Raw genomic sequence first — 216004 nt, forward strand, 5'->3', positions numbered from 1 at the left:
CAGAGGCGATGCTGAGCCCTGGGGCCACAAGTGCCGAGTCCACTGAGCAGATGGCCCGGAGCTGCCTTCAGAGACCCCAGGCGAGCAGGACACTTCCTGTCCTGGGCATCGTTGGCCTCCCGGCTCTGTGAGTGCTCGCAGCAGTCCCGCAAAACCACCGCATACTCCCACTCCCCCCCGGCCTGGCTGGCCCAATAAAAGATTATCAGCTAAATAAAACGAGAAGTGAGTGATGCCACTATGCCCTGCTGGATTGAAATTGTGTGAGCAAAGTGATTTTCTCGGGGAGATTTATTTCCTCTGCTGGCTGCATGCAGCCAGCCCAGCGGAGAGAATGAGCCTCCAGCTCCGAGGCCAGCACTCCCTCCTGCAGTCAGTGCTTGGCTTTTATTTCATTTTTGAGAGAATAAGAACAATAAAGGAAATATACAAACAGATATTTGCCCATCACAAAACAGAAGAGCACACATATGTGCACACCCATGCACACCAGCACACGAGCAATGTCCCAGGACCTGATGCTCCAGGCCCCTTCAGCACCCAAACCCCACAGCTGGAGCAGGGTGACCCCTTAGCCTGACCAGTGCCAGCTGTGACAACCAGGGTAGTGCTGGTGCCTGTCTTTAACCCCTGACAAGGGGGTCCAGCACCAGTAGAGCTGCACTAGAACACAGGCTGGGGGCTCTCTGCACCAAAACCAGCAAAAAATCCGATACCTTCTCCCCCCTGGCAAGTTCCACACCCTTTGGTGGAGGTTGTCACTCCCACTCTCAGTGCAAAGTGCACACAGAGGCTGTGTGCCAGAGAGGGTCTAGTTCCCAGAGCCTCCAGGATGTTCTTGAACAAAGCCATGGTCCCTACCCTGGTGCTGGGAGACAAATCCCAAGGCTTTGCCCCACCTCAGCCTGCAGGGAGCTGCCACACACCAAGCACAGTGCCTGAGGGTATCAAATCTCCACTGCTCAGAGCAATCCCCACACGGACAGCATAACAACCGAGTGCTAAGCCTCCCAGCATCACCTCTCCTGCCACCAGCTTCCATTTCAGACACCATCCCCTGATAACGACTGTGCCCCAGTGCCCACTCGAGCTGGCTGGGAAGCGTGCCATTAGATCCCAGTAACTGTAAATACTGCAAAGCACTCGAGTCAGCAGTCTTGCTGAATTTTGCTTTCAACATCTGCAGACCAATAAATCTTTGTCTCCTTCAGGTGGACTGTGCATGGGCTCAGATTTACCTCCCTCAGCACCATCACCACAGCAGCAGGGTCCCACTGCCAGTCTGGGCTCTCATCCCGTGGGGTCATGGTGCAGGGACCCACCACCAAGACCAGCACCACGAGCACCAAGTCACCACACTGCAACGGGCATGGCATGCCAAAATCCTGCTACTCACCAGACCGTCACTGGGCTTTTTTTTTTTTTTTAATTGTTTTCAAAACAGATTTCATGTGATCCCAAAATGAGACCATGATTGTAAATTAAAGTGTAATTAGCCTTTATGCTTTTATATTCATTAACTCTTCTCTGTTAATGATGCAGAGGCTGGAGCACAAACCCAGCATTATGAAACCACATCCAGGAAATAAAATAGTGATTTAGATAATGACCAGAATGTATTGCTACTTACACATAATTAAACAAATGCTCAATTTACACTTGGAAACATGAATGAATGTTGATTAACCCCAGCCCAATGACTGTGCTGGCAATGTGGTTAAGTGGTGGTGGTGCTGGCAGTGGTGGGCAGTACACCCACCACCCACAACACAGCTGCCCAGCCCAGGTGCTGCCAATGCCACCGAACCCGGCCCGGCTCCACGGCCATGCTGCGGCCCTGCGGGATGGTGCCAAGGCCACCCACCCACAGCAGCGATGTCCCCATTGCCACACAGGTGACCCAGGTGCTGCCATGATCACCAGGTCATTGCCTCAAGGCAGCAGAGACAGCGGGGCAGGAGGGGGCTCCGGGGGGCTGAGGCGGCAGAGCCCCGCACCCAGCAGCCGGTACCGGCGGGGAGCACCATGGGCCGTGCGCCGGGGTCTGCCCGCTGCTCCTGCGCAGGCTTTGTCTCCCTCCTGCCCTCCGAATGTGCCGGTTACCATGGAGACACGGGCTGGTTAGCGAGGAGGAGTCTAAACCACGTCCCTTGCACGGGGGGCCGGGATTTTCTGCGCCAGATCCGCAGGCAGAGCCCGGGCAGCGGGACAGGTGCCCGGCCCCAGGCTCCTGCTCAGCACAAGACAGGGGGTCCCACCTGCCACCAACTCGTCCTCAGAAAAGGTGTTACCGCTCCTGGAACCAGAGCCTCAGCGCGGCAGGACCGGGGGGGTGGTGTGGGTGCTGACTTGCCCCACTCCCCCTTTAGGACCCCAGCCTGGGGCTGCCCGTGCAGCATGGAGAGCACAGGGAGCGGTGTCTGGCAGCACCCCGCTCTCCACACCCCAAATCGGGGTCTGTCCCGACACCCCCAGGCAGGGAGAGGACAGACAAGAGGACGGTGCTGGGCTGGAGGGTGGAGACCCCTGCTCCCAGGGACTCCCCGTTCATGGATCGTTGACTGAACAGGCCATAATGGCTCCATCTATCGGGGTCAATACGGGCGCCTTTGACACATGATAGACAATAATTGCTCCTGCTTAGAGACTTTTTAGTTCATGGATCATTGACCTGATGGGCTGTAACAGCTCCGAAGGAGGCTGCACACCCCTGTGCTTAAATGAACGCCCTGAGGAAAGCCGCAGCATAGAGCACACCGAACGTGCCCGCCCCACAAACACGGTCCCAGACAGCTCACCAAAAGCCCCGGGGCCTCTGGAAGCTCCCCAGTTAGTGTGGCCTCGGAGAAGGGGCCAGGAGAGGAGCCCAGGAGGAAAGGCCAGCACAGCCCAGCATCCCCGGAGTGCTGGGGGACAGGAGCAGGGTGCAGGGGGACAGGCTCACCTCCTGAGGGCTGCAGGCTGGAGCTCCCCTCTCCGACAGCAACTTCCAGGTATATGATTTAATGAAAGGCACAATAAGAAGTGAAACAATTAGAATTTCTGCCTCATTATCATGGTAATCTTATCAGTCGGATAATGAGGTATTAATGGAGATTTAATGTGCCTCTCATAACAGAATCCCTTGGAGAAAACACATAAGGAAATTGCTGTAAATCCACTTAATGATGGAAAGGTCCCCAAACACCATATTCCAGAGGATGAAAAATGCTGGATGCAAATGAGAGAGAATCAAGGTCAATAACATTGCGGGGACTGAGCTCATGGCAGCACCACACCACCTCCACCGAGATCCTACTGTTGTCACACGTGTGAAAAAAGGTCTGAGGATCCAACAGGGCACAGATGCTAACGGGGAACTGGGCAAAGTTAGTGGTAAGTTGCTCACACTTGCAATGCCACATCCAGCACAACTGTGGATCACACTGGAACAAGGCAGAAACATGAAAACCAGGCGGTTAAACTGCTCTCCTTTTAATCAGTTTTTACAGAATAATACATTAGTAATCACGTTAGAGACAAGATGGGTTTCCTGTATACAAGATTGTGCAAGCTCATTAATTTAAATTTATAAAGGCTTTACCAGTTTCAAAGAGGAGAGGCAGTACAAAGCTTTTAAATGGAGGTAAAGCACAATTAAAAGGTACAGAACACACACTACTAACTCAGCTGAGATTAACCCTCAAGTAGTACAGGTCCAACCAAGTCCCAGCTGTTTTCCAAACAGGAGTGTTCTTCTCCCTCCTTACCCACTGCTTCCCTTCTGCTCCAGCTCTCCATCCCCTGCCAGCCAAAGGCTGCATGGCAGCACAGACACACCAGTTACCTTCCTGCAAACACAAGTTTCATTTGCCCAAAGCTTTACTGCTTTACTTCTCCCCCCGGCCTGCTCCAGCCCTTTCTTCCACACACCACTCAGCATCAGCCTGGCAGTCCTCAAACTTGTCTGAGAATTTGGCTTCACAGAACAATGATGTTTTCAAACCAATGCTGTGCTCACCAGAAACCTACCTACAGGAAACAGGATCATGTTCGTGGCTTTTTTTTCCTAAAATTTATGGCAGTTACATTCAGCATTTGGTAGTAAAAGGTCTTTAAAACAAAAACTTTTAAACTCAAATACTTAATAGACCATACATGTTCCAATTAATTTTAAGAGGTTTTTAAAAAGCTTTAAAGAAAAGTCTCATTTAGTTAGAAGCAAATAAAAAACCCAAAAAACCTCCAAGGGATGAATAATTCTTTCTTTACACTGCTCTACCCAAAAAAAGAAAATACCACCTCAGTAGTACCAAGAGGCATAGCCATGCCAGCACAGAACTTGGCAGCTCCTGCAGACATGCCAACAACTAGCACTGAACTCAACAACCAAGCCTTAAATCCATGACCACAAACAGCTACCAACAATGTCTTCCTGCTCCCCTTGCCCTAAAATGTCCCATTCATCCTTCAGTGACTGAAATAATTTAATTAACAGAAAGCACCAAGATGACAGCAACAGGTACAAGCTTGGCTGGTGCCATTTGGCAACAGTTCTGTTACTTTTGGTCCTTTTCACTTTTACTATTGCACACCAAAACCTAACAATGTCACTTTCTATACATGTAATTTATAATTTTAAAACAGAACAGTACGGGACACCAGGGGAAATAGTAAGAGAACATTACAGGAAGGTTTTTAATTCTTTGGAAAGCCTAATTCTCTAACTATACCTATCAAGACTATATAAAGGACTTTCAGAGTAGGTTGAAAAAAAGCAGCAAAGGACCATCTTGCTATGGAGACTCAGCTCACCTGGGGCTCACTGAAACACTTACTGGTTTATAAAATAACTAAATAACTTTAAAAAGACTCCAGTTCTTTTATCTATTTTTTCTATGCAGAAAAGCAAAGTGACACGAATTGTGAAGGAAATGGTTCTTGCCCTCTTTATAAGGGAGAGTAAATCTGAAAACCCTGATCCACTCCTGCTCACTAAAGCTGCAAGCAGAAGCAACAGGCAGAGTAACCACCAACCACAGTGTCTTTGTGCCACCTCTATGGATTGTACAAATACTCTCCCTGACTGAAACCCAAATGCAGGACTAAAAAGAACTTTCATATATCGGCCTTCACACCTCAGATATTCAAGTAATAATTAAGTATTACAGGACACTTCAATATAAATAAATTTATATTGCTTTTAGATATAATCTGGCCATCTCCTCAAGGGCATATTTGTGCTTCACTGCTGAATGTTATTGGTCAGGGCTGTGCTTGCAATATTGTTACGTGTTCAGCACCAAAACCCCATCAAGGCTAAATAACTGGAATATTGCAATGCTACACAGACTGAGTTACCACAGTAAGGCAGATCAGAAGAATTCTGTTTCTACTGAGTATTGCTCCTCTACACAATCAAGTCTCTAATAGAGGAGAAAGACCATAAATAAAAGAAAAAAGTTACCATCACAACCTCTCACCTATGACCACTTTGGCAAAAAGCTACACTGAATTATATATTAGAGTCTTAGAAAAGTTTAATTATGCCTTGACAAGTAGCACAGCCAAATCAAGCACTTGATACTTGACATCAATTGCTCTAATTTCAGTTAACCAAATGGTTATCCCAAGTACTAGCTGCTTACAGGCTTTAATCTTCAAAATGCACACACACAAAATTAATACTATTTTGAAAAGAATGTGAGAAAGGTTTTGTTTCTTTACTGCTCAGACACCAATTCTTAACACATCCCTCTGTCAGAAGTGCAATGAACACTCTGGGAAAAGCAAGAAATAATACTGACATGAAAGAGCTAAATGCTCACTGTCCTTTTTCAATGTAATTCTAGCTAAAAAAGAACAGTGAGTACTTACATACAGGTAACAACCACTGACCATCCCTCAGACCATTTCATTCATGAAAAATCCATGTGGTGTTGTGCATAAAAAAATTATAAATTGGTAATTGCCAGTTTAAAGGGAAAGGTGGGGTGAGAAATATATAAAACACCCTCAACTGAAGTAATGATATGTTTCATAAAGAACAGTGTTATATTTTAAAATATTTTATATGAACAGTAAAACCTGCACTGCTGCATAGCAGACAACACGAAGAACATTTAGTAAAAACATTCACTGGAACCCCTGGCATATGTATTTAATGTCACTAATCAAAATATATATTACAGTCCAAGGTTCTGTTAAGGATCTCTGTTTGGGGTTTGTACAGTATACACAATAGTTCAGAAAAAAATATTACAGTAAGGTATTTTTTTATATTAGACTTCTCTATTGTAACTTACAGTCCCTCTCCTCTATATATCCAAACCTTTCTAACACCCTAGTGCCCTAGTCAAAAGTGTTCAGCTATCTAATAAGGTCTGTCTATTATAAATTCCAGTTTTAGAAATTTCAGTAATCTTAATTATATTTTAATAAATAGTTCAGTTTGCCCTTTTTAAATCTTATTCTTTCAAGGAAGTCCTTTAGTTACCAAAACACAGTGTCACACCCTGTTTAAAGGTCAGAGAGGCTTTTGCTTTTTTATTCAAAGGGTTGTGAGTCCAAAGACAATTGCAATGCATTAAATATAGTTATATAATATTTACACTGTCCTCTCAGATTTTAAATTTAGGTGAAAGATAACTGATAACTAATGTCAGTTACTACAAACCTTCAGTGTGGCTGGTGTCTTATTAATAAAAGGTGTATTAAGCTAGAAAGTATACTAAGTAGTTGCCCTGATTCTTCTTGTTTCAGTTTCCTGTTAGGAATTAAATGAAGAATTCACATGAGAAAGAATTCAGAAAGTGGGATGGTGGAAAAAGTGTGAAGAATTTTCTGCATGTTTTGAGATTCCAAAATACCTGAAAACTGTGGTCCCTTTTGCAGTGCCAGTATCTATAGGGGAGAAAAATGCAACCAAAAGAGAAAAGGAAAAATCTGTTAAATTAATTTGATTAGTAAAGGTGTGTTTTAAAATGCCTCAATTCTGTACAGTATTATACAAAGAAAGTCTCTTCAGCTTTTGCAGCTGTTGTACATTCTTTTATACTCTTCTTCTGCTAACAGTCTGCCCACACACGTGCTGTTTGAGTTACTTTCGATCATCAATTGTTTTAATGAATTCAACTGCTGCTGTGAACTGCATCCACCAGTAGGATTCTTCTCCAGATAAACAGTTGGCATAGAAACTACTAATGTACTGAACCGTGGACAGCAAGCAAGGTGGATTTGCCTAGGGTTAAAGAAGAAAGAGATGCTCACAGCTTGTTTGCAAAGCCAAACATCAGACATTACAAAGATAGACATCAGAAATACCATTATACTTGGGTAATGATCCTCACACATCCATAACACAGGACTGTGGCACTTATCTGTAGGGTGGTGACTGTTACCCATTTCACACACTCAGAGTGTATCTGACTTGTTGAAAGAAGCATTTTTCCAATAAGGAAAAATGATCAGCAGCAGGTTAAGAGAAAGAACAGTAAACACTGGCAAACTCTGTAAAAGCCACTGAGGATCTCAACAGGTGGAAAGGCCTGTTGTGTTAGCACCTGAGACATGACAGACCATTCTCTAAACACTCATATGTCAAAAAAAAATCAGCAACACAATGAAAGTCAGCCCTAAGGTGGATCTTGTACCTGAAGGAGGACAGCATTAAGCAGGCACAGATGCTGCTGGACACAACTCAGAAAAAGCCCACTCCACACAATGCCTGCACCCCTCCTGCCTCAGTTCCAAATGCAAAGTTTGCTTGGATTCAAAAATCTTAACTGTGACCATATTTCCAATATTTCTGTTTAAACTTGCTGAATTAGATCTGGTTTGGAGTCGAGCATACTACCAGTTACCCAAATGTGTTATTTTTCTTCCCAAAATTTGCCTGTTTATCACAAGAATTATCTGTTATTTGTGATCTTTGTGAAAAAACTCACCTTTATGAGGACAAAGACTAGAACAGGAACAAAATCATCTGCCCCAGGTACTGAATCTTCATTTGCCAGGCTAAGCAGGTTCATGATGGTTGAACACATCCGCAGGATACACTGCACTTTGTCTCGGGGGGTTTTGTAGGCGCTTATTGTGCGGATTTCAGACTGTGCAGATGGCCATGGTGCCTCCCGGAGATAAACCTAGGGAAAAAAATCAACACACTGCCAGTTAGTGTTTCTCCAGCTTGCTACTGTGCATCACAGAGGACATGAAGTGCCAGAGACATGCAGCAGGAGCCATGGCCCAAAGAAGTGGGAAGCTTTAAGTCAAGATGGTTACGTTACACTCACAATGAAGGTGGTTTCCTGCTGCGTTCATGTAAAAAAACTACAAGGTACTGCAGTGTAGCATTAGTTCTTAAATCTTACTGTCCCAGCAGTCAAAAATCAGAAAAAAATATACTTGGAAAGATCAGTCAGTGAAAGATACCAAGGCATGGGTAGGGTGTTTTTTTCCTGCAGGATATTTCATCTGCCACACACAGAAAAGCAGCACAACCAGGGAAAATAGAACAACCCTCTCCCCATCCCAAACACAACCAAAACCCTGAGACACAAACAAAAGTAAGGAAAGGAGACGCTGTTACCTCGGGTATCTGAAGTGCTTTATGGTTTGCAGTCACTACTTTAGACAACCTCTGTATGTGCTCATGAAGGACCCTGAAACCAAACAAAAACCAAGCGTGAAAAGTGAGCAGCAGCCAGCAGTCCCCTGGGGTTTCCCACTAGTTGTAAGTTTGACACTACAAGAGAGATCTTCAGGAATTCAGAGTCATGATGGTCCCATGGCTAATGAACACCAGGTCAGTAAGAGACACAGAGGATTTTGCCACACAATCCAATCCAACCACACAACAGCAGAGCATTCAAACTGCACATGTCCTTAACCACAAAAACCCCAAAGGCATGGAAAATAATATATCAAAACAGAAAATAGACAGACTGAGCCTTGAAGCAGATTTTGATCATTCTCTCAGCATACACACTTACAGATCTGGTAGTCTGTATCCCAAGTCATTATATTTAAAATTTTGTTCTGTTCTAGCAGTTTGCTGCAAACAAACTTTCACACATGATGCTAAAGCACCTCCTTGTTCTTAAAGAAAACGTTCTGAAAGAAAAAAGTTTTTATGGCACAGCTGACTCAGTCAAGCTTTTCACATGAAGACTGAACGGCTTCCACCTGCATGAACAAGAACAGAGGAAACAGGTACTTCAAAATTACATGAACTTACTGGTCACGCAAAATGTCTCCATCCTGATTAGGGTAGAATGCAAGCTTGAAAATACGATTCATGACACTGCGTTCTATAGCTAATTGTGCATCCTGAAGCTGTTCTTCACTGGCATTCTGCCAGATGGCATCCTGAGCCATAGCCCCATATAAGAACTGAAGAAAATCCTCAACTTGGGCTGTTTTATCATCTGCTGCTGTGAGTTTCTGGAAATCTGATAAAAAGTAAAAAGAGAGAGAACACTCAGTTCAGTAAAAAATACCACTTCTGATAATGTTTTTCTGGAAAGAAGAGCCCAGGATCTACTTCAAACTTTCTGCCAGGCAGCACTGAGGCTGTTTAGCCCACACCCTGATATCGGAAATACAAGAAGGAACGCTTGAAATAAATGGAGGAACTTGAGGAAAAGCATATAGAACATTTAGCAAAGCATATGGTCAAAATACTGTACTTGACACAGTGCTGATCACTTCCTCTGCAGTACCAGTTCTTACGCCTCCTGCCAGCCACCCACAGAAGTGACACCCAGAACAATTGCTACAAGAGGCCCTGCTAGAAACAGCACATATGAAGCTGTCAGATGCTCAAATGGGGGAAAATGGGGAAAAACAGTATGGAAATGTAGGTGTACTATTTCCTACGCCTACCTATGCATAGTTGCAACGTTCATGTTTATCAAAAGAACACAGAATGAGTGATGCAGCCATGTTAATGCAGCATGACCAAATCACTGGGCATTCCTCAGCTTCATACTTACAGTGCTCAGCACCAGAGGACAACTGCCACTTACATATGCCAGCAGCCTCAAACACCAGAGCTGTCAATTTCTCTCTCAGATCACCTAGAAATAGCTGTCTGCTTTCTGCAATGAATGGGCTTTAACTCCTTCCTGGGTCACTGAATCTCATTACCAGATCTTTAGTCCCAGCAGATTAAATTCTCATCTTAATCCCAGCCTATTCAGGCACATTCAATATGCAGCACTGAATGCTCCAGAAGCAAGAACCAACTCCAAATTTCTAATGTATTTCTTTAGGTCAGGTATGTGCACACAGAACACAGAAATAGTTGTTTTAAGAAAGCTGTCTTCCTGGTGCTGATAACCTTATGTTATGATAATTTTCAATTTTTGATTCAATGGATTCATACTACTGCTGTTCCCCACATCTTCCAAGGTGAAACCACAAGTTTTGTACTGAGGACTGACTTGCAAATTGCTATTAATCAGTAGATCTGAAATAATTACTAGTATTCATGCTTCTTCCATGGGGCACATGCTATATGATATGATTTAGCATAACTTTTTATGCCAAGTGAAGTCAAATTACCTTAATTAAGACCATGAAAAATGCAGTTACTACAGCTTAGCTGCCACAACATACTGTTACAACACAGTCACAGAAATGAGAACTGTTTTAGGGGTCTGATCCTCAGCATCAGAAATTGTATTTTAAAGCATTAACCCGAGTCAGCATCTAAATATGGAGTAAAGGAACATAAACACTTCACAGTCCACAATAATCTTACCTTGAATAAACTCCCTTATTTTCTTTTCTTTGCTCTCTAGCAGTAACCTCACACATACTGTAGTGAAGTATCTGTTGGCCACTTCTTTATCCCTCAGAACCCTTTGCAGCAGCCTTTCCAAGTGTGCTTGTGTTGTCTGCAGGCCTTGGCGACACCGAGTTAAATAAGCAATGTATGGGGCTCTTTTCCTAAAACAAAGAGTGCTCTGCATCAGATTCACAATCAAGACAGAGGCCTATCACTTCATAAACTGTTAAGTTGTATTGTGAGAGGAATATTCAACCTGTAGGTTTTAAAGCACAGATAACACCTGAATTAGGAAGTTCTGCCTTACACAGATTTCTCTGAGTTCACAGTACAATTTAAACCAAAAAGGATCTTTCCACTCTGCTAGTGAACAAATGTGCATGAATGGAAACCCAGTAATGACAAGATACTGAACTACCTACCTATAGTCCTCTGCAATAGATGCCAGCAGCTTTCGACAGGTCCTGTTATCAAAGCGGCTCACACACCGCATTGTCTCTTGCAGCTGGGCCATCAAGTTCTTGTCTTGGAGGTTAATAGCTTCAGCTAACTGAACTTTCAAGAAGCACACAATTTCATTATCTAGTGAAGAACAGAGGAAAATTATTGAGGAAAAGAAATGCAGACATGATGGAAATAAAACTTTTTGAATATGGGAACACCTAACAGTTTAAAACAAAACTCCCATACACCAGGCAATAAATGATATTTTCAGAATAATTTAAGAAGTCTTTTGAATTTTCCAGATATCAAGGGATAATTTTTCCTATCAATGTCCTATTTAGTATTTAGAACCATTCTGAAATGTGAAGAGGTCCAGGTAATGTAACAAATCCACCTGGCTGCAAATAAACCCAGAATGGATGGAAGGAGGCAAACACAAGACATATACACTAAGTCATTGTAAAGACTTAGTAAATCATTCAAGTTACTCTCTTAGTGCTGCAGCACAATTCCCAACAGCACTTGTATTTTGGGAGCCTATTCTACAGCTTCAGGCTCCGTCTGCACTCGAGATACTTCATTACAAAAACATTAGACTAGATTTAGTTGTCAGGTTTGTTCATGGAGTAAGGAAGAAAACATTTGGGGGGTAAAAGGTGGCCTGTGCCTTCTGCACCTCTGCCAAACAAGTAACCATAAATGGTGCAGTACAAGTGCCATGAGATGGGGGGAAAAGAAGTGACACACAGAATACAAAATACCTGCAGGTGTAAACAGCATTTACCTTCAGGGTCAGTGTGATCTGGTAGACCATTCCTTGTTGAATGTGTCAACATTGGGAAGGCAACAGAATCTGCTGAACAAAGGGCCAGTCTCAGTTTCTTCTTTGCATCCCTTAAAGAGGAAACATGGTCTTAACAAAGTTGTTGCAAAGTTTGCTTCTTCAATAAGCAGTCTTTACTTTTTTTTAAAACATAATTTTAATACACCAATGTTTTCAAGACTTTAGAATATGAACTCCTTTGCTAGAGCACCTAGACCACTTTCAAAAGAATTTTCCAAAACACAGAACTGCTCTATCCTCTCAGATTACAATATCTTCCTTGATCAGTGGAAATATGACAGTATGAGATGCTTAAAACTAAAAGCATGTAAAAATTTACAATTGATCCATATTAAGATTTTTGTGGGAATCAACCATATGGCTTAATTTTTAAATTCTACTTTGTGGGCAAGGTTAAACCTGCAAAAGTATTTACCTATAGGAGAAAGCAGAACTTTGTGGCTGTGCTACTTGACTTGCAGAGTCCGGGAGATCATCTGCAGACATATTTTGCAAAGCCTCATCACGTGGAGAGTCATGCATGCTCTCACCATCCCCAATAGCCTCTACAGAAATGAAGAAAATATCATTGTACTTTAGGAGAGGAGTAAGAGAAAAAAATAGACTAATAGTCTGTATTTTTCTGTTATTCTAATGTCAGGGGGGAATGGAGACAGCAAATAAAACATCTTGTTCTGAATAAGTGAAAAAAAATATAATCAAAAGATCACTATGAAGAATTGAATTTGGAAAGATATGTACTTCTTCAGTATCAATTAAAAAAATAAAACAAAAAAATGGTAGGAGAGGTGCTATTAACAATCACCTGTGTCAAGAGCAGTATGAAGGAGCTGTCTTTGGGAATACTGATATAACCCCCAGCCTCTGAGGGACTTCCCACAGATTATTTGTCAAAATGTTCCTGGCTTAGAGCTCACATTGTTAAGCTGTTAGTAATAACACTGGTCCAGAATACTGAAGTATTTTTATCTTTAAGGGGGGAGAAAATATGTTGGTGCTTATTTTTAATGCCAGGTTCTTACCTGCACTGTCATAGTTTGCTATGGATCCTTCACTAGGGCTGGTTCTCTTAATTGCATTCCTGTATTTGTCCAGAATGTCCTCTGCAGCTTGTGCCTGTGCACTGAGCCTTGGGCTGGGATCATCTGCAAAGACCATGACACCCAACACAAATTAATCTTGTACTGTGCCACCTGAGAGCTACTACAAAAATTATCTACATATTTGGACTCTGTTTTTAGACACATTAAGCAAATAGCTGCTTGTATTCCATGTAGACACAATTTGAATATAAAGTCTGAGGTAAAAGCAGAAAAGAAAAAAAGTACAATGAAAGTGAACAAATAATGCCAGATTCTTAGCATATTATGGAGTGTACACAATGGTTCTTGTATATTTGAATACTTCCAGAAATTATTAGGCAAACAGAACACTAAACACCCACGTTCAAATCATATTTAATAAGTAATTATTACAGGAATGTGTCTGCTCTCATCCCTATAGCTCAGCTATGATAAGGACATAAGCTTTATAATGAGAACAAAAGAAAAAAAAAACTGAAGCCTTGAGTCAAGAATCCAATACTTACATACTGACAGAAACATGACAATTTAAAAGCAGCTTCAAGGCAAGAAGTCTTTATTCTCTTTCTTATTCAGAAAGCCATTTGTGAACATGAACTACAATAGCACATACCCATCTGTAAATAGATATCTGGTGGGCACTCTCAACTCTAGAGGGCAGGTTATGAGAGAAAACTACTATGATGATGGTATTCACATACCTTGAAGTGTTGCATATCTGTCAGGAACCATGTCATCTTTGTCTTTTTCTTGTTTTTCTTTCTTTCTAAATGGAATAGGAGCTGAAAATAAAAGGTTACCTTATCAAAGACTATTCTGAGATAATTGCCTGAGTGAAGAAACTTCAAGAAAGTGACTAATGCAGAAGTTTATCATCAAATAAATTTCAAAAAAAGTATAAGCCCATCTATAAAGTGCACCACACCTCTGTCATTGTACATAGTAAGTTCTACCTTTATCAGGCAGGCTGCTGTCAGCCTGGCAGAACAGTTTTGCCTTCTAGGATGTTCTTGGCAACTACCAGCCAAACAAGTCAGGTAGCTTCCCATTTTTATTTACATATTTATTTATACTCTAGCTTAGCCAATAGTTCTAACTCCAGTATTGGTCATAACACCAGAATCTTTTCTGCCAACTCATTCATACTCCCAAGCTCAGGGGGAAGATGCAAAAATTGCACCCTGTGAAACAGAAAAGCAAACAAAGTGGTATTAAAATACTGTAATGTTATCTGAAGTCACACAGACACTGTAGGGAATATGTTGGCTTTTTTGCTAGCTGAAAGTCTGTTTTTAAAGAAGGCAGGAATATCCAATATTGCACACATTGCTCTATTCCCAGTCATCATCATTCACAGCAGGAAAGCCAAACATCACCTTGAACAAGCTTTACTTTGTAAATAGCCAGTCTAGTGTCCAGTTATGCTGTATTACAAGAGATTTCCTAAGTTATCAGTATCCTTGAACTAGCATGCTACCATCTGCAGAGAATGAAGACTGGTTCTCAGTGAAGTTGCAATGAAGTTAACACCACACCTCTACGAAACAACTGGCCTCACATCAGGATTCCAAGGTTACCCAGTGGTTAAGGTAACACAACACCAAACCAATTCCTTTCAGCTTGCTCACCTCTTCATAGCTACTGCATACTTTGTATTTCAGGAATTCTCTCTTTACTGCAACACTTGCAATTTTATAAACAAGAATCCTTTATGTCTCAAAATCAAACAGGACAGCTATTACTCTGCAACAAGCCTACACCAGTCCAGTCAGCTTTTCAAAGTGAAACTGTGAAAACTCTCCATCCATGAAGTGACTGAAAATACAACACAGGCTGTGTGCACTCTTAACTGCAGTACCAAAAGCAGAAGGACATGATCCTACCTTTGGGCATGGCAGACACAAAACGTTTCCTCCACCAGGGTTTGTTTCTGTCAGACTTCTCATCATCACTGTCTTTTCGTTCTTCAATCTGTAGAAGGGCAGAGTTTACATTTCAGCATTTGCTGTATCAATTGCAAAGACAAAATTTCTCCTCAACATCAGGTTATGCTACATCAGCTCTACAAACAGAACTAAAGCACAGAAAGCCATAGTAGATTAAGTCAGAAATATCCCTCCTGAAAAGGACAGCCCATAAATACAAAATCAAAGACATGAAGAAACTTAGATTTCACTGGTTTATTTTTTTAAAGAAATTTACTTTTCAGGATGCTGCAGCATTTTACAATTAAACACTACAACAAATCTATTTCTGAAGTCCCACCAAATCACAAAGTTCATCCATTAAATCCAAGAGAAGCCAGATTCACTTAAGCCACTTTGAACATCCGTAGCTTTACCTTGCAAAACATTAATGGCCAACATTTAAAAAGTAACAGAAGTGCATTGTAATTCCTTGGCTAAGCATATTTAATACCAGCTTTCTGGCATTAGGTGCATAATTAAAGTGAACATGCCAGGAAAAAAAACCACCAAAACCAAACAACAAAAAACCCCAGAAGCCTTACCTCTCCCCTAGAGGAATCTTTACTGGGAGATGAAGATGAGGACTGAGATGCAGCTACCAGAACAGCTGCTCCAGTGTTGGTGGCTGGCACAGGAAGCTCCCTCTCCTCATTTCCAGGACGTCTGTTCCAGCCAGGATCACTCATGGGTCTCCGAACTGAGGACACTATATCTGAGCTCCTGCTGCGGACCAGCCTCTCTGGGTAAGAGTGTCTCTGCTTGAATGCTTCCAAATCAGTTGGAATTAAACTGTGAGACCCAAAGTTTGGTAATCGGGCCTCATTACCTCCCATAGCTCCTTCCAAGATGGGTGGATCTGGTGGTGGATGAGAGGGTCTTGCATAGTGTACTTTAGGCCTTACTACAGCTGATACACCTGTGGGCATAAGCAGAAGAGAAGATGCACACATTTCTTTTAAGATTCTTCCAAATTAGCTGGTACTAACATAGAAGCACTGAAAATGGCTATTTTTTAAAAAATAGCTTATTCTTTACAACTCACCCTCACTCGATGACAGAGGGTCAAACAATGCAAGCAATGAATCTGTCTGAGAAGGAGGAGATGTCAACTGACTGGCTCCTGAAACAGGGCAGGGAGAAAAAGTTAGTGCTGTATCAAGAACTATCTACCATATAAGTGACATTGGGAAAACAGCCCTCAGCAACCTAACATTAAAAAACTTATATTGCAAAATATTTTAAAAGATATTTGCACAGGGAAAGATCTCTGCGGTGTACTGAAATGACCACAGAAAGTGGGGAAGTCTTGAGGAGCAGCCAAATTCCAAAATTCAAGAAGCCAGTCAGTGTAAACAAACTGAATCACGGAAAGGGCATCTTAGATCCAGCACTCAAGCTCTAGTACTATGAAGTACTGTAGTCTCTTAAACAAATACAGTGCTAGCAAATAAGGAAAATGTTACGTTTAGCCACCAGAAGTCTCAAATTGGGAGAAACTGTAAAATTTAAGGATTCTATAAATGTCATTTTAATCAAGACCTCAGTTATAAGAGACTTGCTTACAGGTAAGTAACTTACCATGAGCTGTTTCATCCATGTCAGGACTTGTCACAGAATCTTTTCCACCAAAGTCAGAGCTACATTCAGACCTGAGATCCTCAATCTTATTAGGAATATCTTCAGATGTTGCACTGATACCTTACACATAACAAAAGAAGCATCTGTAACAGTCTTTCAAAAAAGAAAAAAAAAAAAAAAGGAAGCAAAATCCTGAAGCTGCTAAAATGTTTGGGCAACACTACAGTAATCCACATCCTAACTCACAGTAGCACCTAGAGACATTATGAATTTCTATACTCCTAAAATAACATCTAATTTCAACTGTTCTACCATAGCCATGAATACACTTTGACAATGGAGATTAAAAAGATGCTCTCTGCTAAGTATTTAGCAGAAAACTAAGAACTGAAGTTTTTTTACTTAAAGTAAAAAAAAAAAAAAAAAAAGCTGTGATAATAAACTAAATGCAGAAAAGTCAGGAGTTTCACTTCAAATCAATACTCCACTGCTAATCATTGCTATTGTAGCACAGAGTACTTGATGCTCTGCTGTCTTCTATTTCTTTTGCAACCTGAACTGAATTAGTGCTTTGAAAAATCCAAAATGAGTGCAAAATTCCTTTTACGAGTGAAATTATGTGTAAGTAAAACAAGCCCATCAAAGCAGATGCTGATCATGTTCTAACAGAGCAGTTTGTTCTCAGAGACAATGAAACCCACCTGATACAACACTGAGACCTGGTGTGCTGGGTCGGGAACTGACCTCCCTTACATCTGTGTCATCAGATGTGCTACCCAGCCCGGAACAGCTTTCCAGCTCCTGCAGTCTTTCCTCCTGTTTTAAGTCTGGGGCCTCTACAAATGGGAGACATTGGAGAGTAGAGACAAAAAGTATCATTTCTCAATGCCATCCTCCCTTAACATTAACAGACAGAGGGGAGGGGGTATGTGTTGATTTAATACATTAAGTTCTGAGCTAAATCAACCACTAAATCAACCAGGGCTCTGCACAGAGAGCAATGCTCCATCTGCACGGGCATTCTACAAAGTTTTTACTAGTTTAAGTATTGCATTTCTTACAGATAACAGCATACAGTCAAATCTTCACTAACCAAAGTGAACTGTGATCCTAGATAGCCCTACTCTAACATCACAAGGAAAGAAAGCAAACAGAAGTTTGCTTTGCAATCCTTTTTCTCCTTTTTTGGCACTGAAGAATTTCTTAAGCAACAGTAAGTCTATCAGAATGCCTTCCATCTTCTCTCTGCCTAAGAACATTTTCTTCTTTTAATACTGGAAGTACTCACAACCTCTACCTTAATCCTAGGAAAGTAATTTCTTGAAGAAAGAAAGGAAAAGGCAGTTGTTTTGCCTCTGGAAAAGTCTTGATTCGTGCTAAAGATATAAGCAAAACCAGCACGATTCTGACCTGAATCACTTGGCAACACTTCCACACTCCACGCCTCACTTGTGGTTTCTGATATGGTAGAACCTGTGCAGGGATCAAGCAACACGGATCCTGAACCTGGTAAACACAGCAAGCTGCCTAGCATGTTCTCTGCAGCTGCACCTGCAAAAGTAAAGCCGAAGCGTATAGCTAGATATAAGCTTCCTGAGAACAGCTCTAACACCAGAGAGAAAACAGACACGTTTTAAGTGTCCTTAATAAACATGAAAGGTAATGATGAAAAGATGAAAGTGAGCAACGAAATATAATGGAGGTCATGCACACAAAATCTTCCTACAGAGAATCTTCAGTTTAACCAATGAAAACACCTACACAGACAGAAAGACAGACAGGGAGGAGGAGGAGGGCTCTGCAGCTTCGCGACTTGAGAGCAAGCGTGAAGCATTTGAACATACCAGCTGTACCACCCAGTTACCTGCTATTTCTTGCAAACGATCTTCATCAATATTTGGGTCGAAGTCACTGCCCAAGACATCTGTACTCCAAGTTTCACTGACAGTTTCTGATATATCTCTGTCATCAGTCAATCCCATCATATCACGGATTTCAAATTTACGGAGCTTGTCATCAAGATTATCCTGAGTTGTGGCTACGTAGAAATAAGTCCTTATATTTTAAAAAAGCCTTACCCTATTATTTCTGATTGAAAATATGATCAAAAACCCCCCAAAAACAATCCTCTAGTTCCACTCACTAAGTGTTTTAAAGTAAGCATTATTTTACTATTCAAGAGACCCTGCCTGAAAACAAACCAAACTGACCTGTAATCCTCCAAGCCCCATGACCCTATTACCTACAGGGAAAAACTTGCTATCATGCAAAACTTTACTACTGGTTTCCTATAAAAGATTGAAGCCTCAAAATCTCATAAAATTTCCTTTTCCCAACAATGAGCTACAAGAAGTATTTCTAGGGTCAAAAAAACCCAAACCCATAAAGTGATTGCACAAGGAAGTTTTACTTATTTTTGTTCTGAACTAGTCAGTTTTTCAAACTTTTCCACAGAACTCTGTCTTCACCACCTACAGCACCTCAGGCACCTGTATTGAGAAACTGCACCTGCCTTGTTCATGCTCCAGGAGCTGCAGAGCTTCCACACCATTGCTGCCCGAGGGGCCCGCACCAAGCTCCGACACAGACTCCCCTTCCAAATCCAAAGATGACACCGAGTTGGAACGATTTGAAGGACCTGTGAAAACAAATTTTACTGTAAAACTGATGTCAGTAACAGTTCCTAAATATACAGCATTAACAATCAAGGACACAATTAACTAGAAAGACAAAAAGAAATGAAGCAGCAGTAAATTGATGTATACCTGCCCTGCTCTTGTTCCCTACTCTATAGCACTTAACCTGCACTGTGATTGGTACTTTCCATACTAAGAGGCTCATGCTAATTACAATAATATATAAATACAACATTACCAGAAGCAGATGGAATCTCACTGTTACTGTACTAACCTGTAACTAACAAGTCAATAAAGCCTTCCCCATGAATTTGTTTTATTTTGAGAAGAGAGTAAGCAAAAGCTAAATTAGGGAACACAAAAAAATTATTACACAAATTATTACACAAAATAATGCATGCTGAGTAAAGAACTCTTCAACACCACAAATAAACTTTTGTTGCATCTAAGGTTCATATAAAGAAGTTGTCCAGAGTCCAGAAACTATTCTGAGGTAAGTAACAGCTTATTAGAACATGATGAAAAATAAGTCTGAGAAGTCTAAGTTTAGAGCTAGGTTACATTACATAGTACTGCACTTAAAAAAATGAAAAAATCCTCTTTTCTCCTAAATACATTTAAGTGGTTTTCTTCCTAGTTCTCAACACTGAGTTATGCATTTGCAGGTCAAAATTTAGCTCCTGACTTTTTCCTTTGAAGGGCTAAGAGAAAAGACAGGCTCTCAGAGTATAATAACAAGCACAGTCTTCAAAATGGCAAAGATAACATGTTGTATCTAACAGAAGTTCCTTTATAGTCAGGGAAAAAAAAATAAAGGGACAAAACTTCTTCAAGACTTAAGTAGCCCTTCACCTTCAGATATTCCTTCCAGATTATCACTGCAGAGGGAAAAGCGCAAGGTTTTATCAGGTTTACCATGGAGTTTGTTTTCATCAACAGGGACATCTCCTTGTCCGCCATGTGCAAGCTGCATATTTAAGACCTGGAGAGTGGGGCAAAGAAACAAGACTTCCTTAAAATAATCTATTTTTCAGATAATTAAGCAGTAAAGCCCCCCAAAACATTGCACATGTTTTTTGCATTTTTTATCCTTGGTCCTAATGGCACAATCAAATTCCTAATATTCTGTTTGAGTAAGGACAGCTACCTCCAAAGTCAGAGCCTGGAGAGAACATAAGGTAACCAAGATGTGTTCATCAGGCAAGTCCTGATACCAACAGAGCCAACAGCTCCCTCATCACCCCAGCAGAGTAATAAAACATGGAAACTGACTATTGGGAGGCTGCAAACCACCAGGCAAGGCAGCTAAGCTGAAATAAGAAGCAGTGCCATGGCTGGTGAAAGAGAAGGCTGTAAAACCAGTCTGACCCTGAGCAGCACACTTTGAAGGCATTGGTTGCAACAGGGCCACAAGAAGCTGGGCCTGTGTGTTTCCAGTCTGAGCTGCCAAACACATCAGGATCAATGTGGCAGTTCTGCCATTCAGCTGTGCCTCCTGAGGCAAAGGGCAGAGCTCAGGCTCAGAAGCCAAAGGCCAAGTTTTCTCTTAAGCCTCTTCAAAAATCTGTAGGGCTCACTTTTCCCGTGTTTATTTACTGCTTTTTGCACCTTGCAGATATACTGAGTGGGAAAAAATATCTGACTTTTGAAAGCTACAACTGCCAAACTTCAGTAAAATAAAGTAGGGATTCTAATAACTATTCTGGATTTATAACCCAAAACATAGTGTCACTTCACTATTGTGCTATCAGAGAACACAGAGCCTGTATTTACCCAAATATCTGAGACATGACAGATTTTGCACACCTCATTTTCTGACATCATTCCTGGAGTAATCTGTGGACCTGTCCCCAAAGAAATCACCAGCACTTCTTCTGGCTGAACTTCTGGGATAGTCTCCTGGGAGGATCCTTCATGATCACCGTGCTGATCCATCAGAATATTTGATCTACTTCTGCTACGAGTTGCTAAGAAAATAATTTGAAATGTCAACATTAGAAAGCTTTTCCTTGTTTAAGGAGGAAAAAAGACAATACAATGGAAATACAGAATGGCAATGTTTTGCATTAATAATGCCCATACACTAAATAAAACTAGAAAATGAAACGTCAGACTTTGAGAGACAGAACTAGTGTCTGAGTACTGAACTGTGAAAAAGCAAACATTGAACACAAAAGTTTAGAGAAACAAGATATAATGTGTCTTGTTTGCATATGCAAATTCAGTACATTCCAATGACAGGAAGCCCCTTTATAAATTAAATGAGAAAATGAAGAAATTTGTTACCAGCAAAAAAGGTCTAGATTCCTATGGTTTATAAATGTTTAATTTATTTGGATGGGTTTTCTCATAAAAAGCAGGACACTTACTCTAACAGGTGTCTCAAACCCATACAATTCAACATCAAGTAATTTACTTTGTTTATTTTGTGATTCCTCATTAGTTGCTTCAGGTAGCCTCATATTCCCACATGTGGCACCATGGAAGGAAAAACATCCACATGGAATTAAGACTTGTAAGTGTGACAGCAATACACCAATTATTTCTTTATTGGATCCAGGGAAAACAAGAGAAGTGTGCAGAAGTCACAGCCAAATTCTGATTATCACATAAAAGCACACAAGGTGTTTGTAAAAAATACATGTATGTATGAAATTAACTTCATATAGAAAACAATGAAGAAATCTAAAAAAGCAACTGATTGCCAAAGTAAACTAAAGGAATGATTAACTCAAGTGTTGTAAGTTCAAGTTTTTCACAGAAAAGAATGGAAAGAGGATATTACCCACCAAATGGGGTTACTAGAGTTATATGAGCTGAAAGATTGGTAGCAGAAGTATCCCAGGCAGTAATGGCTGCCAATTGCTGTCCTGGATTTCGAAAGCATTAAAATGAAACAAAAGAAATAAAAACCTTTGAGCAAAGACTATTTTATATCATAAAACAAATGCTGTTGTGCTACTACTGTATAGGCATACGACTAGAACCATTCAGAAGTAGAGTTAAACCAACAGGGGATAGGTTTGTTTTGGGATTGATTTTGTGGGGTTTTTTGCCACTTACTGGGCTCTATGTATTTTCATTGTGTTATACACTAACAACAAATCTCACAGACAAAAATATCCTGTGTGGTCATATTCATGTAAATATACACTGAAGAATACCACACTTCTATTTTAAGAGAAAATACTATTGAAATGGAAAAGTTAAAGACCCAGAAATTCTATTCAAAAACAGGACAACACTCCAACAAACACAGAAGTGTGTTACAATATACAAACAACTCTAATTAGATGGGACAAATAATGGAGAGGAAAGCTTCTCTTATCAGCCCATATTCTAGAAGTTCTGCTCTTGCTTTTTGATCCTCCCCCCCGATTTGCTCTAAGACATAAAAACTTAAAACTTATTTTATCCTACTAATTAAATGTCACTGCTTTCACCTCACCACTTTCCTAAGCAATCTTCCCTCCGAGATCTGCTTCAAACTTTCCCCTTACCACCACTACACTATCCAATTCCAGCATTTTTTTACAAGTTCAGTCCAGAGGGATGAAGCTCACCACACTTCCATCAGAAACTATGGAAGTTACTTGGCTTTCCATGCATAAGAAAATTTTTCACGATCTACACAGAAAAAGTAGGAACTAAAGGTGTAGTCAAAGACTAACCCAGAGAAATGACTGAAAAAAAACGTACAGAAAATGTATCAAGCTATCAGAAACCATTCAAGAAGGCTGCTTGCTTTCCTTACCTATTGGCAATCTATTTTTTTTGTTAGCTGGAGTTGTTGCAGGAGAAAGCTGTGGGGTATTATAGGGAGTCATTTCCAGGCTGCTGCTTTTCCCTGGTTTGTTCTGGGGTAAGTTTGCCAGCAAGTTTTCCAAAGCCATCCGATCTTCCTTAAGCTGATCACTTAACATCACATTCCGCATAAAGCCAACCTAAACATTTACAAGTAGTGTTGGTAAGAATTGCAGCATAAGCAACCTGCCTTGTGTGTTCTGGCTGTAAACACGAGGACAGGTTTATACTACCTCTTCAAGACCCAAGATCTTCAGATCTTACCAGAGTAGTTAGCTGGCTGTAAGTCATGTAAACCACTGTTCTGCTCAGCCCCTCCAGAAGGTTCACAGAAGACATTGGAGGAGTTTCAACTGCACGCCCATCAATAACTACATCCAGGAAAGCAGCCACACAGCTCTGCAAAGAGAGGAAACAGGTTTTAAATCAGAGGTAATTTACTAGTTTGGAAAGAATGTTAAGTTACAACAAGAGTTAAGTAGCTTACATAATGTAAGTTTTGCTTCCTACTTTAAAAATCTTAGTATACAATACCAGGAATCATTAAAACCACTGAAAAGCAAGCACTGAAAGCATGCAGTTAATTTTAGCTTTTTTTCATTCCTTTCCTGCATTTAGAAGTGTTACTTAAGTGCCTTTTTTGTAATTCAAAAAATTCAGTTTTATACCAATGAAGCTGCCCCTTCCTCAACAATCTGCTGAGCACAGACTAAAAGTGAAAGAAGGAAGCATCACACATCTCTTCCTAAACTGATTGACTGTTATGTGCATAATAAATATGTAACTTGGTTTGATGACTGTGTAGCAGTTATAATTAGCAAAACCTGGAAGTTCAAAAGCAAGTAAGCTTTTTAAACATAACAATACAAAGATCATTAGTTTCATCATTCCTCTGATGCAGTTAATTTCAGTATTGGATGATTCATACCAACAAAAGAAAACAAACCCCCAGAACTAAACAAAAAAAGGCACAAAAGTCTCTTGCACTAAAAATTACTTAAACCAGATTTCATACAAAGGTTGTCTTCAGACCAAGGTGCTTTCTGCAGCTTCAGAAGAAAAACCACAGACAGTAATTCAGTATTCCACTTTATAACTGAAGCAAGAACCCCAACACTTAATTCTAGTACTCAAGATTTTCTTCCCAGCTTTGTGCAGGATTTAATCTACTTTTCAACCTAAATAACCTGGAAGTTAACTTAGTAAGTCTTTTACCATGTCTGAAAAAAGAAAAAAAACTTCAGGGGATGATGTATATGCACAAGTTTTAGCTTTTTAAAATATGGATTCTTACTTTGTCAAATTTAGCAAGGTTGCTCTTCAAACGTGGATCTCCCTCTTCTGAACCTGTCATTGCCAACTGCTGCAGAAGTCTCCCAACCTGAAATGAAAAAGAAGTATTAAGAAGAACATTTTAAAACAATATCATGATGGACCCAGTTATAAAATAGAGCTAAAAAAACCTCCTCCATTCTAGTCTTTTTTTCATTTAATACTAGAAATACTACTGATTACGTGGACAGTGTTTTTCAGGGAGGAAAAAATGCAAGAAGCTTTAGAAAAAAAAAGCAGTCAATGCATTTAGCAAGAAAATCTGCACACACAGTATGCTGTGAGCATCCATACTACCCCCCCCCTTCCAAGGAACAAAGCAGGTTTTGTTTTTACAACACATCAGAATTGAGAGTTGAATCTAGGTCATCTTAAACCCAGAGATTCTAGAAGGCTGTATATATTTTACTAAGAAGAAAAGCCAACAACAAACATACCAAAAGCCCAAGCTGTCTAACCCTTGTGCTAGAGCTGATATTCCTTACCCACCTCCAACTGTGCAACAACTCTCAATTTTAAAGAGTTGCCAGCTGGAAGCTCTGCTACAACACACAGGCAAAGACACAGGAGAGCATTGCTAATGTTATGTTACAAAAACACTGTTCTCTGGTTTAGACAACATTAAACATAGATTTTGTTACTTGTGTGGGCAGTATCCACACTCAGACAAGCAATGCTTAATACTCTCAGACTACCTCCACATACTACCACTGAGATGCCCAAGTATTTACAGAGACAAAAATTTGTCATGAGGGCTGGGGAACAGGGTCTAATGAAACAGCAGATAGCTACCCACCAGCAACACTGGCCATTGCTGACAGATAGGGAGTTTTTTCAGCAGAATATTTCATTGCCTTATGCAACACCTGGCATATTTACCATAATATTTACCATTAGAAACAACAGCACAACACCCATTTACCCACAGTCCAGAATTCATCTTATAATCACTTATACACTTCAGCTACTATCCCTCATCATGGCTTTTATAAAGTACATTTGTAATTCTAAGAGATAAAGACATACACACTACCACTTTTCAAGTCAATATTTTAAGCAAACAGATAAATTTTAGAGTCCATCTTTTCAGCAATGATTAACACAAATATTTTGCTAGCATTCATCTCATAAGTAGGTGGGACAGTACTTTTACCTCTACTGCAGCAACATCAGTTCTATTAAAAAAAAAAAAAAAAGCCCAAGAACATCTTATACTTCTGTGTGTTTTTTTAAGACTACTTCATAATGAATCATACCTGCATCAGATTAAATCTTGCCACCTCATTTATAGGAGCATCAGAAATGATCCCATACTGTTCTGGGTTAACAATTGCAGGACAGATGAAACATGCTAGAAGGAGATCTGTGCACATGGCTCTGACCTCCCCAATCTCCAGCCTGTCTACACATGAGAGGGTTTTGTACATTTGTGACACAATCCATCTCAAGCTGTGAGGAAAACAGTACGTGTTTTGTTTGAGATAGCCAATGAATTTGTTCACCAAGGTCACCAGTTTGGCCTCATTGGAGTCAACCATCTCTTGGACTCTTTGCCTGAACTTCTCTGTGCCTTTCTCTCCAAATAACTTCTCCTGTTGTATGGGGGAGAATCTCTCAGTTAGCTTGTTTGGATCAGTTTCCAGGTGGTCTTCATCTTCAACCAGGAGCTGCATGATCGGCTCATGTAAAGTTGCAGTAAGAAAAAGTTTTGCAGAAAAGAGTCCTTCAGAGAAAAGTTTGAACAAGATGCTGAATGCACAGGTGCCTCGTCTCAGCAACCTCCTGGGGTTGTCACTTTCCTTAAGTTCAAACTCAATCAAGTACCGAAGGACCTGGAGGAGGTAGCTCTCATCCTCCTGCATGATGCAGTTGCCATAAATGGAGGTAAAGACTGTGTGAATGACACTCTGAGTGTTGTCTTGGTTAAGCTTCTCTCCAGCAACCAGACAGGATGCAATAAGCCTAGGGTTCTCTCTCAATCTGTTCAGGAATTCTCCATACACAGTTTCCTGAAATCCCAACTGCTTGTATCCATCCACAAACTGTGTGTCCTCCAAGATTTTGGCATGCTGGCAACATTCAGCAGGAGAAGCTTCAGCACTTTGAAGAAAAAAAAAACATTGAAACAGTTTAACTAACTTTTCAGCAAACAAACATCAAACAAGATGCTATGTAGTCAGTGTGTTAGCATGACTCCCACCAAGGAAAAGAAGCCTTTCTGTCTAGATAATACAAATGATTTGCAAGCTCAGGATTAAGCTGAGTTTGTTCCCATAATTATGAACAGAAGCAAAACACATATTAAAAAGGCAGCTTAAAGAGCCACCAAGTAAGTTTCAGGTGAGTCAAATGTCCTAGCTAGACTTGTTTTTAAACCTTACTATTTTTATGATCAGCATAGCAAAAGTCTCCAGATACTAAGCATGAAAAACCTGATGAGTTTGCTGCAATTCACATAAGTTTAGGAGCTTGTTCTCCCCAGGAGCACCCCCAAGTCACCTTGTTATGATCAGCCTGTCCAAGTTAATCCTTTGCTGCTTGGAAATCCATGCCGTGCGGTACAGCTTCTCTGCTGTCTTCAAGACATCTGCATTGAGCCTCTGGATCAGCTGCTTTTCCGAGTTCACGTAGAGTCGCTCCTGCTTGAGGTGATGGGCCAGTGTGTGGATGTCCAGCTTCACCATCTTGGGCAGCAGGCAGGTTACAGCACCCCCTGAAAGAAAGGAAATGACACAGGTGAGTTCCAACAGTCAGGGAACAAGTTCTGTCAGCCCCCACAAGGTGATACGCAGGTCACAGCTTTATGTGTGTCAGGAAATACTGCTGCATCCCTTCCCTGCCAGCACACTGAAACACCTCCCAAATCCAGGGCCTCCCTCTTAATGACTGAGTCACTTTCCTTAATTCAGTTTCCTAAGTGCCCATGTCATTAACCCCTCGTTGTGCCATCACATCAAGGACACTTGTGTAGCCACCAATGATGCCTTCAACTCACACTCATGAACTGAACTAGCACAGTGCTACAGAACTCCAACACATCAGGTAAGAAACTGCCTGTCACTTGGAGAGATGTGGCCCTTGCTACAGTTCAGGCGACAGGAGCTCAGGGGGATGGTTCAGGGCCACTCCAACTCACTGCCCAGTGAACAAGCACAGATTTCTGCCTTTACTCCTGTGTCCTAAAGCATGCCTGTATGACACAGAACTGCCCAAGCACTTGGGTGTGGTTATCTCTGGCCTGTCAAAATAAAGTCCTCTCCAACCTATGCCTAGGAAGCACCAAGCTTCCAACACTGGTCTTTCCTGCTGAAATGTTAAAAATAACAATACTAGTAAGTAAAAAATAAAAAAATAAGTGATATCATTATCCAGATAAGACGGAAGTTGAAAATAAGTCTGGAGACTCTGCTCAACAGTAGAATTAATTCAGAAAAAAAATCCTCAAATATTTCAATTCAGAAGAATATTTCTTTGGGCCATGATCCAAAAAAGTTGCTTCAAAGAGAGAAAAACTCAAACAACTGTAGGCTTTCATAGTACATCAGGGACAAAAATCTACACAGAATACTGTTATGTCTCAATGTAACATCAGCTCTGACTTTACAATCAAAAAAAACCTCTTAAGTTACCAGATAACAGGTCAACACCCTTCAAAGCAAGTTCAAGGAGCTAATCCACCTAATTAGCTCTATGGAAGAAAAAAATTATCAATGGCTTTAATGCTTAAAGGGCAGAATCATGCAAATCAGATTGTTTCCATGGAATTACTTATTAACTGCTTTAGGTCTTCTCCACCAGAACTAACAGCCATTCTTCCTAATCTGGGAAGGAAAAGGGTTTGATCCAGCTGTCACCTGTAACAGCAAACTGTCAGATACCTGAGTAATGGAGATGTAACTGAGCTGTCAAAGGAGCTGGTGATGAACCTTCAGAGACAACACCACAGTTAAATGACAAACAGCCCACAGTGCCTCCAAAAGGCACTGTGTTTCTGCCTGTTTCACCAGACCACCAACTCCATGCTCCAGAAACTTGAAATAATGCACCATCCCCTGGCCTAACATTGTCCCCTTCCAGTGTTGTAAAGATGGGTGGGTCACTGCTCAGCACAGCACATAATCCTCTCTGAAGAATGCCCATCAGCTCCCTCACCAGTCACAGCTTATACATTTGTTGGGTTCTTTCCAGCATGTGGAGAAAGGCTGATGACCAGGTGCACCAACAACCATCACTGCTCCTTAAATACGTCACTCAGTTCTTGCACCTATAGTTTTACCCTTATAACCTAAACCCTCAGAGACAAAGAGAAGCTGTCACAAGCCTTTACGCATAAAAAATTTGCAGTCTCATCACACCTGATGGTTTAAAAGCCATTCCTAGCAAATACAGACAACCATGTGTATTTAGTTCCGAAAAAAAAAAAAAAACAAGAAAAAAAAGAAAATAAAAAAACCCGACAGTGGCTCCAACTCATGCATTCAGAGATTAAGAAAGGAGCTTCAAGGATGCAAAAATTTAATGTCTTTAACTAGGACAGTCTCAGAGAAATGATCAGAAGAAACACTGGCAATACTGTCAAAGTTCTTTGAGGAACAAATAACAGCTTCTTGCAACAAATTTATTTTTAGTCCCAGAATTTTAGGGCTCACACAAAAAAAAATGTGCATTACACTTGATACTGGCTGCAAACCCAGCAGTAACTAATTATTAGGCTACCAGCTATTGCTAAGAGCCAGGAAAAGGAAGTTACATGCAGAAAAATATACATACAGAAGATCCACAGAACTGCCTCCTGGCTTTTCGGATGCCTTCTGCTTTAAGGCTGTACTTAAGAGTTGCTCACATTTTATCAAACCCTAATAGCTGATGTTTTCCATTCTGAAGTATCCACCCATAGGCTCTACTTTTCTGGACAGGAAGTCAGTTCAACTGGTTCTCATGCTGGAAAGCAAGTCTGGGGAAGGAAAGGGGGACCCACATGGGGCACCCCCTGTGAACAGCCTGTTGACCTCGCCTGGGTGCCTCTGCCTTGCCAAATTTCCAAACAAGCTTCTATTTTTGTGTCACTCATTGTGAACACATTTAACAGTGGACAAACTGATAAACAGCTCCTGAGGTGTCTCAGATACTTACAAGTGAAGTTATTGCTCTCACTGTTTCACTCAGTGTCTTGTTCTTTTTTTGACAGAGATGCTTTCAGCAGCAGGGACAGGCATTGAACAGCTTTCAGCCTGTGAGGAAAGACTGTTCTTTTCCTCCCTGCCCCACAGGTGGGAATGAACTCCAAAATCCCAGTAGTAAAGGAGACAAAGATGGCCTGGAAACAACAAACTTCTTCTGGTAAGTTATGATTACCAAAATAGCAGTCAAATTACTGGTAAACTTCTCTGAAGCTATGGAGAATAGGAAAAGGGAAAAAAATAAAATAATGGAAACAAGAAAAGAACTGATAGGAAGTGAACAGCAGCACGTTAGTAACCATCACTGCTTTGTCCAGAGCTATGAAAATTCACAGGGTTATCCTGTGGATCTGCAGAAAGTTAAATGCATGACAGCAGTTTTTACCCTATGTACAAGAAAAAGGGATCAGCAGATTCACTGTACTCATAATCCTTAAAAATTAAACTAGTTTGATTGCTACTGAACTACACCTCTGTGAAGAGCAACGCTTCCTTCATACCCATTTACCTGTTTTTGAAGTTATTCTGAAGCACACAAGTACAGCAAACAACAGTGCAAACAACTCTGTCTTCACCTGAAGTTTCTGGCAGGCATTTGAGATCGAGAGATGCAAACCAGGTATTTTAACATACATGGTAGTAACACACCACCATGACAGACACTGTTGCCCTTCAGAAACCTCTTCACTTTATGACCAGCATGAAAAGACAAATGTTGCATTCTCTGACCTTCCCAGGCTCCACAACACTGACTCCAGGCCAGCATTCAGGACAAGAGCTTGAGAAGCAATCAGCCACACTACGTATTTGGTAACACAGCACAGTGTGTGAGCAGAGGGAGCAGTGGCAGCCTCAGATGGTGCTAATCCCAGAACCCTGTTTGTCAGATTACCTTATCAGTTCCTCGTCAACAACAAGGTGCCCATCATTATCCAGCTCCCTGCTTTACAACCACCACATACATAACTGTATAAGGAAGCCAGCATAGGGAATTTAGATATCCAACAGTCTGCTGTGGCTGAAAAATCAGATATTAAGTAACTCCTGCTATGTACAAATTATTTCTCAACCCTGGCAATTCCATTTTGATATGAAAACATTAGGTTTTTGTCAGTGCTCAGTAACATACCCAAAGCTGTGACGCAGCAAGAGAAGCTTGGCACAGCAACCGAAGCACTTTTACTTCATGATGCTCCACTCTAACAACAACAAAGACTGTGTGACCTGACAGCATCTGAGGTGTTTTGCCTTGCTATCAACACGACATCAATTTGTTCAGATCCCAAGACAAACCCTGCTTTTGGTAAATGTAGGTACTGAACTCCAACTTACAGCCCATGTGTGTTTGTACTGTGACACACGGGAACATGTAGCACCTCTGTTGAGTATTTCTGCAATTCAGCTGACAGAAGAGATTAAGCAAAGTAGTAAATACTGCTAGTACACCAGATTCTTCTTCCTCCTCCAGCATTTCCTGCCCGGGGTTATTTTCTCCAACTGACTCTTGCTACACAGGACTCAACATCCTAAGCAAGTTTGGGCAGATCTAACATAGGCAGGGCAGGGCAAGGCAAAACTGAAATCACTCTGTCTTACTGAAAAATAATTCCTAAGCGTGCTTGAAGAGCTTTCAAGATATTCACACCCTATATGAAGTACTTCTTTCTCCATTTATATTTACAGTAGTAAATTACAAGCCTCATTTCTTTATATAAGATAACAGCCACTATCCCAATGTCGAGCTAAAAAAAAAATCCACCTTTCACTACAACAGCTCACCACAACCTGGGAGCTGAACTCTCACATTAGATGCCTGCCATCTCAGAACACGTGTGCTACATGCAAAATGCATTTCAGTTTGCTACAGTTCAACTATCTAATCAATAATTAATTAAAAACTCCTACCTCAAGTTTGTTTCTGCCAGTGGCTGCTCTGCAGCTATCACTGAACACAGTCTGACCAGTGAGATTTGTGTGCAAGGAGCACTTTGTTTCTCACACCTTTAACAGAACTTATCAGTAATGGCACAGGATCAGCTGCTACTGATTATGCATTATGGTATTACTGTGTTGCATAAACCAAACTAAAGCATACAACCAATCTAAAATCTAATCCAGTTGCTCATGCTGCTAGAAGGAGCTGCCCTTATGTAAGGAGTCAAAGTTTATTAAAACTTTTAGACAGAATAAGTTCAGAACTTAAACTGGCAAAAACAACCTGTTCCAGGCCCCTTCTCTCAGACTGCCTCTCTTCCTCATCATCAGACATCCCACCTGCAATCCACCATGTCGGGTGGAACAGAGTAAGTTCTTCAGGACCTTAAATATTTTCGACACCTCCCTCCCTCTCCCACAGCAGCAATTTCAAAGTCTGTTTCTAAAACCACCATCCTGCTTCTTTTAGATAAGTGCAAACATTAGATGTCATGTACTGCCTGTGCCACTCCTCCCTCCATCACCTTCAAACTGCAGCCTCCACTTGGGAGTCAACGGCATTGTTCACAAAAATAGCTTTCTACCTATCACTAAGTGTAGTGTCACATGCTTGGTTTGACAGCTTAATCGTAAGGGCTCTCTTCCTTCAGAGTGCAGTATCATGACTTTGCAAGAAAAAACACCGATACTCGCTTGGTTAAGTTCTTCAGCACTAAGGGTCAATGAATAACTAAAAAAGAAAGTCACGGTACTCGGCAAGCTACAAGTTTTAAACCTGCGCAATGCAAAAGCCATAAAGGAACAACGTCCACAGCCAGCAGCTCGCTGCCCAGCCCCACAGTAGCAGAGAGGGCCCGAGCTGCCAAGTGCTTCAATTTTTCAAATACCTTTGCAAACCTCAAGAACTACCGGTTCCCAGATACTAACATGGCAGGTAGGACTGGCTCCGGCCGGAGGCGGCTGACAGAGGTAAAAGAAAGGCAAGAGACAAACACTCGAGGAAATCTTAAGGCCAACTTCGCTTGTTCCTAGCGCACCAACCTCCCCTGCGCAGCCCCCCGGCACATGGCTCTGGACAAACCTCCCACCCCGCACTTCAATATCAATAAACACACTCTACCTACCCACCGCTCGGTCGCCGGGAGCGCTGCCTTTCCCTTCGCTTCCCTGAAAAAAAAAAAAAAAACAAAAAAAATAAAGGTGTTTTTTCTTTCTTTTTTTTTTTTTTTTCCTCAGGCCCCGGGCCGGCCTAGCCTCGCCTTCTTCCTCCGTGCTCCTCCTCTTCCTCACAGCAACGCAGGGACGGGAGAGGGGACAGGAGGCCAAGCAGAGGAGGAGGCAACAGGGAAGAAGGAGAGGTAGGAACGCGCCCTTACCCGGCCAGCACCCCGGCTCAGCCGCCGCCAGGCTCCCGCTGCGGCCCCGAGCCAGGCGCGGAGGAGCGGGACTGCGCAGGCGGCGGGCGGGAACGGCAGCCGAGCTCCTGGGACATGTAGTCCCTTGACCGGGTCCGGGGCGGAGCGGAGGCTCCGCCGCCGGCCTCCGCTCCGCCCCGGACCCGGCCCATACCTCCCCCTCTGGACGAACCCTCCCCCCCTCACTCAACGAGCTGATGTAACACTGCGCCTTCCCTCACAGCCCCCTGACTGAGGGCCCTCCCGCCGCGTGAGGACTCCGGGCCGCAGGGGGATGTGTCCTCCCGGCCCCTCTGCCTCTCACCGTGCGTCCTTCACGGAGTACCGGGGGCGATGTTGTGGGCGCCCCGCGGCGTGAGGCCCTGCAGGAGCGGCAATGGCCCCGCCATAGCCCTGCCGGGGGTCGGTAACCATGGAAACTTCCAGAATGTGGTTCCCTCCCCACCCCCCCCAGGCCCCACCATGGCGCCCCCCGCCCTCCCCGCCAGCCAATGGGATGGCTCCGCTTGGCTCACGCTTCTGTGTTGATAGGTCGGGTTGAACCAATCGGGTGGCGGGAGGGGGGGAGAACCCGGCTGTGGCAGGGACCGCTTGCTTCTGGCCAATCACGGGAGGCCAGCTTAGTAGCAGCCAGCCAATAGGGAGGCTCCAGCTAGGGCGCTGCGGCCAATGGTGAGGCTCCACGAAGGAGTAACGGAAGGTATATAAGGACGGGCGGCGCGGCCTGGGCGCTCAGCGGCAGTCAGGGTTGCGGCGCGGTCTGTGCAGGCGGTAAGGGCGGCGGTGCGGGCCTGGCCGGGTGTGGTGGGGAAGAGGAGGAGGGCGGTGAGCGGTGGTCGGCGCCCACGTGTGGCCTCCATTTTGTGACCGGCGTTTCCTCGGCAGGGCGGTGCGGGTGAGCGGTCGGGATGAGGCACCTCCTGTGGGCGCTGCTGCTGGTGGGCGCCGCGCGGGCCGAGGAAGAGGAGAAGAAGGAGGATGTGGGCACGGTGGTCGGCATCGACCTCGGCACCACCTATTCCTGGTGCGTGGGGAAGGTGTTGGGGGGCTGGGAGAAGGTTGAGGCCCCTGGGGGTGGTGGGGCCGTCCGGGCCTTGGAAGCCTGGGTAACGGTGGATCTCGGGGGGAGGGGAGGCGAGGCAGTGGGCGGTGGGGCCTGGGGGAACTGCTGGGAGGGAGGAACGAGCAGGTCCTTGCTTCCCCTGACTGCTCTGCTCTCCCCCAGTGTGGGCGTCTTTAAGAATGGCCGGGTAGAAATCATCGCCAACGACCAGGGGAATCGTATCACGCCGTCCTACGTGGCGTTCACGCCCGAGGGGGAGCGGTTGATCGGGGACGCCGCCAAGAACCAGCTGACATCCAACCCCGAGAACACCGTGTTTGATGCCAAGCGGCTCATCGGCCGCACTTGGAACGATCCATCCGTGCAGCAGGACATCAAGTATCTGCCGTTCAAGGTGCGCCCCGAACGCGGAGGGTTGGGGCGGGTGGTGGGAAGCGGGAGGGGCCACATGTCCGGTGAGGAGAGGCTACGAAATCATGGCGCCCTCTGATGAGCCCTGCAGTTCCCCAGTCCTCCTGAGAGGGTTGGGGTGCAGTGATGTGTGTGCTTAACAGATAACAGCTTCTTGTAATAGATGCCATTCGAATTGTGTCTGTTACAGGGGCTTTGGTTAATATTCAGAAACACACTTGGACAAGTAGGAATAATTCCATAAACTGTTGAATAGTTCAGCATGCCTTGTCATTTATAGGTTGTTGAAAAGAAAGCCAAGCCCCATATTCAAGTCGATGTTGGAGGTGGACAGACAAAAACATTTGCTCCTGAAGAAATCTCTGCCATGGTCTTGACCAAGATGAAGGAAACTGCAGAGGCTTACTTGGGGAAGAAAGTAAGTGCATGATGTTACTAGTAAGAACCTAAAGCAGCAGCTTTACATAGTTAAAGATGGGTAGGCTGAATCTCCAGTAACCTTACAGTGCTCAGCTGATGGTGGGGTTTTACCTCTCCCTAAAGAACAATGGCACACTTGTTACCAGCATCTCTGTGGTCTTTTACAACCCTGTGCAGCTGTGTTTCATTTCTGTAACAAAACTCCATCCCTCTCACTCCCTGCACAGGTCACCCACGCTGTTGTGACCGTGCCAGCCTACTTCAACGATGCCCAACGCCAGGCTACAAAGGATGCTGGGACCATTGCTGGGCTGAACGTGATGCGGATCATCAACGAGCCGTAAGTAGCTGAACCTCTGCTGCCTGCTGGGGAGGTGGTGCTGGTCCCAGTTGTCTGACTGGGAATGCTGTTGTCCATGCAGGACAGCTGCTGCCATTGCTTACGGATTGGACAAGAGAGAGGGTGAGAAGAACATCCTCGTGTTTGACTTGGGTGGTGGAACTTTTGATGTCTCCCTCCTCACAATTGACAATGGAGTCTTTGAAGTGGTGGCTACAAATGGTGACACTCACTTGGGTGGAGAAGACTTTGACCAACGTGTTATGGAACACTTCATCAAGCTCTACAAGAAGAAAACTGGCAAAGATGTCAGAAAAGATAACAGAGCTGTGCAGAAGTTAAGACGGGAAGTGGAGAAAGCCAAGAGAGCCTTGTCCTCTCAGCACCAGGCTAGAATTGAAATAGAATCATTCTTTGAAGGAGAGGATTTCTCAGAGACACTTACTCGGGCCAAGTTTGAGGAGCTGAACATGGTAAGTTTAGAAGGGTAAAGTTCCACCCCAGCTACAGAGACTTGCCAGTGTGCAGCACTTCATGCTGTGACATTGCACTTTGGAGTATAAATAACTTCCTGCTTGTACTAAACAGCAGCAGCTGCTCCTGCTGGGGGTGGCTGGGGCTGTGTGTGCATTAATGACAGCTGAGGCCTCACCAAGGCTGCTCAAGGCAGCTGATGTTCCTCCTCTCTGGTGGGTGTCCTTTGTACCCTAAGACCACTTAATTCAGAGGCAAGGCATGTGAAAGTAGTATTACAGGCCCGTAACACTGTAATTTTGTCTTCCTAGGACCTGTTCCGTTCCACTATGAAGCCTGTTCAGAAAGTTCTGGAAGATTCTGACCTGAAGAAGTCTGACATTGATGAGATTGTTCTTGTTGGTGGCTCTACTCGCATCCCCAAAATACAGCAGCTGGTTAAGGAGTTCTTCAATGGGAAGGAGCCTTCTCGTGGCATTAACCCAGATGAGGCTGTAGCCTATGGTGCAGCTGTCCAGGCTGGTGTTCTCTCTGGGGACCAAGATACAGGTACTGACAACCTTTACTGTCACCTCTAGACAGTGGCTATTGCTTACTGACAAATTCAGTAGAAGTTTTCCAGTCCTGAACTTCAGAAGTTTTGTGCTTCTGAGGTCTCAGGATTTTGGTTCTGGATGAGATAATGTTTCTTCTTCCCAGGTGAAGTCATGTCATGGTGTTACCCTTGATCTGTTCCAGGTGACTTGGTGTTGCTGGATGTCTGTCCTCTGACACTGGGCATTGAGACTGTTGGAGGTGTCATGACCAAGCTGATCCCAAGAAATACTGTTGTTCCCACAAAGAAGTCTCAGATCTTCTCCACGGCTTCTGACAATCAGCCAACTGTGACCATCAAGGTCTATGAAGGTAAGTGTCACCCATGGTGGCCTGTGTGACACCTGGAGTTTGTCCATGGGACTTCCATACTTGTTCCTATCTTATCACAAAGTCTAGTTATTTTTAGGTGCTTACAGGTCCTCTAGGTGCTTCTAGATCCTCTTCATGCTTGGCCACAGAGCTAGCTCCAGTTCTGATCAGGCTTCCTGACCTGCATCAAAAGCTGTTAGAATTTTTCTCAGATGTCTTAAATTGCATTCTGAAAAGCTCCTCTGTAATAAGGGAACCTGTGGGAGGTCTCCAGACAGATGGCAGGTTGAATTTTAAGACCTTGCCTCTGAAAAGTATTTTTTAGCTCTTAGCTTCATAAAGCACAAGCCACTGCTAGGAGAGAAAGAAACAATATCTAATTGTGTCTTCTAGGCGAGCGTCCCCTCACCAAGGACAACCATCTCCTGGGAACGTTTGATCTCACTGGAATCCCTCCTGCCCCTCGTGGTGTCCCCCAGATCGAGGTTACCTTTGAAATAGATGTGAATGGAATCCTCCGTGTCACAGCTGAAGACAAGGGAACTGGGAACAAAAACAAGATCACAATCACGAATGATCAGAACCGTCTGACCCCAGAGGAGATCGAGAGGATGGTCAATGATGCTGAGAAGTTTGCAGAGGAAGACAAGAAGCTCAAAGAGCGCATTGATGCCCGGAACGAGCTGGAAAGCTACGCCTATTCTCTGAAGAACCAGATTGGGGACAAAGAGAAGCTGGGTGGTAAGCTGTCCTCTGAGGATAAAGAAACAATAGAGAAAGCAGTAGAGGAAAATATCGAGTGGCTGGAAAGCCATCAGGATGCAGACATCGAAGACTTCAAAGCAAAAAAGAAGGAGCTGGAGGAAGTTGTTCAGCCAATTGTCAGCAAGCTCTACGGCAGTGCAGGCCCTCCCCCTGGTGAAGAGGAAGCAGGAGAGAAGGATGAGTTGTAGATACTGGCATCTCCGAATGTTGTGTGTATATATTGGACTCAGGAACACTTGTTTAAAATATTGAACTCTTCATTTGGAATGTAACTCTGAATCTTCACTCGTGAGTGGAGCTGGAACCGCTAGCCCAAAGTGGCTGTATACTGCTTTTCGTTAGCAGTTGCTTAGTGTCTGGGGGGGCAGGGTTGTGGGGGGAGGAGTGTAAATGCAAAAGGGGTGTAGGAGCAGCAGAAGTGTTCTATTTAACAGCTCGGTCATGTGGGTTTGGTGTGGAGCTTTTTCTACCCGAAGCGACCACAATAAATTTGTTATTTACACTGGGCTCTGGTCTGGCTGGTGTGTTCATTCCTTGGCTACAGCACTGGGTTCTTGTGACAAGGGTGCTGGTGTCAGTGCAGCTCCTTGATGTAAGAGGTCTCTCTAAGGGAGGTGTCAGCCCCTAATTGCTAATGAGTTAGGGCAGGGGCTCTCTGGAGGTGTAGCTGCTGGGGGGCTGGGTCACCCATCAGTGGTGCCAGAGCTCCTGGATAATGCAAACTTCAAAGACACTGGCTTAGCTACAAATAAAAGTTTTTAGGAGCTTTATAGGAGTCCTTTGTGAGACAGAAGACTTAATTCTCTGAAAACTACAGCTAATAAACTGTGATGAAGCCCTACCTGGATTTGAGTCTTACAGGTGATGATCAAAGAAAGTCATGACCTTTATCCAGTCTAGGGGATGGGTGAGAAGTTGACCTCAGCTCAAAAGGAGCTGTTGGGCTTGCTCTGAGCCTTTCTCAAAACCAATCAACACAGGACACTTTCCCTGCTGTGAGGGTCAACTTCCAGTTTCATTCACCTATTTTCAAAATACTGGAAGTTATAGCTTCACTCATACACCCCAAAACCCTACAATTCCAGGTTAGATGGCTTTGCAGGCGCAAGTGTCTTGTGCAGCCAGCACTCTGTCTCTGGGGAGTTGTCCTGGCAGCACAAACCCAGACTCCTGTGTTCCAGTGACCCCTAGCCTGGTGCCACCCTGCCCTCAGAAGGGCTGTACAGAGAGCACTGGTACCCAGGGGAAAGAGAACAAGAATTTGTTTATTGGAAAAACCCCAACTTCATCTGACAGGAATACAAAATCCACCCAGCAAAGGCTGGTGCTACTCGATCAGGCTGACGAGGCAGTCCTGGTACATCTCCCCCTGCATGTCCATCCCCCCAAATATTAACAGCAGGTGCAGGACTGTGTCCTCAGAACACTCCTCCTCCTGGCTCTGGAGGGGCACAGCTGTGTCACCTCCTGACGGTGTGGACTCTTTCCCAGCTTTCTCTTCCCAGGTGACAGCTCCCATGTCTCTGCTCTTTCCAGCCCGCCAGGGAATGACACACATGGCGTGATCCAGCCGTGCAGGGGGCAGGGGGGAGTCAAACTGCAGGAGTGTCCACTGCTGCTTCTCTGCAGTTCAAAGGGACACAGTTGTGTCTTGAAATGTAGCTTAAAAGCCAGAGCAGTGATGTCATTAACTAGGTTCACTTTCATCCTGTACTGCTGTAACTCCAGTGCAATGGCACCAGATACCAGGGGGTGAAGCTGAGGGGTACCACATTTCCCATGAGCTGAGAGAAACCTCCCTACCTGTGTGATACCTGTACGTGGTGTCGAGTGCCCCGTCAGGACTTACTCCACCAAAAATGTACAAGTGCTCTTTGAACACAGCAGATGAGTGTGATGCCCGTCCCCCCGGGATGTCACCAGTGGCTGGGATCTTAACCCACCTCATGTCAGCTGTCAGAGAAAAAGAACACGTCTGTGGTTACACATTATGAGAAAACCCCACAAGTTCTGTTTCAATGAGTGGGTAATACTTTCAGCACTAAAGACTGATCTTTTAGAAAAAAGCTCCCCCAAAATCAAAACATGTTGCACAATGGCTACTGCTCTGCCTCTATCCTTACTTACTTATATCAATGCAGAACAGGTCATTGTAAAAAATATCTCCAGCTAAACCTCCATGGATGAAGAGTTTGGTCCCAACTGCAGCCACAACGTGTCCATGCCGAGGAGAGGGGGGATCACCCTGAGTATCTGGCTGGGACCAAGTCAAGGTGGCTAAAAGTGGGACAACATGTGTGTTAGGAAGAAAACTCTGGGCTCACATCCTCAATGACAGGAGATAAGTGCATGTCAACAGCCAGAAACATCCACCCATCACCTGCAGCCTGAGCCAGGACCAAACATTTCCACGTCTGGGACTGAATCTGAAACCCCGACCTCCCGTCCAGCTGCACAGATCCCCCCAGAGGTACCTGTGTCGAACACGTGAAGCTGCTGGTCCTGAACGGGTTCTGCTCCCTGGTGTCCCCCCCCGAACACATACAGGCACTCTCCGATGGCTGCTGAGGAGCTGTGGAACGTCCTGGGCAGCGGCTGCTCGCCGCTCACCTCGGGGCTCTCCCAGGTTCCTACAGCTGATGAAACAGCCCCTTACACCGTGACCGAGGCGGTGGCAGCCCACAGGCTCCAGCCCTTCCCCGGAGCCCAACTGCGGGCACTCACCCAGGTCCAGCACCTGCACGCAGCTCCGGTTCCCGGCCGGGTGGGCGCCGCCGAAGACCCAGAGGCGGGGGGGCCCGGCGGGGGGCAGGAAGGTAGCGTGCTCGTAGCGCGGCCGCAGTCCGCTCCAGGCGGCCGCCGACCAGCGGTGCGCGCCTGTGGGCAGCGGGGAGAGAGGTCGGCCCGGCCCGGCGGTACCGCGTCCCCTCGTGCCCTCCCGGCCCGGCCCTCACCCAGCTCCACGAAGTGCGCGTCCGAGAAGGCACCGGCGGGGTCGGCGCCGCCCAGGAGAAGGACGCGGCCGCTGCCGCCGCTGGGCAGGAAGAGGCATCCGTGTCCCACGCGGCCGCGGGGCCGGGCACCGCGAGGAGACAGACGGTACCTGCGGGAAGGGGATGGGCAGCGCTCAACCGAGCTGAGCCGGGCGGGCCCGGGCCAACGCGGAGGTCCCCGCCCTGCTCACCACTTGCCCGGCTGCGGGCGGTGTCCCGGCTCCAGCAGCGGCAGCTCCCGCGGGCCCATCGCGGGGCAGCCCCGGGGGAAGCGGCCGCCGCCTTCCGGCCCCGCGCCGCCGGAAGTGCCGCCAGCTTCCGTTCCCCGGAAGTGCCGAGCTCTCCTTCCGGTCCCGAGCCGCCGTCCCAAGATGGCGCCGCTGGACCTGGACAAGTACGTGGAGATCGCGCGGCTCTGCAAGTACCTTCCCGAGAACGACCTCAAGGTGCGGCCGCGGCGGGCAGGGACCGGGGCCGGGGCGGGGTCCGGGCGGACCTGGCGCCGGTGCTGACTCGGGGCCTGCACTGACCCGGGGCCGGTGCTGATCCGCTCCTCTCCCGCAGCGCCTCTGCGATTATGTGTGCGACCTGCTGCTGGAGGAGTCCAACGTCCAGCCCGTCTCCACGCCCGTCACGGTCTGCGGGGACATCCACGGACAGGTAACAGGGGCGGCCCCGCCGCGGGGCTGCCCTGGATGGACCCCGGCCCGGCCCGGTCCCGGTGCCGCCGGCCCCGCACTCCTGACGCCTCCGCCTCTCCCCGCAGTTCTATGACCTGTGCGAGCTGTTCCGGACGGGCGGGCAGGTCCCCGACACCAACTACATCTTCATGGTACGTGTATGCGGGCCGGCCCGGTTCTGGCAGGTGTTCGAGAGGCGATCTGGGCGCTCAGATCCCGAGCCCCTCACCGGGTGCCGGAGCTCAGCCGTGAGCACCGTGTCTGCCTTGGCTGCCGATGGGTTTTGTTTCGCTGGGTGGGGCACGGACCCGCGGTGCCGGCCCAGCAGAACCCCTTCGGTGCCAGCCCAGTCCCCCGCGGCGAGGGGAGTCCTGAGGGGCTGTCGGGTGGTCGGGGAGCTCTGGGTGGGTGCGGGGGGGCTGTGACAATGTGACAATCCAGCCTGGGCCTCCTGGTGGCCAGAGGACCTGTGTGTCCCCTGATCCCAGCTCCCCTCCAGCCCTTGCTGCGCTGCCGGCAGTGTCCAGCGGGTGCCTCCCTTTGCCTTTTGCTCTGAGTGTTTCTCCATTTACGATATTTTTTTGACTTGCAGGGTGACTTTGTAGATAGAGGGTATTATAGTCTTGAGACTTTCACTTACCTCCTTGCACTCAAAGCCAAGTGGCCTGATCGCATCACACTGTTGCGAGGCAATCACGAAAGCAGGCAGATAACACAGGTGTATGGATTTTATGGTAAGTCTGTATCCAAACAATATATATATACATAATAACAGAGGGCAGGATCTTTCCCTCGGGAGGGGCTTTCTGGGGACTGGATGGGAATTGGGCTCAGCAGAACCTGAACATTATAACTTGTTAACATGATCACTGTGTGAAGGAGAACATCTTTTAGTGCAGATATTGCAGCTCTCTTTCTCTGGCATCTGGGTTTTCTCTTTTGTTTTTTGGTGCCATGTTCAGTTTTAGAGAACAAGGATATATCTATACAGAATGGGCTTTGGTGTTGTGCAGTGGAAGGTTCTGCACAGAGTGACAGTGTGAGTGTCATTCCCCTAAAGCTGGGTACATCTAAACACAGAGCTCTGTTCTCTGTTTACCAGATGAGTGCCAAACCAAATACGGGAATGCAAACGCCTGGAGATACTGCACCAAAGTCTTTGACATGCTCACAATAGCAGCTGTAAGTGTGAACACCACGAGGCAAAAACACAAGTTGACGGTCGGGGGGGGGACGGGACTGGTGGAATCAGTGACCTTCGTGGGTCATTCTGGAGTGTTGTGGGCTGGGTTGAAACACTGAGTGTTTCAGACACTGTGTCTCTTCTCCAGTTAATAGATGAGCAGATCCTCTGTGTGCACGGCGGCCTCTCTCCAGACATCAAGACACTTGATCAGATCCGAACTATTGAACGTAATCAAGAAATTCCCCACAAAGGAGCCTTCTGTGACCTGGTCTGGTCCGACCCAGAAGATGTGGATACGTGGGCAATCAGCCCCCGGGGAGCAGGCTGGCTCTTTGGGGCCAAGGTGACAAATGAGGTAACGATGCCCTTGTGTGTGGCAAGGATGAGATAAATGGGAGTGTTCAGCTCAGTTTGATGCAGCCCCAGCAGCAGATGATGGAGGGCACAGTGAGATGATGAACGTTCCCTGGCAAACCACAGTGGGTCATGGGGGTGGAGAGGGCTTGCTTGAGCCAACTGGAAAAAATGAGCCTTTTGAACTTAACAGCAGAAATACACCTGCCAGATGAGCTAATACTGACCTTGCTTTTTAAAATTATAGTGCAGTGAGACTGACTGGTATCACTGGTACTTTTCTAAGGATTTAGGAGGAAAAAAATACTGTTGTATTTTTCTTGATAAATCTTCATTTGTCTTTGGAAAGCAGCAAGCAGAACTCTTGGGGGCTCTGTGGCCTTTCTACAGCCAGAGAGGGACTGAGCCCTTCAGGTGGCACAGAACTGGGCGCAGGAGCCATCACCTGCATTTCATGGGTGTTTCTCACTGCTCACAACTCAAAACCTGAATAGTTTTTCTCAGTGAGGCAGCTGCTGTGGGGGGCTGTGTGGCTGCTTGGGGAACACTGACCATCCTTCTTTCCTCCACAGTTCGTTCACATCAACAACTTAAAGCTCATCTGCAGAGCACACCAGCTCGTTCATGAAGGCTATAAATTCATGTTTGATGAGAAGCTGGTAACAGTATGGTCTGCTCCAAATTACTGCTACCGCTGTGGAAATATCGCCTCAATCATGGTCTTTAAAGATGTAAATACAAGAGAACCAAAGCTGTTCCGTGCAGTCCCAGACTCAGAACGTGTCATTCCCCCTAGGACAACCACGCCGTACTTCCTCTGAGACCCCTCCCCTCCAGCTGTACCCTCCCCATCCCCTCTACTGTCCCTTTACAATATACTTTTTATGGAGCACTTTGCTGCTGAAATGCTGCCTCTTGCCTTTTTTAATTTTAAATTATCTAAATTTATTGTGTATTATGGTGTCTGTAGCAAGTTCCTTTTTTGTTTTTTTTTTCCTCCCCTACCCTAGATTAATTTCAGAGTATTTGTAATACATCCTTGAAATTTATACTACTGCATGTAGTTCTCGTGTATCTCTGGGTTTAGATGAAAGGTTTTCCTGTTAACAGTCGTGGTAGTGGGAAGCAGCTCGGTGCCGGTGCTGCCCAGCTGTGTGTTCGGTAAGTTTTAAAGAGATTTCAGCAGCAAAGTCACCGCCCGTGTGCGTTGGGCCGCGCCGGCCGCCTTGTATGGCACCGAGTCCTGGTGGTTCCGTGGTACCAATAAAGCGGTCTGAAGGGCTGTTCTCCCCCCGCCCCCTTTTTTTTTGTTTTGTTTTTCTTAGGATTCCGGTGAAAAATACAAAAACCTGCTACAGCGATTGACTTTGTACATTAAAGTAATTGTTCTGATTTTTTCAGATACTTTGTGTTTTTAATAAAGCGCTACCTGACCCCAGCTCCGCCTGCGGGGGGAATCACGGGAACCGAACCCCTGCCCTCCCCCGCCCCTCTCCCCGCCCGTTCCCTGCCCCCGAACCCCGGGTTCCGGTTCCGCTTCCCAGCGGGCGGGCGGCGGTTCCGGTTCCGGGGGGTGCCCGGTCCGGCGGCATGGCGCGGAGCACGCTGTCCTCCCGCTTCCGCCGCCTCGACATCGATCAGTACGACGAGAACCGGTTCGTGGAGGAGCCCGAGGAGGCGGCTGCGGCCGAACCCGACGCCAGCCCCGAGGTGGAGGCTCTCCTGAGGCAATATCCTTTGGGCCGGGCCGGGCGGGTCCCGCCGCTCCCCCGGGACCGGGCACAGCCTCTCCGGGGCCCCACCGAGGTGCGCGGGGCCGGGACCCGGGGTCGGCAGTCAGTCCCGGCGGGGGTGGCCCGGGCGGGGGGCGGCCCGCGGAGGTTCTCGGTGCCCCCCCTGCCCTCCCCGGCGGTCGGTGCGCGGTTCTGAGCGCAGAACCCGCCCTCACCTCGCACGGTTCTCGGGGTCCCTGCGCTGCCCGGGGCTCCGGGGCTGCGGTTTGAGTCCTTGACCCGCGCCGCACAGGGGACGCGCTGCGAGCCTTCCACACCGCCCTGCGCAGCTCCCCGCTGCACGCCAAGAGCCAGGCTGCCAAGGTAAGGGCCAGCACCGGGCACAGGGACCCGCCTGCAATCGGTACCGGCCCGCACAGGGTCCCGCCTGCTTGCCCGGTAACAGAACTCAGCCACCACTCTGCCCAGCAGCACTCGGCATCGCTTCCACCTTTGCTCGTTCTCACGTCCTCCTTTCCTTGTCTCGGCAGGAGCAGGCCCAGGGAACCATGCTGAAGGTCCTCACGTCTTTTAAAAGCAGTGAAATAGAACAAGCGGTGAATTCCTTAGACAGAAATGGCGTTGACTTGTTAATGAAATACATTTATAAAGGATTTGAAAAGCCGACAGAAAATAGCAGTGCAATATTACTCCAGTGGCATGAAAAGGTACGTGTTCCTTCTGGTGCTGCAGGGACTCAGCCACACTCTGCAGGGTCCTGTCAGTGGTGCCACAAGAGAAGATGATGGTGAGGGGCTCCTCCCTGAGCAACAGGGACAGACTGGGGTTCCCTTTTGTCCTTGGTCTCTGAGCATGGGCTTTTAAAGCCTTTTTCTTCATGTCAGTGCTTGTCCTCAGCCAGGGGAGGAGATGAGATGTGTCAGGGCAGCATCTGTGGATGCATCTCCTGCATCTTCTGAATGCAGTGGCCCCACCAAGGAGGAAGCTCTGGGAGAAGAGCTGTGGGTGATTGCACAGAGCAGATGCCTTTGTAGCTGAGTACTGGGCTGAGGGCTGCTCCTCCCCTCAGGCAGGAAACCCAGTGATAGCACTTGGTCTTCCTCAGCTGCAGGGGCTGTGGTGGCAGCACTGCCTGCCCGTGCTCTTCCTGGGAAAGTTGATCCCAGGGAGTGCTGCAGCCCACTGCTGACACTGCCTGCTCTGAACTGGGCACAGGATTTGTCCTGTGATACCTAAAGACAGAACTTGTGTAGTGATTCCAGGTGTTTGCAGCTATCTCTGGCTTTGCAGAACCCTGGCAGGGGAGGAGGAAGGAATTTCTCTGGGTGGCAAAGAACCTGTTTCTGCTCAATTTTTTCTTTTTTTTTTTCCTTTTTTCCCTGTTGTTTCCACTGGCTGCTGTTTTCAGGTCACTGTGGGTGGGTGCTCGCAGTGTTACACAACACTGCCCTGACTGGAAGGATGACGGTGCTCACAGCATGTGGGCACACGTACAGCACCACATCCTCTTTTCTTTTGAAAGGAACAGGGCAGGTCTGAAGTAGGCTGGGCAGGGTTTGAAACCTTCCTTTGTGTGCTGGTTTTTAGCACTACCATCAAGACGTGTGGCTCACTTGGAAGAGCCAGCTGCTCAGCTGCAGCACCGGCCTGTCCGCTGGAGCAGGGCTGTCCTCCCCATGTCTGTCAGGTTTGGTGACTCAGGAGCCTTTATGTGCACCCTGTGTGGGCAGGTTCTGCCCTGGATGTTTTGCAGTCATCTGTTTCCCAACAACAGCAAGTGTTCTACACTTTAGTACCCAAAGGAGAGGACTTACAATGTCTTCACAGATTTTGTTTGTTCTTTTGCATGCAATGCAGCAGCTGCCCTGCCTGACATGGTGACTCTGTGTAATCTCTCTTCTTTTCCCATCCCACAGGCGTTAGCAGTAGGTGGACTAGGTTCCATAGTAAGAGTTCTTACAGCAAGAAAGACTGTTTAAAAGACTATTAACTTGAACCCAGACAACGATCAGGTTTGGACTCAGAAGAAGGAATTAGCTGAAACAACACTGGTCCATCTATATTAGAGATTGCAATCTACTGACATACTATGGAAACCTTCTCTTGGAATGTTTTTAACCTTAAAGCTGGGGGAAGAGTAAAGGTATTCCTGCTTATCCTGACTATCAAATACAGGAGCCAAGGCATCCTCCTGATCCCTTCTTTAAACAGCAGAGAGATGGCACGCTCCTGCCTCCTGTTACTGAAAGTGAACAGGTATTTTCAAGATGCTGCTTTATTGAGGTGTGGTGATACAAGATCCTGTGTACTGCTTATTTCAGAGGTAGCTGTGTCCTTGGCAGATGCTTACGGGTGGGAGAAGCGTTAATGAGCATGGTGGGTTTGTAGGTGTGGTCAAAGAACTGTTGGACTATGGGTTGGTTTCAATGTAAAGTGCCTGCTGCATCAATAAAGTTCTTGGATCACATGAGTTAAGAAATTTGGTGTTTGACGAATTGTCTCACACTCAAAAGCAGGCCCACATTATCCCTGTTCTCAGTTAAGTGTCCACTGTTGCCCGAGTGCTCTTTATTCCAACTACTTGCAGAACCTGTCCTCAAATCCAGGCTGTAGGGAGTGTCACCAACGTCAGCTGTGCCATCAAGACTTCAAAGATGCAGTGAATACAACACATAATCACCCATGCTTTGATTTTTATATTCTTGCCCATCCTAGAAAGTCAATGAAGTACTTCAGCCTTTACTGTTCAGGTATGAGTGCTTCCTCCCCTTGTAAAGGATTGAAGTATAGTAAAAGGAGCTGCTCCTTGGACGTACCAGGACACATAAGGACACAACTGCTCAGGCCATTACTGTCTGCACAATCACTAACAGCACCCTTGGTGTGGGGCTGGGGCTGTCCAGTGTCCCTCAGGGGCTTGGCTGGCAGGAAGGAGCCTTCTTTTGGGCACAGTTGGGCACACTCCAAGGGAAGCAGCTGCTCTGGGAGCTCTGCTCCATCCAGGCTTTGTTTTTAGCAGCTGCTAAAACAGCAAAGAGAGGATTTGAGGAGGCAGAAGTGCTCTGCCTCATTCCTGGCATAACTCCCTAACAGAAACAGACCTTCATTACATAGCTGAGACTCCCCTCCATACCCTGGGCAGAAAGTGGGGTTTGTTTCCCACTTAAAAATTTTCTCATTTTTAAAAAGCCATTGCATCCCAGTGGAGATAACCAGAATTAAGAAGAGAAAGAAATCAAGATTAGGATTTTGATCCAAAATGTATTGCACCACAAATTTCATAGTGTTTCATAATACAATCCATATTTACAGCATAGAAGGAAAGAAATCCAATGGCCATAGAAAGGATGATATATACCACTGTTTTTATACAAGGGAAAGTGCATTAGCTTTTTAATGTATTTATACACACCATTCTTGCTCTGACATCTAAAGAAAATTCAACACTTCAGAACTAGTTCCTGGTAAATTGATCCTGTATGAGCTTTGGGATCTAGTTCTAACAGAACTGGGGTTCTGTTAGTGAATATATAATCTAAGATTGTATGTTGTCACTCCTTATTGCAGGCTGCTTGTGCTGCTTTCCTTAACTGTTCAGCAGTAACCTTTCAAGCCAGGATCAACATAAACTGATTAGGCTTGAGCAGGCACCAGTGTGAGCAGAGGGAATCCCGTCCCCCACTCTTGGGTCCCACAGAAATAGGCCAGGACAAAGGGGCATGCTAAAGAAAAAAAGACCTTAGAGAATACAATCTTGCCAGAACCAACTCGGTTATCATGTCCTCACTTTGCTTCAGTAATAAAACAATTGATATATATCTACTGATTGTCTATTTTCATATTAGAGCAGACTTGCTCTCTTTCCATGAAGTTCCCTATGCTATCAGTCATGGGTCAAGTTACTAAAGGCTTTTTGGACACTTCAGTGTACTAAAAAAATCCTGTTGTTTTTCTTAACTTCAAATACATACAACCCAGCTCTGAACTGGGGAGTGTCACTTGTGCCAAGACAACAGCTACAGCAAGGACCTGTGGCTGGTTAACAAGGCTTGGGGAGGCCAGCTGGGGGACAGCACATTTACCTCTCTGATAACTGACCTCACCTTGGAATGAGATTTTCATCTTTACCACAACACAAGTGTGCATGGAAGCAGAGAGCAGCTCACAGGCTGTAACTCTTAAAACAACATCTTGACTGCTGCCATCAAGGTCCTTCAGAGCCCTGTCAGCAAAGCACAGTTAAAATCTGAACAGTGACTGTATCTCCACCAGAGAATTGGTTGAATTTCCTTGAATATATTTAATAAAAGCATTACTAGTAACACAGACCTGATTTTAAGAGAATTACCATCATTGCAGTCTGCTCATTGAACTCCATACATATATGGTTTTTTTAAAAATAAGTCCCATTTGTAAGAAGTCAGGCTTACTGCTGCTTCCCATTTTCAGTAAGGTTTCATAGTGGTGTTAAGAACTACAGGCAAAATCATGCTTCCAACTCTGTGAGGCAAGTGCACCCCTGGTCCCTTTTTCTTAAGAGGGAAGAAAAGAAAGCTGCTGGAATAAAGATTTATTAAATTATCAATAAATCTCTTCAATAAAGAGTGTAATTTTTCCCTCAAAACCAAAAACCTCACAAAGCAGCATTTCTTTTACCACATAGTTAGGACACAGCAGCCCACAAGATGTTCACAACAGTTTTTAAGCATCGGTATTTAAAGTACAGAAAACCACAACCAAAGAGGGGAATACTGGTTATGAGAATTTGTTGCTAGCAGACTTGGAAGAGAAAGAACAAAATCAAAGTGTTTAGTACCAATATCCTTTAACCTTTGTCACTAGATTACTGTTCGTTGTTTTTTGTGTTTTGTTGTGTTGTTTTGTTTTTAAATAAAAGGTATTCTCAGTGTGCATTCACAATACCTGGAATTCAGCTTTAAAAATTTAAAATGCTTTACTACCCCTTCTTCCCAATGCTAACAACCTATGGTACAAGCCAACAGATTAGTTTTAAAGGCGACTGAGTATTAGGTACTATAATTAAGACCATTTTAAATATTATTTTTCTTTAAGAAAAGTAAAATCAGACAACTCTAAAGTTGTGCTCTCAAATTAAATAATCATCATCAACATGCAGCCTTCAGGACTGCAGGCCAGGATATATGCACCTTCAATTACACAGTGATATGAAAAAAATGCAAACTATTAGTTGTGTCAGTATAACAAGGCAAGGCAGATTTCTTTTTTTGGTTAAAAGCTCCTGCTCCTGTTCTTGGAACTGTCAAAACCCAATACAGTACTGCCAACATGTTTTTTTCATTGCTTGCTTTCTACAGCAAGAGAAGGAAGTTTTACTGTGCCTGGAGTTGCCCAACTGCAGCACCCCACCACAGGAGCTGGAATCACCATCACAACAGATGCACGTGTCAGAGCTTGCACTGCCAGCACTGCTACCACTGAGGTTAACACCTGACCCTTTGGTGCCAAGAAACCAAGACTGAAGAGCACAAGGAGCTGAATTCCATTAGGAGACCACGGAGACAACAGTCCCTCAGTCCAAGCCAGAAGAGGTGTTTCAGTTTGTAGTGAAAATTTCTCCTTGCACAGTATTATTAGTTTTGTAAACAGTGTCAAAAGTTCTTGTACAAAATACTGCAATGACAGTGATTAAGACACACCTGAATCAGTGTGTTCAGCATTCTTTTCACAGAAAGAAGTGGCTGGATGCTGACTGCCCAGTTTCAGGTTCCCTTAAGGCCACAGTGTCCTTGGGCTTGAGATAGATGGCCGGATGCTGCCTCTAGGAGATGGCTTTGACCCAAACCACGACATCTAGGACAGGAAAGCACAGGACATGTTATGCTAGGTTCACACTTCTAAGAACCTGAAGATTTGAAAAAGAAAGAATATAGTACATATATAGAATATAGTACATAGGCACCTCCCCATCATTTCATGGAAAGAACTATTTATAAAACAAAATGCTGCTTCAGACTGAAGATAGTTTCACACAATCAAACCTCGAAGAAACAACATCTATTTTCCACAAATGAAGAGGACTGACCATTATACTTGTGTGTATTCCTTTAAAATAGTTACAAATTACAACTCCACAGAAGCAGAACCCTTACCTTGTACTCCAGAGTTTCCTTAAGCATGTTTTCTTCCTCTTGTGAAAAATTCAGTAACACAGATACAGCTTTAATTAGATGGAAAGCCTGAAAAAAAACACAGTATTTTGATGCTTATGATGCTCTTGGGCTCTACACTTCAGGACTATGGTGCAGCACAGCTTTTCTCTAGGTTTAGTTAGAGACTTTTTAGTCACAACTGCAAAGAGCAGACCAGCAGCCTTCTGTTATTCCCAGTCCCCACAGACTAAGATGGCCTGTACCTTATTTCTTCTGTTTGCATTTTCTGTCTTTCTGCTCTTTAACATTGATTTGCATATTTGGGGGAAAGAAGACAAATGGGGAGCTTAGTTAGTTAGAACAGAGAAGAAGCTTGGCTTCTGTGGCATCTTAGGGTTTTTAAGCTTTAAAAAGTTGATTAAATCAGTACACATAGGCAGGTAAGAAACATAATTTTAAATACACACTGAAATATATTAACTCTGTAGTATTAGCATTCTAAATAGCACAGAGGGCAGAGTTAGACAAGGAGTTAAGCACTCAGGATGCCATGGAGCTACACAACTATTTCATGATCTTACCAACCGACTTGCAATTAATCAAAGTATAATTGGCATATGAAGTTGGCATGGGTTTTTTGCCTTGAACTTTTCTGATACAATGTGGAGAATGTGATGGAGCTCCAAATGCACAAAGAATTACCTCTTACAGACCAACAGTAAGGGGTTTATGCCATTTTCTTGGTTTTGCTATCTTCCTTAAACATACAACCACTCCAATTAAGTGCTCTGCATGCTTTTTAGAGTAGTGCAGAGGGGATATCTTGTAGCTTCAGATCTTTAATTTCCAGACATAACCACCTCTTAAAAATTCAAATTCCCTTTCATTTAGTTCATAATAATCCATACTTCCAAACACATCACTGTTAGCTGATTGTGATACTGTTCTCATTGTGAAATTATCCTCATGGTACTGAAATGGTCAACAACTCTGAAGTGTGAAAGTATGGAATTGTCAAAGAGTGTCCTTAGCAGGTAGCAGATGGAGTTTCTACACAAAAACAGCATTAGAAAGAAAAGGTAAGTGTACATCTTTACCTCAGATTCCCGGCAAGACATGAACTTTAGTACAACATGTTTAAGGTATTCAAAGTTTATCTCCCTTGAGTCATTTAAATCAGAGTTGTTTGTGACAGTCACAGCAGCATTAGGCACTTCAGAATTTGCTTTTTCACGCACTTCAGGTACCTCGTTGTCAGGCCTTATTTTCTAGGGAAAAAAAACCCAAAACATACATAGAAGTACATTGTGGACTGTCAGTCAGCTTGACACTGGGAGAGGATCCAGGTCTGAGGATCTAACACAGAGTGCCTGAAGCCACAAAGTGGGTACAACCTGTGAATCAACAGGAGAAGTTTCTTGTCCTTCATGGGATCAAACTGGCTTCTGTCTCTGCCTGTCCCTAGGCTCAGGACAGAAGCCAGTTGCTGTTAGTGTTATGTGTACACCACCCAAGCAGCATGGAACTGGATCCATGCTAGAAACTATCACCTGACAGTTTTCTTTTATCACTAATCTGCTCTGTGCCTTTCAAATGTGGAATTTCTCCAAAGCAATTTTCAAGCTTGGAGCAAAAATAACACCATCACCATAACCTCTCATGGTAAAACTCTGCTGAATGGCAGCTGAGTAGCAATTAGCAATCAAATCTCAGGTGTTCACTCTTTGGGTATGTATGAAATGCCCATGTCACATTATCCATTCAATAAATGACCCAAAAAAACTTAACTGCCTTAATTTAAGAGTTCACTGCTCTGCCTGCAAACACAAGGAAACCTCAGACATCCCTTGTAAAAAAATTATGCTCTATCTGTCCAGCTTCTGGAATTAGCACTGAAAGTAACTGTCCGTAAGTGCCAGCTGAAGCAATGAAAAAACCATAACCCTTACCAACTCTTTCTGGAGGGTTTTCTTGAGTTCTGTCATTCTTTGCTGTAGCTGCTTTATCATCTGTAAGCACAGCAAAGGTCAGTGTTAATACAGCAGTCATTGTCAGTACACATTTTGATCCACAAATCTCTGGAAAACTCTTGACAAACAAGTGTAATGAATGAACCAGTGATTAAACAATGTTGACAGATCTGGAGATGTAACCTGAAAGTCTTGCCTTTCTAGCTGCAAACAGTAGAAGGCATGTGATGGGATACTTGGGCTTTTGCATGGTGGAAGGGAACTGGACCCACACAAAAGGGCTCTGCAGGAAAGCTGTAAACTGTATCATGTGGTGCATCTTTCCTCCAGAACAGATAAGGATTCCTACAACTCTGGACACAGTTTTTATCCATTGTTGCTAGATCCTTGTACTATCAAGAATAAAAAAACAAACCAAAACAAGAAAACACACAAACAAACAAAACCAAAACAAAAACATGCATGAAAACTACTGACAGAATCCTGGACTTAAATTGGATCTGGCATTTTGGCAAGTCTATCCTTCTAAGTCTGCAGCATGGCAGCATCACTTATTTGGCTCCCTAATTAAATGAGAAAGACTAACAGTTGTTTCTGCTGCTTCAGTTCACCTTGTTTTTCTCAGCAATTTGCTGTTCCAGCTCTCTGTTATCCTTCTGAAGCTGAACTATGTCTGCAGCAGCCACCTCTCCATTCTGTTCTACCACATGGTCTTCTGGAGAATGAAAATGCTGGTTCAAGGCTCTTGTCGATTCCTCTAGTTCTGAAACCTGTAAAAATGTAAACACTGAACTGGAGAGACCTCATGACACTGCAGCCCATTAATACTTCCTGGGGAGAAAGCTAGAGTTCTTGGCTGCTGTTTTCCACCCCCTCACACACAATCTAGTTGGCTACATCTCCCCTGCCTAATGCTTTTGGGTCTCTGTCTCATTGGTTTCATAACAGCTCTCTCACAATATTTTATGAGACCAAGAAAATAAGGATTTGTCTTTCATAAACCAGTCACAAATCTGACAGGAAACAGCTTCCTTTAGGAAAAAAAGAAACAACAAATACTGGTGGTCTACACTGCTGGTGTTTCCAGTGATGTACAAGTTGTGATAGTGAACAGCTCCAAGCACCTACACCCAGGGATGCCAGAACTCCCACACACCTGCTTGGTTTCCTGAGAAGTCTGAACAGATAAGCTTTGCAGCTGCACTCACATTTCTGTCCTGTTCTCTGGCCTCCATGCACTCCTGTATCTGCAACTTGAGTTCATCAATTTCCTTTCTTGCCATTTCTTCTTTCTCCACTGCTTGGCTGTTACTTGCTTCTAGGTCAGACTGCAACTGATGCATTTGCAGCAAGACAGCTTCATGAGCTGAGAAAGGAGAGACCTGCTTAGTATCAGTTTACTGAATCAAATGGGAGTTTCCAATTGTTTTTCTAAAACAAAGCAAGGTACAGTGACAGTAATTCATAACCTTTTTTCCTTCTTCTGTCATAAAGACAGAAAGACAGGGGAATTTAAGCCACCCAAGCTCACATGCATGTTTTTGCAAAGGAGCAGCCTATCTGAAAGTCAGGGTGATTTTAATACTTAACAACCTAATTATCAATTATGCCTGCTCAAAAAAGCCCTAAATCAAACATCTGTGTGATTCGTGTTGTGACTGCACAGGAAGCTGTGGGACTGAGCTGTGAGCACCAATGGCTGCTGACACATGGCAGGCCACAGGATGGTGCAACAAGAGGCTACAATTTTATTCCTCTTCTAAGTAATGGTAACACACAAGAGAAACAAGGAGGGGGCATGAAATAAATGAAGATGGATGCACTTCATTTTTTAGTATGATTGTGGAATACTGGTTTGCAGCCCTGCTTTAAGAACATAATCTCCTGCACAAATGCAGTTTTTGGGGTGGTGCAGTGAAGTAGCAGTTTTTGACCTGCATCATTCCTTTTGTGCAAAACAATAATTTATAAACAGTACAGCAAGATTTGTTATTTTATGCTGTGCAAATGCAAGACCTTGATTTAGAAAAGTGGTTTTGGTTTTGATGATACAGTAGGGAGACTGTCGAGTTGTTTCTGGAGGAGACAAGACTTTGAAAATTCTAATAGATTAAATATGGAAGAAAAAGGTAGACTTATTACAATCTATACACAGGCAAGCCCAGAATTAGAACGTATATCAGGGATACAGCAGGCTAGCTTCACCTAACCTTGACTGAGTTGGTTTAGTTCTTCCTTCTGTTTCAGAAGCATATCATGTTTTTCATCAATCAGCTGCTCTTTTTCCTTTATCAAGGAAGCCAGATGTGAGACCTTCAAAGCAGACAAACAAACAGAAGTCACTAAAAATACAAAAACAAGAAAGGAGCACTGAAAGGTTTCAACATATCTCAGAGCTTCAGATTTTTAAATTTTTTTTTTTTGTGGGAAGGACTGGAGAAGAATCTTTGTATCAGTGACAAATGCAGTGGCAATTATCTGCAAGTGGGAGTGACTGCCTGAGCTCTGTGCCAGGCAATACAACACCTTGAGAAAGTGGCTTGTGCAGCATTAGTGTTATATATAACACAATGTGGATTCTTGATCTTCCCAGAGACCCCAGAAGGCATCATCTCTACAATCCTGACCTCATAGAAAAGCACAAATTTCATGTGCTGCAGGACCTAAAGTGCAATTTGCTTCCAATAACCTCTGTGCCACACATGATTCCAGACTGCCTCAAAGCCACAATACCAGACTGCCTCAAAACCAGCAGGGGGCAGCTGTAAAACAGCCACAGAGCAAAACCAGACTGCCTTTTACCTCTTTGACATAGAGCTGGACCATGCAAGTGCAGATCTACAGCAGTCCCAGAAGAATAAAAACAATAACTAAATTCAGTCAAACGTGGTCAGTTGAGCAAAACACAAGTTCACATTATCCACCACAACCATTTGTAATGAAAGAGCAAAACCAGACTACTTAGAATTTACATTTGGTGACTGGAATCCTCTTACTTACAAAGAACCCCTGCAAGGATTAATATTCCTGACTGTTGTGATAATTAAGTCCAAATCTAGTCCAGACTGCACAAGCTGGGGAGCAACCAAATGTATTTTAGATTGCCAACATTAACTCACCTGCTGCTGTAATTCCTCCCTCTGTTTTCGTGTTTCTTCCAGTGCTTTGGCAATTTCAACACTGACAGTCTCTCTGCTGCTCAGTTCATTCTGTAAACCAAAAGTAATTCAAAGGACACTCAAGACAACTAAAACTAAAGACTCTCATCTTTCAGTCCAAATCCATGAGCAACTAGAACTTATGGGCATTCCAGCACACTGTGATTTACACTTCCAAATGTGAGTTACTGTCTTGTTTTCCCACACTGCTGCTACCTGCACAGGTAAGAGCAACACAGGCCAAACATAACTAATGCTTAAAAGATGCCTCAGCTTGAAATTTCTACTACAAAGCAGCTCCTTTCTACAACTCATGTCTATTTATACTGTGCATCTGAAAACAGCTATAGGAAAAAAAAAGAACTTTCAACAGCCTAAAATTACAGTCAAAAGACTGTGTATAAGCTGTATAGACCTGAACAACTTTTTAATTTCTGTTTTGAGTGCTATGAGTGGAATTTGATGCTGAACTACTCTGCATTCATTACTTCTAACGGGATTTAGAAGCTCTTCATGCCTGACAATACAGGAATGTATTATTTCTGCCTGATTTAGGCAGACCTAAGCATTCTGTTTCAGAAGAGGCTCAGCCATGTGTAATGCTCCTCAAATGCATTTCTACTGATTAACAAAGATGATTTACTGCTAGAACTACATGCAACCTGAGCATTATGTGACTCCAAGTACTGAGAATGTAAATTACTTCACCATTAATTGTTTTCCAGATGTGGATTTAACCAACAACATGAACTAATTTAGTCCTTACCTTTAGCCTGTTCAGTTCAGACTCTTGTTTTTTTAAAGAGCTCTCATACTCTTTTCTGCTTCCATTAAGATTTTCATTTTCCTTTTCTAACTGGCTCTGTAAGACAAAGATTGCTTAAACACCAATTATTTTAATGTTTTATTTAAATAATCATATCAAAGACTTTGTTCATATTTAGTTTCTCAAAGTTTTGTAATTCTATTGTGCTAGGACCACTGAAGAAGAACAAACAATGTCTACAAGCCACAAACAAAATCAATTTGTTAAGATTCACATAGCCCACTAAACAAAATCTGTACTTACAATCTTGTGCTGAGCAGCTATTTTATCCAATTCCCAAGTTTTTTCAAGAGCAGCAATTTGAGACTCCAGCCCAGTAACTTTCTGGTCATACTGATGTTTCTCACTTAAAATCTGTTGCTGTAGTTTACTTCTTTCATCCTCTAGATCAGTTTGCTTAAGAGAAATACAGAACACTATGTTAATAAAGTAGAATTTTGAATCCTTGACAAGAATTGAACACCATTCCATTACACTCAAACTGAAGTTTGGCAGCAGCACCATGTATTTATGTACAGACACCAGTTTGGGAGACAAACAGCAAGAAAGCACTCGAGTAATAACACAAACACAGAAAAATTAGACTGATCTGCTATTGGTCAAAGAAATTTCATGCAACATACCAACTTCTGGATCTTCAGATCCTGCTCAGCAGCTGCTTCTTTGCTCTTTTTCAATGCTTCTGTTGCAATCTGTAGTTTCTGTTCCAGTTCTTTACTCTAAAATATAACCATACATTAAATTCCTTATCTATTGGCATCTACATAATCAGAAAAAAAAGTACAGAATGTGGGATGACACAGTAGGGAAAGGTAAACATCAAAACCATGAAATGACATAAGTCAGAGATACTGCCTACTTGTCATGTACTTCACCACCCCACCACTCCACAGCAATGCCTGAACTTCAGCTATTTATTTCTTAGGATAGGAAAGATGTGTATGAAATCTCCAACTTCATAACCTCTAGGCCCTTCTTTACCACTGAAGCTGGGGTGATGACCAGAGACATCAACCAACTAGATTTTCCTTACAAGACTGAATGTGACACGCAGTCTCACCCTGGCTGAGATCACAAATGCACTGAGGGGAGGAGCTACAGGGCATAGAGAGGCTGGAAACAGGAATTTTTAGTGAAAAACAAACAAACAAGCAAAAACCTCTCAAAACTTACCCGTATTTCCAATCGGTTCACAGTCTCAGTGTGATGTGTTCTGTCTGTTAGTACCTGCTGCCTGGTTTCACCCAGTTGCTGCTCAAGAGTAGCTTTCTGAAGATTACATTGAGAACAAGAATGAGAAGAAGGATGGACAAGGAGATAAGGGATTTTTTAATTACAGTTTGGCTAAACAGTCCTCCTCCCTGTCTCAATGCTTTGCAAGTTATGATAATAGAAGATGAAGGAAAAGTGGGCACTGCTCTCTAAGAATTAAACAGTAACACTCAAGTTGTTCTGCCTCCTGGGGAGGCACTGCACTACATCATTGGATGTTCTTTCCATATGTGGTAAGTAAATGTTTGTCCTTAAAAAAAAAAAAAAAAAAAAAAAAAAGCTTGCTAAGATTGCATTTTTAAGAAGTCTATAAATATGTAATTACCTCCTTGAGTAGCTCCTGCATATGTTCATCCCCTGAAAGATTTTTTTCTAGCTTCTTTTCCAAGGAAGAGACCTTTTCCTGCAGCTGTTCAGCAAGTTTATTTCTCTCAGCTAATTCAAAAGTCATCTGTGAGAACATGAAATCACAGAATCTTTTTTGTAGTGAAGCTTTCAGCTAATCCATTGTGGTTTGACTTTAAAAAGTGCCATTAGAAAGAGAAAAGTACTATTTGAAAAGACAATATGATCCTCACTTTCTAGACACCAAATTTCAAACTCCCAGTGCATTACCAATTGTAACTTTTACACAAGCCAACAGCAATGCATCTGAAAATACTTGACCTTCTGCTTGTGCTGTTCATATTCCATCTTCAGAGATCCATGTTCTGCCTGTAACATTTCCAGTCTCTTCTCACAACCAGAACCAGCAACTCGAGCCTAAAAATTTTTAGATATTACTTGCTTTGAAATTTGTATTTCCAAAAACACAGAACCAGTATCTAATCTAACTTCTGCAGACAAGAAGCTTAACTCAAACTTACATTTTGTAAGTCTACAGAAAGCTGCTGAAAGACATTTTGTAGCTCCTGATTTCTTAATTCCAGAGCAGTGATCTTATTTTCTGCATTTGTCTCAGCTGTCATTAGTTCATCTCTTCACAGAAAGAGAATAAAAAAAAAAAAAAAGTGAGATAACTGTTCCAGAAAAATAATCTTTAGCAGGCAATTCTGCTTCGTATGAAAATGGACCAGGTAATATCAATAAAATTTTCTTGTCCTAAGACCACCCACTGCTCAATTATACATTTTCCCCAAAAAAACCACATTAAGCATTCAAACTACAAAAAAAAGAAATCAGCTCACAAAACCCTAAAGACAGAACTGGGCACAAAGTACAGGGAAAGTGCATACACAACCCCTCATGAATCACCTCATCCATACCTCTGTGCCTCCAGCTCCAAGAACTGCTGCTGCAACTCCTGAAGTTCTTTCCTTAGGCCTGATGACTTGCTGCTCACATCCTGAAGCTTCTCCTTAGTGTGGGTTAGCTCTCGAGTGCATGCCTCTAGCTCCTGCTCTGTTTTGTTCAGAGATTCTTCCTTTTTCAAAAGCTGAATTTTAGAATGTTATCTTTGACAATACAGATGATGTGATAATACTGATAAAGTCTTCTCATTGAAACTTGTCTCTCTGATTAAGTTATGAGCTCAATTAAATTAATAAGTAATAATAAATATATAACTCCCAGAAAGTCACTGTTGGAATAAACTCTGTCATACTGTATGCATATACCTCCTGTTAGGATTTTACCACTGACCAAAGCTATACACAAGCATTTAGACTAAAAAAAAATCAATGCAGAGTTACAAGTAACTTGATATTCTAACAGAAATTTTATGAAAGGAAAAAACAAACCAAGATAATCTTACCATGTGTTTAACTTTGGCTATTTCCTGCTGCTGAAAGCCCTCCAGTTCATCCATTTCATCTCGTTTTTGAAAAAAGTTCAAACTCTGCTCCCTCATTTCCTGTAACCGTGTTTCAAGCATTTTTTTTTCCTGAAAAACCAACAAACCCAAAAGGAATTCAAGAATATCTGTGTGGCTCGTTTCATGTAAATGGGAGTTCAGCTAAACTCTCTGGGAAAAGAATCCTGTCTTGCAGCTTTAAGGCTCTTTGTTGGTGCTACACTTAGAACTAAAAACTCCTCCACCCTCACCTGGCAGTAAAGAAATATACACACAGAGAAAAAAAGAAACCAAGCAAAAAACCCCACAAAGGTTGATTACCTTTTCAACTTGGCCCAGTTTTTCCATCCACTCCTAAACAAGAAAAAAAAGAAGGGAAAAAAATCAAAATCAATTTGCAGACTTTTAAGGACAGCAATTATGGTTTAAAAAAAAAATTTGTACTGATAACAGAGACACTAGGTTGTGGTAATGATCAAAAAAGTAATCAGCAAAAGAAAATTAAGTGTTTTAAGATATAAAGGCTGAGGACTCATTTATGCTACCCAAATATATAAACTTTATGAAGGTAAAATGAAAGTGACAAGAGGTCTACTGCAACTCAACCTTACCAAACACAAGTGCAAGCTTAACCTTTCATTAGAAATTTTTGAGGACAGTAAGAACTACCAGATTAATGACAAGTCCTTCACTACTTCTGACATTTAATGAAGTACTCCCTTCCTCAGAGTATGCACACACAGTGACTAACAATTATTTTAAGTAATGCTTAAAGATCAGGGTCATGCACTCAGATCCCTGCAGACAGACAAAACTGAGCTGCTGGAGCTCTCTTACCTGGTCCTTTTTTTCTAAGGCCAAAGCCATCCCCTCAGCCATCTTGGCTCGACTGGCCTGGTGAGCTTCATTCTGCTCCTGGAACTTCCTCATGGAGGCTATCAACAGAGTCACCAGCTACATTAAAAACCCAGCTTTTAAAATTGCTTCTCATTTTTCTATAAATTATTTATATCTTTAAAGAGCTGCTTAAGTAATTAGCCCCATCTTGACTCTCTAGCACCAACACTGTGCCACTTATGATCTCACACTGCTTACACATTGGACAAACACCAGGAGCAACACAAGACAAGTACTGTTCCTCACTGGATTATAACAAAACTGTAGGTTTCAAAGAAGTTTCTCCTGCACATTAGCCCCAGATTTGGCAAAAGGAGTATAATAACAACAACTCAACAGCCAACACCCTACTGATACTTTTTACATTGTAAATAAGGCAAGAAACTGTTCTAACTGTTCATAACCTAGAGGTGAACAGTTTGAAAGGAAATGATTAAAACATCTGTACCTCAAACCCACTTCCTTCCAACGTGAGTTTTTAACTTTAAAAAAAACCAAACCAAAAACCAAACCAAAAAGGAAAAAGAAAAGTACGTACAATCCTGATGCTTTTCTAATGCATTTTCAAGCTTCTCTTTTATCTTCTGCAAGTTTCGGATTTGATCAGCATAATCTTGTGTGAGGAGGGAGAAGCACAGACCAGGAATGAACAGACATTGGGGAAAAGAAGATTTTAGGAAAAAGAACAAAGAAAAAAAAAAAGAAAAAAGAAAAAAAAAAATGGATGAGTGGAAAACGATGATGATTTTCTCAACCAGAAAATCATTCCTGCTAAAGAAAACTTGGGTGACCATAACAACAAACACCAGCAAATAGCTCTGTACAGTCCATATGGTAAAGAGCTGGTATACACAGAAGGACCTGTCCTGGGACTGCTAGGTACACAGACAGGGCAGTACCGCAGCATGAAGAACTAGCTCTATGTTTTACTTCATTCAGAACAGTGATCTGTTTAACCTGGTTTAGGAAAAGTCTCTCACTGGAGGATGTGAGGGTGGGACAATTCACAGCCTGCTACACAGTGCCCATTGTTCAGGTCTCACAGTGCCTGAGGCTGTGCCCTGACTGCTGCTCACCCAGGGCTACAATCCCCACTCCTACCACCCCAGTGCCTACTGAGCAGAACTGACAAGGAAGGCAGATATAAAAAAAAAAACAAACAACAAAAAACAACAAAACAAAATACACAAACACACCTTGGAAAGGTTTATCTACAATGGAAAGGAAGATTTACTTACTGACTGGGCTGCTTGCACAAGTCTCTTTATACTCAGTCTCCTCTGGTACTAAGCCCCAGCCAGCACTTTGAAGTTTATTTCATGCAAACAAGTGAACATTTTGCCCTTTCAATTGCAATACAAAGTAACTTCTTTTTTAAGTAAAATATCAGTTATAATGGATGCTACTTAGATCACAATCAACAGGGTTGTTGCAAAGTAGTATTTTTTAAAAAACATTAAACCTGTGTATTTTTGCTAAATTAAAACATGTAAGTTCAAAGGAAGATACTTCCTAAAACAATAGGGTTTTATATGTATCAGGACACATACCAGATAGCTTGACCTCCAGTTTCCTTATTTGTTCATTTCTTCTGAACAACTGGGATGAAAGATCCTCTCTAGAGCTGCTTCCGTCAGACGCCTTGGTGTAAAAACAACACTCATGTAACTTCAAAAATTTAGAAAAAGTGATCCTGCTATATACTAACTCCATCAAAATAAACACTATCCCACCCAGGAATAGTGCTTCACTTTTTCACATAAAGGGAAAAGCTATACTAGCACAGCATAATGCATAAAAACTGCTGAAGAGGAGAAACAGTGAGAGCTGAAGCAGCTCTGCCAGGCTGGGAACACAAACACTGCAGCTGGAAACTGCTCCAGCTGGTGGCTGACGAGAGGGCAAAAGAGGGAGACTACAGGGGGGAAAAACAGTCTCTACAGTACAGATTTCAGGATGGGTCAAAGCAAAAACCTTTTGGAAAATTAAGTCTGGAGAATTTAAACCAGACATTGGAGGAACTATGAGAGCTCTGAATGCAGGAAAACTGACCACAGATTGTGTAAACTGTACGGCCAAGTAGGAGGAGCACAGGGAAGCCAAGAGGTAAACCCTAGTCTGTAGGAAGATGGTAACTAACCAGCACCCAGCTTGCTTCCCTCCTGCTTCAGCAATTAGCTTCACAATTAGATGCTGCTATATCTTTATTCAGTATTTTATGGCTGCTCCATAATGTTCTGCATTGAGACAGCTTTGTAACTCATGCTTGCATGGGCACAGAAGTCTCCTGGTAACTAATACTATGAGCATACAAACATTTCCTCCTCAGTGTTCAAGTTCAATCAAGCTAATAATTAATTTATGCAGTTAGACACACAAAGACACCCCAAAGTGCTTTCAGCTCATACACCAGACACAAGATGGTTGCCTGTAAGGCCCCAACAGAAGCTCCCCTGGAAGCTTGGGGTAACTTACAAAGTCATCTCCAGAGTCGGCCCCCAGGGAGGTGATGGACTCCTTGCTGACAGACCGGGGGATCCTGGCAGCCCCTCCTGGCCTGGGAGCGACCGCTGCCTCTTCTGCTATCTTCTTCTTCAATTTTGCAAACATTTTACTGCTCTAGAGCCCTGGAGGAGCTGGTGCTCTAAACCACCTCTACCTCCAATATGGTTAATGTGCTGAACGCTCTGTTTAAAGCTGCCAGGTGCTAAGAGTTAATTTTGTGCCTCGCCCAGTTTTACTGCATTTCTAGTTCCATTAAACTCTTCATAGCCCAGCGCTGCCTGCAAATTAAAGGGAAATCGTTTCCACAAGAAAAATTTCCCCCTCTGCTGAACATCGCCGCTCCGTGCCCTGAGGTACGTACCCAGCAGAGCCTTTACCCAACCACCCCCCAGCCGGGACGAGCAGCACCCGGGTCCCTGCGGGAGCAGTGTGCGGGCGGGGGACTCCCCGCAGCTCGGCCCCCACCAAAGGCGAGGGAAGCTCGGGACCGGTCCTGCCCCGACAGCCTGGTTCCCCTCAGCCCGGCCCGCGGCGGCCACTGCCCGGCTCTGAGGCACCGCGGAGCCACCGCCGCTCTCCCGCCGCCGCCCCCAGCCCAGCCCGGCCGCTCCCCGGCTCCCCCGGACCCCTCACCGCCCACCTCCGGGCCTCCCCAGGACCCCGGGGCCGCCGCCTCCTCTGCCGCCGCTGACCCGGAAGCGGCACCGGCCGGAAGCGGCACGCGGCGCAGGCGCTGTTGGACCGAACCCGAACCGGCAGCTCCCCTAGCGCAGAACCGGACACTTGGGAACGAGCATCTGGCAGAGTTTATTGACAGGGAACTGCTCGGAGCCGAACGGAGCGGTTCTGACAAACAGCCCCGGGGTACAGGAGCGGGAACGCGAACAGCAGAGCCCGGCCCGGCCCCGGCGGAACAGCGAGCGGGTTGTACACAGCGACAGCGGGGAGAGGGACACGAGCGTACAGAAATTGCTGGAAAGTCACTGAAAAAGGCTCCAAAAAGGTGGTAAGGGCGGCAGCAGGCAGGCCCGGCGGGTCGGTCCATCCCAACACAAACCGAGGGGCAGGAGGTGCCGCTGGCCCGGAGGGATCTTGGGGCGCGGTTCGGTCCGAGCCTTCCCTTCTCCCCGGCGTTTCCAGCAGCACCAGCACCGCTTCTTTCCTCCCGGGCAGAACATGGGGCAGCACAGTCCTGTTACACTGCTTCGGCCATCTGCACAGCCCTTGCCAGAAAGAGTCTGTTCGCTCCAAAAGAAGTTTTGTTTATACATCTCTATATATTTTAAGGAAAATATCTGTTTTTACCAAAATACGATATACAGGCAACATGGCTGTAAAATAACTTTGAAACCAGTACACTATAAAATTACTTTTGGTAATAAACAATCCGGTTCTCAGAGAGACAAAACGCTGCTGAGCTCTGCTGGCCGGGGGCACAGAGCCCTCTCTCCCTCCCTCTCCCACCTCCCCTCCTCCTGGCTGAGCCTTGCCCAGAGCAGAGTGTGCTTTTACCCTGCAGGAGCCAGAATCCTGCTGCTAAGGAGCCACTGACAGCTGATAAGGTGATAAGAAACACGTGGCAATAGAAACCTGGAAAGCCAATGGGGCAGATACTCACAACTGGCATTTATTCTGGAAGGAAGAGCTGCTGTTGTTTAGATTGGTACGACCTGGGGTTGCTCAGGGGCTTCTTGAGGCCATCGAGTTGCACTGAAGTCTGGTCTCAATGTGAATGAAAACAGAATCTTTAAGAGCAGAAGTATCTATGCATGCATCTGGGCAACTGGCATATGAATAAAGCGATAGGAATGCAGAGACACTCTTGAATCCTCCCCAGAATCTATTGAATTCAGAAGTCTTGAAATAAATCTCCTCTGTCTTGGCAGAGTAATGGTTTGGAGAGAAAAAAAAAAAAGAAAAAAAAGAAGAAGAAAAAGTTCAGCTTACTTTCATTCCTAAATATAAAGCAGATAACATGTGTCTGATGTTTGCCTCCCCTGCTCTGTTTGTGGGCATCCAGCTTGTCAAAGCACCTGCAATACATTTGGTCATAGAGAGAGTATTGCTCTAAAAGCCAAAGATACTAAAAATGTAAGAAGGCCACCTCAGGAATGTTAAACATCTCTGCTCTGGAGATCTTTGCACTGTCCTCTGCACCAGTACCCTTCACACAGGCTGACTGCAGCCAGTCTGACATGAGGGAGTTGCACAGAGCAACTCAGCTCTGTCTGGTACATTTTTTCCCTTGTTTCTAAGGTTGCTTTTGCTGTTAGTGCCTGCAGAGCTCTATGAGGATTCCCAGCTACAGACACTGAAACAGGCAGGACTAAACAAGGGTTTTGCCACCCAGATCATTGGTGACCTGTAGTTAGAACAGTTACTGAAGAATCTGACATAAGTAAAGTTTTTTACAAAAGAAGCCTCAAGACAAAAACAAGTTGTTCAGACTCAATCCAAGTTTTTTAGCTTTCAGGAAAAAGCAGACTTGAAGCACAGCATGGAGTCACAGCACAAGGAAGGCAGCAGGGCAGGGAAGGTGCTTCACAACAGCATGCCAGGGAGGAATCTTGGAGCCACACTTTCATCCCATCTCTAGAGGAGACGCCTGACCAGAGCTACTGAAGTAGCTTTTGATTATTTCAAGTCTGATTTCCTTCCCTGACAGCTATGTTTTATGATCCTTAAAAAACATCTCTGCACACATCCATGGGGAATATTCTTGAGAAGTTTAATAAGTCATGAATTGACTGAGATTACTTTAATAAACTTCTGAACAAACCATCCTGAAAGTTCCCAAGAAAGCACCCCAGGTAGCAAGGCCACTCTGCCCAGCTCACAGAACTTAGTGCTCCATTTAGTTTGCACACAAAGCTCAAAGACATTACATCATGAGTTATTACAGACCAGAGCACTGAAGATTCATGACCCTTTATTCCACTCCCACTGTCATTTTGAGAAATTACAAAGGGGGAAAAAAACAAAAGCCAAGAGCAGTAATGCTGGCTGGATGCTCTATATCCAGCTGAACAGGAGTGCAAACAGAGGTGCCTGCTGTGGGGGCAGGATGGGTTTGAACACACCACATGCAGTAAGCAGGGAGCTGGGCAGAAGCAACCCAGAAGGACACACTCAGTCCAGTTCACATTCTCCTCTCCCCTTTCATTTGGTGTTGTCTGGTGGGGGCAAGTCTTCTCTGTAACATAACCAATAAAGATACACAGAGAAAGGGAGCACAAAACAAGAGGGAAGGCATTAGGCCTGAGAAGAAAAGGATTTGTTCTCACTTAAAATGGTTCAGTCTTTGCTTTGCTTCTACAGCAAGGACTGCTAGATACAGAAACTAAATTTTTCTTCAGTACATACAAGCTTACATCAAGAAGGTACCTATGACCAGAGCACACGGCACACGGTAGCACAACTTTAGAATGACTTATTAAGGTCAAACAAGACAAGCTTTTACTGAGAGGGATAAATATAAATATTTTCATCTTGAAAGCAGTTGCTTTGGGTGGAAAGGGAGGGGGGCTGGCTCAAAATCTAAGACCAGATACTCATCCTGTCTACAGCTTGAGCAGACAAGAGGGTACCAGTTGCTTACAAAGTACAATTCTGTACTCCTACCAACACAACAGGTGTGAAATCTTGATCTCTGACTACCCCTGCCAGCAGCATAACTTCTTGCCTTCTGATCTTTGGTTCAGAAGAGAATGAAGGACCCCAGGAATTATTTTTTACCTGGGACAATCATTCCTGGTAAGTTCAGCTGCTGAACTAACTTTCAAAGCCTTACATTCTCCTACATTCTAGCTTCTCAGGTTGTTTTGTTTTGAAGAAGGTGCTTTCTCCTCTGATTATCTAATCCTTGGCAACAAGCAAACTAACTCGTCTTAGGGTTGCAGAGTGAGTTAGAAGCCTCTCAGATCACAAAGTACAGACTCCTCACTCCATCCCAGCTAAAATGAAAACTGGGACCACTAAGGCTTTCCCAGTCAGTTAACAAGCAACATCCCACAGAGATTCACCAGCCCACACCCACAGAATCATCATCATTACTATGCTTAGAAATAGCACACTCTTCTCCAGATACATGGAACCAAAACGAGAATAGCTTCATCAAAGCAAAAGCTCAAGCAAAACAAAAGCAGTTGGTTGGAAGGCAGTGAGCTGGGGAAAGCTAAATTCCACTCTCATGCAAGTAGAACACTGCTGGTGGAGGAACAGCAGGCAGGGCAACAGATAACCCATCCCACTGCCTGATGCACTGAAGGCTTTCAGTATTTTTAGCTTCTACAAACAGTCCCATGTTTTAATAACTGAGGACCTCCCACCAAAAGGAAAGGCAGATCATCAGCTTCACAGTTAATACATGAATCTTACACTGTAACACGTACAGGAGTCCTGGCTACCTAAGGCCTCCTGTACCTAAAAATCAGTTGTGAATTCCTTCAAGGTCCAAGTGTAAGTCCTTGGAATTAGCAAGTTACAATGTCAGAAGAGCCATAACCTTTACTACAACTACAAATGATCTGCAACACCTGTGGATCACACCCAAAATGGCGTATGTGTGTATATATAAATTTTGTATATAGACATTGTACTGTTTCATTCTTTTTAATACATATACAAGTACCTGTACATATATACATATTTACAATTTACACCAGCCAGTAGATGTATGCATATTGACATATACACACAAACGCCTAGAATACACATGCACACAAACACACACTCATTAAAATAAACTCCACATCCCAGGTAACAAAGTCCTGCCACAGTCCAAAGAAGAGCAGCACCAAGTGGTGGGGGCTCAATAAACCAGCTTCAAGACTGCTTAAAACAAACACTAGCATTCACAGAAATTTTTACACTTGGAAAATTAAAGAATGCATGGCATAAGCTTCAGCCCAGCTATGAAGAACCTTCATGCCAACCTCCCAGCTACCTCCAGCAATTCCTGATGTTCTGTACCGTGCTCTCCCTAGCTTGTCCTTTCACTTCTTTTCTAGCAGCCTATGAACAGTGAGAATGGATTTTTTTCATTTAATAGATTAAAATATCTTTGTTTCCTTCTCTTGCTCACACCTTCACTGATAGGAAGTGCCAAAGATCCCCTAGCTCTGCAGGGATGGCAGCACAGTTCAAGTGAGTCAGCAAGCACAGTTCCCAGCAGTCAGAACAACCTTATCCAGGTTTCCAACCTTTCCAAAGGCCACTGCACTCCCTCACATGCCCAGGCTGAGCATTATGGGCTGCCACACACCATTACTGCCCCTCTGTTTTACTGGTTCAAAGACAGGACTGAGATGCACTGGTGGGCATGCAAAAACATTAACAGGGCTTTATGGCAGCATCTGCCTTGACCTGCCAGAGTGGCACCTCTTCTCTCCTAGGGTACAGAGATCCAGCACAGAAGGTCAGATAAATAAGTGATAGGAAGGACTTGTATTTAGCACTGTATGGGACATTCTTTAAGCTCCTGTGAGGGACTGGTAACACCATGAGAGCCACACGTTCCAACCACACAGAAAGGATGGATAGCACCTGCTGGAAATGTAAGAACTTCTATTTAGTACCTCAAAATGAAGAATTCCCCCTCCTTCTGGAAAATTGTGGCAGCAGTACAAATGGCAAGATGACTGATTTTACAGTGAGATGGGGGGGTAGCTTTCTTAGCTTTGTAATTTGTTAATCTGCTCACCACCTCCCCAGTCAGGCAGAATGGGAACTGTGTCTTTGGCCAGCAGTAAAAAGTTTTTATATAAAATTGCTGTGTCAAATTGATAGGGAGCATTAAGTATCTTTATAACCTCACTTCAAACCCACTGCTCCAAAAGCAACTGAACTGTTCACATTTTTTATCTACTTACTTGCCCAACACTGAAAAAATATATTTGCTATGAAGGTCTCTGCTTTATTGCTATTGCTGGTTTGCACTGTGTGGTTTCATCTTTGCCATTTCAAATCCATACTCTTTGGGGGATAAAATATTGATTTTCTATTGGATTTTTTCCAATTTTTTTTTAATTGTATAAAAATAAAGGATTTCCACAAATGTGGGCTAAAGGTAACCAATAATATTTCTATGCTTAGGATCAGCTGCTGGAAATGTGGCTGATAGCCACAAGACCAGAAATAAATCTCTAGTGTTTCTTTAGTTTAACATTTAAAAGACGTGAAAACTTCTGCTTATAAAATTGACCCCATACAGAATGGAACAGCTAAACCAACAGCTGTTTTGTAATTACTTTTTAAAATAATGGTCCTAAATTTAAAAATAAAATCAAGTACTTCCTTTTATGATTTTCACATTATAAAACTGCACCATTCAAAATCTGTGGCCAGGGAATCCCCTTTGCAGTAAAACAGTTTCTTTTAATAGTCATCGAGGGTGTTTTCCAGGAAAACATTCCTAACATCCAGTATGGAAGCCAGCTCCAAAATGTGCTTTTGGAGGTGAGGGTTCTCCACCGTTTCATCTCTTGGCAGCTGAGGATAAGATTCTGGGTAATTTCGAGTCTCCTGCTAGATGACAGTGAAAACAAAGAGAATCAGACATACATTTATTTTTACACCCTTTACAAAGAAGACTGCAAAAAGCCAGCTTCACCTAAGAGCTAACATAACCTGTTTAGCATGCCACAGAGAGAGAAATATTCTAGCATTTTCAGTTTTCTCTTTCCATTGACTCAGAGATGTTCATACTGGCAATACAAATGCCCACTCATCTAAGGTGGTTCATAATGTGTTCACAGAAGCCTTGCAAAAAAGAAAAAAAACAAAAAAACCCCAAACACCACCAAAAAAGGACAAAATTACTTCACATGTACTTACCTACTAGGCTGGTGTTCACTTCTTGAAATTATAGACATGTAAGCATCTCCATGGGAGATTCATCTCACCCCAAAATAATTCTTTAAGACACTGGGGGCAAATCTATCCCCACTGACATAAGATCTGCTTCTTTTCCCTGACACCAAAGAAGCTGAGGCAGGTAACTTAGGCTTGGAAAGCTCCTGGAAGTCTGCAGTTAGATCAGATGAACACTGTACTTTCCTGTGCTTTGATTTCCTTTTCTCTTCTGCCATGTTTACAATGGAGCAGGCAGTTTATGTGCCAACACTCACATCTATAAAGCGGTGCAGGTCCAGAAGCAGACCACTGTTGGCACAGCATTAACAAACAGGGGGGTAAAATACCATCCTCCTGTTTACTTCCACACTTCAAAGACCTTTCATAATCCATTCACACTAAATACACTCAAGAAACAAGGTTCCTCTCCTCCCCAGTTCCCTATATTCTTGTTCTATATCTTTTTAGTTGTGTAGCGATAATAACCCTGAAATCAGAGGAATTTTTCTAGCAGACAAGGCTCTTCAGGGTGATATAAATTAATTGAGAGTGTGTCTGCTACTTATGTAGAGGAATAAGGCTTCAGAAAGTCAAAGGCTTCATGCCTTTGGAGAGATACAAGGATGCCATACAAGCTGTAGGTATTATCCCATGAGCATCAGTTATTTTTCTGAAGTCACAGTGATATGCTTAGCCCAAAACTCTTCCATCCAGAAGCAGGGCAGTTCTGCATGCACAGGACAGTCTCTCACAAAGGGATAGGTAACCCTGCATACCCGGAAAATTTTGTGCATCCTCATAGTAGCTGAACAGAAGATAAATCTTGTTAGGAGCAAGCGAAGAAATTCATCCCCAAAAAACTGAAGAAAGGACTGATCTGTAGAGAAGGAAAAGAAAATTCAGTTTGTTAAGGCTTCAAAGAGAAAAAAAAACCCCAAACCTTAACAAAATAAAACAAAAGATTTAAAAAAGGAGACCTGGGGGAAACCATTAGGAATACTTATGTGTTCCCCAATGCAATATTTTGTCCCTTGGAAAGGCTGAGCAAGAGAAAGCAGCATCTGTGTGAGGACCAGGCTGAGGCTGAGGTGTGCATCCCTAGACACCTACCTATGGACCGGGAGTGGGTCAGCAGCTGGGCAATGTCTCTGTTGATTTTTCTAAGGTAATCTTGACACTTCTCCCACAGTCCTCTGCGCATGCTTGATAATCCAGAGACAAATAGGAATGCCATTAAAGGATTGTTCAGAAAGAGTGTGAAGAGGCTACCCCGCTGAGACTGATCTAGAAAAGAAAAATAAATCAATAGACGGAGAGATACTTTTGGCACATGAAACAGAAAAGCTGCCCCTGCACAGAATGGAGTTGCCACCCACTACATTCTGTGACAGAGAAATTACTCTGTGCTGGTTACATCTTGTCTGGTGCAGATCTGTTCTGAAGATGATGCAATGACTAGCAATGAAGGCTTAATTGAGACATGTGTGAATACCAAGAGAAATCAGATTTTCTAATGAATTGGGCAGACCTGTATCTTCATTTTGAGCACATAACTTGAATACAGTTATATTGGTTTGGGACAGATCCACGATGCAACTACAACTTGTTAGGAAACAGTACTACACATACCTTGTAATGCTTTTGGATATGCTGTTGGAGACAGCAAGCACACCAATGGTTGTCCAAATAAGTTTGTGAAATTCTGTAACAGATAAGAATTTTGAAGTATGGATGGTCACTTTCCATGCTTTTGGATATTCAGCAGGTTAAGGGTACAAACAAAGACTATTAATGACAACACACTAAAGCCTGTCACACAGATCAGCATTGGCAGTAAGGCTGACAAGTTGACTTGCTCATACATCATGGCACAGAAGGACTCGTTTCACTGCTGCTGACAGCAGACTCTAATGGACATATGGCTTTCAGTAGTAATATGTTACTTGAAAAAAAAAGCGTGTTCTGCAATCAAAAGGAAAGCCACTGGCTTTCAAGTCAAAACAGATCTATCCTCAATACCAACTCAACTATCCAAATTGATTTAATTTCCCTTTTTCTTTCTAGCAAGAGAAATTATTTTTGATTAAATCAAAGAGCCCAGTGGAGAAAATTTTTTTTAAAATTTCCTTTCAAGTAACTATGTCATAACCTTGACATCTGCTGCACTGAACCCTCATTTACAATACTCATTTCAGAAACCTTCCACCAGCACCTTAAGTATTGCCTCAGTGTCCTGTTGCACTAGAATTACTCCAGAAACCTCAATCAGTGCCTTTGTACAGTTTCACCAACATTTACCTGGTAACAGTCCTACTGTGTATCTACCTGGTAGGTATACTGATTGGGAATAATTATCACCAAGAAGAAAAACACCTCATATACACAATGTTATTACCTGTCATATGTCTCACCAAAGCAGCTTTCTTAAAACTGAAGACTTGCAAAGCCATAGAAAATGTAAATCATCAAACCTCCATCCAGTCAGAGAACACACCCAAACCATGCAGCCAAAGCACATGAGTGCAACACACATTTCTGTAGACTATATTCTTAAAATCAGCAGGTTATGAATGGAAGGTATATATCACCATTGTGTAGAATCATCTAAAAGGTCATTTTTCAATTCCTTCTAGGTTCTGCTTAATTCAAATGGAACTTTCCCTTCCAGAAATTATATTTCAATTAAATTGGCTTCACTGAATTAATATAATCTAAGTCTGCTAAGTACTAAAGACAGTAATCTAGTCTAATCAAAATAAACCATTTCCTATATCTGACAGAGTGCTGACTAGTCCTAAATTCTCTTCTTCTTCTTCTGTACTATGATGAGACAGCTTCAGGAGGAGTCACCTGGACATTGCCAGGGTGAACTGCACACAAACCAGCAGGTTACACATCCTCATGTAACATGTGCTTAGTACATGTTGAACTCTATCTTGCACCACTCAGAGGCCAGAGCAGACTTGAACACAGCACCAGTGAAAACGACAACGTGAAACGCTGCCTCTGGCTACAAAGCAAAACCAAGGGTCACTCAAACATCCCAGGAAAGGTATTTACTCACTGACAGTATCAGGGATCATTCTGGACTCTGTCCCAGCAGAGGTTAAGTCAACATAGCTAGTAAGTCCTGCAAGGGGAGAAGCTACATGGTTTAACATAGAAGGTGCTGCTCATGCCAGTCACTACACATCTAAACACAGCTTGGGGAGGATAAGGCTGCCTCAGCTCTTGCCCACATAGCTGCCTACCACAGTCCTATCAAACACCAGGATTCCCTCACCAACCACCTCTGCTTCTGATTGCCACAGAAAAGCTCTATAGGCAACCACACAACAAAGGAACAGGAGCATGTTACAGCCATGGCTTGGAGTGGACGTGCTCCAGAAAAACCTGCCCTGCAGTCTGGATACTGGTAGCAGCTCTGGATAAGTAATGTCCCACTTTTTAGTGCATGGATAACCTCAAAAAGATTAGAATATGTTTGTTTCAACATGTTTGGTTTTGGGGTTTTTTTTAATTTTTTTTTTCAGTTTTCCAACAGCCACATTGGTGCTTTTTCAAATGAATCTCATGTACATCTCTTTCCAAATAGGACTCCTTGTCACCTCTATCATGTGCAGGCTTTACTAAGCTGAGTGTTGATACCACCTCACCAATGAAGGCCTTGCATCCTTACTGTCCAGAGTTTTGGATTTTTATTAAGCCTTTGCATTTGACCATCATCTTAGACAACCAAAGCTACAAGATACTGATTTTAAAGTACTATTTCATCCACATATACAACACTAATCTTCAAGAACACAGCCATCTATATTTAAATGGAAGTGTTAAAAAAATTCATGGCTTTGAGTAGATATGCTTGATTTGCAGTTATCTTCCACTTTCAGCTAAATATACAGGGGAGGAAGCTGTTCAAGTGCTGCTGATTTGACAAACTGGCAAGTTGCTTCCTGGCAGGACTTACTTTCAGTCATCACCATTTAAGCCCTCCAGAGAGAGGGAGTGGATGAGAATGCACACAGGAGAGCAGGAATGGGCTGCAGAAAGTGATGTGTGAGCAGTTGCTGTTGCTGCCAGCATTGCCAGCAGTGACTTTTAAATGTCAGGATAGCTGCTGTCCTATCAGAAAGGATCAGGGCAGCCGGGTGTGAAGAAGTCAGTCCACTGACTGCAACTTCTCACCCAACTGCACAGAACCTCTTTGTTTGTGCCAGTGCTTGAGTCTACAGAGCATCTCACTAACACACCCAGAGGACAGTCACAGGACAGCTCTGTCCCTGTAATCTGGTGACAAGGAACCAAGCACGTCAGCACCCATGGAACAATGACAGACAGGGATCTACAAAATACTGAGATGGAGAGCTCTGCCACCTACCTCCAGTTGAAAATAAAACAGCTAAGCCCCCACACACCTCTACCTGCCTTGGTTCAGTCTGCTTCACAAGGAACTGAAAAGGTGAATGTGAGTTCTCAAATGCTCTTGTAAGAATAACTATCAAGTGTTTACATTGTGGTTCACTTTTTTTTACTACACCTAAATTTTATAATCAAATTTCCTTTAGATTTTGTGGGCACACAAAATCCAAATGTGGGAATCTATCACCTCAAAAAAAGACTTTGCTCTGGGCAGTCCAAAGAGCCCTGCTATGTCCAGAGCTGTATTTGAATTAAGGATCACCAGGAATCCCTTATTCTCTCTTACAGAGCTGTCCCACTTGACATCTTTGTGCAATTCTGCTAGAGAGGAAGGGGGTAAAAAACCCAAAGCAAACAAACAAACAAAAAATCCAAACCCAAGTTACATTTTTTTTCTCTGAAACAAAACCAAACACCCCTGACTGTTACATTGGAATAAACATTAGGAAAGAGCAGAGTCAAATAACTCCCTATCAAATTCTCATTTTCTCAGAAAGACAAGTAAATAACTCTCACTGCCCCTTTAAATGAGGGAGGGAATTCAATAAAAAGCAGATTCCACTGAAATGTAGTGTGTTGAAGTTAAAAGCAGTATGTGTGAAGTTAAAAGCATTACAGCACAACAACCCAAAACCCTACAGAGGCCAGATGACCAAAAGACTGTCAGGTAAAAGTGCCCTGGCTCAACACAGAACTATTTTGAGTCACACTGCTGACTGCAAACGCCTTTAAATAAACGACACAGAGTGTGGGTACTGAACAAGGAACAAGTTCATCTGGCCACTAGACGGCCCTATCCCTCCTCTGAAATGCAGCTGTGAACATTCACTTTTCTCCCTGCACATAATGGAGCTATAAAAAGGAAGACATAAGGAAGTGGCACTTTCCCCAGATATAGCACATTCTTAATATCCCATTCATGAATGTAATAAACGTTGTAATGTGATCCAGATGCAACTGAGACTGAAAGTGCCTGCTTCTGTATTACCCAAAGTGCAGATTCCCAAAGGTGATTTGGCATGGAGTAATTCTACTGGTAAGTCCATAGCACCCTAGGAAGGAGGCTCCTTGTCCAAACAAATACCACTCAACAGTAACACAGGCTGCTATTTCCTTGGATCAGATACTTTTCAGACACTTTAGACACAGACACCCTGTGTTTTACAAGATCAGGCTCAATGCTTTGACTCCTTTCTGTTGCTTAAAAGCAACTGAGTGTTGGATGACTGGAAAAAAAAAAGGCAGATTAGTTATCTCCCTCCCCCATGCACACACACCAAGATTTGTCTTTGGTATATAACAAAAATAAACCTTCCACCAGAGACCTTGGAAATCTTGAACAGTTTTTCCCTCCAGGAGGATTTATTACTTTCCAATGAGCGGCTGTTCATGTGCTTCTCCTTCTTGTTCCTATTCATAGGATCAGATCCTGACTAGCATGCACAACCTCAAAAGAAAAGAAAGACTGAATATAAACTGTTTAAAAAAATAGCCTGTTAAAAGTGTAAGCTAACTAGGGGTTGACACTGTATCCTAAAATACCAGTAGCTGCCTTCAAGAGCCTTACCTTATAGGCGACACTGTTTGAAGAGTCCACAATGATAAACAGGGGCTTTCTGGTGAAAGGGTAGAGATCTCCAGGGTGAAGACTGCAAAGAGAAAGGGACACTTCACAGAGCACTAGAAGTGTGGCAGAGCTGTGCATACATTTCTCAGGCACAGAGCTACCCATGTCCAAATAAACAGCAAACAGATTCCCCATGCCCCAGTCCTTGGATTCATCCTCAGCAAGTAACTGCAACACTAATTTGGTATTCTCTGTAATATGGACTATTGGACTTCTTACTAGTTCTTTCCCACAAGACCTCATTATCTTCTTGAGAAGTCATCCACCATTAATTTGAAGTTTTCCAGCAATCAAGAATTTATGGGAGGTCACAGTAATACCTTTAGAGTGTTTAAACCATCATTTAGCTTTGCATATTAATTTCCACTTGTTCAACTCCAAGCCATGCTTCATTATGATGTCCTGCACTGAGAACTTTGAATTCAAGAGGCTTTGAGGCATTTTTCTCTGTTTAAGACAAATTCTTCTGACTTTCCAGTTGTCACACTCATGGAACTTACCAGTGCATCTCCTTGTAAGACTGGTTTCGCTTATGGATAGCATCCCCATTGATGATGTCCCTGTTACTGTTTGTCAGAACACCACCAAAATCATATGGACCTACACATGGCAAAAAGAAAGCTCAATTAGCTGAGGCAACTTACCTCTGTGAGGAGTTTAATGATTATACAAAAGGAAGGAAGCAGCCACAAATCCCAGAAAACCAAGTCTGGACTACTGCAGTTGTAAGGATGGGATGGAAGAATATGGCAACTTTAATAACTACATATTCAATTTTATGCATTTTTAGTAGTTTCAGCATCTATTATATAAAAGCAATAAATGCAACTTCATAACTTCTAACTTACTTATTTGCTATTTATCCACAAACATAATACCAAAGATCCAAATATTGGCTCTTGTTACATCATATAGCAGAAAGATTAAAACTCATTACACATTTCTTACAGGAAAATAAAGATCTCTGTAAAACTCCTATATGAGCTAGCATATTCAAGATTCAGATTTTGATAAAAATTAAGGCTAAATCAATAAAAATGTGTAGCCACTCACAATAGATATACTTTCTGCAGTTATAACACTGCAAAGGGCAGAAGAGAGCTCAGAGAATGAATATTCTTTCAGTACCCAATACAATAAAAACTGTTTTAACTAGATTTCACATCTACTGCAAAAGGTTTACTTCTTTGAATTTCAAATATAGAATTCATAACTTTCAACCACACACATCCTGGACGTGTGTTCCTAAGGTAAGCTCAAGAAATATTCTGCCAGTTTCACACAGCTGAGCTCCCTGCCTTACTGTCTGATGGAGAGCAAAGATCAAAGTCATGACTATAAAAATATCAAATCCTGCACCAAAAAAAATGTGCTAGAGATATGAGGAAGTATTTCTATCATTGACATGGGTATGAAACGTCACTAACATTAGTAAAATAAAGTCTCGAGATCCCCTCATTCTGTTACACATTTGCAGAGTTGGTTGACTCCTATTTGGCCACTAAACACATTTTTTTCAGGTTTGGATACATGACACCTTTCCATTTTAAGGGAAGCTTTGGGAACACAAAATCAGGAACAGAACACACATTAATTTAGCACTGTTACAAATGTGAGCTGACAAACACAAATGGCTTACGGGCAATAAACAGTGCAACTTGCAGCTGCTCTCCTTTTTAATAAGGTAGAACTTTTTGGTCTATGCAGACTACACTACCTTATTAAAAGAATGCAGCTGTAATGGGATTCACTTAATGAGAACCGAAGTCTGACATGCAGCTCTTCAGATGACAGAGCCTGGATGCTGGGTAGAGGGTAAGCTGAAACAAAACATGCAGTGAAGTGGACATCACGCCAGCTTTAAAGAACACAGCTTAGTTAGAATCTATCACCAAGTTGCAGCAAAAAGTATAATGTTAAAAGCATTTTTAAAAAAATCACTGCCACAGTCCAAGCTGACAGGGATTTTTTTTCCTTTAACATCTTGAAAGCTCTACAAAACATGCATTTGGACAAGGCATGCATCTTATAAAGGAATGCAAGTCTCAAACAGATGAGGCATGTACAATATTAGGATGTTAAAAACTTTTTCTTTTTTGTTTTTTCTTCAATTATATAAACAGATCTTTTGACTGTGTCTGCTTCAGCCAACCAGTTTTTATCTTTTAGATTGCAGCTGCATCCAAATATTCTGCTAGGTTACAAATAACAGGAGGATGAGGTGAGGGGAATTGTCAAAAATCATGAGAAGGGCTTGAATTGTCAGGTTAACAAACGTGCAAATAGGAAAGTCCCTGCAGACGCTTCAGCCCTTTTAACACCCATCTCCTGACCCTATCTTCTCAGAGTACTGGAGATTGGAAAGAATCACAAAATGACATTTAGCCCTTTTATTAACTTTGCACTGATGCATCAACTGAGCCATGTGATGGTCAAAATTGGTGAAGCTTTTAATACTTCAGATGCATCAAAAAACTGGATCCATCCTTTGAAAAGGTCTCAGGTTAATGCACACTAATTGAAACACATGGAATTAACTACTGTTTGTGGGGAAAAGAAAGGCTATCTTACTAAGTAGGCAGGAGAATAAAATTGACTTGTCTTTTAAAAGGAGCTTTGTGACATCTTTCTTGGTCACTTGTCGTGGAACATAAGAGAATTCAAGCCCTGTTCATGACAGGGAGCATTCCTTTATTGTACCTTCACTATCCGAACGACCTGATGGAAACACGCCCGTGGCAGACAAGTATATCAGCAGTACACTGTTTGCAGGCAGCTCCTGAAATTCAAATAAAGAGAAGAGTAGCAAGGAAGGAAATGTGTAAGTTTATTGTAACATTCAATCATCACCTTCATAAATACATTGTCATTTAATATCATGCTATTCCCTTCACTCCATTCTCTCTGGATGCGTATATACCCTTTCCCACCTGACATCCCCCTTCAAATAGACAAAAATGTAAACTGATGAGATGTTTGGATATCTGGATGCTTTGCTAGTACAAATAACTTCACCAATTTCACAAACCTTAAATGATGCTGCTAGAAAGGTATACAGCTGGCTAAAAGTTGGTTTATAAAGTAGATATTTATGGGGGTTTTCCCGCCTGGCTGGCTTCTCTGTCGACTCCTGTTAACAAAAACAAAACACAAAAACCCCACAACCAGATTATTACCAAAGCAGTTCCATAACCCTCGAAGTGTTATTTATTAGAATGTTCATCTTCAACATACTTCCCACACAAATGGTCTGTCCATGCATTTCCTACTACACTGTAAAGAGAAATGTACAGTATTTGAACCAGAACTTTGTTATCCCTCATTTAAATTTATTACCTAAATCTTTCCTACTCTCTAAAGCATCACCCAAGAAAATAGTGGAAAGATTCAGTCATCTCAACTAAATATATAAAAAAACCTCTGTGAAAACATTACTTGGATCAAACTCCACAGGTCTGAAATACTTTTCACTAACTTCTAGGAAGTTTTATAGCAGCTTTACTAACCTACTCTGCATGAGGACAACACTGAAAGAGTACATTATTTTATAATAAAACAAACAAAAGACCAAGTTAAGGTCTGCTGCCAGGTTTGTTACTGAAATTGGACTTACCTGCATTCCAGGTTTGTTCATTTGTGATGCTAAATTCATTGGTTCCCTTTCAAGAGCTTGTAGCATTCGGAACATGTCAATTGTTAATTCACTGAACTTGACCTGCAAAGGAGTCAAACACTTTATTCTGCCAGATACAGATTAAACAGTATTTCTTTGGAATTATCCAGGTAAGAGATCTGACTGCATTTGCTGTCTCTCAGGAGTTTGTCACTGTCATCTTTGAATCCCTAACAAACTTTATAAGACCTTTATAAGAGCTCACAGAGGACAAAGTCTATTACTTGGTCTACCAGGCCAGGTCACTGTAGTGCAGACCCCTACACTGCAAACTACAAACTCTTCTGGGGTGTTTATAAAACAAGTGTTGAAACCACCATGTACTATGAATTTAGAGGAAAGCTAAAAAGGATACACACTGTAGTTTAGATACAGCTCCCCTGGCTTACCTGAAAAAAGAGCTCAGAAAGAAGCCATGAAGTCTGTACAACTTCACTATCAACATAATCTAAAAAACCCAAGATCTTGAATGTCTTTTGAAAACCCCTTCTTGTTGCAACTGAAGCTGCAACAAACTGGAGCATGTCATCTGAGAGCCTAAGTCAAGCTTTTTCTAGATGTAGCCCAGAGGCTTCTCCTGATTAAATGTTAAGAACAATTCAGGATACGAAAATCAATTGTACCTAATTCATTGACATGATGAATATAACCAGTAACAGGTCAGTACCACAGATGTAATATCTAACATTTCATATCCAGCTCTTATTTTTGAGAACCCATTCTTCTTGCTGCGAACTTCACAATCAAATGTTTGCCTCTATTTGAATCTCTGGAGTAGGATCAGAAGGGAAAGGAACACAGGGAAAGGACTATGACTCTAAAGATACAAACCCATGTCCCTGGAATATTTTTTACCTGGTTGTTGCAGTTCCCAATAATCAGCGCATCTGCAAGAGCAAGCTGTCCCACTATCATTCCCTGCTCTAGCAACGGAGCTCCTGTTTCAGAAAGCCTGTTAGAGGTGATTACAATGGTGTTGTCATCATTTAAAACCATGACAGGGTCTGCCTACAAAAAGCAACCAGAATAAATCAGGAATTCAAGAAAATGTACAGATCTGCAGTCACAGAGAAGTTTCCATTATTTACTGCTTATGCATCAGCAGTGTAACAGATGAGTACTCCCACAAAGTACACTTTGAAACACAATCAAAACATCAGCATTATTGGACTACCTTCCACAACAACAGAAGTGAATTTGGCAGCCTATCCAAAATATTGACTCTGGTAACTGCTGTGCTTTCAATTCCACCATTTTCTGAACACCAAAAGCACAAACAATAAGGCGACAACGTCTATCTCAGCTTCATACTTCTGTCTTCAATATGGAACACGACCACGTCTGACTCTTCAGATACTTTATCAGCTCCCCTGTTACACTCTTGTGAAGACATTTGAGTGATGGACCTGTACAAGAACACTGACCCTGCCCCAGGCAGATCTGCTTACACACAGAGATGGTGATACAGGAACACTTCAGTGAACAAGCCAGAAAATTTTAAACTAATAACTAAAAGGGGGTGGTATTCTCACCTCAATAAATGCTGCCACTTCCTGAAGAACCAGGTTCCACTCCACCTGATCTTCCGTATTAAAACGGTGTGTGTAGTCTTCAATTTCATCTGACAGCTCCTGATGGAAAAAGTTCAGAGACAGACACAGTTACTTCCTAAACTGAGAGCTTAGCAGACAGTCAGTAAGTTTATAATTTTGTTAGCTGTGCTGGCCTTTAAGAATAATTATTTTTTTAAAAATTACTTGAGAACATATGCAGTACACTTATGACTAACACGCCAGCCAGAAAGTGTTCTTTCAGGAGACAGAATGCCAATGTTACACTGAATTTTGGCAATACAAAGCATCTTTTAAGTAGGTCGAAATGTAAAGAATATCTGGAGTTAAGTATAACTATCCCACTTACATACAACTATGTCTCTGATTATTACCATACACTATGGATACCAAGGACTCAGATTTCAACTTACAAGTACCTTTAAATGCATTGACAAAGTGAATGATAGGGGGTTTTGAGCTGCAGCTGAGCTAAGCTAACAGGTCAAGGAAGCTCAGACACAAAGCCAGTAACGCAACCTACACAAAACTGTCAATAGCAGAAGCTGCTTGCAGCAGGGTTGTCAGAGGGGTTTGGGAAGCATATGCTGTGAGGGGAAGCATGCTGTTCCTTTGTTGCAGTTAAAGGGGACCTCTCCCTCTAGGCTGCCACTACTGGAACACCCTTACTTGGTGTTCAAACAATGCTACCAAATCATTTGGAGCTTAAAGTGTTGTTACTCAATGTCTGATTCACAGAAGACATCCACTACGTTGGAAGGGCTGATGTGGCTAGAGCTATGGAAAAATTCAGTACAATGTGAATATTTGGCTGGAGAAATTCTTTAAAATTTATATGGTTAATTAGAAGTAAACTCGTAGATCATGTTATTCATCTGACAATGTGGGGATGCAGATATTTCCTTAAATAGGGAAAAAACTGAAAAGCTGTGCTGCAGCAGCAGCTAGCATCATAGATCTAACAAGTGATATTTCAACTGAAATAAAATATATTGTGGTTTCCCTAGTTAGGAGAAAATCTATGAATAGTCAGTAACCTCCCACCCCTTAGCACCATTATCCTCATTTTAACATACCTTTACAAGGTCCTTCACAACATCCATTTTGTTGAGCAAGAGACAAACCACTATAAACCTTGCATAGTAACGCAGCTTCTTAACTACTAATTCAGGCCTAAACACAACAACAGAAACATCACTGCCACATTTGAGATTAAAATAGAACACAGGTAGGCAATAAGAACAAGGGAGATGGAGAATTTAAGACCAAAACAACTCTGAACACTCCTCAGACTAGAGATCTAACTTAATTTGTGTGGAGATCCGGCTACTTAGATTTACTTAACATTTAGTACAGGGCCATAAAGTATACATAAGAAAGCCACAGCCTGCTCCTTCCCCAAGGTCTTCTCACATGATAACAGGCATGGGAGTCAGATGTAACTGACTAATAGCTAATAGCTTTCTAGCTAGGACCAGATAATAGAATATTCCTCCAGTCACAGAGCAAAGCTCTTACTCGTCCTAAGGTTTTTAATCATAGCAGAAGGATTAAAAGAGACTTACTTCCACAACACTGTTTTTATCCCAGTAATGCTCCTACAGTTTATAGTTATTTGCTGGTTTCATGAACTTTTCTAGTCTTGAAAAATAAAGGGCATTCACTGAGACATACCTGTCTTCTTTGTTGACTTGGGAGTAGTATGACCTCTGCCTAATTGCTGAATAGAAGGAGAAAGCTTCATTGAGATAGCTGGTTTCTGAAGTACGCAAGCTACAGAGGAAGAATCAGGTTAGCTGACTGCTTCAGGTAGGAATCCATGCCAAACCCTCCCTTCCTACCCCCTCAACCATCTTGTGCATCAATGGCAAAACTACCTCCTCAAGTAACAATTTATGAAAGACAGATTCTCATTCTTTGTGCCTGCTGGGAAGACAGATTTCAGAGCTTGGCTTCCATTTCAGAAAGCAGTCAAATCTGCCCATCTTGTACCCAGATCTACAGGTGACAGGTTAATCGAAAAGTTTAAAGGGATATTAAGCTTCCAAACTTGTAAATCACACTTTGACACAGGAGTCCAAATGCAGCACACACAGAAGACTTTGTGGAGGTAGGAGGTGAGTCCCTGGGCAGCATCAGCATGATTTGCAGTGTGGCACTGGGCTCACAGGTGCCTTTCTCTGCAGCAACCCCATGCAGTCCCAGGGGCCTTCTCATTCAGAAGCAGGCATCATGACTCAACTGATACTTAATTAAGTATTAATTTTTCCTGAGTTCCCATATGTCTGGCACAGAGTTACCACAAGCACTGCATTCGTCTACTAAATCCTTTTCTGTGCTTACTTACTAATAATGGTAATAGAGCTGCCCAATCTTGGAAGCAATTTCCCCAATTTGCCACCGCTTCAACCCATACCGATTGTCCAATACTTGTCTATTTTGGAAGAGAGAAAAGAAAGATTAAAAAGCATTCCAGAATTTCTCAGAACATCACACCAGAGAAGACAAAGAACCACTGTAGGGCCAAATTCATCTTTCATTACTGGTGTGGCATTCCCAGTAGCTGTCCCACACAGAGCCAGCAGCACTGCACACACATACCAGAACAAGGACCATTTCTCCTGCATAAATCTGTGAGAGCTAGACATAAGTACACTGCACAAAATATACACAACTAAAGGTCACAGTTTCCCAGGAGAACACTCAGACTATGTGGCCAACATTAAGGTGTGAAAGATCAGAGCCCACACTGTAGCAAGACGCTTCACACCACTCCAGATGGGCTCTGCACTGCAGAAGCCATCATCCCAGCTATGGTAATATGTTAAAGCAACATGCATTCAAGTAGAGAAAAAGGTTTTGTTGGGAAAAAAAAAAAAAATCACACTGAAAATGCTGCAACATTTCAATTCATTAGACTGTGAGCACTACAGGAGTGACTATTCCCTCCCTTCATGCTTGAATAACACAGTGAGAGCTCAATCTCAGATGGGGCCCCTAGGCATACAGGAGATGATGAAAGTTGCACTTAAACCCACAGAACACGTCTGCCTACAGCCCTCTCTTACCGATGCTGCTGTTGAAACTTCCAGAGTTTGGTGTAAACATCAAATGTTCGCCCAAAATAGGACTGCCACTGCTTTTGCCCATACTGAGGTAAATCCCTGCAACAGAGAAGTGACAAATGCAGAGTTAGAGAATAGCTTCCAGTCAGCCCAGTGTGACAGCAGCATATTTTTGTCAATGTTAGAATGTCACCACCTTTTGGAAAACATGCAGTGTCCTCTGGAGAAGTAAGACAAGCAAAGCAGTATAAGATTTCCAGAGCAGTGTACTGGTGCATTTCTGCTAACTGTAATTGCTTTAACAGCACCCTAGGTAGAAAGGAAATTAATATTCCTTTGCTCATCAGCCAACTGTACTTCACACACAGCTTGAAGGGACCTGGCTTAGTTTCTACATGTAAAATGAATCTGTTATCAGCTATGACTCTTACCAGCTACGGTTTACATCTGGTAAACAGGAGTATAGACATGTGCTTCAGGGCACCAACATCTTCATCCAAATATAGCTTGATAGAAACATGCAAATTTAAAGCATTTGCTGCAATGAATGCTTTACCACCTTCTATTGTTGCAGTAGATGTAAACCTTCTAGCTAAACAAAGGAAGTTAAGAAACAGCCCAAATACATACCCAAGATATACGGCAGGGCTTGATACAGCAAGAGGTAGTGTCCTACTTAAGTAGCACATCCACAAGTTTCAATGTTAAAAATAAAAAACCTAATACAAAACACAAAGCAACACTAAAATTGATAATTTTTTTAAATAACAAAATCCAAGTTCCCTGGCACTAACTTAAAAGAATGACTGAATTAGTAAATTGACTTGTAGTACTCAGCAGTAGCAAATTGGGCTTTCAAGGCCAAGTTACTTAGGATATTGGAGCAAAGGTCTAACATGACAACACAAGAAAACACACCCTTCTCTCAAACACCAAGAAGTGCACATAAATTAAGAAATAAGCAGACAACTATTTCTTGATCAAGTTTAAGCATCTGTCCCTCATCAGGAAGCTCATCCACTCTTTACACCTCACCTGTCGCCTTCCTTCCTGCACCTCTGGCACCTCCCAGAGGTGAGGGGACTCAGTTCTGCACCTTGCCCTGTTCCAGCCCAAGCATCCTCATGAAGCCCAGCCCAGCCTGCTGCACTGGGTGTCAACAGATGAAAATTTGTGGCCTTTTCCAAAGGCTGTTAGCACAGTGTCCACGTGCTCGGCCGCTGCTGGTGTCCACATGGATATTTCCCAAGCACTGTGCTCTCCTAATTGCAGCTGGCAGAGCTGCACAATAACTGTGACTCCTCAGCTCCCCAGGGAACAGGAAAGATCTCCATGGAAACAGACAGCAGCACTTGTTCTTTTGATAGTATTCTGACATGGCTGTAATAAAACTTCATTTATGACAATACATTACCGTGGTTTCCCCACAGATTTTTGCTTACAAGCCCTGCTGTTGCTGCCATCCATTTACTGTTTTGTGTTCTGAACATCATGCATGTTCCTCCTACGCATCAAGAAATTTTGCTGTGAGAAAATGGATGCATAAACTAGAGGAGATCAGTGCAGCTTTTTTAATCAGACCACAGGATCTGCATATTTGGTGAGAAAACAGCCCAAAGAATACCAAAGACCAGGCTGACTGCAGAGTGGATTGTTACAGCTTCTCCCATGAACCAGAAACAATTACACACTCAACCTGAGAGCAGAAACCCTACATCACAGCAAGACATTTTGCTACTTCCAGATCTACAGAAGGATATATGAGCAATATGGCAACAGCCTGACCATCCTCTAGGGTGTGCCTGGCTGAGGAGGCTGGGCAGGGAACAGGCTGGGGACAGGCAGGAGACAGGCAGGGATACTCACTCACACTGTCACTGATCACCACCAGCTTCACAAGAGCGAAGAAGTGGCAGCAAGAAGCAATCCAGAGCAGAGGAGGGATTGGAGAGGCTTTGATTTAGGACAGTTCTGTCCTGACAAGGAAGACAGTTACACACTTCAGTACAATAGCCTCCAGTAACAAGTGAAGACTACTTCCAATTTCTTGGCTTTTAAAACATTCCAAACTGGACATGAAGACACTAAGGCAAATGTTCTGAAAGGATGGGTTTCCCACACTGGGTGCAGAAGACTGATTCCCTTGCCACACTAAAGTGGCTGCTGGATAAATTCCATGGACAGTCCAGAATGTACCCAGTTCTTGCTGTGTAGTCTCAGCAAGGACCAGCACTACGTATGTGTTCATAATTCATTTTCTGTCAGTAGTTTCTTTCAGCCATGCTGTTAGCAGCAGCCAGATAATACTCGTGGGAAGCCAACTAAAGGTGCTGAGGTTTGTCTGGCCAGTGCCACATGGAAGTTTTAACAGAGGGACAACCTCCAGAGATATAAAGATGCTGAGAAAGTCCTAGAGACTCAGCAGAACACTTCAAAAATGAACATCAAAATAACTGTAAGTTTAATATTCAGAGTTTTAAATACATTCACAGTTCTGACAGGTGATAAAAAAAGAATTTCCTTTCATGTCCACAGGCTTGTAATGATTACAAGCCCCTATTCCCAGAACATGAGCAGCTGTGGGAAAATGGCCTCGTGATGCAGCTTCCCCATACCCTCTGATAACCCCCAGGCACCAAGCACACCAGCAGTGCTCACAGAAACTGCCTCACTGATGCAGTCAGGGTGAGAAACCAGTCCCAGGGCCAGACTGGGTACAGCCTGCAGCATTACCAGAAGCTAACAGGGTCCTGTTGTTTCTAAATCATCACTGGCATGGAACAAACTAAGAGGTTCAACTCGCATCTTACAAGAAGTCTGCAAAATAAATGGCTCAATACTATCATCTTTTTCCAAGAAAGGACAGCAGGATGATCCTTGCAGCCCGCACAATGAGCAACAAGACCTTACAAGCTGGGAAACTGTGATGTCTGTTGAAAGCCTCTTAATTTCTTCAACTTTCAAGTTTCTCTGTGATACTGAGTACATTTAAGTACATTTTAACAGTAAAAAACCCCAAATTTGTGACAGCACACCATGAAAAACAGCTTCCTAACATGCTCCCTCTATTCCAGCCTTTTCCAAGAAAAAAACCAATGGTACTGGGGAAAGAAGAGAGCAAATGGAACACACTTCACTAACAGTTGTTACTAAACTTACAGTTTCAGGGTGTTCAAAAAGGGAGTACAGACACAAGAAAGGCAACTTCCCTTCTAAGTTATTCTAGCAGGCACAACCACAAAGTATGGTATCACTGGTACTGCAAGCATGAAGTATACTTTGGAGCAGCACCCTTGCAGATCATCACATGTTTTCCTCAAATGCTGTATTTGGCATCTGTATTGGGAAGAGAGGAAAGGAAATGCTACTGAAACAAAGACGTGGCAGGCTGAGCCCTTGCATTTTTGGCAGCCAGCAATGGCTAAACAGCTGCCAACAAGCTATAGGCTCTGTTCCTGTAGTTGAAGTGCCCAGAGGAGGTTTCAGAAAGAAATCATTGCCCTCCTCTCTCTCCCCCATCACTTCTTTTCCATGAAGCTGACAAGGAAAAAGGAATGGCATAAATACAACAGTAAAGGCTAATCAACATCTTCAAAAACGAAGGCAGGCATGCATCAAATTCATTTACTATGCTAGAGGAAAAGCAAGCAATTGGGCTAAGATTCAGAATATTACGCCAAGTAATTTCCAGGTAACTTCCCAGGAGACAGCATGCACTAACAGAGGAGGATACCCAAACATTATAATGATGCTCTGTCCAGTCATCATGCCCATAGGAATCACAGCCTTATGTGTGAAATGGTCGTCAAGTTCAGTGTAAAAACAAAATACTGTGTCAAGTCCTTAAGGACAGAGGCAGGCCTCCTGCTCCAGTGTGCTCTTCCACACGGCAGAAGCCAGCTGCTGAAACCTATCTCTCTACTTTACTGACTGAATTTCATCCAAAATTTATTATCCATTTCAGTTTCCTTTAACTGGATAAGGGTATTCTCCCACCTGGAATACTGATCCAAGTACTAACTCCTCCGCATGCCCAGAGGAAGAGACAGACTGGCTGCAAGGTATCCTGCCATCCTTGGGATCTTGAATGTGAGCATCACACCACCAGGACCTAACTATGAATTTGTACCTCTTAAGTGACTCAGGACAAAATTTCAAGCAAGCTATGTCAAAAAGCCAATGGCATAAATTGGTCCTGGAAAATCCTGGCCTCAAGATCTCAGCCCTTTTGCTGTAATTTTTTCTTCATGGTGTGCCACATGCAATCACCAAGAATTTGTCTCCACTGTCCATCTACCATTCAGATTTTGGAGCACAAACGGTTTGTTTGGATTTGATAACCAATTTCTAAAGCACATGAAAGGATTATTAATAGGGGGGCATGGGGAGAGGAATTAAAAACATCTTTGTTAACCATCTGTGTTTGAATAACAGCAAGCTATACAGGCCCAAACATACAGTATTACTCAGAGACCAGTAAGATGCTCAACTGCCAACAAGATACGAGCTTAACAACCATGTTGCTTAAGAGACTCTGCAGCAAAGCTTAGAAATAAAACAGCTCTTGAATCCATAATCTTTAACTAGCATATATTGACATAAGCAGGAGGCCTGTATCACTGTCCAAACATGAGCTATTTTCCTTTAACTCCCTTTACTTCTATTGCCCTTTTTACTGGTGCTGACAGAACAGGCAGACTTTCTAGATATGACTGGGATTTTGGACTTGCCTGCTGTTGAGTGCATACAGCCACATCTAGTCCTTAAGTGTGTACTTCATCCACAGCATTTCAGTACACATTTGATCAGTTTCACAGAATTCCCAACTTCTTGTTTACTGTTAACTGAGGATAGAGACATTCAGCTCACCTCCTTCACATTTCCTTCCTTACTGCTCAGAAGAAAGGTGTGAGCCTCTGTTCCTACAGACATTCTTACATGCAAGGTCCAAAACTCAGCACACATAGATGCACATTGTTCTCTCCTACACAAACTTACTGAGTTTGAGTTCAAAATGTTCGCTGTACAACTGACTTCAGCATCACCCACACTAAAGTGTATGTTCCAATGCTCTTCTGAGGGAAGATGGTCAAAAATACACTAACCTTAAGCCATTGAATAGCTGTTTAGATTTATCCAATAAGTAGCAAAAGTCTGTCACTGTTTTCCTCTCTGCTTGAGGAATATCATCTTCAGCTCCTCCTGATGACATGATTTCTTTTAGGGCAAACTCAGTCCTATGAAGAAGAAAATAGCCATATTATTCAAAAATTGAGGCCACTATGAACTCATCCTGATTAGATGCACGTTGAGTTCCATGGGGATGGCAACAAAGAGCATGCAATTTCCCACAGGTTATTCTTCTCAACACTCATTAAAAATAACAGCTGAGAATCAAAGCGTGGGACTAATTATTGCACAATGCACTAGTTCACAGAGCAAAATTAAAAATAAAAGTGGTACAGGAGACATAAAATAAAATAACTCTGAGAACTGTATTCACAAACACAAAACTGCCAACAAAAGGACTGTAACACAAACAGTACTTGGGTTTCATACTTGGACAAAGAAATCCTCTCTAAATTTGCCTTTCTGCAGAGGTGTTTATCCTGCAGCCCTATTTAAAGAGCCCAGCCTGAACTGTTTACATTTCATTTTCTTTTGTAACTGCTGAAAACTGTAGCTCACTAGTTCCTATTGCTAAAACACAGCAATTATAAACAGAATGCTAAAAAATACCCTGCTTCCTTTCCACTTCCTCATGACTGTTTAATTCCATGGCTTGCACTGCCCACAGTTATACCTGCAGATCTATTTTTAATGTTCATATGACCAAAATATTATTTTGCACAGTAATGACTGAAAAAAACCCTAAGATATAACATATATAATACTAATATTGAGTAATTAAGAGACTGTGAAAGCCTACAGATGGAGAGGGGCTTTTAAAATCTTAGCTGAAACATACATAGATATAAAATTTTGATCATCCAAAGGTGAGCTGCAGACTTCTCAGCAGCAGGAACAAAACATGCTCCTCTGAAAATGGCTGCAGGTCCTTGGCTCTTCTGTGATCTCTAAGAATTTCAGTACAAGATAAACATACCTCTATCCTGGGCAAATGCAGAGCTTTTACATTCGCAGCAGTCTCTCTACTGCTTCTGTTAAGCACTTCTAAGCAGCAAGTTTCCATTTGTTCAGAAATTCTGTATGGATGTTATTTGCATAAATAATCACATACAGGTCCCAGTTGAAGCCAGGAAACAGAAAAGCTGACTCCTTACAGCCATTTGAAAGTACCCAGAAGCATCTTTCATTGATTATCACAAAAAAAACCCCTTCATAATAACCAAACAGACTTCAAAAATACTTCCCTGAAACAAAATTTCATGCCTACCAAAATGCAGAATAAATTGGTAGTTCTCCTCAGCTTTTGGGGACAATTTAGAGAGCACATCCTGCCAAGCCAGCAGTTCCATCATCTCCCAGTTCAGGGAAGATGCAGCACTTTCACTTGTCTGCCACACACCCATGCCCATGCAGTGGAGCAGAAGTGGAAGGACACGAGGCACACTGCTCAGTGAAAAGTTCCAGAAAAAGGTAGGAAGCATCTGCTCCTTGTCAGGTAACTGCAATATGGGTGCCACACAGTCGAAGACAGTTCAAAACACACCAACTAGATGTTAAAAGCTGCTGGCATGAGCCTAGCAAGCAGGACATGAATACTGTGAAGCACTGTGAAGCACCAGCTCGTGTATGGAATCTCCGAACATTTATATTCACATGGCACAGAACAAACTACACAGAGTACTTAAAGCACCAACGTATGAGATCAGAGGGAACAGTGAAAGCTAAAAAATTATGTCAGAAGCAGCCAGGAGGTGAGTATGGAATTTCAGGCAGAGGGACAATACCCCAGGTCCTGTGAGCTCTGCAGCAAGGGTGACCTAAATCCTGTGGTGAGGCCCGTGGATTCGGCAGCGCTCCAGCGTGGCAGCCCAGGCACTCTAGAGAAGCTTCAGACACGTTTTCAAACATAGAGGAGCTTGCTTAAATTGCGAAGTATGTTTCACATCATGCCTTTCATTTAATGGCAAAGTCAATTTCATTTTATGCTGCCCTTAAGTTGTACTATCCAACTACCCCAACTGCTATTACCCATATATTCATGGTTATTTAAGCAGATGATGACCAGCTCCCAGTGTTCCAGGGAAGGTTAACAAACTGGCACAACCAGCAGCATGAAGATGGTGAGAAACAAAAGCAAACTATATCAGTATTTGACACTGTAAAGTTCTATTACTGAACATGACCAGAGCAGTGGTTTAGGGATGCACTTGTGTAACTAAGGCACTGCAGCTCCAGCTGGGTGGGGGTGTGCATGGTGACTGAGGACAGGAGGAAGTAGAAGGGAAATCCTTCTGTTGCAAAAGGCAAAATTTTCACTGACCTCCTGATAAAACTTCTAAGTTTGTTCATTATTTTGATTTCCATTAAAACCAATACTCAGCAATGGGATATTGATACAAAAAGACTGAAATACAACTAATAGTAGTAAACTAAAAACCTCATTATAGTCATTGCTGCCATGAAAACATCCCTGCCATTCCACATCCCAAGTACACCTTCTACCTGGTTCTAATCTGGATTCCCATATGTATTTCACATGATACAGAAGACTTACATTTCAATTCCAGAATAAAACACTCAAAGTATACTTCCATCAGCATGCTTTGAATTACACATTTCATGCTTGTTCTAAAAAGGGCTTTGAACAGAACTCTCTTCCAGAAACTTAGGCTCTGCCCTGTAAAAATTGTATCTGCCAGCTTTTCAGACATGCTTAACCCAACTGCATCATTTATCAGGCATTTTGATGGTATCCTTCCTCTGCACCCAAACAGTAAGACAAACGCAAAAATTAATCTCATTTTCTACTGATGCTTTTAGAGGGAAGAAAGTGACCAGAAGACACTTAATCTAAGACATCAGAATGGATGGAGAAGACTCAAGATGCTTAGGAAAATTGGTTTCATTAGTTCATGATAAATTAAACGCAGGAACCTTAATGTGCCCTTTTTGTTTCTGCATTATTTTATAATAAAACAGCTAAGTCACAGTTAAAAGCAGAATGAAATGAAACCATAGTTACCCACACAATTATGATACTCTCTGGTTTTAATGACCCAAAGATGCAAGCATGACTGCCTGTGGGATAGCATGGATGCAACAGACATAACACATCTGGGATGACAGAACAAGTATGCTCCAAATAATCTATTTGGGACAGTGGGAATGGATGAGCTCAAGTTTCACCCTCATGCAGAATAATTAAAGTCATGTTCTGGTTCTGCACATACAGCACTCAGCAAATAGGCATACTTCTAAACCATCCGGTGTATATGGCATAGTGGAGTGTCCTATTGAAAACCCTTAAAGGCAAAGTTTTAAAAGCACAAGTCCTGTTCAGAATGGACTGGTTTCTTACTACATGTCAACATCTTCATGACAACTATAAAATAACACCATACTGAAAACACGTTATAAATATTTGGGAATGGAATCACATCATGGGCAAACAGAGTCTTCCTTCTAGGAAAAATGAAATGGTGAAAAAAATGAGTTAAATCAAACAAATAAAAGCAGTAGAGAATTATGCAGAATAGTAATAAGCAAGGCAATCTCCCCTGCAAGATAACTTTAGAAAGCTGCCAGAAAGTTAATTCTTCTACAGATCTCAAACTTAAAGAAGCATTTTGGTTACAGACATGAGACAAGCGCTGCTGCAACTTAAACCCTGGTTTCACTCAGCCACAGCACATGCCTGGATATGATGGAAAGATGGGAAGGGAAGATGGAAATAAAAAGACCAAGAAGCCACTAAATGAGAGGTGAGGCTGGCTTTTCCAATGGACAGAGAAGCAAAATAAAACTAGTTATCCCATGCACTGCTTTTGGCTTATCATGCTCCAGAGGAGGTGGTATTTGGTGCTGTACAAAGAAAGAACTACAATCACGAGCAGCTCAGGAAAGGAAGAGACCTTCCCTACACTAAAAACTGTTGAAATGCTGCAGCATTACAGACAGGAGAAAGAATTATTATTAGAAACAGCAAGTGGGCACAGCAAAAAGAGGAATATAGCTACTGACATAGCCCTTTCCTCAGGGACTGCTGAGCTCCAAATGAAAAATACAAATAAAATGCAACCTGCTCACATTCACAATGTGGACCTCTCTTCTCTCTGATGCTAGAAGTAACCCCACAGATCTGTGCTCTTCTTCCGCAAACCAACGAGTCTTCTAGTTCTGACAGCCCAGCTATACCAAAAAATATTACCTACTAAATTTTTGTTCTGATGTTTGATGCTTTTTGCTTTTTCCTACAAAAGAAACTGTTGGGCTGTCCTGCATTACATTTTTTCTTTTTTCTCAAGAAACACATTAAAAACATCATCTCCAGAGCCTGCAAAAGAAGGCACTGAAACTCTGATTTGAAAGACTGATAAATTAAGTCAGAAAATGGTGATTTCCAGGAGAATTTATTATTGTCTCAAAGATTTTTCCAAATCCTCAGGCCATACAAGGCAGAAAAAAACTTTGCTAGCCCAGCACCGTGTTTCACATGCCAGGTTCTTTCCAACCCACTTGCAGAATGCACAATCCCAGGTTTGCTTAGTACAGTTTGTTAATAGGTTTTCCACATTTGTCCCATTGCAGCACCCAGGGCAGAGGAGCTCAGAGACACCCTGGAGGATGGCAAGACTATGCAGAGCAGTTGGATCTGGAAGGCAGCAGGAGGAGGGGTATGGGAAATGGATGAAGGTTTCATGATGCTAGCCACTATTTTTAAAGTTATGTGTCACTTACATCACACACGTTTCCACTTCCCTGTGGTTTGCTGTCTTTTGGCTAAGGTTTTCCAGTCTCAGCTGGAAGGGAAGAAGAGTGCTGAAGTCAATGGCATGCACTCTGTGCTGGCCCTGCCCTGGGCTTCAGGCACACTTGTGAGCAGTGGGAGAATGCTCTGGTTTGAGGGAAGAAAGCTGAGGAGGGAATTCAGGCACAGGTATGTTCAGTGACTGCAGGAGATGCACATCCCCTGAGCCAGCAGCACTATAACTCACGTTCAGCTCCCTGGCAGAAAAGGGTGGTCATAATTTCACATGTGGCACTCCTACAGAAAGGTCCTGAACACCAGCAAGACAGAGTACAGCTGCTTCACATACATAATTTACACTCTTTCTTACTTCAAAATCAGCAGAATTTACTCTTTAATTTTTAGACACTTATACTTTAAACTAATACTTTCAGAAAAAACTGTATCATTTTCTAAGTATCAGCACATCTTTCAGAAGGAGCTCATCCAAAAAGCAGAAGTCACTTGTGTCATTAACAGGTGACTTCATGCACCTTACCAATACTGATCTCCAGGACATTCCAGCCTTCCAAAGAAAATGTCTGGATGTTAAACATTCACACTATACACAGGAAAAAATTTATTACAATGTGGAGAGCTGATCAATGTGACCCCGTGAAGCTTCTTGGCTAAAATTAGAATGAGAATCTGTATTTTATTTCAGGCTCCAGCCACTTTGATTACCACGTCTTCAGCTCCATCCTTTAAATAATCTATACACAGCAAGAGGACAGCAGATGCAAGTCTAACATAACAAGCCCAGGATAGTTAATGCTGGGGATGGGGACAGGAAGGAGAGGAAGAGCATTCTCATTTTTGGAAGAAATGCTCTTGGATTTTTCCCCAACTGAGACCTGAACTGCTCTCCACGGAAACTAACCATGGAAAATAGGTTCTAATCTATCTGGATTTTAAAGGTCTCAAACCTTGAGTCAAAAAGAACTCTCTTTTCACTTTTCATCCTGATACATCTCCCACAGCATCACTGCCAAAAGGGGATATGATATAAAGCCAGATGCCCAGGTGGTATCTATTTCTTATTCACAATTAATAACACAGAAAAACCAGGCTATTGAGCATTCATCCCTGAAGCCTCGTACCATCATGTCTCAAATCTCTACCAAGAAACATCTGATCTTGCCTTCATCAAGCAAGATGTCCACCTTTGCTCTGTTTGCCTCTCCTTTTCTTCTACAGACTGGCATACTTGCCTCCAGTGTTTTCCTCCAAAGCTGTACTGCATGTTTTGGGAAGACCATCTGTGCATTTCCGTGTAGCCTGCTCAGAGTGCTGGCTCTGAATGACATAATTAATTAGAACCCAAATTCATTCCTCTCACCAAATAACTAATTTTTCATTAAGACCCACTGCCCCAAAGTTCTATTCAAGAAGCACTGAAATAAAGGCCCAACCAACCCCATACCCAGGGCTGCTGGTGCCCACCCTACAGGGGACAGTGCTGGAGGACACCACCTGATGGTGCATGGGGGGGAAAAAGGATTTCTTTTTTACTGCAAGGCTTTTAGTAAAAATTGGAACCAAATGCAGACACTTCTCATCCCCAGCCACTGTTCACCTCAGGGCACGGCTGCACTGCAGAGGCTGCAGCTCTCCCAGGGTACCAAGGTCCTCTTACAGCTGGGCCAGGCACTGCAGGAGGATCTGCCAGCCCAGGCCAGGCTGGGGCAGATCTGCAGTCCAGGAGAGCAGCACCCAGGGCCAGCTGCAGAACATCCAGATTGTTCTGAAGCAGCTCTGCTCACTGCTGTAGAAATATGCACACGGAATGCACAATGAAAAGGACTTGGGCAGAGCCCAGGCTTTGGAGACATTTCTTCTTTGAACATCACATTAAAAAGTAACTTATACTGTAAGTTAAGAAAGAGAAGCATGGAGCTATTTTTTTGAGCTGATAACACTGGTCAAACCGTGTTCTCTCTGCCTGGATGTTTGCTTATTTCAAAGGGCAGGAAAGGCAGCATGAACCAAGAGGGTGAAAACCTCAGTTTCACTGAGGCTGACTGAAAATCACCTGCAAATGCAACTAGTCTCTACTCCACCTGGAATTCACCAAGAAAGTATTTTTCCTATTATTCCAGTTTTACAAGTAACTTGCAGAAGCATACTCTCTCTAAAGAGAAATTAAGAGGGAAGAATTTTTCTTTTAAATAATAAAAAATACAAGACCAAGTGAGCCTGTAGCAACCCTGGCTACATTGTATGAGCGCTTTAAAAACTGCTTGAAAAAGAAAAAAAGAAGGGAGCCAGACTGTGTATTTGCATAACTTTGATTCCTAAAAAGGGGAAAGGGAAAGAAGGGAACTATATAAGAGAAGAAGATAAAACCATACAGCACAACTCTCCAGATACACACTGCTATAGCATTGCAGGCAATGTGCAGCAGGCACCCTTAGTCATACAGCTATGAAAAGTTCAATACTTTTCAGATTTGGTTTACAAATCTTCAGAAGCCCTTGCATTGCTCAGAGCAACCTCTCTGTACCCAGAAGTGCATCTTTTGCCATCTTTTCTCCCAGGACAAAGGAACTGCTCATTAACATCACACCATGGAAACTGCATTGTCCCTTCTGCCTTCCACACTGAATCATCTAAACCACACCTTTCTTCTGATATATGGGCAGCCTCACTTTAAATACAAGAGGCATGGTATCACCATGGGAGCACATGGCCTTTTTCTATTACCTTCATAACACACAACTTTTGCTTCTCTTCTTTATGTTTGTGCCACTGGCAATTTGTTCCACCTTTGTCCATCCCGTGTGCTCTGTGATCCTTTCACTACAGTTCATGACCTTTTGTTGCATAGGATGAACAAAGGGCAAAGGCCTAAAATGTATCACAGTTGGGCCTCTGCTCTTCTACTGACTTAACTGGTTTGTTACAAAAAATAAGCTCAAGCTCAAAGTCAGGCAGAGGCAGTTTCTGGTTCACCAGTCCAGGAATCCCCAAAGATGGTTCAGAAGCAGTGTGGAAGAGATGCGTTTCCTTGCATCCCAATTCAAATCATGAATCTGTAGTAGTGCTTGTACACCACCTACATGGTACTCAATAGTGATCTGCATTGTATAAAGAGAATAGAAAAAAGAACATCAGGCTAGCCCACTCTTGGCAGGGGTGGGAAGGAAAAAAGAGATAGAAAAACACCATCAGCTGCTGCGGGCTGAGCTGTGTGTATTTACATTCACAACCTAAACTATTTAGTGGTTTATTACACACAATGTTCTTGGAGCAGCTAAAATGGCAGTTGTATTTATCTTGATTTTGTGCAAATGCACATAAGCCACAAAATCATAGGAAGAGTCTGTAAATGAGCTATGAACCTTGTACATCTGGAAAAGCACATAAGCCACTGTGAGAAGGGAAAATGTTTAGTAGTGTTGGAAGGGCAGGCGCAAGGGTTGAAATGGATTAGTTATGACAAGACACCAAACAACCCTGGGACTCTAAAGCAACAATGAAGTCACAATACACCAGCTTATGCTGCAGGGATCACACACCCCAGTACAACTCCTATAGCCAAGCCACCCTCCAGCAAGGCACACAGGGGCCTCGGCTCTCCCCAGGCTGCCCCTCCATGTTAGAGTGAGGAGGGAATTGCAGTCAGCTCCATTTTATGCACATTTGATGGCAAGATGCCAACACAACTCTTGACTGAGCCAAATCTGGGCCCCCTTGAACTAAGCCATCACCTAAAGCAGGGCAGAAAAGCACATGGCTCTCGCAGTGCGAGCGGCCAAGTTCCTGAAAGCAGCTGAGCTAAAAGATTTTTCTTCTCTTTCTTTCTTTACTCAAAAAAAACAACTGGTGTTTTAACTGTTCAGTGTACACTCATTGATTTAAAATAAAACTGAATGGTTGCTATACAATGTAGCTTGATGTTCATGTGATGGAGAGACTTCTTCCTAGCATGTCACATTATTTATTAGATGGCCAAATGGCAGCTCAGGACACATCCGATCCGGAGGGCAGCTGTCATCACACTCTGCAATCTTGTCAGCATTCTCAGCCAAGGTGTCCATGGCTGCTTTCCAACTGGAACCTTACTCGGACAGAAGAGAACGCAGTACAAGCCGGGGAAAGCTTTTTACCCATTCAGTTCAGTCCTTCCCTCCAAGCCAGCACTTGGGGATCAGCTGTCAGCAAGCTTGGGAGTTGCACAGAGTGCCATGACTCTGGGAATTCGCCCTCCTGAGCAGGAACTGCTTCTGGACTGTTCCTCTGCCACACAGCAGAGAAATCCCTCTGCTGACTTCTACCTTAATTATATTTTAAAAATTCAGCTGCTAGTCTGTGTTCCATTACAATAATAGCAATAATTAAAAATACTTCAAACGGCGAGTCCTCTAAACCTGCTGTTCCATCCAGGCTTTTTGGCATCACACACTTCCTTCCCTGACTGACATCCTCAGGGAGCCAGACTGATGGCTTTTCTATTCTATTCTGCTCCTCTTGCAGGGCTGTGCTGCACTCTCTCAACACATGTAAACTGCTAGGTAATATTTGTGTTGGCAACTAACTTACATATTTTATAGAAAGAGACCTCTGTTTGACCCTCCATGCAGCTCCCACACACAATTTGGTCCCCTCCTTCAAGCCATTTCCTTTTGCTGCAACACAGACCCCATTCCGTACCTCTGTTTCCAGCCTGTTTAAAATCTACATATCCAGAACAGAGCTTATGTGCTTAAGAGCCAAGCCTACAAAATGTCCTTATGCAAGAATACCAAAGAAAAGTATTATAAAACTTGCATGTACACATAATTTTCCTTCTACAAAGATTGCTCCAACTGAATGTTTCTATGAAACAAGCTACGATAAGTTCTGAAAAAAAAAAAAAGGCATCAATACACAGATTGCTGTGGTAAGATTTCGACAGATGTACCATGTTTTGGGGTAGAGGGGTGAGTTTTGTTTAAAATACAGGTAAATTTTAGCTATTTAGGCAGTAATATCACCTCAGAATAGACTTTCATACCAGAACCCTTCCTTGCCCAAGGCACATCACGCAGAATAAAAGATAAGCCAACACAGTAACGCGTCCAGATGATCCAATGATTTCCCATTATCCATTTATACTGTGGTAGTCTATCAACAACTCCATTAAAGCCACCAGAGCTAAACCAGAATAAAAGTGATGCAAAAAGAGGCGAAATCTGGCTGGCACAGGGCAGGGTGAGCACAGCTGCAGTGAGAGCAAAGGACTGTGCAGTCACACCATGTGATGGGAGCAGTGCTGGCAGCAGAGGAGGGAAAGCTGCAGCCCCTGCCCACCCACCTTCTGAAAAATGTGCCTTCAGTGCAACAGTAGGAGCAACACAATTTAATTTCCATGAAGAATTATAAGCTTCTCTGTGTTTTCAATTGCTATTCTCCATTTTTTACTTCCCTCCACCAAATACAACAGCGAAACAGAAATTAATAACAGTACAGGCAAACTATGTATTCCTCACACTGCTGAGCACTTTCAGCCTACAGTCACTTGTAGGTGTAGTTTCTTAGTGAGCACGTTGAGGCAGAACATTGTGTTGCTGTCTGTATCATTCTTACATGCAGTGCCCAGAGTGCTTAGCCTAACCAGTCTTTGTGATAAAATCTGCCAGTGTTTGTGAGGGACAGGGACTGACAACTGAATTTTGATGCTGTATTGTACCTCTATTTCAAGATTAAACAATGATCAGCAAAATATTCCTTCTCTCCTGTTGTCATATTTCCTGTAGCAAAGAACCCAGTCACCCCATTTGTGTGTGTTACCTGTGTTATTCTGGCAGCCCAGAACAATTGGAAAATTAATCTTTTAGCATCTCACTACAAAATTCATTATTTCTTTCATTTAACATAAATTATGATCCAGTTTATCAAAACATCCTAAAAGACACTGACTTGAGACCTTTTTATCTGAGACCCTAACCTGCAGTCAGGTGTCATGCTCCTTACTCACTCCTTCCACACTCTGAAGTTAACAACAGTTACACAACAGGGTTCACACAAGGTGAGAAGATGCACCGGGCAGTGACAGCATCTGCCAAGTTCCACAGCAGGATCCATACCAGGGTGAAGACTGCCACCAAGCACCACAACTCTGCTGCCTCCAGGAATGGTGGGGAGTGCATGCACGCACGCAATATGTAACATTTTAGTCATATGCTCCAACAGTGCTGCTTTGCATTAGCTGAAAACTGTGGATTGCATTTGGAGCGCTCTTGCAAAATGTAGCCATTTTTTATATTAAGGGATCCATTTTGCAGGTTGGAAGGCTAGAATTGCTTGGCCAAGACACAGCTTAAGCAAGCTAGGAACCTGGTTAACAAATGACAGAAGTGCAACTATGACAATTCGGATCCTGCTCTGTGGTGGGAGATTAGACCCAGACTCTGAAAACCTGCAGACTTGATCCTGAGTGTTTCACCTGGGGCAGCCTTTAATTACTGACAGATTTAGAGCCAGTAATGGGCAATAAATTTTTGGGGGGTGACCACAACAGAACAATCATCCAGTTTCTATCCCCAAGGCACTCCCTATCACCTATTGTCCGATAATTTTTTCAGTCCAAAACAAGAATTTGGTGAAGAGGGAGGTGCTGAGATAAAACTCTAAAACCAGGACATATCCATGATGGTTCCGTCTAACAGCAATTGGGATACACAGCACTGCCCAGGCAGTTCTTGTAAAATCCAGCAGCATTTCACCCAGAAGGACTCCTCAGCTGATGCAGAAGTGCAGCAACCTGTCACCGCACACTGACCCCCGCAGCCCCCCAGCCGGCAAGCGGGATGGTAACACCAGGAACGGGGAAGTTCAAAAGGAGGGGCGGGTTTTTTAATTATTGCAGTAAGGTTGCGAATCAAGGCCTAAGCGGAGAACGGCTCACATCCTATTTCTGATCTCCGTTAACGGCAGAGACACGGGCGAGCACAGCTCCGTGCAGACAGGCACAGGGCCTCGGCAAAGCCCCCGCCATCGCTGTCCCTCCGCCCCGGCACAGGGCACGGACCCCCCGCCCGAGCAGCCGCTCGCTTCCCCCCGCGCCGCGGGGATGCTGCCCCTCCACCGAGAGGATGCTCGGTCCGCCCCGCCCGCACCTGCCGCCCGCTCCCGCCTCACCTGAGCTTCCTCTTGCGGCAGGGCTCCTCCGCTGGGCCTGGAGCTCTGCGGGAGCGAGACAGCGGTGAGGGGCGAGACAGCGGTGAGGGGAGCGCCGCCGCCGGGCCTGCCCCAAGGCGCCCGCAGCCGCCGCTCCCGCCCGTCCGCGCCGCCGCCCCGCCCGTGCCACCGCCCCGCCCCGCCCGCGCCCCGCAGCCCGCCCGCGCCGCCGCTCCGCCCCCGCACCTGGAGGCCGGGCCGGTGCGGGGCAGGCGCTGCCGGGCGGCTCCTCTCACCATCCGCGCCACCTCCCACAGCTCCCGGGCACCGCCGCCAGCCCCGCGGCCAAGGCTCCGGCTGCGCGGAGCGCGGCTGCCGCCTCACGCGAGTCTGGGCCAGCCTCGCCCCGCCCCCGCCGGCTCCTATTGGAGGAACACGCGGGCTAACGGCGAGGCGGCGCTCTGATTGGCGGGGGCGGCCGTCAGTCAGGAGCACCCGCCCTCCCGCGCGCGGCCGGCGGTGCACGGCGCGGCTGCCTGGATACGGCGGGAGGCGGCGAGCGGCGGCGCCACCCTGCGGGGAGGCCCGGCCCGGTGTGACCCGTCCCGCCCGGCCACCTGCGCGCACGGCCCTGCCCCTCTCCCAGCCCCGCTCCGTCACGGTGGCCGCTGCCGCCCCGCCCGCCGTCACGTCCCCACCGCTGCCGCACCTCGGCCAGCACGGGAACACCGGCTGAGCTCTGACAGGGCTCCGGCGGCTGAAAGAGAGGAGGGAGCGGCGGCACCGGCAGCAGCCCCGAGCCGCCGCGGCGGAGCGGCCCGCAGCAGCCCTCTCCCGAGGGGCCGGAGCCGCCGGGACCGGCGCCGCTCCCCGCCGCCTCCCGCCTCCCCTGACAGCGCCCGCGGCCGGTACCACCGCGCTGCCTGCGGGGGAGCGAGCAGTGCGCAGGCTCTTCCCCCGCGCAGCCGCACAGTGGTTCGCTCCGGCCGGCAGCGTTCCCACGGTCCCGCGCGGCTTCCGTCCCTTCCGCCCCGACCCGTGCCGGTGCTGCCATCATGGTGAGCGTTCCGCCGTCTCCACCGCCGCAATCCGGCGGCATCCGCGCGGGTACCGGGCCGCCGCTCCTCGCACCGCGGCGCTGTGGGACCGCGATCTGGGGGGATGCGGGCGGGCGGAGATGCGGGGCGGGTGAGGGCATCCCGGGACAGGCCCTGGCCGGCCGGAGGCGCGGGGCTGACGGGCGGTCCGCTGTCCGCAGGCCAAGATCAAGGCCCGAGATCTGCGAGGGAAGAAGAAGGAGGAGCTGCTGAAGCAGTTGGACGATCTGAAGGTGGAGCTGTCGCAGCTCCGTGTGGCGAAGGTGACCGGCGGGGCCGCCTCCAAGCTCTCCAAGATGTAAGTGGGCTCTGGCCCGGCTCGGGGGGCGGCGGGGAGCCAGCGGGAGAGCCCCCTAGGCCCGAGCAGGTGGGGCCCGGGGGCGCGGTGGGAGCGCGGCCTTCAGCCGGGACCGGGTGGGCGCTGCGGCGCGGAGGGTCTGAGAGAGGTGGTCGCAGTTTGTGTTGACTTAAACCCTAAATCCGGGAAAAAAAGTGTATGGAAGAAGAGTGAACATTTGCAGGCTTGAAAGTCTTGTGCGAGTCTTAGCGGCGATGTGAAGCCGGCGTATGCCGGAAGTTTTTGTTTTGTTACAACGTGGTGCACCGTAAGTGACTCTAGTACGGTCCCGTTTTCTGTGTGCCTGGCTGTAGATCTGTGGGACTTGAGTTCTGAGCGATGCTTTGTTTCCCACCTGCAGACGTGTGGTGCGTAAATCCATTGCCAGAGTCCTAACTGTTATCAACCAGACTCAGAAGGAGAACTTGAGGAAGTTTTACAAGGTAAGGCCAAACATCTTGGACAGTGATGTCTTTTTCTCTCGCCATCTTCAGATCTATAGTTTGTAGAACTGAAATAATTTTTAGGTTGTTACTGAGGAAATTAAAACTCAAGGAAAAGTAATTTGTTTTATTTTAAAATTCTGTAGTCACAGTTTTTTTTTAATATTATTGCAAGACTGCCTTGAATTCTTCAAGCTCAGTGTGAATCTGCTTTTGCCAGGCTCTATTTTCAAAAGTATCCTGGTTTGCGCCAGGATAGAGACAATTTTCATGTTGGTTAAACTGTGATAAAGAAGTGTTGGATAACTGGGACTTGTAAGGTTAGGCATTATTTAAATTTTATTAGTCAAAGTAGTACAGGTGGTACAGAAGTTGGAATCAAAATGTTTCCCACTTGAGGAAAGTTCTCTTAAACTTTAAGCATTTGATGGTCTCAACTAAAAGCAGCTGAAAGCACTGCTGCTGCTGTTCTTACAGGCAGCTCATCTCTCCTGGAGCACATGCACATCATTGCTCCCAAACTGAACTTCTCTGTTTTTGCAAATAGGGCAAAAAGTACAAGCCTCTCGACCTGCGGCCGAAGAAGACTCGTGCCATGCGCCGCAGGTTGAATAAACATGAAGAGAATCTGAAGACCAAAAAACAGCAACGAAAGGAACGTCTGTACCCTGCCAGGAAATACGCCATCAAGGCATAAAGCCTACCCCAGGTTCTACATTGTATCAGCTGAGGGTGTGGCATTAAATAGAGTTTCCTTTGGAAGCTGTCACTTTTGGGTTTTTTGTAGTGGTGGGACAAAGGATTCATCAGCTTTATGAAGAGAAATGGGAGGTTTGTCAGGTTGTTTAAGCATTTATTGCTAATTACAATAACTTTTGGATTAGAATTAACCTTTCTTTTTGAAGAACAGGTGAATGAGTACAGATCTGAGAGTGTGGTTCAACTTCACATTTAAAAAATCTACCTTGAGATTGACTTTTAAAGGGAAACTTTGCATGGGTGTTTACAGTGTTTGGTGTTCATCACTTAAAGGGCTTAAGAGTAAATATTTTGGTCTTGTGCCAGTGTTTTGTTAAAGAGATGAGCTCATCTGCTGTGTTTTCAGCGGATTTCATTGAAACTGAAAGATTCTGCCAGCCTTTGTTTTGACTCTGCACCATCAGTCCCTGGCTCTGCAGATGCTGGAGGTGCTGCTGGTGGTTTGCTGGGCTGAGCTGCTTGATCCTTCTTGACCACCCTGCCTGGTGCTGCAGTGAGAGGTGGCTGAAGGCTGCTGCAGCCCCCTCCTTGGGTTTGACTGTGTCCCCCATGGAGTTCTGTGTAACTTGAAGATGGAGCTGTGATTCCAAAGACCTTTTTTGGTTCTGCTGTAAGGGCAGTGATCCTCAGTCAGAGTTGCAGCACTCATGGTTTACGTTAGCATAGCTAACACATTCTAACACGAAAAATTCTCGTTAGGGAGTCTTTAAATTGGATCCAGATTTTGTTTAGGAAAAGGATCTTAATTCTGCTCACTGAACTTAGCGTAGATCTGAAGAATTTTTAAGCCTTGAACAAGTTTTAACTGGAGAGAGATTTAATTATGTGCAGTAGAGTGAATTTCCCATATATTGAGCTGTCTGAGGGATAGCTTTACGATGATGCTAATGCTGGCTGTGTGGTGGCTTTGTTAGGAGCTTAGTGTGGGCCAGAACACGATCGGTTTGGCAGCAAAGGGACCTGGCCTGGCAGAGCTTTGGGCCCAGGCCCTGTGGGGCCCAGGCTGCAGGAGCAGGGGGGGTCGTGCTAGACCTGGCTCCTTTGGCTTGCGGTGGGTCTCTGAATCCCCTGCAGTGCAGCAGCAGACTGCTCCCCAAAAGATGCAGCACATGGGGACCCCTGCACAGCCCCACAGATTCCTGCCCAGGATCCCAGTGCCTGGCAGGGGAGGGAGTGGCAGGTCCTGTGCTGGGGATGGGACAGGCAGCACTGTCCTGCTTCACTCTCACATCACACCTGGCTGCTCTGCAGGAGGGGCATTGTGTACCCTGTGCTCCTCAGCAGTGTCCAGGGAGTCTGATGGCTCTGCCAGCATTCCTGACACGGAAATCCAAACCCAGGTAACATTTCCCTGTCCAGAGCCTGCTCCTAGATGGCCATTTGTAAATTCCTGGCCCTGACTGTGTGAGCCAGGAGTCAGCTGTCTGTCAGCAGGGACCATGAGCTGTGGGGTGGTTTGGAAATAAAGATGGGGAGAAGGCAGATGCAGTGCAGATCCTCGGAGGGCAGCACTGGAGTGTGCTGGAGGTGAAATGGCTGTCACCATCTATGGCCAGGGGAGCAGCACTGCTTGGAGAGGATCATGTCAAAAAATGCTGGGTCATGGTACAGATGACAGTGTGCCATTAACTAACCAGTAACAAGAGTGGAAAAAAAAAATCACACAGTAATTACCACGCACAAACCAGACACTGAACATCCAAGGAAAAGTCCCAGGTTTGGATTGCAGCATTTTGCCCAGAGAAGACTTGCTGTGGTCACTGCAGGTACAAAATCACACCTCAAACTGATACCTCGGAGCATCCTGGAGTCACAGTTGGGTTTGGGTGGAGTGGGTACGTCTGCAGTTCTGCAAGGCACAGTTAACAAAGATGCAGTTACTCAGGTTGGAAGATTTCATGATGTTTACTGCAGGTGCCTGCCTAGAGCGAGGCCACCTTTGGAGGTAAATGACTTACCAAGTTTCTCATGGGGGTTTTGGTTACAATCTGCTGTATTTCCAAACCTTTTGCATACACCCTTGTAAACAGATAAAAACATGAGAACACCTCAAGCACAGTGTGTGCACAGGCCATACCCGCTGTCCCAGGAGGCAAACAGGCTTCTGGTTATGTCAAGATGGAGGCACAAGATCTCCTGCTTTGCTGGTCTCCAAAGAGGGGTGTGGCCAGAGGCAGAGCCCTCAGCATTTGGCATTGCTCCTGCCACATCCGTGCTCCTGGAAGCAGCCACCCTGGGCTGCGCTATGCCACCTGCTCCATGTGCCCAGGCAGAGGTGACTTCACATGACAGTGTGAGAGCTGTCTGACACATCTGGTTAACAATAACCCCCATGTTGTGAGTGCCCCACAGGAAAATGCCACATCCTGCTGGCCATGCAGGAGGCTGGGGTCTGCTCAGGGCAGCCCCCCACTCCCTGCCCTGAATGCCCCTTCTGTTGGCTGGGATGGGGGAGGACTCGTTCCCCCCTCCTGCTGCTCCCATGAATAAGGGCAGTGTCTGGACACCCACACAGCCCCGGGGCCCTGCTCCTGTCCTGGGTCTCCTGGACAAAGGTGGCCCTTGGGTCCCAGGCAATGGGGGCACTGTGCCAGGGCTGGTGTCAGTGTGCTAGGGATGGTGGCTTTGAGCTGGGGATGGTGGCTCCCTGCCAGCCGGCGGGGCGGTAGAGAGCAGTGAGATGAGTCCTGTCCTGGGGGATGCTGCCAGGGATGAGGCATTTGTTGGAAACACCCATCACCTCAGGGGCTGCCATGCCCTGCTGTGCCAGGGGTTGGGGTGGTTTGGAGATGACGGTGAGGATCCTGGGAACAGATTTCTGTTCCCACTGGTGAATGAGTCAGCAGAGGCACCGCCAAGCCCCTTAGTTCCCTCCCTTCCCTCTAGCTGCTGCTGCCCACCACTGCCCGGCCCTTCCCCACAGCTGCTCAGGGTGGGCTGCCCGGCTCCTGCAGCTCCTGCTCCTGCCTTACCCTGCAGCCCCTTCTCACCCCACGGCTCTCTGGAGACCAACCAGCAGCCCTGCAGCACCAGTGTCCTCCCAACAAACATGTCCCTGCACAGGTAGCTGAGGGGACAGGGACACAACGTGAAGGCTGCAGTGCTGGCACTGAGCCTTAAGCTCCCCAGAAGGAACCTGCAGACCACCAGGCTGTGCCCAAAGGATCTGCCATGGCAGGGCAGAACATCCCAGGCACAGCCCTCTGCCCAGTCCCAGAGCCCAGCTGTGCCCAGGCAGCCATTCCAGGAGGGATCCAGGCAGAGCAGCAGCAGCCGCTGTCCCCAGGAGGCAGTTTCCAGCCAGGTCCTGCTGGGAGCAGGGGGTCCATGCTGGGCCAAGCCTTCTGTGCCTGTCCCAGTCCAGCCATGGGGACATGGAGAGATGTAGAAGCTCCCTGGTCTCAGGGCTGGGTTTGTGCCTCTGCTTCCCTGACAGGGTTCCTGTCAGCCCCTCACAGCCCTGGAGTGCTGGGAAGGTGCGTGTGGACACGGCAGCTCCTGCTGCTCACCCCACCAGCATTGTTTGGGTTGGGCGATACTCGCATCCTGAGCTCCCGCTGCGCTTCCAGCTGCAGCTTCATCATGGTTACAAGAGAAACAGCTTCCTGCTGCCAGCACAGCCACGGGAAAGCACTTGAGCAGGTTTGATGCTGAGCACCCTCACACCTTCCCAGGGGAGCTTTGCCTGCTGTGTCCTCCCCACCTCCCTGCTGGCCCTGGGTGCAATGAGCTGCCGAGTCTCAGCAGGGATGTGCCCATCCCAGCGAGGTGCTGCCCTGTCAGCCACAGCTCAGGGACAGGGAGGGCAGGGATGTCCCAAAAGAGACCTTGGGCAGAGCGGTGCCAGCACTGTCCTGCACAGCAGCCGTGTCAGGGAGCCATGGCACATCCCTAGGGAGTGGGAAATACCAACCCTCTCCATGCTGCTGTGCTGCCAGGGCTGTGCCCAGGCATGCCGGCCCCAGGGATTATGTGAAGGAAAGGGCAGGGCAATAAAAATAGATCCCTGTGATGCTTGGTGCTGCTGGCTCCAGCTTGGAAGCATGTTTGCAATGTGGGCACAGCCCCAGGGCTCATTCCCACCTGCTGCCAGACACGCATCGCCTCATTCCCAGGGTCAGCAGCCCCCAGAGGGAGGTAAGAATTGGAGGAAGAAGCCAATTCCCCCTTCAGATGCTCTGCACACAGCTGGTCCCAGCCCTGCAGCCCCGGGGCAGTGGCTCTCAGCTTCCCTTGGCCAGGGAGGGGCTGTGTGGCCATGGACAGCTGATGGTGCATCTCTTGTCCTGGAGATGGGCCCAGGTCCCCCCCATGGGAGCAAACTGCAGCCAGGGGGCTCCCAGCACTGAGAAGAAAGCAGCCAGGTCAGGGGGGAATTAGGGCTTCACTGCTCAGCTTCACCTAGGGGCCAGCTGCGCCCATGGAGGGTGTTTTTAGAGGGAGGGCTGTGGCATCAGCAGCCACCCTCCCAGATGGCATCAGTGCCCTCCCCTGAGTGCTGTGTTGCTGTCACGGGGGCTTTGGGCACCACAGACCCTCAGCGTCTCTGCCTCAAGCTTCATTTGCCACTTGCTGCTGAACTGAGAGATTTTAATCTTTTAATCACGTTATGAGCTGAGGTGGTGCTGGCCACGCACAGGAGGAATGTCTGGAAATCAGCAGTGCCCAGCACAGCAGGAGCTCATCCTGCCCCCACCTGCATATCCCCACCATTGGGGATCCCTGTTTTCCTTGATCTACATCATCCTGCCTGTGACAGAGACCAGGAGCAGCACCTGAGACTCAAGGCCAGGACCAGGCTTCAGAGACAATGGACTGGGACCATGGCCAGGAGCAGGACCAGGACAAGGACTGCTGGGTCTGGAGCTCCTGAGCCACATATCCAACACGTGTCCCCTTGGGCAGCAGCAATAGGGAGGGAGATTTCTACATATTCCAGTGCCACCAAATCAAACCACCAGTGTTGCCATGGAGATGGGCTGGTCAGGCTGCAGATGGGGAGCATCAGAGCAGGTGCTCAGAGGCATTTCCATTGCCCTCACCTGAGGTGTGATTCCCTGACATGAAACATCAGAGAAAGGGGATCAGAGAGACTTTAGACTGAGAAAACAGCATGGAGCAGTCAGGGGATACAGGAGGTCTGAAGGACCCAGCACAGTAACCCCCTCAGAAACAAAAGCCCCCTTGTTTTTGCTCACTGCTGGTGTTCTGTGGGTGGGGAGTTGGGGGGCTGCTTCCCCAGGGCCCACATCCCACCTCTCACAGTGCTGCAGCTCACAGCCTGTGCTGCCAAGAAACCTTCTGAGGCTGCAGACTGCTGCCAGCCCACTGTCCCGTGTTGCTTTTTGCTCCCATGTCTCTCCTCCCCAGCTTTCCCCAGCCCTGTAGCCAGGCCGAGCTGGTGCTTGTGGCTGTGGGATTCAGGGGCAAGGCCAGGCAGCTGTAAGGGGGGGGGAAAGTATTTAATGAAATATCTGTCATGTGGGTGTAATTAAAGCTTCTCGTTATCACAGCGTTAGGGGCAGCAAGGAGCTTGCTCCCAGAGGGGTGCTTTTGCAGGAGGCCCCATGGCTGCAATTAAGTAACCCCCCAGCCATGTGGATTTAATTACCCCCTTCGCCGTGTTTTCTTCCCGGGGGGATCGGCGGGGCACCCGCAGCTCAGCCTGGCGCAGCAGGGCAGCGTGGAGCCACCGCAGCCCCTGCCGAAGATCAACAAAGCCCTGGAATTAGAGATGTGCTGGGAGTTTACTTTACTGCTAAAAAATGTCAGAAATCCGTATTGTTTGGACAGGGATTTGCTGGGGATCGCTAGATAAAAGCTTGGCAGGGAGCCAACCAGGGGGGAGGAAAGTCAGTCATGTCCTTTCTTGTGGTTGGGACTTCTGGCCAAGCAAGGGATGCTCCACACTCCCCGGCACAGGGACTTCAGGGGCAGAGGGTGTCTTTGTGAGCCAGAGCAAGAACTTGCAAGAGACTGCCCGGCTGCCCAGTGATCCCTTCAGGTCTCTGCAAGAGGAAACATTTCAGCCGTGTTGGCACAAGGAGCCCGGTCACAGCCCGACGGGACAGCCGGCTGGCAGGCAGGGCTAGCGGTGCCGAGAGGTGGCTGCCCTGGCACGTACAGCCTGGAGCGGGAGGACATGGACGCGGGGGCTGCTCTTGCCCCCCGGCCCTCCCAGCAGCTCCATGCTTGCCAAATCCTGCAGGAGCAGGGCAGCTGCTCTGGCCGTACCCACGCTCAGCTGCTCTCCTGTCGTCCTCGTAAAGGGGCTCAGCTCACACCAGGACACTCCGAACGCACTTTTCCCCAGGACCTGCAGGGTTTGCCCCCCCAGGTCTGTTCCCGAGACCTACCCGCCCGCCCCTCCCTGCCCGGCTGCGAGAGAAACGACGGCGCAGCAGTCCCCTGACTCATCTGTTACATTTTTCTTTAATACTGTTCACGTCTAAAATGACCAAAACCAAGCCAAGCGCTCCCGGCCCCTCGCCTGGCCACAGGCGGGGACCAGGAGGGCAGCGGGTCCCCGGTGCGGGGTGCAGGCAGGGGTGTCTACGGGCAGGGCACTGCTCTGCGCCCGCTACCGGGAGAGGAGACTCCGCGCGGCTCCGGTGAATGCAATTTAAATAATAAGCTAATGAGCGGCAAAAGCAAAGGCATCTTAATCACGTCTCCTAAAATAGCCATAGCAGCTGCTGCTCCTGCCCCGGCAGTGTGGGGGCCCTGCCCGTCCGCGGGGGAAGGGGCAGGCGAGGGCATGGGGCCCAGGCAACCGGCACTGCTCTGTCGGTACTCGCACCGCTGGCAGCCGGCGGCTGCGGGCAGCGCGGGGCCGGGCGGGGTGTGCGGTGCGGCAGGGTGTGCGGTACGGGCTCGATGCGGTGGCGTGGGGTGGGCGCTGCCATGTGGCCGACAGCACAGACTCGGCTGCCTCCCGGTGCTGCAGGAAAGCGGATCTGAGCTCCTCTCCCTCCTCCCCGGGAAGGCAACACCGGTCGAGCCGTCGGCCGTGGGGCGGCCCCACGGCCCCAGAAGCCACGCTGTCATGGGGGGGTCTGTGCCTACCTGCACCCCCCGCCCTGCAATGTGGCAGGTGCAGTGCAGGTGCAGAAGATGGAGGGGGTTTGGGGTGGAAGCCAGAGCCCTGGCCCAGCCGGGGTGCCAGGGCCAGGCTGTGTCAGGGAGTCCTGGCTGGACACAGTGGGGAGTGGGATAGGGATGCAGCTGGGATCCGGCCCGGCGCTCACACCACGAAGTGGAGCCCATAGGTCATCTGATGGCCATTGTCCCAGGCGTAGAGCACCTTCTCTTTGGGGTTGTAGTCGACCTGTGTGGTGAAGGCATACTGGTTGAGGAAGGGCAGCCGGAGCTCTGCCTCTGTGTCTGTGTGTGTGTCGAAGGCATAGGAGATCTGCCCTTCCTTCTGGTTGTAGGTGTCCACAGCGTAGAGGATGCCACAGATGATGAAGCAGTTCCCGTAGGCATTGCGCTTCAGACCCGTCTTCCAGGTGGTCTCCCTGCGCACCGAGAGGTCCCCGGGGTCGAGTCGACTCAGGACGATCACCTCCTGCTGTGAGTAGTCGTAGTCCACAGAGGGGTAGATGACCCAGAGCCCACTCTCATCCACAGCAAAGTCAATGTCTGAATGGCCCTTCCACTTCCAGGGTGTTGTATCCTCGTACACCACGTCATGGAGCAGTGCCCAGCCTGCTACGTACCGCTCCTTCAGGTCATACTTAATGATGTTCTTGGTGAAGGCACGGTTGTAGTAAAAGGCACCCTTGTATACCACATGCCCCGTGCCAATCCAGTTGTAGGGCAGCTTGTAGAGGTTGCTCCAGCGGCCTGTGAGCAGATGGGAGAGCTGTTGGGACCCCTTACAGCACTGGGGTCCCATGAATAATGGCCTAAGCATGATGGTAGGGACAAGGGACTTCTGCCCTCACCACTGCCCCATGGGTGTTGCAGGTCCCCATCAGTTGCCCACCAACCCAGGGCCTGGCACAGCTGGTGCTAAGCACCCACCCAGGAGGATCCGGGATTCCTCAACCTTTCCACCACCTGCCCTCACCCTGCTTGAAGTTGTCAAGGCTCCTGAACTCCACCAGGCTGTTGCCATAGTAGTAATTGGTGACGTAGATGCGGTCATCCTTGGCAGCAGGATCCTTCATCCAGGCCCCTTCATTGCGCCCATAGCTGTGGTGCTCTGTGGGGTGCTCCACCGACTTGATGGTGCCTTCACACTCCACCTCCTTTACTGGGTACCGAGTAAGAGGAGGAGGAAGGCTTACCCCTGCCCCAGGCAGCCTGCCTCTGCCTGGGGCAAGGAAGTCCTTTGCCATGGCAGGGCAATTGCTGGCCTAGCCTGGCCACAAGCTCTGGAGCCACCAGGGTGGGTGTCCCCTCCCAGCCCCCTGCTCACCCACCTCTGTTTGGCGTTTTGGGGCTCATGGTACTGTCAGCCCCCTGCTCAAGGATGGCTGGGGGGGTGTTGTGGATGGTGGTGCGGGGGGCCAGGGCAGTGCTGGCAATGGCTGTGGTGCTGGGCACGGTGGTCTCTACCCTCATGACAGCCTGGGCTGGGGTCCCTTTAGCCAGAGGGGGTGGGGGGCCCTTCTCCTCCTGCTGCTCTGGCACAGCTGCCCCCCTTGCAGCGATCTCTGTGAGGGATGAGCCGGGGGGATGGTGCATTGGCAGGGGCAGCCCCTGGCTCTCTGCCCTGCCGAGCAGCACCATGGCAGGAGGGGGCCCCAAGACCCCCAGATCCCTGGTCCATCCCAGGGACTCACCACGGCTGCTGGCCGGCCCCTCGGCCCCCGCCTGCCCAGCCTTGTAGTAAGTGATGCCCCGAACCACAGTTTGCTGGTACACCGATGGCTTGGGCTTGGGGGTGGGCTGTGCTCCCCCCCTGGCCTTCAGGTTATCCTTCTTTGGCTTCTCGGGCTTCAGCTGCTTCTCTTTGGGTGCTCGGGGGGCTGCCACCCTGTCCCCCAGTGCCTTGCGGGTGCTGGGGTACCGTCCTGCCTCCTTCTCTGGGCTGCCCGCTGTGTCCTAGGAGGCACAGCCTGATCAGACCCCTTCCCCTCCCTCCCATCCTACTGCCATGCCAGGCAGGGGAGCAGATACCAGCCCAGTGCTCCCTGATGAGAGACTGCAAGCACTGAAGCTCAACTCTGCCCTGCAGCAGGAGAAGCTCAGTGGCAGTGGCCATGCCTGTGAGGGGTCCTGGGGGTACCTGTGCCTTGCTCTCAGGGACAGCAGCAGCATCCTTCTGCAGCAGCTGGTAGCCCAGGTTGGAGATCTCCTTCTTGATGCTGATCATGATGTCGGAGTAGTTCTCATAGCGTCTCATCTGGTCAGTGAGGCGCATGACACTCTCCTTCATGAAGTCATTCTCCCTGCTCAGGTTGGTCTTGATGGTCTGGAGGAGAGAAGAGGTGTGGAGCCCCGCTTGGGGAGCCCATGGTACCCCCAGATGGTCCCAACCAACCAAGACGGGGCAGGCTGCAGGGATGGTGTCTGCTGGAGCTCACTCACCTCCTCCAGTGTGTTCATCTGGGCCACTACCTTGCTGATGTAGGAATGCACCTTCATCAGGTCCATGCTGTAAAGTGTTCCCTCCAGCAGGTCCACCATGGACTGCAGCTGCAGAGGGAGAGCAGGCCTGGGACATGGAGCAGGGGGAGGGGGTCTCTGTCCCCCCCCATCCCTCCACACCTGAAGATACCTTGAAGAGCTCAGGGGCCTGCTTCTTCAGCTTCTCCATCTTCCACTCGTTCTCACAAGGGTTGAGAGAGGAGGGGGGGGCAGTGCAGGAGCACTTGCAGTCAGCCCCTGAGCTCACCGTCTCCACCGTGTAGAAGTCCTCCACCCGCACGCTGCCGCTGCGGAGGCGGCTGCAGGCGTCCTTGCTGAGCGGACGCAGGATGCACTTGCAGCGGCAGTCAGAACCCTCCGAGGTCATCCGGACCTGGTCCACCTCGCCCAGTGCCTGTAGGGACACGTGGCTGTGGGGCAGCTGGTGCCCCATCTGGGTGCCTCGGGGGCCCTGACCCCAGCTAGCTGTTATGGCTGACTTCCCCTCTGCTGCATGCCCACCACCCCTGGGCTCCTGACCATGCTCTGCAGAGTGTGGGGCGTTGTCTGTCCCAGAGCACCTTGTCCCAACACCCCGAACCCTTGTGGCGGTGACAAAACCCAGGCAGCCACTCAGCCCTGTGGCCATCAGAGTGTTTTGTGCCTCAGGTCCCACTTCTGTGGCTGTTTCCCTGCCTCCAGCAAGACCTACATGAGCGGGGATGGTGGTGAGGAGACCCAGAAACTACTCTGTCCCCCCCAGCCCTGAGCCCACACAGGGTCCCTTGTTCATGGTGACACGCAGGGGTGAGCTCAGCCCCTCCAGACTCCTGCAATGTCCCAGGGCACACACTCAAGGACTCCCTTGTTTCTACACACGGCCCTGACTCATGCTATAGGGCCCAGGGTGCTTTCCAGCTGTTTTCTGCAGATTCCCCCTGCGCTGTGCTGGGGAACAAGGCAGTGTTGAGGAGTTTTGTCCCTCTTCCCCTCCCTGTCACCAGCGGTTCCCCTGTGAGCTCTGGCAGGGAGCATGGCCAGGTTGCTCACGGCATAGAGATGCGCCTGCTTCAAGCACCCGGAGCGTGGGAGAACCGGGAACAGCAGCACAGTGACCCTGGAGAGCGTTCTGACACACCCTGGGAAACAGAACGGTGGCAGAGCTGGGAAATGATCTCAGCTCTGGCTCTCCCACCCTCCTTGGAGCACAGCGTAATGTGGAAAAGGGCAGAGACCCACGGGCTGATGTCTTGCCTTTGGGCAGCGGCCGTGCAGGCTCCGTCCTCCCACTGGGATGTGCTTGCGGCTCCGGCCTCTGCCTAAGAACTGCCGCCCCAGCAGGGTCCCCTCACAGCCGGGGCAGGAGTTTCCCTTCGTAAAGGGCAGCAAAACCTCCTGCATTTTGCATTTCAAAAAACCCTCTTTCTTTAAGGTCCTGCTGGCTGGGAGTAAAACACCCGGTGGCCAAGAGGGCTGTAAATCCAAGAGGATCTAATCAAGGTCTCTGCAGGGAGCAGCAGGGCAAGGAGAGGGACGCCCCGCAGACACCACCTCTCCATCTCTCGAACCCCCTTGGGCCCCCTGACCTCCCCACGGCCATGCCGGTGCCTGTGCAAACAGGCAGGACGACTCCCAGCACGGGGTGAGCTGCCGGCTGCTCCGCACACAGCCGGGCGAACTCCATCCCTCCGTGTGCACGGTGCTGCTCAAGGTCCTGATGTGCACATCCACCCTGTGGGAGCCCTTCACAAGGTCCTGGTGTGTCCCAGAGCAGTTCCACTGAGTTCCCAGCCAGGGTCCTCTATTCCCATTAACAACCTGGTGAAGCCCTAGGGGTCCCGCTGTGCAGTGGCTGCTTACACGCAGCAGTGCACGGGGAACCCACCAAACGGGGGTTTGGGGATGTCCTGCACAGCATGAAGGGGCAATCTCTTCCCCAGAGACCCTCTAGTTGAAGCCATGTATCTCCTGTGTCTCAAGAACAGCCCCTGGCTGCGCAGGCAGCCAGTGACCCAGGGCCCCGGCATCCGCTTTTGTCTCACAGATGAGCTGCTGCTCAGCAAAATCTGATCCTCGAGTCGAGGTGCCAGTGGACCCTGGGTTCCAGGGGGGAGAGCAGCTGCCCCTTCCTGGGCGCACCTCACTGTGCACGATCCAGGGCAGCCGCCTGCCTTCACGTGGGGCAGTAACATTAAACCTCGTTCTGCCTTTTGAGCAGCTTCCTTAAGCAGGGTCTGTTTATACAGAAAAGGCTATAAACAAGGAAGTCTTAAAAAAAAGGACCCTGCGCAGTCAGTTCTGTGAGGGTCACCCCACCTCCCTCCTTGAGATGCTGGGTGATGCTCGCCTGGGCGCTCTTCCCCAGTCTGTGCCTGTCCCTGTCCCAATTCTTGTGCCCCTTCGACCCAGTGGGACCCACTCCCCAACGGCGTGTGGGTGGTTTGGGATGTGGGAAGCATGAGGCAGCCCCAGCTGAAGGCTGGCATGCTGCACTGGTGGCTTAGGGACAAAAACTAACAGCTCTCCAAGAAACCTTTGTGGGGCTTCTGCGGCCCCCCAGAGTCTTGGGTGGTTCTTTCCCTGAACGCTCCTGCTTGTTGCATACCCCAGCCCAGCGTGCAGGCAGGCGGGTGCTGCTCCCCCTCCAGAGCTGGGTCCCTTCTCAACAGTGGGATAGAGCACCCATGGCTGGCATGGGTGCAGCTTCCCTGCACTTTGCTGAGGGTTTCCTCACTCCCAGGTTTTTACGAGCTGAGTAATTTTCCCAGAGCTGCCTGGTTCTGGGATCTCTTGCGAGAACATCCATGTGAGCAGGAAGCTTGTGCCATTATTTGGAGAAAGCGGGACCTTTGACAATGAACCTTGGCCAGCTTTTAGGCTGTCCTTTGATTGCTGCCAGAGGACTCATTTAGGAGGAAAACACGCTGTGTTGATAAGCATGCTGCTGCACTGCGTGCCTCTCACACAGCTGCTGGGAGGCATGTCCCCATCACGGGAGGGAAGCCGCGCCACCCTCCTCTTCCTTCTCCTCCCCAGCTTGGCACAAGGCGTGAAATACATTCTGCAGCCGGGGAGCTGGGGCAGAGCCAGGCTGTGGCTGATGGTGGCCAGGCTCTGGGCACTGGCACTGCTCGGGTGTCCCATGTTGGTCACGGGGACGCGAACATGCAAGACATTTGCGCGGCAAGGGAATGCCCACTGATGGGATCTGATCCAAACTTCAAGAACTGAAAAAATACTTTTCAAGTACAGTGGGCAGCACCTGCTTATGATTCCGAAGCGCTCGGGACACCACTCCCAAGCCAACTGCTTCACCTCATTCCACCAAATAACTTGGAAAATCTTGGCTTTGGTGATTGTAGCATCAGCACCCCTCCTACCAGGGGGCTACTCCCCTCCCCCTAGCCGATGTCCCGGCCCGGCTGCGGGTCAACAGACACCCACGGATTAAGGCGAGGGGCTGGATCCCACAAAGCCTAGTCCAGGCTGTTCTCGCTGGCACAGACACGCTAATTGCAGAGCTCAGCACCGTAGCTTGGGCACCTTCCAACCCCCCAGCACGCTCACAGCCCAGCACACCCCCTCCGCCGAGACCCTCGCCGCGCAAGGAAACCACCGCACCGGCCTCTCCCCGGGAACATCCCACGCTCCTGACCCTTCGCCCCCCCACCCTGGCTTCCCGTGGAGGGGGCGGCCAGTGCCTGAGCCCGGTCTTGCCCAGCGGCGCTTGGCGGGGCATCGATGCCCCAAAATCTGCAGGAAAACCCCGGCCCGCGGACGCGGGTCCCGGATCCCAGCGCAGGTTGCTGGGACGGAGCCAGCCCGCTCTGCCCGCGGGGTAACGGGCAGCTCTGGGCGGCTGGAGGCAGGAGCGCCCCCGCCCGCTCCGCCTTGGGACCCCCCCGGAGCCCGTCCGCTGCCGCCGGGGCCACCGGACCGGCACCGCCGGCCCCGAAGGAGGCGACCCCGACGGCAGGGAGCAAGGGCTGTACCCGCACTCTCTAGAGCTCCAGTGGGGGCGCGGCGGGTGGGCACACCCTGGCTCCGATCCCAGCCCCGGTGCTGGTCCCGGTGCGGCCGGTCTTACCGTAGCGGCGCCGCGCGCCGCGGCCAGCGCCGGGAGCAGCAGCGCCGGGAGCAGCAGCGCCCGCATGGCGAGAGCGGCGCCGAGCGCCCGCACCGAGTGCCCGCTCCGCCCGTCCCGGCCCGTCCCGGTGGGGAGGAGCCGCCCGTCCCGCCCGCTCGTCCTGCCCCGCCCCGTCCCGCCGGCGACACCGGCCCCAGCAGCGGCGCCGCTGCGGCGGGGGCGGTGCGGTCGTGCCCGGGCGGAGCTGCCTGGGTCCGTGCGAGCTTTCCCCGCTCTCCCGTACCGCGGGATGCTCATTTCCCCGTACCGGGGCTGTCCGCTCCCTCCGTGCTGCCCGGTGCCGCTTTCCCGGGACAGCCGATCCCTTCCTCTGTCGAGGTGGGATTCCTGGGCGGACCCGCCCGCTCCCTCCCCGGGTCTGCCCGGTGCCGCGCTGGGCCCGCCCCTCCTTCCCGCCCCGACGCTTCTGTGCGAGCCCGGGGGTGTCCGGGCGTGACCGCACTGCCTGCGCGGAGCCCACCGGGGCGGTGCCCCCAGGACCGGGCCCACCGGACCGCCCGTGGGGCGGGGCCGGGCGGGGGGCGGCTCCGTGGGTACATCCGGGCGGTGCGGTCGGACTACGCTTCCCGCCGTGCCCCGCGGGAGGGCGGGGCGGCCCGGCTCGGCCCGGCCCGAGCGCGGCGCCCGCAGCGGCGGCTCTGGCTGTCAGCAGCGCCCGGAGCGGCCATGGGGCAGCGCGGCCGCCGGGGCCCCTGAGACCCGCCGCGCCCCGGCCCGGCGCGGCCCCGGCGCCGCTATGGAGCTGGAGCCGCCCGCCGAGCTCCCGGAGCCCCGCGCCGCTACCAAGGGGCCGCCCCGCAACGGTGAGTGGAGCGCGGGGAGGGGTCCGGCCCGGCGCGGGCTCCCCTCGGGGCCGGTAACGCGGCGGGGCCGGTAACGCAGCGGGGCGCGGTGCCGGGGGCTCCGCGGGCCGCCCCTCGGCAGCCCCCCGGGTGCGGTGGCGGGGCGGGGGGTCCCGCTGGCAGCAACTTTCCGCCGTGGTGGGGCACAACAAAGGGCCGCGCCGGCAGCGCGTGTTGCCCGCCTGCCCGCTGACAGGGTCCCGCCGCCCCGGAGAGGCGGGGGGGTGGGTGGGCCGGGGTCTCCGCTTGTGCCGGGCGCCCGTCGGTAGCACCGCCGCTCCCTTCCCGTTTTCCCCCAAACCGGGACCGCGGTCCCATCTGAACCCTCTGCATGGCCGCGGGGCCACCCCCAGCCCGCCGGGCTGCCCGCACTGCCGTCCCCGGTGCGCTCCGTTCGGGTCAGCCCCGGGTGCGGTGGGTGCGGGAGCGGGGCCGCGCTGCAGCGCTGCCGGGGGTGTTTATGGGCACCATTTGGAGGCTGTTACCCCGCCGGTATGCAAATGCTGCATCTGCACTTGAATGTCCCTGCCAATTTTTATGGTTTACAATTGCATTTTACCATCTGAAGGTGCTTTTTCCTACAAAGGATTCGCTCAGACAAAAGAGGCTCCTTATCGGGCAGCATCGCTGGCATTTCCTAGATACCAGCCCCACCAAAATACACAGCGCTGGCAGACACAGAAACGCTGATTTCTGTCATTGCCCTCAAACGTAACGTTGAAGTCTGTCCCTTTGTGAGGCTGCTAGAAGCATTTTATTTCTCTCACAATTAGATGGTACTTCTCATCCTTTAACGATTTTAGAACTTTCTGACTTAAATTTGGGAAGTATCTGTTCCTCTGCCATCCCTGGTATTATCCCTGCCATCCCAGCATTAGTGCTTTGTCTGCATTTACCGTTTTTCCCACAATAATGTGGAAGTTTGGCGGGGGATATTTTTTGGTTAACCAGATGAGTTTGAGGAATTCTTTGCGTGTCTTGCACAGTTTTTTCATGTGATATGTGTACCTGTGGCTGCAGTTAGTCTTTTGAATGGATGATGTAACAATCTTTTACTACTTTGCCTGAAAAAAATGTGGAATAGGGGCACAGTGTTGAGACACTGCTTGACCTTCAGTCTTTCTAAAGCCTGTAACAGCCAGAGGAGGAGCAGCAGAGATTGGCTTGTTACTTTGTTGGTTTATAAAATACCTGCAAATAGCAATGGAAAATTGAGAGCCTTGAAACTGCTTCTTTTCAAGGAAAATTCGTAGCGTGCTTGGCTCTGTGAGGTACAGCATCTTCACGGCTTGTGAAAGCAGTTAAAGTTTTATGATGGTATATGCAAGGAGAAAAGATGTATAGATACATATGTAAAAGTAGGTTTATAATCTTGGTGGCTATGTTAAAATCATTAATGAACTTAAGCTCTGCACGTGGCTTCTGTGCTAACCCTAAGTAAACTCCCACAAGTTTATTGGCATCTTCAGTGAAAGAAGCCTCAGAATCACTTTGAAATGTGGTTATAGGATTTCATTTCAGCAGTTACGGGGAATTACAGCCTCATTATTTGCAGGGGCGTTTGACGTCCTAAGAGTACAAGATGATGGTTGTCCTTTACTGATTTGAGTACATCCCAGTCCGTGTAAGAAGCATATTTTGTCACTGCACAAATAAATAGCAAGGAGTAAAGGGAATTTTTAAAAAAAGTAATGTAATTAGGGCATTCACTTTTCCAGTGCTACTAACAATGATTTTTCAAGAGGGTCCTATTAAAGACCAGTTCCCCTATAGTTTCAGTGACACGTTTTTCTTTCTGAATGGAACATGATGCTTTTCACACCGTTTTAATTGCTTTGTTTTAGCTAAAATAGTGGTAGAGAAGGTTATCTAGAATTATGGTAACTTTGGCAACTTTGTGTGGACAGAGTCTTGGAAACCTTTAAGTATTAGGAGACTACTTGAATTTTGTGTTCCCTTAAAATTACTGGAGTTTCAGATAGGTAGATTACTGATATGGGTGAATTTCATACCAGAGAGCAGAAGATTGTAGGAGCACGGGGAATAAAAGTTTTTTTTTAAAACAAAACCCCACTGCTTGCATCTTTTCCCTTTTCACAATGCCCCCAAACTTTACCGGTGCACACTGACATTTTTAGTGGTTCTTTATGCTTGGTTGCTTTGCATCTGATGAGATAAGCCTTTGCTTAACAAAGACTATTTCATTGATACAGTTAGGTCTTAGTTTACTTGCTGTAAACTTTTCTTTGAAGGCATAGGAAGAAAACCAGATCGAGTTGTCGAATGGCAATGCTGCTAAAGTCAAATGTTTCCGAATAAACAAGAAGCTACAGTGTTATTTTGACTCAGTATTGGCTTGTTGAATGTGGATGGCTCTGGCTTTTGTAAATAATAATAGACAAAAGTAATAGCATTCTGAGCTTTGGGTCTCTGATGGGAAGTAAGACTTGTAGGAAGAGCTTAATTCCTTTCTTATTTGATTTGATGGTCAGATGGAAAAATACCTCTTGTAAAGTTGGAATTTGGTATTGATGGCTTCTGTAGATCATTAATCAGGAAAATGGGTTTATGCATGCCTTTTTGTACTAAAAACAGGGCTAGCAATGTATGTTTAGCAGATGCAGTGTGTGTTGTGACACTGCAGCAACAGCATTTTTTCCCTGCTTTGCTATAAAACAGTATAAGGTTACTACTGTATTATACAAAATGAAGGAACTTTTCCATCTAGGATTTGATTTCTTGATTTCTTGTCTTTGGCAACTTTTGTGATATCTTTTTTTGGTGGTGGGAATGTGTAATTGGTTTATTAAATTACTGTTCAACTCTTACAGGGTGGTAGCTTTGAACAAATGCATTTACACTGGCATTTTCTGAGAAGGAGAGCACAGTTTATCCTGTTGATAAACTGCCTGTTTAAATAAAGCCTTCAGCAGTGTAATCTGGTAATTCTAATTAAGTCATTTACATACAGAATTGGCCCAGGGTTTCATCAGATGGTTGCTGTTGAGCTGAAATGCATTCTTTCCCTCCAGCTGTATTAAACCAGCCTTTTGATCCTTTACTTTTTTTTTTAGCCCCTAAGCTGGCATGGTGATCACTTTGCAGAGTTAATTGAGAAAGGGAAGTTGAGGGACAAGGGGACCCTTCGAGGTTTAGCTTTTGTCTTAATTATTACAGTTCTAATTACCTAATTAGAAGACTTCCAGCTTTTGCATGTTGATAAAAATGATTCTGTACAGGTTTTTTACAAAGAGGAAATACACCACCAATGGACTTGCTTCAGTGAAGCTCTTTATTGGTAATTGGTTACCAGTGACTTCTTGGGAAAGCAGTGTGTAGCTGGAATATCCTCCTGCTACTCCAGCTCTTTGATAAGGAGGCTTCCTTTACAAAGAGTGGACCCCTTGTCCTTCAGAGAGCAGAAGTCTGCCTTCCCTTGCCTAATCCTCCCAGTTGCTTGGATAGGTGGTGAAATTTAAACTTAGAGAAGTGTCTGGTCAGCCTAAAGGGTTCATTTTTTAAAGCCCTTTCCCCTTTGTGGATGAATCTGAAAAATATCTTAATTTAGTCTCGCAGCTGTAACTTGACTATTGTGTTGTTTGGCAGTAGGTACTAACATTTATTCCTGAGTGCATTGTTACTTTAGGTGTCTGTATGTGCTTTCCCCAGGAGACTCTGTCCTGTGCCTGCTCTATCACCAGCTGTACAGAAATGCCCTTTCTGTGGATCACAAGCTGTGATTATTCTCACCTGCAAATAACTTGATGTAACACGGCCTTCTGCCTTACTGGGGCTTTGGTTTAGGGTGGGTAACAGTCCAGCTGAGATCTTGGTTTATTTTGCAGCAGACTGTAAGCTCAGGGCAATTTGGGTGCTAAGAGACTTTAGGTTTGATGATCTTTGCATGACTATACCTTTGCTTTCTTGCTTTGTGAAGCTTTTTTTGCTTACTTCTATTTTCCTGCCTACTTGATAGGTGCTGTATGGGTCTGTCACCTTAACACTTGGGCTGACCTTTAGTATTTCACTTTGATTTACATAGCGCCTCTACTCAGGGAACTGTCCCTATCACAGGGTGATATCCATAAAAATGACACTTCCTAGTCTTGAAAAAAATCCCCAGGCCCATTGGGGACATGTGAAAAGGACACCCAGCGGGAAGAGAGGCCCATGGCTTGAAATATTCATCAATCATTTTCCTGGCACCAGGAAACCAATCAACTCTTCTAAGGAGTAGAGAGTAATCAATCACACAATGTGAGAAATGGAGATCACTGGCCCTACCAAAAATGTTCCTTCAGGTTGACAGAGTAAAAGTGTTGTGTTTGTGCTTATTCACAAGTAGTAACTTACACCCTGGGTGTAAAGGACTTTGTCTTTTGTAAAGACAATTGGTGAGGAAAAGGATTTAATGTTGTATAGGCAGTCTAAGCTTGAACTAAAGATTTTGTTTCCAGTGGGGAAGCTGAGCTATGTTTTGCTTTGAGATTTTTTTCTGTACCTTTCTGTAGCTGATAGGTGAAGATTTTGTCTCCTGTTCCTAAACCTCTGTGTTCTGTAAGGGGCAAATACAGCAGCATGTTTTTTTTCTCTAGAGGATAAGAATTTTAACATTTTGAACTTCCTTTGTGTAACAACTGAAGTTTGAAGTAGCTTGTATTGCAAACTGATACCGGGGAAGAGCTGCATCTCTGGATGTGTGTCCTCTTTTTCTGTTTTTTAACTTCTGTTTAAAAAAAACACCAGAAGTTGCCAAATAATAAGTAAACAGTAGTTGTCAACATCTGTAGGATATTTTATTGAAGCAAGTGAAAAGGGGTTATTTGAATTTTTACTCTCTAACAAGATGCTATAAATTGGAACAAGAGTTGTTTATAACTTTGTTCTTTCCATGGCAATCTCTGCAATAGCTGTTACAGAAGAAATGCCATAGTACTTATGGTAAAATAATTGGCAAGTTTATTTCTAGAATACCTTCCTCAGGAAATCATTTCTCCTGTGCCTGATAGGGAGTAAGAGGCATTGAGGTGATGGGCCTGGTGAGCTCTGGTGCTGCTGCTGGTGATGGCAGGCCCTCAAGTATTTAAAAAGGTTTGAGTGCAGTGTGTGTGTGTAACAGCTAATAATGAATAAGATTGCCAGCTGCTCTTAAATGCTGAGAACAAAATCCCCAAATCCGGGCTAGTAATTAAAAGCTTTGAAATGACCTTGAATCTAAAGCTGTCTTGAAGTAAATTTGACTTTTGCCTGTTGCAAAAGAGGTTGGGTACCATGGTGTTCTGTGCTGTTTGGTGCAGTGCTTCATGGCAGCCTTGGATGAACACACAAGGCCAGAAATAATTGGAATGCTGTTGAGGCAAAAAAATGACCATGTGGAATGGTTGCAAGTTCAAAAGAAAAGTGAACTGGGTTGTATGTAGAAATAACCAGAGAATAAAATTGCATACTCAAACCTAACTGCTTGGAAATGTAATTTTTTTACTGACTTAGTGTACTGGCTCACCCTACTTAAAAAACCCAGTTGGATTTGTCACAGCTTTTTAAAAGTAAACTCCACTTTTCATGGTCAGTGCAGGTACAGAGTCACTTGTCCTTCTGTGAGTGTATGAACTGACCCAAGCTGCATCTCTGCAGCAGCAGCATCATTACTGTGGGCTGTTGCTAATCCAGCTCTGCAGCTTTCTTTTAGAGCTGGTGGTATCATTGGGGCGTGTTTGAAGTTTAGCAGTAGTCTGGTCTAATGGTGTTGAAACCCCCTTTCTTAGACTGTCTTGGAGCTATTGCTTCTTTGGGTAGAGCCTTGATTATTAGGAATTTTTAGGGTTTTTTGGTAGAAGCTGTCCTATTTGTCAGTGAGGAGGATAGTACACAAAAATTATGAACTGCCATAATGTACATACCAGGGTTTCTCCTACATCCAGGAAGTTTTTTATCCACTTAAGTATCCATAGTGTTAAAATTGGTGGTTTGCATGAACTGAAGTGAAATCAGGAGTGGTGGTGGAAGCTCCTGCTGGGAGTGTTCCTAGGCTTGCCTTGGCCCTCTTCACAGCATCAGGGCAGTGCTAGAGCCATTCTCATCTTACTCAGGCCACTGAAGATCAGGTCACATTGGGATTATTTTCCTTGGGTTGAGTAAGAGGTTTTCAAGCTTGGGGAGGGTTTGTGGTTGGGGTGCAGGAGGCTTGTGCTCAAATGACAATCCTTCCCCCACACTGCTGGCCAAGCAGAACATGGCCATCTGTGAAATGTGAGGTACTGAGCAGGGGGGAGGGCCTATGTAGGAGTGCTCTTCCTTTTTTTAGAGCGATTAATTTGTAATTAACATGAGGCAAGAACTTGGGAGTCACCAGTTTGCAAGTATGCAGATTTGCTGTGTGTTGGCAGTTGACAGAAAAATAACAGCAGAGCAGACATGGGCTGTGGTGGAGTTCTGCTGAGCCCCACGTGGGGAGAAGGAGTTGTCCACCTTGCTGGAATGAGCCCCAGAGAGAAAGGGAAGTGTTGCTGGAATTGCAGGCAGCAGGAGCTAATATGGTTTGCAAATATGGTCGACAGTAGGTGGGGATTGGATTTCTCTGGATTCTTGCTTGCATGTAATCCCCAGTCCCTGGGAGGCCAAATGTGCAATGTCAGTTTTTCACTCACACACCAAAACATGGGTGTTGGTAGGAGCTCACTGACACTGTACATCACTGGCTTTCATGAAAGCAAAGTGCTTGAATCAATAATGAAGGAAAACATTTTTAACAGGGTCTAACACTCATACATTCCACAACATGCATTACACCCCAGCAAACTCTGTGGAGCACTTCCATGTGCTGACCCATGAGCCTTGTAAGTTTAAATACATGGTGCCAAGAGAAGCTTGGATAGGACAGCATGGCTGGTGCCACCCAGCCACCTCATTTCATAGCTGTTGCAGGAATGTGCTGTACCCAGGCTGCTGTAAAGCTTTTTCCCCTCTGATGCTGCTTAAATGTTGGTTGGACATACAGTGGTTTGATGATGCAGTCTTTGTATGTATGGTAAAAATTAGGAAAGTCATTTCAATGTGTAGTGCTTACACCTCTTTTTCACATTCTAGGATTCTGTCGAGATCCTCCCACAGAGCACGATTCATCCACTAGTAAGTACTAATTAGTACTAGTTAGTACTAGTTAGTCTTCTCACCTCCAGGCCAGTGTCACCAGCCATGTCCCAGCAGGAACTGGCTGTGAGCAGCTGAAAGCCACTAGAGTTAGAATCTGTAATATTATCTCCACTAATTAAAATTTGAAGATAAATACTGTCAAATTAATTAACCTTGATGTTACGGAAAAGCTTTTTTCAGACCCACAAAAGCACTCTTGTACTTCTCCAGGACCCCAGTTTGTCAATGCCATTTGTGCACCAGCAGGTGGAATAAAAGGTCCCATTCCTTGCCTTGTAATGGACAGGGCCACTTCCCATCATATTTCCAGCCTGGCACACTGGTGGGCAGCTGAAACCCCTCACCTCTGGGAACCCTGCCCAGTTTGCAGCCTGATCCCTGGTACATTATTTGTCAAATTATGATATTTATCAGTAGACAGGTATTAATTCGAGTTGATAACTCTTAAAAATTAGCAGGTCTGTTCTTGTATAATAGTTAATTCTGCTTGTTGATGTAGGCAATTTGAGTGGACTTAACAGATGGATTTTGCTATAGTATATCCCTTGCACTTGCCAACACATTATCAGTGATCAGAAAGTAAATACAGAATTTCTACAGAAGCAGAGCTCTTATATTTGCTGCCTGTCCAGTACTGACAGTGCTGTTTGGAACGCTGCTGCTGGAATGCTGTGTAAACCCCTTATGCTGGTATTTTAAAATATTGGGACTTGCCCAAAAAGATTGAGGCAGCCTGATAGTCTTGGCTTATTCAGATTATCAAAAAGATTGAGAGTAATTATGCTGTTAAATTACAGCTGCAGAGATAATATCTTGGCTAGTAAGAGGTTCCTGAAGAGCAGACCTGATATAAATATTCAAACTGCAATCTGAACTTATGAATTCAAATTTAGGAATACATTTTCAGTGGAATGCAATTTTTGCTATTGGCTGTTACTTGGTTTTGTATGCTTGTTGGTGCTCAAGTCAGGATACAGTGCCTTTAAAAACAGGTGAGCCTTGTGCTAAAGGGCAATCCTGTATTCTGAAATCCTATTTGTCTGTGCTAATTGAATGTGAGCATCCACTGCTGGGAACCAACAAACCCAGTCCACAGGAGTTGTTCTGTGATTCAGAATATGTGATTGGGGTTCTGAATGAGACACTTTGAAAGTGAAAGAAAATGTCACCAAAAGATTGTAAAACACTTCAGTGTTGTTCTGTGGGGAAAGGTTAACAGGAATCTCAATTTACAGGCAAAGAAACTAGATGTTTTAGTGAGATGTGTTCTTAGGCTTGATTATGGTAGTTTGCCCCCTTGGAATGAATGCCCAGAGCACCTCGTGGAGCTCTTCTGGTGGCTCCACAAACCTGGCTGAGCATTGCTTTTCATTTAGGATGTGCCTGGAGGTTTTCTTCATCCTTGTAATTACCCTTCTGAAAAGCTTTGCTTCTTGACTATATACAAAGTTTTCCCATGTATGTCTGTAGCCTAGAAGTCTAAAAAACGATGTCAAATTTTTATGAACCCCTTTAGAGGAATGAGTTGGCTGAGAGCAGCCCCAGTGTCACTTTCTGTTCCTGGGGGCACTCCCACCCCCACCAGCCCATCCTGCAGAGGACCTGGCAGTGGTTGGCTCTCAGGCTCTGCCCTGTTCAGAGAACACCAAAGGCTTATGGAAATCTGGTCAAAACCTGTGTGCTAAAGCTGACACCACAGCGGCATGCATCTCCTTTTTACTTAGATTTTTGTGTCTCTGGAGGCATTTCAGGAATCCTGTGACTTTTGATGGCATCAATAAATCAGATACCATGCTGACAGAATTTTACTGGAATGTAAACAGGCATTTTGAATAACCATGTCTGTACAGTGTTTGTTTGGATGTAGCACAGGTATAGCTCTGGAGGGATGGGAACCATTCAGGGGCTGGGAATGTTTCAGTTCTGTTGGTGAGCCTTAGCTGCTTTCCACATTAATGAAAATAATTAAAAATATTTATTATGAGGTGACCTTACTTCCCACTCCTCTTTCCAGGCAGTGTGTGTTCCAGTGGTGAGGTGAGACAAGAAGCCCTACCCAATGTAGGGGAAAGGGGAGGAATGTCTCTGTATAGTAAAATTTGACTGATAAGGGATAATGAATCACCTTTAGCTCAGCTCTGCTTAGTAGTAGCTGAGCTGGGGAACTGCAGGCTGGTCAGCCTCATCAGTCCCTGGGAAGAGCATGCAGCAAATCTTCCTGAATGATGTTTCCAGGCACTTGGAGGGGACAGGAAGGGAATTGTGAATGTTCACCATTGGGGCATCCTGACCAATCTCATTCCTTCTGCTGTGAAATGCCATAGATGAGGAGGGAGCAGTTTGCTCATTAACCTGAACCTTCAGTGAGGCTTTTGATACAGTCTCTCACATCATCCTTGTAGCCCGGCTTGGCTAGAAGGCAAATGTGGGCGAAAAACTAATTGGGCTTTTTGGTTCAGAGCATAGTGGTATCTGCTGGTTGTCACTGGGAGTCAATATTGGTGTATGTATATATAATGTAATTCTACTGGAAGGTCTTAAGGGTGCTACCATCTCTTATCCGGAAATTCTGATCCCTCAGCTTCAGCTTTGTGAGGGAGAAGTATATAACCCTGTGTTAAATTATCTGCATTTTTCCAGAGTCAGAATTCCAGCCATGTTATCCAACTTACTGAGATTTTACTGTGCAAATGTCCTTCTGTTTGCAAGCCCGTGAGCACCACTGCATGTTTATGTGTGATTGATCTGCAGCAGGCTAGCAGCTGCTCAGGAGCAGGGGAAGGTGATGGATCCCACTGACTCAGGATATTCTGCTTCTGCTGCTCTTGGGTATCTTTGTGCTTGCTGGGGGTGCCATGTGTTACTCCTGTACCCTTCCTGTGAGATGATAAACTTTTAGGGAGGGGGTACCAAAATTCACACACCAGTATATTCAAAGTCCAATGCTATGTCCCAGGTTCAGGCTAAGTTCATTTCTAGGAGTTGCCCATGTACCCCTTCAATTAGCATAAATGGGGACAAGGGCAGTCAAAGGTCAAGAGTAGTTCAGAATAGCATAACCTCTTTTTGCTGATGTTCTCCAACCTTCCTAATCCTGCACGGTTCTCCAGGCTGTCCTTGCTATCGTGTTTACTATACAGTTGTAAAAGTCAAAGGACAAGGCCTGGCTTGATACACGGGGAGTTAGAAATCCAGTGGTTGAGAATAGGGTAGCATTGTTGCTTAAAACAGGAGAAATAATTGATTTATGTTATGGTGGCCAATTAGGCTGTAAAGTGCAAAACTCTTAAAGAAACCCCGTGGCTTCAAGGGAGCTTTTTGCTCTGATTTCTGCTCAGCAAGTAGGGGTACCCCAATAAAGGTCATCAGCTCCATGAGCTAAATTATTAATTCCTTTCATGCCACTCAGGGCTTGTAAACAGTATATAATGCAAGAAAACAATTGGCACTGTTCTCATACTGGGCAGAGGAGAGGTCAGGGGGTAAATAGTTGTATTGGCAGCAGCTGTTCATAGCTCAGCAGACTTTTGTCCTTTTCATCTTTTAGAGCAAATCAGTTTCCAAAATCTTAGCTTGTTGCTAATCCATATCTCCTCTCTCTTAGCTGAATTGTTTTGAGGAGTTGAATGTGTTGCATATAATTATGGAAATGAAAAGGGCTGCAGGGGAGGGTGAGGGACACAGATAAGAGAACAAAACCAGCATTTTTCATAAAAAGCTGCTTGAAATTTTTTTTTTTTAATTTTAATTTGCAGGTGTGGGAGAAATTTTAAAACCCACTTACTCAAGGCAAATTGTTAGATCAGTATTTGCACTTCTATATCATTTATTAAAGAATTTAAAGAATGATTTTGAGGCTAGTAGGTTGTGAGTACCCTCCTGCCACTAGCAGGAGGAGTGTGAGGTGTTCCTCCTCCTGGATCCTGTGGGCTCCTGTGTCAGAGCAGGCAGGGGCTGTGGCACTGTGGGGTGCTGGCAGGACACAGGGACAATCCCAGGGACTTCAGACTCAAACCACTGGTGTGTGCTGGGGTGAATGTTAGAAAGAGTAATTAAAATATCACTTCAAGCGTGAACTGAAATTATCTTTCCCAAGTACAGCTAGGCAGTGCTGTTACACTTTGTTTACACCCTTTAGCACACATTACAATGAACAAGCTAAAATTGCAGTGCTGTCTGTGGGTGCTTGCCCCTCAGTGATTTCCCTGCAGAAGGCACGTGTGTTATTTGGTTGCTTTCTGAATGATACCTGATAAACTGTTCCAGATGTGTGCAGGTGTAGCTTACTCCCCGCAGTGCCTGCTCCTCACACAATGGCTTCTCAAGTGGTGCAACTGCTGCTGGCCACGCTGAGCCTGTTCCTGGCCATCTGGCTGCCTTGGCGGACAGTTGACCTCTTTTTGCCAGAGAGCAGCAGGTAACCTTTAAGTGACCATCTGCCAATCTGTTACTTCAGCCTTTCTGGAAGTTGAGTTGTGCTCAGTACTGATATGTACATGGGTTAAATCTTGCCACTCTCAGAAGAATAGCAGTAGCTGTAATGCTGCTCCCCTTGGGCTATTGTGGCTACATGTGAAAGCTCTAAGTAGGAAAAAATACAAAGCTCTTTCCAGGTGTCTGAAATTGCTATAGTTGCATATGAAGGCTCTTTACTTATTAAAGATGTGGATAGTTTATGGCCTGCTCTTTCAAAGGGTTTGCAGTTCCCTTAGGTGAAAAATAGGAAGACATAAAATCAATTTTTTTTTCTATCAGCAGACCAGAGCCCTTTGAAATGTACTTCAGAGTGGGATTGCTGCAGTCCAGCACATGGCTTGCAGCTTTCTGAACATTGGAGCAAGGACTGCAAAGAGCCAAGCGAGACAGTGGGTGTATGTTTAGATGTTTGAGGCAGCAAATATCTTGATAATTGAATGGATAGGAGAACAGGAGTAACCCGGGGTCTGAATAAGTCTTCCATGGTGTCTTTTGCCGTCCTAGGCTGTGTCTGGCATGTCGTGGCAGGAGTCAGTCAACACCAGCCTGGTGCTACCTCTGCTCAACTCATTGGAGCAAAATGGTCTGAAGTGTTTACATTTGTTTGTGGTTTGCTTAATTAGAGCAGAACTTGGCACTTGTCATTGTAAACAGTGCTGGGGGAGCTGCTGCTGCCCAGGGCAGGAATGGCAAGAATGTGAAATGTGGGACTTGGACTGACAGCAAACCCATCTGTGGGCTGAAATTGTGCTTTAGGGGCCACGTTCTGTGGTCAGGAATGTGCACTTGTAGTGTACATTTATTGGGTCCTAAAGCTAAACAAGAATTCTGTAATATATAATTAAGTGGTATCAACTAGAAGCAAAATAATGGAGCTGGAGACTGCTTGGTTTGGGCTGGGCAGATGAGGTGAGGTGCCGTGCCAGGAGTGATTGTGGCTTTTTGGGGGAATGATCAAGTGCCAAAGGCTGGGTCTGTTTTACCTGTCTTAGGTTAAAACTGACCCTGTTACTGGGAGATGGTTCTTTCCTGGTTTGGGTCCTGGAAACATGGGCCCTCCCAAAGCACAGGGAGCATCTGGCATTTGGTTCAGATCACACTTGGACTTTGTTTTTTTTTTCCCAAGCTGGCTAAGCACAGGAAGGTGGCTCTGTTTCTTCTTTCAGCTGTTAGAAAATAAAGCTTGTGAAGTGTCTGCATTTAGAGACAGTTGTTTCTTATGTTGCTCCAGATCAAATGCCAGCACTTTGCAGGCCCTTTGGAAGGGGATCTCTCCTCAAATCAGGAATTTTCTGAGGGTGCACCGGACACAGATGGGAGGTTGTCTGTCCTTTCACTCCACCTACAGGCTGATACCATATAGTGTTTAAAGCTGATATAATTTCCTTGTGCTGGAATTTGCATTGATGTTCTCAAACCATCACAAGTTACAGGTTACCAATACAACTGCTTGTAAAATTAGATCTGCAGACAATGTGTGTGAGAGAGAAATATGTTAATTAAAAAGAGAACAGTGTTGCTAAATACTAACTGCTTCTCAAAGCAGCTTCCCCAGGTGATCTAAGATACACACATTCATTTTATGTAATGAACACTTTCAAAATGAAGGACTTCTTGGTAACATGGACATCACAACTTTCTCATTTTCACTTTCCCATAGCTGCAGATGTGGAGCAGATGAGTTCTTCCTCTCCTGTCCTTCCTGTGAACTCCATGGGCAGTAAGTACCCCTTTTCTTGCCACATGTGATGAGGTGAGATAATCCAGAGATAAAAATCCATGCTTCAAAGTTGAGACTTTTAGAAGTTAAAGCAAATTCTTACTCCTGGAGGCAGGGATTCTTGTACCTGGTAGCTATTGAGGTCTTTCTCACAGCAATTCTCAATTCAGAATTCTTTCTTCTTGCTCCATCTAGTGGCATGTGCTGTGTCCAAGGACCAGAGACATTTTCTAGGTTATAAGCCACTAGATGGCAACGAGTTCTTGTCCGACAGGGGTAAATCCAAAAGAGTTCTGCCCAAAATAGAGGGATGAGCTCTCTGCCAATTTCTCATTTAAAGCGACTTTTCATTTAATTTTTTGGAAACTCTCTGGACTTTTCAAATGTGGCAGATTCTTAACTGATATCTCATTTAAGAAATAATGCTCAGATGTTCAGAACTGCTAACAACCTTCCACAGTCAGGACGCTGCACTTTCCACCCATAGCATTTTGCTGATGGAATTTTACTTACTTTTATTGGAGAATTTTGAAGCTTTGGAGAGCTGTGGTTCATTTGCAGTGGGAATGTTAGTCCTCCCTTTATAGTGAGAATTCCATTCATGTAGAATGAATGTATAGTAGGCTAAGAGCTGCAAATATGCACATTTATTTGTGGATTATTAAAGTACACTTCTGTAAGCACCTAGAGAGGTGTTCATGTGGCTGGTCACTTTTATACAGAAATGGGTAATTTCACACACATTTATGGAATCATTTAAGTTGTTGTTTAGACACACATGTAGCTGATGAAAATGTTGATTAACATTCTGTTGAACCCTCATAGGCTGGCATACCTTTAGATTTGCTGCATTGAGGCACCTCATATATTAAAAGATTTTAAAACAAATCTCAATTTTCCACCTCAGGGTGTATCTGCCAAATGCTAAAAGTAAAGCTGTCTAACATGAATTGAATTACCCTCTTTTCTTTTATAAAACTGTGTATTACTGCTAGTCTGAATTTGTCTAGCTACAGCATTCTTGTCTGTGTTACCTTTTGCTAAACTGCAAACTGCTTGTCAAACTTGTGTGCCCTGTGACGAGATTTATATAAACTGTTGATAAAATAAACTGAGCTCCTCGAGTTCCTTTGCTGTCTTCCTGTCTTTTGATCACCCCTCAGCCCCGGTGCCAGGGTGTGGGCAGGCTGGTGGGCTGCTGGGGCTGTGCTGGAGGGTCCAGCTGGGCACCAAGGTGCTCAGCACCATCCCGATGGGTCTGTCCTGGCTGATGTCCGGGGCAGGCAGTTCTGTGGAGTGGCAGCTCTGGCAGGGAGTGGAACAGTTGGTGCCAGAAACATCTGAAACTTCCCAAGCATGGGGTTTAAAAAATTCTGAACATATCTGCTAACCTGGCCCCTCCTGTTAAGTTTTTCCTCCTGCTGTCTCATTACCAAACATGATTAAAGCAAAAAACATGAGGATTTTCACAACAGAGTAGAAAGCTAAATTCTTAGGCTTATCTGTGCATGCAGAGCGTTTAAGATCTGTGGAGTGTCTGCCTGAGCCTTCTGCTTGCCATGCAGACAGGGGTGGCCCCTTTGCTGTAGCTTTTCCTGTTTGTCTGAAATGTCTGAGCTATTGCAGTGAATTATTTTCACATTTCCTTGCAGCAAAGATGAACACCTCTGTCAGGACTTCCGTGGTTTGTATTTTTATACAGATGTATGTAGGGAAAGCCAGTAGGCTGCAATGTCTGTTGAAAATAATATACAAGTGTGTTGTACATCATGTAAGATGCCACTGGAAAAAAAATTCTAATTGTGCACCCTCACTTTTTTAATGTGTCTTCCAAACATGCTGACAGATTTGAAATTTGAAAGGTGTAATGTCAAGCTGCATTGAAAGCAAGTCATTTCTCTAGGTTTTGTAATATTTAAACAATCCAGTGGGCATGTTGTCAGACTGTTCACATTTATTACTGCAGTACATTTTCCGTATTGAGCTACCATTGGCATAGCCCTGCCCTGTGCCCTCACTGCTGGGCAGCACTGGAATACTTCAGGTGACTTTTCTCTTGGCTGTCTGGTCCGCAGTTTGCATTCATTGATCAGTGAGTTGATAGAAATGAAAACCCACCGACAGCAATGAATGTTGAGTGCAGCCATTACGTGCTGCAGATGCTCAGTGCTGCTCCTGCTCCCGGGGTCTCCTGTGGGCTGGCTGGGGATGCAGGCTCCTTCCCCTCAGGACAGACGGATAGCTCGGGGCTCCTTGTAACCCTGGGGACTTTTGGAAAGTCCACTTGCAGAGGCAGAGCAGTGGAAAACCATTCTTTTGTTTGAAAACTACATTGAAATATGATGTAAATTGCCTTTTTTGTAAGGGTGATTTGTTTTGCTTGGTTACTCCACTTATATTACAGATTCTTTCTGCCAGAAATATGTTTTGTAGTTTATGGTTCTTGACTGTATACTGTGAGGGCTTGAAAACAGTGCATTCACTGAGCAGTCCCTGTTTGTGCATTTAAATTATCTTCCAAAAATTCTCAAGAAGCAGATAGTCCTCAAACTCGATGAGGGCTGGGCCTCATCCCAGAAGTATTCACGTTATACCAGTGTAAGAGACATCTTGCTTAAAAGCAGTTGTCATGTCCTCATTGAGCCTCCTTCTTGGCTATCAAAGGAGCTTCTACAGCATCCTCATGACTCCTGAGGGAGCCACTGCTGTTGAGAAGTGGTTTATCACTTCGAGCCACCATTTCAGATCGTGAACTTTAGTGTGGGTCAGGATTCTGAGACCTCCTTTGTGGTAGGAAGGCTCTGATGCTGTATGTAGCTATCAGCTGAACCACCTTCTAATGCTTTGACAGACCTGCTTTAGTACTTTAATTCCACTCAAATAGAAGGTACAAGCAGAAAAAGTTTTCCTGGTTGCAAAGCAACAGCCTGAGTCTCAGGAGCAGCTGGACCTTGCTGGGAGGGAGCGGGTCCCTGGCCAGCCTCCCCGATGAGCAGCTGCTGAAACCAAGCACAGGTTCCTGTCAGCAAATGAGCTGACATTCCAGAGCTTTTTCCAGCCAAGCTCAAGTTGCCAGCCCAAATGGAAAGGAGGTTTCCCTCCTGATCTGGCCTGTATTCTGCTATTTTGAACATATACCATGCTCAGATTTGTTTCCAAGTACACCATATGGTGTGGATATGTTGCTGCCATTGCTCTCAGATACTTTGTTATGCAGAAATTCTGCTCGGGTATAAAGGTTTGTGGGTTTTTTGTTTGGTTTTTCTTTTTAAAGAGAAAACAAGCACTTATTTTGGGGAAGGTAGAAGAACTGGAGAAACTCAGCCTCTGTAGCTCTTAATATAATCTGTAAATCACGACCTGTTAATGGCAACCATATGTGAAAAACTATGAAGGTTCAAGCTTTCCATGTAACAGAGGGTTTGTGATAAACCTCAAGGTACAGTCAACGGTCGATGGTTTTTTCTAATTCTCAAACTCACCGACAGCGTTGAATGTTCACTGAAGCTATCCAAAGATGGTGGTGGGACATGCACTGTACAGATTTTCCATGCATATGTTTTCCATAGACTAGTGGAAACACTGCTGAGGACTGCACATTCTTTATTGTAAAGTTTTAAACTGCAAGTATTTTAATTACGAAATGGAACCATGAGGACTAATGAATCACAGAAGTGTAACACTACAGTCCTGGATGCTAAGTTGACTTAGTGTTTCTTAGAACTGCTTTGAAGAGATCTGAATTGCAGTCCTGAAAAAGCCATTCCTCCTGTGGCTATGCAGCTACACTAAGGGTGTTTATGTGTCAGATTTCTTTATAAAGTTGAGTTAAAAAAATTGAGTGAGAGTGGGATGGGGATCAGTCTCAATGCCTCTTCAGTCACTCGATTCCACTGGGATTAACCTGACCCTAGAATGTTTTGCTTGTTGCCTGTGGCTGGGGTGATGCTTCCAGCCTGGTGGGCAGGCAGCACAAAATACTCTTCACCCCATTTTCTCTCCCCACTGCTCACTCACTTGTGGGGTGCTCTGAGCTGCTGAGATGTTATGGCCCTGGTAGAAAGGGAGATTTATTCTCTTTAAGTCTCCATATTGCATCTAATTATCCTCACTTTTTCTACCTGGCTTGCATTATTTGAGAGAGGAATTACTTCCAGCTTGTTGTTAAAAGTGAAATCTGCTGCTCTGAAACAACTGCTGTGAGTGCAGCCTACAGAACTTGGGGGGGGGGGGAATCATCTGTCCCTTTTAAATGCTGGAGACTTGCTTTTAATTCAGAGTATTTTCTCATGTTGTAGGGACTGTTAAGTATCTGGATATCCTGAGCTGACACATGTAACTTAACAGTAAGTGTATTGTCTAATGAAGTACTCGAAACAATCTACTATACTGAATAAGCTGTTTGAGAGATGAGCTCACTCCCAGAATAGTTTGTAGTCTGCACTTAATAAATGGGCTGATTTTAATGGGATCATTAAACACCAACTGACAATAAAAATCAAAAGAATTATCTGAAAATTAGCCTCACCTTTTTCTTGCCATCTTTTTGGAGTAGGAGCTGGTGGAAAGAACAAAGAAAACTTGAATTAATAACAGGCAATGCTCAGCCTTCAGTGTTGAGTGTCCCAGTGTGAAGGGGGACAACATGTGGGTATAACATAAATCAAGGAAAATAAGTTCAAGTCAAGCATGAAATTTTTGTTTTAACAAACCAAAACTGTGTGTTTATATTTAAACTAGATTGCAAGAGATGTTTTTCTCTCAGTTCACTACTGCTTCCTCCCTTCCTACCTCTGCTCACCTGCCACTTGCTCACTCCCATTGTCTCATTTCACAATCGGAGAGAATTTCTTCTGAATGTTAAAACCAAACTGTACATGTTATGTATCCTGGCTGCACATGCCTTCTCTCTTGCATAGTTCTCCATCAGCTAGATTTTTGGACAGATTCCGAAATGATAAAATAGTTTTCTGGAAACAATGTGGCTGGGCAGTATGAGCAAAGCTGGGCTGGACAGATGAGATCTTCACGATCATTCTAGTGCTAGAAGTTTTATCCCCAGAGCTGCAGGCAAAAATACACATTTTCTTTTCACTCTCCAAGCCCTTTCTCTTGGGGGGTGTGTGTGTATGAATACATACATATGTATGTACCCCTATAGTGTAAGGAAACTCAGGATTATCCTGTTATAGAGCAAGCCACCTGGAAGCTACAGCAGTGAGAGCTGCCAGGGCAGAGATGGGATCGTTCTTCCCTGCAGTTCAGGCACTTTCTCCTCTTTTGTGTTTGTCTGTGTCTTATCACACAACAGGTCATGTCATTTTTTTTCATCTATTGTCTTCCCTGTTTTGCTTGTCTATTGAAAACATTGTCTTTATGCTTAATGGAAGCCCTGGCAGTGGGGAGCAAAGCACCTGAAACAGACAGCTTTGATCCAGGGGAGCTGAGGGCAGTCACAGCTGCCTGAGCCCCCTGTATGACAACTTCTGTTCATTTTTCTTGCATTAGCATAGCAGAACTGGTAAGATGCTACTGAGGTTCTTTTATGTACTGCGTAGTTTGTTCTGACACACCTCAAAAACTGTGCACTGCACCCTCACTTTGTTTCTTTTCACCTAGGAACCACTGAAGCCAGCCCATAGCTGTTGCCACCTCTGTTGTTTTATTATTATTTATATATTTATATATATATAATATATATATTTATATATATTTATTATTATTTATATATATTTATTTATATATATATTATTATTATATATGCTTTATTATTATTTTCTGTGGTGGAAAAAGCATTAGGTGGACATAACATCTTCCTTAGTTGCTGGAGGCAGCCAAGGACATGGATCTATGTGAGCTCTGCACATGGGTCACCCTGGGAACTGGGCTCCCTGGGTGTGGGCAGTGCAGTAGTTGGCTCAAGGAGCTACTGGGTTGCTGAAGTAGAACTTTACAATGAAAATATTGTAGATTCAGAGCACACAGGGTTTTCTTTCAACTTACCAGTGGGAAAAATGAGTTTCTGTATGGAGGAAATGGTTTCCTCAAAATATGCACCCAAAGCCTGAAACAGAGGTTAACCTGTTAATTTTCTGAAATATGGGACAGGCTTTAGTTTTGTGGATGTTTCTGGTACTCTGTTTGTGGTGCCTGAACAATTCTTACACCCCAATTCAATCATTCTATTAGTGCCTCACAATAAGGCTTTTATTTATAGCAGGGCAGGAATCCTAACGGCACTGCCCTCAAGTGCCACTAAATAAATTTAACATCTGCATCTGGCAGAAAAACAGCTCTGCTCCCCTCCAGCCCCCAGCTGCGGCTCGGGAGGGAGCGGGCACCCCCCTGGACATGGGGACTGAGACTGCTCAGCACTGGGCACAGTGCCTGCCCTCAGCCAGCCATGCAAACGCCATGTGAGTCCTGTAACGAGCTTTAATTGTACTATAGAAATGTGTTTTCTTTATAGATGTAAATGGCTTCAGCAGTGTAAGCATGCAAATCCACCTTGAGGAGACAATGGGGAGACATGAGGCTGTAATCACTGGCAGCATTTTTAGTTATTGCTCTTGTTTCATTGAAATCTGGGTGAGCATCTAAGTAGCAATGCTATTCCCAAACATTTTAGATCCAGAAATCTCCTACATTTAGCATTGGAGAGAATTTTTTTTCCTTAGCCCTCCAAAAGCTCCTTGGACTGCTACTTGACAATTCTTGGGACTACATGAAATCTGGGGACAAAGTGTGACCAGTCTGTTCCATTTGCCCTTTCAGACTTTAGTGCTGTGATGGTGAGCCTAGAGAAAATAAATGCAGAGCTCCTCTGGAACTTGTGAGAAATGCAATTGATACTAGTTTCCTGTGATTTATGGAGGACTTATCAGTTATTTTTATCTCATTTTGACTTGACAAGCTTGCTTGTGGATGCAGCGTACCCTAGACTTTTGTACCGTGCTTGAATTAATACCGCATGACAACTTAAACTGGTATGATACAAATTTGCTGTGGCAAATGTTAAAAGGATTTAAAAATGACAAATGGGAAGGTCTCAGTCTAATTCGGAGTGAGAACTTGATCAAGTTGGTGTATTCTTAGAGTAACTCCCGTGTCCTAAATCATTGATGTTTTAGGCATAGGAGAAACATAGTGTTAGATGTTAGCAGGTTTGGGGTTTTTAGATTGAAAAGTGACACAAATGTGGATCTTTGTAGCTAAGTCGAGCACAAATGAAAGCTTCAGTACAGGCAAGTACAAAGTTACATGTTTGGGACCAGGGAACATGGACCCTGTGTGAACAGAAATGCCCCTCTGGTATGAGGTGGTACTCGCTGTGGTTGATCGTGTTTGCAACAAAATAAATTGCAATAGACAATTCCTTGTTCTTGGAAAATATTGGACTAAATCTCAAGTGATTTTAGCAGAAAAAATTATTTTGGTTTTGATTGGTTTTTCTTAACATATTTTAAAATAAGAGATCTATATCTGAATGTTCTTGCAATCTGACATCCCAGGTTGAGTAACGAGATGCACCCCCAATTTTTAAAGCACTTCTCTGAACTCTTTCCAAGCCATTGAAGTAAACTATTGTATTCTTAAAACAAAATCTGTTTTACCTTTCTAGAACAAACACATGAGCTCTCAGAATTGAACCCTGGGTCTCCTGCTAAAAGAAGTATTTGTCAAATATGCTTGTGGCTGGGCTGGAAGACCTGGCCATGGTCTGGAGCTCCCTTGCTGACCCACTTACTCAGGGCTGATCACACTGGATTAACCTCCAGCCTGCAAGCTGGGCTCCAGAGTTGTTTGTGTGTCTGATCCCTTGCACAGAATGTTGCAAGACCTGCCTGCCTCTTCACCATACTTTCCAAAGGACTAAGTACAATTTCACCCAAACAAAGTGGGGAGGAGATAAGGAGCCCCTCCAGGACTGCACCCTGTGGGGATGGCTCTGGAGCAAGCTGTGCTTACGAGCTATTGGTACCTGCACTGCACATGGAACAAAAAGTATCTCAGCCCAGGATGTCTTAATAATTGTGTATCTTCATCTCACTGCACAGAACTTCAGAAATTGTCTGTTTTGGAAAAAAACCAAACCAAACAAACAACAAAACAAACTACCTTGATGGTTGGAGTCACTATTGGATTGTAGCTGTAGGCTGCAATCAATAAAGCAGTTGCAACTCTAACATAAAATCAAAACAGTGGCTAATGGGTGCCTGGAGAAACTTGCATATTTCCTACTAATCATCTCCTGTCTTCCAGACATTTTTCAGCACACACAGACTCCTGGAGACAGGCTTCTCTGCATTCAGCAACCACGAATGCATTTTTCTTTTCATGAATTTGCACAGCTTCTCTGTGAACAGTTCTCTCCAAGTTTTTTTAACATTTGTTACCGTGAAGATTGCTGTCTCTGTTAGGTTGTTTTTAACAGAGGAATCTCAGGTGTCCTCCTAGTGAATTGCTGCAGTTGTCCTAACCCTAACCCCACACTTGTAATACTGGGTAAGCAGTTTCTGTAGATACAGATAAACATTTTCCCTTTTGGTGTATCAAACATGCTTCAAATTCTTAATCACTGAAATGCTGCATTGCTTGAGACCTGGGATGCTTTGTATTTATTACTGATGAATTCAGGATAAGTGCTGCTTCAGAAGATTCTCCTGATGGCTCTTCTTGGCTGGCAACTCTGTGCCTGTGTCAAGATCAAAACCATTTCCTGGTAGCTGTGAACTCAGGCACAGTTCCTGTGTCTCGGCTTCAGCAAGGAGAGAGATGATCCTAACTACATATGATTCTATTACTGAGTTTTCTGCCTTCTAGCATTCTGGAAATTGCTGGCGCAGTCATCAGTATGACAGCCTTCACAGATTTAGTTTTTCTGTTGCAGAAAATTGCCTTTTGCTGGGAGATCAGGACTCGCAGAGCTTGGCCAGTGTCTTTCAGGGTAGGGAGGGCAGAAAATGCTCTGTTCTCATCCTGGTCAGACTGAGATTCCCTTCTTAATGTTTCTGAAATACATCACATAGCTGGAGATGATAGCATTAGAAAGTATCCTGTTTTTTGGCTCTGATGAGCCAGGGTATGATGCAAGCCTGCACTGTGTGGGCTCCCCCTGGGTGCGAAGCTGCCCTGGGGAGGGACCTGACAAGGAATCACTTTAATTTCTCAGTTTGAGATGCTGAGGAAATGCCCAGGACCTGAATGTGCAACTGACAAAGAGGGAAATATACCTTGCCAAGCAATCAGAAATGAGAGATATTTATGTCATTCTTATGGCCTGATCTTTATACTGAAAGGTGATCCCAGCTGGAGAAGGTCCATTCCTGCAGCTCCAGACCAGTGCCATGACCCCCCTGGCCACACACCCATCACAAGGAACAATTTAAAAACCAGCTTTTTTTATACACTAGCTGGGACTTTTGCCTGACTGGAATATTAGCAGTTCTTTCTGGGTAAAGCTTGGGATATCAGCTGGGGAAGCAGCATGGAAGGGGAGGGATCAGAAGAAGGATTTGCTTTTCATAATCATGATGTCTCTCCCCGATTCATTGATAACTGTCCCTTTGAAGATAATTCCTTTCTTTTTTTCAGCTTTATAGTCCAACAACTCTCATTTGGCAGGCTTCGAGACTGGGAGTTCTCAAAAGAAACACCTCTAAAATCTGCCTCGTGGTTCCATTTTGGCAGCATGGTACCTCTGGGCCAATGTTCTGCTGCTGTCTCGTAAGGCTCCATTTCGTGATACACTGAGTATGATAAAGATTTTCCTTCCAATAACTGTAAATAACTGAAGCAAAGAAAATGATGTGAGCAGGATAAAAAGATCTGAACTGCCACATCTTTCTAGCTGTTCTGCAGGTGTTAACGTTTAAAACCAGTATCTTCAAAGGCTCTTGTAGAACAACTAAGTATGACTTGGGGGGCAAAAAAGGCACTTCCTTATATCAGGTTACCAGGCAAATACTCAGTTTGAAGAAAAACTCCCTCCCTCCCCCCTACATCTATTTAATTTCTTTGCTTTTGTGTGCTTTTAAATATTGGATAGATGTGGATATAACCCCCAGGTGAGCAGAACTCAAGCCGTTCTTTTCTGAATTATACATTTAGCTGATTTAAATGCAGACATCATGTGAAACAAAAAAGAGAAAATGTACTTATGTTCATTTAGAAGAATGATCTTTGGATAACGTCACCCAAATATTCCTGGGTTTTTATCTTGCCTATAAAATAAATTGGTCCCAGTGTGCTGCAAGATGCACATAAAAGTTTGAATATGAAAGTAGCATAAAATTCAGATGGGTTGGTAGAACTGGCTTTAGAATTTTGAAAAAAATAGAACAGATTTACTAAGTATTATTTATGAGGGAGTAACATACTGGAGATTTTAATCTGCAGATCTCAATCTACTGGCACCCTTTTTGTGTGTATTCTTTTCTATCGCTGTTTGATTGTGTTACCTACATTTTGTCCTGGGGTGTGATGAGAACACAACTGTTGTGGATGTGTGTTACACCACAGCTCTCTCAGCAGGATAAGCCACAGAGACTGGTGATTATGATAATTCTAAAATTTGGTTGGCGTACGTTGTTTGAATTGCAGATTCAGCAATCACTTCATTAATTTTACAGTTTCCTTTTCACGCCAAACTCACTGGTGTTTAGAAAATATTTTCTAATATTTTATGATACACCTTCTCCCCTTCCCTCTCCCAAATGCTTGCACCCACAAGCTGGTGTGTTTGCCTGATCTATAGCTCAGTAATTGCTTTCTAACCGGAACAATTAAGAGCTCTGAGAGGAGAGGAGATTTGTCATAACATGTTCCAAATGGAAATCTGCTTTTGTGTGGTTCCAGAACGGCAACCCAGAAAGCACAGGTGGCTATACTGCAAGAGTGTCAAAATTCAGATGGCAAAATCTTTCTACTCAATAAGTAACCACCAGGGGCTGAGGAGGGGTGTCTGGCTCTGCTCTCAGGCTGAGCAACCCAGACCCTCCTTGCAGGGCACAGCAAAGCTCTCACAGATGATTCCAGTGGAATAGCCTTGCTCTGCTCAGATATTTCAGTAGGTTCGTCATTTCCAAAGCAAACTGCAGAAATATTGCGTCTATCCACTGGTTACTGGAGGAAAAAATGAATTAAATAGGGCAAACAAAGCTGAAGCTAAGCTATTATGTATTTCAGATTGCCCACTATTTGGCATGTGGACCAAATGCTTTAGATTATAAGGCATAAGCCTTTCAGAACCTTAAGTTATTTTAAAATTAAATGGATGACAGCCACAGGTCTGCTATATGGATTTGATTTTCTTTGTATCTTAGCAGAAGTAGTAAGCAACGTCTGTAAGTATCTAACAAAGCTATTTTCTGCTATTATGGAGAGGTTTAGTATGAGAAACAGCACTGAGACAGTACCACATTTTCAATAAAACAAATTGAACAGATTCTCAGAAATCTAGGTCACAGTAACAGATGACCTATACATGGTCCTAGTTTTTGATGCAACTGTCTAATCTGCTCTGAGAGTACTAACCAGACATCATTCCTAATTGACCTTGATATTCAGTGAACAGAAAGAAAGCTAAAGCCACATGATATTTAAATCTTTAGCAGAAAAAATATACGGCAAACTTGAACACGTTCTGTTTTATAACTAGAACCTGAATCTGACACGTGAACCTTGCCTGCAAACACGTTGATCACCTTAAAAATCTGGATTTAAGGCTCCATCTAAAGAAATACATCTGAATACAAATAGCCACTGGTAACATCAGTACCAGGGAGCTCTCACATGCCCTGTACAGCCAGATTTTGTCACACACCTGCCCTGTGACGTTCCCTCATTCCCCTGGAGTGGTGGATTCAGCTGCAGCCCAGGCTCTGGTCCCCAGGGCAGGGTGGACGTGGGACCTCCTGACCCTCAGGCACAGCCTTGCCTGCAGCTGCCTGTGGGGGCATAACATGGGAGCCTGGGAATATCCCAGGGATAGGCAGACCTGGTGCCTTTGGTACAGACCAGGCTGGTCCCTTTTGTCTGTGACATTGGAGTTGAGATGTCACATTATTTCCAGAAGACACTGAGGGCTTTCTGCATGTGTGGAAAGATAGTGTGTCCTGCTGAGCTAAGGGAAATGTGTGGGCTGCCAGCAAGCCCCAAGAAACTTAGCAGCAAAGACCTGAATGCTTATGTGAAAAGATACTTTTCAAGACAACTATAAACTGGTTTAGGTGACCAATGGGAGAATCATAAAACGTAGCACAGGAATGTTTTGACTTGATAACCTGTCCTTTGCTGGACCTTGCCAGCTCTGCTTCCTGCACTGACTGTCACTTCTGAGGTCCCTCTCACCCAGCCCTGAAGCACCCATCAGACCATGCAGATGATGGCTCCTGGGCATGAAAAACCCTTGTGAGCAGCTGGGGTGAGCTGGTGGCAGTGTCCCAGTGGGGAGACATCTCAGAGCACTGTGTGCAACCCAAAGGTGGAGAGAGTGAGGCAATGAGGATGGGCAGTGCCCTGCCACCAAGCAGGCAGGACTCCTGTTCCCAACCTTACTGCAGTATTAATTTACGTGTTTTTAGGTGGCAGGATTAATTGTTAAGGCAGAAGGGTTCTGGTACTGAGATGCAGCACTTCAGCACACTCAGAACGTGCAGGTTTATGCAGTGGTCACTGATGGTACTTGTGTGAATTCCTTTGTGTTACAGGCAGCTGCTGGCAGGTCATGCTATTTTCAGGCAGTATAGGGAAAGTAAGAGTGACTGAAGTCTATTTAAAAAGGTGATGTCATCAGTCTGTATGTCTGTGTTGCTTCTTACAACCCAGGCTTTTATGTTGTCTGTAATGAAAAAACACCCGGTTGCTGTCTTCTGAGTTCCTAACATTTGAAACTTCTGAGTGATATGGATCAATACTGTGGTTTTGGAACAATTACAGCATCTGCTGGCTATTATTGAGATAAAATGAAATTCTTAGGATTCCACATTTTTTTGTTAAATTGCCAAGTCTGTTGCTAGATTTCAGCGTACCTGATGCATTTTTATTGGCAACTAACCCTGCAATGCAATGCTCTGCATTAGAGGTCACATTATAGATGCCTTGGTCTTCTGCAACTTCTAAATCTATCAGTGGTTAACAGGTTTCTTCTTTTTTGTCAGTTTTCATTAACTTTCTGTTGGAATAGCTGTAAGTGGAGTTGGGAAAGCTGGCTTTTGAGTTATCTGTAATTTCCCTGTGCAATTAAAAAAACCCAACAAAACAGAACAACAAACTAAAAAAACCCCAGACCCCATGAGAACAGCCATCCTCATCCTTACATGTGTGATGCGATTATTCCCATGTCCAGGCTGAGTATGCAGATGTTTATGGGGGCAGGTTATGCCCAGACATTCCTTTTATGGCTATTTTGATTAGGCAGAAGCTCTTTTTGCCAACCACTAATGGTCTATTTTCCATTCAGATATGCTTAATAGGTATTCAAACCCTTAAGACCCAATTGCAAGGTCAGAATTTAACTTTCCAGTACATATTTTCTTTTGGGCAGCACTTTGAAGAGGTAGGTTTTAAAATCAGCCTCCAGATGAATACCAAGTGTTAGCAGTCCTAGAGATACCAGAAAAAGGTTGCTGTATTTTAAGAATACCATAGTATTGAATCTAAAAGTGGTTTGTAGGTAGAGCCATCGCCATCCTTAAATTGCATTAAAATAATCCATAACAGTTTTGTTCAAAGGCTTATTTTAGTCAAGTCCTTCTGGGTTTATAAATACCAGCAAGAAGAAAAAAAATCAAAATAGCATGATTGTAATCTAGCCTGATTCTTATCATCTCAGTTTTACTGAGAAGTAATACACCCAAGCCATTGTACTACATCAGAAAGAGAATTCAAGGAAATTATATAATTTTTCAGACAAAACCAACTCCTGTAAAAAGTAATTTATATTTCTAATGTTCTGGAATAGCAGCTGAAAATATGAGCTGGCCCTTTACATACATGTGTTTTGTTAATCTTACAAGTAGCACCTTAGAGAGGATTTCACTTTAAAAAAAAAAATGGTGATGTTTTAGTCACCCAGTCTTTTTTTGGCCTGTCTCTCAAAGGAGCAATGGAATCAAGTCCATTATCTGCCTAAGAGGCTTGAGCAGAACATCAGCAAGATCTGCTCGGGTATCTCCTGGGTGCCTGGAGAGATGGACCTGTTTTTCTCACTTTAAAATTTTCCCCTTTTTTGGAGTTCACAAGGATTGCGTTGATAAAATATGCTCAAGGGCAGGAATCAGCCCAACCTTTGTGTTCTGCGGGTTACGATGTTGGTACCTCAGCAGCTCAGAGGAGGGCAGAGCTCACACTGCAGGGTGTCACAGCTCCATGGCATTGGGTTTGGGATTTTCCCGGGTGGAGAAGAGAGCCAAGTCATTCCTGGTGGGGACACCTGCCCTAACGCCTCTGTGAATGCCAAGAGTGCCAATCCCCTGCTGGACCGGGTATCTCACCTGGCACTAAGTTAGTTGGGTAGGCAAGATTTATGGAAAAAAAACGGAAAATGAGGAGGAAGAGCCCCAACCTCCCTGCCATTGGGGTGAGGATTGAACTGACTTCCGCCGTGGGGCCGAGGCAGGCGCGCAGCGAGGGGCTGGCTTTTCGTCTCACCAACCTGCTGGTTGGATTCCTAATCTCAATAATTTCTGCTCATTGGCTCCAATCAGTGGATTAAAGCCCAGTCTCAGAGGAGTTCTCATTTTAACTGGAGACTGGGGGGAAAGTAGGGAAAACAGGAGGTACCAGACACTGAACGCTTTTGCATTTGGTTTTCTTATTTATTTTGGTATTTGCCAAGTTGACACAACTGGGTAATGTCCTACACAGCTGATGCAGGGAGTAAATTTTCTAAACCTTTTCTGATGAAACCAGCTGCCCAGCCTGGTCCCTCACAGCCCTCAGAACTTGAAGTCTGTTCCACCATCACACCTCGGGCTGGGAATCAGCTGCCTCAGGAACTGATCTCCGCTTTTTTATAAACACTTGGAGGCTTTCTGTCCACAGAATTATTTTTCATTTCAATTCCCCACCCCACCATGAATTAAAATCTCCAGCCAGATCAGGCTTCTGCCTTCCAGACACGAGGCAGCCACCCCAGCTGAAAAGCCAACCATATTGACTTCATGATTTTATGTACTGTGACAATAAAGCTTTTTATGATGTTCTAGGTGGTTAAAAATGGCAGTAAGGAGCTCTTAAACATGGCACAGTCATGTTGCTCTTCTGAACCGGCAGACCTGCCAAGAGTGCATCAAAAGCTGTAATTTCCTGTGCAGTGAAGCCCCTGTCTCTGCTGCCTCCAGCTTTGTGTCCCAGGGCTTGTGCCTGTGTGCTAACAAATCTCTATTGTCCGGCGGGGCGAATAGTGGCTGGGACCAAAGAATTGCTGTCTGGTTTCTATTCAAATCCAGGTAGTCAGAGATATGAATGGAGTTTCTGGAACAGCCATGTGAATAACCTCTGCCCAGCGCCTGCCCGGCGGGTCCTGCCCGGCGCCTTGGCTGCCCGCAGCACCACGCTTGGAAATGCACTTTTCATCCTCCTCGTGGCTTTTGATGCTTAATTAAAACTTTTAAAAATATGCTATCTGGCATTCCTGGGCAAAACAAGGAGGGGGGAAAATAACTTTAGCAAAGTTGTTGAGGAATTCTAGCCAGAGCTTTTTTTTTTTTTTTAAAAAAAAAGAGTTGGTTTTGCTAAGAAACCGGGCAAGAAAAGTTGAGGAAAAATTATTTTCGTCCAACATACCAGATTTGTAAGTGGATGTTGACCGAGTCTTTTATTGTACACAGGACCCTGTGCAAGCGTCACACTTAAAAACTGCAGATGGTCTGGCGAGCAAATACATTGATTTCTTTTGGAATAAGTTAGGAGAGAAATTTCTGCTTTAAATACCGCAAACCGGGGTTTCTTTTCACTGGCATTTTATTTATTTATTTATTTGCAATTAATATGAAATAAACTAAGGCTGAGCACCGCCTGCACAGCCAGAGAACTAAACCCCGCAGACTCGGGGCTCTCTTTGCTCTCACGACAACTATCGCTAAAGCAGTCGTAGGTCGCGCTATCGCTCCGCAGGTGTCACCGGAGGGGGACCGAGCCACCCGGGGGTGGCGGGGCGAGACAAAAGAGGGGGACCCGAGAACGGGATGCGGGGGGGATCTCTCCCTCTTTCTGCGTCCCCGCCCCGCGGCAGCAGCGCCCGGTACCGCCGAGTCCTTCGGTGGTACCGGGCGCTGCTGCCGTGGGGCGGGGACGCCTTGTCTGGGGGCTGCCCCCCTCCTTTTTGTCCCCGTCTGGCTCAGTTCCTCCCCGCCAGCCCTCAGGCGACACGCGTGTCTGGTTACCGACCCGCAACCCGGGAGCAAACTTCCAGAGCTGGGGAATCGCTCGAGTTTCCCTTATCTTCCCCCCCCCTCCTTTCCCCTCCCTCCCGTCCCCCCCGTCCCAGCCCCCCCCCCAAGCTATGTTACATTAGCAAATGTGCCTATCGAGGTTGGTTTTTTTTTTAATATAAAAGAAAAAATTTTAAAAAGCGCTTCTGTTCGGAGAACAAAGGAGCACGTGCAGAAATGAGACTGGAAAAAAAAATAATTACGTTTCCCTGACATCGCAGGGCGGCCCCAGCTCCCCCCCACCCATTCCCGCCAGCGTTCCCTCTTCACCAGCCGTTAATCGCAATTAACGCCTTACCTGGCGGGGCGCGCGCTCCCGGCGACGGCTCCGCGCTCGGCTCCCTCCCCAAAAAAAGGAAAAAAAAAAAAAAAAGAAAAAAAAAAGAAAAGGAAAAGAAAAAAAACAAGAAACCAACAAAACAAAAAAATTACAATAACAACACACGTATGCACAAAAAAAAAGAAAAAAAAAGAAAAAAAAAAAAAAGTTGGTGCAGGCAGGACCCGCAGCTCGGGCGCGGCCCCGCTCTCTCCCCGGCGCTGCCCCCGCGGCCGCCGCCCCCCGCCCGCTATATAGGGCCCAGATGACGGGCAGGGGCGCAGCCGGTCACGTGCGCCAGGCGCCGACACTGATTGGTTCTCTCGCCGCGGGGTCGCCTCCTGATTGGTCCGTGCCCGCGCACCGGAGGGTCCCCCCGTGCACCCCCCTTCCCCGCCGGCGGGGCGCGGGCTGCGGTCGGGGCCGCTTGTTTGGGTGTCGGCGTCGGGGCCGTCTGGGGAGCCCGCTGCCCCCCGCGCCCTCCCCTCAGCCATCCGGGTGTTATTTGATACCGACATCTCACAATGGGGTGCGGTACACCCCGAAACGAACCCCCGGGATAGACACCGAACCGCCGCACCGATCGCCGAGCTGGACTGGCCCCGCTGCCTGGTCCCGGTTGGGCGCTGTCACCACTGCCCTGTCACACGGAACCTCCCGGGAGAGGCTGGACCCGGCCCCCTTGTCAGACGGGCCTGCTGGCCTCTGCTCCCCCTCCCCAGGACCTTCGGACCTGGGGGGTTATTTCTGGGCCACCGGGAACCCCTGTGTGTCGTGGCCCGGTTCGGGACGTGAGCGCGGTTTCCGTGTGTCTAACGTGGGACCGCACCGTGAGCATCCCGAGGGGCAGCAATGGGAGCCGGCGGGGTCCCAGCGCTGGTGAGGGCACGGTGGGTGCTGCAGAAGATGGCGGGTGTGGGACAGCACCCACCATCTCCTCACCGAACTGCCCCGAACCGCGGGCAGCACCGGGGCAGCTTCCCGATGTTCTGCTGGGAGCGGCCCCGGAACAGCAACGCTCTCCATGTTTATTGCAGGGCAGAAATAAACCGCCTTTGAGTGTGTTCTGGAATGAGACCACCTGATGATAAATGAATTCCACTGACGTGCTGGTTTTGGTGGTTTTAGACTAACAAAACTCAAAGCTGCTCCCACAGACTTGTCTGTCACCTCTCCCTGGGCTGGAACAGTGAAGTGAGACACCCGGCTGTCTCTGGAATATGGAGTTGCATAACGAGGATGCGCTGACTTTGGTGAAACGTTTTCAGTGAGGATGTAAGGCCATGGGGAGAAGTTAAAGTGCTTGTTCCATTTTCTCCTCCAAGCTCTTTCCCAGTCGTTTTAGTCTTCTTTCTCTGCCTGTTTTCAGTCGCTGACCTTTCTTTCTTTGAGGACGTTTTGACCAAAGTACTGGCCACCTTCTTTGGAGTGGAGGTTGGACTAGATGGTTCCCAAGGTCTCTCCCAACCTGTGACACAAGGTGACACAAGCTGCAGGTGACTGCTGGCAGGAAGGTGCTGCAGCAATAACACAGCTCATGCTCCTCTGTTGATGTGGTGGAACTTGGGTCTCTTTGAGCACTGTCAGTCACATCCTAATGCCAGCTTTGGGACACAGAAGGAGGAGGGCTGGGCCAGAGGGCCCTTCTGGGTGTTCTGGACATGGATTACTATAGGATGACCTCAAGGGCTGGCTGAATGCAGGGAAAACAAAATGAACAAACAAATGTCAGTTACATGGAACATCCAAAAGGAAGCAATTAGGAAAAAAAAAAAAAAAAAGGAGGTTAGTATGCTGCTTTAGTGGTGACCCAGACTTGTATCAGTGTCACACAGCTGCCACTGATGTGGATGAACAGGTTCCCACCTCCTCATCATGAGTGTGAAGGAGATAGCTCATATCTGCTGTCCATTCTGCCCACAATAACCATTCTGGTACCTTCTCTGGTTTCCAGACAGCTTCCTTCTCTCTCTGCTTTCAAAGATTATCTTTTGCTCCTTGAGCCACTTGACAATTCTTCTAAAATGTAGTCAATCCTCTTGTTAAAATATTTGTTCCTGTGCAGACTGGGCTATGAGTGTGCCTCTAAGTGGTCAGCTGTGGGTCACAGTGGCTGAAAAGCACACAATATTTGATCCTTTCCTCTGAACCATAAGAGCATTGGTGGGTTGGTCTTCACAAGCCATCTGAATAGCAATTGAGCTTTAGGAGATTGTACAGCCCCCTGCTTGTGGCTTCATGGACCTACTGTACTTCCCAGCTTTGTATGCTGTCCAGATAATGAGATCTTTCAAGGTAATACCCTTGTGCTGGCTGTTAATGATTTGTTCTTAAGATTTGCTTTAAAAAAAAAAGCAAGTGGGACAATTTTTTTTGGAAAACACTGAAGTCTTTATCCTAGATTAAGTTCCAGCCTACTGCTCTAGCCCAGTACATTAGGAATCCTGAATTAGGGGTGACTTCCTGCTGTCTGCCTAGTACAAGGTTGTGATAATTTTAAAACTTTAGTAACTAAGAGTCAGAAGCCCTTGGGTAAATCAATTTTAAACATTTGCAGAAATCACATGAAAGTGCCCAAATATGAGATGTTAGGGTTTAGAAAAAGTAATAATGTTTTGCCACAGTGTTTAAACACAATGCTGCCCCAGTCTTCAGATACCTCTTTCTGTCTCCCATGTTCAGATGGTTAAGATGCTTTAATATTTTGAGGCTTGTCCTAACTACATTGCTCTTTGTCAAAGCCCTATGTGCTGTTCCATTGGATGTACATCGTGATTACTAAATGAGAATTGTGTTTCACTAAAGCTGTGGAAAACATTGCTTCCTGTTGGGAGATGAACTGCTGGAGCAGTCGTGGAGAACGAGTTCCCCAGGCAAGGGCACCGCAGCCGGGGCCGTTCTGCTGCGTCTGTTCCTGTGAGCCAGAGCTGGGCCCTGCAGGACCCTGTCACTTCTGACGGTGCTGGGAAGGGGAGGAGGTGAGGGGGTTGACCCTTAAGCCATTTTACAATATTGAAATCAACTTCGACTTATGTTTTGCTGCATAAAATTTACCCAGGTCTCAAGGAAAAACCAAAGAGGCAGCTGAATGAGAGGCGATCCCCGCACTCCCTTGTGCTGCTCACGGTTATTCTTGTGTCTCGCTGGCAGTTCCTGTCCTGCAGAAAGACCAGCACTTCTCTCTACTCTAAACTTGCTCCTGCAGTCAAGGGTTGTGCTGTGTCTGAATTACTGCTGCTCAGTTTGGGGTGGAAATGTCTCCCCTTTGCCTGTGTGGTGCAAGGTCCTGGTCATTATGTTCCCTTGGCCTTCGTTTCTGAGGAGTGTGAATTAAGTCGTGCAAAACCAAACCCCATGGTGAGCGAGTGAGCAGGTTCTGGCTCTGATGGTGGAACCACCACCCTGCCCCTTCCCCAGCCCGTGCAGACCCACCAGCTCATCTCCTCCCTGCTGCTGTCCCCCTGCCTTTCCTTGGGAAATGGGAATGTGTCTATTGTCAGGTTCATTCAGACAAGATTGTAAAGCAAATTATTTAAGAATAGTTTTGAAAAAGTTAATTTGGGTCAAAGAGGGATTAACTGAGAAAATTGTTTCTACTTGTACATCCTTCTAAGAAGAAAGCAAGGGAAAGCTTCAAAATAAACCTTGTTGAGCCCATTTTTTGGAGTTATTCTCTGTGTGCTCTGTCCTTTAGCTTTCATTACTTAAATCCATCTGACTTGATGAGGAAGGAAGGAGATTCAGTTTGAGAGCAAATTCAAAGTGAAAAGATTTGGCCAGTGACATGATGAAAGGGATAAGTGTAGGTAGAATGGGATTAAACAGGAGTATTCTGGATATTGAATGCATGGTCCAGAGGCCTTTACTTTAACACTGGTTACAATTATATTTGTATCAAACTTTGTATCTCTTTTGTGTGAAAAGTACACAAGGAATTTTTTTTTTTTAATCAGCAATAAACTGAGATAGAAATTGATGGATAGAATTGAGAGAAATTTGTGGAGACTCAATGCAAAACTTGAGCAGCATGAGGGGGAGACTGTGTCAGGAAGGGTGCTTGGATTTGGAGGGGGCAACCTGACAGGGTGGCAGCAGCTCACAGCTACAGCCTTCCACCTGGTTCATCATCGACAGCAATCGATTTGAATCTTGCTTTTCTGTTCATTTACCTGCAAAACCTCAGCTGAAAAAAAAAAATAGCCTTTAAAAGTGGAATTACACTGGTCTTCCAAAGTATTCCCCTTCGCTGCCACTAAAACATATCTGCAACACTGAGAGTTAGGGAGTAGGTGGAATTCTCTCACTTGAGAACTAAGCAAGAAGGAAAAATAAAGGCATAAGAGCAAAGCTAAGTAACAAGTCAGTGGAAGAGCCAGAAATGGGGTCTGCTAACTCTGTGCTTGTATTTGTTTTTTAGGTTATGCTGCCAGTATTAATAACAAAAGAATTGGCTTAGTTTCCACATTTCAGCAATGAAAAATGCATGTCTGTATTCTTGTAATCAGGGGAGCACTTGTACTCCGGGAGAGGCACGCTGCAGGTTAGCACTCTGGCAGGGTCCCTGTGGCTGTCTTTTTCTCGGTGGCTGTCACCTTCCGTAGTCATCAAGTGGATAAAGAATTTTTGTCATGCTGCTTCATGAATGAAGGCTGTGCTCTTAAAGAGCATAAGAATTAGCTGTGAAGTATGCATTATCACAAAGCCCACGATGATGTTGAAAACCCTAAAAAAATGAAATATACTTTCCCTCCATTTTCTGTTTTCTCTTATCAGGACTCTGACGAGGTACAGAGTCTGGTTTTAGTTTGTCATGCTTTTTTTTTTTTTTTTTTTTTTTTTCCCTGACTGCTGCTAAAATGCTTGGGATTGTGGAGATCTACCAGCCCTTTGCTTTTAGAATCATTCAAAAACCTTCCATTTAGAAACCATTCTGATATCTTGGTGGGTTTTTTCTTCTTCGTCTTTTTTTAACTACTAAGGAAATTTGCATGAAAATGGAATCATTGTTTCTGAAGAGTTCCATCTGCTCCTGCTGCTTATTCTGTAGCTGAAGTCATAATCCTCTGTTTGTGAAATTTCCCATTGAAGAGATTTTTGGCTTGTTATAGTTTCAGCAAAATTTCAGAACAGAGGAAATATAGATGCTTTACCTAAGAACAAAAAAAAAAAAAAAAAAAAAAAAGAGAGAGAGAGAGAGGGAGAGAGAAAAAGAAAAAGAAAAAAGCCTTGAGATGACATCAGAGCTTTGGGTGCATCTGCAGCCAGCACAGCGGCTCTGTGGGGACAGGGTGAGCGGGCAATGGGACAGGGAAAGAGGTGGCCAAGGCTGGGCTGGGCAAATGCCTTTCCTCCCAGTGCTGGAGCTCTGGTGTGGGGTACTGAAGGAAGAGCACCTTTCTGGTTGGCTCAGTGTATTAGTATTTGTCTTGGTTGCAGTCAAAGAGCAGGGTTGATTTGGGGTCACCTGGATGCTCCAGCTGGCTCGAGAGGAATGGGCAAAGTCCCTTTAAAAGAGCTGTGGGCAGATGGAAACAGCCCTGCTCCTTGTGAGCAGCCAGGAGGATCCCTCGGCTGGGTATTGGTTCAGTCACTCTGATCCAAAGGAACATTCTGCAAATGAGAACAGGGTTTGTTGTTGTTTTTGTTTTAATTCCAGCTGTTCCCAGGGTTTATGTGTGTTACATACCTTTCTGTGTAATGCCACGCTCATGTGTGCCTGCCTGTAAACACCAAACACATTCTTCCAGCTGAAGCAGTAGGAAATGGAGAATCCTGTGGGCTGGGAGGTGACGCTTGTCCTGCCAGGACCTCTTGTCGCTATGCAGAAATGCTGCAGGAAAGTGGGTCAGGGTGAGCGGTGCCGGAGCAGCCGCAGCCCAGCGCAGAGGGTGAGGGCTCTGTCGTGCCAGGCGGGCAGCAGGTCACCCAAGGGACCTGCATGTGGCTGCCGTGAGCCCAAGATGTGTTCTGAGACAGTTACTGACCTCATTTTCCATCCTCATTTACAGGATTGTTTTCTGCACCACGTGCAGGATTCGTGGAAAATGTTGCATATGCATGAGCTAGGCTGTGCTTTAGAGGAGGTAATACACAGTTCTGCCTGGGAAAAACAATTTATTTTAAGCATTTGGCATTTTCTCTGTTAATTACATCCTGGTATGCACACCTACCCTGTGTGCAGTACCTGTTCTTGAGGGCTGCCCTCTTCACCCTTCTCTCTGTCAGCCTTCATCTCTGCAAACTGGACTAACACACCACTTCTGCTCACCCTTTGCCCTTCTGTGTGTGATGGCTGTAATGGCATGTTCCTGCTTTTCCCAGGGAATGCCATGTGCTCACTCACTCCAGCTGTGGAGAGGAGTCAGTGGGCCATGTCGAGCACCATCCCCTGGACACCCGCTGGCTGCCCCTGCAGGTCCCTTGCTCTGCTGTTTCAGCTTCTCCCTGTCTTTTGGCTGCTGGACTCCCTACACTTCTTAAAACCTCTCCATGGTTTATCCCTTCACAGGAGTTGGCTCCTGTTGGTTGCTGGTCCTCAGCCCTGCCTGCAGCTCAGGTGTAACTTTTAACAGTTTTTCAACCTTGTCTTCAAATCATATATATAATTTACCTCTTCAGAAACAAAGGGTAGCTGATATCAACAAAACTGCTTTGCATGCAGTTGTGCTTTGTAAGCTCCACAGGAAATACCCTTAGCTAAACAAAGTCATAATTACATGCAGCCTCCCACCTCTGTTCTCTCCCTGTTCTGTACCCAGGCAGTGCTCAAGTACCAGTGACCTAGGAAAATTGTCTCATCCCAGGCAGCCTCTTGTCCCCTTGTTGCCAGCTTCTTCTCCCCCTTCTCTCTTAGCTGTCCCTGGGTAGCAGAGTCTTTAAAGACATAATTTAAGTCTTCTTGTCACGCAGTGTCTGGGATGGGTGCTGCCCTGCTTGGCTGCTCCTCGGAGATGGAGGTCCCCAGGATGTCCTGTCCCCCTGGGCCTGAAGGTCACCTGCACCCACAGGGACTCCTGGCCCCATCACTCTGACATCCAGCAGCTCTGTGAGGGTGTCCTGGTGGTGCTGCCTTAGAGAGGTTTGGCTGGAGGTGGGAATGAGATGCTGGAGAAAGTTCCCAACCTCCCTACAGTGAGCACAGTGCTGACTGTGCTGGTTACACACCTCAGTACCCCCAAACTCATGAGTGGGACACAGAATGCCACAGCAGATACTGGCAGAGCATAATGGTTCTGTGGATACTGAATGCTTTTAGAGGAGAAGCTTGTATTGGTCTTCAAACATAAAAAATAGCAGAAAACAGATGTAGACACTGTTCTGAAAAATGTTAGAAAAATCGCTTCTTCAAGGGAGAAAAAGCTCTTGCAAAAGTTTGTTCTGTTTTGGTGCCTTCTCATTTGGGGCAAGGTGTCTTACCCTTACCTGACAACCATAGGAAAACACCTATGGCATTTTTCAGGCATCTTTAGCTTGCTAACATGTGGGTTTAGTTTTTCTTTGTTTCAAACTGCAGGTAAAGCTGCGAGCTCTGCTTGGTCCTCGAGCAGGGCTGTGGTTCTGCTGTTTGACCTCAAGAGCTGGGTAGAAGGCTGGTTATAAAACCATGTTAGAGCTGCAGTACCATGTCAACATCATTCAAAACAGAGGTGTCTGTATTGTTGTTTGCATATAGCTCCTGTGTTTTTTCTTTTAAAATTAATTTCATATTTTATTTGTGTCTGCAGAAACACAGCAACTCACATGTATGACCCAAGTATAAATTCTGCACAGCTACAGCGAAGTTATAAATGAAACTAGAAATTACATGTAGGTCTGTGATTTAATTTTCTCTGACATATTGAGTCTATGTTTTAGCCTACAGAACTCCACAGCTGTGCCCTAATTCTCTTTTCCTTGTGATCTCAACATCGCTGCCTTTTAAGGCATTGCTATTCTTGGATCTCAGCAGGACACCATGTTAGACTGTCACCCTGCTCTGCTGTATTGCCATTGCATAAAGCAGCTTCTCCCTGGACTTACAGATAATATGTGCAAGGAAAAGTTTGGGTGGATAAGGCTCACTACACGATAGTATATATTAAGGTGTGGGTGTTGGGATTCCTCCCTGGTTGCTCTCTGGGGGCATGTTTATCTTTTGTTAATATAATAATAAGCAACAATGCAGTTAGGTTCCAGCAAGAGTTGTATCTGGGGTGACAATTCAGGCAGAAAAAGACAGATTTCTTTTTTGCTTTAAAGAAGAAGGTCGCTGCCCTGTAGGAATTTATACTTTGTTTTGTTAAGTGGCATTCGTATGTATAGAGAGCCATCAGCCTAACTCTTGTTTAACCAAATACTGACTGGTTTAATTCCAGTGTGGCCTTTTCCTAACATCTTCCATGTGCTCATGTAGATGTAGCACAAGCACAGTTTGCTAAATTTGGGGTAGAAACTTGCTAGCTGTGATTTTGCCTGTTCTAACACACACGCTGTGCTCAGAGACGTGAATCTGAGCATTTAGAGAGTGTCTCCTATGAGTAGCAAGGACTGTTCTCTGTAGTACGTGTGCTGCAAAGTCATCACAACGCAGCACACACAGCCCCGTCTCCTCTGCTGATAAAGATGCCTGGTGCAAAGCACTGGGAGGGTTTTATTTGCCTTGTTTTCAAGATATATGATGAAAACACTAATGCAGAATTTAATTTTTAACTTCTAAAAAATGAGTAGGCTTATCTTAAATAAGCAACGTGAAAATATAATACGACTGGAATTCCAAAAATGCAATTCTGAAATCCGGGAACTGTCGTTGGGGCAGATCATTTTAATTTCCGATCTGAATCATCCATGTTTCCTCTAAAACCATCTCAGATTTCTTGCAGCACCTCTCGTTGGAGAGGACCCCTCTGGCTAAGCCTGTGCTGCATGCCAGGAGTGGTGATGGAGCCATCGGCAGCGGGGAAGGCAGCCCTGGAAGGGCAGTGGTGTCCGTCTGTCCTGCTGCAGCACAGACAGACACACAGCCACAGCTCTGCCGGGGGTGCAGCCGCTCCTCAAGCCCCGGAGGGAGAAGGGGAGTTTGTTTGGTTTAGGAAATCTGGCATTCTGAGCCTCCCAGCACAGCCCAGGGCAGCAGGGGTGGGCTGGGGAGGCTGCAGGGCTGGCTGTAGGGTGGTCACCAGGGCACAGGGCAGCCCAGGACACGCTTAATGAGGGGAAATCAACCCCCCTAATCTGGGGCCGATGGCCCCGGGCAGTCATGGAGAAAGGTGGATTCCTTTGGAGGGTCGTTTAGAGGCATCTGTTAGGCAGTAATCCCTGCACTAACGCCGGGACCCTCTGGCTATGAGGTTCCTGCACAAGGAGTTGAAGTCCCTGACATTCTATGTGACTTCGTGTCTTGACGCTCTGACTCGCTCCTGTTCCTGCAATTTCTACCCCAGCAGTCCCACCCGGGGCTTCCAGCCCTAACGCTGAGCACTGCAGTGATGTTCCAGCCATCTTCAGGGGGGAATCACAGAGGTATAAAACCAAAATCAAAAAGTGAATGTTGGTGGAAGGGTGCTGTAGGTAGTGGGAATTCAGGGTGTGATGTAGGATGTCCCAGTAAATAGGGCAGATTAAAAATATAAGCCACTTTTATGCGCCCTTAATTTCCAAAGTATCTGTGGTTGTTTTAAGAAGAAATATAAAGGCTAAGAAACCCTCCTCAGGTGACAAACTGTGAGAAGAAAAGACATTTGGCTTTTCTGCCAGCACTGTGTTTCAGAGGGGACCTGAGAAGGTGGTCTGAGAGGATTTGGATGTGTGGAATTAGTTTATTTTTAAATGTCTTTCTCTAAAGTAAAAGTAAATTTTCCTTAAGGAGGAAAAAAAAAGTTAAAAAGAAAAAAGAAATTTAGTATTTGTAATTTGCCATTTCCTGTGCATCTGCTCTGGCCCCTGTCTGAGAGCAGGCTGAGGCTTGCAGGGAGCTGGGACAGCTTGGCCCAGCACAGCCCTGCTCATGTTTAGGTTCCCTTCATCCATGGGTCTTTTCTGTGTCTGGATGCCTTAATGAGGGAGGCTTTTGTGGTCAGGGCTGCTGACAGGAAAGAAAAAGGGGAAAATAAAAATATGTGTAGGGAAGTATTGTGGGAAGAGCTTTCCACAACATTCATGGGCTCTTAATGTCCTGAGGACAAAGTTAGGGAATTCAAAGAAATAAAACCCCTTGGCTGGCTCTGACAAATCACAGCACTGTTACATTACATTTAATGTATTTTAATTGAGTCTGGGTTTGTCCCCCATCAGTTTTATAGTGCTGTCATCTGGAAGACAAAATATAGAGCTTGGATCTGAACTGGCTGTATCTAGAAGATGAGACTCCATGTGAACTGGATAATTACCCTGGAAATGAACCAGAGCAAATGTAGGTTTCTGAAGGATCTTCTAATGGGAGTAAAATATTGACTAGCTACCAGTTAAGTTAGTGCGAGGCTGTGTGGTGTGGAAAAGAGTAGTTAGACTGTATCCTGAGACATATCTACATAGGGACCAACTTGATACCCCCAAAATTAGTTCCACCACATGGAATAAGTCCTTGCCTCTGAGGCAGCCACATGACACAGAGCAGATCCTCTGCTGCTTCTTCGTCGGAGGAGCTGGATGGGAGCTAGAAGCTGATCTTCTGTGAATCAGCCACAAAAGAAAATAAGGGCACGTTTTTCTAATGGACTTGATGAAAACAGGGATATTTGGATTAGAGATTCTGGGTTTGGAGCAGATGTGGCTTGCTGTGCTTCCATCTGAACTGTGATGGTCACTGCTCCCTGCCTAGGCCTCTAGTGCCTACTCTGATTGGCTGATGGTTGTTGGGGTGGTTTTGGTGCAAAATGACCTCTTTTCCCAGTTTCTCCTGCTTTCCTTCCCATCAGTGAAATTAAGGGAAATTTCTTAGTACCCAGAGGACCCCATTTATCTCTGAGCTACCTGCTGGATTACATAGAAAGGTTTTATGACCATGGGAATTTCCCCCTGAAAATGTGTTGCAGCCCATTGTAGCTGTTACCAGTGTGTAGGAGCTCAAGTCTTATTACCATAGATTTAAATATTTGATTTACAAAATGTTGTCTGATACTCCAGTAGTATCATACAAGACACATCACAATAGATACTGAGTTCAAAGATTGTTTTAAATGGATTTAATACAAACAGAGGTCAGAAAAGGCAAGATAACAGCAGAGGAGGCTATGTCAAAAAGTAATTAGAGCAGGACAAATGGATTGTGCAGGCATGTCGAAGGCTGTTATTTCTGTAGGCAGTGACTAGGAAAGGTGTTAATGTAATGTGACAGATCTGGAGCAAAAATGAGGGTGCAGGGAAAACAAATAGGAGCTGACCAATGGGATGGTTTAAATTATGAGGTTTGCTTTAACATAATTTGATTACACATGAAAGAAATGTTTAGTGTAGTTTCTTTGAAAATCTAATTGTCTTAAATACTGCATGTTCGATCCACTCTTTACACCCCAAGAAGCCATCTCCGTGCTGCTGCAGCCTCTCTGTCAGGAAAAAGCATGTGAATTGTTTGCTCTGTGCAGCTTCAGGAATGGAGAGGAGGATGGAAGGGTTTTTTTTTCCCCCCTAGTGTTAATCTAGAAAAATTGTCTGTTATTTGCAGTCACGTACATCTTAATTTGGAACCTCATGCTGTCTGGGGTGGGTGGTATCTGGGGTCTGGGAGCTGCTGGTAGAGATGATATGAAAACTGAGTATCTTTTTATCAGAAGGAAAAGACTAGGATCAGATTTAGTGGAGGGAAGATGGGGAGGTAACAGCTTTTTTTTCAGGGCCCAGCTCTTGCCATATTCAAAAGCAATGTTAGTAGCATGGGGAAGAAATGCAGAAGAGCCTCACATTTCCGGGCTGCTCCGACGGGCTCAACAGAAGGAAAGATTGAATTTCCTGAGCACTCTCGTCCTTTGTGGTGTCAGGTTCAAATCACACTACCTTGAACTGACACACGTGGTTTTGAGTACAGGAATTTCTCCTGCCCTGTTGTCCAGTGTTATCTTCTCTTCCCTTAATTGTCCTTGCATTTTTAATAAACATATTTTCCATGGATTTTTGAAATTTTGTAATTGCATTTAAACTTGATGTCAAGAAGTAACTAAAGGTGAGACATGCTAAGGGTGGTGAAGTCGTTCAGGCTCCAAGCTGAGGAGGTGTTGGCAGAGTTAAGAACAGAAGCTGGAAGTGCTGGTGATGTTCTTTTTTTCAGTGGAATATGCTGGTTGCTGAATGGATGTATTCTTGGGCTGCTACCTGAGAACAAAAGGCAAGTCTGGGGCTATATTCAGGATATGCCAGGCAGTTCCTCCACACTCTTATTTCTGCTCTTGTAAATTCTGGAAGGACATTTCTGTTCAGCTTTTCCTGTAAAACAAGAAAATAGTATTACAAACATCGAGTTAAACGCAATAGCAAAAGAAAAAGGAGGAAACATTTTAAATAGCTACTCCTAATAACAGAAAAATTAATTGTAGTAAAACTAAAACCTAAGGACCGACAAGCCCTCAGCGGATCTCGTCACCTACGGATCATCCCGGGCAAGGGGCAGAGCAGGGCTGGCGGTGGCAGCTCCTGAGACAGGCAGAGCTGATTTTCAGCCCTTGGTCTGTAGCCGTCGGAAGGTCTGACAGTGCAGGTTCCGAGCGGACCCCCTCACCCATCCCTCAGTCGGGTGCTGCCCTCTCCTGTCCGGCCCGAGGTGCGGGGGTGGTCCCGGCCCTGCCCCGGGGGGCTCTGCGGTGCGGGGACAGGGGTGCCCCCGGCTGTAGGACCCGCAGCTCCAGCTCGGAGCCTTTTTTCCTCTTTGTTTTGCTGACCTGAGGTGTGAGGAAATGTCCTCTGGCTGTTTATTTGTTTTGCTGGGGGTACCGGCAATTGTTGCTACTACCTGGAATCAGTATTTCAGAACGATTAATAATAATAATAATAATAATAATAATAATAATAATAATAATAATAATAATAATAATAATAATAATACAGCTCTCACAACAAACTGTTGTTAGCATTGTTAAAACTCCGTGGGGCTGCAGCAGAGACTGTGGTTGGTGCCGCTGCATTAGATGTAAGCCGTAAGCTTTTGGCTCCTCAGTTTGATGCACAAAGCTTTTCCTGCCCTTCCAAAGGGGGCGATGCCAGCTCAAGGTCTTCCCCATGTTTTCTGGAATGCTCTGAGGCTGCGTGCCCGAGGTGAGGTACAGGGAGTGACCGGAGATGCTCCTGGGCTGGAGTCATCCTGCTTTCTGCAAAGGGTTTGAAAAGGAGCTCGATTGCCTGCTCATAGAAATGTAAAGCTTCTCCCTCTGCAATTCTCCTTTCTTGTACTTGCCCACGAAGGCAGTAAAGCCATATACTCCTCATGCCTACAGTCCCATTTGTTTTTTTGTTTTTTTGGGTTTTTTTCTCTCTAAGGAGCCCTTAATCTCCCCCCTGCTTCTTCCTCTGTTACACAGAGCTGGTCTCCACTGTTTGTCACCCAGCAAGGCAGATGCAATGAAAAGCTTCTTGCAAGCCACTCAATTGGCTGGTTCAGCAAATTCAGTGGTCAGGCAAATAAAAATATAAATAAACAAATAAAAATGGAATTTTGATAAGATTCATTTTACACAGCAACCCATCAAAATAGAAAGAAGGATGAAAATGCTTAGTTTTATGTACACCAAGTGAATACCTTCACCAGAATTATTAAGGCCACGTTCCTGGCATGTTTTAATGCTGGGGAGCAGTGGAATTACCCACATCTATTCTTAAACGTTTACCACAAGGCTCCTCAGAAGTCGGGGGATGTTTGTGATCATTTCTTGCAGTTCCTTCCATGGCATCTCTAAGCAATGTTATTCTATTTTTTGTATTGTCCCTGAACTATCTGCATACATAGGGTGAGGGGAGCAGAGGTTTTGGGGAAAGCGTGTGCTGTGTTTACTTGGAGCCAGCTCTCTCACTGCAGTGGCTGGAAGCAGTCACGTCCACACTCCTGAGGTGCCCTAAGCTGATTTTATAACATTTACTCAGCTGCATTTACAAACCTGTGCAGAGCTCAGAGCATCAGCACTGCAGAACAGACACACTGTCCATGGCACTGTTTGCTGTGTGCTGGCATTTGCTTATGCCCTGTTTTGTTACTTGAAATCCAAACCAGTTCAGTGTTTCAGTTCAGCCCATGGTGAGCCGGGGCACAGGCAGCTCAGGGAGATGTGATGGGTTTTGTTGTCCCCAGCCCCAACACACAAAGGGGCCGATGTCTCAAACTGTGTGGACACAACAGAGCCCTGATTGTCATGAAAATGGTCAAGGCCTGGCTGGAGCTGTGCAGCGAGGGTGGGTGGGAGGGCAGCCCCTACCCTGGGCCCTGCCAGCCCTTCTCTGCCCAAATCTGGGTTTTTCATGGAGGTTTTTAGGGATCAGGTATGGCAAGCAGCAGTGTTTTCAGGGGGTGTCCTGGAAGAACACCCTGGCTGTGCTCTGACAGCATCTGACCCCTTTCAGTGCTGCCTTAGCCTCTGGCTGGGCTCGACAGTTCTGAAAAGCCTGGGAGAAACAACCATGGTCCCAAAAGAAAATAGAGAATGTGTTCCTAAGGACAAGCTCTCTCAGCACTCCTACATGTGTACAGGCTGCCTTTTGGCAGAGCGTGGCACAACTCTCATGCCTGTTTTGTCTTTCTCCTGCCACACTTGTAGCCACTGATCTTCTCCACACCATCTCCTGGCTGCTTTGCCAGCTGGGGGCTGTTTCTCCGCAGTTCACTTTGGACAAATTGCAGCAAAATGCAGCAAAACGCAGTGTTTTTTCTGTCCTCACTTGTGACCTGGTTGGTTATGGAAAGAGCCAGTTCTTGGCACCCCCTGGAGATCCTTCTGTGTCTTCCTCTTGCTTCCCATGCCTGTCCCTTATGGCCATGATGTCAAGACGATAAATCTGGGCAGGTACTGATGTCACTTGTCCAATTTTGGCTTTTACTGTTATGAGCTGGTGTTACCTAAAATTTCAGAACGTTGCAATAGCATCAGATTTTCTGTTTGGGGTGAAAATTGGCTGATTCAGACTAAAAAAAGAACCAACCACATGACTTTTTTCTTTTACCAGGCTTGCTTTAAGGTTTTTTTGTTCAGATGACAGAATTAATCTTTCTCGTCTCTTTTTTTGCCCTCTGCCCATTCCAAGTTTGGCCTCTCATTTTACAGAGCAGTTCCAGAGCTCTGCAATTATTTCCTGCCCTTAAGGATTTATTATGGACAAACTGTGACGTGTATGTAATATGAATTTTGAGTAATTTGGAATATGAATTTTGAGTAATTTGGAAGATTTGAATTGTTTGGCCAATTATTCTTTCTCCCAGCCAGTTTGTGTCTACTCTTCCAGTTGTTTCTGAATAAGCAGTGGCTTTTTTTTTTGGGGGGGGGGAGTGGGGTGTTTCTGTTTTGAGCCCCATCAGCAGCAGTGTGAGCAACTTGGTGTCAGCCTGTTGTCCCGAGATGAAGTTGCTTTATTTCAGCTCGCTGTGTGCACATCACACGGCGGTGCTACAGAACCATCACTCAGCATTCTGGTCACACCTCTCCGAGGGGTGCCGGGACTGAGCCGAGAGCTTGCATGGGAGGAGGAATGCGGAGCTCCGGGAGCTGCACAATAGTCAGCAGCTGTGTCAATAGTGCAGCGGGGACGTGTCCCCTGGCCCTGTGCTGGCAGGGCAGGGAAGCAGCTCCTTGCACAGCCCTGCCCGGGCAACCTCCAACAGGAAAAAGGGAGGTCAAGCCGAAGAGGATGTCAAGGGCTGAGAGAGCAACTGCCCAGATTGGAGCACAAGTAAACTGGAGAGTGGGCCCAGGGCAGAGCAGTTTGTGACAGCTTGGTCCTGCATCCTGCACCTGCTCCTGCAGAAACCCTGGGTTACAACGGGATTGTGAGTGCACAGAATGGCTGAAGGGTTGGGTTTGGCAGGGACTGTCTGCTCCCTGGTGGGCTTGGCTGGAGCAGGGTGCCCAGGCTGCCAGGAGGGTGCTGCTGAGCTCTGCTCTGGTGCACAGATGAGGTTATTTGCACTGCTGGATGTCACCAGAAAGCAATAAAATTTCAGGCTTGAGATGGAGTGAAATATGACCTCTTTTGTTGCCTCTGTGCCTTGTTTATTTTAAGTTGGCCATTTCTCAGAGCGTGGTTGCACCCCGCAGTCCTCAGGGTGAGGAGCAGAAGCAGATGATGGCTTTTGAACAGAGTCAGTGTAGACATCTGGAGCACAGGTTGAGCTGGGCATCGGCAGGAAAGTTGTTGGCTGTTCCCTTAAATGCCTCAGTGTGGTGAGTGGTGGTCTGGGCTTGGTCAAACCCAGCTGGCCACTGGGACAGGTTATCCTGTGTCTGCAGCATGTGAAGTCTGCAATGCCCAAGGGTGAGTTCATGCCAGAGGAGGATGAAAAAGGGGAAGGTAAAGGAAGGGAAGAAGGCAAGGCAAGGCAAGGCAAGGCAAGGCAAGGCTGGTGGACAGCATGTGCCTTCCCTTGACACACTGGTGTGGTGTGGAAAGCTCTGCCTGTCACCTGGTACTGCCCCTGTTGGCTTTGTTGTGTTGGCAGGACCTGTCTGTCCATCCTGAGCTTGTATTTCAGTCGTCATTAAAACTAAGAATGGGGTTTTGCCCAGTTCCCGTTACCAGCTTACAGACATCAATTTCATACTTAACAGAAATGTTTTTCACACTGGAAATTCTTGTGTTTTTTCCCCACGTGTGTTACTGCCCGACCTCAGCAGATCTTTCTCTTGGCTGTCTTGGTAATGGGTGAAAGAAACACCCAAGGTGGTGGCCGGGGAACCGCACCCAGAACTCCGGTTGGGGGTCCAGGCGTGGTCTGTTCTGGGTGCGGGTACCCGGGCCTGGGTTCGTGGGCGTGGCCCGGTTGCGGGGCGGTCCCGGGGCTGGACCTGGGTGCGGTCCGGCCCCGCTGGGCCCGGCGGGTCACGCTGACATCACGGCTCGTTAGCATAGGGCCGGCCCCGGTCGGCGGCGATGGCCGAGCCGGGCTGTCCGCCCGCCCGAAGCCGCGGCCTCGCTCCCGCCGCCATGAGGCGGCCCTGAGGGGCGACAACGGGGGGGGATGAAGCGGGACTCGACCTGCATGGAAGGTGAGCGGGGGTCCGGGCTTTGTTCGGGAGGGGCGGGGTGCGAGGGGCCGGGGTTGCCCCGTCCCACAGCTCGGTTCGGCGGGGACAGCGGCGGCGATGCGGGGGCCGGGCCCGCACCGGGACTAGGTTGCGGGACGGCTGTGGAGTGTTTTTTTTTTCTTATTTCCTCCGGTCTGGGGAAGCCCCGAGGCGCGGGGTGCTGGCCGACACCCCAGGCAACGGCTGCCAGCCGGATTATGCAATTAAAGGGAAAAAAAAAAAAAAAGTATTGGTTTGTTTTGTGGCTTAATTTGTTTATATTTTAAAGTTCCTAATCCCTTTGACCATCTGCAAGAGCTTTTTTTAGTATTGTTAATTATTGATAGTAGCGAGGTCATGTAGGCACTTGATAACACTGCTCCATCCCTCCTGGGACTGGTACCAGTTCACTGATATTTTAAACCTTTTATTTTTTTCCGTGTGGTTGATGGCAGTGACAAAGCTCTTCTTGAGAATCAGGGCAAAATATTTACGGAAAGCACATCGCTTGTTTGGGTAACCCACATTTTGAAAAGTCATTATCTGTAGTTGTGCTTGGGCCCTGCCTCCTTGTAGGCAGGGGCTGCTGGGCTTGGCTGCGGGTTTAACCTTACATTTTCCTAATTCTCCATCATTCGCAGTCGTTGCACATCTAGAGAACTTAAATTGGTCCAAGAAAAGTATTTTCAGTCAGGCAAGTCACGTTTTATTCTTACTGCTTTTGTCAATTTGTCAGTTTCTAAAAAATAAAACAAAACGGAGTCTAAACCAGGTTTTATCTGGAGCAAGGGACCCTGCAAAAAAGCTTTGTTTTTCTGAAATGGGATTAGAGAAAGTTGATCACTGGGGAGAGCGGTTGCTGTGCTCGGAGCCGATCTGCAAACCGGGTGCGGTGCTGGAGACCCCGGGGCTGGGACCGCCGCTCCAGGGACGCATTTTGGTGCCGTGGGCTTTTGTTCCAAACTCTTTGTGCAACAACTGGCCGGAGAGAAGGATCAGGCCCTGTCTCCCGTCCCCCCCTGTGCCGCACAATGGAGCGGGGTGAGGAGCTGGCAGTGTCCCTCGGGTGGCTCTTGGGACATGGGATGTATGCACCGGGATGGGGGTGCTGGGGGAGGCAGGGCCGGGGGGCTCCCCCTGACCCCAGAAGTTGGATGTCGCAGATGAGTTTTTGATATGCAAATGGTGATGGGTCCCAGCCGCGGAGGGGAAGGGTGATGGGTTTCATCAGCTGCACACTCTTGATTTATACCTATGCAAATAAAGAGCAAATGATGATTTCTGCATTTTCTGAGGGTTTTCTTTCGACTGAGCTCTTCTTTAGCAGAAACAAAATGACTCTGAAATAAGACTAGGAGTTTTGGATTTAATTACTAGAGAGGGAGAGCAGGGCAGAGATATGCTGGGCTCTTTTCAATGCTCTTAAAATGCAGCTGTGTCTCCATAAGTATAACATTTTTTTACAGAGAATAAGGTTGCAGGCAGCCTCTTTCTTTCCACACCCCCCCTTTTTTTTTTTTTTTTTTTTTTTTTTTTTTTTTTTTTTTTTAAGGACTTGAGTAGGCTTGTCCATTTAAATTAACCTTTATCCCAGCTGGGCACACAAATGTTTTTGTTTTAGTTCAGAGAGGGTTAATTCTATTCAGGCTCTCTCCATGGCCCGGTCTGATCGGGGGCAGCACAATCTGCTCTTGGAGCCAGGCAGGAGCTGCTGCCTTCACCCCAGATGCAGTGTGGGGCTGGGACCCCCACCCATGGGTCTGATGAGGGAGCAGGATGCCCGGTCCCATTGTGCACCTAGCCAAGGGCTCGGCCCAGGGAGCAACCACTGCACAGAAAATTTAATCCCTGTGTTCATTGATTATAAGTTAAAGAAAAGCCCCTTAGGCAAACGTGCCTGGGCTTGGGGGTGGGCTTGTTTGGACAATGCAGCACTGAGCAGCAAGGGGGGGAATCCCCTCAGCTCTCGGTCCTGAATTGAAAAAGATTATTTTCTTGAGACTAAAAATTTACAATGTAAAAAATGCTTAGGAAAGATAAAGGGGTTCCCGGGGGGGGCAGGGGCGCAGAGGAGGGAAGAAACCCTAACACATGTGTTTGTGTTTGAGACATCATCAGAGTGAGCAGGATTTTGTGAGGATTTCAGTAGCACATGTGTGAGATCCCCCTGCCTCCCCCCCTTTCCAAACAGCTGGTATTTAGCAGCTTGAGATTTAAACCCAGCTAGAGGGTGTGTGATAGGGTGAGTTAATCACCAGGAAAACAAATGATACACACTTGGAAAGATGTTAAATATATAAATGATTGCAGTGCCGAGCGTCATCTGTAATATTATTTTTATTTTCAGCTGTGAAGGATTTTCTTAGCTGTAAGTCACCTTTAAGTGGGAAGTTTTCCAAGTGCAGCTCCCTGTGTCCTTCCTCTCACTTTCTAGCAGGACTGGATCCCAGCACCGTCTGCTCTGGGGGCTTGGATGAGGGTTTGTGCCTGTGCTTTGGGCCTCACTCTGGGAAGTAAAGCCTTTGTTTCTGCTGTGTTATAAAGCACCATGGGCTGGCTGCACTGATGCTCAGCCTTATTTTCAAGGGAGCTGTTGGTGCATCTCCAGGGGTGGGTGTGATCCTTCCCACAGCTGTGGGGAGTGGCTGGGATGAAGCAGCATCTGGTCCACTCTGGGGTGATTCCCTTCATCTGCTTGGGGTGCTTATCAAAGGAGTGATACAGGTGGGAGTGGTGGAGGCTTGCTGAAGGCTGGTCCTGTGTCCCCACATTCCAGTTTATTTTGCTCATTTGATTTATATTCTCATTCATGTGTGTCAGTATTTTTTGTCTGTGTCTTTGCTGCGTGCTTCAGCAGAATTGGAAGGTATTTCCCTATGGAAATTCTTAGGATTTTTCTTCTAAAAATTATCTAAGGCTGCTCATTTCACTGTGGGGAAAAGCAAGTCTTTTAAAAAAATAAATGTCTTGTTTCTACTGTTTGTCTTATAAAACATAAACAAGGAGAGATTCCTTCTCTTTCTCACACCATCTTCTCTGACTCTTGTGAAACATCATAATATTCTTGGAGAATTTACATTGTATTAAAATGTGGTATGAAACCTACCATGACCTTTGAAAACAATACATCCTTTAATGTGGCTTTGGGGAGGGGTTAGTGAGGGAGTAGCCATAAAAATCTTCAGGGTTCAAGATGAGGTTGAGATTTTTGTGAGTGCTTTGTCGTAGCAGCAATTGTTTGATTTAGTGGCCCCTGCTACAATGGGCTGTGAGAACAAAGCCAGAATATCCCATGTATGAGTTCCTTAAATGCAAGATCCATCAGGAAAATAGAGATGGGAGGGGGGGCATCCTCAGTCATCTCTCTCTGAAATAAAACATGTGGAAGGTATTTGAAAAATCTTATCACTTGCTTTGTTTCCTAATCTACCTCATCTTTTATGGCTTTTAAAACCAGAGGAATCAGTGAGACAAGAGGTGACAGAAGGGGAGGAGGGTGAGCAGGCAGGCTATTGCTGTAACATTACTATATTTGCCATGAGTTTTGATATTCTAGTGAAATTTCAAGGTTAAGGGAGTTCAGAGTTCTTCCAGTGCAAATTTGCTTTGAAATTGCCTATACTTTACCATTCTGGTGAAGTTTGCTGTGGTTCTCCCTGGCTGTCCCAGCATTCTCCTACACAAGGCGCTTGCATTAAGTAGGATGAAACACAGCAAAGGTCAGGAGCTGGGAGGGGTTGGGGGGGTGGGAGAGCATTGGGCCCGCTCACAGCTCCTACAGGAGTCCTTAAACCTCTGAAACCCCGAGACTTTCCGTGGGTAATTATTTTTTTATCTCCCAGTTGTGCCTGAATGGCAGCTGAGGGAGGGGGTGTGTGGGTTGCAGGAGGTCTGTGTCTTTGTTCAGGGTGTGTGTGTCCCACTGCTCTGCAGTGAATGGTGCCTGCACATGCACCCGGGGAACAGTTTGTGGTAGGGGGCATGGGCAGTGAGTGTGGCCACTTGCACCCTGCCAGCGGGGTGGCCAGGGAAGGGTTCTGGTCCCTCCAAGCTGTAATCATCCAGACTTCCCACCTCTGCAGGGCGATGGTCCCATTCTTCCCACAACAAAAAAGCTGTGCCTGGAGATGAGCCCTCAGCTCCATCCCACACCACCCACCTGCTGGGCTGGGGAGGGAGCCCTGGACCCCCCACAAGATGCTGCAGCCATCCTCAGTGTCCTCTTCCACCTTCTGCCCTGTCTGTTAGCCCATGGCTTTGTGTCTCCCATGATGTGCCTGGTGGCCAGCATGGCCACTGCCCCCGGTTTATGGCACTGCTGGGGGGAGCAGGGGGAGGGCCAGGAGTGCTGCTGAGGCTGAGCAAAACCTTGGAGATAGAGGACTCCTGTCCCCAGCTAATCCCCAGCCCCCTCCCTGTGCTTATCAGATCGCTCAAGGTGGAGATTATGCAATTGGGGCTACAAAGTCATGTTTAGCTGCTGCCCCTGTGAGATGCTCTGATAGCCCCTGCTTGATCCCTGCCAGCATTCCTCGGCAGCACATACCTGAGGTTGTCTGTCCTGTAAAACTGGGAACATTTCAGGGTGGTGATGACACCACAAATGCTTCTTTAAAGTTTGAGCTTCCTTCATTCATCTCATTATTTTAAGGTTTTATAACAGTTGCAGTGAAATTTGCAGAATAGTGCAAATGGACATGCTGTGCTGTTGCAAGCCTTGTGAAGTTTAATACAGAAAGGTTACGGTTTCTACTGGGTTGAAACTGTGGAGAAAGCTGCTTGTGAATAAGAGCAGCTGGTTTGGATTTTTGCTTGGCTCATGTAACTGAAAACTGGTTTAATTTCTGATCCTAATCCGTTTGGCTCATTTATTTCTATTGCATTCACATGTTCTCCAGTAGTAAGAAGCTACATCCTGGTTTGTTGGGTTGCTTAGGCTTGCACTGAGGTTGCAGGGAGCTGCACTGTGACTGATACCTCCATCTGCTCCCAAAATCCTCCAGATAAGAACAACTTTATCTGGGAAAGCTGCCTGGTCAAACCTGAGTGAGGAAAGCCAGGTTGGGTGTTGTGGTGCTGGAGTGGGTTTGAATCAGCTCATCTTCACAAGGCAGTGCTCTCTTCATGTTGGGGTTTCCAAGGTCTGCATCATTTTGCTGAAACAAAACAGGCTGGGGAATGTGTGGCAGTAAAAGACAGAAATGTGGTTCCTCCAGTCCCGTGCACCTGGCTGGTGTTATTGCAGGGTAAGCTGCCTGGTGGTGTGGGGCAAGGCTTGGGCATCCCTGTGCAGATGCAAGGCATGAGGATCCATATGGGGTTACTACCTGGATCTCTTCAGCCAGCATTTATTTTCTCCTTTCCATCTGACACTGTTGGTGCCTCTATGGAGATCACCTCCAGCTCATTGAGCTGAGCATTGTCCCTGCTCTGTCTCAGGGCAATGCTGGAGTCTGAAGATCCTGAATTGAATGTGACAGCCCTTCTTGCTGGGAGTCCTGCAATTTGCATTTTCAGCCATCCCAAAGCTTTCCAAAGGTTTGGAAAAGGAACAGTAAAATCCCATTGTTGTGGCTTAACCATGCCATTGTTTCTGTAATAGTCAATAACACAGTTCACGTGGGTTCTGGGTGGTGACTTGTGCTGTGAGGCTTTGCTGGAGGAAATGAGAAGGTGGCAGGTCCCTCTTCCCTTCCTGCCCCTGGGAATACATGAGGAGTGACTGTTTTGTGTTCTTTGCTGTCTACCCAACAGGGTTTGTGTTTGCACACCCAGCTGTGGGGATGAGGTAGGACACCTCAGGGCCTTTTTCCCCTCAAGGTCCCTGTTCCTCTCTGCTAACGGCAGCACCAAGTTTGGTGAAGGCTGCTGAGGGGAGCCACCTTCTCACCCCTGCCAAAACCAGTGCTGTCCATGCATGTCACAGGGTGCCAAAACTTTCCCAGTCCCTTTGGGAGAGCTCCTGGTGGCTCGGTGGAGCTGCTGGGTTACCTACAAAGCTTTTCCTCTTCTCTTGCAGATGAGCGGGTGGATCAGCGAACCTGCCTGATCTGTGGGGACAGAGCCACGGGGCTGCACTATGGGATCATCTCCTGCGAGGGCTGCAAGGGCTTCTTCAAACGGAGCATCTGCAACAAGCGGGTTTACAGATGCAGTCGGGACAAGAACTGCGTCATGTCGCGCAAGCAGCGCAACAGGTGCCAGTACTGCCGGCTGCTGAAATGCCTCCAGATGGGGATGAACAGAAAAGGTAAAGGCAACGGGGCTCTGGCAGAGGGGGGTTCATTTAGTGTCTCTTGTCTTTAGTCTTTAGTTTTTTGAGTTTTTAATCTCTGGAAGTGGAAGTATTGCCACCCATCTCGAGCAGAGATGTCTCTGTTCAGTGGCAGCAGACAGGAGTCTGAGCAGAAGCGGGTGCTGCTCGTGGGACACGCAGGTGGGATGGCAGGAGGGACCCTTCCTGGCTGCCAGGCAGGGATGTCACTGCATGTTTTAAAAATGTAATATTGATGCCTGTAGGGCTATCATTCATAGGAAAGTCACCTGTCAAGAGCACTAAAACTTCCATAAATTTACTGCAAATCCACCAGGATCTTCCACAGAAAACACATCTGAGGGCTGAGATGGAAAGCTCATCCCCTGGCTGCTTTGATTACAAATTATCTTGGGGAGTTTTATTGGCGGGAGCAGAGCCCCTGGTTCCTGGTAACCACCTAACCCGGAGACTTTAGTTCTGGGTGTTCAGGACCCCCGGCTGGTTTGGGGTGAAAAGGACCCAAATAAAGCAACCCCGATCCCCGCGGACGGTACCGGCAGCGCGCGCGGATGAGCCGCGGTGGCGGAGCGCCCCCTACCGGCCGCGTCCTGCCCAGCCCCGGGTGTGCGGGGGGGGCTCCGCTGGGCACTGCCCCTCGCCCCCCCCCTTCTGCCCCTCGCACCCCCTCCTTCTGCCCCTCGCACCCCCCTCCTTCTGCCCCTCGCACCCCCCCTCCTCCTGCCCCTCGCACCCCCCCCCTTCTGCCCTCGCACCCCCCCCCCTTCTGCCCCTCGCACCCCCCCCCTTCTGCCCCTCGCACCCCCCCCTTCTGCCCCTCGCACCCCCCCCCCTTCTGCCCCTCGCACCCCCCCCTTCTGCCCCTCGCACCCCCCCCCTTCTGCCCCTCGCACCCCCCCCCCTTCTGCCCCTCGCACCCCCCCCTTCTGCCCCTCGCACCCCCCCCCCTTCTGCCCCTCGCACCCCCCCCTTCTGCCCCTCGCACCCCCCCCCTTCTGCCCTCGCACCCCCCCCCTTCTGCCCCTCGCACCCCCCCCTTCTGCCCCTCGCACCCCCCTCCCCTTCTGCCCCTCGCACCCCCCCCTCCTTCTGCCCCTCGCACCCCTGTCCCGGCAGGTCCCCAACAGTATCTTGGAAAACTAGAAAAATTCCTCTAAACCTGAAAAACTGCTGCTGTAGTTCCAGTAAGATACAAAACCCTGAATGCAATCAGAGAGCTAACCATGACAGCTTAGTTTTTTGTCAGTCACAGCTTTTTAATGAGTAACCAATGTTTTTTTTTAAAGGAGGCTTCATAGAAAATGAATAACCTTGTTTGTTAAAAATGAGTTTGTTGCCTTGCTATATCTTAAAAGATTTACATGATGTGAAAGATGCCCATAATGGGTTTATATCCTGTGTTTGTGGCTTGTTCAGCATGCTGCAATGAACACTGTCTGGCCTCTCCAGTAAAAATCCTGGCTGTTCTGTGGAAGTGGTGGAGTTTGGGTTAGAAGGGTTAAAGCTACTGCAGCCCTGGTAAGGTGCTTGAGGTGCCCCAGGACTCGCTGTGCTGCTGGCCAGGGCTGGCAGAGCTGCAGACCACCAGGGCAGGTTCTGTGGTGTTTGCATTGCCTGGCACAGTGGTTGTGATTCAGGAAAATGTGGTTTGTGTCCAAGGGCTGCACAGCTCTGCCCATTGCCTTGGATCAGCCCTAGATATAACCACTGAGTAACCCCAGCACCAAGGCAGACAGGGGTGATTTGAGCTGAGGAGATCTAAAATCAAACAGTGGCTTTCTGCTACAAAATACTTTAAATTTTGTGCCATTTTCTGCTTCAGGAGGGCCTCTTGCAGACCTGTGTGCCAAGCAGGGCCAGTAGCAGCAAGGTCACTGTGCAGCTGGAGAGAGCCTGCTGCCAAGTCTGGCCAGGTCGTGGTGGGAAAGAGATTGGGACCTGATAAAAGAGGGGACACAGCCCAGGAGAGGAGGCACAAGGAGCTGTGGAGGTCCTGGAATGCTGTCATCTTCTGCTGAGCTGCCAGTAAAGGGAAAAGCATGGCAAAGAGAAACAGCTTCAGGATAATCTTAATTACACTTCACTGAAGCTCCCTGGAAGTTGATTAAAGAGCCTTAAAAAAGTAGCTCTCTGCGGCTAAGCTAGGCTGCCCTTCTGGGGTGAAGCTGCACAGCTCAGTCTGGTAACTTGGATTTTAAGCTACAGCTTCACGTGCAGCTGACTGGGTCAGATCTTTCCCTTCTATTTTCCATGGCAGCAGTAGGAGATCTGACTCTCCAAGGTGTGATGGGGTTGTTAGTGGTTCCTAGTGAAGGGCTGTGTCTCTGACAGCACCAGGTGGGGACTGTCCAGGAGGAGCTGGGCTGGTTCACTGGGCTGCAGGTAACAGAGGTGGAAGTGATGGCATTCACATTTCTGTTTTCAGCAGTCATGGGCATTTGCTGGGTTATTTCCAAAGGTTTCTTTCCATGTGCTACTTCTCAAATTATTCTGAAATTGTGATAAATGACTTGCTATTCCTTCATTACCTGATCATACGGAGAAGTACCAAACTCCATGTGACCCCAGCGATGCCCTTTGGGGTGAGGGTCGTGGTGTGTATTGCATGAACTCTCCAGTACCCTGGAGGTTTCTGTGTAACCTGCTTTGAGGAGCAAAGTGAATCTTTTAAGTTGTAAAGATTTATTTAAAAAAAAAAAAAAAGATATCTTCTTATGTATTTCTGGAATACCAACCATTAGTGTTCCTCACCAAAGGCTGGTTGTTTTCTTTCAGCAATCAGAGAGGATGGCATGCCAGGAGGCAGAAACAAAAGCATCGGGCCTGTCCAGGTGAGCATGTCCAGCTGTTTCTCCATGGATTACTCCAGGTTTTGCTCCCTTGGCCTTTGCACCTCCCATGGTGATAGGCTCCAGTAGGCTGATAAATCTTGGTGCTTGCCTGACCCCAGAGTGTGGTCCCATGCAGATGGTCTGCAGCCACTGTGGCACTCTGTCCTTCCTGAGCCACACAAGGGTATCCATCCCTTGCAGCTCCCAGTAAATCTCCTGGGCTGCAATTCCTGTGGTTGTTGCAGGCAGGGCACCCAGTAAATGTCTGCCTGATGGATGACACAGCCTGTCTGGGGATGTCTTGTAAAGCGCGAGGTAATTCAGCACAACATCTTGTGCTGCATGCATGAGAAATGATAGCTGTTGCCAGCTCACTTCTAGAAAAGTAGTCTTTTAAAAATTTGCTGTTTATTTTAATAAAATAGAAGTAACACTGCAAGTATTTTCTGTGACTCTGTGTGCCTGTGGAAAGATTACTCGTGCCAGTCCAAAAACAGACCTTGAAAGGCAAGCAGCAGGACTGGAATAAATTAGCTAAGCAATGTTTTGTTCTTGAAAGTGATGTTTAGAGTTCACTGCTCTTGCAGCATGTTAACTTGAAGTCTTTCCATATTTTGTAGCAGTCTCTCTAAGGGACATGGACAGATCTTACAAAAAAAAATTATTTTTTCTTACTCTCTAAAACTTGTTGGAAGCATTTGATGCTTGGTTACTTCTTTAGGTGCCATCTGGTTCTTACCTGGGGAAAACCAGTTAAGGAGGGTTCCCTGTAAATGTTTTCCTGACTATTTTTATATGTCACCTTGCCTCTCTCAATTACTTTATCAAACTGGAGCCTACCCCCCCTCCTGTTGGCTTTTGCCTCTGCTGAGCACTGAGTGATGTTCCCTATGAACTGGCCTCACTTGCTCCCAGGTTTTTCACTGTGTGACAGCGTCTGATTTGTGGCTCGTTGCTGTCTGTATTTGACATCATCTTTTCATGTGTCTGTAACTGTCTGCCATGTTATCATCATTTGAATTGCACTGCAGGCACTGGAGGTCACTGATTAGCTGTCAATAGTGTTTTTTCTGTTTGCTGTTAAATGTGAAGGAGAGCTGCAATACCTGCAGGAACAACGAAGCGTTTCCCTGTGTGCAGGGTGGTTTGTGGCGGTCAAGGTGTTCGTGTACAGAGTTTGCCTTGTTTCTCTTCTCAGCTGAGGTAACCATAATGGCCCTGTATTTGACAGATATCAGAGGAAGAGATTGAGAGAATTATGTCTGGGCAAGAATTTGAGGGAGAGGCAAACATGTCATGGAGCAACAATGGCGACAGTGACCATAGTTCCCCTGGAAATGGAGTTTCTGAGAGCAACCAGCCTTCGCCTGTTTCTACTCCATCTTCAAGGTGGGAATGATCTGTGGCAGAATTCTGTTACCATAATCTTCACTGTCTTTCTGTGAATGATGCTTTGGAAAAACACAAAGTGTGTCTTTGTGTAAGGTGAGAATGCTGCAGATCCCAACATCTCTAATGGTGTTCCAAGAAAGGCAGCCCTGGACTGAAAAACAATTGAGCTGGGAAGTGAAGTGCTCATCATGAGCAAATGAAAAAGAAGGCAATGATAAGTTAAAATCCTATTTTTCTGCAGGTCATGGGAGCTTGATTACTTCTTGCTGTTCTGCATAATCTCTTTTTCTGCACTCTGCTCAGATTTTGAAATGAAATTACTCCATTTAGGTTACTAATTGATGGTGTTATATTAATGTCAGTTACTGTTCAGTTAGCCTCCTGATGCAGCCTTTGAGTGCACACATGATGAGAACCTCAGATTTATGTTCCTTCTGCTTTCAGTTGCATCTTAAGCTGGGAGGTATTTGTGTTCACTGGCTGTGTAAATTCTCAATTTACAATCCTAAATGCTGGCTCTGTGAGGAAGCTGGGATGGGAATGCTCAGTGCAGTTGTGTTTCTGGTCTGCTCTCCAAATGGCTGCTCAGCAGCAGTTCCCAGATCTCCATTAAGTGGAACTTGTGCTGAGCCAGGCTCAGGACATGTGTAAGCTGTGTAGTATTTCCCATGTAGGTTTTAAATACAAAGGTGTTTTCCGTTCTGGTTTCTTTCCCTATTTTAATTGACATTTCTGATGGAGCTGGATGCTACATTTTAATGAGTCTGGTGGAATTTTGAGGGTATATTAAAAAGCTTTTCCTCTTCCAGTAGGTCTGTGGAGCTGAATGGATTCGCTGCACTCAGGGATCAGTATATCGGGACACCAGTGTCCACGCACTATCAGTACCTCCCGCACCTTTTTAGCTATTCTGCTCACTCAGCTCTGATGCCCCCCCAGACACGCAGCCTGGACCCCCAGTCACACAGCCTCATCAATCAGTTGGTGTCAGCAGAGGACCTGGAGCCGCTCGGAACACCGATGCTCATCGAGGACGGGTGAGTGTGCACAGCATGATGTGAGAGGCTGCCCAGAGCCTCCTGTTCCTGCCTCTCCTTGGGGTTCTGCTGTCCCTGCCAGCATGGGTGGTTCCAGTGTCTGCTGCAGGGGCTGCTAGTGGGGGGCTACTGGGGGTTGGGGGCATGTCCCCACAGAGAAGATGCTGTTGTAGTGCAGGCAGCAAACGTGACCACATCTATGGATGGCTGGTGTCCTTGCCTTGGGCTGGAGGTGGAGCAGGCATGTACAGATCTTGTGTGGGGTTTCTAGCTTGGGGAGTGACCCAAAGGTTGGGGGTCTTCCCTTGCAGCCCCTGGCTGTGTGCTGGCTGTTGTAGCTCCTGCTGCCAAATGACACTCCGGCCACCAGCATCTTGGACACTTGAACATAAATTCCTGTGGCGTTTGCTTTGCTTTTCAAGTGCCTTGGCAGATGATGTCGTGTGATGTTGTTAATGTTTTTTATGCCTTCATATTAACTGTGCCTGCAGGTATAAAGTGACGCAGGCAGAGCTGTTTGCGTTGTTGTGTCGTCTGGCGGATGAATTGCTTTTCAGGCAGATTGCTTGGATCAAGAAGCTGCCATTCTTCTGTGAGCTCTCCATCAAGGACTATACCTGCCTGCTCAGCTCCACATGGCAGGAGCTGATCCTGCTCTCCTCGCTGACTGTTTACAGCAAGCAGATCTTTGGTGACCTTGCAGATGTCACCTCCAAGTACTCCCCCTCTGATGATGAGCTGCACAGGTGAGACATTTGGCTGAGTTTATGAGCCTAGGGATGAGTGAGGTCTAAGGATGAAGGACCATGGTCAGGCATGTGTTTCTGGCCCTGTGACTAACACCTCTCCTGGGACAGGTTATTTCATCTACTGCTGTTTTCCTTTTCTTTTTTTTTGTTCCAGGCTTAGAAAGTACACCAGTGCTATTCAGTGTTGAATCAAAACAATTGCTTCCTTCTGCAGGGGAAGGTACATGGTGCTGTTTGAAATTTCCCACAGCAACTCTGTCCTCCTCCAGCACAGCCCCACAACCCATCTTTTTTATGGGTAGAGTAAAACTAACCAACTCTTTGGGTAACCCTGAGATACAGAACAGAAGGTCTTTTTAAAAACCCTTTGGGCCAGTGAAAGGGTTGTTCACAAAACTGATTGTCTGTATTATCAAAGTGGTCATTATTAATTGCTATTTCATTGTTTTGATTACATAAATAAAGATGTTGCAATTTAGCTCTTTTTTTCTGTAGTATGTGCTATCTGATGCTCTGGGAACCTGCCTTTCATTTATCATTTTGGTCAGGGTGTTGTTTTTTGCTTTGAGTATTTTGTTTCGTAGTCTTAGTGCCAGACAGATCCTCCTTTTGGTAGCAGACTCACAATCTTACAGACTGTGGCATTATATGTAGGATTTACAGAAACTGTTGCCCACCTTCCATTTTAGCATTTGCCCCATTTGTGCTCTGCCCTTGCTGGGCCTGGTAATTTTGCAAGATTCACCAGGGGATCTACATGTCTGAGGAGCAGAGATTTAATATCCTGCTGTAGTCCTAAGCCACTGCAGTATTCCTTGAGGTTCCTTTGTGTGTGTTTTGAGGACTGGAGGGGCTGGCAGAGACCATGGCAGAGGTGAGTGGAGGAACTGAGCTGGACCCAGGTGTCTCATTTCCTGGGGCAGGTTCCTCCACAGCATGGTACTGCCTGGCCATTCATGGTGCATCTGGTGCTGCTCCTGCAAGAGTCATAGAAAACCACAAGAAAGCTGTTCAGCCGTCCTTTTGTTCCTACTGTCCTGGTCAGAGCCTCAAAAGAGAAGTGTTTTTTTCACTTTGGGTTTATGATAAATACAAGCAAGAGGTAAGAGAAGACAAAGGAGGAACCCTCACTCTTCAGAAGCCAGAACTTCAGAGCTGGTTTCCTCAAAAGTTGTTCAGAGAAGATCTGTGCACATGGATGAAAATAGGTGTTCTTGAGAGTGCAGTGTTTCTGCAGTCTCTGCTTCTGATTTAGCCCTCCAAGTATCATTAGTTTCCATTAGTAATGTGGGAAAATGCAGACCATAAAAAAAGCCATTCAGTAGGAAGTTGGAAAGATGAGGTGTCCCAAGCTGCATGGCTACCTCCCAGTTGTCTTTGTAGTAGTTCAGGCAGAGCTTGGCTGTCCATAAGCACTCGTGGAAAAGTTGGTGCCTTCAGATTTGAGAGGGACTCTTTGGAAAGGTGTCTGAATTGCGTGTTCCTCAAAGAGCCCCTGTTCCTCTGGATCTGATCAGTAATGATTGCAAACCAAAGTTCATTAGATCTCACAGCCAGCTGAAGAAATCTGTTTGAGCTGTGCCAGTCTGGCACTCTGTTCATTTCTGGTTTTATTTTGCAAAATGGGAGCAATGGTAATGCTTAGATGATAAATGAAGGCACAGGATGAACTTCCCCAGCCCCTATGTTTTAGTCTCTTCTAACAACTGGATAAATATTGTTTGCCTGCTAGATCAAATGTTTTCTTTTTATTGTGCTGTTTTTCTGGAGATGAATATGAAATGAATAGATTCCTGACCTCCCCCAGCACTCCTGATAGTGCTTCCCTTCCCCCTCCTCCCTAGCTGATCCGGGTAACTCCCAACCAGAAACTCAGCTGGTGTAAACTGTGAGGAAAAGTGTGTGGAGGAGTCAGTCCTCGAGAAGAAATCGGGCTGTGAAAAACAGAACAGCTTTGTTTGAAAAGGGGAGGAAAGTATGTGCAGAAAAGTAAGACGGTTCAACTGCAGGAATGAGAGAAGAGCTCTCCTGGATTTATGAAGTGATGAGTGGCTGGTAAAAATGTACATGCTCTAAAAACAATTAAACCCAACAGACGACTGAGTGGTCTTTGTGCTCATTAACTTCTTGAGCTTTGCAATCTTGCACCTGCAAGATTTTTAATGTCAACTTGAGAGCAAGAAAACTTGTACAACTTTAGATTAGCCGACAAGGCTTTCATCACTTACAATATTACTTTCCTGAAGAAGTGACCTGCAGTTCAGATAGCTTGTTTTCACTTCTCTGAAGTCAAACTCCACCATGCATTTTACAAATAACTTTGAAGTAAACAAACACACATGCCAAAATAAGGTATTATTCAGTGAAAAAGGTTCTATTTTTGTTCTATTCAAAGATGGCTTTCTGGCTGTGCTCTTATTCTTGTGCTGTACAATGCCAGAGCACAGCTGAAGCTTCCCTAAACACTTCTGTCCCACTTCTAAGTATTTTTGCTATGTGGTTTCTTTGAAACATTGCTGTGAGATGTGTTCCTGAGAGGTTCTTCTGGCCCTGGACACAGATGGCACTGTCTCTAGAGTCTACCTGTGAGCACCAGCAGCCCTCCACACCCCCCAGCTCAGCTTCTGCCTACTGCTTACCCTCTAGCTTTTCCTTCTACAGTAATTTAGTAGCACCAGTACACTTGAAGAATTTAAAAAATTCTATTGCAAAGTGATAAAAATTTCTGAACTGATTTTAATAAGCTTCTTAGTTTTATGGCATGGGCTGTGTCCTGTATACATTGATGTGTGATCTCTGTTCTTCAGATTCAGTGAAGAGGGGATGGAGGTGATGGAGCGGTTGATCTACCTCTTTCGCAAATTTAACCAGTTGAAGGTCAGCAATGAGGAGTATGCGTGTATGAAAGCCATTAACTTCCTAAACCAAGGTGAGTCAATGAAGAGAAGGTATCAGTCCCCCTGGAGAAATTGTCTGAAACAGTCTGAGCAGTTTTTGTTTCCCTCATGAGAAATGGAAGGAAGGGCTCAGAGACCCACAAGGAAGCTGAGCTCAGAGCCCTCTCTGGGCCTCCAGAGCTTGGGTACCCATGTAAAGGCACTGTGGAAATATTTACCTTCAGGATATGTACTTAGATCACCTAGTTGGCTTCCTGCTATTTAGATCCTATACCTAATGCTAAGTCTTTAAAAGGAAGAGTAATCCCAAATGAAGTGTCTATGTGCAGGCCATGAATTCTGCCTGAGAAGGGGCTGAGCTCCAAGTTGAGTGCCCAGCTCATTAAAACCCAATCTGCTTCAATCCCCAGACATTCTGAAATCCATGGCAGAGTAAATCCTCAATATGTGAGAAGCTCCTGATATTCACAGGACTGCAGTGGGATGTTTAACAACATCTGTCGTAGAATGAAATAGTTTGGAATAGATCTATTTTCTTCATAGGTGTGCTTGTCTCTGTCTCTACTCATGCCTGTTGTCTCCTACTGCTTGTGGATCCCTTACTTGGCCATTTCTCATGACACCACATCTGTGGGGCCTCACAGGACAGTTCTTCATGTTGTAAGTGAAGACAACTGCTGAGAGGCAAATGCCCAAAGGATGGTGTTCAGCTGTAATTTTGGAAATAAATGTCCCCAGAGTCTCCTGTATGGTGAAAGATAGTTGCAGTCTGTAAAAATATGCTGCAGGCTCTCTCCTCCCCCACTCATTTCCAGCAGGAGATAGTGCTGACACGTCAGTCTGTGCCGGGCTGAGGTTCCGGTTTGCTTCCCTGGGCAGTTTCCTGACACTGGATAATGCACTTCTCGAGCTGTCTCCATTGTTTTCCAAAATGTATTTTCATTAACTTCCTGTCTTCTTTTATTTTTAGTTGAAGTTTGCAATTTTTTATGTGAAATACCTGAGAATTATTTTTAAAAGTCAGCTTTTGGGCAGTGGATGAGTGCCTCTTCCGTCAGATGTCTGACAGTACTGAGCCTGCACTGTGGGTCTGCAGCTTCCTTGCTCCAGGGCAAGGGATCTTCCCAGGAGCCAGCAGCATCACGCTGAGTGAGAGGTGGCAGAGTGCCTTCCTACCAGTTTGATAAAAGTTCACTCTTCCTTTGTGTATGTTGCCTGACATTGGCAAAGCTAAATTTAAAAATAAGAAGTTGACAAGTTGATATGACATAATTCATAAGCAGATGGGGAGAAATATGGTGATACCTTGAATCGTAGAGCTGAACGCCTTGCTCAGCCAAGGTGATTCAGCTGAAATCAACAATGTGTCTGCCTGGGGAAGGGTTCTGCTGAATCCATGGTGAGGACTCAAACTTGACATTCAGCTGCTTTCTACCAGGCAGGAGGGGCTTAAGGTTGCCAGAGCCATTTGCTTCAGGAGCATCCACAGAGCTCCTCAGATGAGCACCTTGGGACATTGGCTGTTCTCACCCTAGTGTTTGCGGGAGGGAATCCTGTACCCAGATGCATGTAAATCCCGTGCCTGTACCCATGGCATGTAAAGGCACTTCCCGAGGCAGGCACACCAGGAAAGGGAACAGTTTTAGTATTTGTCTAGCTGGGCACTCAGAGCCAGTCCTTGAAGCAGGGATTCAGGTAAGTTTTTTAGCAATCAGTCTGTCTTCCTGAAGAAATGTCAGTGAGTAAGTGTTCCTTTTCTAGGATGTTTTTTGTCATGTTTGTATCAGTCTAATTGTATTCCTTTTCAGACATCAGGGGTCTGACCAATGCGTCGCAGCTGGAGCAGCTGAATAAGCGGTACTGGTACGTCTGCCAGGACTTCACTGAGTACAAATATCCACACCAGCCCAACCGCTTCCCCGATTTAATGATGTGTTTGCCGGAGATTCGGTATATTGCAGGTAACTTTTTGAGCTCTGCTCCCACTGGGATCATGTGCAACTTATGAAAATCTGCTTTTAAAAGGAAATTAATTTATAACAGGGAAATGATTATTGACTTTGTTGGAGGATGTTTGTGAGGGACCTTTTTGTATCCAAGCTTGTAGCCCATCTTTAAGGCACCCTCCTGCCCCCCCCAGCTCACCCAGCCAGGCTGGTTTGTTGCAAACTGTTCCTGTCATGCTGGTGGACGCAGCGTTAGGTCCCACTCCAAGAAGACCTCCCTGGCTCTGAGCTGCTTCTCTTTAAGTACTTTGGTCAGGTTCTCCTTTTATTTTCTTCCTTTCAATCCCCACTCTGAGGCATTTTGTCTCAAAAGGGTGCTATTTGGTTTGAGTGGTTATCTCACAAGAAATAGAGATCCTTGAAATGCTGCTTAATTAAAGAGCAGATGCTGAGCAGAGCCAGGGGCAAACCAAGTCTCAGCCTGCCTGGACCTGTGAAACCTGCAGGTGAATTTTCAGATGCAGTTGTGTCACTGATGAGACCTACAAGGTCTGGTGTTACCAAAGCATTGTCTGTTCCTGAATGTTATGGCAAAGGGAGACACTTGCCCCCCCCGTGTCAAGGCTCCGTATGCTTCATCCTACTCCGCTGTAACAAATCAGATAATAATCACAGAGGAGCTCTTGTAATTTACTCATGGAGATCAACAAGGGAGTTTGAGAAGAGTCTGGATTTAGTCTTTCTCAGTTTCTATAAATACTGCACCATTGTGGAGAAATCATTTTGATCTGACTTTGCCCATTTATTTTGCTTTCAGTTCAGTAAATAATAAATCCTGTTGTGTCCAAATGAATATCAAATGTCTAATGTAGCAGTAGGATGATTAAGTGTTTCTCTGAGAGGTTCAAGGTAAAACCGTTGCCAGCGTTGCTGGCTTAGGTGTCTCTGAAATCTGATTCAGGAATGGCTGCTAATTCTGTTTTATTTTCTTACCAGGAAAAATGGTGAATGTCCCCCTGGAGCAGCTGCCTCTCCTTTTTAAGGCTGTTCTACATTCCTGCAAGACGAGCGTGAGCAAAGAGTGAGCCCAGCTCGCCCCGGCCGGTGCCTTTTGCTGTGCCTCCAGCAGGGAGCCGATTCACCCGGGAGAGGGGCAAATGCCACCCAGGCAGGGAAGGGGTGGTGGCCGTCCCTGCTAGTGTAGCAAGAATCTTTTTTGTTTGTTTTTGTTTTTTTACTCTTTTTCCTATATATTTATTTCACGACAGAGTTGAATGTATGATCTTCAACACGATGCACATGGTTCTGTATGAATGCAGCAGATGCATTCTCCAGCGGTTTACAGAATGTGAAGATGTTTAATGTTACAGTGTTTGTTAGGGTTAGTTCTTTTATATTTTGGGGGCTGGGGACTGAGATGACTAAGACTACCTCAAGGAGAAAATGCTGTTCACGCACTGCTCTTTCCATGATTTGTATCCAAAAGTGTTTGTTGTGGAGAGCAAATGGCCTCACTGCATTGCCAGAGCTCTTTGTGTCCCAAACGGACCAGTCTGGAGAAGCGGGTGTTCGAGAAGTGCCAAGCTTTTTTTTTTTTCTTTCAATATAAAAATAATTTTTAAAAGGCGAGGGAGTGGAGGAGAAGGAAGAGTTTGTCTAGCCAGTTGGTTGGTTTCTTCTCTTCTGTGAGTCTTCGGGTGCAGGGGGTACCTTCCTGTGGTTCCCCTGAACCCTGTCCCAGTGGGATTGTAGTTCCCTGAAGTGCGAGGGGAGCTGCAGGAGTGGGTGCTGCCCCTGCCCCCCCCCCACAGCTGGCCTCTCTCTTTTGCCACACGCTTTTCCATGTGACTGAAATGGGGTTGCTGCAGTTCATAGCAGACTGCTGGCGTTACACAAAGGTACTCTTGTTGCTAGAGAACTGCAAGTAATTTCTCATCGCTCCCTTAACATCCATTTTAGGTTCACAAAAGCAGGAAAAACCTACTTAGGGAAGAGGTGGGGTTGTCCTTTTTAGTACATTCCTCCAAGGTGGTATTTGACTGCTGAGGAGCTTCTGTTTTGCAGCAATTCCAAGCAGCCCATTTTTCAGATCAATTAATGTACCCTGTGGTTAAATGTGACCTGTGAAATGGGGACAGGGGACTCCTGTGTCCTCTGGCATGGCTTTCTCTGCTGGACTCAGGGAATGCATAATCCACAGTCTTGTCCTGCCTGGACTGTTCTACTGCTTGTAGGATCTTTTCTTACCAGGAAAAAATGGTGCTAGTGCAGTACTTGGTGAACTGTTCTGTCCTAGGTGTTGCAGGGCTTGGATTTTCCATCTTGCAGCCTTCACACCATTGCAGAGAATTGGTTTAATGACAACTGGTTAGCAGTTTGAGGAACTGGTAGGTGCTGGTGTTCATCTGAACTTGAGTATTCTCTTAAGTAACCTCATGGCTTCCTGCTGCTGGTAGTGGGAAGGTTGTTTGAGATGCTCATTCTAGTTTCATAAGAAATATGTTGAAAGACTTGATCACTCTTCTAGGCAACCATGTCACCCTGACTGGATTTCCTTCCCTGTGCCCTTAGATACAAATCTGATCTTTATGCAGCAGGAAGGTTCATCAACAAATGTTTGAATACTGTTTGTAAAATATTTTTTGAATCAATTTCTGTTCCTTCAGGGTAGGAGGGACCAGTTGGTACCTTTTTGTCTTGTCCTGGTGACAGGCATGGCACAAAGTGAGTCCTGCTTGGAGGTGCTGAACCTGCTGCAAGGTGAATGTAACGGTGAAGAGGAGAAAAATCTCATTCACCAAAGCTATTGTTTTCTTCCCCTTTTCCCAGGGGTGCTCCCTCATAGCCTCAGGGGTGCAGTGACCCTCTGGCTTGGCATGCTCTGGGTCCATCCATGGTGGTGCCGTGTCCCAGTCCCAGCTCTCCTGGGAGACCCGCTGCGGGCTGGTCGGGGGCAGCATTGCTGTGCAGTCCTGCTTGGCCGTGCCCCAGCAGGATGGTTTCTCTTTTCCAAAAGCCCACTAGCTGCTTGGTGTTCATTATTTAAGTAGGATGTTACGGGTAACAGCTGCTGGGCCCAGCAGCAGTGCAGCTCCTGAGAGCTTCACGACCCAAAGGGCGTTCCGTAAATCTCGTGTATTTTCTGTGTTGTCAAATGAGACAAGCCTGTGTTTCTCAGGAAAGCCTTCTGCGTACAGCCTATACCTCAAGTGTAAATGGGAAGATTTTAGTGTGTCTTTGTAAGTTAGAAAGCATTTCTCAGCTTTTAAGTTTAATTTTTCAAATAGTTTTATATGATCTTTTCATTACGGGTTATCTCCTGGCTTGCTGTTTTATACACTCAAGGAACTTTAAAAATTGCATAGGAATAATATTATTCTACAGTTACTTTATTATGATCTGTTGATAAATAAGAATTTGTTTTAATTAGTGTACATAAATGGTCATCTTATTGCCAAATACTCAACAGAAATAATCTATTAGGTATTCTGTGTTTATCCAAAATTGACTCCCAAGACTAATGCTGTACCAACAGCAACCAAAAACCTAAATTGATTTATGACAATGAATGGACAGTAATGTTCTACTTTCTATTGTGTGAAGCAAATTTTAGAGGTTGATTGGCAGCAGTAACCATTACTGTAGAACCCATTTGTTGCAGGGAGTAGCAAAGCCTTGCTAAACTGATGAGTAAGGGAGAAGCTAACACACCAAACCTGAATTGAGCTCCCCAACAGTCATTCTTAATATCTTCTGCACCAAGTCCTCTAATGACTTGTATTTTTTAAACAGGGTAAAGTGAATGTGTTGCATTGCAAACTCAGGTATTATGAGAAGGTAGGAATGTAGAGCTAGAGATGTAGAGATGTTAGGTCAGTCACTAGATGTATTTGTGAATTTGGTTTGAAGGACACCCTGGAAAGGTGGAATTTTTGTTCCATTCTTCATGTAACATTTGGTTTACAGGGACTCATATTTTATTTGTGCTTAATGCTAGTAGGGGGAAGTTCATTATCTTTGGTATCTATCTGCTCTTGCTTATCTGACCTTCTGTCATAGAGGAATCAATCAACAATAATAGTCTTTGGTAGAATTTTCTGCCATGACAAGTCAATTTTTATCCCCGATTTGAAAGATGAATTGTCTGACTGACCCCCTCCTCTCCTTCATAGCATTTGTGCAGATGGAAAGCTGAAGAGTTACTTTTAATCTGAAGAGAGATTTGGGACATAAATTTGACGTGCTGAGGCTCATGCCTGTGGAGGGGCTGTGCTGCAGTGTCACTGGCAGCTCATTGCCTCGTGCCAGGGCAGAGCTGCTGCTGCCATGGATGGGGCTGAGTCCCCAGTGTGTGGCTTGACCCCAGGACCTGAACAAAAGCTTTTGGAAAGCCACTGGATTTTCTTCCACTGCCTGCCTGCAGTGCTGTGCAGAGGCACTGAGTGCTTTGGGTCACCAGGGAGCAGCTCTTGGTTCTTCTGTAACTCTGAAATCCTGAGCTTTTGCTGTCCCCCATCATGCAGAGACCAAAGGGGAGGTCAGGATGTTTGCAGGGTGCTGAGTTGGATGGCCAGCCTCTGCCCCAGCAGTGCCCCCGTGGTGCTGGGGTCTTGCTTTGGGTGAGTAGGGTGAGGAGAGGGCTTCTGGGCACTCCAGCTCTGCCCAGGGGTGGCCTGGGTGGCTGTGCCACCCCACAGTTGCCCAGGCAAAAGCTGGAGCTTGTACTGAATTGTCACTGCCTGTCCCTCCCTCTGACCCACACTGCAGGATCCACCTGTGCTTTGCTTTTCAGGCCCCTGCACAGAACCGCAGCCACCTCAGGTTAAAGATTGTAAGCGTCCTTCAAACCAACATTTTTTTAAAAAAAAACAAAACACTTGAATTTCTTTTATCTTTACTACATTTTTAAAAACAAACAAACAAACAAAAAGATTCTCCTGTGAATGTGCTATTAACTGTTCATTCTTTCTTCTTTCTTGGTTTTGATTTGAAGCTGTGAAGCTTGGTGTCTGTGAAAATGTTATTTCTGTATTTCTCAGGATAATAAGCGGCAATCATCCCTGCCACATAAAGGGCAGGAGAAAGGGGGAAACTTGGGGAACTAGTTTAAGTATGAAGCTAATTTTAAAGTTGTAGATGATGTGTAAATCGAGGGTAATACTTAGCATGTCAGTATCAAGCTGTGGTGTTTCTCTGGGTTCACGGTGTGTTGTTTGCAATACACAGAAGCTCAGGGATAAGTATTTAAAATGTGACCCAGAGAAACCCTAGTTTTGATGTTGCAACAGTTGCTTCTTTCATAGCTCGTTTAGAGGACCTATTGAAAGTGGAGTAAAACCCAATAGGGAGATATTGGGGGGACAAATTTTTGGTTTGGCTCTTGGGAATTTTGCCTGCCTAAAGGATTTGGGGTCTAATGCGAAGAGCATCCCAGAGCTGTGTCCTGACACGAGCTGGTAGCTGAGGCCCTGCTCTTCCCCAGAGGAGCCAGTCAGTTCATCCAGGCTGCTTGAGAATGGCACCCAGATGTGGAAGTAGTTTTGTTACTTAGAGCTTTTGGGGGTGTCCAAAGGTCCCATCCAGCCTGATGCTGCCCTGCTTGCACTGGGCAAAAGTCAGCAACAGTTTGCAGGGCTGAAGCCCACCTTCCTGCAGCCTTGCTGGCCAGGATCTGCAAGTCTGGGTTTAAACCCACCCTTTAGAGAGCTGGAGAGGCCAAGCCATGCAATATCTTCCCCTCGGAATAAAAAGTTAGAAAGAGCTATTGTGCATCTGACCTCTAACAAGTCTATGAAAGAAGCAACATGGTTCAGTGGAAGAAATGCCCCCAAGGGCAAAAAGAAACAGAAATTGAAACCAGATGACGATCAGCGGTAACAAAGCCTTTTGTGATTCATTGTATTCTTTCAATTTATAAAATGTCTTGTAATAGTTGATAACATTATTGACTCAATTTCCATAACAAAACTACCTCGTGTGACATCCTGTTTATCATCTCAAAGGGATTGTGTGGAAAACAAAATACTGCCCTCGTTCATGGCCAGGGAAGAACAGGGGGTGAGGTGGAGGTCTGACATGCTGAGCTCCAGCATCCCCCTGGCAGAGCACAGCCCCTGCCTGCAGCTGTGGGGCAGGACATGGCTCTTGCCGGTTTGGTTTTTGTTAGTGCCCATAACACCATGGGCCAGGTTCCAGCTTTGGTGCAGATGTGATGCAGAGGCTGTGTTTCTAGCCTGGGAGCTGGCAGAGCCCTCCTGCTTCTGCCCTGGCCATGAGCATGCCGGGCAGCTCCAGGAGGGAGTGGGTCTGGTTTGCTGCCGTGTGCTTGTGTCAGCCCATTGCTGGTTGGCAGGATATCTCCAAGATGGACAGGTCCTGGTCTTTGGGTCCTTCCACAGCTTTTCCAGGTGATGGTTTCTCCTAGTAAAATACTTCATTTTTCTCACGATCCCTTGTGTAAATCAGGGAAGCAGGATGTTGCCTCAGCATGACACAAGGTGAATATTGGCACGGTTGGAGATGGGGCTGGGGCAGGAGAGTGTGTCTGGTCACTTCCACCCTTGCCCTGCAGCACCCACGGAGGAGCAGGCCCTGAGCTGTGCTCTTGGGAGCTGCTGTTCCCTCACTACACGATGACCAAATGAATGTTTCTGCTGGCACATCTCGGCGTGCCGTGGCACAGCTGGTCCCCTCGCGTGGTGAGACCAGCACGGGTCCATGTAAGCCTGACCTGCCCCTGCTCCGCTGCTCTGCTCTGTGACTTGACTACCTGTGGAAATGTGACCAATAAGTGTTGAACGCATGTTTAGCGAGTGTTAGCTGTATGAACTAATAAATGTGAATTGTTCTGCACTGCTGGCCTCTGCTGTTCCCTCACACCTCCCTCAGTCATTCGGGTGATGGAGCCTGGCATGGGTCCGAGTGGCAGCCATGGTCCTCCCCCGGGACAGCTGTGACTGGAATCTTTGGTGCGTTTGGAGAAGACCTTCCTTGGTGTAGCTGAGGATCTGGTGGGTGCAGGAGCAGGACTGATGTGGAGATGAAGTTTTGCGGGGCCTCTGTGACAGGCAGGCGGTGCTGTCCTTCCCTGCCCCTGGGGTTGCTCCATTTGGTCACTGCACTGGTGCAGCCCAGGGTGCTCACTGTGTTACTTGTGGCACAGCCACACAACTGCTGTCACCTGGGGGGTTCCTGTCTGTGATGTGGCCTGGATGTGTGGTGGTTGGGGTGGGCAGGTGCAGCGGGAGGAGGGTTTGCACCAGCAGCAGCAGAAGACTCATGTGGCAGCTGCTGCAGGCAGGAGGAATTAGCCCAAGAGGTAAATACGCACCAGAAATCCTTGGCCAGCCTGCTCCAGAAAGACTGCAGAAAACATTTCACCGTCTCTCACGTCGCTGAGGTAGGTGTGTGTTAAAAGACAAAGAAGCACTTTTTATATTTATGTTTCTGTGACTGTTGGAGAGCCTCTCTCACATTAAGGCCCACGCAGGGTGAGGCTGCACTGCCACAGCAGTGGCTCCAAGCGAGCAGCTGTCCCTGTGCTCTGGTGCTTGCTCCCACAGGGCTGCTGTCACTTTCTGCATTCCTAAACTCGTAAAAGTGGAAAAATATTCCTTTTAAATGTTTAGGAGCTCTTAAGAGCATTTAGGATTTTTTTTCCCCCCACTTACTTTAATAATGGAAGATTCTATGGCAAAGAAATAGCAGTTAAGTGTCTGCCTTCTGGCACACAGAGATGCAGCCTGCCACATATTTCTTGTGAGCTGAAGGATTTAATCACCCTTGAAGCTTCTGTGTTTGAACATGAAGCTGTTGGATTGCAATAAGCAGTTTTTGTGTGGGGTCTGTCCCAGTACAGGGCAGAGGGGTGTCCTTCTAGATGGTTCTTCACATCTTTGCTTCAATTCTGGCACAAGCCACGCTGCACTGCTCTTCTGCTGGGCCCTCTCCCCCACTTTGTCCTCGCCATTCTGGTAGTTTTCTTCTTCATAGGAGTTTTCCTCCTCCACAGTGCATCTCAAGTGATTTTGATGCTTTCCTGGCCTGGATTTATCCCCTGAAGGGGACCCAGGAGGTCAGCAGTACCAGGACTCCCAGGGAGGTGGCAGAGGCTCCTTCACACACGTGGGGCGATTGGTTTGGGGCAATGGGGCGTCTTCTCCCCTCACCCTGTGCTGACACAAGGGCTGCCTGGAGAGCAAGGCTGGAGTGGGAAAAGTACCAGCACATTTTAATTTTCAGCTCAGCCTCTACTGACCACTGTATTTTGATTAGAGCTCTGCTTCCTTTTCATCTCCGAGCTGTGGCTGGTGACAACTGCCACAGCCTCGTGCACGCAGTGCAATAGTTTATCACCGAAGGCCAGCGGCTCTATGAATTTAGAGCCAGCACTGAACAAATCACGCTGTCACTAACGTCAAACTTGTTAACCTGATCTTTGGTGGATCACTAGTGTCAACATTGCACGGGACATACATTATCGGGCCCAAGGACTTTGGGAGATGCGTTTGTCAGGCTGCTCTGTCACAGTCCCACTCTTGACCTTCAGAAAGTAACTTTCAAGGATAAGCTGCTCTCCTCTTAAAAAGAGTTGCTGTTCCCAGGAGTGTCACCCCACAGCTGATGGCTGGGACAGCGATGCATGGTGAGGCGGGGCTCCCACACCTGTAGTGGTGGTGGTGGTATCAGCCCAGCAATGGGTGAGGGATCTGCTGGGATGGTCCTGTGGGGCATCTTCCAGGGCTATGGTTGGATTTCTGCTGATGCCCATCACTGGCCACATCAATTCCCTGAGTCTCTCCTCATCTTGTTGCCAACGCTCTCACATCTCCCCTCATCTGTTGCCCAGTCACTGTCCCTCTGGAATTCAAACCTGAAAACCAGTGCATTGCATGCAGCAGACTGGTGGGCCACTGTTTACTGAACCATCACAAGTCTCTTGTGTCTTGTCAAGTGTAGGTTCAGGAGTTACTCCTGGTGTTTCTGATGGGGTTGATCATCCCTCTGAAGATCAGACAAAGGATGGACCATCCGGGCCAGTATGGTAACAAGAAGCCAGTAAGCTCCTTCCCAAGCTCCTGGGGGTTCTGGGTTCTGCAGTACCTTTGTGTAGAGGGGAGCGGTGTCATGGTATAGCCTGGGCAGTCTGCATGGGGCTGTGCAGTGATAGGGTAGTACTGTGCCAGAGCAGACATGATTTGTGTAGCCAGGTGAACCCTTAGGTGGGCACTGGATTTGAGCTTCACATCCCTGTCCCTGCAGGCTGACCCTGCTAATCAGCTGTGAGAGAGAGAAAGCTGGAGAGAAATCTTTCTCTGTGCTAACCTCATCACAATAAAGATTCCTATAAAGAGCTCTTATCCTTGAAGAAAATGAGGTACATAAGCAGGAATAGTAAACAAAAGGCTGTCATTTTGACCTAGGAGTGCTTCATGTTGTTGGCAACTGCCAAGAGGAAATATAAAGAGAGGCTGCATCCAAGTCCCAATTATGCAGAACTATGTGACTGATATGTCAATGAGTCCCCCCGGGAGGAGACCACCAGCGCTCTCCTCTGCTGCCTGTGCACCATCTGCACACGCTGCCGCACACCGGGCCCGCCCGCGCCCCCGAGCCAAGGCGTGCGTGGCATCGGAAGAATGTCGGGGACAAGGTAATGTCATCGGCAACGCTATCACCAAAGTCCTCGCCCCATGCACATTATCGGCACGGGCCCCGGAGTCAGGGACTGCGGGCAGCCGGCGGTGCAGGCAGCGAGATCTGGCAAACAGTAGTGCTGACCACACCTGCTGCAGGCACGCTCCGGGAACGTGGCGCAGGCAGGAGGGCTGCCCCACTGCCGATAAGCAGAGTGGATGGAGATAAAATCCAAGCAGGAGATATGCTTTGCTGAGCATCAAGGCTACACACCAGCAAGGAGCCAAAGCTGTGGCAGGCGGAGCAGCTCCATGGGCTCTGGCTGCTCTGCAGCGGTAGAAGGCAGAGCAGTTGCTGGACCAAAAGCCGGGGCTGTGATGATGGACGTGCCAAGGTTTGGGCCCACCAAGAGCACGAAGGCTGTGCTGGTCCCTTGGCCATGACAGTGCTATGGCAGGGCAGTGAATTTTAGGCCCATCCCCAGTTCTCAACAGCAGCTGTCTCCTCCCCAGCACATCCCTGCGGACATATACAGCTGGAAGCCCCATGGCCACCCCATGCCTTCCTCCTGGGTGGTGTGGTCACCAAAATGTCACCCCAGTGCACACTTCTTTCCTGTGCCCATGGAAATATGAGCTCCATGTGTGATCACTGCTCCTGGCTGTGTGGGCATGTACTGCCTGGGGTATCCAAGGTCTCTTGGCATGTCCTAGTGGAAACACAGTATGGAGCAGGGACAGAGGGCAGTAGCAGGGGTAAGAGGTTGGAGCTGCCCCTGCAAAGGGTCCTGGTGATGGGGCTGACAGCCACACCTGGGCATCCCCAATGCCAGAGACCCCCCACACTGGCCCTGCCGGCACGCCAGCTCCACCTCAAATCCACCTTCCCAAATCCACCCTCCTGCTGTGAGCCAGGACCCACTGGGCTGCACCCTGGCCCATGCGCTGGCCCTGACCCAGGGCTGCTCGCCCGCTGCAGGAGCTGAGCCACGGCCTTGGCAAGAGCCTCTGCAAAGGAAAGTGCCCAAGGCCGGTGGGGACGCACTTACCCCTGAAAGCACCTTGATGCAAAAATAGCAAGCGGCCGGCGTGAGGCCGGGGCTTCCCGGGGGAACAATGCCTAGCGGGAGGAAGCGGCCGCGGCCGCCCCGCAGCTCCATCCCCGCCTCGCGTGGTGCTGAGCCATGAGCTGCAGCGTGCCGGCCCGGCAGGGACCTTGAACCTGCCACAGATTTATTTTCCTTGACATTGGCATCGCGTCGGAACATCTGGCATGTGGCTGATAATTGCTGGGGATTGGGGCGGAAGCCGCCCTGGGCCTGGAGCTTCTTCCAGTCCTCTGTTTTCATTAGTTTTTCTTTTCTCTTCAGCTGCAGAGCGAGGAAAAAACAAGCAGGGCTGCACAGCTCACTGCTCCTGCTCCTCTCCCCGTGACCACAGCACCAGGGGCTCCCTTCTCCCCCCAGCTTGGTGTGGATGGGTGTCAGGGCCTGTCACTCTCCTACCATGTCTGGGATTCACCTCCGAGGGGGGATGAGCCCTTCCCTGACCCCTGAGACTGGGACTGTGGGTTCTGCCACGCCACCCTGTGTGCCAGTGTCAGCACAGGGCTGGGAGTTGTGACAGCCACCCTTCCCTTGGGACATGGCAAGGAGCGGGACCTGCGCACAAACACACAGGGAGATGCTGTGGTGATGGATGGCTGGAGTGTGGGGCCGGTGGTGGGAGCAAGTCCCTGCTCTGGTGGGACAGGAGGTGACACTTGTGTCCTCTCACCTCAGTGCCTGGATTTGCTGCCCTCATGTTTTAGCTAAGCAGTTGGAAAGTGGAGCCCTGTGGCCAGCACCATGCCCACAGGTCAGGATCGTACCTGTCAACAGAGGGTGGGACAACCCACCCCCCTGCCAGGGGGTGGCTTCCCTTCCATGTTCCAGGCCAGGGGGACTCACTTTCCTCCAGTGCCATTTTGGCACATGGGGAGCCGCTGACACCATGCACAGAGGAGCCCCCTCCCACCCTCCCCTGCTGAGGAGACCCCTCAGGCCTGGGAGGCCCCTGTTGTGGGTCATGGTGCTGGGTGGGTGTGATGGGTTTAAGCTCCTCTGAGGCGTCGTGCCCTGCGGCCACCTCCCTCCTGCCCCGGGCTGTAAATCAGTGTGGCTGTGGGTGCTGCCACCCGCCGCTGCCCCCCACCTCCCCTCTGGGTCTCTCTGCCCTGGCGCGTTATCTGCTGTGGGGGTCCCACTTATCTTCACTGTCACTCTCTAATGCTAGTTTATGGCCAGTGTTTTGTAGCTTAATTATGATGTTTTTCAGCGCCGTCACGTGGCCGCAGAAGCCAATAAGGCACCAAAGTGGGTCCATCCCGGCTGAGCCTGGCCCCCATGGGGAGGAGATTGGACAGTGTCCTGCCCGGGGCGGCGTGTGCGCAGCCAGAGCCCTGACACCTTCCCAGCGGACACGGGTCCCATAAATCCCCCAGGCTGCTGGGATAGGGCTACAGTACCCAACACCCCACGGAGGCCCCTTGGGCAGCAGCTCCCGGCCCGGCACCAGAGAGGATCTCCTGCCCAGCAGGGCACGCAGCTGCCTTTTGGTGAGTACTTGGCCATGGGAAGAACCGCGGTCCCCCTGTCCCACCCATCTCCCACTCGCTACCGCCATTCCCCAGCACAGCAGCAGCCAAGGCCCAAGCTGGGGACCTGGCAGGGCTTGGTGAGGAAGCAGGAGCTCTGCGTGGGCCTCCACTTCCCGTCCTGTCCCCATCAGCGGGCGTGGGGATGGAGGCTCTGCTCACCATGGGCGGTGGAGTGAGGCCTTACCATAGCCTTGGCCCCCCGGCCATGCTACTGCTCAGGAATGACAGATTCAGCTGCCGAGGGGCTTGGAGAGTCCAGCTGGGGGATGATCAGGGTCTCTGGGAACCCAGACACTGTGTGTAACCGATGGAAGCACAGGCAGTCCCTGCACCCTGGAGCAGGTGTGGGAGGCTTTAGGGACCCCTCAGTGCTTGGGGCTGGCTGAGCCCCCATCCCTTCCCCAGCCTGTGCTGGCCACCACCACAGCCCTTGGCTCCAAGTTGCTTTTGTTCCTCGCGGTGTTTGCTCCATTCTTCTCCCAACCCACAGCCCCTCCTGGGCTCCTCTTCCCGGATGGCAAGTCCTGCTCCACAGCTGCCTGGCAGCTCCCTCGGGAGCTCGCGGGGGCCGTGGCCGAGGGGCTCTGCCGGCGGTGGGAGCACTCCTTGCCGGCCAAGCAGCGGCTGCCCCGCTCCGGGGGCTGCTCTGCTGCTATTCTTAGCCCGGGCTCCATTCCTGATGGCTCTGGAGCGATGCTCCGCCGAGCCCGTTTCCTGTTTGCCGCTCTCCCTGCCAGCGCGCTTCCTACCCACCGCAGCCCTGGGCAGCAGCTGGGTGTGGGGTGAGCCGTGTGGGGCCAGGGGACACAGCTCCCCTTTGGCTGGGTGCTGCCAGCAGCAGAGCCAATGCTCTGGGGAACCCACAGCCTCAGAGCCCCCAGGCCCCTGGCCACCTCTCAGCTCCGCTGGAAGGCAAAACACCTCGAGTCTCAGCTCCCCGCTTGCGGGCTCCTGCCTGCACTGGGACAGGCTGTGACTCTGCACCAGCCATCAAGGGTCTCCTGCTTGAGTGAATTAACTCTGATGGGAAGGGTTCAGCTCCAGCAACCAGCTTGGAGATGGAGCCTTGAGCTCCCTGTGGCCGAGTGCCTGGACAGCAGTGCATGGCCTGCTGGCCTGGGAGTGTCCCAGTGAGCAGGATGTACTGGGAACATGGGTGCTTCTGTGCCGGTCTGCTGCTGTCATGGAACATTTCATTAAGCATCCCTGAATGTGAGTTAAATACTGGTGATGAAGCAGCCCTGTCTGACAGGTGGACCAAAACACCATCAGCAGTGTTGTTCCACTTGGGGTAGTCAGCACCAGATCTGAGCCATCACCTCGTTAGTGGTTGTCCTGGAGGAGGTGTTGCCATGCACCCCAGCACCCTTCATGCAGCTTTCTCTAGGCCCTGTGAGCACCTCCCGCAGCTGGCCAGTGGGACTGCTAGGGGCAGGGGAACAGGGATGGATCTGAGGGGTCTGGCAGCTCTGTGCCCAGCACATGTAGGGTGTTCCTCTTGCTCAGACATGTTCAGTTGTGATCCAGACCCCAGGACTCCTTGTTCCCATTCTGGTCCTGTTGCTCACAGGCTGGATGCTCAGGGAGGTGGGGGCCTTGTTGTTCCCCACTGATGGCCTGGGGGAGCTGCACCAGCCCTGGGGTGAGCAGGGAGGGTCTCAAGCCCTCTCCTGCAGCAGGGTGCCCCATGCCCCTCCTGTCCCTGGGATCCCCCTGGACAGAGTCAGGTGTCACCAAGGCCTTGGCCGAGCAGCTCCCCTAGCTCAGGAGTGGCAGTGGGGGCTGCTCCTCCCCGAGCTCCCCAGCTCCCCTCTGCCCTGCTCCTGGCCCGCCTGCTGCCGGAGCTGCCCTGCCCGCCACCCGCCGGGGCCTGCTGGGCCGGGAGACGGTATCGGGGCAGAGCGCGGCCCCGTCCCCGTGTCCCCGGGGCTGGCAGGTCCCTCCGCCCCCGCCCCGTGTCCCCGTCAGCCTCCCGCTCTCCCCAGAGGAGGTTCCCCAGCCCCCGGGGGGCTGGCCGCTCGCCCGCACCAACATGGAGATGCTCTTCCAGGCGCTATAAAGGGCTCCTGCTCCGGCACCTGCCGCTCGGTCTCGCCGCGCCGCGCTCCCGCTCCGCACCCAGCGCAGAGCTGGGGGTCCCCGTCTCGCTGACCCGCTGGCTTGTCCCGCAGCAGGGCCGCTGGAGGGGATGGACTATTCCTATGATGAGGACCTGGACGAGCTCTGTCCGGTCTGCGGGGACAAGGTCTCCGGGTACCACTACGGGCTGCTCACCTGCGAGAGCTGCAAGGTAAGAGCGGTCGGGGCGTGCGTGGCCGGGGCTGTGCGGGGACCAGGGATGTGCGGGAGGTACAGCCGGGGACGTGCGGGAGCCGGCGTTGCTCGGGGACCGGTGCAGGGGGGAGACGGGGCCGGGGCTGTGCGGGGAGCGGGGAGGGGGCTCTGCCGGAGCCGGGGCAGCGGAGACAGCCGCGGGCCGGTCCTCGCCCGTTTTCGTTAGCGACGAATTAGCTCTCGGCGGCGGGACGGGAGTGCGGCCGCGACGGGAGCCCCGACAGCGGTGGGCGGGGGCGGCGGGAGTCTCGATCGGAAGCAGTGTGGGGGAACAGGGGGACGGGATGCCGTTGCCGGGATGACCGTGCCGAGGTGCCGGTGCCCGCTGCATCGCCACCGCCGTCGCTGCAGGGCTTCTTCAAGCGGACGGTGCAAAACAACAAGCACTACACCTGCACCGAGAGCCAGAACTGCAAGATCGACAAGACTCAGCGCAAGCGCTGCCCCTACTGCCGCTTCCAGAAGTGCCTGACCGTGGGGATGCGCCTGGAAGGTAAGGCAGCTCCGCGTGCACCGCCGGGGTCCGCGCCCGCCGACGGGGCTGGGGGCTGCGCGGGGCTGCGCGGTGTCCCCCGTGGCGGTCGCGCTGTCCTCGCCGCGTCTCCGGGACGCTAATTTCAGCGGCAGCTTCGGTTCCGTTTTTCCCTCTCAAGTTAAAAAAAAATTCGTTTTTTCGCGTGGCGTCCAGCTTTCCCTTTTTTTGTTTTTGTTTTGCTTTCCCGGGGGTTTTGGCTGCTGCAGCTCCAACTTTCCAGGATTTTCTTTGCTGGCAGAATGGTTGGGAAATAGCGTAGAAATTATTGTTTTCCTTAAGCACATAATTCCAGAAGCCAAGACTTAAGGAAAACATCAAATATGACGAGGCTTACGATAAAACTGCTGCAGACCCACCGCAAATTATATTTTTCCTGCTGGTGACATTTAGTACAACGGATTTCTCCTTTGACTCTCGGGGTAGTGCAATCGCAGCACCCCCGGCCGCCGCCCCGCTCAGCTCGGAGCAGTCGGTCCCGATGGAGATGTCAGAGTCGGGCCCAAAAATCCCCGGGTACTGCGGTGCGGTTTCTGCAGCGCTTAGCACGGACCAACAAAAAAGCGTTTGGGGCATAAATCGCTGGCAAGAGATTGCGAAGCAAAAGCAGCCTCGGAAAGGAGCCCCCTTCGCTCCCCCAAGGGCCAGCCGCCCCCCCACCTTTTTTCCTCTGAAATCGTTTGTCATTTACAACGGATGAAGTGGGCTGGATGCTCCGACTGGGCTGAGCCCCCTCACCTGGCCGGGCTGGTTTCCAGGGCCCGGCCCAGGCGGGAGCTGAGGGTAGGGTGTGGGTTAATCAGAAGGTACTGGGTGCACTGGGTGCTCTGTCACAGCGGCCACTCTCTTCCCGGAGCGGGTGAGAGCCTGCGAGCGGAGGCACAGGAGTAAGACACAACATCGAGCTACAACATCAGCCCTTGCAAACTCCCGGCGTGGGCCAGCTTCCAGTCCCGTTCCAAATACATCCCGGTTTCACTCTTCCCTCTGGGCTGGAGTTACTGGTGCCCTAAATCGATTTCTTTGTGTTCTGGCAGTTTTGACCGGTGGTGCAGCAGAATTTGGCTGCTGGGGTATCTGCGAACAGGCAGGCAGGGAAAGTGCTTGTGGTGCCTGGGGGGGGGACGACAGGCGTGGTCTCGGTTTGGACATTTTCGGCAGTTTTTGCTCTCTGTGGAGCTCATTCGGTTCCATAGCCCACGAGGGCAGTGGCTTGGGTTTTTTTGTTTGTTTGTTTTTTTCTTGCTGTTAGCTCTTTAGTGCAGTCCTGAAGCGGGTATGGGTGGGCACCCAATGGAAGGTGATATTCCCACAGAACTGTCTGTTTTGTGCTAAAAAACAGAGCCTACTTTTCCTCTGTTTCTGGTATTTTTGGGCAGGGAATTGGAGGTGGTGCTTGGAAGGTGAGTGTCAGCTCCTCTGGCCTGGGGGTGCCGGGGGTGCAGGGGCTATGTGAGTGGCTCCAATTGGGCCCCCTTGTCCCAGAGGTTGGGGTGCACCAGTTGCTTGTGGCAGCCATCTGGGACCCAGCAAATGGCAAGTTGTTCCAGATCCCAAGTGAGGCACAAGCAGCAGGAAAAGCAGAGCAGGAGGGAATTAAAGAGGCCTCCTCTCCTTTTGTGTTCTTGCTGGGAGAGGGAAGGAGATGCAGTAGCCGTTGCCTGCAGCGGGCTTGTGGGACTGGCTGTGGGAGAATACAAGCAGTGCCATATGGGTCCCTACCTGTGCACCCTGGCTCAGGGGGCTCTGTGGCGTCCCCGGGCATCTCTGGGTATGGCATTGAGCAGTGGTGGGAACACAACGCTTGAAGAGAATGGGAGACTTGGGCTTTTGGTCTGCTCTGGCATCACCGAGGGGTGCAGCTGGGGGTGCTTGGCCTGCCGGTGCCAGCCAGGGCTGGGTGAAGGGTCTGCCCTTGGGGGACCCCGGCCGGGGTGCACACATGTGTTGATTGCGTCCTTGGCCAGAGGGGTGCGGGCAGGCTCTCAGGACGGGGGGCCACAGCACCCCCGCCTCGGAGGATGCCTCTGGCCGCCCCGCTCCAGCCAAGATGCTGTTTTCATGAATAAAGAATGAGAGAGGAAGAGCGGGGCGGCTCCCCTGGGAGCACATTCTTGCTCGCCCTGGAAATGCTGCTGCCGACTCTCCTGCCTTTGCAGCCCGTCTGGGAGAGCCTGGGAGGTGCCCTGGCTCCCCGGGGGGGCTGCCCGCGCTTCCAGTCGCTCCGGGAGAAGTAGGAGAAAGAGCGGCAGAGGTAACAGCTGAGACACAAAAGCAAGACCCGCCTGCTGTCAACGGAGACGCAAACTAGCACAGAGGTTCTTTTCCCTTTGATGCTAAGTCTGTGGCCTCTTTTCCATCCCTCCGCACTGCCGTCCAGCTCCCAGCGAGCTGAGGCACTTCCAAGGCTGGGCCGGGACAGCAGCCCCCGGGTGTGGGGCGGTGCGGAGGGAAGAGCTCCGGCTGCAGAGCAGCACCTGCTCCCTCTCGCCCTGACACATTCTTGGGTTTGTTTGGGAGTTCAGAGGGAGCATCTGCTTTGCTAGAGCCAGGAGGTTCTGATGGGGCCGTCAGAGTGACTTGACCACCGTGCTGCCCATGAGAGAGGCAGAGACAGGCAGAGTGTAAGCCTGTGCTGCCTGGATGCAGGCAAACCTGGGCCCCAAAGGGGCTGGGGGGATTCCAGGCTCTGCAGAAAAAAAGAAAATCCCTGGGGCTGGTACAGAGTCAGGGGCTGTAAGAATGAAAGTGAGTGTTGAGCCCCATTTTTTTTTCTCAGGCTTCACAGGCTGTCCTTTAACCCATGGGAGTTGCAAACTGCTTTATTTCCCAGTCTGTTTCATGGTTAAAACCAAATTTCCTTCCTTCCCTGCCATTCCCAGAGGCTCTGAGGGTGACACCAGCAAGGCAAGAGCTGGGGCCTGACACCCATGCCATGTCCCTGCTGTGTCTGGTTGGGCTGGGAGCACCAGTCTGTCCAGAGGCTTTCTGGGAAGATCTCCCCAGTGCCCCCAGCCTTGTTTGGTCACTAAATCCCCCCTATCATTGCCCTGTGGAAGTGCTATTCTCCCTCTGCAGGGGTTCACTGCAGCCTCTGCCCTCTCTTGCCCCCAGCTGTGCGTGCTGACCGGATGCGTGGAGGGAGGAACAAGTTTGGACCCATGTACAAGCGGGACCGTGCCTTAAAGCAGCAGAAGAAAGCTCTGATCCGTGCCAATGGCTTCAAGCTGGAGACCATGCCTCAGATCATGTCCCCAGTGCAGAATGACTACAGCCTCTCCTCCACCATCCACAGCATCCACGCCATGGCCAAGACCTTGCCTCCCAACCCTGCTGCCCTGACGCCCGTCGACTACGAGCGCAGCCCCTACGGGACACCCTCCCTGGGAATGACTGTGCCCAGCCACGTGCCGCTCGCTGGCTACCACTACCCCTCCTTCCCCAACCGCACCATCAAGTCTGAGTACCCAGACCACTACACAAATGCACACGAGCCTGTGCCTGCCTACATGTACCCAGAGACCTACCCCAGCAGCTCGCCCCCTGACATCCCTGAGGTCATCCTGAAGCTCCTGCAGCTGGAGCCCGACGAGGCCCAGGTCAAAGCGAGGATACTGGCCTGCCTGCAGCAAGAACAAGGCAAAGGCAGGCACGAGAAGCTCAGCACCTTTGGCCTCATGTGCAAGATGGCTGACCAGACCCTCTTCGCCATTGTGGAGTGGGCACGGAGCTGCATCTTCTTCAAGGAGCTAGAGGTAGGAGTTTGGGCAAGGGGGAAGGATGCTGCACTAGGTGGCCAGTGGGAGACAGGTGGGATTTGGGTGGAAATACCGTGAGGATGGGGTGCTGCTGTGGGCAGGATTTGGGCTGAAATGCTGTGAGGATGGGGCAATGCCCTGGGGCTGTCACCACTGCAGAGCTGCTGCTATGTCCCCATCCTGCTCCCCTCCCCTGGCACAGCAGGACTGGAGGCACCGGGGCCCCATGGCAATGTCGAAGTGATTCCTGCTGTCACCGTGGGGCTAATGATTGCAGATTCATCACGGTGGGGGCAGGTGTGGAGGCAATCGCCGGCAGAGTGACTGCAGTGTCAGGCTCAAGATATAATTGAAAAATGTAACATTGAGGAATTATAGTTGAGACAATTCTCTCCTCTGCCTTCAGGAGGAAAATCAATGCTGTCAGGTGGGTGCCTATTAGCACCAGGCAGCCAGGGCAGCGGACACCACCAAACCACCTCCAGAGCTACTTGCACTGCCAGCAGCAGTGAGTATGCCTGGCTGGGGGATGTGGTGCTGACCTCCCTCTTAGTAGGCCACCACATCTAGAAAATTCCCCTGAAAACTTACCAAAGGGGTGGATTAGCAGGGTTGGGGCAGCCTCTGCCATCCTGCAAATCTTGCCAAGCTTTCAGACATTTTCTGTTCCTCTCCTGGGCTGACCTAAAATCCCAAACTGGTGCAAAAACAGGAGAGAAAATTTTGCAATGTGTCCAAAACCCAGAGACCCATGTCCTGGGGTGCCTGGGAGACTTGTGTGCCTTCCCATGCTTCAAGTGTGGGGCTGTGCAACCCAGCTCCGGCCAAAAGCACCTTCCTCCTGCTGTGCCATGGGGACCATGCCCCGGGACAGGGCTAGGTTCTTCCCCACGCCCATCTGACCAGGTGCCATGGGGCTGAGTGTGGCAGAGCCTCACAACTCAAAATAGCCCCCGGCTGCCAGAACAGTGTCAGGAAACGGCATTGTGGGGGTGGGTTGGGCTGATTTCAATCATATCAGTGTCCAGCCTGGATTTTGGGAACAGGGTGGCTGTTGTTTTGCAGGAGATATTGTAAACAGTGTAAATTCAGCTCCCGGCTGCATTGCCGAGTAGCCTTGTAACTCCATTGTTAGCCTGATTGTGCCACCAAAATAGGCTCTTTCCGTGTGAATCAGTGTCAGCGGGCACTCCTCCTCACCCGGGACTCTTGGGGGGGGATGCAGGGCCAGAGGCTTCACCTGGGCAGGACCACTGCTGTCCTGCCAGGAGTGGGAAAGTCCGCTGACATGCCCAGGACAGGGGACATGGTGGCCTTGGGAGGTGGGCTCAGCTGGGCATCACCATCCATCTTCCTTGTGCCTTTTGCCTTCAGCCATGCGGTGAGTCTGGGGCAGATTTCCAGCATCTCTCAGGGCTGGGGACCACGGGACCAGAGGGAGCATGAGAAAGCACAGCTGGTGATGGCCTTGGCTCCTTCTGAGCCCCCGGCATGGGCTCTGGGGCAGAGCCCCTCTCTGTGTGCCCCCCTGGAAGGTGACTTTTCCTTGGATACAAGGAGAGATGTCATTGGGAAGCAGGAGCAGGGCTGGAGCTCCTGAAAGCCCATTCCAGCTCCTGCTGGCACATAAACCCAAACAGCTGCTGGGGCGGTAAATGAACTCCTGCTAGTGCTGAGTTTATGGCTTTACCCTAAAGCCTGTAGCACAGTCAGACCGTGATCTCAGGGATCGATCACCAGCATGGCCCTGCTGGGTTCTCAGGGCTCCTGGCAGCAGCTCTCTCCATCCCCTGGGAATGGTTTTACTCACAGATGGGGAAGGTTTGTTGGCTTAGGCTGGTGCAGAGATCCAGGCTGGAAGGGAGCTGAGCTGGGACTTGGCTGCAGGGCATAGTGCTGGGCTGAGGCTGGACCAGGGGCACAAAGCCTTGGGACATGGGGACCCACTGGGTCATGCCTGGCCCGGATGAACCTTTGCTTCCTGCCCAGGGAGAGTGGTCCCTGCCAGGGAACAGGTCCCCCTGGAGCTGGCAGACCTTGTTCCCATTCCCACTGTCCTTCCCTTTCCCACACCTGCAGCCTGGTGAGGGGCAGTGGCAGAGCGGGTGGTTTGCCATCTCCTCCTGATGGGGTGTCCAGGGTGGGGGCCCTTGGGGAAGGCACCCGGGAAAGGAGGGGGGAGCCGGGCTAATGGCCTCTTGACATCGGCTCGCACGCCACGTCTGCCCAGAGGCGCGGGGCGGTCAGATTGAAAACAGATTTAACTTCCCAGATATATCGTTTCATTTAAGGGCCAGTAATTCTGTCAGTCTGCCACTGACAAACGAGGGTCCCCATGCCAATCCGCTGGGGAGACTGATGTCGCGGCGTTCATCTTGTGTCACCAGGCAGAGAATTACGGACTGCGCTGGCCTTCGGAGCCAAGACTAATAATGCCGCGCGGCAGAGGGGATTTGGGGGCCCACTTGTTTATCGAGGGCCGTCCAGGCAGCCGTGGCGCGGGGCCACGCGGGCGGAGGTGGAAGAGGTCAGCGCTGACGCCCATAAATACGAACTTTAACTGAGTCGAGATGAGATGTGTCAGGACTGAGGAAAGATTTGCAGCATCTCTTCAGGAAGAAAAATATGGGCTGGGGGTGAAATATATTTTGTTGGGTCGTTAGTCTCAGGCAACTTTGTCCTTTCAGATGTAATTTTTTTATATATATATGGAAAGAGACAGAGAAATGTGCGTGCACACGCACGCTTGCACACTCGCACCGTGCCTGGTTTGCTCTATACATATATATCTTGCACTGCCTTGTTTATATAGGTGTTACTGCTTTGTGTACATACAAATGTCGTGCACACAGGGGTGCAGTGACCTTTAGATTGGGATGAGCAGCCAGGAATGTTAAACAAATTACTGCAGTTCCAGCCTGAAGGCCAGGCTGGGCTGGGCATGCAGCGGGTCCCTGTGGCTGGGGGGGGGGCAAGGTGTGGCTGTGGGGAGCAAGGGTGGACCTTTGGTCCCTCTTCACCATGGGGCTGGGGCAAACAACACTCCCAACCACAAGCAAGCCCCAGTGGTAGGAGGGGATGCTGAGGGCAGTGCTGTTCCCCCAGTCTGCCTCAGGCCACTGGGTATTTCTGCTGGGCCACTGTCCCTCACTTCTCCTTAGAGACCCTGGGGCAAAGCCCAGTTGCAGTCAGTCGCTTCCTTGCCTTTAGCATGTGTGGGTCAGCTTGACCCCATCTCCTGGCCAACAGCCAGCGTGTTTTTGGCAGATTTAAAATCTCCTTCTGGTCATGGATGCTGCAACAATGTTTAGCATCCTGTGCACTGGGGGAAATGGGACAGCTCTCCCTGCCTGCTGGCACAGCCCTCACCTCTTCTCCAGGACACACACCCAGAGCCACGATGCCCATGCAGCCTTGCAGCCTGCAAGCACCTGCAAACAGCAGCAGCCTGGGACAGAGTAGCATGCTCTGCTAGCAGGAGAGGAGATCCCAGCCCTGCCGCTCTGGCCTTGGTGTTTTTTTGCTTTAAGACTCCCATCACAGTGGTATCTGGGCAGGGGGATGGGGACCTGCACTGACCATTAACACCTTAGTCCTGTGTGGGGTTTGATGGCAGGAGGCTGGCGGGCAGTAATCCACTTTCTCACTTGTCAGTAGCCGAGGTGATGGTTCTGCTCGCACCCTGTAATTGCCCAGGCTGCAGCTCGGGGCACTGCCATGTGCTCTGCACGTCTGTGGGAGCAGCCGGGGCAAATCCTGCCCCAGGGATCTGGGAGGAGGCTGAGGGAGCATCCCGGGGTGAAGGTAGGCCAGAGGCAGCTGAGCACCCGTTGTGCCTGTGGTGTGCTGGAGCTGGGGGGAGAGGCCAGGGATGGATGTCCTGGGACCCTGAGCACATCAGGGTTCCTGGTGGGTCTCTGCGTCCTGTCTCTGCAGGACAGTAGTGCCTGAGAGGGGCTGCCCAGGAGCAGTGGTGCAGGGAGCAGTTGGGCTGTGCTGTCCCCATGGAAGGCCTCACGCTGTGTGTGGAGCGTTTTGCTGTGCATTTTGTGAATGGGTTAAATGCTTGGTTTTTTTTTAAATTGCCTCTTAAAGACAGCTTGCTTCAGGTCCTTGATAAAGTACTCCACTGGAAAGCCTTGACATTAAAAGAGGAAGATCCTTTGCTTAACTTTTAAAGCCAAGAGTGGGTGTGTGGTGCCTCACCCAGGAGGACTGATGGACACAGTCTGCTCCTCTCCTAAGAGGCCAGGCTGGTGCTGGGCACTGGGGGGATGGTGTTCTGCTGAGAGACCCCTTCAGTGGGGTGCACAGCTGGAGCATGACCACGTGTAGACCCTGCTGCTGCCGCAGCCCCGGGCATGGGGACACACAGCTTGGTGCTGAGGTATGGGCAGGGCTGGGGTCCCTAGAGATGTCCCCAAGCCCTGATCAACCCCCAGAGCCCAAAGGGATGCAGGGAGGTGCGTGGCTGAAGGAGCTGAGCCTGAGTGTTGCTTTGGGAGACACTGATTAGTCATTTTTAGAGGAAGAAAAGAAGGTTTCAAAATGGTTGAAATGCTTCCTTTTGGGATAGCTGAATTTTTAAAAACGATTTTTAGAGCAAAACTTTCAGGCTGTCCTTTCCGGAGCTTGTCCCGCTCAGGAATGAGGCACAGGAAGGAGCTTCCAAAACAACTCAGGAGAACAGAGGAGCTCTGGAGCAGTGGGAGCGTGCAGCAGGGCTGGCAGCATGTGGTCACAGTGGGGCTCAGCTCCCGACCGGGGCTATCACCAGCTACTCACCTTGCCCGGGGGTCAGCAGCAATGCAGAAAATCTCCATTTTGTTTTTTGATGAAGAATGAGCTTTTACCCCAGTTCTTTGTTCAGCAGCTGAACAGGAACCTCACGGTCTGTAGGGCTAGGCTGTGTACCAGGGCTCCTCCACCTGCACCCTCGGGTGTCACACCCTGGGTGTCCCCAGCTGCTGCTGCTGCTCTCTCCTTGCCCTGCTTTGGGGCTGACCACCCCCCGCATCTGAGAGCAAATCCCAGCAGCTCACAGGGAGTGCTAGGCTCTGAGACCATAAAGCACTTTCTCATCTGACTTCCATTCCTTTTGCAATCTCCTGGTGCTAGTTTATTGCAGCCTCTTCAGCAAATCGAGAGCATTATCCAGGCCTGTGATGCTGCATCTGTCTTCCTCCTATTAAAGGCAGGGAGCACAATGGCACTGCAGAGCTCTTCTGATGGCGCTGAACGTGCTCTGCTGGGAAGCATTATGGATAACTCCACCCCTTGCCCTGCACCAGCCCTGCAGGAGAAGGGGGCTCCAGGCAGGGCAGGGGTTCATCTCTTTGCAGAAGGGAGTTGAGATCTCACAGAGGCCACGCCAAGCTGGTGACCCAGAGTGGTTCTCAACAGCCAGTGGGGAAGGTGGCTGAGTGGTACATGGGACAAACACCCCACGTCCAGACATAGAGACCTGGCACAGCTCGGGGTTCTGCTGAATGCAGCTGTTGGCTCCAGCAGCTCATCCTGCCTGCAGCCCACTGGCATTCCCACCAGACCTTTGGAGGTCCTAAAAGTTTGTGCCCAAAGCAGACCTGGTGGTTACAACTGGCTGTAGATGAGGTCATCTGGGGTCTTAGGGGAAGGCAGAGGTTTGTCACATCTCCAGCACTACATCCATACTCAAGGCATTGCTCACCTTGGTGTCAGGTCCCATTCACTCTGTGCTTCATATAATGGCACTGGTTACTTGACTAGCAGCTCTACTTCTGGGTGCTCAAGGTGAAAATAGGTTATTTTTTGGCACTGATGCCAGTTTAGTGGAAAACCCTGTTGTGCTCAAGGTGAGCACAGATGGGTGTGGGCACCACCCAGTTGGATGCTGTGCATCAAAGGGTGCGTTTGAGCTGTGGCTGCTACAGGGCTGGAGTATGGAGCTGACCCTAAACACAGAGCTGGGGGCTGGAGGGTTGGGACAGGGCTGGGGTAGCCTGATCCTCTCCTGCTCTTTGGCTGGCCATGCCCTGGTGTGCTGGGTGTCAGCAGTGTGGCTCTGGGTGTGTTTCAGGTGGGTGACCAGATGAAGCTGCTGCAGAACTGCTGGAGTGAGCTGCTGGTGTTCGACCATGTCTACCGGCAGCTGCAGCACGGCAAGGAGCACAGCGTGCTGCTCGTCACTGGCCAGGAGGTGAGTGTGGGGCACAGGGTCCTGTCCTATCCCTTCTCCTACCCCATATGGCTCTGAGGGGACTGTGGCCACCACAGCTGATGCTACCCCTGTCCCTACAGGTGGACATGTCAACCATCACAGCCCAGGCTGGCTCCATCCTGAACACACTGGTGCTGAGGGCACAGGAGCTCGTCCTGCACTTGCACTCTCTCCAGGTAGACCGTCAGGAGTTCGTCTGCCTCAAGTTCCTCATCCTCTTCAGCCTTGGTAAGCATTGATGGGGGGCACAAGTGAAGGGTGGCAACGCTTGGAGTGACAGCCCTTCTGCCACTGGGTGTTATGGCTGGAGTGAGCACAGGGGGAGTCCGGCCAGACTGTCTGTGGCACCAATGGGTGATGAAGGGCTTCTAATGAGAGCTAGGACCTTCTGAAACATCTCCCAGTGCAGGGCTGGCTGCTGCCCCCCGGCACAGGGGACGGTGCCAACCCCGTGGCCTAGCAGAGCATGTTTTGGTCACTCGCCTGTCGCACCGGGCAGGGAAACAACCGGCTGATAGGGCTGCAGCAAAACAGGCGTGTTGAGAGAGGCGGGGGCTGGGGACGTCCCTATCTCCCGGGATTTGCGTCAGAGGGCCCGTGCCAGCGGCAGGGGCTGCGCACCGCTCCTGATTAGGCTCAGACCCGGAGCCTGCGGTCGGTCCGAGCCGGCGGGTTCACACCGTCCTGCCTCCCCCAGACAAAATACACGGGAGCTGCTGCCAGAGCGCGAAACGTCCCTGGAGGTGCACAGCTCCATCTGCTCCTCCCCTGCTTCTGCTCCTGCCCTGCTCCTGCCCTGCTCCTGCCCTGCTTCTGCTCCAATTCTGTCCTTTTCCTGCACCCGGCCACCTTCATTACCGGTGCTGACACTGTCCCCTCAGCCCCGTGCCAGCAGCAGATCTCACCTCCCAGCAGCAGGGCCTGCCAGGGGCTCAGCTGGCTGCCTTGCTCCCGGCTCACACCTCTGCCTCTCCTCACACGCCTCCATGGCCACTGCTAATTGGACCCACCCGGACAGGGCAGGAACTGGCAGCTCCCCAGGGAAACTTGTGCTTGGGTCCCTGCAGTGCCCTGGTGCTCAGTCAGGATGGTTTAGTCCAACTTGGGGTGGCCCCGTCTCCATCCCCACCCCTGTCCCCATCCCAGCGCCTCAGTCTGTGCATATGTTTGTATACCATGGGTTCCATCCAGGTGTCAAGCTCAGCAGGCCATGAGCCACACATAAACACTGTGTGTTTTGGTATTGGGTGCTTGACAGAGTATGGATCACTGTGCGTCCCATTGCTGAGGAGTCAGCCCACTCCAGGGGTGGTTCTGCCACTGTGTGAACAAGTGAGCTGGAAGCACTGATGTACTGCAGGCAGTGGGAACCTGCTCCGGGTCAGGGCCAGCATGGTCTGAGGGACCTACTGGTGTGACTGGGGTTTGTTGTGGACGTGTCCCTGTTGGCAGGCAGGTCCAGCAGGCCCGGGGGCAGGGTGGGTGTCTCGGGGCACAGGAGCTGTGCTGCCAGCCCATCCTGCACCTGCGGCATCTCCTCCTGCAGCTGACTTTTCCTCTAGAGCTGTTTTGAAATCCAGAGAAATGGGATGCGATAATTTTCTCTTCAAACAGTGATAACGTGTAGCACAAACAGTGTCCAGGCTGGGAAATAGAGGACCCAGTGGGGCTCTCACCCTAAGCTGGGACCTTCTCAGGCTGCTGCCCCAAGGGCTCAGCTCCAGGAGGGGAGGTCTCTCCCCACTGCCCCGTGTCCCCCCAGCACGGCCTCACAGAAAGCAGGAGCGGGGTCCTTCCTCCCACGGCTGCTGCTGCTCTGCTTCCCCTGGCAGTGGTTTTCAGGAAGGACATGGCACTGGGATGCTGTGGTTTCCCATACATCATTTTACCCCAAGCCCAACTTTTTCTCTCCATATTGCAGAGCTCACTTGGAGTAATTTGCCCTTCGCAGGCTCAGCTGTAGAGGATGGGATTGTGTATTATGTGCAGGATGTAATTGCCTTTAACGAGAGAATTTCCACATTTACCACTCTGCCACAGCACAATCAAAGCCAAGCCCCTCTCACAAGAGCTGCCATTTGAGTTCTAAATAGATTTCTCTCCTGAGCAGGTAAAGAGATTTAATTAAAATTAGGGCTTCTCAAAATAGCAATATTTATGAGGACAGCACAGGTTAGCTTTGTTCTACAGAAGGGCTTAATAGAGCCTTAATGGATTGACCTATCATTCGATTTCATGACTTACATTCATGAAGCAGCTACTCTTGGGGAGGGGAGGAAGAGAGGCTTTTATAGCCCACATTCCCTTAAGCGTTTGCAATTTATCAGCAGCTTCTCCCAAACAAAAGGAGCTGTGAATAGGAAGAACACTTGAGGGCATAGAAATAATCCTAGGCATATCTGTATGTGTGATGGGAGGCTTTGTCACAGGACAGTCTTTGCAACTGCTGCAGTGTCTCTAAATGAAGTGAGTCAATGTTATTTGGACAACATTCTTTATTCCTTGCAGGAATGAAAAGATTATTCAAATATTCAATTAAACATTGAATAGGGTCTTTCAGAGAACCAGGTGAGTTCATCGAGTAGAACTAGCTATTGTTGAGCCAACTCAGGGGATAGGTTTGACATTTATCAATATAACTTCTTTTTTCTAATGACATGCACAATAACTCTATGCAGATAAAGAGATTTCATAACAACAACCTGGGGAGAAGAGAGATGGCCACAACAGGAGCAAATGTGCTGCAGGAGTGAAAAGGGAAGGGTGATCTGATAAAGTGCAGCTTGGCAGGACCCGTGGTAATCAGTGCCTGTGCTATGCAGTGCCCAGCAGGCATGGCTGGAGGCTATGGCTCCCTGGGGGTCCTGCATTCCCCCCAGCTGTGTATCTGCTCCCTGAGCTCATGTTGGGGGCCCCCAGCTTTGCTGGGCTGGAGCAGTGCCCAGTGCCATCACCATCCCGGGGGAGCTCTGCCAGGCCAGGTAGTGTGGGAGGCCATGGACACCTCCACACAGCATCTGGGGTCCCACCTGCTCCGTGCTGCAGCAATGTCCAGCACCAGCACTATGTTCTGCCTTCCTAACAGCTGCTCATCCCTTTGGCTACAGAAGGGACCCTTCTGGATCAAAACCATGTTTGTTTCCCTTCTTTTTGGGGATAAAAGCAAAAAATAACCCCCAAACACCTAACTGCCCTGGCCAGCCCCATGCCCAGGCCTCTCTGCTCCCAGCCTGTGGGCTCCCAGCACAGACCTGGATTTGGCTGCGTGTTGGTGGCCCTTGGACATGGGCAGGGAGTGGGCAGGGCTGGTACCCAGGGGCAACTGGATTGCGGGGGAGCTGCTGTGGCCCTGGTGATGCACAGAGGATTTGGGTTTCCATGCTGGGGAGCCTTGTTGCCATATTGGAAAGACGAGGTTTATCAGGGAATTAATTCAGCCACTCCCTCGACCTTCAGGAATTAAGTGGGGCTGATGGCAACAGCTCCCTGACTGTGAGTGCAGCAAAGTTTCAGCTTTGTGGCTTCCTGGGTGGCAAGGGTTTGGGGGAGGGTGGTCCACAGGCCCTCCTGCTGTCCGTGAGGGTTTGGACATCCATGTTCAGTGTCTGGGGAGGCCCAGGGACAGAACAAGAGTGGGGACCCTGTGGCCAGGCAGGGATGGGGTGCAGGACGCCTTCTGTTTTGCCTTCTCAAGCACGAGGGCTGTTGAGCGGGGGGATAGGTTCCTCCTGGCACAGTGCAGTAGGGATGGTGCAGATGCATGAATCTGGCATTATTTCACCATCCCATCTCCCCCCTGCAGATGTGAAGTACCTGGAGAACCACACACTGGCTAAGGATGCTCAGGAGAAGGCCAATGCGGCGCTGCTGGAGTACACACTCTGCCACTACCCCCACTCTGCCGACAAGTTCCGGCAGCTGCTGCTGCGGTTGGCAGAGGTGCGGGCGCTGAGCATGCAGGCAGAGGAGTACCTGTACCACAAGCACCTGAGCGGGGAGGTGCCCTGCAACAACCTCCTCATCGAGATGCTCCATGCCAAGCGGACTTAAGTGCGGCCTCCAGCAGGGACCCGGCAGAGCCCCCGGCACTGCCAGTTGCACAGCAAGGGCAGGATGTGTGCCTGGGGCTGGGGGCTGCAGTGCCTCTCCACCTCACCTTTCTCAGTGATGCTATTTAACCTGTACTATTGGAAAAGTCCCAGATGGTTTATTTTAATACACAGTAAGGTCAGCTGAGGGCTGCAGGGCCGTGGGCTGGGCTGGCCCTTGGTTCCTCTCTGCACACACGGTGCTTGACCTGTTGCTGCCTGGCCTGGCTCTGAGGTTCCAAGGAAGGGCAAAACCTGCCCTGGATTTTCTCCTATTCTTGCTTCTCTCCTGCTGCCCCTACCAGCTGTTTCTCCACCTCTGCCCTCTCTCCCCCAACCCTGCCCCATAACTCAGGGCCCCTTGTGCACAGGGCAGGGGAGAGGTGAGGGGAACCCCCCCAGGTTGGGGTTCTAGGGCAGTGGGGGTGTCCCCAGACACCAGGAGAGAGGCAGAGGATTTCTGCAGGAGCCAAGGAGAACTCTGTGGTCAGGGCTGGAGGTGGTGGCTCCATGCAGCCATGCCAGGACCTCAAGGTCCAGGTATCAGTGTCCACAGCCCCACAGCCCTGCTGCTTGCTCTGTGTCCTGCTGCTACCCTGGGTGAGCCAGGGCAGGCAAGGACAGGGCTGTGCAGAGCTGGGCCCTCAGGTGAGATGTGTTTTTCTCAGTGCTTACTGGTGCTGGAGACACCAGCTGTGGCTTTGCAGAGCCCACACATGTCTGTGATCACCTCCCGAATATCAAAGCTTTGCTGTTGCAGCTCTAAGAGATTCATCAGCAGGAAGAGGGGGACTGTCCATTGGGCCTGTGGCCCTGCTGCTGCACCCTCACTGACATCAAAATCTCCTTGCTGTTGGAAAGCTTTGCAGGTCATCTGCACCATGAACAGAGTTGTTGGTGTGGCATCTTCACCATGAACAGAGTTGGTTCCTGAAGCAAGAGGAGAGGGTGGCCCCAGTGGGGGTCCTGCTGCTCTCCAGCCATCAGCCAGGTCCAAGCAGTGCCTGGAGAAGAGCTGAGGGGGAGGATGCAGGCGATGCTGGCCTGGCAGGAGGGAGGTGTGGGGCAGCAGCAGATCCAGGCTGCAGAGCCCAGAGCTACTCCTGTGCCAGCACGGGCCCAGGCACTCGGGGGAGCTGGGGGGCTTCTCAGCTCCCTCCTGTTGCCCAGGTGCATTGGCAAGGAGTGATAAGAATTGTCCTGTGCCCCATGCTGGGCCAGGCCGAACCCCCAGGCCCCCCTGTGATACTCTACCATATCTCTGTCTGACAGCAGATGCTGTGCCAAAGCCAGAAGCAAGAGCTGTTGGTTCCCCTCTCACCATGGGACAGGGGCTCACAGATAAGACTGGGCAGCACTGGGGGGCTGCAGCCCCTCAAGCTGGGACGTGCTGGACTTGTGCTTCTGCTGAGACTCTTTTGGTGTCAGCCTTCCCCTCTTTTCCTCCCATGACCAGGTAGCCCAGCATGGCCCCTCACCACGGATCGGTTGCCCAGATCCACCGAGGCTTCTCCAGCACAGCTAGGGGTGGTTCAGGTTTGTTCTCCACAGAGGGTGTTTGCTCCTCGTTTGGAGGGGGCTGTGCAGAGCCGGTGCCTTGAGGAGCTGCAGATGCTGCACGGTTTATGGAAGCTTGTTAGATGCAGAAGAGCATGTTTGTCTCTGCTTTTCAACATGTTTGTGCATTTTCCTCCTGAAGTCTGTGGTTCGATTTCACCTTCTTCTTTTTGTGAACTTAAAGAACTGGAGAAAATGGTTTGGGAGGTAAAAGATGTTTTCAGAAAATGAAGTGTCCTTAAGTGTCTTTCCCTCTCTGTCTCTCATATCCTCTTCTCCCTCTGATCCTGCCCCTTCCCCACTCCCCACCCTTCCTTCCCAGGCAGGAGGTTACCAACTTCCTTGTCAGGAGCAAACCACTGTAATAAATTTTGCAGTTCATTTAAAAAGGCAGACTTCGTGCTTGTTGACTGCCTGTTGTGTTGGTTCCACCCCCTCCTCTTGGATCCCCAGGTCCCTGCAGGAGACCAGCCCTTGGTCTCTGCACATGCTGGGTGCCCATGGGTGTCTCTCCAGGACTCTCACCTGCCTGCAGTGGGACCAGGACCCCACAGCAGGACCAGGACACCATGGCTGTGGGAGAAGGGTCACTGATGTGGTGGGATTCAAGGCTTTGGTGACTCAGGATCTGGTGCTGCTGGGAACTGCCATAGTGTCTCTGAGTGTGTTTTCCATGTGAGCACAGGAATGACAGTGCTTATGGGCAGTCAGCTTAGGGAGGGGATTGTTCACACAGCCCTTGGTGGTCACTGCTGCTGAGGGTCCCCAGGGCCACACAGTGTCCTGCTCCCCTGCACCACAGCCAAGTTCATGCCCAGCCCTGCACAGCCACTGAACACTGCCACACCTGGCCACGAAATATCCCATCACAACACAGAGAGAAGGTTGCCTTTAAAATCAGCATTTACTGTCATCATGATCAGCACAAACCCCAGCATATTTTCTGAGCTCTAAACACTAGGGAGGTAACAGGAGAACAGGTTGGATGCAAAGGACAGAGGGACAGAAAACAGAATGGCAGTGGGTGGGAGCCCGGGGAGCAGACGGGGGACAATTTCTGCTCAACAATCTCTGGTGGTGGCAATAACCATCCCCACCAACAGCTGCACCAGGCCAGGAGCCATGGGGACCCCCAGGCAGGAGTCACAAGTACCTGTCTGGTGGTTGCCTGCAACTGGAGAGGAGCAGGGCAGTCTTCAGCAGCAGCAGAGACATCATGAGACCCCAGGGTACCCCAGTCCTGCCTCGGTTTTGTCTGCACATGTTGCTAGGAAGAAGCATGGGGCTAAAAACTCTTCCTGGGCTGGGACAACCTCCACATGGAAGCCAGCTCCTCTGACCTGGTGTCCTCTCGGCTGCTAGAAGAACCTCGGTGTTGTGGGCCCATCACCCAGAACTCCTCAGAAACCTAAAGCAAAAGAGAGATGGTCTCAGAGGTGCCAGTGAGGATGGGGTGGCAGTGAGTGCATCCACAGAGGTCCCACAGCACAATGGAGACAGCTCAGTACAGCCCTAGGACAGAGCAGGGCCCTGTGGCTGGTGCAGCTCTGCAGCCCCATGGCTCCCCCCACTCCTTGGGGGGTCTCAGAAATACCACCCTGATGGTAGGCAGCCAAGGCAGCCCTCCTGCACAGGGCCAGGGCTGTACTGAGAAACCACTCCTTCCCCCTGCTCAGTCATTAGCCCACTGCACACACCACTGAGCTCTGGAAGCACTGAAGAATGAGGTTTCAGGGGAGTGTAATGGAAATACCAGAGCTGCTGAGAGCAGGAACATGTCATGGGCTGCACCTCCTTCCTTCAGGGCATGAGGCCTCTGCCCATGAGGAAGGACCACAGCAGGGATAGCAGCAGTGATCCCACTGCAGGGCAGCCCTGCCTTTGTCCCAGTGCCCACCATGCTCAGGTGCTTTACTGGCTTTGAACCACAAACTTTCATAATTTAGTCATTATTTTAAATCTGCTCTTACTTAAGACTGTATGGCAAGAGTTGCAGAATTACTCAATACTGATCACAGAAATGCTGAGCCATGGAGACAAGACCCATGTTGCTATGTGTGGCTTAGCAACATATAAATGTATTCAAACAGAATAATGAAATTATGGTAGGGAAACAAAGCAGCCATCACTTGAAGAGATGGAGGATGTGGAGGCCTCTTGGAGCTCTTGTTTGCTAAGACAAGGAAGATGGTAGTTATTGTTTGTGCAAATATGTGAACCCCACTGGTCATCCTGTGCTCACATAAAGGGTGTGATGAATCCAGCAGCCGCTCACAGCTTTGTGCTGCAGGGCTGGAGCTCATTACTGCGGCACGTGTGGCCCTCCTGAGTGAACTGAGCCCAAGTATTGGGGGTGGGGAGAGGTCCATAAGGCACAGCACAGCCCATGCCTGCCTCCTGCCATAGCCATGCTGCAGAACGCCTCATTTCTGTGGAACATTTATCCACATTTTATCCTCCCTCACCCTCATGCGTGCTAATGCACCCCATGGAGCCTGTCCCACTTCCCCCAGGGACGTACTGGCTGCCCCCTGCACTCAGAGCTTGATGCCCAGCTGGAGCAGGGAAGAGGTGGATCAC

General features: G+C 47.2%; 11 protein-coding genes across 30 annotated transcripts; 6 read left to right on the top strand and 5 right to left on the bottom strand.

The window, feature by feature from the left end:
- Positions 1-3458: 3458 nt before the first annotated feature.
- Positions 3459-33406, bottom strand: GAPVD1 (GTPase activating protein and VPS9 domains 1). 15 transcript variants are annotated; one of them, XM_030461161.1, is made up of 28 exons: positions 33293-33332; positions 32698-32740; positions 29592-29775; positions 26958-27171; positions 25715-26558; positions 24421-24507; positions 23391-23525; positions 23077-23266; positions 21129-21289; positions 20175-20304; positions 19199-19324; positions 18551-18724; positions 18097-18237; positions 17388-17522; positions 16687-16806; positions 16151-16228; positions 15651-16024; positions 15025-15112; positions 13843-13923; positions 13082-13204; positions 12475-12604; positions 12000-12109; positions 11194-11353; positions 10745-10932; positions 9218-9431; positions 8570-8642; positions 7926-8123; positions 3459-7219 (listed from the first exon to the last, which is right to left on the bottom strand). In XM_030461161.1, exons 4-28 carry the CDS (start codon positions 27140-27142, stop codon positions 7079-7081), a joined length of 4386 nt encoding a protein of 1461 aa, XP_030317021.1. In that variant the 5' UTR covers positions 27143-27171; positions 29592-29775; positions 32698-32740; positions 33293-33332; the 3' UTR covers positions 3459-7078. The 15 variants fall into 15 exon arrangements, with proteins under 15 accessions (XP_030317021.1, XP_030317020.1, XP_030317018.1 ...); XM_030461160.1 differs by lacking the exon at positions 33293-33332 and adding an exon at positions 32950-33026 and having other exon boundaries at positions 32702-32740; XM_030461158.1 differs by lacking the exon at positions 33293-33332 and adding an exon at positions 32950-33026.
- A 266-nt stretch (positions 33407-33672) lies between these two features.
- Positions 33673-37874, top strand: HSPA5 (heat shock protein family A (Hsp70) member 5). Its single transcript, XM_030461479.1, has 9 exons — positions 33673-33759; positions 33874-34012; positions 34214-34445; positions 34743-34880; positions 35110-35222; positions 35305-35695; positions 36008-36245; positions 36435-36602; positions 36996-37874. The coding sequence occupies exons 2-9, from the start codon at positions 33897-33899 to the stop codon at positions 37553-37555; spliced, it is 1956 nt and encodes a 651-aa protein (XP_030317339.1). The 5' UTR covers positions 33673-33759; positions 33874-33896; the 3' UTR covers positions 37556-37874.
- A 741-nt stretch (positions 37875-38615) lies between these two features.
- Positions 38616-40651, bottom strand: RABEPK (Rab9 effector protein with kelch motifs). The gene is made up of 7 exons (XM_030461240.1): positions 40552-40651; positions 40322-40470; positions 40092-40244; positions 39842-40003; positions 39495-39644; positions 39171-39320; positions 38616-38990 (listed from the first exon to the last, which is right to left on the bottom strand). Exons 1-7 carry the CDS (start codon positions 40608-40610, stop codon positions 38695-38697), a joined length of 1119 nt encoding a protein of 372 aa, XP_030317100.1. The 5' UTR covers positions 40611-40651; the 3' UTR covers positions 38616-38694.
- An 18-nt stretch (positions 40652-40669) lies between these two features.
- PPP6C (protein phosphatase 6 catalytic subunit) lies at positions 40670-43973 on the top strand. The gene is made up of 7 exons (XM_008491481.2): positions 40670-40806; positions 40925-41020; positions 41127-41192; positions 41633-41774; positions 42143-42222; positions 42372-42581; positions 43153-43973. The coding sequence occupies exons 1-7, from the start codon at positions 40732-40734 to the stop codon at positions 43399-43401; spliced, it is 918 nt and encodes a 305-aa protein (XP_008489703.1). The 5' UTR covers positions 40670-40731; the 3' UTR covers positions 43402-43973.
- A 148-nt stretch (positions 43974-44121) lies between these two features.
- Positions 44122-46788, top strand: ARPC5L (actin related protein 2/3 complex subunit 5 like). Its single transcript, XM_030461212.1, has 4 exons — positions 44122-44310; positions 44604-44676; positions 44844-45020; positions 46230-46788. Exons 1-4 carry the CDS (start codon positions 44171-44173, stop codon positions 46290-46292), a joined length of 453 nt encoding a protein of 150 aa, XP_030317072.1. The 5' UTR covers positions 44122-44170; the 3' UTR covers positions 46293-46788.
- A 766-nt stretch (positions 46789-47554) lies between these two features.
- GOLGA1 (golgin A1) lies at positions 47555-63592 on the bottom strand. Of its 2 annotated transcripts, none has more exons than XM_030461088.1 (23): positions 63505-63592; positions 62835-63142; positions 61910-62000; positions 60898-60972; positions 60300-60397; positions 59784-59816; positions 59424-59552; positions 58936-59105; positions 58537-58648; positions 58337-58432; positions 57996-58121; positions 57572-57667; positions 57022-57117; positions 56642-56794; positions 56339-56434; positions 55534-55623; positions 54625-54727; positions 53623-53780; positions 53026-53184; positions 52394-52453; positions 51542-51712; positions 50445-50531; positions 47555-50145 (listed from the first exon to the last, which is right to left on the bottom strand). In XM_030461088.1, the coding sequence occupies exons 2-23, from the start codon at positions 62967-62969 to the stop codon at positions 50065-50067; spliced, it is 2415 nt and encodes an 804-aa protein (XP_030316948.1). In that variant the 5' UTR covers positions 62970-63142; positions 63505-63592; the 3' UTR covers positions 47555-50064. The 2 variants fall into 2 exon arrangements, with proteins under 2 accessions (XP_030316948.1, XP_030316950.1); XM_030461090.1 differs by having other exon boundaries at positions 58936-59093; positions 63505-63572.
- A 3871-nt stretch (positions 63593-67463) lies between these two features.
- Positions 67464-101414, bottom strand: SCAI (suppressor of cancer cell invasion). Of its 3 annotated transcripts, none has more exons than XM_030461093.1 (18): positions 101385-101414; positions 101110-101154; positions 89177-89308; positions 84075-84170; positions 83354-83440; positions 82681-82779; positions 82083-82179; positions 80968-81066; positions 80291-80443; positions 79376-79477; positions 78791-78892; positions 78463-78541; positions 76263-76362; positions 75703-75784; positions 71346-71418; positions 70827-71000; positions 70493-70593; positions 67464-69389 (listed from the first exon to the last, which is right to left on the bottom strand). In XM_030461093.1, the coding sequence occupies exons 3-18, from the start codon at positions 89281-89283 to the stop codon at positions 69240-69242; spliced, it is 1701 nt and encodes a 566-aa protein (XP_030316953.1). In that variant the 5' UTR covers positions 89284-89308; positions 101110-101154; positions 101385-101414; the 3' UTR covers positions 67464-69239. The 3 variants fall into 3 exon arrangements, with proteins under 3 accessions (XP_030316953.1, XP_030316951.1, XP_030316952.1); XM_030461091.1 differs by having other exon boundaries at positions 101335-101408; XM_030461092.1 differs by lacking the exons at positions 101110-101154; positions 101385-101414 and adding an exon at positions 97047-97061.
- A 621-nt stretch (positions 101415-102035) lies between these two features.
- Positions 102036-103734, top strand: RPL35 (ribosomal protein L35). The gene is made up of 4 exons (XM_030461094.1): positions 102036-102146; positions 102347-102483; positions 102884-102965; positions 103513-103734. The coding sequence occupies exons 1-4, from the start codon at positions 102144-102146 to the stop codon at positions 103660-103662; spliced, it is 372 nt and encodes a 123-aa protein (XP_030316954.1). The 5' UTR covers positions 102036-102143; the 3' UTR covers positions 103663-103734.
- A 6406-nt stretch (positions 103735-110140) lies between these two features.
- Positions 110141-117464, bottom strand: OLFML2A (olfactomedin like 2A). Its single transcript, XM_030461276.1, has 8 exons — positions 117388-117464; positions 113452-113715; positions 113262-113369; positions 112960-113145; positions 112514-112775; positions 112151-112384; positions 111796-111981; positions 110141-111569 (listed from the first exon to the last, which is right to left on the bottom strand). Exons 1-8 carry the CDS (start codon positions 117451-117453, stop codon positions 110968-110970), a joined length of 1908 nt encoding a protein of 635 aa, XP_030317136.1. The 5' UTR covers positions 117454-117464; the 3' UTR covers positions 110141-110967.
- Positions 117465-118176: 712 nt separating this feature from the next.
- On the top strand, positions 118177-184242 carry NR6A1 (nuclear receptor subfamily 6 group A member 1). 3 transcript variants are annotated; one of them, XM_030461474.1, is made up of 10 exons: positions 118177-118250; positions 131578-131637; positions 171577-171807; positions 174607-174662; positions 175894-176051; positions 176864-177091; positions 177583-177837; positions 180648-180769; positions 182546-182698; positions 183680-184242. In XM_030461474.1, the coding sequence occupies exons 1-10, from the start codon at positions 118184-118186 to the stop codon at positions 183766-183768; spliced, it is 1419 nt and encodes a 472-aa protein (XP_030317334.1). In that variant the 5' UTR covers positions 118177-118183; the 3' UTR covers positions 183769-184242. The 3 variants fall into 3 exon arrangements, with proteins under 3 accessions (XP_030317334.1, XP_030317335.1, XP_030317336.1); XM_030461475.1 differs by having other exon boundaries at positions 176867-177091; XM_030461476.1 differs by lacking the exons at positions 118177-118250; positions 131578-131637 and adding an exon at positions 165417-165539 and having other exon boundaries at positions 183680-184241.
- A 12896-nt stretch (positions 184243-197138) lies between these two features.
- NR5A1 (nuclear receptor subfamily 5 group A member 1) lies at positions 197139-211829 on the top strand. Its single transcript, XM_030461345.1, has 6 exons — positions 197139-197246; positions 197642-197783; positions 200937-201577; positions 207639-207758; positions 207860-208007; positions 211582-211829. The coding sequence occupies exons 1-6, from the start codon at positions 197145-197147 to the stop codon at positions 211827-211829; spliced, it is 1401 nt and encodes a 466-aa protein (XP_030317205.1). The 5' UTR covers positions 197139-197144.
- Positions 211830-216004: the final 4175 nt, after the last annotated feature.

Source organism: Calypte anna, chromosome 17 (genome assembly GCF_003957555.1).
Source record: "Calypte anna isolate BGI_N300 chromosome 17, bCalAnn1_v1.p, whole genome shotgun sequence".
Taxonomy (NCBI): domain Eukaryota; kingdom Metazoa; phylum Chordata; class Aves; order Apodiformes; family Trochilidae; genus Calypte; species Calypte anna.

What these genes read in the sequence shown, in the direction of transcription:
- RABEPK (XM_030461240.1), bottom strand. Translation starts at nt 40,610, where the DNA reads ATGGGCCCGCGGGAGCTGCCGCTGCTGGAGCCGGGACACCGCCCGCAG. An exon ending in CCTGTTCTGCATTGATATAA is followed by an intron (nt 39,321 to 39,494) that starts GTAAGTAAGGAT and finishes TTTCTCTGACAG; the next exon opens with CTGACATGAGGTGGGTTAAG. An exon ending in CACGTACAGGTATCACACAG is followed by an intron (nt 38,991 to 39,170) that starts GTAGGGAGGTTT and finishes TTTGAACTGCAG; the next exon opens with AGAAGCAGCAGTGGACACTC.
- ARPC5L (XM_030461212.1), top strand. Translation starts at nt 44,171, where the DNA reads ATGGCGCGGAGCACGCTGTCCTCCCGCTTCCGCCGCCTCGACATCGAT. An exon ending in CCAAGAGCCAGGCTGCCAAG is followed by an intron (nt 44,677 to 44,843) that starts GTAAGGGCCAGC and finishes TTGTCTCGGCAG; the next exon opens with GAGCAGGCCCAGGGAACCAT. An exon ending in TACTCCAGTGGCATGAAAAG is followed by an intron (nt 45,021 to 46,229) that starts GTACGTGTTCCT and finishes CCCATCCCACAG; the next exon opens with GCGTTAGCAGTAGGTGGACT.
- RPL35 (XM_030461094.1), top strand. An exon ending in GCCTCCAAGCTCTCCAAGAT is followed by an intron (nt 102,484 to 102,883) that starts GTAAGTGGGCTC and finishes TCCCACCTGCAG; the next exon opens with ACGTGTGGTGCGTAAATCCA. An exon ending in ACTTGAGGAAGTTTTACAAG is followed by an intron (nt 102,966 to 103,512) that starts GTAAGGCCAAAC and finishes TTTTGCAAATAG; the next exon opens with GGCAAAAAGTACAAGCCTCT.
- OLFML2A (XM_030461276.1), bottom strand. Translation starts at nt 117,453, where the DNA reads ATGCGGGCGCTGCTGCTCCCGGCGCTGCTGCTCCCGGCGCTGGCCGCG. An exon ending in GGGGCCGGCCAGCAGCCGTG is followed by an intron (nt 112,385 to 112,513) that starts GTGAGTCCCTGG and finishes CATCCCTCACAG; the next exon opens with AGATCGCTGCAAGGGGGGCA. An exon ending in CCTTGACAACTTCAAGCAGG is followed by an intron (nt 111,570 to 111,795) that starts GTGAGGGCAGGT and finishes ATCTGCTCACAG; the next exon opens with GCCGCTGGAGCAACCTCTAC.
- HSPA5 (XM_030461479.1), top strand. Translation starts at nt 33,897, where the DNA reads ATGAGGCACCTCCTGTGGGCGCTGCTGCTGGTGGGCGCCGCGCGGGCC. An exon ending in AGGCTTACTTGGGGAAGAAA is followed by an intron (nt 34,881 to 35,109) that starts GTAAGTGCATGA and finishes CTCCCTGCACAG; the next exon opens with GTCACCCACGCTGTTGTGAC. An exon ending in GACCATCAAGGTCTATGAAG is followed by an intron (nt 36,603 to 36,995) that starts GTAAGTGTCACC and finishes TGTGTCTTCTAG; the next exon opens with GCGAGCGTCCCCTCACCAAG.
- GOLGA1 (XM_030461088.1), bottom strand. Translation starts at nt 62,969, where the DNA reads ATGTTTGCAAAATTGAAGAAGAAGATAGCAGAAGAGGCAGCGGTCGCT. An exon ending in CCGACTCTGGAGATGACTTT is followed by an intron (nt 62,001 to 62,834) that starts GTAAGTTACCCC and finishes TTTTACACCAAG; the next exon opens with GCGTCTGACGGAAGCAGCTC. An exon ending in AGGAAACTCTGGAGTACAAG is followed by an intron (nt 50,146 to 50,444) that starts GTAAGGGTTCTG and finishes TTCCTGTCCTAG; the next exon opens with ATGTCGTGGTTTGGGTCAAA.
- NR6A1 (XM_030461474.1), top strand. Translation starts at nt 118,184, where the DNA reads ATGGAGCTGGAGCCGCCCGCCGAGCTCCCGGAGCCCCGCGCCGCTACC. An exon ending in GATGGGGATGAACAGAAAAG is followed by an intron (nt 171,808 to 174,606) that starts GTAAAGGCAACG and finishes GTTTTCTTTCAG; the next exon opens with CAATCAGAGAGGATGGCATG. An exon ending in CATTAACTTCCTAAACCAAG is followed by an intron (nt 180,770 to 182,545) that starts GTGAGTCAATGA and finishes ATTCCTTTTCAG; the next exon opens with ACATCAGGGGTCTGACCAAT.
- PPP6C (XM_008491481.2), top strand. Translation starts at nt 40,732, where the DNA reads ATGGCGCCGCTGGACCTGGACAAGTACGTGGAGATCGCGCGGCTCTGC. An exon ending in GCGGGGACATCCACGGACAG is followed by an intron (nt 41,021 to 41,126) that starts GTAACAGGGGCG and finishes CTCTCCCCGCAG; the next exon opens with TTCTATGACCTGTGCGAGCT. An exon ending in GGGCCAAGGTGACAAATGAG is followed by an intron (nt 42,582 to 43,152) that starts GTAACGATGCCC and finishes TTTCCTCCACAG; the next exon opens with TTCGTTCACATCAACAACTT.
- SCAI (XM_030461091.1), bottom strand. Translation starts at nt 101,387, where the DNA reads ATGGTGAGAGGAGCCGCCCGGCAGCGCCTGCCCCGCACCGGCCCGGCC. An exon ending in TTGTGAAGGACCTTGTAAAG is followed by an intron (nt 81,067 to 82,082) that starts GTATGTTAAAAT and finishes TTTTTCCATCAG; the next exon opens with GAGCTGTCAGATGAAATTGA. An exon ending in TGAACAAACCTGGAATGCAG is followed by an intron (nt 78,893 to 79,375) that starts GTAAGTCCAATT and finishes TTTTGTTAACAG; the next exon opens with GAGTCGACAGAGAAGCCAGC.
- NR5A1 (XM_030461345.1), top strand. Translation starts at nt 197,145, where the DNA reads ATGGACTATTCCTATGATGAGGACCTGGACGAGCTCTGTCCGGTCTGC. An exon ending in CGTGGGGATGCGCCTGGAAG is followed by an intron (nt 197,784 to 200,936) that starts GTAAGGCAGCTC and finishes TCTTGCCCCCAG; the next exon opens with CTGTGCGTGCTGACCGGATG. An exon ending in CCTCATCCTCTTCAGCCTTG is followed by an intron (nt 208,008 to 211,581) that starts GTAAGCATTGAT and finishes TCCCCCCTGCAG; the next exon opens with ATGTGAAGTACCTGGAGAAC.
- GAPVD1 (XM_030461152.1), bottom strand. Translation starts at nt 33,402, where the DNA reads ATGGTTACCGACCCCCGGCAGGGCTATGGCGGGGCCATTGCCGCTCCT. An exon ending in AGGTCTCAGTGTTGTATCAG is followed by an intron (nt 16,807 to 17,387) that starts GTGGGTTTCATT and finishes GTTATGTGTAAG; the next exon opens with GTATCAGTGCAACATCTGAA. An exon ending in AAGATTCCTCTAGGGGAGAG is followed by an intron (nt 15,113 to 15,650) that starts GTAAGGCTTCTG and finishes GCCCTTCTACAG; the next exon opens with ATTGAAGAACGAAAAGACAG.